The 243,793-nt window shown below is 45.5% G+C and overlaps 5 protein-coding genes, 1 long non-coding RNA gene and 2 other non-coding genes across 12 annotated transcripts; 4 read left to right on the top strand and 4 right to left on the bottom strand.

Moving 5' to 3' along the window:
* The first annotated feature begins 317 nt into the window (after nucleotides 1-317).
* Nucleotides 318-18,203, top strand: LOC125366237 (GRB2 related adaptor protein). Its single transcript, XM_048366806.1, has 5 exons — nucleotides 318-476; nucleotides 4,437-4,534; nucleotides 6,841-6,963; nucleotides 15,305-15,473; nucleotides 17,054-18,203. The coding sequence occupies exons 1-5, from the start codon at nucleotides 399-401 to the stop codon at nucleotides 17,237-17,239; spliced, it is 654 nt and encodes a 217-aa protein (XP_048222763.1). The 5' UTR covers nucleotides 318-398; the 3' UTR covers nucleotides 17,240-18,203.
* A 245-nt stretch (nucleotides 18,204-18,448) lies between these two features.
* On the bottom strand, nucleotides 18,449-87,508 carry Slc5a10 (solute carrier family 5 member 10). Its single transcript, XM_048366805.1, has 15 exons — nucleotides 87,219-87,508; nucleotides 67,411-67,482; nucleotides 66,922-67,026; nucleotides 66,510-66,569; nucleotides 65,688-65,792; nucleotides 60,553-60,658; nucleotides 60,146-60,226; nucleotides 58,679-58,884; nucleotides 55,368-55,503; nucleotides 24,733-24,840; nucleotides 22,387-22,537; nucleotides 19,486-19,654; nucleotides 19,120-19,335; nucleotides 18,830-18,887; nucleotides 18,449-18,726 (listed from the first exon to the last, which is right to left on the bottom strand). Exons 1-15 carry the CDS (start codon nucleotides 87,330-87,332, stop codon nucleotides 18,620-18,622), a joined length of 1,794 nt encoding a protein of 597 aa, XP_048222762.1. The 5' UTR covers nucleotides 87,333-87,508; the 3' UTR covers nucleotides 18,449-18,619.
* On the bottom strand, nucleotides 28,397-42,994 carry LOC125366238. Its single transcript, XR_007213823.1, has 3 exons — nucleotides 41,376-42,994; nucleotides 40,478-40,482; nucleotides 28,397-29,281 (listed from the first exon to the last, which is right to left on the bottom strand). It is a non-coding gene; the product is annotated as an uncharacterized LOC125366238 (long non-coding RNA).
* Nucleotides 30,318-58,909, top strand: Fam83g (family with sequence similarity 83 member G). The gene is made up of 5 exons (XM_048366804.1): nucleotides 30,318-31,014; nucleotides 45,905-46,072; nucleotides 52,541-52,665; nucleotides 53,579-54,842; nucleotides 58,226-58,909. Exons 1-5 carry the CDS (start codon nucleotides 30,499-30,501, stop codon nucleotides 58,595-58,597), a joined length of 2,445 nt encoding a protein of 814 aa, XP_048222761.1. The 5' UTR covers nucleotides 30,318-30,498; the 3' UTR covers nucleotides 58,598-58,909.
* A 9,271-nt stretch (nucleotides 87,509-96,779) lies between the features above and the next one.
* Nucleotides 96,780-132,381, bottom strand: Prpsap2 (phosphoribosyl pyrophosphate synthetase associated protein 2). 3 transcript variants are annotated; one of them, XM_048365654.1, is made up of 13 exons: nucleotides 132,255-132,381; nucleotides 125,040-125,124; nucleotides 124,633-124,783; nucleotides 123,773-123,825; nucleotides 120,779-120,845; nucleotides 114,722-114,894; nucleotides 113,287-113,402; nucleotides 111,217-111,272; nucleotides 105,784-105,932; nucleotides 102,110-102,180; nucleotides 98,937-99,083; nucleotides 97,375-97,486; nucleotides 96,780-96,917 (listed from the first exon to the last, which is right to left on the bottom strand). In XM_048365654.1, exons 3-13 carry the CDS (start codon nucleotides 124,749-124,751, stop codon nucleotides 96,886-96,888), a joined length of 1,095 nt encoding a protein of 364 aa, XP_048221611.1. In that variant the 5' UTR covers nucleotides 124,752-124,783; nucleotides 125,040-125,124; nucleotides 132,255-132,381; the 3' UTR covers nucleotides 96,780-96,885. The 3 variants fall into 3 exon arrangements, with proteins under 3 accessions (XP_048221611.1, XP_048221610.1, XP_048221612.1); XM_048365653.1 differs by having other exon boundaries at nucleotides 96,780-97,486; XM_048365655.1 differs by lacking the exon at nucleotides 125,040-125,124 and having other exon boundaries at nucleotides 96,780-97,486.
* Nucleotides 132,382-148,190: 15,809 nt separating this feature from the next.
* Ulk2 (unc-51 like autophagy activating kinase 2) lies at nucleotides 148,191-234,395 on the bottom strand. Of its 3 annotated transcripts, XM_048367304.1 has the most exons (27): nucleotides 233,787-234,394; nucleotides 232,586-232,678; nucleotides 230,850-230,891; nucleotides 216,848-216,880; nucleotides 216,520-216,556; nucleotides 211,269-211,442; nucleotides 210,512-210,585; nucleotides 207,328-207,429; nucleotides 205,927-205,985; nucleotides 203,737-203,819; nucleotides 202,562-202,609; nucleotides 200,434-200,522; nucleotides 195,333-195,504; nucleotides 185,608-185,668; nucleotides 175,107-175,244; nucleotides 168,912-169,057; nucleotides 167,081-167,161; nucleotides 163,204-163,490; nucleotides 162,486-162,673; nucleotides 162,064-162,167; nucleotides 160,634-160,783; nucleotides 159,573-159,781; nucleotides 154,660-154,838; nucleotides 153,328-153,446; nucleotides 152,857-153,014; nucleotides 151,655-151,790; nucleotides 148,191-150,400 (listed from the first exon to the last, which is right to left on the bottom strand). In XM_048367304.1, the coding sequence occupies exons 1-27, from the start codon at nucleotides 233,874-233,876 to the stop codon at nucleotides 150,342-150,344; spliced, it is 3,111 nt and encodes a 1,036-aa protein (XP_048223261.1). In that variant the 5' UTR covers nucleotides 233,877-234,394; the 3' UTR covers nucleotides 148,191-150,341. The 3 variants fall into 3 exon arrangements, with proteins under 3 accessions (XP_048223261.1, XP_048223263.1, XP_048223262.1); XM_048367306.1 differs by lacking the exon at nucleotides 207,328-207,429 and having other exon boundaries at nucleotides 233,787-234,395; XM_048367305.1 differs by lacking the exon at nucleotides 167,081-167,161.
* On the top strand, nucleotides 183,614-183,738 carry LOC125366602. The gene has a single exon (XR_007213898.1). It is a non-coding gene; the product is annotated as a small nucleolar RNA SNORA40 (small nucleolar RNA).
* Nucleotides 234,396-241,105: 6,710 nt separating the features above from the next.
* On the top strand, nucleotides 241,106-241,212 carry LOC125366648. Its single transcript, XR_007213935.1, has one exon. It is a non-coding gene; the product is annotated as a U6 spliceosomal RNA (small nuclear RNA).
* The last annotated feature ends 2,581 nt before the right edge of the window (nucleotides 241,213-243,793 follow it).

Below are 243,793 nucleotides of genomic sequence, written 5' to 3'. Positions count from 1 at the left end.
GGGGAGAAGGGATATGGGAAAGCAGGTGTGGTAGGAGCTGGGGAATGGAAACAGGCATTGGGGGTTTGGAAAAATGTAGAGGCCACCAGGTATGATGCCTAAGGGGCTGGCGTTGGCTGTGTCCAGCCTCAGTTTTGCCCTCTGTAGCAAGGGCACAAGGGGAGCCCATTTCCAGGGTTGCAGGGGAAACTCCCCAGGGCTCTACCTGGCTGGCAGGCCCCAGGGGCACATGCACAGCCCGACCGCTGTCGGTGACATGCCTCGACTTCCTGTTTCTCCCCCACCCAGGGCGGTTTCAGGCTCAGCTTCAGAAGAACAAACATACTCAAAACAAAGGAGGAGCCCCCACTGCAGAGGAAACAGGAAGCTGTCCGCAGAGGACAGCCTGGGACGGTGGCATGGAGTCCGTGGCCCTGTACAGCTTCCAAGCCTCGGAGAGCGATGAGCTGGCCTTCAACAAGGGAGACACACTCAAGGTACAGTGCTCTGAGCCAGGCCGAGGGTGCCGGCAGGGACCCAGGGTGGGGTTCAGAACCAGACACCCAGGACGCTGGGGGAACCTGGTCTCTAGAGTGAAGGAACAGCTCCTCCACTTACTGGCTGAGTCCAGACAAGCCACCCTCTGAACCTCAGTTTCCCCAACTTCCTGTGGGGGTCATGAGAATTCAAGATACAAGCACAGTGCCTAGAAGGAGGGAAAAATATTTCAAGAGCAAATTCTTGAGCGGGCAAAGCAGTGTGTGTGTGTGTGTGTGTGTGTGTGTGTGTGTGTGTGTGTGTGTGTGTGTGATAGAGAGAGAGAATGGGAGTGGGGAGAATGAGAGAGCACACCTGCACACAGGAGAAGAAACAAGCATACACAGTAACCTAATGGGGTTAAAACAGGTATGGCTTAAGTACCCAGTATGCTCTTCCTAGAAGTGTGGAGAAAAGGGGAAATATACCACCCACTCACCCACATACACACATGTTCTCTTTGTCTGGTTCTTTTGGATGAGTGTGTGGACAAATGTCCTTGCTTCTAAGTTCATGTATGAGCTCAGAGCCGGAGCAGCTGTGCCATTAACTCACCCTGAACCTGCCACTCCCTTCCTGAGCCCCAGCCTCCCTATGGGAGCAGTAACATCACACCAAGGACCCCATACCTCCACCTTGAGCCCTGGGCACTGTTCTTGGCCCCAAGCTTGAAGCACAGGAAGGGGCAGGAGCCCTGGGGGGATGCCCTGTATTTCTGGGTTCCAAATCCAGGGACATAACTGATGCATGCTTTAACCACTGGGGTGCGGAGGGGCATCTCCGCTTCCAATAACTAGGATGCAAGGTGGTGCATGACTTTCTTGCTGAAGGTCACCTTGGGGCTTGTGCTCCATCCCCTGGAAGCCTGAGTGGGCTGGGCAGCTTGCTGCTGGGGTCGGGAGGAGCCGTGTGCCCTTCCTTGAGGTGCCCTTTCCCATGCTGGATGCTGGACACAGGCACGGGCCCCCCTACACGGCTTGCCGGAGCCCATGTACGTATCTAGGCAGGCTGAGCACCAGGACCAGCAGGTGGGCAGGAGACCCTGGGCTCCCGGCCTGGTTCAGAGCTCAGCCACTCATCAAGGGAGTAAGCAATATGGCGGCTCTCCTCCCTAAGCAACTGCAGGCCATGAGGAGACAGGAGGAATAGGAATGGGGTGGTCAAGGGGCCCCCAACGCAGGCTCAGAGCAACCAGGAAATGGTGGATAGAGTGAGATCAGCAGGGTCCCCCAAGGTAATTGTTGGAAAGTCTGACAGCCCACTCCTCCCAGGCTGCCGGGCCCTGTCCACGCAAGCTTAGTGGGGTCCTCCAACGTTTGATGCCTGGTAGGCTCACATCTAACAAAGGTGCCGGCCAGGCTCATCCTCTCCCTTCACCTACCAGAGGGAGGTCCATGCTGGAGTACCTGGCACACAGTCATCTGCATGTGTGTGTGTCCTGGGCTTGAACTCAGGATCTGGGAGCTGTCTCTGAGCTTCTGTGCTCAAGGCTAGTGTCAATCACTTGAGCCACACTTCCACTTCTGCCTTTTTGTGATTAATTGGAGATAAGAGTCTCACAGACTTTCCTGCCCAGGCTGGCTTTGAACATCAATCCTCAGATCTCAGCCTCCTGAGTAGCAAGGATTGCATGCGTGAGCCACGGGTGTGTGATACATAGTGATTTTTTTCCAGGGAGGTGCAGGGGATACAGAAGGAAAAGGAAGGCAGGTAGGAAAGAAACGAAACTGGGAATAGGCACTAGTATGTGTGTGGAGGAGATGGGTAATGACAGACAGGAAGCAGCTCCCTTCCCACACAGTGACTGAGCTGCCCAGACTTTCTGTGTACCAGGCTTTGTGCTGTGTGCAGAGTCTGTACAGGGAGACAGGAGGGGGAGGCAGGCTGGAGGTGAGAGAAAGAGACTGATATGGGGGGGGGCAGGGCATTAAAAATGTAAATAAATAAAAAGAGCTAGCATCTGCTCTGAAGGCTGGAGGAACAGGAACTGTGGTGCAGAGGGCCTAGGGAAGGGGGCCCCCACTCTGGGGAAAGCGCTGTGGCAAAAGGCCCTAGGTGGGATCCCGTTACAGCGCTGGAAGGGCTGAAAGAGGTCTGTGGCTGGAGAATAAATAGGGGTGGGAGTTAGAGGCTGTCGCAGTGATGGAAAGCAAGCAAGCTTAGATTAAAGGGTGGGGAGACGAAATACGAAATAAGATCTTAATGTCTTCGTAGGTAAAGGGCTAAGTCTACAAGAAAATCACAACTACAGGAGAGAAAAATAGGCAACAGACAGGAGCAGAGCTGCCCCGAAACAAAGAGGAAGTAAGCTGCGCCTTTCCAGCTCCCTGGCCAGGCAGCCACTGGCAAGCTCCAAAATTGTTGAGGGCATGGAAAATATATACTTTTTTTGTACTGGTCCTGGGGTTTGAACTCTGGGCCTGGGCACTGTCCCTGAGTTTTTTGTACTCAAGGCTAGCGTTCTTCCACTCAAACCACAGCTCCACTTAGGGTTTTTTTTTTTTTTTGGTAGATTAGTGACAATAAGAGTCTCACAGATTTTCTTGTCTAGGCTGGCTTAGAGTGACAATCCTCAGATCTCAGCCTTCTGAGTAGCGCCACCGGTGCCTGGCTGAGGTGTACGTGGTCACACGTAGATGAGGGCCAGGAAAAGTGTCAGCATGGCTGTAAGGTTACCCAGACACGTCCCAGCTCTTGGGAGGCTGAGGTGGGAGGATCACTTGAGTCCAGGAGTTCAAGGCCAGCCTGGGCTACCTAGCGAACTTCCAGCTCAAAATAAGTAAATGAAAAACAAAATAAGCTCTGCAGCCTTCTGATTCCTGTAAACTGAGCACAGGAAGGAAGGAAAGCAGCCGGTGCTGCTACTGCTGCTGCTGCTGGACCCAGAGCCCAACTTACATGAAAACCGAATGCTGAGCACCTGGGGCTCACGCCTGTGATCCTAGCTACTCATGAGGCTGAGATCTGAGGATCACAGTTCAAAGCCAGCCCAGACAGGAAAGTCTGTGAGACTCTTTTTTTCCTGTTTTTTTTTTTGCCAGTCCTGGGGCTTGGACTCAGGGCCTGAACACTGACCCTGGCTTCTTTTTTTGCTCAAGGCTAGCACTCTGCCACTTTAGCCACAGTGCCACTTCTGGCTGTTTTCTATATATGTGGTGCTGGGGAATCAAACCCAGGGCTTCATGTATACAATGCAAGCACTCTTGCCACTAGGCCATATTCCCAGCCCCACTGTGAGACTCTTATCTCCAATTAACCACCAAAAAAGCTGGAAGTAGAGTTGTGACTCAAGTGACAGAGTGCAAGCCTTGAGCACAAAAGTGCAGGAACAGTTCCCAGGCCCTGAGTTCAAGTCCCAGAACTAGTGCACTCCTATATTGTATATAATGAGAGTTGAGCTCAGGTAGCCACGAGGACATTTCTGGGTGCCAAATGGAGGGGACAAGGATGAGGATAGCAAGGTTGGATCGACTGGACCTGGGTGATTTCAGCCTGCAAGGCTCCGGCCTGGCCAGTGCAGGCTCTCACCATGCCTGCCTCACAGAGGAGGACACTGAGTCCAGAGCCACAGGCAGAGAGGAGTTCAGGCCTGCTCCTATCCCGGCCCCCAGACCCCAGTGTCTCACCCCAGTGACCCCCAGCCTGGTTCAGGCGATGCATCTCAATTCCTCTATTTCTCTACCTTGCATGGCTTGGCTGGAGGTGGCAGGGGACCCAGCAGGCTGGGGCCACGCTCCCCACCCGAGGCTTGGTGTGGTGGGCAGTTGTAAGACCCCTATACTCTCATTGAGGGGCTCTAGATCTGCTCCCGTAGCCCTCATGGACTGCTGGGTCTGGGACAGGCCCAAGGGGCGAGGGTTTCACTGCAGGGACAGCCGCCCCTCTCCGTGACCGGATGGCTGTGTCTCCCCTCCCCTCAGATCTTAAACATGGAGGATGACCAGAATTGGTACAAGGCTGAGCTCCGAGGGGCTGAGGGCTTCGTTCCCAAGAACTACATCCGTGTCAAGCCCCACCCGTGAGTACCCCCTCAGGCCCTGGAGTGCTACATCCCCTGCTGGCATGGCTCTCCCCTGGGAGCAGAGGCTGGGTTGGGAGAGTGGGGTATCAACCTGGTATCTGGGGACCTGATGGCCCTGGCAGGTCCCAGACCCTGTCCTTAGCAGGTGCCACCCAACACTGCTGGCTGGACAGTGTGGGGTAACTGAGAAAGGACAGATTTCTGGAGGATTTTGTTTTTGTCGGTCATGGGCTTGAACTCAGGCCCTGGGTGCTGTGCCTGAGCTTTTTCAATCAACGCTATGACTCTGCCACTTTGAGCCACAACAGCCTTCCCAGTTTTCTAGGGGTTCATTGGAGATAAGAGTCTCACAGACCTTTCTGCCCAGGCTGGCTTCAAACCATGATCTTCAGATCTCAGCCTTCTGAGTAGCTAGGATGACAGGCATGAGCCACCAGCACCCAGCCAGATAAGTTTTAAATGACAGCCAGACCGCTGTGTGGCTATGGGGGCCCCCAGGTGGGGACGCAGAGAGGCCAGAACAGCGTTGTTCTGTTACAGGACATAACAGAGACACTACATGGAAAGACAACATTGAGGTGACTATCCAAGGCAGGCAAGAGGTGGTAGGAAATGAGGCTTTGAAGGGTGTGTAGGAGTTCACTAGTTAGAACAAGAAAGTAGAAAATGAGCGAGAGTGAATTCACAGCAGGAGTCTTAGACGCCAGGCCGGGGGTGTAGGGAGCCATGGAGGAGCTAGAGAAGAGGACAAGGAGGATGCAGGGAGGTGTGGAGGCAGGTGACAGGGCCAGGCAGTGTGGGGGCAGGGCTGAGGCGGGGTGGGGGGTGGGGGTGGGGTGGGGGTGGGGAGCAGGCCCTGGGTGGGGCCCCAGGAGGGGTATTTCCTCTTTATCTTTCTTTGGGTTGTTTCCAAATCTGCCCCCACCCCCTGCTTCCTGTGCTGAGCGCAGCTGGTCTGGGGCCATGGCCCCTGGCTCACCAGGGGTCCCCAGGCCCTGTCTATGGAGACATTGCTGATACACCCCGAGCCCAGGCCAGGGGCATCCCCCAGGGGATGCTGGCAGTGGGGGCCTCGATGCTGTGGCCACTGGTGTGGGGTGAAGCAGGGTGAGGCGTGGGAGGCGCAGACTGTTAGGGGCCTGGCAGGACTCAGCTTCCAGGAAACTCCAGCTCTGCAACTGACTTGGAGCCGATGATGCAGAGCCAGACCCATCGCCACAGAGCAAGGAGGCCAATGACCTGCTAACTAAGCAGGGAGGGCCTTCTAGAGGAAGGGGCATGGGCCTGGAGGTTAAGGTAGAAGCTTTCTAGGGAGGGGTTGGCGCTGTGGCTCCGGTGGTAGAGCAACAGCCAATGCGTGAAAGTGTCAGATACCGAGTTGGAGTCTAGTCTGGGAGAGGAGTTTTCAGGGAGGACAGGACGAGTTAGAGGCAGATACCAGCAGGCAGCAGCTCAGGTCCTCTCACGGGCCCTTGAGTGGGGCTAGGGCACAGTTTACAGACCGGGAGACAGGCACAGAGACAGGCGGGAGGCTTGGCTGGGAGGGGTGAGGGGAGTCTGGGACAGCCACGGCCCCCGTGCAGAGGGGTCGCCAGCCCTCTCTGGGCTTCAGGTTCCACGCTGGTAAAGAAGAGACATAAAGGGCTGGGAATATGGCCTAGTGGCAAGAATGCTTGCCTCGTATACCTGAAGCCCTGGGTTCGATTCCCCAGCACCACATATATAGAAAATGACCAGAAGTGGCACTGTGGCTCAAGTGGCAGAGAGCTATCCTTGAGCAAGGAGAAGCCAGGGACAGTGCTCAGGCCCTGAGTCCAAGCGCCAGAACTGGCAAAAAAAAATAAAAAAAGAGACATAAAGAAGAAAAGGAGTGCACCTGGCACTGGTATTTGTGGTGCTTTCTTCACCCAGTCTTCCACATTGGGGGGCAGGGTGGGGCCACCTCAGGGCCACAGCCGCCCCCACACTGACGTCTTCCAGTAGTGGGGTTTCTGTGGGTTCTCCGGAGACGCAGGCCCCCTCAGGAAACTCTTGTGCAGGCCCAGCAGTGGGGGCGGTGGGCAGCTCCCCTCCCAGACACCCCAACTGCCACGTGCCTGACTCGGCCCCTGCTGGGGAGGACGCCAGCCCCAGGGCCCACACCCAGGAGTTCAGCAGCCATTGTGGGCAGCCCGCAGTGCCGCTTGGTGCCTCAGTTTCCCCCACCTGTAAAATGGGTGCAGTGGGCCCCCAGGACTGAGGCATGGAAGGCTGGGCGGGGGTCCCCAGAGCCTGGCCCCCAGCACCCATTCCCCTCTCCACAGGTGGTACTCGGGCCGGATCTCTCGGCAGCTGGCTGAAGAGATCCTGATGCAGAGGAAGCAGCTGGGGGCCTTCCTGATCCGAGAGAGCGAGAGCTCCCCTGGCGAGTTCTCCGTGTCTGTGAAGTGAGCCTGAGCCTAGGGGGTGGGGGCGCTCAGGGTGGGAGCTGGGGGCCAGGGTGAGAGCTCCCCAGTCGGAGTTCTCCATGTCCATGAAGTGGTGAAGTGAGCCTGAGTCGGGGGGGGGGGGCAGCCAGGAGCCCGAGGAGGGGGGGGGAGCATCAGGTCGCTGGGGGAGGGGGCCTGAGAGAGAACCAGGGGACAGCCATCCCACGCTAAAGCAATGCTGTGGAGAGGACCCACCCCTGAGGCCAGGAAGCCGGGCTTCTACTTCTGGCTGTGTGGCCTTGGACGAATAGCGTGGTGTCTCTGGGCCCTGTCCTCACCTGTGAAGCGGAAGGAATACATGAATGAATCCACTCAAAGCCGGGGGGTTCGGTGGCTCCGGTGGTTGTGTGGGAAACAGCAGTCTGTGTGTGATCGTGCCTGGAGTTGAGGAAGAATGGTCCTGACGGGGCGGTCTGCTTGAGAGGGGCCAGTCAGAGATGAGCAGGTGCGTGGCAGAGGGCCTGGTAGTGCAGGGTGTGAGGGGATGGATGCTGTGGCTGGGTCTGGGCAACTTGGGGGTGGGGGGGAGTCACTTCCAGCGCCACTGCTGGGAGACAGGAGGAAGGGGAGGGCTGGACACCGCAGTGTGGCTTCCGGGACACCAGGTTTCCCAGGCCGGGCTTGCCACGTGGTGGTGGGGGAGCAGGGCTATGTGATTCTCAAAGAATAAATGGCACCGGCTGGTCACATAGACTGCAGAGGAGCTCTGGGCAGGGGGCCCCAGGGAGGCAGAGAAGGGCCGGGGCAGGGCCTCCTGACCTCAGTGAGGCTGTGCGCCCCCACTCAGCTTCTAGGAGGAGCAGAAACTCATCATTGGCCTCCACAACCTGCCACCTGCCGACAGCCCTTCCCCATGAGTTAGGCCACTCAGGGGCTGGGGGACCACGTGGTGTGTGTGAGAAACCACTGGCCAGCCAGGCCAGTGGCACATGTGACATCACCAGTGCCACAGTGCCCAGCACTCCGGATCACTATCCTCCAGCTATGCAAACAGCCATGAGTCATCGCTTCCCCTTCCTCTGGGGACACTGGTCATCCTGAGGGGCTGGGGACACACACGTGACCTGCTCTGGGCCTTAGTCTCCCTACTCCCCATCTTAAAAATACAGGCACGGCCGGCAAGCATATGTGGGGAGGAAGCCCTGTGAGTTCTTGGCCCCTGACCTGTCCCCAGGATGGCTGGGGGCAGCTGGAGTCACCAGGGTATCACCTGTCCCCCACCATGCAGACCCCAGAGCTGCTTTCCCACCGACAGGAAGTGGTTGTTTTCCAAGTGCTGCTGTCCAGGGCCTGGCTGACTCCTGGGAATGGCGCCCACCAGGCAGGCGGGCTGGAATCAACCCCAAAGCCCAAGGTCACCCACCAAGCAAGGGGAGGGGACCAGCGAGCAGAGAGGAGTTGTTGTGGCTCACCTCCTGCCCGCAACCCCAGCCACAGCCTCTATCCCTGCTGTCCCCTCCTGGCAGTCTCTGTTAGCCCTGCCTGTCCTGTGGCATCACGTGACAGCCCAGAGAGCCTTCCACGGCCAGAGGTGTGAATCGCAGCTCAGGATGGGTCACAGGCCCACTCAAGGACTGGGATAGGAACTGACTCACGGCTGCACACCGGCGGCTCACACCTGTAACCCTAGCTGCTCAGGAGGCTGAGATCTGAGGACTGTGGTTCACAGCTGCCCCAGGCAGACAAATATGATTGATTCTTGTCTCCAATTAACAAGCAAAAAAGCCAGAAGTGGAGGTGTGACTCAAGCAGCAGAGTGCCAGCCTTGAGTGAAAAAGCTCAGGCTTGAGTTCAAGCCTTAGTACTGGCAAAAAAGAAGGAAGGGAGGGAGGGGAAGGGAAGAAAGAAAGACAGAAAGGGAAAAGAAATGGACACAGCTGCATCAATGGCCTCCATGGTGTTCAGATGGATAAAGGAAATTCACAACAGTAGTCACATGGCATAGTGAAGGCACAGGAATCAGGGTAATATGTGGGCTGGGCCCCAAGGCATGAATAGGAGTTTGGTATACTAAGAGAGGGAAGGCTATACCAGGTACAAGGAAAAGCAACTGTTGAGACCAGGGGTTAGACAGCGAGGGCTGTTTGGATAGCAGCAGGCTGACCAAGAGAGGAGATGGGCAGCTAGGAAGTTCTTAAGTAGGGGAGCCAGACTGATGTGTCCTGGGCAGGGATCAGAGAGCAGTGCTCCAAGAAACCCTGGCAGCTGCCCCTGAGCTCCTTCCCGGTGCCTGCCCCATGACGAGGAGGCCAGAGCTTCCAGCTCAGTGGTTGTGGTTTGTGCACTACACCACCAGATGGCACTCTCAACCCTCAGTTTCTCCCAAATGGAGCTGGGAGCAAGGGGGCCTTGGAGGACTACAGAGCAGGGGTAGCAGTGGGCAACTGAGACTCCCTGTGGTTAGGTTCATGTGTGTAGGGGATGTGGGAACTGTGATCAATACCTACTACATAATGCTGAGTTTTTAATTCTCAAGTTATCCCCATCTCTAAGAAGAACATCTATGTTGAGATCAGTTCAGTCCCCCACCCAATGCTCCATCACTGGCTGCTAGAGTTACGCCATGAACCCCCAACGGCCATGGGGTGGGCTGCGAGCCCATCCCCGCCCAAACCCAGGCCTCTCAGACAAGAGACAATGGCCAGGCCCAGGCCCTGGCTCTGCTGTGACCCCAGGCCATCTCTGAAGTCCAGGGATGTGGTGGCCATCAGAGAAAGCTCTGTCTATATGGGTGTGAGCTTCCTGCCCTTGCTGGCTTGGGCCCAGGAACTCTGACCCACCACGCGTGGCATCCCACACACACCCCCGTGCCAAGCCTCGTAAAGCTGTCAAAGGTGGGTTTATGGGCTCGGGCTGCCTTGCAGAGCAGCAGTGGTCACAGCCAGCTGCCCTTTATGAGTTTACAAAGGGCTGTCCCCCCTCCACTCCCAAGGGGCATGTCTGAGCTGGCAGTGAGCAGGACAGGAGCCAGGGCTGCCAAACTCGTGCCCCACACTCCTGCCAGGCCACCAGGGGCTCTCCTGTCATCAGTGGCAGTTTGTCTTCCAGCAAGATGTGTCCCTCCTTCCTAGCCGGTGCAGTCTCTATGTCTATGTATTTGCCCTGTCCGTCTGGCCCCTGGGAGCCTGGAGTGACAGGTGCTTTTGTGTCTGTAATGATCACAGGGACTCTGGGGAAAATGAAGCAGGGCAGGGACAGGTGCCTTCAAGCAGGGCTGTCCATTCAGATAAGAGGGAGAGAACCCATTTTGTAGGTAAGGAGACAGAAGCTCAGAGAGATGCAATAACTTGACCAAGGCCCCACAGCAAGGAACAGTAGGACAGGAGCTACTTCCTGAGCCCCAACTGGCCTGGTCTGCCTTTCCACCCACATTCTCTGAGACCCAAACACCTGTTGGGGTCTGTCTCCCTCCATGACTCCAAGTCAGTTTCATTCTTTTTCCTGGTTGCAGTATAGGTCCCCCGCCTTGGTCCCGTGGCCTCAGAGTGGCTCTGCATGGTGGAGATGGACACTGGGGACACACTCAACAGAAGCCGCCACAAAATATTTCCTAACACAAGCAACGTCATCAATAATCCTTATATACTATATCCAGGGCCCAAGCTGGGGGGGGGCAGGCGAGTCCTCAGACTACTGCCCCCACCCCTTGCCTTGTCCCCCCTCTGGGCTGCCAGTCACCTTTGCTGCTGCTCCTGCTGCTGCCCCCACCCCTGCTACCATTCCAGAAAAACCCGCCAGGCAGGACAGGTGGCTGTGAGTACTTGGTCCTTGGGTTTTCTGTTGTCTGCACACAGTCTGTTCTGGGGTCGAGGTCACACTTTCTGGGTGACAACAGCTGTAGGCCTAGGGCTCCAGCCCTGGGAACCCTGCTGTCCTGCTAGGGGTTTCCAATCCTGATTCCAGGCAGAGCAGAGGGATGGCCATTGTTCATGGTGAGGGGAGGCTCTGGTGCCGAGCCGTCCAGTGTGGACCATTCGCCCACATGGCCGATTGTGCCCACCCAGCCAGCCTTCCCTCAGCGTGCAGCAGGAAGCTGGGGCCAGGCAGGGGTGGGGCAGGGGGACAGGGCCTGCCATGCACCGAGCACGGGCCAGTGCTGGCACACGTCCCAGCTTAGAAAACTGTCCACTTCCCAGGTGGGGAAGTTCTGGAATTCCTGGTTCCCTTCATCCTTGCCCTTGCCACACCCTGGTTCCCCAGATTTTCAAGAATGCTTTGCTTTGGGTGACTCTCAGATGACCCCAAGTCATCAAAGCCTGCCCATGATAGCCTGACTCGTACCCTTCAGTCCCCTGGCACAGGGCAGCAGGGCCTCCTGGCCCCTTGTCCTGCACGGCCTCAGCCTCTTCTCCCAGATGCACAGCTGGGAGGTCCCTGCCTTACATTTCCTGCCCATCCAGCTGTGAATGCCTGCCACCCCTCTGCTTGGAATGACACCCCTCCCTGTCCTCAAAGTTCAGGGGAGTCCTGAGCAAGACATGAGCATCCCCTCAGAGGTTTCCGCAGCTGGCCTCAGCATCCTGGGCACATGGCATACAGGCCACACAGGTTTCCCAGAAAGCAGTGCTCACTGGCAGCACATAAGTGGTTTTGTTCCAGGCGTGGGGAACATGGCTTCTCCTCTGCAGAACCCCCACTGCTGGCTCATTGGCTGCTTCCAGGGGAGCTGAATCTGAGGGTTGGCTCTACTGAGCTCAGGGAAGGCCCGTGATAAGAAGAGTCTGTTCAGAACTTCCCAAAGGGTATTTCTTTAATTTATTGCTTTTTGCTGGTCCTGGGACTTGAACTCGGGGCCTGGGTACTATTGCTGAGTCTCTGTGCTCAAGGTTAGCGCTCTGCCACTTGAGCCACAGTGCCACTTCCAACCCTTTCTGAGTAATTTATTAGAGATGGGAGCCTAACAGACTTTTCTGCTGGAGCTGGCTTTGAACTGAAATCCTTAGATCTCAGACTCCTGAGTAGCTAGGATTAAAGGTGTGAGCCACCAGGCTGGCCCACAGGGCACTTCTAAAAGAGTTCTGATATCAGAATTTGGCTTAGGTTCTGACTGTCCAGATGAGTCCCATATGGCTGGGACCTTCAGAGCGCCCCTTAAATGTCTAGTCTTTGAGTCATTATGAGCAGTGGAAAACAAGAAAACTTTATGGGGCAGAGTGGCCCAAGGAACTCCTGACTCCGATGATGAGGTAGAGGGTGGTTTTAGGAGGAAGTGTCATTTCATTAGAGCCTGGAAGCATGAAAAGAGATCAAGCATTCCTTCCAGCTGGAGGAAACAGCAAAGGCCTGGAAGTGGGAAGGGAGAGGGATGGAGAGAGAATATTGTTCATTGGACATCTTGACTCAGTCAGCCAGGTGTGCAGGGAGGGGGACTACTTGGTTGCAGCCGACTGTTATCTGAAACTTTTATCTTAAGTGTTTAGTGGAGCAGCCCCAGGGCTGACCCGACAAGGTAGGGGTGGGACCGGCTGAGCAGCAGGGCTAGGCAGTGGAGATGAAGATGGACATCGCCCTGTGGTTAAGGGGACATTAGACCAAGGACTTGAGCTGTGGAAGAACCCAGGTTTGTAAACAGTGTCCAGATTGGCCACTGAGACTTTAGAATGTGAGTGTGTGTATGTGTGTGTGTGTGTGTGTGTGTACCGGGGTTTGAACTCAGGGCCCAGGAACCATCATCTAGCTTTTCCAGGCAAAGATGGTGTTCAGCTACTAGAACCACAGCCCTGTTCTGTTGTTGTTTTTTTGTGGTTTTTTTTTGTTGTTGTTGTTGTTATTAAGTGGGAAGAAGAGTCTCAAGAACTTTCCTGCCCATGCTGGCTTCCAACCTCAATTAGATCTCAGCTTCCTGAGTAACTAGGATTACAGGCGTGAGCCACCAGTGCCCAGTGTGGCACTGGTTAATTTTTAGATGGGGGTAAAACAGAGCTCTGCTATGCTGGGACTCCCACATAGTTGGGATAATAGGCCTGTGCCACCTTGTCCAGCTCTTCATTGAGAAGGGGCCTCACAAACGTTTCTCCCCTTATTGGTCTTGAACCTTGATCTTCCAATTCTCAGCTTTCAGAGGGAGTATGTAGGTAGTGTAGAAAGGGCCAGCCTTTGCACTGGCTGGAGGTTGGGTCTCCTTTAGCCCCTAATGTAAACACACAGCTATGGTTTGTGGCTCAGGAGACCAAGGGGTCACCTCCTTCACCATGGACCAGACCCTCAGCTCTCGGCTCCACCAGTCACTTGGGTAGGACTCCATCTACGAGCACCCATCCTTCATTGAGTACTGAGGCTGTTCTGTGTTTTCCTCAGCAAGTCTGGACACCTGCTCAGCCCCAGCCTCCTTTGCCTGGCTTCGAGGAGGGGCAGCCATGCTGTGTCTCCCAGACAGCACACAAGGCCCGAGGAGGGGCTGACTGGGCAGTTGGGAAGGGCGGTTGGGGTGGAGCCAGGCTGGGAGGTCCTGGGAAGAAGGGCGGGCACGCCCCATGGGGGCGCAGCCCAGGAGCAACAGAACCGAGGGATCTGGACGTGGAATGAGATCTGGGGCACAGTTAATATCAGGGGAATAATGACTGCTTCTGTCACACCCTGGTAATCAATTGGGAGCTCGTCATAGCACGTCTGAGCTCCCTGGTGGCCCCCGCCCTCACCTTCCTTGCTGGGGAGTCCTCGCCAGGTTGGCTGCACTCAGGCTGTCCAAAAAGTCTAGCTTACTCCTCCTGGGCTGTGAGGCAGGCCCCCACCTCTGCAGACCAGAAGCAAACTCCCACGCCAGTACTTCCTTCCACCCAGCCCTAGATAGCCAGACCTGCCAGACAAATCAGAAAACCTGGTATTTATCTCATCAGCTGCACGGGGAGGGGCTTAGGACAATCTGGTGATAGTGGGCTGCAGGCTGTGCTAGTGAAGAGAAAGAGGGCTGGGAATATGGCCAAGGCAAGAGTGCTTGCCTCAGATACATGAAGCCCTGGGTTTGATTCCCCAGCACCACATATATAGAAAACGGCCAGAAGTATGCTGTGGCTCAAGTGGCAGAGTGCTAGCCTTGAGCAAAAAGAAGCCAGGGACAGTGCTCAGGCCCTGAGTCCAAGGCCCAGGACTGGTTAAAGAGAGAGAGAGAGAGAGAGAGAGAGAGAGAGAGGAAGAAAAGGGCTCAAGGGCTACATCAGAGAAGATATGAAAGAAAAGAGGCTGGATGTGTCATCAGAGTCAGCTCTTACCTGTAAGACTTCATTATGAGGGCAACGGGGAGCCACAGAAGTTTTTGTTTGTTTGGGTTTCTCTCTCTCTCTCTCTCTCTCTCTCTCTCTCTCTCTCTCTCTTTTTGGTGGGGAAGATATCTGTCATGAGGCTTGAACTCAAAGCCTGAGTACTGTCCCTGAGCTTTTTTTTTTTTTTTGCTCAAGGCTACCACTTGAGTCACTGTTCCACTTCTGGCTTTTTGGTGGTTAATTGGAGATAAAGAGTAGCAGGCTGGGAATATGGCCTGGTGATAGAGTTGCTTGCATCGTATACAAGAAGCCTTGGGTTTGATTCCTCAGCACCACATATATAAAAAAGACCAGAAGTGGTGCTGTGGCTCAAGTGGTAGAGTGCTAACCTTGAGCAAAAGGAAGCCAGGGACAGTGCTCAGGCCCTGAGTCCCAAGCCTCAGCAATGGCAAAAAAAAAAAAAAAAAAGTCTCACAAACTTTCTTGCCAGGCTGGCTTTGCCCCTGGATCCTCAGATCTTAGCCTCCTGTGTAGTTAGGATTACAGTAGCTAGGACTGTGAGCCACTGGTGCCTGGCTTACAGAAGGCTCTTGAGGGCAAAGAAAAGACATGAACTATCCAGAAAGCCTGAGTTACTCTCACGGTACCAGGCTTTGTCCTTGGGATGAGCTGAGGACTCATTTCCCAAGGGATTGTAGGGCCTGGGAAGGGACAGGGGAGAGGGGAGATTGTCCAAGGGGAGGGAGATGTTGACAGAATGTGAAAGAGAAGCACTCAGGAGACATTTCTGGTATCAAGCCATACTGACTTATCCTAAGGGAGGTGTTAGCATTATGAGGAAGCTGAGGTTCAGAGAAGTGAAGTAACTTGCCTAAGGTCACACGGCCAGAAAGTGACTGGCCTGGTCCAGAGCCCACACCTTGAACCCCATATTCCATGTCAGAAGGAGCTCTCAGTTCTTATGTGGAGCCAGGTCAATGGAGTCTCTCTATTAATACCTCCCCCACTCCACACTCCAGATCTCACCAAGATAAAGACCTGGCTGTGGGCAGTGGGTAGGGGAGCCAGGGTCTGAGGCAGCTATGGGTCCTCTCTCCCAGCTATGGGGACCAGGTGCAGCACTTCAAGGTGCTGCGTGAGGCCTCAGGAAAGTACTTCCTGTGGGAAGAGAAGTTCAACTCACTGAATGAGCTGGTCGACTTCTACCGTACCACCACTATCGCCAAGAGACGGCAGATCTTCCTGCGGGACCAGGAGCCCATGCTCAAGGTAGGGCCATCAAGAGATGGGGCTGATGTGAGCTCTGTCTAACTTATCCACAGTTCCAACAATGGTATTCTAGGTAGGTCCTCAGAAACGGTTGAATGAATGAACACCTATGTGGTCTACTGAGTCCTACATGCTGAGCTGCTCTGTGTACTCCAAGAGCCTCCTGACCTTAGGTGGGATGTGGAGCCCTGTGAGCCCTGGGGGAGGTGAGGCCGGCTGGGCACAGGGCGTGGGGGAATCCATCCACCCCCCATCCTCACAATAATAGCAATTTGCCACCAACCAGCCCTTTCATCAAGGCCCCCCCCCGGGGACCAGCTCTCACTCTCATTAAGGTGATGGCAGCAGCCAATGGGGTTATTAGCCCCAACACACTGTTTTCCTTGGAAAGAGGGGTGCTGGCAAAGCCTGGGTCAAGACCTCAGGACGTTTGAACTAGGGCTCTGCAGAGGGAACTGGGAGCCCAGGCCTGAGGAGGAGGCTGCCTTAACTCCACAGTGAAAGTCCACCCTGGCTATGTTCTAGTCTCTCAAGCACCCTGCTGTGTGGCCTGAGGGATAATCCAGCCTTCAACCAGGCCTCAGTTTCCCCTCTGCTCACAGTGAGCCCCAGGGTTTGATTTGCTACGAAAGGCAAACAGTACTTGATGAAACCCTGCTGGGGCACCCTTTGTGGGCCTCCTGTGCCTGACCTAGGGGCCAGGTCAGCTGAGAGCTCCCAGTTTCGGGGAGTCCATTTCACCAGCTGGGTCTTTGTTCTCCCAGAACTACATCCACCCACTCACCCCCTGGGGGCCAGCTCTGCCCTGGGAAAGGGTGCCCGAGCCAGGATGGAACTAAGGAGCCAACTGAGGTTCCCTGTACCCAGCACTAGGCCCTGGGGTCACCCATCCAGTGGGGTGGGTGGCTGCAGCACTCAGTCCTCTGAGACTCACAACACCACCTCCTTCCTGGGCAGAGACCACTAATTACAGAGCCTCTGCTGATCCTATCAGCATCCTGGATGGCATTGTGCAGGCTTAGAGCTGAGATACCCCTTCCCCCCCTTTCACTCCCAGTGGTGGGGCAGGCTGGGCCCTGTGTGGCAGAGAGTTGCTGAGCTGTGTGTGTATGCCAGTGATAGCCAGAAGTAATACCTGAAGCATAGGGAGGCCTAGACCCCAGGCCTGAGAGGAGATACCTGGAAGTACAATGCTCCCCCCAACCCCATCTGAGGAAGGCAATAGCAGCAAACAGTACTGTTTCTAGCAGAATCATTTTGTGGTTTATAGGCCCGTTGCTGTGGTACCATACCTGGAATCAAAGTTACCATGTCTGATCCAGAACCTCATACCCACTAGCCCTATGACTCGGGCTGTGTGGCCGGGCAGGCCGCATTGTTCCACATGGACTCGGCTTCTCCCAGGCACACATGCCATACAGATGCAGTCATGTGGTCAGCCATCACCATTCTGGTGCTGTCCCAAGATGCCCACCCTGCCACCCGCTGCACCCCTCAATCACCCTGTGGGGCTTCTGGGGAACAGCCAGCCGGGGCTTGGGCTTCAAGGGTGCCCACTGACCGCGTCCTCCCCCTCGCAGCCGCCCCGGACCTCCTTCGCCCAGGCCCAGTTCGACTTCTCTGCTCAGGACCCTTCCCAACTCAGCTTCCGCCGCGGCGACATCATCGAGGTTCTGGAGCGGCCGGACCCCCACTGGTGGCGGGGCCGCGCAGGCGGGTGTGAGGGCTTCTTCCCGCGCAGCTACGTGCAGCCCGTGCACCTGTGAGGCCCGCCCCAGGCCACCGGGGTCCCAGCACATCCTCAGACTGAACGGGAGCTCCTGCCTGCCTGGGCTGCTTCCCGCCACAGCCACAGGGCCCAGGGCCCCGCAGCCGCCACTAGGTTCAGCGACCACGTGGCCACGGAGCGCCTAGGGCTTCCTGCCTGGACACTTCCCATTGGACGCTGGCTTGCGACAGATGGGGCGGGTTTTCGGAAGCCCCGCCCCCACCACAGCCAGTGGCTCCATCCACCTAGGTGTGAGGACTCCTAGCTGGCTGGGCCTGAGGGCCCTGGATTTACAGCTTTCTGCATTCCCACGACTTTGGGCTCCACCTGGGTATCTGGCACCCACAACTCCCACAGATGCCTTGGGATGGGGGTCCAGAGGCCCTGAGCCTTAGAAGAAGAGATAAGTGGTGGTCCCTGCTTAGGATATCGGGCTCTGGACCAGCCATGTGGGAGATCAGGCTGCACTCACTTTCTTAGTTGGGGTTCTCTGCTTAGACCAGCCCACAGAGGGCTTTCAAGGAGGAAGACAGTCTGAGGGCCAGATAGGAAATTGGGACTGGGCTGAGTTTTGGAGGCTCACTGGGACCAACGGGACAGGAAGTCTAGGTAGGGGCCCAGCCTGAGCCAAGGCAGGAAATCCAAGGGAACATATAGGCAGCAAGGGATTCCGAGAGACCCAGTCCCTGCCCAGAGCCTGGGCCCCTTTGGAAGCAGGAAAATGGAAGTAGACAAGGGAAAGCCTTGAATACCAGGCTGAAGGTGGACAGATGTGAGCAGGAGGAAGGGAGAGGCAAGATGGAAGGAGGAAAGCCCAGGAGATGGCTGAAATGCCTTGATTATAGAAATGTGCTGTTCGCCCTTGGTCCAGGATGAGGCCCAAGACTCTAATTCCTGAGCCCTAGAAGGTTCCCACTGCTTCTGCCCTTGTATTCAAAATAAAAACTGTGAAACTGCTGGATGCCAGTGGCTCACACCTGTGATCCTAGCTACTCAGGAGGCTGAGATCACACCCTGGTAGTTCAAAGCCAGCCCAGTCAGGAAAGTCTCTGAGACTCTTATCTCCAATAAATGACTCAGATGGAGTCGGAAGTGGTGCTGTGGCTCAAGTGGTAGAGCACTATCCTTGAGCAAAAGAAGCTCAGGGACAGTGCCAGGCCCTGAGTTCAAGCCCTAGAACTGGTAAAAAACAAACTGTGAAACCAGGGTGGGAATATCTGAAATATCTTTTGTACTCCCATTTCCCCCCTAAGTTTTCAGAGTTCCTTCTTTGCTGGCTGGGCCAGTTGCTGGGCACTGGCCTGCTGGGTAGCTGTGGGGTCATCATCAGCCCCTCCCTGAGGACAGAGGGTGCCCACTTTCCTGTCAGGTGGCAGTGTCAGGCGAAGTAGGCATAGAAGAAGATGTTGACACACATGAGGAGGATGGCATTGAAACCACACACGCGAGCCCAGAAAGCATGTTTCTGGGATGTTTGGCTGCCATCTGAAGAGGGTTGAGGAGGGACAAATGGGAGAGGCAAGGTTACCCTTGGCTTCTCAGCCTCCCTCCCAGGCCAGGGGTGGTTGGGAGGGAGAGTGCCACTTGCCTGCTTTGGCTCCCAGGGACAGGTCCCGAGCTAGGGTCCACCAGGTCAGGTTCTCAATCTGTTAGGAAGAATTGGGGATGAGACAATGGTGCACCCAGACAGGGGCAGGAGGCAGTGACAGAAAGAGAGATGTCAATCTCAAAAAAGACTGAGGTCAGAGCTCGACAAAGGTCTAGAAGATTCTGGAGTCAGAGAAGGTCAGAGGTTAGAATGGGACCTGAGTTAGAAATGGTTAGGGTGCAGGGATGACAATGTAAGGGGTCAGGGGCTGGGGGTCGGGGCAAGCTCACCTGAGTGTATTGGGGAGCTGGAGTCAGCAGACTCCCAGCAGCCATGACTGTGCCAGTGAGCAGGAAGAGGGCGATAGCGAAGTGGAGGTAGTGGATGTTTTGGAGGAGGGCTGGCCTCATGTCTGGGTGGCCACAAGGTGGGGCGGGGTGCAGGAATTCCAAGACCAGCCTCAGAGCACCCACCACCAGTCCAGCCATCAGGCCCCAAAAAGCCCCCTGGGGAGGAGGGAGCCAGTGTCAGGGGCTGCGGGAGGAAGGCCAGGCCTGGGCACAGGGGCGGGACTGGAGGGACTGAGGAGCCCTGGCAGGAGGAGGTCAGAAGGCCTTCCGACTGAGCCCCACCCATGTCCTATCCTGTCCATCCACCTGCTCATTGGCACGTGGCCAGAAGATGCCCAGGATGAAGACCGCCGTCACTGGAGGAGCCAGAGAGCTGGTCACAGACTGCATGTAGATGAAGAGCTGCCCACTGTTGGAGCCTTGCAGGATGGGGATCCAGGCCACACTCACACCGATGAGGACCACGATGACCAGCCTGCAGATGGCAGTGGGTGGACAGTCCCAAAGACGCTTCATCAGCCCTTCCCCTTGGTCACCTGTTGTGCCCAGCCACCGCCTACTACACCTGTAACTGGGCTGTGCAGACTCTGGGCCCCTGCACCTTCAGTCTGCACTGCTCCTTCTATTCCTGGCATCCTGCTGAGTCAGCCTTTAAGGACACCTCCCCCCCATACACACACACACACACACACACACACACACACACACACACACACACACAGCCCTTAGGGTCTCCATTTGGCTCACCCAAGCTGGAACTGGAAGCTGAAAGAGGACAAGACAGTGAGAACTGACAACATACACGGGGAGCCTGTGGCACAATAGGAATGTGTCATACAATGGGAGCTGTAGCACACAGTGTAATCTCATGGTACACAATGGGAGCTTGTAACAGTGAGAGCTTGTGACATACAATGGGAGCTCTTGTACACAGTGGGAACTTGTGGCACACAGTAGGAGTTTACTGCACACAATGAGATCTTGTGACACACAGAGGGAACCTATGACACAGTGGGCACACAGTGGGAGCTTGTGGCACATGGGGACTATGTGAATGTGAGTGACTTTCTGTCATATCCTGGCCAGGCATCCCTCTTGTAGGGTCTCTAAGCATAGCATGCTTTCTGACTCTGCCATACTGTAGCAGGAGCTGGTCCTACAGTAGGCACATTTCTTACCACCCATCTACTTCAAGGCAAGCTCTATCCTGAGCCAGGCTTGGGAGCCACACTGTCTAGGCTGGAGTCACTGCCTAGACTCCTCAACTTCAAAGCCTTCACCCTGCCTGGGACCTTCCTGCCCCCCTCTCCCTTCCCCTTGGGACTGCCCCACACCTCCCTTCCCATCTGAGGAATGGCAAAGCACTGGGCATCCTGGCACAGCTGAGCACTGTAGCACCCGCCATCTCTCCATATAGCAAAGTCAACTGATCAACCTATCACCAGTGCAGGTCCAGGCTGAGGAGTGCAGAGGAAGTGCGGATCCAGGAGGACTTCCAGGAGGAGGCTCTTGGGACTTTGAAGGGATGTGGAACCCAGTGTGGTGTCCACAGGAGCTCAACTCCTCCCTGATGGAGCTCCTCACCCGTGTCCTGAGCCACTTGGTACCTCTTACCACTAAAGGAGTGGGTAGGGGTAGCACTGCCCCATAGGGCAGCATGGACGGCAGTCTATGTGCAGGTACCTGCCTCCCTTTCTTCCCTTTCAGGCCAGAGGGAGAGGTCTGAGAAAGGAGGTGCCACCTCGATTAAGGCTAATTAACCCTTAGCCTGGCAGGCGGCGGGTGCTGCCTCTTCAAAGGCCCAGGCAGCCTCCAATAACACGGCCCACCCCGCCCTCCAACACCACAGTCAGCATCTCTGCCAGTGGTGGCTCAGGGCCTCTGTGGCCAAGCTGGCCTGGGCCCTGGCCTTCCTTTCTACTTCCCTGCAGGTTGCCCCTTTGATTCAGTTACCACCCAGATGCAGGGGGATGGGGTGCCCCCAGCCCCAAATGCTGCTCCCTCTGTTGGGACACCCTACCCTACTCCACCTTCTTCCTGGCAAACACCCCCAGTCTTCAAGGAGCCTCCATGGCATGGCTCCCACCTCAGGGCAGGAGGAAGGAGCCCAGGGTAGGGGACTGGAGATCTCTGTATCCTCTAACGGGGCAGAAGGGGGGAAGGCAACAGGGACAGAAGGCAGGACCTTGAGGCTGGTGAAGGTCAGAGCCCAGAGTTGAAGTCATTTAGTGAGACTGACTCAAGCTGCTTGGGCTTCTGGGCTCAATACCAGGCCAGCCTGGGGCAGATAGGGTGAGGAAAGGAAGAAAGGTCAAGGTCAATGGGGGAGATGACTGGAGGACACTTGGTAGGAGCAGGGAAGAGGTCTGCTTCTGGGCAGGCCAGGGAGCCATGGCTGTGGGCAGGCTCTAGGGCCGGAGTGACTGAGCTAGAGGATGGCAGCTCCAGGACCTTGGAGCCTGGGAAGATTTGAGGAGCGCGGTGCCCCCAGGCCACAATGAGGAGAGGCAGGGGCATTGGAGGGCCATGGCACTCTCATACCCAGGGCCATGTAGACACGGAAATGGTCCTGCACTGGGAGTCAGAGGCTCTCTGAATGAGCTCACACTGTCTGCCGTCTGGCATGTCCCAACAAGGCCCTACTATGGTAGCTGCTGTTTTGCATCACTGGGAGACCCCACCCTGAGGACAGTGCAGCCTGGGTTTCTGGGCTCCTGGCTGCAAACTGCAGCTGGTCACCTCAGTCCCAGAAGGGTCTCCCCTCCACCCGTGGGGTGGGGCTGCATGGCTAGGAGGGAGGCAGTGGAAGCAGAGGTGGAGAAGCCTACACAGACACACAAGCATGCTGAGAGACACCAGCCTTCATCACTCATATCCACGGACTTCCGGGCACCCAGCTGGGTATGGAGATGGAGGCATAGGCCCAGCTGCTCGCAGGGAGAAATCATTTTCTTGGTTGGAGGCCAACCAGGAGGCCAGCATGGAAGAGGGGACCCTTGGGTTGAATACAAAGGGGACAACTAGGGCTTGGAGGAATTGGCAGATGCTCAGTGGAAGTAGGGAGTGAAGGCCAGAGGGACTCCTGTGGAAATGTGGGAGGTAGAATGGACAAGATATAATCTCCCTCCCATCCTGGTATTCTCATTGAAGCCTGACAGGGCTTCAATGAGTTGGTGCTATAGCTTGTTCCCTCCCCCCCCACTATACCGGCCCACCAGCAACAGCTCCTGCTCCCCAGCTCGGGGCCGCAGCCGTTTCCAGATGTCCATGGTGAAGAGTGTGCTGCTGCTGTTGAAGATGGAGGTCAGCGATGACATCAGTGCAGCCATCATCACCGCGATCATCAGTCCTCGCAGACCTGCAAGAGTAGGGGGCGGGGGGAGCGGGTGGCAGGGACTCGCTGTGACCTTGGCTCATCCTGGTCTGCTTCCTTGGGAGCCCCTGTCACCTGGGCCCTGCAGCCTGAGGGTCCCCTTTCCCTCTCCCCACTGTGGTCAGTCCTGAGCGGTTCCATGGACCACATACTCGAGGGCAGAGGGCCAGGAGGGAGAAAGGCTGAGGATGTTGGGGGAGGGAGGCAGCCATGAACAAGCAGTAGGGACTTGTGAGTTTTCAGCCCAAGCCCGAGGCTTGCTGGCAGTGCCAGCCCGGCACTGTAATTACGTGTTGTTGGTGTTATTACCAATCCTCTCATTCCGCACAGCCTGGCGCTGACCAAGCACTTCACACCCTTACTTTACCCAAGGAAAGATCCTTAACCCAATGTGACAGCAGCTGCAAGCTCAGAGAGGGCACAGCTTCTGGGGGACTCCCAGCAGCCCAGAGGCATACCTGGGGTGGGGTGGGGTGAGCTGGGTGGGACCGTGGGCTGGGAGGTCACACCTAAGACAGTGGCCCAGACTCTGGAATTTCCCACCACTTCCTGTTGGTGGCAGGCTCCAGCAGGCCAGGTGGATCCCCTCTCTCCTTGGCTCTGTGGAAGAGGTGCAGTGCCCCAGAGCTGGGGAGCTGGGGGTGGGGGGAATCACCCATACTATTGCCTGCAAATGATTGAAGGTTTCCCTGGGGAGTTGAGAGGCTTTCTGGGACTCAGAGTTAGACAGATGCTAACTCACTGCTCTGTGGCTTCAGGCTGGTCACTTTCCTTCTCCAAGTCTGTGTACATTTTTTTTTCTTTTGGTGTGTGTGTGTGTGTGTGTGTGTGTGTGTGTGTGTGTGTGTGTGTGCACGCGCTAGTACCTAGCTTTGAACTCAGGGTTTTGCACCCTCATGGCTTTTTTGTTTGAGGCTAGTGCTCTATCACTCAAGCCACACCTTTACTTCCATTTTTTTGCTGGTTAATTGGAGACAAGTCTTATGGACTTTTCTGCCTGGGCTGGCTTTGAACTAGGATCCTCAGAACTCTGCTTCCTGAGTAGCTAAGATGACAAGCATGAGCCACTGGGCTATGTGTCCAGGTTTGAAGCACCTCCTCCCTGCAGCAGACTCCCTACTGCTCTATGGCCAGCCTCTTGCCCTAAGAAGGCCTGACCTGGATGGGCTCTGGAGGTCTGGGGGCGGGGGCACTCAGTCTTAGAAGTGTCATTTACTTCCTAGCTGGGGGCCTGGCCTCGAAGCCCCATCAAGTCTGACTTGATGTGTGACTCCCGGACCCTGCTGTCTTTGCTTTGCAGGCTGACTGGGAGAGGGCCTGAAGAAAAGTCAGTTGAGTTTGATTCTCCCCAAACATGTCTCCTCATCTTGCTCAGGAGGTTAACTTGGGGCTTACTGCACCCACTTCTCACACAAGGAGCCCAAGGACTAGGCAGGGCAGAGGGTGGGTGTAGGATCCTCTGGGGACAGGAGGCCTAGGAAGGTGGACCGGCATCCGGAGTCATTAGGCTTAATCCAACCACAACTGAGGGGAGGGAGAGTCATTAACTCCAATTTACAAATGAGGACACCCAGGCTCCAAAAGCAGGAAAGTGATATGCCCCAAATATCTTGGCTTGTGTGGCACAGCCAGGCCCGAGGGACTGATGTGGGACACAGGGACCTGACTGAAATTTTTTAGTGTGTAAGTGTCAATCTGGGGGCTTGAACTCAGGACCTAGGCACTGTCCCTTAGCTTTTTTTTTGCTCAAGGCTGGCACATTAGCACTTGAGCCACAGCTCTACTTCCAGCTTTTTTGCTGGTTAATTAGAAATAAGAGACTCACGGACTTTACTGCCCAGGCTGACTTTGAATGGGAATCCTCAGACCACAGACTCTTGAGTAGTAGCTAGGATTACAGGTGCAAACCACCAGTGCCCAGCCTGACTGAAGGTTTGAGAGTGGGAGAGAGATATTACCATGAGTGGGTCTCAGTTTCTCCATGGTTAAGATGGAGGGGTACCAGCAGCGTGGAGGGGTTTTGAGGCCAGGCTGTGGGGAGTGGGGAAGCCCAGGACAGGGCAGTACTCATACCTGGAACTTCTCTCTTCCCAAGTGGAGGTCACAATGTCAGGGTGAATCCAAGGCAGCTCCCAGATTCCCTCCATGCCTCCCCGCCACCCCCACATGCCCAGCCTCACCAATGGGCATCAGCTCCATGACCAGCTTGGGGTAGGCGATGTTAGAGCAGCCGATCTCAGCCCCACAGGCCCTCAAGCACTCGGAGGGCACCACGCAGCCCACGTCATCTGCAAGAGATGGATGCTCACTGCACTCCTCAGCCCACGCCCTCCCCACAAGCATGACTTCTGGGCCTAGCCAGACTACCCACCCAGCCAGCCAGCCTCTACCGCTTGCTACTGCTTATTGATTAGCTCTGGCCTCAGTTTCCCAGTGTGAACTTGAGAGCCCTTGTGCCTCTAGATCCCCTCCTCCCAATGCCATCTTCCACCTTCGGGTGGCACAAACTCCCTGTCTCCAGGCCAAGGATAGCCCACTGTGAGGACTGCCAGCTGGCAGAGCCTAGGCAAGGTACTGGTCTCCTACCCCTTCTCTTGCTCTCAACTGTCCTCCAAGGAGGGGAAATGGAGACAGGAGACAGGAGGAGGTGGTGTGGAGTCACCATGGTGACCATCCCTGTCTGCTGAGGTGCTGGCTTGTGTCCTGTCCCCACTCCAGATCAGGGCGAGATGTGAAACTAGCTATTTGCTGCTGCTGTGCCTCTCCAGCAGGCTCCCCATGCTCTATCCCCTCTGTAGCCTCAAGGGGACTCCCTTCCTCCCCCCACCAGCCCCTCTGTTTTTTCTTCTCCTCCAGGGCTGCCCTGCCCATAGCTCTACTCCAGTTGCAGCTCCAAATCCATCCTCCTCCCTGTGAAGTCACTGCTGTCTTCTGAGGTACACGTCCCCAAGTCCCCAAGACCATCCTTCTGCCTCCACCCCTGGGAGCCCAAGGCACCCTGGGAAAAATTCTGCCCATGGCATTCAAGGCCCTTACTGATTGGCCCTACAGCCTCTGACTAGCACCTACCACCAAATACTGCCAGTGCTTTCTGGTACCTGCCCAGCACTTTTTTGTTGTTGTTTCCTAGGGTTTGAACACAGGGTTTGGGCACTGTTTCTGAGCTTTTTGGATCAAGGCTAGCACTCTATCACTTTGAGCCAAGCACCACCTCCAGTTTTCTGGTGGTTAATTGGACATAAGAATCTCATGGAATTTCCTGCACAGGCTGGCTTCGAACTGTGATCCTCAGATCTCAGCCTCCTAAGTAGGATTACAGGCATGAGCCACCAGCGCCTTGCCTGCCCAGCACTCTTGAATCTCAGTACCTCCTCCCAGTTCAACACCTGTACCACCCTTGTTTATCTCCTTCAGAGGGCTCCTCCTCTGGGTCTCCCCATGGTCCCACCAACCCTCAGGTGGTAAGCAGCTCCCCCCTGAGGGCTCCTAAGACCTAGATTGAGTCACAGTTGTTTGTTTACTTGGCTGTGTTCCCTACTAGGCCTGGAGCTCCCTGAGGGCAGACACTGGGTTTGAATCATCTGAGTTGCAGGTATGGCCCAGCCCAGGGATGGGCTCAGAGGAGACAGTCTGTGAACATTTGCTAAACGAATAGATGAATGTGTAAGTGAATGGTGGGGAGGAAGGAGGAAATGCATGGAAGGAAAGGAAGAAGGGAAAAGAGGATTCAGAAAAAGTCATGAAGGAATCCAGGAACAGCTCGACCTAGTGGTCTTTCTACAAGTCTACCACCTCTACTCCCTCCTACCCATGCACTTGTTTTGTAGGACTGGAAAGGACCTAATTTTGTAGAATAGCCTAGAACTGAGCTTACAGTCCCATGTCAGGTTACTGGGGTGCAAGACTGAGAGGGTAAATATGGGCTCTTCCTGATAGAGAGCCTGGGCCAAGACAGGCTGGTCCTTTGGCACTTGGAGGACCCAGCCCTCCTGGGAGGGGCCTGCTGAAGCATCACAGCCTCATAATGGCTCAGAAAGCCAGAGTCAGGAGATTCCTCTCAAGTTTGTTCAGCTCATTCCAGGCTCCTGGCATGGGCACTGCCCTGGGCACTTTGGGCTGGACTGCATGTTTGTGCTGAGCAGTGAGAAAGAAGAACCCCACATTTATGACAGCAATAACATCAGGTCACCATTCAAACAGTGTCCCGGCTTGCCAACTCCTGGAGCCAGGAAGGGCAGAGAAGGAGTAGGGACCTGGCTTTGCCTGTGCTGCTTGCCTGGGGTGCCTGGGAGGCTCTGATTTGGCTCCATGCTAGGATCTTCACTCTAGCAAGGCCTATTCCAGAGCCCAGGAGCTGCCCTTGCCCAGCCCCCACATCCTCCTGCCAACGCCAAATCCAGCGTGATCGCCCCTTCTAGGCACCCCCCCCCCCAACCCACCCAACTACCCACACCCCTCTGCTCACAGCCTGGATGTGGCTCCCAGTGCTGTACCAGGCCAACCAAGGCCTCACCTTCTTTATCACCCTTACCTGCAAACACGTAACCAGAGTGTGAGCTCTGTCCACACACCTCTAGGCCTCTCTGCTGTTCTCTTTCCTTCAGACACCCTGCCTTTCCACATAAATCCAAGGACTTAGTTGGGTACCAGTGGCTCATGCCTATAATACTAGCTAGCTACTCAGGAGGCTGAGATTTGAGGATCTAAGTTCAAAGCCAGCCCAGGCAGGAAAGTCCGTGAGACTCTTATCTCCAATTAACCAGCAAAAAGCTGGAAGTAGAGCTGTGGCTCACGTGATACGAGTGCCAGCCTTGTACAAAAAAGCTAAAGGATAGCACCCAGGTTTGAGTTCTAGCCCTCGTACTGGCAGAAAAACAAAAAACTCTCAGTAGCCCTGGTAGCTCATGTCCACTGTAATCCTAGCTACTCAAGAGGCTGAGATCTGAGGATTTCATGTATATGAAAAGAGCACTTTACCACTAGGCCATCTTCCCAGCCCCGATCTGAGGATTTCAGTTGAAGCCAGCCAGGACAGATAAATGCTGAGATTCTTATCTCCAACTAACCATCAAAAAGCAGGAAGTGGAGGTGTGACTCAAGTGGCAGAGTGCCAGCCTTGAGTGAAAAAGCTGAGAAGAGTGGGAGGCCCTGAGTTCAAGCCCTGGTACTGGCACCTTGGTGAGGTCTCTGCCCACAGGATCTAGGAATTGCACTTTGGGTGCTTATTCCTAAGAAATGAAGCCTTATGTTCACACACATAACACATTTATATGCATCTATGTAGCTGCATACGAACGTAGATGTATGAATATTCACAATGGCTTTATTTTTCATTTTTGTCAATCCTGCAGCTTGAAATCAGGTCTTGGGCTCTCTGTTTCTGACCGTTTTCACTCAAGGCTAGTGCTCTACAACTTGAGTTATTCCTCCAGTCTCCTTTGCATCACTCCTTTTTCAGATAGTCTTGTGCCTCAGACTTTGATCCTCTTACCTCAGCCTCTTAAGTAGCTGGTAATACAGGTGTGCACCACCAGGCCAGGCCCCTTATGTAGCTCTGTGTGTGTGTGTGTGTGTGTGTGTGTGAGTTGTGGGACTTGAACTTGGGGCCTGGGCACTGTCCCTGAGCTCTTTTTGCTCAAGGCTAGCACTCTACCATACTAGCCATAGTGTCACTTCCAGTTTTTGAGTGGTTCACTGGAGATAGTCTCATGGGGAGATGGGGGGTGGGGAGGGATTTTTCTGCCAGGGCTGGCTTCTAACAGTGATCCTCAGATCTCAGCCTCCTGAGCAGCTAGGATTACAGGCGTGAGCCACTGGTTCCTGGCTGTTGTGCATCTTTTTTAAAAGGGTGGTAGAAGAGTCTTGCTGTTTTAAGCCCAGGCTGGCCTCAAGCTTATGATCCTTTTGTCTTAGCTTCTACAGTGTTAAGATTACATACATGTGCCACTACACCCACCCACCATGTTGGTGGTTATACAAACCAACACGTATGACAAGGCTTATTTGGACACACACAGAGTATATGTGACTAGTGACAGCTGAGTGAACTTCAGATGCAAAGAACTTGCAGCTATGCAAGATATTACTGCTGGAGGGGAATTGGGGAAGGGTTCATGGGACTTTCCTGTTTACTCTTAACTTCCCAGGACTCTATGGGGATGGGCAGCTGGGGTGTGCGTGCCCAACCCTTTCAGCCCTGGCAACCAGAAATAGGCCATTCGCCCTTTGTGAAGGAACCTGGAGGCTCTGTATTGGTAAGAAGGAGAGGAGAGACAGAACCACTGAGGGTCTGGGTGTCAGGAGTTATAAATGGGGAGAGAGGACTCCCAGGTAGGCCTCATGGTGGAGATGCTTGCTCATCTCCGGTCCTGGTGGCTCTGCCTGCCCAGGTTGTGCAGCTGGGGGAGCCAGGGCTCTGAGCAGGAGCTCAACACCCCTGTGCTCTGACCAGAAGAGCCTTGGTGGAATAGAGACTGAAAGGCAGGGGTGCTAGGCCCGTGGGGTCAGTGATGGGACTACAGTGTTGGGGCGGGGAGAAAGTAGTCACTGCTCAGGGCCATGGACTCTGGCAAGCATTGGGACGGGGAGGTCTAGAGGAAGAAGCACAAGCAGGCTGCAGAGAGACACTCCTTAAGGCCCCAAACCAGCTGGGTCCAGCTCCAGCCAGTGGTGGGTCTGGGAGGGCAGTTCTCAGTGCCTGGCACGCCGGCTGCCCAGCTGCTGGCTGGGCTGGGTTTAATGGGCTTTGCGATCCTGCCCTTGACAGCCTGCCTTCAGATGTGGTCCCCACACCCCCATTAACCCAGGCCCAAGCCCCAGGGACGCGGGGCAGAGAGCAGGGCCTGACCCCAGGGTGCGGACACTCCCCACTTCGCCCTGCCCCAAGGCTCAGGCGCTGAGATGCCTGGGGTCCCCCCGCCCCCCGCGCCGTCCCGCGGGCAGCAGGACTCAGATCCGAGGACTGGGCACCGGCTCTGTCCACCTTCCGCCGGCCTTCCTGCCAGACCTGTGAGGCTAAGGTTGGCCCGGGATCGCCCACAGCCCCCGGGGAGCCCGCTGTGCGCTCAGAAGGAGGACACGGTGCCTCTCTGAGCTGCAGAATTCCGGGAGCGCGAGGTCTTGGGGCCAGAACGAGGAGGTGGGGGGGGGGTCTCAAGCGGACGACGGTCCGTCTACCTGGGGGGGTGGGGGGCTGACTCAGCTTCCGGCGCCGCCCCCATGGCCGCACGTGACCACCCGAGGCGGCTCCAGGGTGGGCGGGGCGGCACTTAGTCACCCGCCCGCCCGCGCCCTCCCTTCGGCGGCTGCCGCCAGCGCTCCCCGCTCCGTCTAGTCTCAGGCTTCGCGTTACGTCCGCGCTCGTGGCCAGGTAAGGTAAGCGCGATCCGGCCGCGCCCCGCCAGCTAGCCCTGTTTCCGTGGGGGTCCGCGCCAGCGTGGTTCGGACCTCGGATCCTCCCGGCTCCGGCCTCCTCCTGGGAGGCCTCCGCGATTGCCGGCGCGACCCGGATTCGCCAGACCGTTTCCCTTCCGGGAAGTTCAGGGCTACCGGGCGCTGCTGAGTCCCGCCGGGGGGCACAGTTGTGCAAACTTATGGGAAGTTCTTGCCTATCCTGGCTGCTCTCGGAAGTTGCCCGGGACCTCAGGAAGCGCTGGAATCAGAGAAGTGGGTTCCCACTCCCGTGCTGGGACCGGGTCCAGTCGTTCGCTTGTTGGCTCCGCCCCCGGGACACAGGCCCCGCCCCATACCACGCCCACCTCCCCTCCGGGCTCTGGGCCCCGCCCCGCGCCTGCCCTCTGACCCGCCCCGCGCCGCTCGGCTCTTTCCCCGCAGGTTCCCCAGGCGCCGAGGACCCGAGGCTTCCCGGAGGCCCTAGAGCGCGCGGCGCCCCGCCGGGGCCCGGGTAGGGAGGACTCGATCTCGTGGGGCGCGCAGCCGGGGACGCCATGGCCTTCTCCCAGGTGCAGTGCCTGGACGACAACCATGTGAACTGGCGCTCGAGCGAGGCCAAGCCCGAGTTCTTCTACAGCGAGGAGCAGCGGCTGGCGCTCGAGGCGCTCGTGGCCCGCGGCCGCGACGCCTTCTACCAGGTGCTCAAGCGGGAGAACATCCGCGACTTCCTCTCCGAGCTGGAGCTGCGGCGCATTCTGGAGACCATCGAGGTCTACGACCCCGGCTCTGAGAACCCCCGCGCCGCGGCCCGCCCCCAGGAGCCCCAGGACGACGCGGCGGCGACGAGCGACCACCGGGAGGATGGGGCCGTCCCGGAGCCCGAGCCGCCGCCCTCTCTGGAGTACTGGCCCCAGAGATCGGACCGCTCCATCCCGCAGCTGGACCTGGGCTGGCCGGACACCATCGCCTACCGCGGCGTGACCCGGGCCAGCGTCTACATGCAGCCCCCCATCGACGGGCAGGCCCACATCAAAGAGGTGGTTCGCAAGATGATCAGCCAGGCCCAGAAGGTGAGGGGGAGCGGGGCGCGACCCCTGCGCAGGGGCCCTGGGACGGTGACCCTGTTGGCTGCGCACCACATGGGGTCCCCTGCCTGCATGGGGTTCCCTGTGGAAGGCTATCTGCTGCTTTCCTGGCTGTGAGGAGGAACCTTCACGGGGCTCCTCAGAGCCTGCAGAAGAATGGGGGTGTTCTCCAGCAGATGACAGTGGACGTCCCACATCAAAGAATCTTTATGCATGGGTGAAGGTGTTTCTGGTTGATCCAGAGATGATGCCCCTCAGGGCACAAGGCACGTGGGGAGGGGGGGCAGGGATGACACCATGCTTTTCATTAATCTCCCTTCCCATGGCTCTGATTCCCCATGAGCTTTCTGGTGGACAGATTTTGTTGGAGGCTGAGAAGATAAGTGTGGAGATTGAGAGCATCCTAAGTCCATCTGGGGTTGGCTTGAAGACTAAATTAGACCTTAGGTGCTCAAATCTGCCTGTTTCCTAAGCTATGCTGAGTGATATCACATGAGCTCCTTATCCTCTCTGAACACTTTTGTGAGTCTTGCAGTTTATAGTCCCTGTCCAGGCCAGGATGTCTGGGTGGGATAGTGGGATGGGTGGAGTGCTGTGGTCCTCAGCTGTGGTCCTCCAAGGTCCTTGGGCCTTGTCTGTACCTATCTCTTTCCTGCCTGGTCATGGTGGCTACTGTCTGCTGACCCACTGACACACATTGAGAAGCAGTAGCCATACTAGGCCATCGCTGGGCAGTGTCACTGTGACCAGAAATGGAAATGATTACATGTCCCAATGTACTTGATTAGCCCAGGTTGAGGAAGGATGGTGGCTCCCTAAGTCTGACCACTACTCTATCCTGTTTGAGTAGGGCTGCTAAGGTCAGATAGTGGTTTTAGGGGGCATCCTGGCTGCTGGGGCTTGGGGAACTCTTGCCAAGAGACCAAAAGTGGGTCAGGAGCTGAGGAGTTGGCTTGGCTCAGGTTTCCAGAAAGGTGGTGTCCCTGCCCCTCATGGACGGGCAGCTTCAGGTTTCAGGTCTGTATAATGGGGTGGTGAGAGCTCAGGTATTTCTGGCTAAAGTTGGATATCAGGTGCCTGGGAAAAGTGGGTCAGAAAGAAGGATTTTTATAGTTTTCTGGCTGAATAACTCCACACCTGCTCAGTGTGGGAAGGAACTGACACCAGTGCCTTTTGGGGAGGGCTCTAGCTGGTCACAGAACCCAGTGACCTGAAGATTCTATAACCCAGCTGCTGACCCCATTTTCTTTTTCTTTTTCTTTTTTTGTTTTTGCCAGTCCTGGTGCTTGAACTCAGGGCCTTGGCACTGTCCCAGAGCTTCTTTTGCTTAAGGCTAGCACTCTACCACTTGAGCCACAGCGTCACTTCTGGCTTTTTCTGTTTATGTGGTACTGAGGAATGGAATCCAGGCCTTTATGCATGCTAGGCAAGCACTCTACCACTAAGCCACATTCCCAGCCCTGACCCCATTTTCTTTTCTTTCTTTTTTTGGGAGGGGAGGGGGAGATGTGTCTGTCCTGAGGCTTGAACTCAGGGCCTAGACTCTGTCCCTGAGCTTTTGTGCTCTAAGTGTGGGTTCTATCATTTGAGCCACAGCTCCACTTCTGGCTTTTTGGTGGTTAATTGGAGATAGGAGTCTCACTGACTTTCCTGCATGGGCTGGCTTTGAACTGGGATCCTTAGATCCTTAGTTAGGGTTACAGATGTGAGCCACCTATGCCTGGCTCATCTCCAGTTTTAGAATGGAGAAACAGACCTAGGGTGAGGGCTCCCACCACATGAAGGAGTTAGGTGCCACTTTCCAGCTCTGGGTGGGAACAACCCAGGATCTAATCTCACTCAGACAGGATGACAGATGGCCTAGCCAGTGATGGGGCCAGATAGGGGTGCCTGGGGCCAGGCTGGGACACTCAGAGCCTCACTTCCAGCTGGGACCAGCCACTCCAGGCAGGTGTAGAATGAGCCCTGTACCTTCATTTGCATCCCACGAGAGCCTTGAAAGCTGTTGGTGTCACCTGTGTGAGGTGACAGCCAGGGAGATATTGATCTCAGGTGTGAGATCCTATGATGACTTCCAGCAGCCCCAGCAGGTAGGTATTGATCCCTGCATTGAACTCTGCTCTTGTACCTCCAAGCCTGCCCCCCCCCCCATTCAGACAGCAGGGAGTCCTCTGGGGTCTAAGAAGAGGATCCTGAGGTGATTGAAGCCACACCCTTATCTCAGACAGCAAGGCCTGGTGCGGGGATTTTTTCAGGGGCACAGTGCTATATCTTGCGTCTGTCCTTGTGTGAGTTCCTGCTCATCAGCTTGACTGGTACCCCCCCCCCCCCCCGCCTCCCGGCAGGGGCAGGGTAAGGCAGGAACAGGACAGTAGCAATAATAGCTACTGTGGATAGAGGGCCGGGAGCTTTATAATCTCAGCTAGCGTTATCTGCCTTATTTCTCATGTAGAAACTGAGGCTAGACTGGTTAGTCACTGCCCAAGATTACCTAGCTTGTTCTTGGGTGGTGGGTGGGGACCAGGCCCGAGTCACACTGTGATTCTAGGACCTACCTATTGATCCCCCTCCGGGAGTAGGACAGAGTGGCGGGTCAGAATGGCAGGCAGGGCTTGGGAGAGGCTACCGGTAAGATTCCTTACAATCCTCCATCTCTCCTGCTGGCTGCTTCTCAGACTGGCAAGGGCAGGTCCAGGACGCTGTGGGATGCTGACGCTCCGGGTTGCTGACAGGGCGCTTTGCCCGCCTTCACCTCCTGCCTACCCACCTGCCTGCTGGTAGTTCTTCCTGTCTTTTCTCCCCCCATGAGTCACATCTCTTCTCCTCACTCTGTGTGGATCAGGGAGACCCCAACCCCCTAGGCCTGGAGTTGGGAGTTCACTGTCTGGACCACATAGCTGCACTTTGTCCCCCTTCCCACCTGGAATTTTGGGTTGCAGCTGCTGGAGCTGAGTCAGGATGGCCCAACTTGTGGCTCATCTTCACCCTGTGCTGTCGTCAGCCCAGCTGGCAGACCCCAGGGCAGGGAAGTGACACACTCATCCCACGCCAGCTTGGCCGGCCACTGGGGAGTGGCTGTGTTCCTGGCAGGTCCTCCCACTAGATTCCCCCTTCCTACAGAAACTGAGATGGAACTGGGGGTACAGGACAGTACGGGAGCCAGGAGTACAGGCTCAGCCTCTGTCTGGTTGTGGGTTCCAGACTAACTCTGGCTCCTCCCCAGCTTCACTATCCCCTCTGGAAAATGGGTACAGGTGTCAGAGGCGGTGAGGGGTACATTTGGCCTTGATACCTGCTCTCCTGGGATTCCAGGCTCAGGTAGGCCAAGGGAAATGTGGGTCCTGGCTGTGTGGTCCTGAGCTCACAGTCTGTGCTCTCTGAGCTGGCCTTGGTGACTCCATTTCTAGGTGGGAGACCACTTGTCTGCCCTTGCCCCATCCCCCACCTTCCCAACCCCGGGAGCCAGTGATTTATCTGGGGAAAAACCTGCTGGGGTTCAGCTGCATACCAGAGGCCTGTAGAATCACGCCTAGGAGGGCAGAGCTGTAGCCTCCCATGGGGTGAGGCTGGGCCGGGCTCAGCCGGAGTAAGAATAGGTGGCCTAGCAAGTGTCTTCCAGCATACAAGGGCCCACCCTATGATGTGGGATGGAGCCCCTAGTGGGATACCCAGGGAAGGCCCAGGGGCTGGGATGAACCACATTTTTATCATGGGGCGCACAGGAAGGGCCTGGTACCCAGGTGAGCTCCACTGGAACCCAGATCTCTGGTTCTCTTCTGGGAATGGAGACCCAGTGAAGTTAAGTTTTTCTTTTTCCCAAGACCACAGAGCAGGATGGAAATCGAGCCCAGGTTTCATGGTGCCTGATTGCCCCCACATCCTTTCTGTCATAGCCCTGCCTTCGCCTACTCAAGTCCTGGCCTACAGCTTGGCTCCAAGAGAATAAAAGCAGCTTAATGAGGCATTTATTAAATGCCAACTATATGTCAGGTGCTGAGCCGGCACTTTACATACACTGTGTAATCTTTGCTCTGACTCTATAAAGCAGAGTTACCTTCTTTGTCCCAAAGACAATGAAAGCAACTGAGACTTAGTGGGGCTCAGAGAGGGTGGGTAACTTGCCCAAGGTAACAGAGCCTGGAAGAACTAGAGGAACATGGCCCAGAAGCTGGGGTGAACATCTGGAGCAGCCATACTCAGCTCACAGGCTGTTGTTTCTGAGCCCTGAGCCCTGACAGGTATAAGTAAGCCCCACTCCTGCCCCTCCTGACTCTGGACAGGAGGTGAGTTCAGGGTCCTGGAACCCCAAAGCCAGGACACCTGTTTTGTTTTTGTTTTTTTGTCCAAGAACCCACAGCAGGAAGGAGATGAGACTCTGAACACTGGGCCAGGCAGCACAACCCATGTCCCACACTTACATATGACAGTGGTCCGTAAGGTTGTGTTGCCTAGTGATATCAGGTACTCACGTGCCAGCCTCATGCTGACATCTAACAGTGCATTCCTCCCAATGGATCCCTTCATTAAGCTGCACACGGCTGGACCAGGATAACCCAACACCTCCTGGGGCCCCAGGGTGGAGGTGGCCCCGGCTCCCTTGGCAGTGGGCAGGGGAGTGGCCTCCTGCCTGCCGTGGCAGCTCCCAGCCAGGGCCCTGCCTGCCTGGGTGGGGAAGCATCTGATATCATAATCCCAGGTGTTGGCCCTGTCTCCTCCGGAGCCTCCTTCCCCACGTCTTAATTGAGAGTTACGGAGAGTGAGAGCGGCCCTGCAGGAAGGAGCCCTTCCTTCATGGCTGCCAGTACCGCCCTGCTTGTGTCACGGATGAGGAGGCTGAGGTTCTGAGCGGGCCAGAGCCTGCCAGAGGTCATACAAGGGCCTGTGGTAGGGCCGGGTCGGGACTGGCCTCAAGATGAGGGTCTCTCCTCCCTGCTGCATAGCTCTGGGCTTGGTTCTCCATCTGTAGACTGGTTACTAGTATGGACGAAGCGATAGATTTGAGTCCTGAGGCTCTGAGGGTTTCCCGCAGACCCTGGGCTGGACGAGCTGCTTCATCCTCCTTTCCTGGGGTCTGACAACGGCTGGGCTCAGCCCTGATGACCTTGAATAAGGCATTGCTGGGCCAAACATCCAGGCAGGCTAGGATGCCTGCTGATCTCAGAGTGCAGTTCTAGACCTCACAGAAGCCCTTCAAATCTGTGCTTGTGTGGTTTTACAGTGTGATTCTCGTCGTTTCCCGGGGTGCTCTGGCTGGATCCGCCCCTGCACCCCCTCCCACCCAGCCTGGGACTGAGGCCTCTTGTGGCCACTGGACACAGCTCGGTCCCCATCTCTGCATTCATGAGCCTGGGGAAGAGGCCTGTCTCTGGGATCCGTGGAAGTCTTAAGTCTATGGCAGCACCCCACGCCCTGGGCTTACCTGCCTGCCCAGACTCCAGGTCCCAGGGCTGTGGGTGTGACCAGCTTACTGACTGGGAGCCTGTGTAGCCATTTGGCACTCTGGAGGCCTTAGCTTCCTTTAATTGGCCTTAATGAGGCTTCCTTCCTAATAGGGCAGGGCTGCTGTGAGAAGCTAGCTGTCAGACAGGGAGGGACTCAGAGCCATCCGGTCCACTGTGCACTTTAGCAAGAAGAGAAACTGAGGCTTAAGCAACCTGCTGCATAGGGGTGAGGGTGCCCAGGGCAGGCCTGGAAAGCTGAGGCTGGCAGTTTAAAGGGGAAGGGACTCTGGGGGGGTCAGGGGGTTTGGTCAGAGCTAGACGTGGACATGAAAATTTCCACCTTTCTTGGTCCTCTAAGAAGTCTCTCTCTCTCTCTCTCTCTCTCTCTCTCTCTCTCTCTCTCTCTCACACACACACACACACACACACACACACACGCACACATACATACATACAGTCCGAGCATGGGTTGTCCTTGTCATCCTCCCTTCTTTGCTTAGCCCTCTCTAGACCAGTCCTCTTTGTGACAGCCTGAGGATTGTGTGGGAAACTGGTTTGGACAGTGCCAGGAGCCCGGGGGACCACCACCCAGGGATCATTTCCTAAGTACTCCACTGGCCATAGATCTCTAGGTGGAGGGCCTGTTTGTCTACTCGTCGGTGGCCGTGCTGATTTCAGCGGTCCCCCTGCAAGCATCTCTTGATATGAGCAGTTTGTTTTCCTTCTGGCTACTTGCAAGATTTCCTATTACTGATTCTAAGTGGTTTGATTATGATGCACTGTAATTTAATTTTCTTCCTGTCTCTCCTGCTTGAAAGACATTAAACCTGTGGATTTAGTTTTCATCAAATGTGGAACTGCCTTGGTCATTATTGCTTCAAGAAGATTTTCTGCCTCTTTTCTCCCTCCCAGTTCCTGTAGCCTTTGGATTCCCACTCCATACATGTTAGACCCCAGTGTGCTGATGGCCCAACCATGATTCTTCAGTCTCTTTCTGTGTATCATTGTGGGTATGCTTCCTGTCTATACCTTCACGTTCACTAATCTTTTCTTTTTTTTTTTTTTTTTTTTTTTTTTTTTGCCAGTCCTGGGCCTTGGACTCAGGGCTTGAGCACTGTCCCTGGCTTCTTCCCGCTCAAGGCTAGCACTCTGCCACTTGAGCCACAGCGCCGCTTCTGGCTGTTTTCTGTATATGTGGTGCTGGGGAATCGAACCTAGGGCCTCGTGTATCCGAGGCAGGCACTCTTGCCACTAGGCTATATCCCCAGCCCCCACTAATCTTTTCTTTTCTTTTTTTGCCAGTCCTGGGCCTTGGACTCAGGGCCTGAGCACTGTCCCTGGCTTCTTCCCGCTCAAGGCTGCTAGCACTCTGCCACCTGAGCCACAGCGCCCCTTCTGGCCGTTTTCCATATATGTGGTGCTGGGGAAGCGCTCTTGCCACTAGGCCATATTCCCAGCCCCTCACTAATCTTTTCTTTCATAAGGTTGAAGCTATTATTGGTTCTACCCAGTACATTTTTCATCTCTTGAGGTTCCATTTGTGTGTGTAAAATACTGGAATTTGAAATTTGAACTCAGGGCCTCATGCTTGCCTTGAGGTTCAACTTGTGTGGTGTGTGTGTGTGTGTGTGTGTGTGTGTGTGTGTAAGTAAAGTACTGGGGTTTGAACTCATGGCCTCATGCATGCTAGGCACTCTATCACTTGAGCCATAGATCCAATCTTTTTTGCTTTAGTTATTTGTCCAGCAGAGTTTCGTATTTTTTACTTGGGACAACCTCAGACCATTATCCTTCTATGTAGACTTCCTGCAATAGCTAGTGTTATAGGTGTGTACCATCATGCCTATCTTTCTCTTTGTGTGTGTGTGTGTGTATGTGCGTGTGCACGTGTGTGTGTGTGCCGGGGCAAGTCTTGGGGTTTCAACTCAGGGCATGGGTACTTTCTGAACTCCTTTTGTTCACTCTACCACTTGAGCCACAGCTCCACTTCCAGCTTTTTCTGCTTATGTGGAACTGAGGAATCCAACCCAGGACTTCATGCATTGCAAGGCAAGCACTCTACCACTAAGCCACATTCCCACCCCACCCCCCCAGCTTGCTCTTTGAGATAGGGTCTTGCTAAGTTTTTGCCTGAACTGGCCTCAAACTGTGATCCTTCTATCTACTTAGGTCTCTTGGGTCACTTTGATTTAAAAAAGGATTTTTTTTTTCAGTCCTAGGCCGTGAACTCATAAAAAAGGATTTTTTTCTTCTCAATTCTTTGTATGTCTGGTGATTTTTCGATTGAACAGATTTTAGCTATTATTGGCTACTGGTGTTTGTTTATTCCTTTAACTTTTTTTCTTTTTCTGTTTGTTTTGTGCTGATATTAGGGTTGAACTCAGAGCCTGGGTGCTGTCCTTTAGCTTCCCCCCAAACCCCCCCCTCCCCAAAGCTAGTGCTCTACTACTTGAGTCATAGTTCCACTTTGGCTTTTTAAAGATTAGTTGGAGATAACAGTCTTATGGACTTCCCTGCCCAGGTTGGTTTCAAACTGCAGTCCTCAGACCTCAGCCTCTCAAGTAGCTAGATTCTAGGTGTGAGCTTCCTTGAACTCTTTTAGAGCCTTGTTCTGGCATGCAGTCTTGGAAGCAAGTTACCCCACTTTGATGCTTGATCCCAGGAAGGACCTCATGCATGCCAGACTCTACCACTGGCTTAGACCTTCAGCCCCATTCTAACACTTTTTTTTTTTTTTTGGCCAGTCCTGGGCCTTGGACTCAGGGCCTAAGCACTGTCCCTGTCCCTGGCTTCTTCCCGCTCAAGGCTAGCACTCTGCCACTTGAGCCACAGCGCCGCTTCTGGCCGTTTTCTGTATATGTGGTGCTGGGGAATCGAACCTAGGGCCTCGTGTATCCGAGGCAGGCACTTTTGCCACTAGGCTGTATCCCCAGCCCCCCATTCTAACACTTTTGACTCTTTCTCTTCAGCCTTATTAGGGAGGACCAGAGCAGACTAGGGTCAGAATAGGAACATTGTGGACCACAGGCCAAATCGAACCTGCCACCAGCTTTATAAATAATGGCAAAACACATGTACATACTGTCTGTGGCTACTTGCATGTTAGAATGGCGGATATGAATAGTTGTGACAATTATATGACTTAGAAAAGCCAGCTATTTACTTTCCAGTCCTCTGTAGAGGTTTTCCTGAGCCTGGCCTAGGGTGCATTGCCTACTGCTTAGGCATACTCTCTGAGGACTGCCCCCAGGCACTGTGTGTGAGGAGGGCGCTCCACCCCCCCCCCCCCCCCCACCGCCCCGGCTGGGGCAACATGAAGTGTTGCTGGTTCTGTGCATCTGCCGGCAGTTGCTCCAGCTTCTCTTCTCTGGTGGTTCTCTACCAGCCTCCATTGTTTCCTTTCTTGTATGTGCTGTTTAGTCATCAGCTGGGGACACAGGTCTCAGGAGTGTGCCCTGTATATCTCTGCCCCATCATTACCCTGTCCTACAAATCCCACCTGCCACTGAATGAACCTGGTCTCTTCTTTTGGGACCATGCTACAGCCTGGAGGCAGCTGGTGCTTCTGCTCTGTGCTGCACCACCTTTTGCCCTTGGGGTGTGTGTGTGATAGAGTGTGAACACGGGACCTGGACACTATCCCTGAGCTTGGTGTGTGTATATGAGTGAGATAGAATGTGAATGCAGGGCCTGGACACTATCTCTGAGCTTTTCTGTTCAAGGCTAGTGCTCTACTACTTTAAGCCACAGCTCTACTTTTAGTTTTCTGTGGTTAATTGGAGATAAGCGTCTCATGGACTTCCCTGCCCCGGCTGGCTTCAAACCAAAATCCTCAGATCTCAGCCTCCAGAGTAGCTAGGATTATAGGTGTGAGCCACCAGCTCCTGGCTTGCCTTTGACTTTGTAGTGCCCAGGGGAATATTTTATGATACATTTATTTATTTATTTATTTATTTATTTTTAATTTTTTTTGCCAATCCTGGGCCTTGGACTCAGGGCCTGAGCACTGTCCCTGGCTTCTTTTTGCTCAAGGCTAGCACTCTGCCACTTGAGCCACAACGCCACTTCTGGCCGTTTTCTGTATATGTGGTGCTGGGGAATTGAACCCAGGGCTTCATGTATATGAGGCAGTTTTTTTTTTTTAACTTTTTTCCTTAAGTTTGATGCTATACCACTTGAGCCATACCTCAACTTCCAGCCTTTTTTTGTGCCAGTACTGGGGCTTGAACTCAGGACTGAGGCACTGTCTTTTAGCTTGTTTTGCTTAACACCGGTGCTCTACCACATGAGCCACAGTTCCACTTTTTGCTTTTTAGGTGGTTAATTGGAAGTAAGAAATTCACAGACTTTTCTGCTTGAGCTGGCTCTGGCTTCCAACCATGATCCTCAGATCTCAGCCTTCTGAGTCATTAAGATTACAGCTGTGCGCCATCAGCATCTGGCTAACTTCTGGCTTCTTGATGTTTGTCTGATTTTGAACAATGATCCTGAGCTCTCAGCTTCTGGAGTAGCTAGGTTTATGAGTGTGAGCCACCAGGCCTGCCTCTGTGGTGCCAACCTTCCTTGTAAGTGAATCTACAACACTCCCTGGTTCCTCTAAGCAGCCCTGGATGGCCAGAGGAAAGCAGCGGCAGGCGTGATCACCCCTGGCCTGTTCACACACAAGGCAGTGGGAGCCCAGTGCAGCAGGACTCTGTTAGTGGGGTGAGGAGTGGGGTGACTGCAGCTGCCCTTGGCTGGTCCCATGCCAGCTCCCCTGTGTTCATGCACTTCCTCCTCCAACAGCCTTGGGTGTGGAGATTGTCACATTGTCATTATCCCCCAAAGGAAGGTGAGGTACTTGCCTGACGTCACTGTGCTGCCTAGGAGCAGGTGTGATGGGAACCAGATGGGTCCAGAACCCACACCGTCCCAGCAAAGGACAGACCCAGATTTGCAGCTTCTGTCCCCATCCCACCTCCCCTATGGAGAAGATTACTTGTTCCCAGTGTGTACTCTGTGGAGGCCACTTGGGGACTCCAGGGAGTCTGGGGTGTGTCTCTCCACTGCTGGCTCCCTGAGCACCTGCAGGGGGCTCCACAGTCTGTCACTGGAAACCCTTCCCTAGTCCCATCTCAGGGTCCAGGCCTGGAGGGACTTGCTGCTTTGGCATCACCAGAAATGCACAAGTGATAGATAACATGCTTAATTCAGCCAGATGGGCCAGAGCAATGAGCTATGGGCAGTACTCAAGTTGGGTTTCAAAGGATGGATGGATAGAAGTTGTCTAGAAAGAGGCAGAATTAGTAAGCACCTGCCAGGAAGCAGCTTGTATAGAGAACTGGTGGTCTGAGGCAGGGTGTTTTAGAAAGAGGATCTTGGGATCCCAAGAGAGGCTGCCGCAGAAGCTGGGCTGTGCATAGCGCTTTCTTAGCTGTGTTTACACCGGCTGCCTGTCTTATAGGCCTCCTCCTCCTCAGCACTTCCTGGAAGGCCTGTCTACCCACTGTGTCTGAGGGTGTTTTTGCTCCACTGAGTGGAGTCTAGGGCACAGGCAGTCTAGAAACTGTTGTGGGTGCTGGGAGCAGCAGGCTCATGTCCACACTTGGCCGGCAGGAGTCTGTGGGATGCTAGAGGATGTGGTGAGCTGCTCTGGCTGGCCCAGACGGGCCCTGCTAGGCCCCGGAGGCAGAGCACAGCCAGGACAGGCCTTAGACAATCTTGTCCAGCACCCCACTTCACAGATGTAGAAACTGAGACCCAGAGAGGGGATACAGCTCACTCCCAGGCCTGACTTGAGCCCAGAGCACCAGTGCTGGGCCTTGCTGGGGGTCTTAGGCTGGGGCATGGGAGGGTCCTGGTGTTGTCCTCTGTGGGTGATGGAGCTAGGAGAACATAGGGAATCTGGGCCCATAGCCCCATTTGGCAGATGAGGAAACTGAGGGCCCAGGAGGGCTTGGCTTTGCCGGGCCTTGTTGCTGCAGTCCCTTCTGGGCCAAGCTGCTTTAGTCTTGCCTTTACTTGATGGAAACTTCCAGAGCCCCACCCCCAGGCTAGGCTTTGTGCTGGGCTCTGCCCCTTGATGAGCTCATTGTCACCTATGAGCTGGGTTGTCCAGGCAGGTGAGGAGGCCAGGGTGTGAAGCCACCTGTCAGTTTCCTCATCTGGAAAGTGGGAGGGGGAACTACTGCTGGCAGGCTGTGGGAACATCACACAAGGTGACCTCCGCTGAGAACACAGTTGAGCAGCACAAAGCCAGGACTGGCTCCGTCTTGCAAGCATCTGGTATGGCTGATGGGGTACAGCGTCTGGGTTCCAGTCCCACAAACAGATTCGACTCCCTGCTTTCCATCTACAAAGCTGCCAGGGCATGACAGGCCTCAAGGACCTCTAAGGAACCTTTGTGATCTAAATGTGGACAGACCAGGCTGTGGTGGCTGCTGAGGGGTGCCCAGTTGCTCCTCCTCCCCACTGAGTGTCATCTCCAAGTGGAGGAGCACCAGCCAGCCCCTCCCACCTCAACATCATCTCAGAGTCGAGAGCTCCCAGCAGCTCCTCCCACCCCAGCATAATTTCAGAATCAGAGAGCACCCACTTCTCAGTCCTAGGGCACCAGGAAGCCTCCCGTTCCAGCATTATTTCGGAGTTGGGGAGTACCAGGCAGCGCCCTCATATCATCTCAGAATTGGAGAGCCAGGTAGCCTCTCCCACTCCAGCATCATCTCAAGAGTCAGGGAACACCAGGCACCCCCTACATCATCTCAAAGTCCTAGAACACCATACAGCCTCTCCTACCCTAACATTATTTCAGAGTCGGGGAGCACCAGACAGTACCCCCATGTTATCTCAGAGTCAGGAGCACTAGGAAGCTCCCCACATCAGTATGATCTCAGAGTTGGGGAGCCAACACTCAGTCATAGTACCTCTCTAGGACCCCCCTTGGGGAGCAGGCTCAGTGGATCCAGCTTTGCATCAGCCAGGTCCTGGATCAGATCCCCTGCCTGGCTGAGGACAACACCCCTCCAGGGGCAGGTGTATATGGGGCTGGTCCTGCTGGTGCAGGTCCTCAGTCCAAGCCCAGGGCAGAGGCCTGGTAGCAGCCATGACGGATTTGGGGTTGGGGAGGAGCTGGGGTGCAAGCCTTAGGGCAGAAGGGTGTTGTTGGCTGCGCCCCATTTGGCTCCTTTGCAAGGCGACACGTGAAGCTGTTTGTCTGCCTGGGAGTGGCTTCTCTGAGGGACTGTGGAGCTGGAGAGGCTGGGGCGCTCTGGGATTCCAGGCCAGAGGTCCTTGCTGCCACCATAGCCATCCATCCCACTCAGCTGGTATGGGGTCCAAGGTTACTGGGAGCCCCCAACAGCTGGCCCGTGTCTCTTTGTCCTGCTTTCTACCTTGTCGTGCAGTCTCTGGCCTTGGTTTAAACACCTCCTGGGTTGAGGTGCTCACTCTCTTGAGAGCTGTCTAGCTTCAGGATACTTGGAGATTGGGGGGAAGAATACTCCCTTACCCCATACCATCTTCCCTTTGACTTGCCCTGCCAACCCAGCCTCACATCCACTCTGTACCCCTTGCCCCCACACAGCCCCTAAGAGGCTCAAAGACAGTGAATGACCATCCCCTCAGAGGACACAAAGTCCAGTTGTGCCCTACACCTTCACTCAGGGCAGACCAACACCTGCCAGACCCCAAAGACTCATCCAAAACACAGGGCTGGAGAGCAGCTCTAGCCAAAAACTCATCCAAAACACAGGGCTGGAGAGCAGCTCTAGCCAAAAACTCATCCAAAACACAGGGCTGGAAAGCAGCTCTAGCCAAAAACTCATCCAAAACACAGGGCTGGAAAGCAGCTCTAGCCAAAAACTCATCCAAAACACAGGGCTGGAAAGCAGCTCTAGCTGGCCAGGCCTTGCCCCTGCTTGCCACAGGACCTCCAGCAAGCCCCAGGATCTCACCAAGCCTGCTTGCCCAGGTGTGTGCTGGGATCTCACCACCATGGTGCTTGCAAGAGGATGGGGTAGGGGCTGAGAGGACTTAGCGCAAACAGTTGTGTGCCAGGTACGTGATGGGAAAAGGCAGCACACGAGCATCCCCTCTTCAAAACCCTCCTTCAGCTCGGAGTCTTTCAACAAGCATTGCTGTACCTGAGTGCACCCGCTGAGAGTAGTAGTAGCCTGTAGTAGTGATGAGAAGATGGCCCAGAGAGGTTAAGGGTTTTGCTCAGGACTATGTTACACAGCAAGTCCATGGCAGGGCAAGCCTCATGCTTTTCTGTGCAGGAGTTTGGGTCTTGATGCCAGATGAGCAGCAGGCATCAGCAGGAGCCTAAGGCTTGGGAGGAGCCCAGATGGGCCTGCAGGGGCCAGCCTGGTGAGCGTACTGTGGGTGTGCAGGCACATCCCCAGTAGGCTCCAGGTAGCCCTTGTCACCTCATAAGCACAGATCCCAGAGGAGGGCACTTCCAGGCATCATAGCAGGGTGTGGCAGTGAGCTCTGCTCTCTGGCCTGGGTAGGTTCCAGCCTGGCTGTCGTTAGCTCTCTATGTGGCCTGGGGCTGGTCTCTGTCAGGTTTCTATTTTCAGTCTCAGGGGCACTGGGACCAGCTGTGAAGGGCAGGGGTGGCAGCTTGGAGTGCTGGGGTTGGTTCAGCAGTGCCAGGTCGCTGTGATGGGCACCAGCCTGTGCTTCCTGGAGCCGGGCCTTACCTGGTGCTGGTCCATACTTATTCTGCCCTGGGCCTTTACTCCTCAACCCTCTGCCAAGCTAGGGAAGTTGGGGCTAGTGATGGGCTGGGATAGAGTAGGGTCAGTGATTGCACTTAGACCTCCAGGGCTTCACTCAGATCCAGGTCCTGGTGAGGGGGGGGGGGTCACCTGTGTGGTAGGGACAGGTGATGTCAGCACACACATGCTGGAATAGGCTCTATCCAGACCAGACAGAAGCAGTAGCTACAAAGGAGGCCTGCCCAAGTGCACTGCAGCCCAGGGACCCAGGAGGCCCTGGTGAATGGCCATGCCAGCCCTTACCCTTCTTGATGCTGAGACAAACGAGATCTGTCTCAGCATTGCTAAGTACTTAGACATTGCAGTGCATAGCCAGACCTGGCTGAGGAAGGTGACCCAAGAGTGGGGCAGCAGGATGCCTGGGCCGAGTCCTGGGTGAACCCTCCTGTGTCACAGCACAGGCAAGGAAGGAAGAGCTGGTGGCAGGCTAAGCCACTGTAGGGTCAGCAACAGACCTTGGAGGACAGTCTTCCCAGGCTGCCTGGAGGACCTTCGCTCCCCCTTGTACATGCCTTTTGTCCAGTGCTGGCCCTAGAACAGCAGGCCCAGAGAGACCCCAGTCCTGAGGTGCTGAGGGCCAGGTAGTGTACTGGGACTCCTTGACAGAGGTGACTGGGAGGGCTTCTGTCCCCCTCTGCTGCTCTGGCTGATAGCCTGGTTGCTCTCTGCTCTTAGGTGATAGCTGTGGTCATGGACATGTTCACCGACGTGGACATCTTCAAGGACCTGCTTGATGCCGGCTTCAAGAGAAAAGTGGCTGTGTACATCATCGTGGACGAGAGCAACGTCAAGTACTTCCTACATATGTGTGAGCGGGCTTGCATGCACCTTGGACACCTCAAGGTGAGCCGGCTCCCTGCCTAACCGGGTGGCCAGAGGGCAAGGATCATATAGTCCATCAACAAATATTCTTGAGTACTTGCCTGTTGTGCACAGATCCCTGTACTGGGTACACAAGAGTTCAGGGATCCTGGAGCATCTTGCCAAGTGGTCTCATAGCTTGAATGCCCTGAGGGACAGGACACTCACCACCTCATAGGCAGATAAGATAAATGCTGATTAACTGCCTTCTGACCAGGTGCGGGAGCTCGAGCCAGGTACATGTTGTTTCAAAGCACCCGTGCCACACAGGTAACCTGGTTGCGTGCATACCTCTGGTGGCAGGTGCATGCTTGCTGCTCTTTGGCAGCTCATGCTCATCAGGAAGTCTTTCTTGGGTTAGACTCACATATCTCCTTATGATGTCCACCTGCTGGGTCAAGGATCAGGCTCAGGCCAAGGTCAGAGTTGAAGCGGCCTTGAAATCCAGTAGGACAGAGGATAGGGAAGGCAGCGTATGGGACTCGGGGTGGCCTGGGTTCTCAGCACTGCTTTGCTGTGCGTCTTTCAGCTTGTCACCTCCCCACTCTGGGCTCTAGGGTCTCATTGGTTTCCAGGAGAGCAGATGAGTTGGTGCAGCCGGGTTCTTCCACTCGGACACACTGGCCCTTGCCGCTGCCTTGCTTGGGGTAGAGGAGACCCCTCTCCTACCCAGCCCTTGCTTGGCACCTGTTGTATGCAGAACTTGCCTGAAAACAGAGCCATATGGCTAATGCTTCAGTAGAGTGGGCCATGACTTGGCTTATTTAGTCCTCCTCACAACCCAAGTGGTATGGGGGTTGTATCACTACCTGTAAGTTAGAGACGAGGGAGTGGCAGGGCCAACCCCAGGCTCCTCAGGCTCAGCAAGAGCCTTTGTCAAGTCTTAAGTTCCCAGGCCTGCAGGTCCTAGAAGGGGGGGCAATGGACAGATGCTGGGCTCGTTAATGAGGCCTGGGCTCCATGCCTGTAATTTGTTAACACCTCCCCCAGCCAACTCCTTTCAAGTGGGTATAAGTTCTCTGCTGAGCGCTCTCATTTCCGAGACATTTATTTTCATGTGGTCTCCCTGGGGAGTTGACTCTATGCCTCCCTGCCACCAGGTAATTAGCACCTGGAATTGGCTCTGGTGGCAGAAAGCTCATGCTGGGTAGACACAGCATAGAAAAAGTGACTTTTGGAATGTGACTGTTCTGCAGGCAGCTGCAGGCCTTGTGTACTTACTTGCTGTATGCCCAGTGGGTGCTTTATGTGTGTTATGTCTCAGCACACTTGTCCCCCAGTGTGAGATGCAGACAAAGGGCTTAAGCCTGTGGGGTTAGGGGTGTCCTAACCTAGGGGTTCCACAAGAGGCCACAGTCCCCACTAGGTGCCCACTGCTCCTTCTCAGCAGAGCAGCCCCCCACCCCCTGCCTGGGTTTTTTGAATCTCAGGGAAGTTGGAGGTGTGTGGGGTACAATTAGGTCCATATCAGGCTCCCTGCCCATGGCTTCAGAGGAGCCCCCAAGCCAGAGGATGGGTTCCCATAAGACACATGAGGCAACTGAGGGAGGTCATGAAATATGGTGCTACGTTGAGGGGTAAACCTAACAGCCAACAGGGAGAAGTGGGCTCCAGTGGGGACAGCAGAGATCCCGGGTCTGCACAATATCCGGATACTGTCCCTCTGGGCTCTGTGACTTTCTGTGGGATTGGGCACGTGGGTGCCCCTCTCTGGGCCTCCAGGGCCTCATGGCAAGAACCCTGGCTCCTAGGGCTGCTTGGGGATGAAATGAAAGAACAGTGGTTGATAGGGCTGTCTATGTGCCTAGCACAGTTCTGCTGCTACTAACAATCTGTTCTTAACCCCAGGCTTGGGGCAAGGGCAGGGCAGGGGCCTGGGTGTGAGGCCTGCTCCGACCCCCAGCCCTTCAGCTGACCCATGACCATCAAGGTAGAGAGGATGCAGCCTGCCCTATGGACCATGTCCCAGCCTGCCCCACTTGGCTGCCTCCCTCTCTGGGAAGTTGATGTGCCCAGGAACCACACAGCTGCCTGGGAAAGTGTAACACAGGCTTCTTCATTCTCACCTCTGTGCTAGCCCCCTCCATGGCCCTGGGAAAGTGGCCAGAGGCATAGCCTGGCAGGTGTCACTCCATGGAAGGCCTGCCTGCTTGCCTACCTGGCTAACCTCCCTTCCCGCCGGCTGGCTGGGCCTGGGCCTGTCTGGGGAGTACTTCCTATGCAGTAATCCGAACCTGCCCTCCACCCAGCCCTGCAGTGACCTGCCCCCTGAAAACCTGGGCCCAGGGTACAGCCTGTACCTGGTGGGATCATGTTTGTGACTGCAGGGATGTCAGGTGACAGTCTGAGGAGACACTAAGAGCCAGGACTGAGCCCTGACTGCCAGTGCTTGGTCACCTTGGGTAGTCATCTTTCTGAGCCTCTCTCCATTGCCTGTCTGAAAACATGCCCACCATCATCTATGCATCAGTGCTATGATGCAGAGCAAAGGAGGCATGAGGGGGGCACTTAGGACTGAGCTCCTGTCCTGTGTGGTCCGGGCCCCTCTGGACAGGCCCTGGGTCTGGTCTACCAAAGGGCTTTGTTTGCCTCTGAGCTTGGGACCACCTTTGTTTCTCCCCTCTTCCCTAGCTCTGGTACTGCCAGCCTCTCTGCCCCATTATGGGCTCTCAGCTGTCCTGGCCTGCTCTCTCAGGTGCCCTGATACTGCAGGCAGGAGTAAAGGGCGAACCCTGTATTACAAATGCGGAACTGTCCTTGGAAAGAACTCCCAGATCTTTTGCCTCATTGTCTACAAGGATCACAGGACTAGGCCAATGACTAGGACACATTTGGCACTTATCCTGGTGCTAAGGGATACCCCAGACCAGTGGGAGCTAGGCCAGGGGCTAAAACTCATGGTTCCCCCAAAACAGGAACTGTGGGAAATGAACCTGTGCAGCCATTCTGAGCCTGTGCAGCCCAACTGGAAAAACCAGCAGCCACCTGGGCCTGTTGATCCCATTTCTAATGAACAAAGAAAAGCAACTGGCCTCCTTGGGGAAGTCTCGGATGAGGATGTGTTGCTTAGCTGCTGCCCAAGCCCTGGTTCTCCTGGGCCGTGGGAGAGATGGCGAGGCCCAGAGCTGCATCTGATGAGGCCCTGGCTGGGGACACAGGATAGTGTGGGAGGGGGGCTGGGCCTCAACTCCCTCTCCTCCCCAGATAGGTGTGGCCTGCTTTCTCTGAGAGAAGCTGGGTCTCTGATGGACCCAGGGTATGGGATGGGCACTTTAACGCTGGGTGAGGGAGGCTCACCCTACTGAGGGTGATGTCCAGAAATGTGTGTATGTGAGGGTGGGGAGATACTAAGGTTTGAACTTGAGGCCTTGCACTTGCTAGGCAGATGTCCTACTGCTTTTGCTTTAGTTATTTTTTCAGATAGAGTCTCATGCTTTTGCATGGTGTGGCCCGAGACTGAAATCCTCCTACATTCACCTCCCAACTAGTTGGTCACCACGCCCCACCCAAGAAATATTTAATTGTCACGAATCAGAGCTCGAGTGTTATCTGGTGAGTAGAGGCCACAGCGTCAGTGTTGTGCAGCCTGGCTCCCAGGAAGAGCCAGGCGAGAGCGCACTGTCTAGGGCCTAGAGCTGGGCTGGGTCAGCCTGGCCCCACCCCCACCCAGTCACATGAAGGTGGCTTACAAAGGACTTTCTGCCCTAGTATGACAACTGGAGGAATGTTGACAATACACACATACTTTATAAAGAGAGGAACAGGTCCTCAGAACAGAGCCCAGGCCAACCAGAGGCCAGCAGCACATGAACACAGGCTCCCTCTCACACCAGGCTCCATTCCCTGTCTCACCATTCCCAGCTCAGGCCTGGTTGGGCTGCATCTTTGGGCCTCCTACTGGTCCCTGGCTCAGGAGAGGCCAGCTAGTGAACACCATTCACTATCCCTGAGTCTGGGCTGCTCCTGGCCCATTGAAAAGCCACAGGCAAATAATTGCTGTCCCCAAGCCCACCTAGTCCTCCACCACATATGGCTGAGAGTTCTGGCTTCCCTTAGAGGTCCATCCCATCCCAGGTATATTTTATTGTTGTTTTGAAGGTATTGGGGTTTTGAACTCAGAGCCCCATGCTTGCTAGTCAGGTGCTATACTGCTAAGCCATGTCTCCAGCCCTTTTTTGCACTGGTTAATTTTGAGATTGGGCTTGCTTCCTTCCAGGCTGTGCCTAAGCTGTGACCCATCTATTTTAGGCTTCCCATCATATTACATCCCCATTTCCATGAGATCTCTTAGCTGGCCTTGAACTATAGATCCTCAAGCCACCTGCAAAGCAGCTAGGATTACAGATGTGAGCCACCACACCTGGCTCACTCATTTCTGGTGTTTCTGAGTCCTCAATGTCAGTCCCTGCCATACTATGCCGTCACGATCCTATATGCCACCTACAGTTCATAGGTCCCCACTGAGATCACTCCTGTACCAAACTAGGCAGCCTGTAGTCCAGGTGAGTGGACTTGTTTGACGGGTGTGAAACTGAGGCACGGAGAAGCCTGGATGGTGTCCCTTGGCCTCAGTGGCATCACAGAGTCTTAGGAGCATCAATGGCTCTGAGGCCTAAGGGTGCTGCAGCTCACCCCAGCCCTGGTGCCCCCTCATCCTGCTCTGGCTTACCCTTGCCCTTTGGAGGCTGAAGAGGGTCCAGGGGCTTTCCCAGTGTACCCACTTGGGCCAGCCCAGTGTCCCTCCACCCTTCTGCTCATCCCCTGCTGGGGATGTCCTCAGGTCCTTAGACAATGCAGCTTTGTAGGATTCTCTACCTTGTCTCACATGAGCCTAGACACCTGAGACATTACCTCATCCCAGCCAGGCCTGTGGGGCAGGGCCACACAGGGACAGGCCAGGGACAGCCCAGGAGGCAGAGGGTGGGGGCTGGGTGCAAGCTCCCACCTGCTGCTGAGCCCCGGTGTTAGATGAGCCTTCAGATTCAGGGCCAAGCCCCAGAGTACAGACAGGAAAACGTAAGCCCAGAGTGCTCAGGGGCTTGCTTAGCGTTCCACAGCAGGTCAGTAGCAGCCAAGGCTTGCCTCACATGCTGAGATGTAAGTGGTCATATTCTGAGCACTTTGTCAGAACAAGGTTTGGGGTGGACAGGAGGCAGTGTAGATGACCCCACCACATAGGCATGCACCAGGAGACCACAGGAAACTGCTGAAGAGCTGGGCTGTGGTTGGGCACATGCAACAAGATCTTTTTTGTGACCTCTGGTCCCCAGCAAGCATGCTCCATGCTAGGTACAAAGTTACAAGTGTTAATTGTCCTGGGCCAGGGCCAGCTTCCTGCTGAGTTGGCTGTGTGCAGACTGGAGTCTTCCGGGCGGGCCAGAGAGCTAGCCCTGGGAACAAGGCTTATCTGCCTTCTGGGCTGGGCCTAACAACAAGGCGATTGTTTACTCCACACTTGGGTGGGTGGCTGGGTGGGCATCTCTTGGTTACCCACCCTGAGGCTACCCTCTGCAGCCTTTTGTCGATACTGCCCTGGGTCTGCCCCAGCTAGAGGGGCAGAGGGGCAGGCAGATGGCCCACCGTTCTTCACCTCCAGGTTCCTCAGGCATTTTATGAATCCTCCCCATGGGCCCCCATGTCAGAGGTGGTCCAGCTGTGCAGATCCACCCTGCACTCTGCCCTGGATGTCGCAATCTCCTGCTGCCCTGGGTTCGCCTTGGCCCTAAGCAGGTGCAGGGTCTTTCATCAGCTTCAGGCCCAGCCCGCTGGGCTGGTTCCCTCACCCGCTGCTCCTCAGGATGTCCTGTCTTCAACTCCTGCTCTTCCTGACAGGCTTTTGTAGCCCTCCTCCCACCCTCACTAGTGTCATCTGTCCTTTCCTGAGAGCCTCCTGGGTTCCTCCTTCGTGGTCCTGGGTATTTCCTGATGGTGTTTATACATCTGCCTCCTCTCTGGCCTCCACCCTAAGGATCCTGGGCACTGTCATTTCTGTGTCTGCCACTGGGGGCCTCAGTGGGGGGTCAGTAAGCAAGTGAACACGTGGGAGTTAATGAGCTGGAGTTAGATGGGTTAAGTCACTGTACTGTACATCACAGCTAGGTCCAACAAAGAACATGCCGCTGTTGAGGCCTGAGCTGAGCTGCTGTCACAGAGCTGTCACGCTGACTGCTCAGGATGCTCTTTGAGGGACTTTCTGTCCCGGGCAGGCATGAGTCCCTAGGGCTATGTTCACACTGAAACTCCTGACCAATCGCAGGCCAAAAGAATCAGAGGCCTGCTCATCATGAAGGCCTCACCCAAACCCCAGATACTCAGCCCCTTTCTCCAGGCCTCTGAAGCCCCTTCCTTGTCCCTATTCCTCCAAGTTTTCCCTAGGTCCCAGAAAGCTGCTCCAACCCCATGCATTCAATTGCTGTGGAGTCTAATCCTGCCTCCCCATTCCCAACACAGAATCTCAGAGTACGCAGCAGTGGGGGAACTGAATTCTTCACGAGGTCGGCCACCAAGTTCAAGGGCGCCCTGGCCCAAAAGTTCATGTTCGTGGATGGAGACCGGGCAGTGTGTGGCTCCTACAGGTGATTCTCCTGGGGCTTGGGGAAGAGGTGCCTCTCTCTGTCTCCCAGCTGCTTCCTGCCCTTTATCTGATGGGTGATTATATGGTTATTCCAGGTTCTTGGTCCCCACACTGCTGGGGGGAGGGGAAGCTGGGTCTGTCTCTAGAAGTAGGCGGGGGTGGGGGGGAAATTTTTGTTTTTTTTTTTGGCCAGTCCTGGGCCTTGGACTCAGGGCCTGAGCACCTTCCCTAGCTTCTTCCCGCTCAAGGCTAGCACTCTGCCACCTGAGCCATAGCGCCCCTTCTGGCCGTTTTCCATATATGTGGTGCTGGGGAATCGAACCGAGAGGTTCATGTGTAGGAGGCAAGCACTCTTGCCACTAGGCCATATTCCCAGCCCCAGGGGGAGGTTTTTATCTTAGCAGACTCATTCTCAGCCCTCCATGACACTGGCTGAAGTGGAGTGGGCCAGGTCAGCTGTGCCCCCCCTCAAGCCCACAGGGAAGTCACCCTGACCACAACCGTCAAGGATAGCTCCAGCTCTGCAGGTCCCATCACCCAAGGCCCCTCAGGAGAGGGCTAAGACTGCTGTGATGGCACTTTATGCCGGGCAATGCCCGGTGCCCAAGGCTGCTGTCACAGAGGGATGTTACTGGGCTTCTTGAAGCCGGAACAGCCTGAGGGAGTATAGTATTCTGGAGGGTTTGGACTCTCAGACTCTGGTCTTACTGAATCCCTCTGCCCATCAGCCTGCTACATCTCAATCTTAGGGCTCTGTAGGTATAGTGTGATGGAACACCGCCAGGGTACGTGGTGGGCTCTGTGGGCTTCTGCAGCAGGGACTGGGAGGACTCACTAGAGCAGGGGACTTAGGCCCAAGGGAGGTAGTAGATGCTGTGCACCTGACTCACACTGCCCCTGTCTCTGTGTTACAGCTTCACATGGTCGGCTGCGAGGACAGACAGGAATGTAATCTCCGTGCTGTCTGGTCAGGTGGTGGAGATGTTTGACCGGCAGTTCCAGGAGCTGTACCTCATGTCACAGGGCGTCAGCCTCAAGGATATCCCCATGGAGAAAGAACCAGAGCCAGAGCCCATTGTGCTACCCTCTGTGGTCCCCCTGGCACCCACCGTCACTGTGGCCAAGAAGCTTGTCAACCCAAAGTACGCACTGGTCAAGGCCAAGAGTGTTGACGAGATTGCTAAGACTTCCTCTGAGGATCAGGATACCAAGAAACCCCCTGGGCTGCGGGGCCCCGTGCTGGCTGAGCGGCCAGGGGACCTTCCTGAGCTGCTACCACCTATCCACCCAGGACTGCTCAACCTGGAAAGGGCAAACATGTTTGAGTACCTGCCCACATGGGTGGAGCCAGACCCAGAGCCTGGCAGTGACATCTTAGGCTACATCAACATCATTGACCCCAACATCTGGAACCCCCAGCCCAATCAGATGAACCGCATCAAGATCCGGGACACATCCCATGCCAGTACCCAGCACCAGCTGTGGAAGCAGAGCCAGGAGAGCCGCCTGCCCCCAGAGCCCCGCCCTGCCCCTGAACCCAGGGACACCCAGGATGGGATCCCAGCTGAGAATGGCCTCTCCCATGGGGACCCTGAGCCTCAAACCCCTGTACCTAAGCCCCGGACAGTCCCTGTGGCAGACGTACTTGCCCAGGATGACACTGGTGTTGGCTGGACCCCAGAAACCCCAGGAGAGGAGATGCCCCCAAATGGGACAGACATGCTGCCCAGGACAGTGGGCCCAGGCCACATACCACTTGAGCAGCAGCTGTCTATGACCCAAGATGGCACTGACAGCCTGGAGACAAGACTCCCCAATGGGTTAGATGAGGAAGAAGAGGAAGATGATGATGATTATGTGACCCTCAGTGACCAGGACAGCCTCTCAGGCAGTTCTGGCCAAGGCCCTGGTCCCCGGCGGCCTTCCATTGCCTCTTCCATGTCAGATGAGTACTTCGAGGTGAGAGAGAGGACCACCCCTCTCCGGAGGCGCCACTCAGAGCAGATGGCCAATGGGCCAGGCCAGCCACCCCGCCGACAGCTGAGTGCCCCCCACATAACACGAGGAACCTTCAGTGGCCCTCTGAGTGGCTCCCTGTGGGCCCAGGGCCAGGAGAGAGAAGAGATGGCTGCACCAAGAAGGACGCAGGCCCATCGTGCCGTGCACCGTGAGGCTCAGGTGGGTCACAGGAGCCCTGCCCCCACTCACAGCTATAGAGCCCAGAGTTGACATCTGTGGACCATTGTGTCCCCAGCTTGATGACTCCTTTTGTTACAGATGGACTGGCTGATGTACAGTAGGGAGAGATGACCTCGAGCCATGTGCCTGGCCAGCCATTCCCTTCTTGAGGACTTCTGGTCCCAGAGTCCTGACAAAGCAACCAGAAGAAGTAGGAATTCCACTTCCATAGGCCTCAAATGCCCAATACAGGACCTTGAAACTTACTGGGGTGGCACAGACTCTTGTTTGCAAACAAGAGAACATTGGAGGCACTGAGGTGTTCCTCTGCACCTTTGCGGTCACACAGCCAAAAGAAGTCCTTATTTAGAACTTATACCAAGCCACTTTTGTGTCCATCCCTCTATGGCCATAGTGACAGCTTTCTCTCCCCTTATATGCCACAAACAGTTCCCAGCTCCTGAGGACGAAGCCTCAGAAGCCTAGGTGCCTTGCAGCCTGCCTCAGCTGCAAAGCCTGTCCTACCTGGGAAGAGCGCACGGCTGATCATGCCAGGCATAATCATCAGGCCCATGGGTAGCATCTTGAGGTAGCTGGCAAGGATGGAGCCTGCCTTGGCGTGGTTCAGGTTCCGGGCAGACAGTGACCGCTGCACGATGACCTGCAGGCCAGGTGAGAGAGGGAGTGAGTCCCAGGCCTGGGGGTCGCCTGTATCCAGGTTGCTCCTGATAGGCCTGAGGGAGTGGCATAATGTGGTCCCATTGGCCCCAGGCTGCCCCAGATGAGCAATCACAGTCCCAGCATCTGACAGCATCCCACCAGGAGAGCTCTGTCAAAGTTTATTTGTTCCCCATCTCATTATCTCCATCCATAACACAGAAGATGTGGGTCTCCTGACATCTGCCCCAGCTCCAAGGTATCAGGGACATTCCTGTCCTGGCCCCTCGCTAGAGTGATAGTGAATTTCGTTCTGTACTGGGAGCAGAAGTTGGTGCTGTGTTTCATAGGGAGAGGCTGGGAGCTTTAAGGAAATCCTAATAGCCTCAGTTTCCAGGTCTGCAGGGTAGGGGGTGGAGGGAGCCACAGTTTGGACTGATGATATCCACAATGTCTCCCCTTCTCATGTTTTGAATTTTCTTTTTTTTTGTAATTTATTTATTAATTAAAGAAAAGTTTTTTTTGACAAGGTGTTATGCAAAAAGGGTACAGTTACATAGTAGGGCAGTGTGTACATGTAATATCTTACATCCTGTTTTTCTTTCCCTTCCCTAGGTCGGTAGACATATATACAATATACAGTGTACCAAGAACCCATACAATAGCCACGTGGCCTACACCAAAGAAAATTCGCCTAGGCTCATGTTTTGAATTTTCTTATAAATAAAAAATCAAAAGCAGAGGTCCAGGGTATAATCCAGTGGTGAACTATTGCCTAGCACGTACAAGGCCCTGGGCTTTTCACTCCCACTGTGTTGTATCCTCAATACCACAGGAAGAAACAAAGCCCTGGGGCCTCAGGTGTCGTGGGAGAGAAATGTCCCTTAAACCCTGAATGTCTCTCTTCTTCCATGGATGGACATTTGTCTCTGTTACTTCATCCCGTGCTCATGCAGCTGGTGCTGGGACATAAGTCACCCTAGGCAAAGAGGCTGATGCTCAGAGGATCTCTGAGGCACGAGGCCCACCATCTTCCTCCCCTTGGTGCCAGAAAACTATTTCCCCATGGTCCTCTTGCCAGAACAGCAACTTGTTCTCCCTGCCAAGCCCAGTGCTTTACCTCCCTAAACCACTGCCTCCCCATCTGTAAATAGGTTATTGCCCAAGGAGTCAGTGAGGCCGCTGGGGCTGGTGGCCAGCTCTGCCTGGCTCCCCCAGCCGTTACTAGATGTCAGCTTCCTTTCTCAATGGATCTGAGGCTTCCCTTAGAGTGGGGCCACAGCCAGGCATGGCTGATCATGAAAGATGGTCACGGCTGTGGCTAAGGCCCCTGCTGATGGACAGAGGAAGCTATGCAGCCTCACACTGCCCATCCATGGGGGGACAGAAGGCTCCAAGCTGTCCCCGCTGGCAGGGCCCCAGGAGACATTCCAGTCTGTGCTCACTCTTACTCCCAGACAGGATGCTGAGGCCTGGGCTCTGCCCCCTGGATACTGCTTCATTTCACATTACAAAGTTGTCACCTGCTCATGTGGATGAGCCCACAGAGTAAAAATCATAAGACAAAAAGCCCTTGTCATACCAGCACACAGAAATGGAGCGCCAGGGTGTCCTGAAAGCGCCCAGGGAAGCTTGAGCAGGACCAGGTTAAGGTTGCTGGGGAGGAGGCTTGGGAGGCTGGGCTGAGACCTGTTATGAACATAGCTGGTATCTGATGACCCTGTCTCCCTAGGTGACCTCTCTGGGCCCCTCTCCTTATCTGTGCAGCAAGGCCAGTGCAGCCCTACCCCAGAGGCCAGCATGCGGGCTCGCTCACATGGCCTTCATGAGACTTGCTTTACCCAGAGGCATCTGACTAGGTCATGCCATGTGATAGGAAACAAGAATTGGCTGGGGTGCAAGGGTCAGCCCTGCAGGAATGTCCATACCCCCTGGGAGTCTCAGGGGTCTGGGATCACAGAGGTGGGAGGGGCCCTGCTTGAGAGCAATACAAAACAGATGGGGAGACTGAGGCCTGGTCCCCCAGGACCTCCAATACCAGCCTAGGTCACTTCCTGCTGTTAGAACCAGGAAGGGTTCTAACCCCAGTGAGGTAGACACTAATGGAGCCCCTGCTGTTTGGGAAACCCGGAACTGTCACACTTGCTTGTGGGTGCATTGAGTCTGTCTCAGCCGTGGAATTTGTCTGTGAACCTAGCTAGCCCTGCCTGCCTCACCAGGAGGTGTGTGCACAAGGTCATATTTGTTTTCCAGTGGCAGCTGTGGCCTACTTGACCCTCTACCCAGTGGGCTGGAGCTGGGGGAACAGATGCTCATTGGACCTGCCTCACACAGCCTTCTAGGCACGGGAGGCTCCCTAGGACACTACAGCAATGCAGAGGGAGAGCAGCTTGTCTGAGATCATATCCCTGACTCAGGATGGAGAGGAGACACCTTACCAGTCACCCCATCACCAGACACTCGAGACATGGCTCCAGTACCCCTTTCAGGCCTTTCCCCAACTACACCCACCCTCTTTATGGAATTAGGGAGTCGGGGCCTGCCAGCAAAGAAGGGAGGCAGGAACTTTCCTTACAACCCCAAATGGGAGAATGGACCCCAAACAGGAGGAAATGGAAGCACAATGTGGTTAAGCCCCCTGGTGAGTGGCAGCACCAGGAGTCAGACCTGGAGCTGTCTGGCTGTGTGGCCCCAGGGAAATTCTCACTCTGCCTTTTCTCTCCCAGGACCAACAGTTCCATCGTCACGGGGGCCCTCATTTGAGGACCCCAGGGGCCCACCAGTACCACCCTGCTGCCGATGGCACCCACACCTCTCCCAGGAAAGCAAGCCCGACCACAGCAGGCCCTCATCACTGGCAGACCAAGGGTAGCTCCACACCCCGCGTGTTACCAGATCTTGGGAGCCCAAGGCCAGCCCGAAACACCCGCATCCTGGCTGACGGCAGGGCCCCCGAGGAGCATCGGAGTCCCTTCGGAATCCCGTACTCCAAACTGTCTCAATCAAAGCATCTGAAGGCCAGGACGGGCAGCAGCCAGTGGGTCCCACCTGATTCTAAGCGGAGGTCCCAGGTCCCTCGGGACCACAAGGACCCCTAGCAGCTGGGCCTGAGCCAGACCCACCAAGCCCCCATCCTGGAGGGCAGAGTGGTAGGGTGGGCAGGAGACACTGGCACTTACCTGGTCCGTGCACCAGTACCAGGTGGCCATGATGGTCAGGCCAAAGGTCATCCCGGTCCACGGGAGGTCCCCTGTGTAGGGGTCCCGGAACATGTGCATGGCATCTGCACGGGGCAGGTGGCAGGTGGTGTTGGCGATGATTCTGGAGGGGATGGCCCGGGCGTATGCTGCCTCCAGCTGCCCATAACCTCCAATCTGGTTGAAAGCTGGATAGGATAGGGACGCGTTGGTGGTTGGGTGGCCCTGACTTCCTGGCTTCTACTGCCTCATCTCCCAGATAGCCTGTTGATGCATCCAACTAGAGACTGATCCTACTCGCCTTCCCTGGCATTTGGGAAAGTGAGGTGGGATAGAGGTTTTGAAAAAAAGATGAATTTGAATAATTATTTTATTGTATTTAAAATAAGACTATTAAATGAGCATTTTGCACATGGGCTTGGCAAGGGGTCCTGTCCCTCCAAGGTAGTGAAAGTATTTTTCTTGGCATTCTAGGACTTGGGCTCCAAAGATGTGATTTTACTAGAGCCGAGAGTGGCTGGCAGTGCTGTTAACCCCCTCCCCCACCAGTGTAGGCACAGGGAGGCTGAGATCCAGAGAGGGCAGGGGCACCTGCACATCCTTACAGCCCTCTGGGCAGGTGGGGCTCCAGAGCCCAGCTGTTCCCAGACTGTTGCTGTCTACCTCAAGGTCAGGGCTGTGCATGGCCACGCCCTGGCCTGACTGTGCCTCTGTGAAGCCTAGGGTCACTCCCTCCCCACCCAGACTTGGCCTGCTGTGGGTCCCACATCTGTAGTACATCCTGGGAAATGACCCCGGTGTGTGAGGAGTGAGCACACCTAGGGAAGCTCCTGTCTCCTACCCAGCAGGACCTGGAAGAGGGAGCCCCTGCTCCTGCACTGTGGGCCCAAGGCAGCCCTGGGCTCAGAGTGAACAAACAAATGCTGCATAAGGATTAGAGATTGCCTCAGACCCTGAGTCTAGGCAGGTTGTCTAGTGGCTTCATCTCCAAGGGGTCGGTTGTGGTGTGCTTGTGTACTTGCAGGGGGAGGAAGCTCCCTTTCAGGGCAGCCCAGTAGCTTCCTGGTCTGCTGCCACACTGGTGTGGCCAGTCTCCTAACTCCCTCTCCTCCCAGGCCTTTGTCTGGCAGAGGCAGCATCACCTCTTGGGAGTTTGTACATGATTTCCAACAATTTGAGATGACGCCTGGGTGGTTCTGTGGTCTCCTAATTGTGTGTCTCCACACCCGCCACCAGCCACACCTCATCCAGCCCTGAGCCAGGGCGCAGGGCCACCCCCATGTTCCTGAGTCAGCTTCCACCAGGCTGTGGTGACACCAGAACAGCGTGGGCCGGAGGGAGACAGCATCCATCAGCCAAGGAAGCCAGTCTATTGGCTTTGCCTCAGGAGCCCTGTAGGGGACAGGGACAGCTCCACCCCCACCATGGGCCACAGTCCCCAGCCCTCACCTTTGATCGCCAGGATGACTGCGCCCACCACCATGATGACTGTCTGCAGAGCATCTGTGTAGATCACAGTGGCCAGGCCTCCTGTGGGGAGCAAGGTTGCTGGAAAGAGTGCTCAGTTTCACAGGAGAGGAGAGAGAGAAATGGACAACCTCCAGAGTTCCTGGCTGGCCCACTGTCGCCTGGTTGTGTGCCCCCTGCCCTTTCATAGCTGAGCAAGCTGTGAGCTGTAGAGTCCAGGCATACAGAGCCAGGCACCAAATCTCTATCATTCTTGCTCACAGCTGGCTGTTCTTCAGGGGGTCCCCAATTTCCTACAAGGAGGTGGCCCCCCTACCTCATGCACTCGCCCCCCCCCCCGCCCACGGGTCAGCCCTGGGGCAGGGTAAGGCCACAGGTGGGTTCCGCACCTGCAATGGTGTACAGAGCCGTGATGACGAGCGTGAGGATGGTGGAGAGGTAGAAGTTCCAGCCCAGGCAGATGTGCACGAAGAGCGCGCCTGCATACAGGTCGATCTAGGGATAGTAGAGAGGGGCTGAAATTGGAGGATATCATGACACATGACACCTGGACCCAGGGCTCAAGAGTCTGGACACTGCCACAGACTGTGTGGCTTCAGAGCCTGTGGATGAGGCAGGGAGACCCTCCCACTCACCCCACTATTGTGAGTGGGAGGAAGATTGGCATGGACAGCTAAGTGCTGTGTTCAGATGTACAGGGGGTGTTTCTGTCTGTTAATAAAGTTCTAAAGTGGTCAGTGCCAAGACAGCAGTGTGGTTATTGCGTTTGTGGTTATCTGGTGTGACTATTTGGTTTTGGCTAGGGATGCAAAAGACAGAACCCTGACCCCTCAGTTCCTAGGGAATTCTAGATGAGGCAGAGTCCACGAAGAATCTGTAGGAAGACCTAAAAGGACTCTTGGGTGCTGCTGGGTCTTGCTCATTGTCCCTGGGGGGTTGGACCTAAAGACAGGATGCTCAGGGGTGGCCGTCACCAGCTGAGGCTGTAGAGGACTGTTGCTAAACCTTGACCTCTCCTGGGGCTGCTGAGTCCTCTTTCCCTCCTTCCGCAGGCACAGGCAGGGTGTTGGGGGGGGTGGGTGGTGGTGAGGCCTTGACTGTCTTCTCTGTAGGACCCTGCGTGGCATCCAGTTTCCCTGCAGGGACCCCAGGAGAGTCCTGGTGAAGAGCTGCAGACATCACTGTTCTGCCCCACCCCCCACAGGTGAAGCTTTCCCAAGGCCCAGGCAGGCTTTGGTCTGGTAAAAGCTAAGAGCTTGCAGGGTCCTGGGTCTGGACCCCTGGTCTGTATGCCTCAGCCATATGGCCTTGAGCAGGTTACTTCACTTCCTGGGCCCTTATCTATAAAATGAGGGTGCCGATGTGAAACAGAGAAACAGGTGTAGTAGCCCCTGGCCCTCTGTCTTGCAGCTCTCATCTGCCACCTGTTGGCATGGCAGCGGAGGCCCAGGAAGTCTTCTGAAGGGGATTCCTCTCCTCTATGCTTTCCTTTCATGGCCCAAGGGTACCTGCAGTGCCTAACTCAAAGACACAGGTGGACAGCAGCTTAGAGAGTGGAGGAACTTGCTTACTGTGGTGAAACCTGGGATACAGTCAAAAGAACAGAAGCAGGCACCTATAGCCCAGGTAGAGGACAGTGAGGCAAGCGGGGGCCTCATTCTCCACCGCTGCCCAGTGAGGAGCTGCTGACCACCCCGTGCTCAGAAGCCAGCAGGAGCTTCTGCTGCTGCATCCCATTGGCTGCCCTGCTCCAGAGGTTGGCCACGCCCCTCCTCTGCAACGGTCCCCACCCCTGCTCCTCCACAGCAGGACTCCAGCACTGTGCCACCTAATACGGGCCAAGACCCCCTTGAGCCTGCTGAATGACTGGGCCAGTGAGCTCCTGGGGAAGAAACCTTGTGGCTGCGCCCCCCCCCCCCGAAGGGCCCAGCATTCAGAGCAGGCAGCCCCACTCCTGGCACCATGGAGCTGCCATGGGGGAAAGTGCACTTGGACAGGCCAGGCCAGCAGAGGCTGAACTGTGGGGCTCCTACAGCTTGAAACCCCAACACACCAACACACATTGAAGGAGCCATGTTCCAAACCCCAATTTGGAGCTGCCCTGGTGCTCCTGCCCTCTCATCAGCGTCCTCTCCTGACCCTACCTGGCCACCTTCCTTCATGGAGCCCTTCTCTTCCTTCCATGGAGTAGCAGAGAAGCTAGGAGAGCCCTTTGCTAGTGAGTACAAGTCTCCATGTCATCCTCTGTCCCCTGCCCTGGATCCTGCCCGTTTCTGGTCAGGCTCTCACTACCCCTTGGGAATTCAGAACAGAAACCTTTTGCTTTTGCCACACCCTCTGTCTCTACCCCACCCCATTCCTGTGAGAGTCCTCTCCAAACACTCATGGCCACCTCTGCTTCTGCCTAGTGCAGGCTCTGCCCATGCATTTGTGCTGAGGATAGACTAGGATTCAATTTGCACAGATGGAGAGAGAATGTACACTTGCTCATGCACCCCCAGGCACCAGTTAACTGACTTTTCCCTTCCCAGGCCCCAGCGCCTGGGACTTGCCCATCACTTGCTCTGGAAGCTGAAGCCAGGCTGGCACAGCTACTCTAGACCATGTTCTTCCTCCTGTCAGCTTCCACCTGGCCTCCTTCTATGTCCCCCTATCCCTTCCCTGCCCCTTCTCCACCGCAGCCCTCACTAGGATTGTGTTGTCCCACCTACTTACAAAGCCTTCCTGAGTTTGGGCTGCTCACCCAGAGCCAGGCACACAGTAGGTGCACAGTAAACTGTAGACATGTTTTCCTAGGACAGAAAGCCTGCAGGCTTCAAATTCAATCCTTGTCCATGGCTTGCAGAGATCCCCAAAGCTGAAAATGTTTACTACCTGGTTCTTTATAGAAAAACAAAAACCCAGCCATCTGGTATGAATAATCTCACTGAGTCACCTGAGGGGTGCTAGGCACACAATAGCGCATCAGTGAGCAAAGAGAAAATGGGGAGCCAGGTGCTGGTAGCTTGCACCTACTCAGGAGATTGAGATCTGAGGACTGTAGTTTGAAGCAGCCCAGCCTGGCAAGTGTTTGAGACTCTCATCTCCAGTAAACCAGCAAAAAGCTGTAAGTAGAGCTGTAGCTCAAGTGGTAGAGCTTCAGCCTTGAGAAACAAACAAAACCCCTAAGGACAGTGCCCAGACCCTGAATTCAAGTCCCAATACTAGCACACCCCCAAAAATGTGAGGGAAACAGACAATAGATGATCTAAGTCAATTATGGAAGATGCTGAGGGTTTGAAAAAGAGGGAGTGAAGGGTGATGTGGCTGGCCTTGCTGGAGCAGGGGTGAGGGAGGGGAGATTTGAAAGACTAAAGTGGGGAGAGGTGAGGCAACCATGGACACGAGGTGGAAGAAGGCTCCAGGGTTTCTGGAGTGTTCTTGGTAATACAAGCAGGCCAGTATGGCTGGAGCGATGTGTGTAATGGGGCAAGGAAGAGGAGCTATCAGTGAGGCAGCAGAGGGTCAGTGATGGACAACCTATAGGCCAAACCATCCTGTACTTTAAGGGACCTGGGGTGTCATGTCTGGCTTCCCTATTTCCCAAAGGTTAAATGACTGGCCCAGAGCCTCATGGTGGTGGAGCTGCACCCAGTCTCCCTGTGGGCTCAGTGGTGAGCCTCTGTCCACTACCACCAGGTCAGTACCCTGCCTGAGGAATTCGAGCAGGCCGGCCGTGTGATCCCTGCCTCAGGGCTGGGCTCTGGCTGGGCCATCCTGTGGGGGCATTCCTGGGGTGTGGCTGCTGAGGTCAGGGTCTCAGGCTGGCAGGCATCGTGCACTTCAAACAGCTCCACTCCAAAGCGAGAGCCAGGGCGGCTCCAGGAGCCTCCCAGACCAAGCCTGGCAATGAGTGTTCCCGGCTTCCCCTCCGCTTCCCCAGGTACTCCCCATTTTACAGTGGGGAGCCCCTGAGTCACCTCATCCCGAGGTGGAGTCAGAAGCCCTCATCCTGGCTGTTGTGGTTTGATGGGGCAGTGGTCAGGCCTGCAGGCAGAGTCTTGGGCTCTGAGTGGTCTTTCTACCTTGGAACCTTGTCCTGGGGAGGACCAGCAGGGATCCAGGGCTCAGGGCTCTCATCTATAACTCTGAGAAGTTGGGGGTACGGGGCAAGACAATCCTGTCCCTGAGGACTCTCTCACTCAACCAAATTCTTCTGTCATCCTGGAAGTTAGTTCTACTGTGTGGAGACCAACTGGGGTCTAGCTGACTGGAACGGGGGTTCAGCCTCTCTCCTTCCCCCCTCCTCTAGACTGGCTACTAGGGTTCGAAAGAGCAGTAAGATGCAAAACTGGTCCTATCACTGTCCTGCTTAATGTCCCCATGCCTTGGGCTCTTCACCCTCTTACAGCCCATCCCTGGCTCAGCTCTCAGCCCTCAGCCGGCTAGCACAAATTGGCGCTTTCCAAACAGCCAAATGTAGCATCTAGCCTTGAGTCTGTGAGTGTAGAAGCCTGATGGCTGATTTGCCGCAGTCCTCACCCCTCCCTCTCAGCTTCGTGCCTCACACCCTTCCCCACTTGATCCCCAGAAGCGCCCAGCCTAGTAACCACCAGTCTATGTCTCCTGACATCCCACAGGGCCCCAGGTCACTCCTTTTGGGCACTTGCTCCCCTTCCCCACTCCCAACTCTTTCTTCATTGAAGCCAATTCCAAGCCCCCCTCCCCCCATCATTTCTCCTGTTATGCGTTGGCCTCCCACTGCAGTGTGGGCCCCAGGCAGTTCCAGGGCTTATTTATTTCTGTAGCTCAGCTTCAGGGGTAGCCTAGGGCCGGGCCCCTCCAGACTAGAGAGGAAGCAAATCTCTTGATTCTACACAGACAAGTGAGGCCATCAGAAGACAGGCCTGAGGGGTGTGTGTGTGTGTGTGTGTGTGTGTGTGTGTGTGTGTGTGTGTGTGCTATCCTTTAGCATTTTTGCTCAAGGTTAATGCTCTACCACTTGAGCAGTATCTTCACTTCTGGCTTTTTGGAGATTAGAGTCTCACGTACTTTCCTGACTAGGTTGGCTTCAAACTATGATTCTCAGCCTCCTGAGTAGCTAGGATTATAGATGTGAGGCACCAGAGGCACCTGTCCCTTATGAGCTCCTTATGATTCTTTCTAGGTGGGTGCTGCTTTTGACATTCCCAGAGCCAGGCCTCCACCTTAACCCTCAGGAATCACTGGAGCCTCCCTCCAGCCCCAGTTAGGATGGGAGGCCAAGGTGGCTTCTGGCAGATACCACATGGGCTTTGGCGCCCTCTGGTGGCAGATTCTGGCTCAGTGCAATGGACCTGAGTCTGAGCCTGTACCTCTGGGGTCCTGCACCATTTGTCGTAGGCTTGCTGTGTGAACCTGGCTAAGTCATTGTCCTTCTCAGGGCCTCAGTTTCCTCAGCTACACAAAAGGCAGAGATAGATGAGAAGATTCCAGGCAAGTCCTTTTGGGAGGTCTCAGATCTGGGATGTTTTCAGGCCATGCTGACAGAAGGTGGGCAGCTCACCGATATCTTGGTGAAGACTGACAGCAGCAGGGACAGGACAGACAGGTACATGCGTATGCGCTGGCCTCCGAAGCGCTTCTGGATGTATTCAGGCAGGGTGACGATCTGCAGGCACACAGAAGATGGCTAGGCCTGTGCCCATCGCTGCCTCTCCTGGCATGGAGTCTCTTGAGGACAAAGCCAGGGCCACAGACCCACTATAGCCCTGACCCAGGCCTGAACTCCAGGCTGACTTCTAACTGCTAAGAGCTTGGGGCAGAGGAGACTGGCTCCTCAGGGCTGAGAGGAAGGATGGATTGAAGGAGATACCACTGGAAACAGAGGGACAAGTTGGGAGGCTGGTGTGACTAATCCAGACCAGCCATGATGAGGCTGACAGGGAGATGGCTGCAAGGGGTGTCATAGGGGAGGCTGAGAGACTGGGGAGAGAAATCCACTGGATTTAGTGACTGCAGACAGGGATAGGGATGAAGGAATGGGCAGTCAAAGACAATGCACGCAGACATGTCATCAAGTATGCTGCCCAGGTGTGCAGCCTGGAGATGTTACCCAGGTGTGCAATATGTGTGCTGAGTGGAAGGAGCATAATTGTCGAGTGGCAGCATGCTGGGCAGTGGGAGGAGCCAGCTACACATGCAGGTTGAGATCTGAGGAGACCTGCATTAATGGGCTGATAGGTATGTTAGTTACACCAATAATAAACCTTGCCCTTGTGGTGCAGCAACTCGTGACATGAGGCTTCAAGGGTCCTGCTCACTGGCATCAACTTGGCCCAAGGGGGGGGCACTCCCACCCCCAGCTGCGTTCCCAACTCAGGCTCACCTTGGAGGAGATGTAGATGGGTACAAACACCCATGCCAGCGCCAGCAGCACATACGTGGCCTGTAGGGACAGAGGCAAGTGAGGACCACAGGTGCGGCTCCCCAGTCCTGCCTCTAGACACAGTTAGACATGGCTGTGACTAGCAGTCTGGGGGCCTGGCTGCCCCAGGCCCACCTGACTTGTGAGAACCTGGGGAGCCTTCCCCCCCACCCCCAGACAGATGCACTGAGCCAAGGACAGCAGCCCCCTTTCAGCTGCACTGATGGGAGTGGTGTCATCTGAAGGTCATCCTGCCAAGAGTCTTCCAGGACATCATTTGACATGAATTTCCAGGAACTGCCCTCCCACCCCGTCATCCTAGGTGGCTGTAGTCTGTGCCTCCTATGGGCTGTGTCCATCCCCTAGGACTCACATTCCATTCAAAGCCTGCCACAGCCAGGCCACCAGCAGCTCCCGAGCCCGCAAGTCCCACGAACAGTCCAGAGCCCTCGCTGCTGGCAAAGAGGGAGGCTCCGATCTGGAGAGAGGAAAATCAGTGAAGGGCAGGCCCACCACCCCAATCCCAGCATGGACCCAACAGCTTCTCCCTCAGCCTCACAGGCCTCCTTCACAGACAAGGAGACCAGGCACCGGGAGGGGCTTGATGGATCCATGGCCATCTGCACAGCCGAGGAGCAAAGTTTCAGACACATAATCACAGAAGTTTATGCAACTTCCGGCAGCCTCTTCCTTTGTCCCCAGCTTGTCATTGTCAGACCTGTCCCACTGAACTTGCCCTAGACAGCGACCTTAGGGGAGGATGACCCATGAAGTGACCTCAGGGATGCAGCTGCTAGCTGACCTAGAGGTTAGTTGAAGTGCTGTGAACAAGAGAACTCCTGAGAGGTTAGGGTACACTCACCGGCCACCATGTCATGTCCCGGCCTGCCAGGAAGTAGCCACTCACTGTGTTCTTGCTGGCTCGACAAGAAGACTTGTAAGAGCAGAAAAGGAGAGGCACAGATTAGAACTTTGTGCATTGCTGATGGGACTATACAATGCTACTGTTGTGGGAGATAGTGTGGTGGCATCTTAAAAAAAGAAACAACAACAAAAAACAAAACTAGTGGTGGCTCAGCTTATAATCCTAACTACTCAGGAGGCTGAGATCTGAGGATTGAGGTTAGAAGCCAGCATAGGAAGGAAACTAAGACTCTTCTCTCCAATTAACCACAAAAAAGCCAGAAGTGGAGCTGTAGAGCAGTAGTCTTTAGTGCAAAAGTTCAGGGACAGGCCTTGGGTTCAAGCCTGGACTGACAAAAAAAAAGCAAAAAAAAAGCACAGAATTACCATGTATCCCAGCTGGGTAGTGCTGGCTCACGCCTGTAATGCTAGCTGCTCAGGAAGCTGAGCATCTCTGTGTGAAGCCAGCTCAGATGGGAAAGTCCATGAGACTCTCACCTCCAATTAAAAGCACCAAAAAGCCAGAAGTGGAGCAGTGGCTCAAGTGGCTCAAGGACAATGTCTAGGACCTGAGTTCAAGCCTCGGGACCAGGACCAGCATACACACACACACACACACACACACACACACACACACACACACACACACACACTACCATATAATCCATAATTCTACTCTGAGCTATATGCCCAACAGAACTGAGAACATAAGTCCACACAGAGACTTGCACAGGAATGTTCACAGCCACATTGTAGTGGATGAAAATGGAAACAGTCTAAATGTCCCCAGCTGATAAATGTTGGGGACAACTGTGTCTTTAAGAGGCCACAGCTGGCTTTAGCTTGTCCCCTCCCCTTCCACCTTTAACAGGAAGAGAAGCTCCCAGCCCCTGGGGCGAACACTAGCATGCCATCATGGCAGGGACTTCTACAGAGACCCAGCTCTTGGGGGGCTGTAGTCCCTGCCCACAGAGGAAGTTTCATGACTTCACCTGATGGGCAGCCCAGCTCAGCTAATCAGTTAGTCACCCCAAGTCCCTCCCCTTCCGCCTTTGTCACCGTAATAAATTCTTCTGCCCGCTCTCTGGGAGGGTGAGACTCATGGACCATCGAGCTGTCTCTCCGACGTCTCTCTCGCCGCCGCTCCTGACATGTGAGGGGACCGGCGGGGGGGGGGGGAGGGGAGGCTTCGGCAACCTTTCCTCAACTTAGCGTAATCCATGAGAGCACGTTTTGCCTTCTGCAGGCGGGGGACAAAGCTGAGTGCTCTTTCATAGTTAGAATTCAGGTATCTCCCCTGGAGAAGTGGGGAGAGGTGTCCCAAGAGATCCCGACATCTGGTACCCTGTTGGGGTCCAGCCTTTGGACTTGACGGGGGATGGGCATTGGGAGCGCGCCCGAGACGCTGCCCTTCCCCCACGCCTGGGGAATGCGGAAGCAGGCCACAATTCTCTGGGTCCGGAACCAGAAGAACCGGCTTTGCGAACAGCCCCCAAACTTTCTCGCCAGCCCATGCGCCCCCAGTCTCCCCCTGGCCTGGCGCTTTCCGAGAGATGTTAGCTCATGAGGGGGTCATATGGCAAGCTCGTAGCCTATCATCAGCGTCCTGACCGATCACCTTCTCTCGTCCCCTCCTACCATATTAATCCTTGCCCCCGCCTTAATAAATCAGATTGCTCCCGAAGTGTCTCCGAGGTCCCCGTACGCCTGGCTTTCTTTACGGGTAAGGAGGTGGGCAAGGTGATCTCGTTCGGCCATGCGCACTTGAGGTCTATGCTGAGCCCCCCACTCCACCCTGGCTTTACCTGCGGGTCGGGTGACCAGGGGAGAGGGTGAGAAAGGGAGCTGTGAGAAGCGTAGCAGAGCCTTGATCCCCGCGCCAGGGGAGGCGACCCGAGCCCGGCAGCGCCCGAATGCGAGGCACAGGCAGGAACGCACGGCCGGGAATTTTGGGGTCCAGTAACCCCACAGATTGTGCTAAGTGGGTTTTCGGAAGGTCGTGCCCATCCAGATGGGGCAGAAGCATAGAGAGAGAAGCGGATTTTCTGCCACCCTCAGGGGAGTGGGGCGCGCATCACGCAAAGGCACGGCAGGGGAGTGCTGGGGATGGCGGCGGGAACCCTTGCGCACCTGGCGTTTCCAGGACCCGATCTGCAAATGGGTCGCGAGAAGGGTGCGGAGGACGATCTGGGGTCCTCGTGGCCTCAGGCGGTGGCAGCGCTCCAGGCGCTTGTGGTCACCTGAGCCGGCGCCCCCGTTGGGGTTCACAAGCGGCAGCGGCTACATGCTTGGGGCCCCGGGGCAGACGACTCGGGTTCCACAGCGGTGCTTGAGAAATGGCGGGCGGTCGTCGGGGGAGGTGGGCACAGGCGGCAGCCGCGGCTTTTGGACGAAAACTGCTTTTGGGCAGAGCTGCCGGTCTTGCCACAGCTGGGTGGGGACTCAGACTAACAGAACTCCCTCCAGCGATTGCGCGGCAGCTGGGCGTGGCTAGCACCCCGCTGTGCTTGCCTGCACACTTTCTCTCTGTGTCAGACTTACAGCTGCAGGCGGGGTTGGAACCAGGAAAGTCTCAAATTATAAACTAAAACAGAATATTAAAAAGGGAAACGAAGAGTTTTGATACAGCAATAAGTAATTTGGTTGGATATCCTATAATTGCCAGTTCAATGATACCAAAATTGGAGGAGTTTTTCTGGATGGATGGAAGTTTGCTTATCTGGTGTGATTTGAAAAATTGTCATGTTGGGAGTCACAGATTTGTCTTGGGATTGGGTGACGAGGAGAGGTTTCCTTTTTTTTTTTTTTTTTAATTTAATTTATTTATTAATTGAACACAATTTTTTTTGGACAGGGTGTTGTGCAAAAAGGGTACAGTTACATAGTAGGGGAGTGTGTACATTTCTTGTGATATCTTACGCCCTGTTTTTCTTTCCCTTCCCTAGGTCAGGTAGACATATATACAATATACAATGTATCAAGAACATATACAGTAGCCACGTGGCCGTGCCCAAGAAAATTCGCCTAGGGCTTTAAATGCAATGTTGATATTAGACAATATGTCGACAGTAGTCTTATATGAACGTACATACATAGATTTTGAGAGGTCTATTTTTGACCTTTATGTGTTGAGTAATTGTTTGGTTTTAGTTACATACTGTTGGGTCGCTGCCCGAATCCTGTGGGGAATAGTATTTGACAAGCAGTTTTTGGTTTCACAGACTTGGTCTCTACTGTCTCTCCGTCTCCCTTTCTTAACAGTCATATATCAGGGAGATCATGCCCCTTTGTTTTCTGTGTTCTAGGCTTGTCTCGCTCAACATTATTTGTTCGAGTTCTGACCATTTCCCTGCGAATAACAATATTTCACCATTCCTAATCGCTCTGTAGTATTCCATTGTGTATAGGTACCATATTTTTTGGATCCATTTGTCTGTGGAGGGGCATCTGGGTTGTTTCCATATTTTGGCTATAGTGACTTATGCCGTGATAAACATGGAAGTACAAATGTCTTTTTGCTATCTTGGGGTTTGCTGTTTAGGATAGATGCCTAGGAGTGGTATGGCTGGGTCATAGGGTAGGTCTATATTGAGCTTTTTTTTTTTTTTTTTTTTTTTGGCCAGTCCTGGGCCTTGGACTCAGGGCTTGAGCACTGTCCCTGGCTTCTTCCCGCTCAAGGCTAGCACTCTGCCACTTGAGCCACAGCGCCGCTTCTGGCAGTTTTCTGTATATGTGGTGCTGGAGAATCGAACCTAGGGCCTCGTGTATCCGAGGCAGGCACTCTTGCCACTAGGCTATATCCCCAGCCCTATATTGAGCTTTTTGAGAAACCTCCATACTGTTCTCCAAAGTGTTTGTACTAATTTGCACTCCCACCAACAATGGAGAAGGGTTCCTCTTTCCCCGCACCCCCTCCAGCATTTGTTGTTGCCTGAGTTCAGAGTATAGGCCATTCTAATGGGTGAGGTGGTTCTCAGGGTTGTTTTTATTTGCATTTCGTTTACTACCAGGAATGTTGAACATTTCCTCATATGTTTCTTTGCCATTTTTATTTCTTCTCTTGTGAAGTCTCTCTTTAGCTCCTTTGGCCATTTCCTAATTGGTTTATTGGGCTTGGAGGGGCTTAGTTTTTTGAGTTCTCTGTAGATGACAGATATCAGGCCTTTGTCTGTTGCTGTGCTGGTAAATATCCTTTCCCATATCGTTGGCTGTCTTTCTATTTTGGTGGCTATGTCCTTGCTGTGCAGAAACTTTTTAATTTGTAGTAGTACCATTTGTCAAGTCTTTCCCCTATTTGTTGTGCCCTGGGACTCTATTCAGGAAGTTCCTTCCTGTGCCTATAAGTTCTAGCATCTTTCCTACTCTGTCCTTCAGTAGTTTCAGGGTTTCAGGTCTGATAATGAGGTCCTTGATCCATTTTGAGTTGATCTTGGTGCATGGTGATAGGCTTGGGTCTACTTTGAGTTTTCTGCATATGGCTGCCCAGTTCTCTCAGCATCAGTAGTTGAAGAGGCTATGTTTATTCCATTGTATGTCTTTAGCTCCTTTGTCGAATATCAGCTGACTGTAAGAGTGCGGTTTTATTTCTGGATCTTGAATTCTAATCCATTGGTCTTCCGATCTGTTTTTATACCAATACCAGGCTGTTTTTGTTATGATGGCCCTGTAGTAGAGCTTGAAGTCTGCTATTGTGATACATACTGCACTGCTTTTTTTGCCTAGAATTGCTTTGGCTATTCTAGGTTTTTTGCTGTTCCATATGAATTTATGGATTGGTTTCTCTATTTCAGTGGAGAATGTGGCTGGGATTTTGATAGGTATTGCATTGAATTTGTATAACAATTTGGGCAATATGGCCATTTTCACTATATTGGTTCTGCCTACCCATGAGCATGGGAGGTCTTTCCATCTCCTTGTGTCTTCTTTGATTTCCCTTATTAGATTTTTATAGTTTTCATTGAATAGGTCCGTCACGTCCTTGGTTAAGTTGATCCCTAGGTACTTTATTCTTTTTTTGGCTACTGTAAATGGAATTGTTTCCATAATTTCCTTTTCTGTTTGTATATTTCTGGTGTACAGAAAAGCTGCTGACTTTTGTGGATTGATTTTTTATCCTGCCACTTTGCCAAAATGGTTTATTAGGTGTAGGAATTTGGGGACTGAGTTTTTTGGGTCCTTCAGATATAAGATCATGTTGTCTGCAAATAGGGATAACTTGATTTTTTCCTTGCCTATGTGGATCCCTTTGATGTCCTCCTCTTGACTTATTGCTATGGCTAGGGATTCCAGCACTATGTTGAAAAGAAGTGGGGAGATTGGGCATCCTTGTCTTGTTCCTGAATTTAGGGGGAATGATTTAAGTTTCTCTCCATTTAATATGATATTAGCAGTTGGTCTGTTGTATATGGCTTTTATTGTTTTGAGGAATGTTCCATCTATTCCTATTTTCTCCAAAGCTTTTAATAAGTATGGATGTTGTATTTTGTCAAAGGCTTTTTGGGCATCGACTGAGATAACAATGTAATTCTTGATTTTAGATCTGTTTATGTGGTGAATTACGTTGATTGATTTACGGATGTTGAACTATCCTTGTGACTGTGGGATGAAGCCTACTTGGTCATGATGGATAGTTTTCTTGATCAGTTTCTGGATCCTGTTAGCTAATATTTTATTGAGGAGCTTTGCGTCTGTGTTCATTAGTGATTAGTTCATTAGTTCATTGGTCTGTAGTTCTCTATTTTTGTTGGGTCTTTGCCTGGTTTGGGAATGAGTATGATATTAGCTTCATAGAATGAGTTTGGGATTTCTCCCTCTGTTTCTATTTCGCGGAAGAGTTTGAGAAGTGTTGGTATTAGCTCCTCACTAAAGGTTTTGTAGAATTCGTTGGTGATTCCATCTGGGCCTGGGCTTTTCTTTGTTGGGAGGTTCTTGATTACCTCCTGTATCTGGCTGTAAGTTATTTGTTTGTTTAGTTGATTTATTTCTTCTTGGTTCAGTTTGGGCAGTTTGTACTTCTCTAAGAATTGATCCATTTCTGTAAAATTATTATTTTTTTTACTGAGTAGAGGTTCTGGAAATAGCTCCTTATGATTGTTTGAATATCGTGTGTACTTGTTGTAATTTGTCCGGTGGAGTCCCTGATTTTACGTATATAAGTCTCTTCTCTTCTTTTTTTTTGTAAATCTTGCGAGGGGTCTGTCAATTTTATTTATTTTCTCAAAGAACCAGCTTTTAGTCTTATTTATTTGTTGAATGGTATTTCTATTTTCAATCAGATTTATCTCTTCTTTAATCGTTGTGATCTCTCTCCTCCTATTCGATTTAGATTCAGTCATTTCTTATTTCTCCAGTTGTTTTAGTTTCATCGTAAGGTTATTCACCTGCTCTGCTTCCATTCTTTTAATGTGAGTGCTGAGGGCAATGATCTTGCCCCTCAGTACTGCCTTAGCTATGTACCATAGGTTTCTTTGTGATGTATTTTCATTGTCATTGTGGCTTATGAATTCGTTGATTTCATCTTTAATTTGGTCTGTGGCCCAAGTGTTGGATAACAGTGTGGGGTTTAGCCTCCAAGAGTGTGTATAGCTTCTGTGGTAACCATTGTTATTGAGGGTTACCTTTAATGCACTGTGATCAGATATAATACATGGAATGACGTCAATACTTTTGTATTTGCTGAGGTTCTGTGTGTGGGCTATGAATGGTCTATTTTGGAATATGATCCATGGGCTGCTGGGAAGAGGTGTATTGGGTCTCTGTAAGGTGGAAGATTCTGTATAGAGCTGTCAGATCCATTTGGGATATGGTGTTACTTAGGTCCTCAGCTCCCTTGCTGATCCTCTGGGTGTTGGATCTGTTTCTTGGAGAGAGTGGGGTATTAAAGTCACCCACTATGATTGTGTTTGCGTCTATCTTGTTCTGTAATTCTGTGAGAATTTGCTTGACATATGTAGGGCCTCTTTTGTTCGGTGAGTATACATTTATCACCGTGATGTCTTGATTCTGGATTTTTCCTTGTATTAAAATGTAGTGTCCTTCTTTGTCTTTTTGAGTTGATTTTAATGAAAAGTCCAGCTTGTCTGAGATCAGGATGGCTACACCTGCCGTTTTGGTAGGTGCGTTTGCTTGGAAGATCTTGCTCCATCCTTTCATTCAGAGCCTGTTTTTGTCCCTTGCTGTAAGGTGTGTCTCTTGTAGACAACAGATGTCAACTTTTTGTTTGCGGATCCATTCTGCCTGTCTGCTCCTCTTTATCGGAGAGTTTAAACCACTTATATTCAAAGAGATCAAGGATAAGAGTGGTTTTTCTCCTTCCATTTTCTTGTTGGGCTGTTTTTTCCTCTTTTTTATTTTCCTTGTCTTTAGTGAGTTGTTCTTTCTGTTGGGCTTTGGCTATTGTGGTTTCTTTCTATTTCTGTCTGTGTCTCTTGTACGAACTCTGTAAGGTGTGTTTCCTCTCTTAGAATTCGCTGTAGGGCTGATTTTTTTATTCACATACTCCTTTAGATCCTCTTTGGTATGGAAAGATCTGGTTTTCCCTTCGAATGTGAACTCCAATTTCGCTGGATATTTGATCCGAGGTTGCATATTGTTAGCCTGTAGTACTTGGGTGGTGTTCTTCCACTCACTTCGTGCTTGGTAGGTTTGTGTGGAGAGGTCTGCTGTTATTTGAATCCTCTTCCCATTGTAGAAAATTTCTTTCTTCGCTTTGGCTGAATTCCGAATTTGCTCTTTAATCTTGAGATCTGAAGTCTTGAATATTATGTGCCTTGGGGTGGCTTTTCTGGGGTCTGGCCTGCCAGGTGTCCTATAGGCTTCGGTTACCTGGATGGGGTTCCTTGTGAGATTGGGGAAGTTTTCTGCCATAACTTTATTGAAAATATGATGAAACCCTCTGCTCTGGTATTTGGCTCCTTCTTCTATTCCAATTATGCGCAGATTATATCTCTTGTCTTTGTCCATTAGTTTCTGGATTAGTCTTCCCTGAAGCTTCACCATTTCTTGGAGTTTGGTAATTTTCTGGTTGTTGTCAGCTGCTTCATCGTCCAAGTGAGAGATTCTGGATTCCATATGGTCGATTCTTTGTGCTGTGGATTCAATTGCGGAGTTTATGGATGTCAGAGAGCTATTTATGGTTGTCAGATCAGCTCTGATCATGGAAATTTCTTCCTTTAAAGAGTTGTATTTTAGGGCTGGGGATATGGCCTAATGTCAAGAGTGCTTGCCTTGTATACATGAGGCCCTGGGTTCGATTCCCCAGCCCCACCTATACAGAAAATGGCCAGAAGTGGCGCTGTGGCTCAAGTGGCAGAGTGCTGGCCTTGAGAAAAAAGAAGCCAGGGACAGTGCTCAGGCCTGAGTCCAACCCCATGACTGGCAAAAAAAAAAAAAAAAAAATTGTATTTTAAATCTATTTTTTCATGCATTTCACTTCACAGGATGTTAAGGTCTTCTTTAAAGTAGGCTTGCATTGTATCCATTTTTGCTTCCATTTCTTTCTTGGCTTCCTGGATGTCCTTCAAGACTTCCCTTCTAAACTCCTGGAATTGTTTTCTGATTTCGATTCTGACGATTTCCCTTATTTTTGTTAACATGGCCTCCTTTGCTTTTTTATTCTCCATCTCCTCTTCAGTCATGCTGCTTTTTGGAGCTGGAGAGTTGGCTTGCTCTTTGATGGACTGTGTTATATTTCTTTGTGATTTGAGCATCTGGGGATCTGTCCGTGGCTTTTCTGGTTTGGTTTTGTGTTGTTTCCCGCTGGTCCGCCGGTGGGAGCCTTGTGTCCTGGTGTCCTGGCTCTGGGTTTGGGTTTGGCTTTGAACCTTGCTTCCCAATGGGTGAGCGTGACCTTCTCGGTTTTTGCTGAGATGGTCACTCTTCCTGCTCTTGGGGGCCGGTAGGTTCTGTGTCTTTCTCTGTGGGACAGTGTCCTGGCGCTGTGCTGTGCTGACCCTAGCATGCCCTTGTTGGGGGTTTGCTGGTCGCTGATTCAGCGTTGCGTGGAGGCTTATCTCTTCTTTGGTTCTTTTTTCCACTCTGTATCTTGGTCAGAGGAGTTCACCTCTCAGGCAGTTTGCCTTCCTGTGTGGACTGTTCCAGGGCGGGTGTTGTTGAGGGGAGGCTCACCCACTTGTGCGGAATACGCCAAACTGAGTGGGCATGGGCCGGTGGACAGCTCTGCCCTCCTGTGTAGGCACACCTACCAGAGCGGGCGCTGTCGCCGGGAGCCCCGCCCACCTGTGCACTGCCCCTGCGGCCCCGTCCACCTGAGTGGGGTACGCCTACCAGAGTGAGCCACGGGTTGTTGGGTTGTGCTTGCGCCCTCCTGCGAGTCCGCTGTGGGGGGCGGTATGTGTGAGGCCCAGTGGGATCAACTGTCTGTGCGCGGGTTAGCACCCTCAGACTGTGCCTCCGCTGCGAGCGGTGCACGTGATCAGGTCCAGGTGTCCCTGCTGTGCTGGTATTGCCCACCAGCGCCTGTGATTTTAGTTGTAAAAGTCCGCGAGGTCCAGGAGCCTCGGGTGGGGCTTGCACTGCCGGCCGTCCCCCGGGCCCTGTTGGGAAGGGGGCAGGGCCGATTCGGCCAGTTCAGGATTTTGGGCGGCCTTAGTGCTGCTCTGCCCTTCCCCTGCTAAACTCCTGTGACTTCCCAGCGCCTGATGGGAGCTTCCCGCCTGATTTGGGGGTTCTTTGTTCCCTCGGGGTGGGGAGGGGGAGGGAAGGAGATCTAGCTTCTTTGTAGGGTTTGGGTCTCTGATAGCTGATCTCCTGTTGGGGGAGGGAGTAATGGGGGACTCACTGGTCCTGGATTGTGTGTGTGTCCCGCACCGCCGTTGGTCCTTTGGGTGTGGCGAAAGGTCGTGGTGGCGTTCCCGGCTCTCTCCTTCTGCACCGCTGGGTTCCCCAGCCAATTATATCCGTCCATTCCTGGTGTGGGCCAGAACTTCCCGTTGCCGCCGTGGCCGTATGTCTTAGTCCGCACTCTCCCTAGTGTCCGTGGAGTCCCGCTGTCTGGACTCTGCGCTCCCGGCAGTCAGTCTGCCAATCGCAGGGTCCCATTTCCCAGCCTGGCCCTGTTCAGGCCAGGGTCGGCTGGTGGGGGGAGGGTGCCCCATAGATTCTCCGGCTCCATGTAGGTTTTCGGCTCTTCTTTTTTACTCCTTTTTTGTTTTCCTGCATTTCTCCACTGCTTCTGGATGCTGGTTTTGCTGGATTCTTGATGGGGTGTTGGGTGCTGGAGTTCCCAGCTTGCTATTCAGTTGGAGCAAGTTGGGGTACCTCCCTACTGTGGTGGTGCCATCTTCCTCTACGTCCTTTTTGTTTTTTATTCAACCACGTGGTTCTATTATGGGCAAATTAATACCATTTGCCACTGGAATTCCAGAAAACTTATATGGCCAATCAAAAAAGCAATTTTAAGAGCTCTCAGGGTTCATATATGTGTCTGTGTGTCCGTATGTCTGTCTGTTGGTAAGATTTAAAAACAAAACAAAATAGCTTTTCAACCCAATGTTCGGATGCAGGCAAATGTGTCTAAGAGAAACTCCATAATAGAGAAACTCAAATATGCAGCATGTGGTCTAAGTACAGTGATGTAAAACCAGTGTGTTATTCTTTATATTCAGTGTGTTAAAAGTCAAGTGTACATCTAGTCCTGACAAATCCTTGGTATAAATTAAGATTTTACCTTCCCACTTTTCTCTCCTGTGTTCTCATAAACTCTCAAGATCAAGAAATTGGAATCATTTCATACAAATGTGACTATTAACCTAAATTTTTCTGACCCAAAATTAAACATTTTGCTTCCTAGGATGCAGGTCCAACGCATGTGCTAGCTGTCTGTTCCCAAGCTGCCTGATTTCACTACTAATTATCTCTTGGTCTCTCTCTCCCTCTCTCTCTCTCTCTCTCTCTCTCTCTCTCTCTCTTTCTCTCTCTCTCTCTCTCTCTTTCTCTCTCTCTCTCTCTCCCTTGCATTGGAAGCTGCTCAAATGATTTATGAGCCTTGTAAGGATGTGAATAGTCCTATCCTAACAGTTACTCCAGGTTAAATCACCATAGTTATGTTGGTGGCCACAGAGATAACCATGTGGGGCTGGGGATATAGCCTAGTGGCAAGAGTGCCTGCCTCGGATACACGAGGCCCTAGGTTCGATTCCCCAGCACCACATATACAGAAAACTGCCAGAAGCGGCGCTGTGGCTCAAGTGGCAGAGTGCTAGCCTTGAGCGGGAAGAAGCCAGGGACAGTGCTCAGGCCCTGAGTCCAAGGCTCAGGACTGGCCAAAAAAAAAAAAAGAAAAGAAAATCCGTTTACCCTGCTTAAACCAGAAGGGCATCAATCCACAAAAGCCAAAAATGCTGGGGAAGTTTCAAATATCAACAAGTCTGTATAGAAATTTTGCAGGCAACCCAGCAGGAGGTGTGACAATCTATCCAGATTCTGAGAGATGCCACTGCAGCCTGCCCAGATCCAACCCATCTCTCCTGCCTGCCTCCATCATATATGTCTAACAAAGCCTGCTGATTTGGGATGGAAGACACGGCCACTTCAGATCCACGGAAGCTGAGACTTTTACATTGTCCTGACCCTTTGCCCTCTTAATTGTTATTCATTTATGTTGGGATCCATCTTCCCCCTTGATGGAAGAGGCTTGATGCACCTCCCCCAGCCCTGGGGAATGCGGCCCTTCTACCCCCTCTGGATTGGAATCCAGAGGAACCGGTTGGGAAAACAGCCCCCCAACCTCCTAGCCAGCCTGGCGCCTACCAACCCCGCCCTGGTTCAGCGCGCTCGAGTGACATTAGCCCTTGGGGGTCAGGTGATACCTTTCAGCCTATCGACATCCTGGCCAAACCCCTCCCTCGGAATCATCTCCCCTTGTCCTTATCTCAATAAAGTCAGTTCGCTCTAAGAAGCCGGCCCTGTTGCATATGTTCGCCAGACTTCTAGCGTAAGGAGGCGATCACATATCTGCGGCAGATCCCGTGCACGTCAGGTCGGAGCTGACCCCCCGTTCCACTCTAACTTACCTGCAGGTCGGGTGATTAGGGGAGAGGGCGAGAAAGGAGGGTGGAAAGAAAGAAGGAAGAGTGGGGAGTCTTACCCGTCCTGAGCTAACGCCCTAGCCATTTATGCTCTCTTCCACCTGCCAGTAAGGTTAAAATGATATGATTTGATTTGATGGCACATAGATAAATCTCATGTTCTCTAAGTGTTACAGCAAAACTTTAACAAGCAGTTCTTGGTCAGCTCTCAACAAGTTACAAATGTATTATCTCTGTTGTTTTCCTTGTTGCTCAATTGGAAATAAAAAGGACTTTTATGTCTAAAACTCCCTGGATGAGGTTCAAAGCCAGCCCGGGCAAAAAGAAAAATCTCTCTAAAACTCCACCTCCCAGTTAACCAGCAAAGAGCCAGATTGAGAGCTTGGCTCAAGAGGACCAGCAAAATGCTGAAAGCGGCACCGTGGCTCAAGTGGTAGAGCACTAGCCTCAAACAGAAGTGCTCAGGGACAGTGCTCAGGCCCTGAGTTCAGAACCTGTAGATGCGGATGGGAGCATGCCATCCCAGCAACTAGCTGGAAGTCCTGGGACTTAGCCAGTCCAGGAGATAGGAATGTGGAATGGAGTGAGAGGAGAATGTGTCATATCCTAAACAGAGCTGCCTTGTCTCGCCCTCTCAAAATGGATCAGAGCCAGGAAATCGATAGAGGTAATACCTGTCCATTTTCCTTTTTCTGACAATTGTATATATGTACATATTTTGCCTCTGACTGGCTACGCCAAATCGGTTTTCTATCACTAAACACTTCTTTCAGTCATTCCTCCTTACCTGTTCACTTTACAATTGGGTTTATGCTCCAAATGGAACTTTTCTGGCTTATGCCCAGGATATTTTATGTCATACATGCCAACCAGCTCTGATAACTTGTCAATACTTTGCCTGACCTTTTCAAAAGCTTCTTTTAACAGAATAAAATCTCTTGCTGAGATTACCACCTGGGAATTTGCCATTCGTAGCCGTCACCCTTACACAGACCTGAACTCTGGAGGCCCCAGTCCTGGAAACTTCTGGGTATGCCCAAGATGCAGGAGTTGGCCAGAGGAGACCATAGCACTCTCTGGCCTTAGTAACCATTCTCGTAGTAATAATGGGAACTTTTGCCAGCCACACTGGATGGTGCCAGGCTGATCAGGGGCTCTTGATTACATTGCCCCCTTTCAGCAGGAAGTAGCTACAGAAGAAGAGACCTCCACCCATACTCTTTGCCTGGTGCCTGCCAGTGTCATAATTTTAAATAACAAAAGGGGGGGGTAGCCCCCAGGATTAATTAAAAATAGTTATGCTTATAGGTAGCCCCCAGGATTAATTAAGGATAGTTATGCTTATATTAAATATCAAAAAATTTTAAATCATCCCCAAATCAGTGTGGGATGGAGCCTTGCACATGCTTGTCCAGATTGAAAAATTAAACCCAGAGCACCCACTCTGGAGAAATGTTTTCTTCTTGTTCTCTCCAGAAAAATGAGGACCATGTTGGACTTCTGCTCTTTTATGGGAATATGGAAAGCCTGACTGCATACAGCAGGAGGCCGGTAGGAGGCAACCAAGCTTCCTTTCTTTGTTTGCTTTCTAGATTCTTTCTTGAGTGTCTCATGGCGCAATGTTTTGCCGTGGCGATACTGCCCACAGCGTCACACAAAAACTAAAGAAATTTTGCACCGTGTTTCTTCCTTTCCTCTCCCCCTGCTGCTAGACTTGGGGAGTCCCATTGGAAAGAAAATAGGAGCTGAGGGTTTTGACTATCAACCCCAATATTTTATGATAGAAATGTTTTGAAAAAAGTAAGCACAAAGGTTTAGCACCTTCGCTTCAATGTTTATAAAGAAAAAGAAATGTTTTACTAATCACTTATGTTTAAGTTATCAGCTACTGTGAACTACCAGAGATGCCAGAACCTAAGCCTGCCTCTACCTCACCGCCAAAGGAGGAATGTCTGCCCTTTTCCTGCACTTGGCGCGAGACCAGCTAAGGACTCCAGCTTCTCTGGACAAAGCCAGACAATGGCCACTTTACCTATCCCTTATATATCTTATGTCAGCATTTGCCTTATGCCTACATATACCATATGTTTACAACATCCCCTGCTAATTTAAACAAACAAAAAAAAAGGAGCAGATGTTGGGGACAGCTGTGACTTTAAGAGGCCACAGCTGGCTTTAGCTTGTCCCCTCCCCTTCCACCTTTAACAGGAAGAGAATCCCCCAGCCCCTGGGGTGAACATGTGCATGCCATCATGGTGGGGACTTCTACAGAGACCCAGCTCTTGGGGGGCTGTAGCCCCCGCCCACAGAGGAAGTTTCATGACATAACCTGATGGGCAGCCCAGCTCAGCTAATCAGTCACCCCAAGTCCCTCCCCTTCCACCTTTGTCACCATAATAAATTCTTCTGCCCGCCCTCTGAGAGGGTGAGACTCATGGACCATCGAGCTGTCTCCCCGATGTCTCTCTCTCCGCCACCGCTCCTGACACGTGAGGGGATGGGGGGAGGGGAGGCTTCGGCAACCTTTCCTCAACTTAGCATAATCCATGAGAGCACGTTTTGCCTTCTGCAGGCGGGGGACAAAGCCGAGTGCTCTTTCATAGTTAGAATTCAGGCATCTCCCCTGGAGAAGTGGGGAGAGGGGTCCCAAGAGATCCCAACAGATAAATGCATCTGTAAACCATGGTATAACCACACAGTGAATATTACACAGCTAGCAGAAAGATTAAATTTATCCCACTCCTGATGCCCCCCCCCCCCAAAAAAAGAAGGAATGACATTCTGACACATGCTACAACTTAGATGTACCTTGAAAACATGATGCTAAGGGAAAGAAAACAGACATAAATGGCCATTAAGTGTCTGATTCCATTTTATAAGGTATATTCATGACAGGTAAGTCTCAGAGGCAGGAAGCAGATTCATAGTTTCCAGGGCCAGGAGAGGAGGGAAGAATGAGGAGTGGCAGCAAATAAGCACAGGATTTCCTTCTGGAGTGATGGGAATGAAGTAACAAGGGAGCCAGATAAAAGCAATGGCCGCACAGGAATTTACCAGCCCTAAATACATAAATTGTACACAGTCACAGCAAGGCAGACACGTCACGGTGAAATCTTGTACAATTAATATATACCAGTGAAAAAGAAAAAAAAACAGGTAAGATAGTAAATTCTACGATGTGAATTTTGCCTCATTACAACAATTTAGTTTGGTGCTCTTAATTGGAATAGCTATTAATGGAACAGAACAGGTTTGTTTTCTAGACAGGAAACCACCCACAAAGCAGGCTAATGATTTCAAAGTTGTTTTCCTTGTGTCACAGGGACAGGGAAAACAGCTGTGTGTCAGCAAGTGACTTCGGTCCCCTTTCATGAGGAAGGATTCTTGTGTTAACTGAAGCTAGCTGGCTGGCTGGGAAATCAGGAATCATTCTTAGAAGGTTTCAAACATGTGGCACTTTAGGGTGAGTGGCTGTTTGGATTTTCAGCCTGGTGTGTTAGGTGATTAGCAATCCCTGTTTCAGGCAGTGGAGCAGAAGGAAGGGCATCAGAGCTCAGTTTTCATCATCATGGGCTCTGGTCTCATCACTCAGACAGTTACAGAGACTCCATCACCTTGTGTTTCTTTGCACTCTCATGGTTTTAGCTTAACATCAATCCATGGCTGCATGCACACACTTCAAGTTTGTCCATAAGACCATTCCTGACTATTCGGACAAAGCAGGTCAGGCTGTGCTCTTAGCCAGGGCTGGTCCTGTCCTGTGACCCAAAGCAATGAAAATAAAGACTGAAGAGGCTGGGAAGGAGTACACCCAGTGCCCAGCAGCCCCCAGCACTCTCTTCGAGGTCTGTGATCTGTGCCGGCTCCTCTCTGCTGAGACAGTAACACGTTCTCAGGCCAGCATCCCAAGAACAGGTCCATTTAAAGCCAAGGGCACTAATGCTACAGGAAGACCCTCTGACACTGAACAAACTATTGTGTTAGGATGTTGTTCAAATTACCCCACCAGGGGGACTGAAAGGGTCTAGGAAGATCTGGATTGGGTGTGACATGCAACACTCAGCCAGATTGACTACAGAAACTACAGAAAGTAGAAACTACAATGTTGTCTTGTCATGTGGACCTTGGGGGTCAAATCTGGATTTTTATCTCTTAGGGAATATTCCACAGTGAGCAGAAATTAAAGATCACTTTCTCTTTTTTGCCATTTTTATAAAATTAAAAAACTAATTAGCATTAAAATTATTAGTTGTACAATGGGGAGTTCACTGTGACATTTCCATCCATTCATAAATGTACCCAATCAGATTCACCCCCTCCAATTATCTCCTAGGTCTCCCCACTTTGATTCTTTTTCATATAAGTTTAATTTATTTTTAAATTATTATTATTTTTTTGCCAGTCCTGGGACTTGAACTCTGGGCCTGGGCACTTTCCCTGAGCTTCTTTTTTTCTCAAGGCTAGCACTCTATCACTTGAGCCACAGTACCACTTCCTGCTTTTTCTGTTTATGTGGTGCTGATTGTGCATGCTAGGCAAGCACTCTACCACTGAGCTACATTCTCAGCACTAATTTTACTTTTTGTGTGTTTTGGGTTTTTTTTGCCAGTACTGGGGCTTGAACTCTGGGCCTGGGCACTGTCCTTGAGCTTCTTTTTTGCTAAGGGCTAAGCACTCTACCATTTGAGCCATAGCATCATTTCTTTTTTTTTTTTTCCCGAAATGCAAAAGCAAGGCAAGGCTTTATTTAAGTGAGCTACAACTCGGGCCTCGTCCTACCCACCTACACAGCGGAGGTTAGGAAGGAGCCCCGAGCTGTGATTACACAGGGCTTATAAAGGCAAAGAACAAAGTTACAACAATAAGGTGTTCAAACAAGCAAGATTAGGACACAGGTACAAATCTGATTGGCTCAGGGTTTGAGGCATTCTAGGGGTGGTCAGAGTTAAGCATTCCCAGCGGTTAGAGTTCTAGACCTACTGAGCCCTAATGGGCTTGTCCTGGGTCCATAGCATCATTTCTGACTTTTTTTGTTTGTGTGGTACTGAGGAATTGAACCCAGGGCTTCATGAATGCTAGACAAGCACTCTACCATTGAGCCACATCCCAGCCCTAATTTTTATTAGTGTAAATTACCACTTGCTCCTTAAAATAATTTCAACAGGTTTCATTTAAACAATGTTCATATATTCAGATAAAATCTTCCTATCATGTTTGCCCTCATTCACCTGCTCCATTGGCACTCCTCCTCCTGTTGTACTCCCCCACCCCCACTACAGAGCCTATTTACTTTCCTGTAATTCTTTCTTTTCCCTTTTTATAAAAGGAATATTAATTGCACAAAGGGGTTTTCACCATTGTAATTCACATGTACATGTATTTAGTCAGATTAATTTCATCCAAAGCGCTCTCCCTTTTGTTGTTGTTGGTGGTGGTACTGGGGCTTGAACTCAGGATCTGGGCACTGTCTTTTAGATTTTTTGCACACGGCTAGTGCTATATCACTTGAGTCACATTTCATTTCTGACTTTTTGGCAGCTAATTGGAGATAAGAATCTCAAAGACTTTCCTGCCCAGGCTGATTTCAAACTGTGATCCTCAGGTTTAGTTTACTAAGTAACTAGGGTTACAGGCGTGAACTATGTGAACCTCCCTGGGAGTATAGTTCTTAAGGCCCAGCTTTGTCACATGGCTGTGAACTGGGCCTTCAGCTCAGACCACCACTGCCTCTGCCCTAACAAGGGAAGCCCCATGCTGTGCAGCTGTGCAAGCCAGGCATTGACTTCACGCTGGCTGTGCTGGGTCTACTTCAATGCAAGGCTGCTTCAGCTGCTATCACCTGTGCTGCAGGCCATGGGGCGTGTTTCCTTACACCCCAGGAAGACCTCTGCCAGCTCGCACCTTTCTTAGACCCTTTCTTATTTTCATGGACTTCATAAAGCCAGAGAGCATTAGGACCTGGCTCTGGACTTCAGGAAGCTGCTGTACATAGACACTAGAACCTTCTCCACAGTGGCAGTTGCTGTTTCCCTTTCTCATCATTATGAGTTGGCTGCTGAGCAGCTCGGTTTCCTTCGCAAACCTTCCCTTGGCAGTGACAACTTTCCTGACTGCTTAGTGCGAGCGGCTTGGCTTCCAGCCGCTGGACTCCCTCAGCCTTCCCCACTCGGCTTAATCATTTCCAGCTTTTGATTTAAAGTGACAGCTATGCCACTCTTCCTTCCACTTGAATACTTAGAGGCTACTGCAGGTTATTAATGAGCTCCATTTCAGTATCATGTCTCGGGAAATGTGGGGGGGAGTAGGCCTGTGGAGCAGTCAGCACACACTGTCCAGATGCACCAAGTTGACCTGTGCACACGCCACAGCTCCAGTCACCCCTCCAAAATACTTAGAATACGAACATCCAAGGCCACTAGTCACGATTGCCACAAAAACGGTCATAAAAAAGATTCTGATGCTGCAAGAAGTGCCAAAACGTGACACGGAGAGAGACAAAGCGAAAATATGCTGCTGGAAAAATGTCACCAAAAGCCTTTCTCATGACCAGATCACTATATCCATCAGTTTGCAAATATAAACAGCCCCCAACACCTCAGTATGGCTACACAGAGCAGAGCAGGACTAGAAGCCAGCTTTGCTGAAGGTCAGAATGGGGCCACTGGTGATTTAGATTGAATCATATCATCATTTAGTCAATTATTGCTTCTATTACCAAAGTGCTCATCATCACCTCCACCATCACCACCTCCCTACTTCCCCCAGAGCCTCAGTTAAATCCACATCTTCTCAACCCCAATACTTCCCACACCATCTCCACCATCTCCGTCACCACCACCACTCCACAGCCTCCCCTCCTCCCCAACCCCCCACCATCTCCACCATCTGCGCCATGTCCACACAGTCTGCTGTGACCACCATAGCAATCACAGCTCCCTTACCACTTTAGATCCTGTCCCAGGGAGCCCCTTCTCGTGGGGACCTCCCACCATGTGGCAGGAGATGTCCCTATCTTACAGCTTGAGATGCTGAGGCTCAGAAAGCTGAGGGGACATGAGCAATCTCTAACCTGCCCCCCCAGCTCTTGCTGACAGGCTGGGTGTTACAGGAGGTAGGATGTAGTCTCACACCCCTCATGAGAAAATGTCGTGTTCAGGACACGGCCTGGGGACTTCCAGGGCCCAGGAGGAGGACCTGGCTGCTCCTTCCCAGCTAGACATAGCACTGGTGAGGTGAAGCATTGGCGGGCACTCGGCAGCACCTTAAAGTCCAGCATGGGAACACACAGACAGGTGCCTCCTCCTTGTGTAGGTTCTGCTCCCCTCCCCTCCACTCCTCTCCCCTACTGCTTCTTCCCCTGCACCCTTGCCCTTCCCTGGAGGGCTGTGGGGGACCAGGATCCAGGGACAGGCTTGGCATGGCGCCTGCATAGAGCAACGGCAGCCATTGGAATCTTCTGGCTGGGTCAAATCGCCTGTCTCTTCCCAAAGGGGAGAGAGCAGGCTCGTGAACTAGGGCTAGGACCTAGGTCCTGCATGGCCCTCCCCACCGGGATTCTGACCTAGACCTCTGGGTGCAGCTGGAATCCCTGGGATCATAATTATTTGTAGGCAGCAGGCCACCAGATACCACCAATGCGCATACTCCAGGGACATGCAGGCCTGGTTCTCCTTGCCCCCTAAGCCAGGCTGGCTGCCACCACAGGTTCTCGTTCTCTCACCCATATGCCCACGGCCACGTTCAGGGCAAAATACACAGCGATGACCACGATGTCAGTCACACTCAGCTGCGGCCCGGGAACATGGAGGCTGTCGGTGGAGTTGTTGGCAGGCATCCTGCAGTGGGCACCAGTGCCGATCCAGGTGACTGAGGACAGCTAGGTCAGGAAGGGTTTTTTGAGCGGGAACTAATTGATCATTAAACCAGCAGAGATGGCACCTCCAGCCCACGATGTGGTCGCATGCAGAGCAGTTGCTTCAGAGGGCAGTTTTGTCTCTTTTGCTGCCCTCACAGTGGGCAAATCCCAGAGCCGGAGCTGGGTGAGCTGGAGCAGGAGGCTGGGCAGGAGGAGGAGGTTGCTCCCAAACTCAGAGGGGATGGAGGGAGAGAGAGAAAGGGAGTTCAATGAGTTTGAAGGAAATGTGAAAAGTCCCAGAAAGAGAAGGCCCAGTTGCCTATTAGCTGGATTGTTCTATACTTAATTTATATAAGAACCATAGGGGTATTTGCTGGCAAATCACATGCACAGTAGCTTATGTCTATAACCCTAACTACTCAGGAGGTTGAGATCTGAGGATTGCTGTTCAAAGCCAGCCCAGGCAGAAAAATCGGTGAGACTCTTGTCCCTAATTAACCACCAAAAGAAGACAGAAGTAGAGCTATGGTTCAAGTGCTAGCCTAGAGTACAAAAACTCAAGGACACTGCCCAGGTCCTGAGTTCAAGCCCCAGGACTGCTACAAGAAAAAAGAAGGAGGAGGAGGAAAAGGAGGAAGAGGAAGAAAAGGAGGAGGAGGAGGGGGGAGGAGGAGGAGGAGGAGGAGGAAAAGGAGGACGAGGAAGAAGAAGAAGAGGGGGGAGGTGGAGGGGGAGGAGGAGGAGGAGGAGGAGGAGGAGGAGGAGGAGGAGGAGGGGAAGTAACAGCAGCATGGGGCATTGGGACAGATGCCTCCACTCTGGAGACATTCGCCATGATAGGAAGCTGTCATCTGTAGCCCTTAGACTGTGAATAGACTGAGAAGGACTCAGAATAGTAGCTCCGGACAATACCAGTCTCAGCAATGTCCCTGTGTCATGCAATTTAAGTCCAGCTATGAAGATTTGGGCTCTTTTTATAGCTCGGTAAGATGTGCCAAGCCCCTCCACATGAGCATCTGCTCAGATTTTTGTCTGCCTGGAGCAACAAGGTGAGGGGTTCCAATACCAATCACACCATGGACCATGCTTCCTGATCCTACACATGCTCCCATTTCATGCTCGGAGCCACCCTGCAGCATGGGTGACATCACCCAGGCTGGGTCCTGGAAGCTGTGTGAGGGGTGGATCGAGCCGGATTCCCCTGCAGATCTTGACCCATCTTCCCTGTGGCCAGAGTGACAGCTCTGGTTCCATTTGTATGAGTGAAGTTGGGGTGCACAGTGGAGTAGCCTCTGGCATTTCTGCGTAGCGACATGGCTCATGGCTCTGCAGGAGTTTAACCTATGCGCAGCCCTTCCAGAAGTATTAATGAGTGAGTGGCTGCTGGGAACATGTTGCCCTACAAATCCACCTTGCTTGTTACTGGGGAATGCGGAGTTGGGGTAAAGATTAATTTCTCCATGAGATCTGACTGAGGAGGGAAAATTGAATCATTACTGATAGAAAATCTGTCCCTCCCCCCAACTTGCCTTCATCCAGTTTGGCACCGAGTGAACCACAAAAAGTCACTGTAGGGCTGGGAATGTGGCTTAGTGGTAGAGTGCTTGCCTACCATGCCTGAAGCCCTGAGTTCAATTTTACAGCTCCACATAAACAGAAAACGCCAGAAGTGGCACTGTGCCTCAAAAGGTAGAGTGAACAAAAGGAAGCTCAGGGACAGTGCCCAGGCCCTGATTTCAAGCTCCAGGACTGGCAAAAAAAAAGGTCATGCCATGGAAAACTATGTCCATGAAAAGCGAGGGGCTTTGGGTAATAAAATGGATGATAAACCTTAAAAAACAATTTTTTTTGCAGGTCCTGGGGCTTGAACACAAGGCCTGGGCACTGTCCCTGAGCACTTTTGCTCAAGGCTAGCTGTCTACCACTTTGAGCCACACTGCCACTTCTGGTGTTTTTGGTGGTTAATTGGAACTAAGAATCTCACAGACTTTCCTGCCTAGACCAGTCTTGAACCACGATCCTCAGATCTCAGCCTCCTGAGGAGCTAGGATTACTGATGTGAGCCACCAATGCCTGGCAATGATGTTACTTTTTAAAATACAGCACATTGCAGATAGGCAGACAGACACTAAGTATAGAATGAGAGGCAGTGGAGAGAAACTGCTTTCCAGCCACGCAGGCAATCCTAGATGATGAACACTTCCTGGATGCCTTCCTGTGCCCAGCACTTGCTTCATGGGTTCCACACCTCATCCCTCCTTCCCAGTCAGCTCCCGTCAGGCCCCAGCGGCTGGGCTCCTGGATGCTTCTATCTAGGCGCCCACTCAACAGCTTCCCTCAAGCACTCAGGCTCAGCAACCCAGTGTTCACATCCTCCTAACCCAGACCTCTCCTTCTCCAAAACAGGGAAAGTACTGAAGTAAAAAGCAGCCCCCCAGGCTGGGAATATGGCCTAGTGGTAGAGTGCTTGCCTCATATACATGAAGCCCCGGGTTCGATTCCTCAGCACCACATATATAGAAAAAGCCAGAAGTGGAGTTGTGGCTCAAATGGTAGAGTGCTAGCCTTGAGCAAAAAGAAGCAAGGGACAGTGTTCAGGCCCTGAGTTCAAGCCCCAGGACTGGCATAAAACAGAACAAGCAAAAAAAAAAAAAGCAGCCACCAAGTCCTCTTGATGAAAATATGATGTACACCTCCAAGCAACACAATGAGCTCCAAGCTGGATAAACTCAAGAACCCACAGAAAATGCAGGGTGCAGTTGCTCATACCTATAATCCCAGAGACTGAGGAGGCTGAGATCTGAGGATTAAAGTTCAAAGCCAGCATAGGCAGAAAACCCACAATACTCTTATCTTCAGTTAAGCACCAAAAAGCTGGAAGTGGAACTGTGGCTCAAGTAGTAAAGTGCTAGCCTTGAGCAGAAAAGCTCAGGGATAGCACCCAGGCCTTACCTATCTATCTGTCTATCTATCTATCTATCTATCTATCTATCTATCTATCTATCTATCTATCTATCTATCTACACACACACACACACACACACACACACACACACACACACACACATTAAAAAAGGCAGAGAGAATCCTGAAAACAATGACACTTGTTTACAAGGAGTCCACAGGGGGCTGGGAATATGGCTTAGTGGCAGAATGCTTGCCTAGTATGCATGAAACCCTGGGTTCTATTCCTCAGTACCACATAAACAGAAAAAGATGGAAGTGGTGCTGTGGCTCAAGTGGTAGAGAGCTAGCCTTGAGCAAAAGCAGCTCAGGGACAGTGCCTAGGCACTGAGTTCAAGTCCTAGGACTGGCAAACAACAACAAACAAAAAACTCCACACAAATAAAATAAAACAAGGAGTCCTCAGTAAAATTAGCACAAATCTCTTCAGCTACAAGAAGGCATTGGGATAACTTAAACTCTGAAAGCAATAAAAATTATGTGGGATGTGTGTGTGTGTGTGTGTGTGTGTGTGTGTGTGTGCACGTGTGCACTTATAATGTATATATAAATATATATATTTTTTTGTTTGTTTGTTTGTTTTTGGCCAGTCCTGGGCCTTGAACTCAGGGCTTGAGCACTGTCCCTGGCTTCTTTTTGCTCAAGGCTAGCACTCTGCCACTTGAGCCACAGCGCCACTTCTGGCCATTTTCTGTATATGTGGTGCTGGGGAATCGAACCCAGGGCCTCATGTATACGAGGCAAGCACTCTTGCCACTAGGCCATATCCCCAGCCCTACAGATATATTTTTTCTATCCCTGGCTATCCATGTACTTTAAGATTGAAGGAGAAATTGACATTCCAGATTTAAAAAATAATACAGGTGGGAGCTATAATTCTAGCTACTCAAGAGGCTGAGATCTGAGGATCAAGGTTTGAAGCTAGCCAGGGCAGTAAATCCCATGAGATGCCAGCAAAAACCAGAAATGAAGTGTGGCTCAAGTGGCTGAGTGTCAGCCATGAGTGAAATTGCTAAGCAGCAGCATTAGGTCTTGAGTTTAAGCTCCAATCCCAGCGCGTGCGCGTGTGCACACACGCACAACTAAGTTTATTACAATTAGACCCAAACTACAAGAAGCAAACACTAAATGAAACCCAAGGCTAAGCTAGAAAGCAGTGGCAAAACAAAGTGAAAATAAAATCTAGTATTGTAATTTGGTTTGTAATTTTGTTCTTTCAAGGTCACAGGAAACATTCTCCAGGAAAGACAATGTACATGTTAGGCCACAAAACAAATCATAATAAATTTTAAAAGACTGATGTCACACAAAGTATCTTTTCAGATTACACTGAAGAAAATAGGATAAAGAAAGAAAACTGGGGAGGGGGTCATAAATATATGGAAATTAAATGTCACACTCTTAATCAAAAGGCAACTTAAGAGACTGTCTGGAGATGAATGAAAAGCAAACACCACATCCACAACTTCTGGGGAATAGAGAAACAGCATGCAGAAGAAAAATTTAAAGTTATAGAAACATCTATGTGAGTCATCTGTTCATTACTATAACAAAACACCTGAGATACTAAACTTAAAGGAAGGTTTATTTGGGCTTGGGTTTCCTGGTGGTAGGCTCACTTCATGGTAGCTGGGAATTAACTAAGAAGAGGAAGAAACTGGAAACCAAAACCGTGACTAAAACCCGGTGGCTCGGTCCCTACCTCTCCAATGCTTCCACCATCTTCTAATAAATAATGCTAAGTGGAAGACTAGGTTCTTTACACATGTGCCTTTGGGGGCTGTTTTATATTTGAACTGTAGTAGTCTGGCAGTGGCCCGGGAAGGCTCACAGTGCAGGGACGCTCAGTCCATCTTCAAGTTTCCAGAGTCTTGACGTCAGCACTGTTCAAGGCCAAGTCCAAAGTCTCTTCTGAGACTCAAGGAAAATTCTGAATTGTGCGCTCTGTAAAAATAAACAAAGTTTCACAATTCTAAGACACGGTTTGCACAAGGTAAGCAAAATCTAATTTTATGTATTTATTTATTTATTGCCAGTCCTGGGCCTTGGACCCAGGGCCTGAGCACTGTCCCTGGCTTCTTTTTGCTCAAGGCTAGCACTCTGCCACTTGAGCCACAGCACCACTTCTGGCCTTTTCTATATATGTGGTGCTGGGGAATCGAACCCAGGGCTTCATGTATACGAGGTGAGCACTTTTACCATTAGGCCATATTCCCAGCCCCTTATTTTATTTTTTTGAGCAGAGGGAATTTGATTTTGATTTGATTGCTGGCATAAAGGAGAGGGCACAGAATTTAGCCTGAAACCTGAAGCCTGGGAGAGTTTTAAGATCTGGAGTATGGCTTTATTTCCAATTGGACTTACCAAAAGGCGATCTAACCTTGCATTTATCTTCACCTTAGGGCAATATCTAATTTTAAAAGAAGATATTATATTGCTAGTGTACAGGAGTGCAACTGTTTTTTGTTGATCATGTATCCTGATCACTCAGTAGTTTTGTGTGTGGATCTGCTGGGATTTCCTATACAGATCATTTGAAAATTTAGTTTTATTTCTATCCAATTGGCACAAACTGTTATTTCTATTATTCTTTTTTGTAGTACTGTTATTGTTGGGTGAATTGTCTAACATATGTCCATTAGGCTTAATTGGTTTACCATGTTGTTCACATCCTTTATTTCCTTATTGGTCTTTTGTCTAGTTGTTCTGTTAAGAGTAGGTGTTAAAAAAAAAAGTGGGTGTGGCTGGGAATGTGGCTTAGTGGAAGAGTGCTTACCTAGCATGCATGAGGCCCTGGGTTTGATTTCTCAGTACCATATAGACAAACAAAAAAAGTGGGTGTTAAATTCTCCAACTATTAGTGTTGAACTATGGATTCTTTCAATTGTTTTCTCATTATTATTGGCTTTTTTTGATACATTATTGTAGCTTCTTGACATTAATATCTCAGCTTATTTTGTCTGATAGTTGTATGGCCAATTTTGACATATTTTTAGCTACTTTTTCTGTCTGTTCACTTTCTGTGCCTCTGGAGCTAATGCAAATCCCTGGCGGATAACATACAATTGGATTGCCTTAAAAATATTTTGAGCAGGGTGTCCATGGCTCACACCTGATCCTAGCTACTCAGGAGACTGAGATCTGAAGATTGTGGTTTGAAGACAGCCCAGGAACAAAAGTCTGTAAAACTTTTATCTCCAATTAACCACTAGAAAACCAGAAGTGGTGTTGTGGCTCAAAGCGGTAAAGCACTAGACTTGAGCAAAAAAGAGCTCAGAGACAGCACCCAGGCTGTGGGTCTTGAACTTTGGGGTCTGGGTGCTCTTAGCTTAGTTCACTGAAGTTTGGTGCTCTTCCATTTAAGCCATAGCTCCACTTCCAGATTTTTGGTGGTTAATTGGATCTCATTAACTTTCCTGCCCCAAATGGCTTCAAAACTGGTTCCTCAGATCTCAGCCTCCTGAGTCACTGGAGCCCGACTGAAGGTGCTGTATTGTGTCTCATTACTTCATGTGTTTAACATAATGCATAGGGCACAGCCATCAAGGTGGCTTTGGTTGAAATCTGGTGTTAAAGAAAAACCTTGCCTCAGGGAACTGGATCAGTTTCCTTATACATCAGAGAGGGATGCTGTCACAACCAGGGACAGTTAGCACAATGGGACAATGCTTTGCTATTTAATAAATGGTAATAAATGCATTATTAGTCATGGCAGCCAACTTGAAAGCTTTAGGCACAAATACAACAATACAAAGACTAGGTGAGAAGGTTGGCCTTCTGATCAAGGTAAACGAGCTAGGCCAAGGTCAACAGGACTGCCTGGGCACTCTCAGGTTTTGTCACTGAAAGGGGCTTTTAGTTGTGCTGTGCCCTGATGACTGGAAGAAGCACTGGCCTGGACAAGAGGAATTCATTCTGAATCCTACCCCCATCACCAGTGGGTCATGATGATGAGACCCAGAAGGTTACAAAGAAATTGTGAGAGCCAATACTCTTACAATCACTCATAGTAATGGCTGAATGAGAGTCCATCCATCCATCCATCCACCCATCCACTCAGCCTCTTGGTGATAGCCCAAGAACATTGATGTCAAATGATGACATAACAATCCAATTTAGAAACTTCCGTATGGAGTTTCAGGGTTCAGCTGCTCATTGTCTCTGGCCACTAAGTAGAGATAGCAGTCTGGAGGTCAAGCAGGGTTTCTATGGATGAGAAAGTGGCTATTGTGGTTCCTTTGGGAGGTGAAATGCAGTGGAATGGGAGCTATGGTAGAAGGAGACTTCCTTGATGGTACTTCTGTGGCTCAGTCCCACATGCTCCCCAGCACACTGCAGGTCCCCTCAAGGACCTCCAAGTGTCCCAGGCCCAGCAGACTAGGACGTGGTTTTGCACAACTCATGTGCTACTGGCCTCTGAGCCTCGGTGCCTGTGACTTCTTTTACCTGAATCTTCAGAGGCGACTCTTCCACGGCCTGCACTCTTTGCTAAGTTTTGTGCCAGTTGGTGCCATGACTGTACCCACACCAGGTATGGGCTACTTCCAAAACTATCATCATCCTCTTCCAGGGCTAGTAGATATTATCTTCAAGTCTCTGACTTGGATCTCAGATTCACCATGCGTTCATTAACCAAAGACAGAAGCTTCCATTGTCTTTCATAACTTTCTTTTTTGTGCTGGTCCTTGGCTTGAACACAGGGTCTGGGTCCTGTCCTTTTGCTTTTTCACTCAAGGTTGGCGCTACCACTTGAGCCACAGCTCCACAGTCTCACAAGCTTCCTTGTTAGGGCTGGCTTCAAACATTTTTTCTCAGACTTCAGCCTCCTGATTAGCTAGGATTATAGATGTAAGCCACTGGCACCTGGCTACTTTATTTTTATGGTGGTCCTGGGGTTTGAACTGAAGGCCTTGTGCTTGCTAAGTTGTTGCTCTAGCATGGGAGCAACTCTGCCAGGCCAATTTTTCTTTATTAGAGACACCAGAGGTTGCAACCACCCAACGAAAACTTGCAGAAGAGCTCCAAAGTGCATCTCTTCTCAGCCATGTAGAGCATCAGCATCCTCTGCTTACAGGCAAGGGCAGAGGGTTGCGATGACAACATGCAGCACCGAACAGAAGTGCCCAGGCCTTGGTTCCAGAGTGAGACTGCAAGAAGACCTACTCCACTGTCATGTAAACAGAAGACAGTGAGATGGGACCAGGCAGTCTGTGGAGAGGACACTCATTTGTTGAAGCTTCTTTGGTTCAATGCAGAGCTAACTGGAGCTCCTGACACAGGCTAGCTTCTCATATGACAGTGACACCTTAGTCCCCAAGCTCTTCTTCCAGTCTGGCCGTGCAGCCTTCTCTCAGCCTATTCTGTCATGAAGACTGGAAGCTCCCCTCCTAGGGACAGGCTCATCCAGGCAAGAGCATTTTCCTATTTATTTATTTATTTTTGGCCAGTCCTGGGCCTTGGACTCAGGGCCTGAGCACCGCCCCTGGCTTCTTCCCGCTCAAGGCTAGCACTCTGCCACCTGAGCCACAGCGCCCCTTCTGGCTGTTTTCCATATATGTGGTGCTGGGGAATCGAACCGAGAGCTTCATGTGTAGGAGGCAAGCACTCTTGCCACTAGGCCATATTCCCAGTCCCCAGCATTTTCCAATTTAATGGCTCCATCATTACTGAGGTTTGAAGACAGGGGGTGGGGTTACCTCCAGTTGTTTTCCCATGAGTAAAATGGGGTGGGTAGGCACTGCTGGGTGGGTGAGTGCAGAGCAGTATGCAACTACCAGGCTTGGCAGCTTCCAGAAGCACAGAGGACCCCATTCCTGCTGCTGACCAGATTGTGAACAGGCCGAAAGTAAAGGTTTAAGGGTTGGTTTGTGGGAGGAAAAAGTCATCGTTGTGAGAAACCCTACTGTCATCTATGAGCTCAGAGGGATTCACTGGCCCACCACTGGGGCCCAGGGCTCTCTGTTTAATAATAAACTCTAAGGTGTGGTTTCAAGTGGTAGAGCATTTGCCTAGCAAGTGAGAGGCAAATCACAGTGCTGATATTAAAAGGAAAAAAGGACAGAGTGCTAGATTCCAAATTTTAATTCAGGCTTTCTTTGGAACTGACAAAGTTCACTCTGTACATCACACCCAGTGTGTGGGGCAGCATACACTGAGTTCTAGCAAAGGAGCAAAGCCATACCCAGCTACAGAGGTTACTTCCATCCCTGGTGAGCTGTGGCCTGCACTTTCTCTCCTGTCCTGAGCTCCACAGCCTCATCTGCCTCAGCCAAGAACTCCATCATGAACTTTCAAAGGGCTCTGCCCCGTTGTCAGAGCAGGGATTTCACACCTAAGCGATACTGCTAAGGACTGCAGAAAGGAAGACATCCATGAGCTGGCAAACACAACCACATCCACCACACACCAATCCAACTTCCACTATTTTTATTTTAGTTATAAAACAATTGCCAAAACACAAAGTTAAAAAACAAACACATATTTTTATTCCTTCTTTTGTTGCAGAAAATAAATATGACCACATACTTCATACACTATAAAAGCAAGTAAAAAAACACCACTCACTCAATCAAATTGTATTATCCTTTTGGCTTTTCTCACCTGTAGGAATGAAACAGTAGATCATTTTATAACTAATTTGAATTCCTGGCTCAAGCAACTCTGGAAAAAAGTGAAGATCTTAAAAAAAATCTTATTCCAAATGTAGTTTTTAAAATAGTTACACTAAAAACCAATAGTTACACCATAACTAGGTCTTTGCTTACTTTATTTAAGAGGAGAATATTTTCTTTTATAAAAATTGCTCCCTAAACTCACAGGTACCCAAACCAATGTAAAAAGTTGGTTTACATTCCTAGGAATCATTGAGAAGAGAGGGTGTGGGGAGAGGGAAGGATGAGACACATGGGCTCCAGTCAAGTTTATCCAGTCATTCTTGGGCAGGTGACCCCTCCCAGTACCCATACCCAGCTTCCAGTTTGGCCCTTGGCAGTTTACAAAAGGAAAGCTGCTCAGTCATCTAAGCCTATGTTTCTGAAAAGGTAGGACATGGACTCCCCATTGTGAATGCGGCGAATGGCTTCTGAAAGGATCATGCTGATGTCCACGGTTTTGATCTTGGGGCACTGGAGCTTCTGGATTTCATGTGGGATTGTATTGGTAACCACCACCTGTGAATCATAAGAAACCACCGAGAGCATCAGACACCAAGTGGCTTCAGACCTGAGGGTGTGGCTTATGGCAGAGCACTTGCCTAGCAAGTATGAGGCCCTGAGTTCATCCTCAGAAGAAAAGGAAAATCGGCTTGTTCTGCAGTTCTGCCTGGCAGGAGGATGTAAGTCCATCTCACCTTGAACAAGACTCTCATCAAAGAGAAACTCTGTGTTTCTTAGAAGAAAAGCAGATAGCCAGTGCTGGGGAATTTGGGTGAGAAACCCGCCCCATGCCCACTGGTAGGCCCATGAAATAGGGCAGTGCACCAGAAGCTGCCTGATGGTTCCTCAGAAGTCTGCATGGTTACAGCATAAGCCAGCAGCCTCACTCCTGGCAATGTACACCCCAAGCACTGAAAACACTCTTGAAGAGGCAAAACTCCTATGTACTGTTCCTATCAGTCACCAATCGGAGACAAGTCAACCTTCCCACCACTCTGAAGAGAGGCAAAATGCTGCCCATCCACATGACAGAATGCTATTCAGTCATAAACAAAGTATGGGTCCATACTAAATGTGAACGGACCTTGACAATATGCTCCTTTATGTGAGCTGTGCAGGTGGGAGACATCCAGAGATGGAAAGGAGAGCAGTGGTTCCCGGAGGAAGGGGACTGAGGAAATGGGAGGTAGCTGCTAACTGGTATAGGACGTCTTTTAGGGGAGATGAAAATGTTGTTTATTCAGCTGTGATCATCACACAACTTTGAACATTCTAAAAACAATGAATTATGTGAGTGAGTTATATGGTATGTGAATTTTATCTCAATAGTTACTTTTAAAATATTTTTAGTTTTTGGTGGTACTGGGGATTGAACTCAGGGCCTCATACTTGATAGGTAGGCACTCTACCACTTAAGCCATATCTCTATCCCCTTTTTCCATCAGTTATTTCCAGGGAAGGGCTCTCCTTATATGCCTGGTGGCTAGGGCTATGGGTCACTGAGTCATGGAGCTTCCTCAACTGTTTAAGCTCAGTCTAGTCTCAAATGGACCCTTGATCTTTGTTTCCCCAGTAACTAAGATTACAGGCTTGAGCCACTGTACACACAAAGCTGCTATCTTTAAAAGGTAGCAGAGCTAGGAGCTCATATTTAATGAAATACAAATATAACCTATGTTTTGAATATTCTTTTTTTTTTAATAAGTGAGGTCCATTGTGAAGCTTCAGCATATGTAAACAATGTATCCCGATCAACCTGTGCCCTGCTACTCTCCTCCATCCCACTCCCCCTTCTTAAAACACTCAACATACTTTATGACTTTGTTTTCATATATGCAAATAAATGCTATGTATCATACTGAATCCATTCTAAATAAAAAACCAGCTCAATCCTGTACTGAATGCCCTTTACTCAGGACTCAGAGTGCCCTGGGAACCCTGCCCACACACCTCCAGGTCCCACTACCTCGTCAATGGCAGACTCTTCAATCAGCCGGGGGGCATCAGAAGAAAGTAAGCCATGGGTTGCCATCACAAAGATCTTATATGCGCCCCTCTCCTTCAGGGTCTCTGCTGCAGCAAGAAAGCTGTCCACGTCATCAATGATGTCATCCTGTCAAGTCAAAGGTAGAGTGGAAGGCAAATGAAGGCCAACCAAGCAGGCAGGACAACCAGGACAAAAAGGATCTACGTGTGCTGCAACAAATCTGCTATTCAATCTTGACATGCTGGTGTCAAGGTATCACGATCCATTACCATGCTCCATAGTGCTGTCCGTACCTTTCCCACAAGTCACTCATAGGCTCCCTGGGAAAGCGCTGTTTCCATCCCTGCACCTAGTAGTGGAGGCCTAAACTGTGGCCTCAAGATGCAGATGTGTCAGGAACATCTGTGGGGGAACTCTGAAATGTGTGACAAAGGCCCTAGATATTTCCACTCAATATAATGGAACTATAAACTGTGGCTTTCCCAAACTTTTTCCTCCTACTGTTCCTTATTTCTATATCCTCTACTGAATGCTCAGAAAATAGCCTTTTAAAATTTTTCCTTGTGCCAGTACTGGAACTTGAATGCAGCCTGGGTGCTACCCCTCAGCTTTTTATTTTTATTTTTATTTTTTTGTCGGTTGTGGGGCTTCAACTCTACCTCTTGAGCCACAGCGCCACTTCTGGCTTTTTCTGTTCATGTGTTATGAGGAATTGAACCCAGGGCTTCATGCACCTAAGGCAAGCACTCTACCACTAAGCCACATTCCCAGCCCACCCTTTTGGTTTTTGAGATAAGGTCTTGCTTACTTTTCAAAGCAAAGTTTTAGGCAGGCCCTGTCTTTCTTCCCCAAAAGCTGGGATTACAGGTGTGTGCCACCACATCTGGGGCTAGCAGTTGCTTGTACACTTTCTTGAGCTTCCCTCATGTAAACCAACAACTGTCCTTGAGGACATAAAAACCCTTGTGAGTTAATAATCCAGTGTACTCTGCTCACACAAAAATGCATAAGAACATGCATGGAAGTTTTATTTATAAAACTGGAAACAACAGAAATGTCCCTCAACCAACAGTTGAGTGGGGGCATCTATGAACACAGAATATTACTGCATTTTAAATAAAAATAAACTATCAATATGTAAAACAACCTAGAATGACCCCAAGTAAATCATGCTAAATGAAAGAAAGTTAATCTAAGCTGGGTGCTGGTGGTTCATATCTATAATCCTAGCTACTCTGAGATCTGAAGATTGAGGTTCAAAACCAGTCTGGGCAGGAAAGTTGTGAAGACTCTCCACTCCAATTAACCACCTGGAAGTGGAGCTGTGGCTCAAAGTGGTAGAACGCTAGCCTTGAGGAAAAGAGCTTAGGGACAGAGCCCAGGCCCTGAGTCCAAGCCCTACAACTGACCAAAAAAAAGTTAATTTCAAAAGTCAAAAACACTATATAAGGCCAGGAGTTTGGCCTAGTGGTAGAGTGCTTGCCTAGCACGCATGAAGCCCTAGGTTCAAATCCTCAGTACCACACACACAGAAAAAGTCAGAAGTGGCGTTGTGGCTCAAGGGGGAGAGTGCTAGCCTTGAGCAAAAAGAGCTCAAGGACAGTGCCCAGGCCCTGAGTTCAAGCCCCAGGACTGGAAAAAAAAAAAAAACCCAAACCAAGAATATGGCCTAGTGGTAGGGTGCTTGCCTTGTATGCATGAAGCCCTGGGTTCGATTCCTCAGCACCGCATATATAGAAAAAGCTGGAAGTGGCTCTGTGGCTCAAGTGGTAGAGTGCTAGCCTTGAGCAAAAAGAAGCCAAGGACAGTGCTTAGGCCCTGAGTTCAAACCCCAGGACTGGCAAAAAACAAACAAAAAACCACTATATATTTCCAGTATATGACAGTGTTATTCCCCTCCACCCTTTTCTGCTTATGGATCTGGGTACTGAACCTAGGACACTCATACATTCCAGGCCTGTGCTCTACTAGTTGACCTACACTTCCAGCCTTGTGATATGCCTGAAACAAAGAGTTCCAGAGACAGAGGATAGAATAGTAGCTACCACTGTCACACAGGTAATTCTCCATGGTAATGTTTAAAAACGAAATCATGAAATACACAGCTACAACACTTACATAAATACCGAATCACAGTATTTAAGAACACATGCACTCAAGTTGACTGCAAGGGTTGTGTGGATACCTCTCAGACTAGTGACAACCTCTGGAAAAAGGAGCCGAGATCAGGGAAAGCTCAGGAGGGCCTCCCAGCTGTTAACTTTATTCTTTCAACTGCATAGACAGTGTGTACTTTGTGTTCGCTGCTTTTCTGGCATGTAAAAATGTGGTTCTTGTTTTGTTTTGGGGTGGTGAGGATCATGTCTAGGCCTTCACTAAACTCCTAATATGTATTTAAAAAGGTATAATTAACTTTGTACCCTACCTTTATCACAAAACAATTTTCCAGAATATGACTGATAATAAGAGCTGTACAATAACCAAGTAGTTACTCATTTTAAATAAACCAACAATCTTGTTCTGTTGGGGGCTGAAGCAAACATTTAGCAAAAGACCCCAGCTTACGTGAGACTTACCTGGTCAAGGCACTATCCTCAGGTGTTTTGTGTTTTTTTGGTCAATTATGGAGCCTGAACTCTGGGCTCAGGCTCTGTCCCTGAGCTTTTCGGCTCAAGTGCTCTACCACTTGAAGCCACAGTGCCACTTCTGGTTTTCTGGTGGTTAATTGGAGATAAAAGTCTTATGGACATTCTTGGCCAGGCTGGCTTTGAACTGTGATCCTCAGATCTCAGCCTTCTGAGTAGCTAGGATTATAGGCATAAGTCACAGGCATCTGGCCCTCAGGTGTTTTTTTTTGTTGTTTGTTTTTTGGCAGTCCTGGGGCTTGAACTCAGGGCCTGAGAGCTGTCCCTGGCTTCTTTTTGCTCAAGGATAGCACACTATTACTTGAGCCACAGTGCCACTTCTGGTTTTTACTATATATGTGGTGTTGAAGAATCAAACCCAGGGCTTCATGTATATGAGGCAAGCACTCTACCACTAGGCCATATTCCCAGCCCCCTTCAGGTGTTTGTATGAAGACAATTTACAAATAAGTTAACAGAAAAGCAATGGCAAACATTGATGTAGAGAAAATCAGGAGGCCTACATACCACAATGATGGCGATCCTTCCTCCAACATCACCGACTACCGTGATGGGGGGCTTCTCTTTAGGAATCAGCACTGGTCAGAATAAAATACACACACATCTAAGTGTCCATGCTAAAAAGTAAAAACAAAGACTTCAAGAAGTTAATGCCTCATGATTAAAACCTAATAACAAGGAAGGACAACTATGGAAATCCACCATGTGACCCACAGTGGTGAGATGGGAAGCAGAATGGAGACAAGGATGCCTGCTGGCACCCTGCCTTTCAAAACTCTGCTAGATGTGCCAGCAAGAGACATGAGGAAAGAACCAAAGAATAAAAGGCATCCTGATAAGCAAAGAAGAAGTCATACTTTATTAGCAGACACCATGAAACCCCAGACAAACTCCTAAGGTGAACACAAGAATGAACACACAAAATCAGCTGTTTCCTTTGTACTGGCAATGAGCAGTCTGAATGCAAATTAAGAAGCAGCTTCATTCACATAAGCATCTAGGAGTAAACTTAACCAAGGAGGTAAAACTCTTCTGAAAACTACAAACCACATAGGAAAAAAAGTTTTTCAGCTTCACACTAAAAGAAAAGCTACAAATAAAAAAATAAGTTGGATCTTATCAACATTAAACTCATGCACCAAGGACTCTATCTGCAAAGTGTTGGGTGCTGGTGGCTTATGACTATAATTACTCAGGAAACAGATTTGAGGATCACAGATCAAAGACAACCTGGACAAGAATGTCTGTGAGACTCATCTCCAATTAACCAGCAAAATGCCAGAAGTAGAGGTGTGGCTCAAGTGGTAGAGAAAAAGTAGAACAGAAAAAGCCAAGCATGAGTGTGAGGCTCCTGAATTCAAGCCTCAGTACTGGCCCCAAAAATAAAGTGAAGGGGCTGGGAATATGGCCTAGTGATAGCGTGCTTGTCTTGTGTAGATGAAGCCCTGGGTTTGATTCCTCAGCACCATATATATAGAAAAAGCTAGAAATGGGCTGGGAATGTGGCTTAGTGGTAGAGTACTTGCCTAGCATGCATGAAGCCCTGGGTTTGATTCCTCAGTACCACATACACAGAAAAAGCCAGAAGTAGCACTGTGGCTCAAGTGGTAGAGCGCTAGCCTTGAGCAAAAAGAAGCCAGGGACAGTGCTCAGGCCCTGAGTTCAAGCCCCAGGACTGGCAAGAAAGAAAGAAAGGATGGAAGGAAGGAAAGAAGGAAGGAAGGACGAACGAATGAACCAGAAGTGGGCTGGGAATATGGCCTAGTGGTAAAGTGCTTGCCTTGTATACATGAAGCCCTAGGTTCGAATCCTCAGAACCACATATATAGAAAAATCCAGAAGTGGCACTGTGGCTCAAGTGGTAGAGCACTAGCCTTGAGCAAAAAGAAACCAGGGACAGTGCTCAGGCCCTGAGTTCAAGCCCCAGGACTGGCAAAAACCCCACCCAAAACCCCCAAAACCAAAACCAAAAAAAATCAAACAAAATGAAAAAGCCAGAAGTGGCACTGTGACTCAAGTGGTAGAATGCTAACCTTGAGCAAAAAGAAACCAGGGACAGAGCTCAGGTCCTGAGTTCAACCCTGAGGACTGGCTGAAAAAAAGACAACCCAGAGAATGGAAGAAAATGTGTAAAATAAAAGACCTGTGTGGTAGGAGTCCAGAACCAAATTTTATACACACATGTATTGTGTATGTGTATATGTATGTATGTATGTTCTTACAAGTTAACAATGAAAAGAACCCAATTCAAAATGGGTAAAGGCTCTGAATAGACACTTCTCCAAAGAAGTATATAAAAACAGCCAACAAACATAAAAAGATGCTTGGCATCATTAGTTATTTGGGAAATACAAACCAAAACCACAGCGAGATGCCACTGCATACCCACAAGACTGTTAGAATGAAAAAAGTCAGAAGTAAGCAGTAGAGAAACTGGACTTCCGTGTATCCCTGTAAAATGACATACCTGCTGTGGGAAACACGATCACAGTTAATCAAAAGGTTAGATCAGGCAAGTCTACTTCTAGATACATAACCACAACAACAAAAATACAGAGGCTGTCCACACAGAAACTTAAACAGGAATGCACACAGCAACATTATATCCAAAAGGTATCTGTCTGCCAACTGATGGCCCAAGGTGTGACATACTCTTACAGTGGGGCTCTAGGACTTGGGGGCAGAACTGCTTCATGGCTCTGCTCCTTGGCTGCCCACCCAAGGGTCAGGCTGTCTCTGGAAGGCCCAGGCAGTAAGCCCCACAGTGGTAGCACCAATGCAGTGCATTAAACAAATGGACTGTGGGCAGGGCCACCTCCTCCTAGAGCTCATGGGCTATTCCCAGGAGCCTTGTGGCTCCAGGAAAGAACAGCCACAGGGGTGAAGGTGCCACACTGAGAGTCTACTAGGCAATGTCTAGTGGAGTCATGTAGATAGCCACCTGAAGGGGCCACCAGCATGCAACTCAGCCTGGGAGAGGCAGGCCTGTGACCAGTGTGCTCGTACCGCCCCACGGCTGCATGAAGAGCTAGGGGAGCAGGCTACCATGGGACATGTAGGCCTAGCCCTGCTCCCACAGTATCTGGAAGGTGTGACTTGAAGATTTAACACAGTTTAGATTTAATGCACAGTTTAGATTTGTCCTGTTGGGTTTTGACTAAGTTAGGACCTGTAGCTCCTCTGGCCTGTTAAGTGCCCCCTCCCCACCCCCCCCTTCTTTGGGACAGGAAAGTCTAGCGGGACCTGTTTCCCCCTTGTTCACTTTCACAGGGTTGGAGGTAGATTTGCTTTGAAATGACTCTGAGAGGCCACCATGTCTGACTGGCTGGTGCTTCAATACGACTGTGGACTTCTGGACTGACCCTGGATCTAAGTTAAGGCATAACTGCAAGGAGACTGTGGCTCTGGGAGGGAAGGAGCACAGACAGGGGTTTGGGGGCCAAGAGTGAAATTATGTAGTCTGAATGCTTGTATCCCTCCTGTTTCATGCTGAAACCCACTGAGGTGGTATTAAGAGAGGGGGCCTGTGGCAGGTGTCTGTGCTATGGGCTGTCCTTGTTTGGGGATTAGTACTCTGATAGAAGACTTGAGCCTTCCACTCTCTTCTACCACCTGCTGATGGATCTGAGAGGAACAGGCCCTCACCAGATGCCACAGTTGCTGGCCCAGTGCCCTGGGACTTCCCAGTTTCCAGAACCATGAGCATTAAATCCCTGTCACTAATAAATTACTCATTGAAAGGTATTTGTCAAGGCAGCCTGAGCTATTATGCTATGTTACTGATGTGCAGATTTTCTCCAGTTTCTAGGTTGTCCTGATCATTTTCCAGGCTGCAGAATTATTGGTATCAACACCATAGTTAACTAGCCCTACCCTCTGCTAAACTAACCCAAACCGCCCAATGTTGTGCATTATCTGTAACATAATGGTGATCATCTGCTTATGTATACTCAAGGATATACTGCTAATCAAGTGAACAGACTCCCTGAGAGCTCTACCACCTGAGGCCAGAACCAGTATAGTCTTTAGAATCCAAGCCGGGGAAGAGTTCAGCAGCTTTTGCAAACTCAAACAAAAAGGGAGTTTACATAAATAATAATTAAAAACAAACAAACAAACAAACAGTAAGTCAGCCTTATAATCAGAGGACAGTGGCAAAGAGGTTCCCTTAGCACACTTACTGGGGATCTCCAGGCTGGGGTGGATGGCAGCCACACTCCTGACCATGGGTGGGGAATGTCGACCATCCACCAAGTCAGATTCTGCATCCTGAGCTTCTCCGTGAATCACTGCGATGCCCAGGCGTAGGCGCTCTGCGAAAGATTGTGCCCTAAGGGGAAGCATTAGACACCAATCAAGAATCCTGCAGCAACTGTGGTCTGCAAAGGTTTAGGGAGAGAACATGAAGATGAGAAAGTAAAATGTAGCTTTTGAAGGAACAATGAACAAAGAGAATAAAATAAGCTTAGACTCTTAGAAGCCAGGGCTCAGTGCGGAGAGTCCATGGGACAATGCATCCCCTCTGGACACTGGCCCCGGTGACAGAGCCTGGCCTGGTCTGCAGTCAGCCAGCTGAGATGCTGACATCTCAGCCTGCTTCCTGTCACCCATGGGGCGAACCAACCATATAACACAAAGTACATCAAGAATTACACATAAATTGTTAATAGTTTTATGAGTGCATAATGGAAATACAAGACAATGAATAGCTAAGGTGAGCAATTTTATGTGTTAAATTCTGATGCTCATGTAAGCATCAAAACAGTGAAGATCATAATAAACCTCCAAATCTACTCTTGTGTCCTTTAGAATTTCTGCTTCCAGCCAGGCAACCAATGATTTGCTTAGTTTAAGGTTAAACCATAGTTTAACCTTTTCTGGAATTTATAGTATGAATTCTTTTTTTTTTTTGGCCAGTCCTGGGCCTTGGACTCAGGGCCTGAGCACCTTCCCTGGCTTCTTCCCGCTCAAGGCTAGCACTCTGCCACCTGAGCCACAGCGCCCCTTCTGGCCATTTTCCATATATGTGGTGCTGGGGAATCGAACTGAGAGCTTCATGTGTAGGAGGCAAGCACTCTTGCCACTAGGCCATATTCCCAGCCCGTATGAATTCTTTTTAAAATTTCTTTTAAGTCAGCAACTTTTTCTTTAAGGGATTTCCCAAGAGGTTTCACCACAGCTTCTCTAAAGCTGAAATTCAAATTTTCTCTTTAAGACAGTCCTAATCCAACTGTATCAGCCCAGAATTATTCTTATTTGGGGAGGTTTTAAATTTTATTTCTTTCAAGGTCTAAAGCTACTTGGGTTACCTAGTTCTTAAAGAGGCGTTGGTGGTTTGTGTCTTTCAAGGAATTTATTTTATCTACTCTGCAGAATCTACAGGCCTAGGTTATTTGAATACTACCTGACTACTCTTTTAATATGTGCAGGATATGTAGTGCTCTTGTGTCTCTCATGTTGATAACTTGTGCCTTTTTTTCTGACCAGTTTAGACAAAGGCTTATCAATTTTACTGATTTTTCTCAAAGAACCAGTTTTCACTACTTTTCCATTTGTTTCACAGATTTATGCTTTTTTTTTTTTTTTTTTGCCAGTCCTGGGGCTTGGACTCAGGGCCTGAGCACTGTCTAGCACTCTGCCACTTGAGCCACAGTGCCACTTCTGGCTTTTTGTTTATGTGGTGCTGAGGAATTGAACCCAGGGCTTCATGCATGCTAGGCAAGCACGCTACCACTAAGCCACATTCCCAGCCCTATCTGCTTTCTTTTTTACTTTGGCTTAATTTCCTTTTCATTTTCTAGTGTTATAACAATGAAAGCTGATACTGACTTATGATCTTCTTTTCTAATAAATGTGTTATCACTAGGAATAATGTGTCAGTGGGATAGTGCAAAATTTCATGTATTCTGTTTCCATTGTCTTTCTGTCTAAATGCTTTCTAACTTCCCTTCTGATTTCTTCTTTGCCCATGGTTTATCCACCAATGTACTTAGTTACTTCATAGTCAGGACTTATACAGAAAGGATATTTGTATGACATAAGTAAAAAAAGTGAAATCAAGATTTGTTTTATGGTCTTAGTAAATGGATGTGTGTCTTTGGGCAGATCAGCTTCCGCCGTCCACTCACTCTTATATGACTGACACAGGAGAGACTAAGTCATTGACTATCACTATCCTTGAGGCTTTGCTTCATACATTATGAAACACCATTTTTCAATTCATAATATCTAAGATTATTGTGTTCTCTTGAAGAATTGACCTTTTCTTTACCCCTGGCAGCATCCTTGTTCTGGCATATTAACATAGCCACTTCAGCTTCCCTTTAAAGCATTCATTTTACTGTGGCTTATCACTTACCTATCTCTTATAACAGACCCATCCCCTCCTTCTCACTGCTCTTCACTTTGCTTCATTAGGTCCTGGCCACACAGTGTGACCATCTCTCCCACTGGGCCAGATTCTGAGCGCGACATGGGTCTCATCCTGCCTTCCATTATCAGTACCAAATGCACAGCAAATGTTCAAGTGCTTAAAGGACCCAGCAACTTCTTCCAGTCTTGGTTTTCTTTTTCTTTCTTTTTGGCGCCAGTCCCGGGGCCTGAACTCAGGGCCTGGGTGCTATCCATGAGATTCTTTCTTTTCCAAGGCTAGCACTCTACCACTTGAGCCATTGTGCTACTTCCAGCAAACTTTTAGTAGTTTATTGGAAGTAAGAGTCTCACGGACTTTCCTGCCTGGACTGGTTCTGAACCATGATCTTCAGATCACAACTTCCTCAAGAGCTAGGATTACAGGAGTGAGCCGCCAGCACTTGGCCCAGTCTTGGTTTTCTAGTAACTAAAATCAAAACAAGTTCTTACCTAACACTCAACAGTAGAACATTTGCTTAGCAAGTAGAAGGTCCTGAGTTCAAACCCCAGTACCACATATGAAGAACACAAAGTGAGCCAAAAATGGGGTGGGAGGTTTAAGTAAGATCTATTTTTTTTTTTTTTTTTTTTTTTGCCAGTCCTGGGCCTTGGACTCAGGGCCTGAGCACTGTCCCTGGCTTCTTTTTGCTCAAGGCTAGCACTCTGCCACTTGAGTCACAGCGCCACTTCTGGCCATTTTCTGTATATGTGGTGCTGGGGAATCGAACCCAGGGCTTCAAGTATACGAGGCAAGTGCTCTTGCCACTAGGCCATATCCCCAGCCCTTTAAGTAAGATCTAATGCTCAATATCCAAATGTCCAGACTACAATTAAAAGTCACTAAGCACCAGGTTCTGGTGGCTCATGCTTTTAATCTTAGCTACAAGAGGGCTGAGACCCAAGGATTGCAGTTCAACACCAGCTCGGGCAAAAGACTCATGAGACTCTTGTCTCCAATTAACCACCAAAAAGCAGGAGGTGGAACTGTGGCTCAAGTGGTATCGTGCTAGCCTTTAGCAAAAAATTTTGCTCAGGGACACTGCCAAGGCCCTGAGTTTAAGCCCGAGGACTAGCACAAAAAAAAAAAAAAAAAAAAAGAAAAATTATATGACAGATCTCAGAGCAGCCAATGGAAAATGTTCCAAGAAGCATAAATATGCTTAAAGAAATCAAGAAATAGAATAGGAAGAGTGTATGTGGGGAGTCTTAGCAAAGAAACAACAAAAGAACCAAATAGTAATTATAAAACTTAGATACAGAGGTAGAGGAGGATCATGGTTAGAGGTTTAGGAAAAAGCATAAGATCCTATCTGGCAAAAGAAAACTCCTAAAAGGCAAAGGTCTGAAATGACTGATCAAGTTGAAGTGGTAGAGCATTTCCTGGCAAGCTTGAGGCCCTGAGTTCAACTGCCAATAGTGCAAATTAAAAAACAAACAAAAAAACAACCCCTTGGGGCTTGGCTTGTAGCTCAGTGACAGAATATGTGCTTGGCATGTTAGAAGCCCTGGGTCAATCATGAACACAACCCAAAAGGAAACTAAAAAGAGAAATAAAATAGTAACTAAATCACAAAGCTGTTTTAATATAACTTAGCACACAGCTTCATTCCAGGAGCCAGCAGAGGCCAGCCAGGAGAGAGCGGCAGTGATCTTCCTGCAGAAGCCACAGGGCTTCATGACTGTCATGTGTGAAGTGAGGAGCAGGGCACTGACACATACTTCAGTGGAGATGAGCCTTGAGGACATGCTGTGTGAAAATAAGGGACATCATGTCTGGAAAGTCCAGGCAGGTGACAAATGCACAACAGCACTGTGACTGCATTAGATGCTAGTGCATCATAAACTTGAAAATGGTCACAGTCAGCCTCCATCTCCGCAGTTTCTATATTGGTGTGTTCAATTTACCATGATAGAAAAACTGAGGGAAAATACTAGCATCTGTCCTGAGAATCGATAGGCTTTACTTCTTGTAGATTGTTTTAATAAAGTGACTATTGACAGAGCATTATATTACCATAGGAATTGTAATAACTATAAGGATCTAGAGATAATGTAGGAAAACAGAAGGATGTGCATAGGTTATATGAAAACACCAGGCCCTATTATGTAAAGAATTTGAGCATCTGGGGGGGGGGGGGGTCCTGGAACTAATATTCTGTGGTCACTAAATAATAATTGTGTGTCATATATCTTCACATGTAAAGCAGAGAATTACTAGTCAAATTTAATTCAGCCTGTGAACATTTTTTAAAAGCTGCTTGAAATGTTCATATTCCAAAATGAGCCAAGGGTTCCTGTAAGTCAGTCAAGTGGACAAGAGGGGACTCAGGACAGGACACAGTTTCCTAAAGGTACAAGGAAAGCAGACATGAGAACACAGGGCAGTGTTGCCCCAAATACTAACTCATTTTAACTGCACTACTATACCAAGTGCATTCAGTAAGCATCATGCTCAGTTTATGATATCAAACAGCTTGTCAAGACTGCTACATGGTGACTCATTCTGGGCCAGCTCTCCCTCATCCTTTCACACCCAGGGACTGAACAGTGAGCCAGTAAACCAAAGCAGTCAACTAGAAAACAATCAGTCCTAAAAGGGCTTTTTAAGAAAAAAAGGCTTTTCTTACATGTGACTTTGTTCTTTTCTTCTCCAGTGTGTGGCTTCTCCTGAAAAGATTGCTATGTAACATCCAGGGACAATCTAATCTCAAGTAGAAGATCAAGTCCTCAATTAGTCCAAACTAAACCTAACTGGCTGTATAGACTCACAGGGCTGCTGGTTGGTACAGCATGGGTGCGGTGCTTTGGTTTGAATAAATGTTATCTGTGAACACATATAAATAAGTGGCCTGGATACCACTCTATCAATCACTGACTTCTCCAAATAAGAGGCAGTAAGCAACTATAGACTATCTTCCTCAGTATTTCAGTGGTGGCTGCCCCCCTGGAAGTGAGGGGCATACTGGATAGGATCCCCACAGCTGTTTGGCTCTGGCCAAGAAACAAGACTAAACAGACTGGGGCTGAGAAGGAGGAAACAAAAATGCTGACTTAATAAGTGGAGTTGGCAAAGCAATCTCAAAAATCAGTCCATGGAAGACAATAAGGGCCCAGGGACCACTGGAGCTGAGGTGGAATGCCTAGGACCCAATGGAGATCTCATTTTAGAGGCAGACCTATGGAGACCAAGAGTTTGCACCTACCTTTTGGCTGAGGCTGGAGACTTGGCCACAATGACGGCATTCCTGTAATCTGGGATCTGTGACACACAATGGGCTGGGGATTACAACCATATCTCTAATGATTAAAAAGGAACATTCCAAAAGACTCAAAACCATCATCTGGTTTACTTGGAAATTTGGCACCCAAAAGAAGAGAGAGAAAAAAGACAAAAATGTTCCTGAAATGAAAAGTATTGCCTACTTAGAAAAATTTATGTGAAACATACAGATTTTTTTTTTTTTAAAGTAAGGTCAGTCAGTGATTAGCTCTCATCTCTGTGGCAGCAAATACTGAATATGTCAGTATGCTTTGAAGAAGTCAACAGAAGCTGGGGGTGGTGGCCTCAGCTTGTGATCCCAGCTACTCAGGAGGCTGAGAGGCAGGAGGACCAAAAGTCTGAGGCCAGCCTAAGCTATACAGTGAGATCCTATCTCAATCAATCAATCAATCAGTAATTTTATAAATTAAATAAAAGTCAATGATCTTCCCCTGAATCTTAACTACACACAATTTCACAGTAGAAGGACCATATTTATCAATTCTAAATCTAAGTTAATTGTCAAATTCCAAACTACTGTGGCACAAACAAGTGAGAACTGTGGGGAAACCAATTGAGAAAGGACAATCAATCCAGTGTTATTTTTTTTTTGGCCAGTCCTGGGCTTAGACTCAGGGCCTGAGCACTGTCCCTGGCTTCTTTTTGCTCAAGGCTAGCACTCTGCCACTTAAGCCACAGTGCCACTTCTGGCCGTTTTCTATATATGTGGTGCTGGGGAATCGAACCCAGGGCTTCAGGTATACGAGGCAAGCACTGTTGCCACTAGGCCATATTCACAGCCCCCCCGGTGTTATTTTATTATATTATTATTATTATTTTTTTTTTTTTTTGCCAGTCCTGGGCCTTGGACTCAGGGCCTGAGCACTGTCCTGGCTTCTTTTTGCTCAAGGCTAGCACTCTGCCACTTGCGCCACAGCGCCACTTCTGGCCATTTTCTATTTATGTGGTGCTGGAGAATTGAACCCAGGGCTTCATGTATGGGAGGCAAGCACTCTTGCCACTAGGCCATATTCCCAGCCCCTCCAGTGTTATTTTAAAAAAGATGTATATATGTCCTTAAACAAACAAACAAGGACTAGGGGCATGGCTTAAGTGGTAGAATGCCTGCTTTACAAGACCAGCCCTTAGTTCAATCTCCAGTACTACCAAAACAACAAAAAATACGTATACATACATACATACATACATACTGCATGTGATCCTCAAGAGTTGGCTGCCTGAATAGCAGAAATGACAATTTAAGAACAAATATGGACTGAGTGCTGGTGGCTCTCACCTGTAATCCTAGCTACTCAGGAGGCTGAGATCTGAGGATCACAGCTTGAAGCCAGCCCAGGAAGACAAGTCCTCATGAGACTTTTATTTCCAATTAACCACTCAAAAACTGGAAGCGGAGGTGTGGCTCATGTGGTAGAACACTAGCCTTGAGCAAAAAGATCTGAGAGACAGCACCCAGGCTCTGAGTTCAAGTCCCCTGGCTGACAAAAAGGCAAATATTGTTTAAAGAAAAAAAAAAAAAAGAGCCAGGAACAGTGCATATGCCTGTAATTGCAGTATAAGAGGTTAAGGTAGAAGGATCTCAGTTCAAGGCCAGTCTGGGCTACAGATTGAGGCCCTGCCTCAAAACACTGAGGAAAAAGCTGATTATCAGTACCTTACACCTACAATTATAGCTACTTGGGAAGCTGAGATTAGGAGACTCAAAGTTCAGGCCAGCATAGGCAAAAAAGTTTGTGAGACTCCCCACCCCCCCCTCCCGCCCCATATCTCAACATAAAAAGCTGGATGTGGTGAGATGTACCTGTAATCTCAGTGACAGTAGGAAGTGTAAATAGGAGCATTGTGGCCCAGGCAAAAATCAAGACCATATTTAAAAAATAACCAGAGCACAAAGGGATAGAGGCATGGTTCCAACAGTAGAGTGCCTACCTCGCAAGCATGTAAGCCCTTACTAATACAGCCAAAAAAGAAAAAAAAGTTTGAGCTAGCTTACCTCTTCTTGAATATACTGTAATAGGAAGGGAGAAGCTCTTAAATTATCAACAGGAATATTGAAGAAGCCTTGAATTTCTTTCTGGTGTAAATCCATAGTAATAAGATGAGTTAGACCTTCAAAAATAAAACGAATACAAAGCTTACCAACAAGTTGTACTATAGGAAATACTGTATAAAGTAATACACTATATTTAATAAATTACTATGAAAAATTACTCTCCTACCACAAAACCTAGCACTTCCATTGCTTAGCTTGTTTAGTACTATGATACACAATTTTCATAATAATTGAAAGCACTGAAGTATCAGTGATGATAGCAATATAGAAATGACTTTAAAAATTCAGAGCAAGTTCCATTTCCTGGAAACTTACTTAGTAAGTACAGCAAAGCTGATCTGAGAATACCTAGACAAGCTTATTATCAGCCTGGAAACTAGAGAAAATGGAAAACCTTTGCCCCCACTGTACCGCTAAGGAGTATCTGAAATCAACACCAAGTGCCCCTAAGGAGTATCTGAAATTATCACCAAGCACCCCTAAGGAGTATCTGAAATCATCACCAAGAAAGTACATGGAAACATTTAAGCAGCAACACATGCCTCCAAAGCAAGGAAAGGGGCCTGCTGGCCCAGCCAGTAGCAGCATGAGAAACGAAGAGGAAAGGCTTCCAGAAAACTCAGTGAGCGTATCTGCTCACTTTACCAGTACCTGGCATAGTGTTCCCGTGGGGCGTGGGGTTGAGGCACTGGGGATGGGGTTTTTAAACAGCTGTCTTTTTTTGCCTTCCTTGCACTGTGCTTCACTGCTGCAGAAGGACTTAGAATGACTGCTCTGCTTTCAAAACAACATTCATGATTGTAAACAGTCATTTTAATATAACTTTTAACAATGAATTTAGGAAAAAATCATTCTCCTTATGTTTGTGTTTTAGACTTGGAAGCAATTTGCTGCAGTTTTTTTTTTTTTTCAGTCTGTTTACCTGTGGTTTTGCTTTTCCCAGTTGGTTACCTATGCTCCAAAATATTAAATACAAAATTCCAGAAATAAATAATTCCTAACTTAAAATAGTGTCTCTCTGGAGTATCATGATCAAGTCTCATTCATGATGTTATTCTACTTCCTACTCAGGCCAGTGGGACCATGCTATATATGCTACCCACATATTAGTCACTTAGTATCCACCTTGTTGCAGATGCACCATCTCAGTATTGTAGTAAAACTGCCTGTGGCTTCAGGCATCCACTGGAGTCTTGGCACATATGCCTTACAGGAAAAGACGAACTACTGTATAAACTCACTGTCTATAAATGCTGGGTTGCTGTTTTTACTGTTCAGCATTCTAATTTAGTTAAGACAATGCTTTGAAATGTCTAAGGAAAATAAAACTTCATGACCTGTAATTAACTGTGAAAGGCCTGCCATTCTTACTTACCGGCTTTGCACATCATAGAGGCCAGCAATTTAGAGACTATGGACCCTCTCTTCCTCATCTTGCACTGCTTGCTGTAGGGAAAGTAGGGGATCACGCCAATGATGCTCTTGGCACAAGAGGTCTTACATGCATACACCATAATGAGGAGCTCCATGATGGTGGTGTTCACATCCCTGAAACCCAGACAGAAATCCCATGGAGAGGTGTTAAAATCCTCCTTCAGCTGGGGCTGGAGCTCTGTGCTATGCTATGTGCTTAGCATGTTCAAGACTCTGGGTCAGTCTTTGGCACCAAAACACCAACAGAGCTAATAGTAACAGTTTCCTGCTCCAACCAGGTGTCAGCAGTGTGCTCCTCATGCCTCTCAGACCCCTATTAGATCCCCCTTAGATGAACCTACCTTTCTTTTCTGTGAAAAACACTGCCAGAAGAGTGCTTCTGCTGGGCACCAGTGGCTCACACCTGTAATCCTAGCCACTCATGAGGCTGAGAGCTGAGAATCCCAGTTCAAAGCCAGCAGGAAAGTTCACGAGACTCTTTCGCCAATTAACCAACAAAAAGCCAGACATGAAGTTGTGGCAGAGCACCAGTCTTGAGTGAAAAAGCTAAGGGGCAGTGCCTAGGCCCTGAGTTCAAGCCTCAACACTGGTACAAACAATAACAAAAACCAACAAGAGAGCTTCTATAGGTTCTTACTGTCAGGTACATCTGTACCCTGCAAGTTGGTCTGTCTTCAACTGTTATCAGAGAGGAACTTCCTATGCCATGGTACCCTGAAATTGCATACTAATCCCCATCTGTTCTCACTTAGAAGAGGTTGCTCGGCAACACTCCCTCTTCTGCCTCCATGTGTTACCCTCCCCAGTTCATCCCCACCAATCTATGCACATTCTTCCCTTCTTCCACTAAAAACAATTCTCACAGCCCCATTTCCTTGCTCCTTTCTGTAGCATATCTCAACAGGGCAGTCCCACTTAATATCTCCAATTCATCTTCTTTCAGTCTCTCCCAAACATATCCCAAAGAAGTCCTACTCCCTGAAGAACCCCCAGATGATACTCATCAATGTCATCATGTGGCTAAGGCCTCCAGTCTCGTAGTCCTTCTCTTCCTCAATAACTCTACATATCAGATACGGCTGCTCAGCCTGTTCCTATGCAGCCTTTTGCACATGGCTTCTAGGATGTCCCTGTGGTCATCTTCTGCCACCTCAGATTCCTTTGCTGGTCCAACCACCCATCTAAAACACATTCATTCAGCTTCTCGTCACCCTCATCCCTTGGATTTTTCATTCACTTGTGAGGCTCTACAAATGCTAGCTGACTCTCATAGTCCACTCTCCAGCCAATGCTTCCCCTGTGAACTCTGTCAGACCAATCCTAACACTTCTACATGGTTCCACCTGAACATCCTGAAGACAACTCAAGACTTAACTATTCCCAAACAGAATGGCTTTGCCTGAAAATGTCTGAGTCACCAGATCAGTGGTTTAGCTGCTGTTCACACTGTTCTTCCTGGTCACTCAGGACAAAAACTGGGTGTTGATGACTCATGTCTGAAATCCTAGCTACTCAGGAGGCTGAGATCTGAGGATAGCAGTTCGAAGCCAACTCAGGCAGGAAGGTTCATGAGATTCTTTTTTTTTTTTTTTGCAAGTCCTGGGCTTCGGACCCAGGGCCTGAGCACTGTCCCTGGCTTCTTCTTGCTCAAGGCTAGCATTCTTGCCACTTCTTGCCGTTTTCTATATATGTGGTGCTGGGGAATCAAACCCAGAGTTTCATGTATACAAGGCAAGCACTCTTGCCACTAGGCCATATTCCCAGCCCCCATGAGATTCTTATCTCCAATTAATAGCTGAAAAGCTGGAAGTGGACCTGTGGCTCAACTGGTAAAGTGCCAGCATCGAGCAGAAAAAGCTAATGGACAGTGTCCAGGCCCTGAGTTCAAGCCTCAGTACTGGCACAAAAACAAAACAAAAGAAAACATCTCTAATCTCATGGGCCCACCCTCCTTCCCACTATCCTACTGGCCTCGACTCTTCCTGGAGCTCCTCAGTCAATATTCCTTTGCTCTTAGAGTGAAAGAGTGGCTTCCATTCTGTTTGTCTGGAACCCAAGGTCTTTTCACCTTCTGGCACCATCCGTCTTCACTTTCTACCTCCTCAGTCCACTACCTGCTCAGTCCTCCTGGGCCACTCACTGCCCTAGAAGGCCTAGCTCCCTCCCTGCCCTTCCATGGATTTTGTTCCAATATCTCTTTAGTGACAGGCATGCTGGCCCCTCTATCTGCTTATCACCATCAATGCCTTCTCCTTGCCATTCTATTTTTTTAATGCCTTTAACATGCTGAATATTCTTTGGTTTTCTCTGAAAGTCTTCCTCCACTAGGACACAAGCACCATAGGACTAACTTGTGTCAAGCACAAAGACGTCTTACAACTATAGCATTAAACTCAATACTGCAGACATGCAATGCTACTCACTCCCGAATGGATGGGAGGCACCCACACTTTCAGAGAGCATTCAGTGCAGAAGGATAAACAGAGGAAATGATCTCCAGTAGTCACTCTGAGGCTCTCAAACAGACACACCAGAGAATAAGGCCTACTACTATACAAGTGATGAAAGCCTTCCTTGTATGAACTACAGGACATAATTTTTTCTTTGCTTTTTTTTCCCTTTCATCTCTGGAGTCTGAACTCAGTGCCTATACTTGCTAAATGGACCAAATGTTCTTCATTGAAAATCTGCCTTCTACTTTCAGTAGCTACAAACAACCTGTACAAAAATGAAGTAATAGGTTGGCATATAGCTTAGGAGTAGAGTGCTTGCCTAGTAAGCGAGACTCTAGTCTGATGCCCAGTGTTGCAATGCATATGTAAATAAATATTAAACCCCAAATGACACCCCCAAATATCCAGGTTAATTCATGGTATTTCAGGAAGGAGACCCAGACACTTGAGTTCCAACAACCTGGACAACACCGAGAACCTAAGTGCACGACTATGGCACACATGGGACATGGAATGACACAAAAGGAAATACAGGGAGAAAATTAAGGCAACCTGGGTGTTTGTCACTAGAGAAACAGGAACTGACAAAAGGCAGGATAGATAACAACAATGTTGAACCAATCAATTAAAGGGGAAAGAGGTGGAAGGACTTGAAAAGACTTAGTAGAGTCACCCTCCTGAAGGCCTGAATTCCGTTTCAACTGGACCATTAACCTACTTCTTCCTACCTACTCCTCCAGGCCAATCCACACAATCTGTGCATTTACCCAATGGAATCCCAATGCACCTGTGATGGATAGAGTACTACAGATGCCCAAAAGCAGTGTAAAGAAACCCAGTGCTTGTATATCTCCTCCAATGTGGGAGGTAGAGAGAGATGTCGGCACAGGAACGCACTCAGCTGGAAGAAAAGGCAGCAACAGCACCACAGAAAGGCCAGCCCTGCCCTTCCTCCCTTGTCTCATGTAAGCTTTCCAAGGGATGGGAAGCAGTGACAGGTCCCTGACACTGCTCTTCCAACAGCTGGGGCTGTATGACTCTATGCTGAGCAAGCAAAGCACAAGGTAGATGTGTGCCAAGTTTGATGAAAACAGTCTCAAGAGTAAATTCCCCTGAAATTGAGCTTTTCTTCCCTTATTTTGGTGCTTAATTCTATAGAAGTGTATGTGCATGTGTACACCTAAACTCATTCAGACTTTCTAAGCTAAAATATGATGCATTATCCAAACTGTTCTTGCATTTGCAAAAGCAAGAGTTCAAAGAAAAGGAGGTATAAAAGTGGTCAGAACATAGGCCTTTGTTATATACCACCTATCAGAGGAAGGGAAGAGAAAGGGCACTTAAGGAAGTGACTTCAGTGAAAAGATAACCCGGGAAAACTAGTTGGGAAGTAGGACATGGTTTTATGAGTTCTTATCTTGGACAGATTCTTCTCCTAGGCTTCAAACACTCAAACTCCAGGGAGATCTACCACACCTGAATTCTTCTGGGACATCTGTGAGACTTGAATTCTTTCACTTTTGGACAGATAAGGGAAGTTCAGAAAACCTTCCTCCCTCTACTAATTCTCAAATGTCTTTGGCATTTGAAATATAATATTATTTGAAAATAATACTCCTGCTACAGTGTTATATTTTGTACCTCTTCTTTTTGGTTAATTATTTTTTGTGTGTGTGCCAGTATTAGGGCTTGAATTTAGGACCTTGAGCTTGACCTTAGCTTTATTTACTCAAGGCAAATAAAGTGGTAAAGTCGGAGCTACATCTCCACTTCCGTCTGTGCATCTACTTAATCCATGGCAGTGCAGGCAGGGCAAAGAAGGCATAGTAGTTGGAGGTCATATGGCCATTTCCAGTCACTGAACTGCCCTCTGTTAGCCAAGGCTGGGGTTTTTGAGGCCCATCCCATTCTATTCCCACCCTCACTCAGAGTAATGAGGTCACTGTAGAATATTGGGGATGGGGGAGAGACATAGAAATTACTGCTGAGCTGGGAAACCTAGAATTGGAGGTTTAGCCAGGCTACCAAAAGAAAGAAAAACAATCATCTTGAGTTAAGAACTGTCATCAGAAAGATCTGGGGACAATGTACAGTGGACAACAAAGTTTCACATGATCACCCTCTCTGCTGGAGTGGCACCTGAAGGGAAGTGGCACAGAGAAACTCACAGTTCTTCATCTCCACAAGTTTATGCACTTGCCACTTCCAAGAATTCTACAACAGGTATTCCAATGTCACACTAGACATGTACACATTCCTTCACTCCACACTTTTATCTTCTTAGCTTATTTAATTAAAAGTAAAAGCCTCTATTTCCATTTAAACTCACACCTCTAATCCTAGCTACTCAGGAGACTGATCTGAGGACTGTGGTTCAAAGCCAGCCTGGGCAGGAAAGTCCATGAGACTATTATCTCCACTTAACCACAAAAAAGACAGAAAACGGGCTGGGGATATAGCTTAGTGGCAAGAGTGCCTGCCTTGGATACACGAGGCCCTAGGTTCGATTCCCCAGCACCACATATACAGAAAACGGCCAGAAGCGGTGCTGTGGCTCAAGTGGCAGAGTGCTAGCCTTGAGCGGGAAGAAGCCAGGGACAGTGCTCAGGCCCTGAGTCCAAGGCCCAGGACTGGCCAAAAAAAAAAAAAAAGACAGAAAACAAACAGCTCAGGGACAGGGCCCAGGACTGGGGAGAAAAAAAAGAAAAAAGAATACAGGAAAGGTTTCAAGTGCTGGTGGCCCACATCTGGAATTCTAGCTACTCAGGAGGCTAAAATCCAGAGTATCAATATTCAAAGCCTGTTTGGAAAAAAAAAGCTCCAAATTAACCAGAAAAAATGCTGGTCTGGAGGAACAGCCCAAGTAGTAGAGCAGTGAACAAGCAAGTCATGTAAGGGGTAAAAAGGCCACAAGTTCAAACCCTAGTATCACACACACACACACACACACACACACACACACACACACACACACAAAAGTAGACAAGGGGAGAGGGGAACATTGATTGTAACATATGTTTGTAAGCAGGTGGAGACAGGAGGACTATAAATTTAAGACCGATCCCTGCCAATTGCAGGGTCTCAAACCAAAATGGAAAAGAAAAAGACTGGGGGTATAGTTCAATGGCTAAGCACTTGGCAAGCAAGTATGAAGCTCTACATTCAAATCCCCAGAACTGCATCATCACCACCACCATCATCACCATCATTATCATCATCATCATCATCGTGATCACCACCATCACCATTCACCATCACCATCATCCAGAAAAAGACAAGCCTGGTGGCACATGTCTGTTAGTCCTAGCTACTCAGGAGGCTGAGGCAGGAGAATCACTTGAACTCAATCAAGAATTTGGGAACAGCCTGAGGAATGTATTAGGAGTATCTCTTAAAATAAGAAACAAACACAGAAAGAACACATAAAAGCCAGCCAGTTCCATTTTAAGACTTAATTCTTCCTGTATGGCCAACTGTTAGCATTGTAGACACTTGCACCAGAACAGCGACTTGAAAGGTCATGTCTCTGCTCAGCAATCACTCACTTTGAGATGGTCTGGATGATGAAGACATCTTTTCCCCTCACAGACTCTTGAATCTGAACTCTTGTTTCTAGCAGGAAAAGGAAAAAGGAGGAGGAAGGTATATCAGTTCAATGTTTAAAATTTTAATATTAGTCAGGTAATGGATACCTTTCTTTTTTGGACAGGTCACCCTTTCCCTTGTAGTTCAATTTTTTTAATGTACAAAAAAATTCTGCATCAATCTCTAATGCTATGAAATACAGAAATGGGAACCATTTCAAACCTCACTGGCTTTAGTTTCAGTAACAATAACCTATAATACAACAAATCACACTTTTACACAGGCTTAGTTAGTTACAGGATGGCCTTCAGTAAGAATCACCTTTCTGACTCTGGGCTTCTCAGCCTTTACATGTAAGCACAGCACCCATTAGGGAGCTATGTGGTCATTCACTCAACCAACATCATCAAAGAACACAGGAATGCAGTGCTATATGTGGTGGAAGCAGAGTGTAAGATTCAATATACTTCCTCTCAGACATCCTGACCAGCTACAAGGAAAGACCTGCACAAATCCAGAATGGCACATTCTATAAAACTATGCAACGGTTAGGGTCACAGGAAGAAGGAAGAACAGGTGAAGGAATGTTCTAGAGTAGAAGATACTAAAAGAATATGAAAAACATATCACTCAGCTGGGTGCTAGAAGCTGATACCTATAATGTGAGCTAATCTGAGATGAAGATTAGAAAGAATGCAGTTCAAGGCCAGCCTGAGCAGAAGGAGGAGGAGGAGGAGGAGGAAGAGAGGAGAAAGAAGGGAGGGAGGGAGGGAAGTAAGGGAGGGAGGAAGATGACCAAGAAGCCAAGTTGTTTGCAAGATCTCATCTCAACCAGTAACAGCTAGGTGTGGTGGGGGCACACCTGTCAGCTCAGCCGTAAAAGACTAAAATTAGGAAGATCACAGTTCCAGGGCAGTCCCTAGGTATGCTGGCACATGTCTCTCATCCCAGATAAGAAGCATAAATAAGAAGAACAAGCCCAGTGTCAGGGCCTTTGCCGATAATCTAAACTACTTTGGAGGCTGAGATCAGGATCATGGCTCTAGGTCAGCTCAGGAAAAAACAAGAGACTTCTATAACCACTGTCATGTACACACTATTATCCCAGCTGTGTGGAGAGGCTGAGATCAAGAGAACTGTGGTTCTAGGCCAGCATGAGCAGAAAATTCAGAAGACTGCATTTCAATAGAGGAAGCTGGGCATGGGGCACACACCGTCATCCCAATTACAACAGTAAGGGGCTGGGGATATAGCCTAGTGGCAAGAGTGCCTGCCTCGGATACAGAAGGCCCTAGGTTCGATTCCCCAGCACCACATATACAGAAAACGGCCAGAAGTGGCGCTGTGGCTCAAGTGGCAGAGTGCTAGCCTTGAGCGGGAAGAAGCCAGGGACAGTGCTCAGGCCCTGAGTCCAAGGCCCAGGACTGGCCAAAAAAACAAAACAAAAAACAAACAACAGTAAAATAGGTGGATGGCAGTATAGGCACACACCCAGGTAGAAGGTGAAACCCTATCTCTATCTCAACAAATAACCAGGACAAAAGAGGGCTGGAGTGGCTCAGTGGTAAAGAATCTGCCTAGCAAGTATAGGGCTCTAAGTTCAAATCTTGTTATCTTGAAAAAAAAAAAAAGAAAAAGAAGAAAAGGGAGGATCATGATCCAGGCTAGCCTAGGTATACAGTAAGATCCTATCCCAAAAATAACCAGAATTGGGCTGGGAATGTGGCCTAGTGGTAATGCTTGCAAAAACAAACAAACAAACAAAAAATAGTTGCCTAGCAACCGCAAAACTCTGAGTTCAAATTCCAGCATAGGAAAAAAAAAATAAAAAGGAGGCAGGCAGACTGGCTGACCCACAAAAGAGCATACTTTGAGTTAAAAAGCAAACAAATCATAGGACAATGGAGAAATCTAAACATAAACCAACAATTAAATATTATTAACTTCTTTAAATGTAACAATAGTATTCTATTTATGCTTATTCTTAAAACAGGCACTGATAGCTCACACTTGTAATCTTAACTATTCAGAAGGCTTTGCTAAGGACTAACGTTAAAAGCTAACTTGTGCAGAAAAGTTCTTGAGACTCCAAAATAGCCAGCAAAAAGCCAGGATGGAGGCATAGTTCCAGCATCAGAGTACCAGCCAAGCAAGCAATGGTAGAGGGCCATGCAATGATCTATAGCACTGAGGAAAAAGAAGTTAGAAAAATATAGAATGCATGCCTACAAAAAGAATGAAGTAGCCAGGTGCAGGTGGACCACGCCTATACTCCTAGCTACACAGGAGGCTAAGGTCTAGATCTTGGTTCAAAGGTAGCCAGGAAAAACCCAAGAGACTCTTATCTCCAGTTAACCAGAAAAAAACTAGACGTGGAGGTGTAGCTTATTGGTAAAGCTCCAGTCTTGAGGGACAAAAAGACAAGTAGAGTGTGGAAACAGAGTTCAAGCCCCAGTACATATACATTCTCTCTCACACTCACACGTGCACACACACACACACATCCCTACCACGTTTAGTATGCCTGACACTCTGGGTTCACTAACAGCACCACAAGTGTACATTCATACATACATATGCATTCACAACAAATACTCACAGATAACCAACTGATACTGCAAACACACAGGATTACTCTGCTGACTAAGGTAACATAAATTTAACCAAAGCTGAGCTCATGTTTTCATTCAGTTGACCAGATGGGTCATGAATTCATGCGGGATCTATTGAATAAGGCCTTGGAACTAGCATTTCAACTCAGATGGGACTTGTACCTGGGCTTTATGTTTTAGTTGGTATTTTTGGTAAAAGGTAAAAAACACCCCTGCCTCTGCTTCGTTTGCTAACAGCACTAACTGGACAAATGAATCAAACTGTTTCACAGTGGAGATGAAGCCCTGAGCATACATCACATACCACAGAAAGATTAAGAGACACATGCCAAGATAGCTCACCTCTGTTAGGTTCCTGGTAAACCTGCACTTTGCCCATCTCCACCCCCAGTCGCCTAGAGAAGAAAAAGATGGGTAAAGTTTAGAAAGTAATAGAACAGACCCAACACCTTCACTGTTTAAGAAGACATATAAATAGGGAAAAGAAAACTAAAGCTGTTCTTATTACAAAATTCAAAGTCAGTATTCAGTTGTCCTCTCTGTTCATTGCCTACATGCCATTTTCATTTGACGTCTATCCAAGGCCTATGTAGTTGAGCTCTGCCTGCTTCACCACTGTCCTGGTACTCTGTCTACCAGCCTAAATTCCCAATAAACACTAACGCCTGCCTTTCACATCCTTTGCAACCTGGGGCTCCCTCTGCCCACAGGGCTCTGCTCAAACTTGTTGTTAGCTCATTCAGGTCATATAACATGACCCATCAGTTTATATGGTAACTTAGTGCCCAAGCTAAGGCATTAAGCCTTGCCCCATCCTGACTTTCCCACTGTCTTCTTCCTGGTACTTGCCACTCTGCCTGAAAGAGTCTTGTTGGCTGAGTTGCTTCTTGTCTGGTTCTCACAGTGAAATGAAAATTTTATGAGAAGAAAAACTGAATGGCTGGTTTACTGTTAACCCCATGTAGATAGAGGTCTCTGACACAGCAGCGGCTCAGTGTTCATTTACTAAATATCTACATAAGCTTTAAGTTATTCCTATAGCATCCACTTCTCTGTTGCCTATATGGCTCCACAAGGAGCACCCATAACAATCTACGAGGTACTCTTAGTGTTTGCTGCTTCAATATGCAGGGAACAGTCATGAAGATCAGCCAAGTCATTTCATACCAAACACAGATGTGGACAGCAAAATTAGAACTCACTCAGCAATTTTCTTTGAAAGCTCCATACACGATGAGTTGGAATTTGCTGAAAACAACACCAGACCTCCTTTGGGTACATTCATCTTGGCTTCTAATTCAGGTGGCGCCACACAAAACATCAAAACCTTCTTGGTTTTCCAATTCTCAGAGCCTGGAAGGATGTGACATGTATTAAGAACTCTCATCTGTTATGAAATCCACCTGTATGGATTTTTAATAGCAAATGACTTCAGCTGAAGGAGAAGCGCGTTCCAGCATAGTGTTTTATTAGAAGGACACACATACACACATAAATACATACACACAGGGACAAACAGAGCTCACTTGATTTTAGGATTGCAAACTGATGGAGATGTAGCATCATGACTTAAGTTTTTATAACCACTGGGAATAAATGATAAACTTACAAGAAAGGCGGAGCTGAAGAGCTCAGAGTTTTTACTGTGTCAATTATGGACAACCTCCTGTTATTCTCTGACAACAAAATTCCTCCTGCATTAACACATAGAAAAATGGCAGAGCCATTAGCAAGGACATGGACTGGCTGATCCTTAAAGGACAAACCCATCTATCCCCAGCTTTTCTACAACAGCTATTTCCCATTATTCCCCTACCCCTACCCCCGACCTTTCAGCTGCCCCCATAGCAGGTCTAAAACTGACCTTTGTCATGCTTTCCTCCACAGATAATACCTTGAAGGAAAGTTAAGAAACTACCCCCGTGGCAGGCTACTACCCATAGTTTGCCCACTCAACAGGACCTGGCTCAGGCTGGGCTGAATGGAAAAGCAATAACCCCAGAGACTGCAGAGTTCCTAGCAAGCCCACAGCATTTCTTTGCTTGTGTGTTTACTTGGGATAGCTCTGGGGAGCTGGGGAGGCTAGTGGAGACAAGGCTGAAAGACTATTTTGCCATTCTTTAATTTTAATTACCCAAGGAATATACAAACACATCCTCCTAGAAAAATATATCAACACAACCTCTTAGGAAAAAATCTGCTGGTTGGGGCTGGGGATATGGCCTAGTGGCAAGAGTGCTTGCCTCGTATACATGAGGCCCTGGGTTCGATTCCCCAGCACCACATATACAGAAAATGGCCAGAAGTGGCGCTGTGGCTCAAGTGGCAGAGTGCTAGCCTTGAGCAAGAAGAAGCCAGGGACAGTGCTCAGGCCCTGAGTCCAAGCCCCAGGACTGGCCAAAAAATAAATAAATAAATAAAATAAAAAATCTGCTGGTTAAGGCTGAAGTGAGTAGCCCAAACCCCAGGCTCTTCCCCAACAATGGTGCTATCAGTTTCATATGGGCACCTAGGCCTTCTCTACTTAATCTGCACATTCACACATATGACCTCCATAAAAATTACGGGTGAACAATGTTTCTAGTACAAGGTACAAATCTATCTGCAATAGCTTCCTCACCAAACAACCTGGGTTAGAGGACACATTTTATGGTAGCCCCAAAGGGGCTGTTTTTCAGTCACATAAATGGGTGGCCTGGCTCTTCCTAACTGCTGCCTGGTCTTGAATGGGGTGGACATGCTTTTGGCCAGCTCCCTGTCCTCAACTGGTCTCCCACACTCATGCCTGAGGGACCAGTGGTTCACATGATGGCTGGCTCAGGGCACAGCTAGCTAGGAGAGTGCAGTTCTAGAAGAGCAACCCTGAAGGGTCATTCTCAGTAAGAGCCCAGCACTCCCAAATGGAGAAGCAATGGGGTACTGTGCAGCTTAAGATGACCTAATTCACTTTAATCCTTTGAGTTGCAAGCTCAACTGTATGTACACTAATCAAAGTGCTACAGAGTCCAGGGAGGACCACTGGCATCTGCCATCAAAAGTGGCTAAGAGAAGGAATTAGGGGCTGGGGATATAGCCTAGTGGCAAGAGTGCCTGCCTTGGATACACGAGGCCCTAGGTTCGATTCCTCAGCACCACATATACAGAAAAACGGCCAGAAGCAGCGCTGTGGCTCAAGTGGCAGAGTGCTAGCCTTGAGCGGGAAGAAGCCAGGGACAGTGCTCAGGCCCTGAGTCCAAGGCCCAGGACTGGCCAAAAAAAAAAAAAAAAAAAGAAGGAATTAGCCTGCAAGCCAAATCAGATCCCTCCAAAGCCTGTTTTTGTTAACTGCACCTAGCTCATTTTCCCTTTACAGAAAAAAATGTTGCCAATCCCTGCTTTAAAGAAAAAGCAGGGATTAAAAAGATTTAAAAGAAAAATGTGGCTCAGTGGTAGAGTGCTTGCCCAACATGCATGAAGCCCTGGGTTCAATTCCTCAGTACCATATAAACAGAAAAAGCCAGAAGTGGCACTGTAGTGGCAGAGTGCTAGCTATAAGCAAAAGCAGCTCAGGGACAGTGCCCAGGCCCTGAGTTCAAGCCCTGGGACTGGTAAAAGGAAAAAGAAAGAAAAAGAAAAAGGAAAAGTAGCTCTGCACAGGACAAAGAGAGTGGGGCAAAATGCACAGTGCAAGTGAAAAGACATCTACCGAACACCAACACAAGTTGGGAGGGATCTTAGATGAGCTCCAACACCATCTCTTGACCTCTGTGTTTAGAAACAGATGGCACAGGACCAAGAGGGGACACAGAAACCAAACCAATTGCCCTTTAGTTAGATAGGTTTTGGAGTCAAACTCAAGTGTGCATCTGGGATCCTATTCCAAGAGGATGGCAAGACTTAAGCTACTTAAAATCTGTAACATTTTCTAAGGTCCCTCATCCACGCAACTGTGAAAAGCAGGCCCCCTGTTGTAAAATGTCTGCCAAGCATCTGACACCATTCCCTGTATAGAGGACATGCTATGTAACACACACATCAACTTCTAACCCATTCATTAGCTACCAAATACCACAATGTGCACGTGTGTGGTGGCCATCTTTACACCCTTCCTTTTACTTTCAACTATGAAGCTCCTAAAAGAAAGGACAAGTATTCTTAAGATGAACTTGGATGAGGATGAAATAATTTAGGGCTAGAAGATCCTGGAGGTAATGTGGCTTTTCCTAATCTGTTAGAAGCCTGTTTGCAGGATTTGCAGGAATGACTACACACACGTTTGAAGCCCAGGGCCTGAGCACCTGACACTCCAAATTCTTCCTTAGAACTCTGAGACTTCTCTCTCCCTGAACCCTCTCTCCAATGGTTCTTGTCCATCCTTTGAAGATTTATAGAAAACAGATTCCTTTTTCAACTGGAGGTGTGGCTCAAGTGGCAAAACACTAGCCATGAGCAAGAAAGCCAAGTGAAAGCCCGAGGCCTTGGGTTCAAACCTCAATAACAGCACATACATTTATTTATTTAAGATTCCCTTTTCAAAGGAATTTGTCTCAAGACAGCTCTCTTGCCCCCTATATACCCTACTCCAGGACATTTCCTGAAGCCTCTCTTCCTTGTACATGGCTCAAATGGACTGTATTAGCCTGACTTGCGATCTTGAGTTCCAGCCTCCAGAGAATAATCTTCTAGAATCAAATCTTGATGTAAAGGCTGGGGCTGGGGCTCAGCAATACATGCTGCATGCATGAAGCCACAGGTTATAGGACTAGAACCCCAAAAGGTCTTTTTTTTCTCTCTCTCTCTCTCCAGTCCTGTGGCTTGAACTAAGGGCCTGGGCACTGTCCCTAAGCTTCTCTTGCTCAAAACTATCACTCTACCACTTGAGCCACAGTGCCACTTGTGGCTTTTTCTGAGTAGTTTACTGGAGATAAGAGACTCATGGAGATTTTTCTGCCTGGGCTGGCTTCAAAGTGCAATCCTCAGATCTCAACCTCCCAAGTAGCTAGGATTATAGGCATAAGCCACCAGTACCCAGCTTACAGTCTTCTTGTAAATCGATCCTCAACAACAGGGAGAACATCGGTCAGAAACACCTGTACTCATGTTCTGTCTTCATTCACAGGCCCTTCAAACACCAAGGCTATTTCCAGTTTCAGTTCTTTCTCTTGCTACAAACTTACACTGTGCTTTTACCAAACTACCAAATAGGCCGCCCTTAGGAACATGACATGCAGGGCTGGCAGGCATCTCATTAGTTCCAGGTTTAATGTGAAATGGAAGAGTAAAGAGATCGTTTCTACTGTTCTTATGAACTACAGCTGCTTTCATGGTTAACCTAATTTCATTCTGGAATGTGTGAAGTTTATAGCATGTAAGAAAACACAGCCTTCCTGAGAACCTCAGCATATCACTCCGTTGCTTCTCTTTTAATGAAATTTAAGAACCTGCTAAGTCGAATGAATGAAACCACACTGAAGATCACTTGATTTGGATGTACTAGCATTCATTTCAAAACTACCCATATATACTTCTTTTTTCTATATGGTCATCTTTTTTTTGTTGTGCCGTTACCAGGGCTTGAACTAAAGGCTTAGCTTTGAACTTAACTAAGCTTAACTTGAACTTGTCCCTTGGCTTTTTTGCTCAAGGCTGGCAATCTACCGATTGAGCCACAACTCTACTTCTGGCTTTTTGGTGGTTAACTGGAGGTAAGCGCTTTATACTCCTGGCCAGGATGACTTCAAATTATGATCCTCAGATCTCAGTGTCCTGGGTAGCTAGGATTAGAGGCTTGAGCCAGGAGCACCTAGTTTTCTAACGCTTTCTAAAAACTGACAGAGGAGTATGAAGTCACGGGTGACTCTCTACCATTATAGCCACCAGGCCTGAAGTATAGCTATTAGCCTCCCTGGGTCTGTCTTTACCTTTCAGGTGGCAGAGATAAGTACCTAGCATATAATATTCAGCAAATGTATGCTGAACAAAGCCTCTATCTTGCAGAGTTGGAGTGATCAACAAAAGGAATCGAAAGCCATATGACAACAAAAAATGCACCAAAGAGGATTAGTGATGCAGCTCACTCTAAGAAAATTTATTTGTTTTAAAATCAAGGACTGGCTGGGCACTATTGGCTCATTCCTATAATCCTAGCTACTCAGGAGGCTAAGATCTGAGGATCATGGTTCAAAAGCCAGCCCAGGCAGGGAAGTCTGTGAAACTCTTTCCTCCAATTAATAACAGAAGCTGAAAGTGGTGATTCAAGTAGTAGGATGCTAGCCTTTAGCAAAAGGAGCTCAGGGACAGTGCTTAGGCCCAGACATTAAGTCCCAGGACTGACAATAAATAAATAGATAAATAAAATCAAGGACTGGAGGTGTAGTTCAGTGGCAAAGCACTTGCTTAGCATGTATGAGACGAGATCCTGGTTCCATCTCCAATAATATGCACAAAAAAAAAGAAGATATAATAGGAGTTAAAACATTTTACTTTTCCACTTTTTTTTTTCCTTTTGGTATTAGGGCTTGAACTCAAGGACTCATGCTTTCTTTTTTTCACTTTTTCATTCAAGGCTGGTACTCTGCCACTTAAGCCATAACTCCACTTCCTCTTCCACTCTTTTCTTTTCTTTTTTCTTTCTTTTTTTTTTTTTTTTTGCCAGTCCTGGGGCTTGAACTCAGGGCCTGAGCACTGTCCCTGGCTTCTTTTTGCTCAAGGCTAGCACTCTGCCACTTGAGCCATAGCACCACTTCAGGCTTTTTCAATGTATGTGGTGCTGAGGAATCGAACCCAGGGCTTCATGTATACGGGATGAGCACTTTACCACTAGGCCATATTCCCAGCCCTGTTCTCTTCCACTCTTTTGCAACCTTAGGCATATTGCTTCTTTGTCATTAAAATGTTTTCTTATAGCTAATGCTTGACATTTTCATAGCACTCTGAATTTATATCACAACCCGATGAAGTAGGTACTATAGTCAAATCCATTGTTGACAAGGAAGATGAGAGTTAGAGATAAGACACCTACTCAGGTCTGCACAGAAGCTAAGCAGCAGACAGCTCAGTCACAGTTTGACTTGTAGTACATACAACCAATTGTATATAACAGCAGGCTGTAGTCTCCCAACCGACATGACTGCACAACCTGCAGAATTCTGCATACAGGGAGTGGAATAGCACTAATTCCAAAGCAGACTTGAAAAAATATCTATTGTAAACATGCCTTGTTTACAAAATTGTTTGTATCAAGAACCAAAAAAGAGGGCTGGGGATATGGCCTAGTGGCAAGAGTGCCTGCCTCATATACATGAGGCCCTGGGTTCGATTCCCCAGCACCACATATACAGAAAATGGCCAGAAGTGGCGCTGTGGCTCAAGTGGCAGAGTGCTAGCCTTGAGCAAAAAAGAAGCCAGGGACAGTGCTGAGGCCCTGAGTCCAAGCCCCAGGACTGGCAAAAAAAAAAAAAGAACCAAAAAAGAATCTAGGTGAATTTCCTGTGGTGTACCCTATGTAGTTACTGTATATGATTTTGGTACACTGGATATTGTATATATGCCTACCTGATCTAGGGAAGGGAAAGAAAAATGAGGGTGTAAGATATCACAAGAAATGTATTCACTGCCTAGTTATGTAACTGCTTTGCACAACACCTTGTCAATAAAATTTAATTAAAAAAAAAAAAGAACCAAAAAAAGGGCTGGGAATATGGCTTGGTAGTAGAGTACTTGCCTAGCATGGATGAAGCCCTGGGTTCAACTCCTCAGCACCACATACACAGAAAAAGCCAGAAGTGGTGCTGTGGCTCAAGGGGTAGAGTGCTAGCCTTGAGCAAAAAGAAGCCAGGGACAGTGCTCAGGCCCCCAAGTCCAAGCTCCAGGACTGGCAAAAAAAAAAAAAAAAGAGAGAGAGAGAGAGAGAACTCATGGCTTTAATTCAGCATTCCACTCTTCATATCCCAAGTAAGGAGGAGAAAGCTAAGTGCTCAGTGATGGCCCAAGTGTAAACATTCCACAATGGGGAAATTAAGTAAAACCTCAGGCTATACATTCAATAAAGCATTCAACACAATGTAAAGGTGCTTATGATCAATGCATTATTATGAGTAATAACGGTACAACCCGAAGCAATAAAGAATACAGACAAGAAAGATAGTCTTTAGTAGGGCTCAATAATGTGGGAGAATTATTTTTGTGTATTTTTTTAAAAGTTTAAACACTCGGGGCTGGGAATGGGGTCGGCTCAGTTGTAGACAGTTGGCCTAGCATGAGCAAAGTGTTAGGTTCTATCCCCAGCAGGCAAAAAAAAAAAAAAAAAGACAAAAACTTAAAGCCGTAGAGATCAGACCTCAGGTCCCCAAAACCCATTCCGCATTTTCATTATTCTTTATGAACGCTAAACAGCCAAACTGCACTGATATTAAAATAAAGCATCCATGTAACGGATGGGATGAAACATTTTCAAGCAGAATAAAATTCCTTGTCGGTCCTCCCTAAACCAGGCAGGAATGAGCTGAGTAAAGCCATCCTTTTGTGGGTCAATGTTCGCGACAAGCACGGCAAATGGCAATTCGGGGCCCCTTGTGGATGAGGGGCTGGGAGCTCAGATGCTGGGTTTGGGGTGGTTCGCCGCTGGTCCGTCGTTAGGGCTTGCTTCCTTCCCCAGCGGCGCCTGGGGGGAGTGGGGGGCCCTCGGGGTCACCGGACGCGGGAGGACGACAGGAGGGATGGAGAGGACCGGCTAGAACCCGCCAGCCGCTGCCCAGGGACCACGGCCTGATCGTCGGCCGACGCTGCAGTGATCCCCGCCCGGTGCACCTGCCCCGCGTCGGGCCTGCCAGTCCGCACCGCCTACCTGGTCCCGACTGCAGCCCCGGCCCTGCCGCAGCCTCCGCTGCCGAAGGAAGAAAGCGCAGGTCTCCAGGCAGCGTAGCTGCTAAGAGCAAAATGGCGACTCCATGCGCGAGAACGCTTCTGCGAGGTCGAGGGGGCGGGGCTGGGGGGGCGGGGCCAGAGCTGCAGGCAGGAATCACCTGCTCGGGGCCAAGGGGCGTCTCCCGCCCGAGGGGCCGAGCCTTCTGGTCAGGCCACTGGGGTAGGGGCCAGGCAGCAGGAAGGGCGGGCCAAGAAGAAGGGGCGTGTCCAGGTGGGCGTGTCGGGGGGCGGGGCTATGTCTGTTTTGTGGCCCTGGAAGACAAATCCCAGGCAGGTTGGGAGGATTTTGAGCATAGACTGAGGTATCAGGGTTGGAATTTAACTCCATGAACCAGTCATACCACTCTTGGGCATTTATCCAAAAAATTTTAAATCAGGATACAGTAAAAAACACACAGTCAGGTTCATGGGGCACTACTCACCATAGCTAAGTTACAGAAACAGCCCAAATGTCCTACAGTGAATGAGATCCAGAAAATGTGGTATGTCAAGAGCAAGTGGTTTATGCCTGTAATCCTAAACTACTCAGGAGGCCAAGATATGAGGATTGAGGTTCAAAGGCATCCAGGACTGATAAATGTGTGACGCTTTCATTGCCAATTAACCATCAAAAAAGCCTGAAGTGGAGGTGTGGTTCAAGTGGAGGAGGGTGCATATGATAACAAGTGCATTGAATACTTTAACATCATGGTTATTTGACTCAAATTCACTTGAGAAGAAACAGTATCTTTAATAATTCTTGCTGTTACTATCAGTTGGGCCCAGAGATGTCGAGGTTGGTCGGTCCACTAATTAAATTTTGGACATAAATAATTGTGCTGTCGGTTGTGGGGTTTGAATCCTGGGCCTGGGTACAGTCCCTGAGCTTTTGTGCTCAAGGCTAGGGATCTACCACTTTGAGTCACAGCGCTACTTCCAGTTTTTCTGGTAATTAACTGGAGATAAGAGTAGCACCGACTTTCCTGTTTGGATGGGCTTCCAAACAGGATCCTCAGATCTCATTTTCCTGAATACCTAGGATTACAGGCACCCACTTGAGCATCCCTTTAAGCAAAGAAAAGGTCCTGCTAGATGCTCATGCTCTTTGGTATTGGTCCTTGAGATAAGCGTTTTTCTTTGCAAACACATTTTGTACCCAGAGGAGTCATTCCTCAAGCACTTATTTCTGGGATAAGTGTCTTTCTTTAAGATCATCTTGCTCAGTTTCTGGTCACTATTTGGGCTCTTTAAGATAATCTTGCTCAGTTTCTGGAATCACTATTTGGGCAAATGGAAAGAACTGGAGGGAAAGGACTACTTCTTTTCCTCCTTTAATTTTTTTATGAAACATTGCAGTTTGAATTATATAAAGCTTAAGAAAATAGTCCCTGTGTGTTTTTAACCAAGTTACTGATTAGAACACTTTACCTTAGTCCTGTTCCCTTGGCTGCCAGATCTAACTTGCCTCATTCTAGTTACAAGAATGACCTTGGGCAATAACCATTACTTCCTTGAGCTTTTGTTTCCTCACCTGACAAATGATTCCTACTGAAGTTTGAGGCTGCAAGAGGTGGTGATGGAAGTGACGTTCCTGTGGAGGTCATGAGGAAGATGGCACAGGAGAAGAAGCAGTTTTTCAGGCTCTTGGCCCTTGCGTCTTTGCCTGTAAGGGAGGAAAAGCAGGGCTTTTTCCTTAAGTGAAGGAGCAGCACAAGGAGGACAAGGAAAAGGTCAGAATCAGATCAACAGCCAAGGACGTCTGAAAAAATGTCAATAGTTAAAAGTCCTTCTTCCTGTCTTCCAGCTTTTTTCTATTTTCCTCATATATGAAAAAAAAAAAGAGAAAAACAGAATCAAAACCCCTTCATTTTAATTATATTATTTACATATAGTAAAAAATTAGACAGGGAGAAAGAATTAACATGTTTGCCTCTCTCCCACATACGTGAACAAGGAACCACCCTTGATACTTTTTAAGCCTGCCTTTTCCACCTCATTTAAAGCAGACAGGATTCCAATGTGAGGAAGTTAATGTTTATACCACCTGTGGTGAACCATGGATGAAAATGTGCACAGACTTTCAAACCAGCAGCCAGACTTTCCAATGGCCCTCTCTACTCCCCTGCTGTGTGACCTCAAACAAGTTTCTTAACTTCTCTTCCAGTTTCCTTATCTATAAAATGGGAATGCTGGTAGCTGCCAACACATAGGGATGTCATGACAATCAACCACAGGGTTTGACAACCACTTTCTTTCTTTTCTTTTCTTTTTTTTTTTTTTTGCCAGTCCTGGTGCTTGAACTCAGGGCCTGGGCACAGTCCCTGGCTTCTTTTTGCTCAAGGCTAGCACTCTGCCACTTGAGCCACAGCACCACTTCTGGCCTTTTCTGTATATATGATGCTGAGGAATCAACCCAGGCTTCATGCATATAAGGCAAGCACTCTTGTCACTAGGCCATCTTCCCAGCCCAACCACTTTCTTTTGACCACACAAATTGTGGTATAAATGGATTAGGATTGTTTTCTAAAAACCAATCCTGCTTCTGGGCTCACTTTACAATTATGTACAGTGTATCTTTTTACTCTCCCCTAGTTTTTTTCCCTCATGTTAAATTTCTAAAAGTTAAGCCTGTTTTGCCAGAGGGTAGCTTCTTTTAAAATTCTGTCTCCCCGACACTTTGTACCAACTGATATTCTTTCTAGAGAGGTAGATTTTGACGGTACTGCGGTACTGGGGATTGGACTCAGGGTTTCCAGCTTGCTAAGCTATGTCTCTATCCCTTCCTTGTGTTAGTTATATTCAAGGGAGGGTCCAGTTTTATACCCAAGGCCAGCCCAGGCTTCCATTCTCCTACTTGTGCCTCCCTGTGACACTGTAGCCATCAGGCATGCACCACTGTGTCCATATAAAGCCAGCAGGGATTTAAAATGGTGCAACATTTTGAAAAGTAGTATGGTGGTCTCCTCTAAAATTAGACACTTGCCATAAGATTCAGGTACTTATCCAAGAGAAATGAAAACAAAGGTCCACTGAAAAGCTTTGTAGTCAGGCACCAGTGGCTCACATCTGTAATCCTAGTTACTCAGGAGGCTGAGATCTGAGGATCACAATTCAAAGCCAGCCTGGGCAGGAAAGTCTGTGAGACTCTTATCTCTAATAAATTACCAAAAAAGTGGAAGTGGAGCTGTGGCTCAAGTGGTAGGGCATTAGCATTGATCGAAAGGAGCTCAGAAACAGTGCCCAGGACTAGCAAAAAAATAAAAATAAAAGAAGAAAAAGAAAGCTTTGTACATGAATATTCATAGTGGCTGGGAGTATATGTGATAAAGTCATATAAAATGAGTTTTATATCACACAAATTCAAGTTTTGATACAATCACAAAATGAAATCCTATTTATGGATACCACTCAAAAACTCTGAATGAAGGTAATAATAAGATTATATGCTGTGTATGAAGTTCCATAAAAGGTGAAGTTAATACACAGTGACAGAAAGCAGACCAGTGTTTCTCTAGGGCCTGCAAAGTCATGAGGGAAAAAAATTTCTCTATAGAAAAGTTCTCTAGGCTCATCTATCATGACAGTGGCCCATTTATAATATATAACTCATATTTCTACAAGTTTAAAGAACCTGTTTGACCTGAGCAACAGATACTATTCCCTGCAAAGTCCCTGTGGACCCTTCCTCAACTGAGAGGTGAGAGATCTGTCCTCTCGCCTTCTGTCTGTCTTGCATAACTATAGCAAAATGCTTGAAGCTTAGTATTTTTGAAAAAGGTTTGGCTGGCATGATGCTGCCATTGGCTCAGCTTTGGCGAGGGTAGTCTCACAATGGCTGAAGCACGTGTGATGATCAAACAGGAATCCATAGTCTAGGGAGGATCCAGGCTTGTTCTTTTTATAACAACTCTCTTATGAGACTAAAGAACTCAGTTAACAACGTAGCACTTAAGTCTTGGGTCTGAGAGTTGTTTGTATTGGAGAAGAAAAACCTCAAAGGGATTTTTTTTTCTCTCCTAAACTGAAGCATCTTGTTTAGTTGGCTGTATTTTTCTTCTGCTGAAACCAGAATTACCACATCCCTTACTTTGAGCCCAGTCCTGTCTCGGTCTGCACTAGTTGAGCACTGTAGTTCATAGAGTGTCCAGAAGGTGGAGGTAGAGAAGCCGCCTCCATCCTTTCTACTTTAAATTGTTTTTTCTGAACTCTCTTGTTGCAGGGATGGGCATAATGCAAGGCAGGAGGATGGGCTAAGTCTGGTAACAGATAAACCAGTGCCCAGTTTCCTTGAAAGGAGTCCATTTCCCACACTCCTTTCCTCTTGGATTTTAGGGTAGGATAGAACTTGTAGATGTGCAGGGTTTTTTTGTTTTTGTTTTTGTTTTTCTTGAGTGGGGACTGGTCGGTTGGCTGTGGGGTTTAAACTCAGGGCCTGGGCGCTGTTCCTGAGCTTTTTCACTCAAGTCTAGCACCCTACTACTTTGAGCCACATCACCATTTGGTTCATTGGAGATAGAGTCTCATGGACTTTCCTGCCTGGGCTGGCTTTGAACCTTGATCCTCAGATCTCAGCCTTCTGAGTAGTTAGGATTATAGGTGTCAGCCACCAATGCCTGGCTGTATGTGGTTTTTGTCTTTTTTCTACGGAATGCCATTTCCGATTTAATAAGGAAGCAACTCACCAAACTACAAGGTTGTTTTCTACTCCTGTGGAGCCAAGGGTGCCCAAAGTTCAAGCTGGTTAGCTGTGAGTGGGCAGGGGGTGGGGGGGTATGGAGCCCAAGGGAGCTTAGATGCAGCCAACAGAGTTAGGTAGCCCCCTCTCCAATTTGTCCTCCTTGAAGTTGGTAGAAAGCAGCACTGGGGGCTAGGACAGTCTCAAGGATGGAAAAACAGCTCCAGAAGGGCTGGGACAGAAAGACAGGGTGGGGGGGTCTCATGAGGAGGAGATGTTACCAACTCCATGGAGTTTTGTGCTGTCTACCTGAAGGGTGTGACACAGGAACAAGTCATCTTGGCATAGGAATGAGTTCCATCATTCTATTTGCAAGAGCTAGAAAGTGGGGAGAGAAATCTCAAGCTGACTCTTTTAAAGCATAAGGCAGAGGAGTATAGCTTTTGTATGGCTTCTACATAGTTGGTGGGACCCAACTCTTGATCTTTGTATCATGACATGTGTGGATGGAGATTTTTTTTCTGTGCTAGTACTGGGGCTTGAACTAAGGGCCTTGTGCTCTTATTTGGCTTTCACTCAAGGCTGGTGCTCTACCATTTGAGCCATACTTCCACTTATGGCTTTTTGCTTGTTAACTGGGGATAAGACTCTCATAGATTCTCCTGCTCAGGCTGGCTTCAGAAGGTGATTCTCAGATCTCAACCTCTTAAGTATCTAGGATTACAGTTATGAGTCATTGGTACCTGACTGTACTGCTTCTCCTCATGCCTCTTCATGGTGGACTTACTACTATCTTAAATTTCATCCGAGCATTCTGTGAATTTCCTGCAGATGTTAAAAAATAAAATAAAGACTGCCTCCAAACTGAGAAAGGGCCAAAGGTCAAAGAACAGACAAGAACAAGTCCAATTTTATGAGTAAATGGGTTTCTTGGAGAGTACTGGACAGACAATTTATACGCTATCTCATCTACCAAGCACCTATGTTACAGCAGTCCAAGCTGACATGGCAGCGAACCTAGAGAGGAATTCTGTATTTGAGTGCATTCCATCTTTGTTCTTATTGACATTTCAAAGGCCTCAACAAACACTGTCAGACCATGGGAAAGATGGCTTTGTTTTGCTCTAGTTTAGCACACAGCCTTGGTTGTGTTGGTGTATAGAACAGCTAAACGGCCTGCTGCAAAATGGGATTCATGTGGCTAGGAGTCAGAGGACTATTTTTCCTATGTCCCACCTCTTTTTCTGGCTCTTACATTTTTTCTGCCCCCTCTTCTATGATATTCCCAACACTTGGTCCGGGTGTTATATAATTAACTCCTTTTTCCAAGAGTTGGACACTAGACTGTTAAACCACAGCATCAGAACAGACCACTCTGGAATGCAAATACCAGATACGGTACAAGACACCAGCTAGGAATATAGGCCTAAGAGATCAACATTACATAATTAAAGAATCATTATTAGGGGCTGGGGATATGGCCTAGTGGCAAGAGTGCCTGCCTCATATACATGAGGCCCTGGGTTCGATTCCTCAGCACCACATATACAGAAAATGGCCAGAAGTGGTGCTGTGGCTCAAGTGCCAGAGTGTTAGCCTTGAGCAAAAAGAAGCCAGGGACAGTGCTCAGGCCCTGAGTCCAAGCCCCAGGACTGGCCGGAGGAAAAAAAAAAGAATCATTATTAATTTCTTTAGTAACAACAGTATTCTATATGCAAAAGTGGCTTATTCTTAGGCAGTTGCCTAATGCCTATAATCCTAGCTACTCAGGAGGTTGAGATCTGGGGGAATCACTTTTCAAAGCCAGCCTAGACAGAAAAATCCTCAAGACTCCATCTTCAATTAATAATTCATTAATAAATAAGTGTGGCTTAAGTGGTAGCATACTAGCTGAGTGAACAGCTAAACAAGTACAGGGCCTTGAGTTCAAATCCCGATACCAGAATAAATAAAAGGAGTATAAGACTCCAATTACTAGGGACAGGAGCCAGCCAACGGGCACAAGCATCAGACATCTTAATGATCTATATCATCCATACCTCATAAGCTGTTTAAAACATCTATTGAAAAGTGAGGGTAGTAGTATATACCTGTAATTCAGAGGCTGAAGCAGGAAGACTGTGAGTTTGAGGTCAGTTTGAGCTATATAGCAAGATCCTATCTCAAAAGCAAAAACAAACAAGAAAATACATGTGTTGTAGTAGCTGATTTTCTGGAACCACACAATATGTGGTGGCCAGTGAGGGTACAGGTACCTCCAGGGGCAGCAGAAGCTCATCAAGGGCCATTCTGCTTTGCAATTCTCTCTTCCTCCTCTGTGTTATATCCTAATTTAACAAGACTTAGTTCTCAGGTGTGATTTCATGCTTTGGTGGCAATGCAGCTGAGGCTGTATCTAAATGAACACACCCATCAGCTGCCTGGTGTGCAAGCAGACAGGTGAGGGGTTGAGGGGCTCCTCCTACCAAGCTAGACCAAGAGAAAATGATCCTCAGTGTTGGGTAGACATGGGGTCACAGACAGATCCAGGCAAGGAAGACCACCTGAAGGCCTGCTGGTCCAGTTGTAAGGTAAGTGCAGCTACAATGATTTCTATACAACCACTGTACTGCTGGAGGGGAGCATGCACTGATTCTGGAGGGGGCATTTTGTCTCTTGTCCCCTTCTGCACCCTGGGCCTGTATGGCATTCACCCAGCTCTCTGTGGTAAACCATGCCATATGTTGATGAAGAGAGTAGTCGTTATTTTGTCTCTCAAGATGTAGATGTCAGTATACACATGTCCAAGCTCAGCCACCATGCAGGATATTCCATCTTATACTGCAGTGTGTATGAGTTGGGACTCACCCTGGTGTGTATTCTCTCACTGCTGCCAAGGTCTCATCCTGGTACTGGCATCCCCTGGAGTCCATCTCAACTCACTTCAATTCTTAAAAGAAGGACCTCTTGGTGCCAGGGTCTGAGACAGTTGCTCTAAACTTTGGGTGTGGGTGGAGGAAAGGAAGCACATTCCAGGACATGCCTCTCTGACTAGATGGGGGAAGTTCAAACACTCAGCAGTCAGGTTTACTGTGCTTGGACCCAGTGCAAGAAGAGGGTCTCTTTTACTATCACTGGCACAACCAGGAAGCTATGGGTGCAGAACCAGGTGAGTATTCAGACCTATTTAAGGAAACAATGCTAGTGGTGTCCCTGAGGGGGTCTATGACTTTACAAACCACAGATTTCCATCCTGGTTTAGTGCCGAATATGGGCACCTCTTAGGTCAGATCCAGTTAGAAAGTAATGAGTTGTATCCATACTAATCACAGCACTATGGCACCTATAGGCACATTGTGTTACTATGTTACACAGTCTGTAAGAGCAGAAACACTATTTTGGCTTAGGTAAAGGGAGGCCAAGTAGCCCAATACCAGTGCCTCATGCCTGTAATCCTAGTGATTCAGGAGGCTGAGACCTAGAGAATCTTATTTTGAAGTCATTCTGGGCAGGGAAGTCAAAGTGACTCCATTTCCAACTGACCAACACAAATCTAGACTAAAGATGTGGCTCATGAGGCAGAGGTCCTCAATTCAAATCCCAGTAGTGACAAAAAAAAGTGTAAAATCCAATTACTTTTCCTATTCAGTTCTATCTTATTCAGGTCCACATAAACCAGCAAGCCCTTGAGAATTTTCAAAGATACATTCAAAGGCCTGAGTGAAGTAAACACAAAGTCCTGACACTTGTACCTGTTTCCCTAAGTACTCTATGTATCTTGCTTTGGCTGGGCTTCCACTTCTGCAAGGCTCAACCCTCTTTTTCTTTCTTTTTTTGCCTGTCCTGGGGCTTGGACTCAGGGCCTGAGCACTGCTGTCTCTGGCTTCTTTATGCTCAAGGCTAGCGCACTACCTCTTGAGCCACAGTGCCACTTCTGCCTTTTCTGTTTATGTGGTGCTAAGGAATCAAACCCAGAGCTTTGTGCATGCTAGGCAAGCACTCTATCACTAAGCCACATTCCCAGCCCTGGCTCAACCCTCTTCTGCCATCTCCAATGCTTATAGTTTCAGCCTAGGCAAGTATAGGTTCCTGAAAAAAGGGTGAGCTCAAAGGGCCAAAACTTGTTTTCCATGCTCCTGGAAAACAAGCTAGGTGGAGGATCAAAGCTGTCCTTACTCCCACCACAGGCCTGTTACCAACTACCCGCCTGAAGCTCTGACTGCTGTGCCAGGCAATCCTAGTTCTTCCCTAACAGTGTATAATATAGAACGGATCTCAGTGAGTTAGAAAAGAGGTAGTGGTGAAAGGGAGGAATCCTGCTCTGGGCCACTGATACATGTCATTCAACAACTTCTAGCCCCTGGTACCCAAAACTTCTAAGTCGTTCTCTGTAAATTGAGGTAAATAGAGTACTGCATTTCTGTGTGCTATAGTGACCCTGGTGGTTCCAATTATTTTAGTATCTTTCAATAAAAAGTGAAGGTGGCACTTCTCCCAGATCTTCCCTCAGCAAGTCTGCTGAGGGGAGTAAGTCCCCACTCACCCATTAGAAGGCCTGTTACCTGTTCATCCTGTCTATGTCTTGCATGACAACCTTTTCATGTCTGCACTTTGGCTACATGTCATATTCGCCCAACACAGATCACTAATTTCTTATCTTTTCAGAGGGTCTTTGTTGAGGTGCAGGACCTCTGGCATGTGCACTGCTACAGCTGGATCTCTCAGAACTCCTGTCTTCTCACAAGTTTCACATTGTACCTGCACTTGAACTTGGCTTGTTCATGAGGCTGAATCCAATTTCTCCTCTGAATACTTTTTTTTTTTTTTTGCCAGTCCTGAGGCTTGAACTCAAGGCCTGAGCACTGTCCCTGGCTTCTTTTGGCCCAAGGCTAGCACTCTACCACTTGAGCCACAGTGCCACTCTGGCTTTTTTTCTATATATGTGGTGCTAAGGAATCGAACCCAGGGCTTCATGTATACGAGGTGAGCACTTTACCACTAGGCCATATTCCCAGCTAAAATTTTTTTTAGTATTGATTCATTAATTGATTGTGGCACTGAGGTTTGAACCCAGGGCATTGAGCACACTAGACAAGCACTCCACCTTGAGCTGCAAGTAGATGGATGAGGAAGAATTGGGGCAGGAAGTGAGAGGTAGTAATAAAGTCTTGAGTAAAATGTGGTCTAGTTGCTCATTAGCCCAGTTCTGGTTCTGTAAGTAGTTCTGGAGAAGTTAATATCACTGTCATTACTTGAAGGGAACAATCTGTTTTTTTGTGAGATTACTCCTCCTGCTCCAGGTTGCCACCCACTAGGTAACACTGTATTCTGCTTTTACAGCCCCACAACCCAGTCTCTCCCCCACCCCCAAGCTTTTCCAGCTTTATATTCTCCAATCCTCTTATTTGTGGTCCATGTGAAAAACCTAACTTTTCCTTCCCCCTACTGTTAATGTATCTTTGTGCTAGCTTCCGGTGGCATCTTCCTGGAAGATCAGTGTGCCAGGCAGAGGGTCACTTTATGTCTCCACAAATGACTTGGAAAAGGCCTCTGGAGACACAGGCCACTACGTTTTTACTTAGCCTCTTGTAGTTACACACTATAGGCACATAAATTTTCCCAGCTGAGTGGGCTCAAACCACAACAAGAAGACAAGAGGCAGGATGTGGTGGCAACAGGGCTTGAGATGGCACCTTATACTACATGAGCTGTGTGGGGAAGAAACCAAACACTATGCTAGTCAGGTTCAAGTTGAGAGCAGACAGGTATGCAGCCAAGGTGGGGGAGTCCACAGGGTGTTCTTGGAAGAGGGGAATCTGGGTGAAGGAATTATCCCAGGATGTGGCAGGTCCTGTGGAGATACCTCCCCTTTCCCCTTGACAGTTTCCTGCCACTCCACCCCAATGCCCTATGTAAACACAGGCAAGCAAGTAGCAGGAAAACCTCAAAGTTGTCAGCCCAATGTTTAGAGGTTATGATATCCAGAGTCTCTTGCACCTGGAGGGTCAGGGTAGAATCTAGAATCCCAGTGGTGTAGAGTAGCTACACTTATCTCTCTCCATTTAGCTGCCTTTGCTCTTCCTTCCCCAATTCTTGTCATTATCAGAAAGCATACTTGGCTCTCTTGGGGTGCTTGGTCCAAACTGGCTCCTCCTACCACTGTCTACCTGAGTGGCAGGTTGGCCTTTTCATCTGTAAAATGAGTAGGTGAGGACTGGTGTGAGGATCAAATGAAGAAATACATTACTTGACTGATACAAACATTTCACTATAAGGGGAATGGACTCATAGGGCAACTCAAAGAACTAGTGAGGAAGCTGTGTAAAGGCAACTTTTCTGTAAGAACCTGATCCTTTCAGCAGCTTCCAGCCAGTTTGCACTTGGCCTTGGGGTCTTAAGTTTAGGCCATACACCATACAAATGCAAAACAACTTAATCTTCACCTGAAACAAAACAAGAACATAAGTAACTGCAGTGATGCAGTGATAACCACCAGCACAGTAGGCTCACTGAGCTCTCCCCTCAGTCAGGTGCTGCTCAAATGACTTCATTACTTCTTCAGTTCTCCCCCAACTCTGTGAGATCTGAACATTTTCCTATTTGATAGATACGATTTAGAAACTTGGACAACAGTATCCCATAGCTGACTGTGCCTGGGCCAGAAGGCCCAGGCTCCTTTGCAAGCACTTCTCTAAATGCTGCAGGTCTTAAACAAGGCCTCAAAACAAGAAGATTGTTCTAAAAGGAAAGCCAAGCTAAAAGTAGCTGGGAATATCAGACTGAAATCGAGAGAAAAATTATATATATTGATGAACAGCTTTTGGAAGAGGTTATAGAAGAATTCCCAAGAACTGTGTAATTTTTGAAATCTTTGTCCTCTGTCATTAGAAGTCAAGTTATATGCTACATAAATTGTACATTTAAATATAGCTATTGTGACTGGGTGCTGGTAGATCACACAATCCTAGTTACTCAGGAGGCTGAGATCTGAGGATTGCAGTTTGAAGCCAGGCTAGGCAAGAAAGTCTATGAGATTCTTATCTCCAGTTTACCACCAAGTTGGAGTGGAGGGGCTGGGAATGTGGCTTAGCGGTAGTGTTTGTCTAGCATGCATAAAGCCCTGGGTCCAATTTATCAGTACCACATAGACAGAAAAGGCTGGAAATGGTGTTGTGGTTCAAGTGGTAGAACTTTTACCTTGAGTACAGAGAGGCTAAGGGATAGAGCCCAGGCCCTGAGTTCAAGCCCCAGGACCAGCCAAAAAAAAAGTTGGAAGTGGAGCTGGGACTCAAGTGGCAGAGCACTTTGATGAAAAAAGCTCAGAAACAGTGCCCTAGTAGAGTTCAAGCCCTAGTAATGGCACAATTTTTTTCTTTTGCCAGTCCTGGGCCTTGTACTCAGGGTCTGCCCACTGTCCCTAGCTTCTTTTTGCTCACGGCTAACACTCTGCCACTTGAGCCACAGCGCCACTTCTGGCCATTTTCTGTATATGTGGTGCTAAGTAATTGAACCCAGGGCTTCATGTATGAGGCAAGCACTCTTGCCACTAGGCCATATCCCCAGCCCTCTGGCCATTTGCTTTTTTTCTTTTTAAAGATTTAATATTTTATTTATTTATTTATTTCTTATTTATTGTCAAAGTGATGTACACAGAGGTTACAGTTTCATGTTAGGCCTTGGGTACATTCCTTGTACTGTTACCTCCTCCCTCATTCCCCCCTCTCCCCACCTCTGGCCGTTTTCTATATGTGTGGTGCTGGGGAGTCGAACCCAGAGCTCCATGTATATGAGGCAAACACTCTTGCTACTAGACCATATTCCCAGCCCTGGCACAATTTTTTTAAAAAGAAACTATCATAATATTCTTTAGTCTATAATGCCTTGACTTAATGAAAAATACCAAATACACATCAGGATAACTACCGTTAGAATTAATGTATTATGTATATTTAAATTACTAAAATAATGAATTTTAGATGTTCTCACCATTAAGCAATGTTATGTGCTGGGTGCTGGTGGCTCAGGTAACTAAGATTACATGGTGGCTCTTGTAATCCTAGCTACTTAGGAGACTGACATTTGAAGATTGAGGGTCAAAGCTAGCTTTGACAGATAAATCTGTGACACCAGTAAAAAGCTGGAAGTGGAGGTGTGGCTCAGGTGGTAGAGCCAGTCTTAGGTTAAAAAAACCAGCACAAGCACAGGGCTAAATGTACAAGCCTCAGTACTGGTACTATAGGAAAGAGAGAGAGAAGGTGGGGGTAGAAGGAAGGACAGGAAGGAGGGGAGAGAAAGGAAGAAAGACCTTAACTTTGCTAGGCAGGTGCTCTACTGCTGAGTAACATCTCTAGCCCTTTTGTTATTTTTGAGAGAGGCCTTCTTGCTTCCCATAAAGCTAGATGACAAAAACTTACCACACACCCAGAAAAGATCTCAAAAACTTTTCTTGCCTGGGATGGCCTCAAATCACAATCCTGGATGATGCTGAGCTATGAAAGAGGACACATAGCAACGAAGCTCTTCATGGCACATTAAAACTGGGCTAACAGAGCATTCATGAATAGGAAAAAACCTCCAGATCATTTCACTTACCCATCATTATCAGATAATCTCATTCAGGACTAGGGTGTGTGTGTGTGTGTGTGGTGTGTGTGTGTGTGTGTGTGTGTCTGTGTGTGTCTGTGTGTGTCTGTGTGTGTGTGTGTGTGTGTGTGTGTGTGTGTGTGGCAATGCATCCTTAATACCATGGCTCTATCTCTGTGCAGTCTTTGCTGGGTCTTACAGGGCCCCTGTTGGTTTTCCTGCCAAAGTATGATTGCTGAGTCCACATTGATCCTTTACTAGAGAGGCTTTGCCTCTCATGAAAATGCTAAGATTTTTGTCTGGGTTGTCAGTTTTCTTATATGCAATACTTTCCTAAGGGTGTTGTTTCTAATATGGTTTCCTGGGTCAGGTGAGGAAAAAGCTGTTTTGATTATCCTCTCAAAGAATATTTTCACAAGGAGGGGCTCATTTTCCTCTGTACCCAGAAGTAAATGATCAAAGGCCACAATGAGGTGGGTACAGATATTTCTACGATGTCCCTAACAACTGTGATAAGACAAGTTCTTTGAGCAGTAGCTGCTCCCTGCCAAGTAATTCTTCTACATTGATTATCTTTTTTTTTTTTAATACCAAAACAAATTCAAGGCTGTGTACAGAAATGAAGAGGAAGCAAAATGGGCATGGGTGGCTCATACCTATATCCTAGCTATTCAGAAGGCTGAACTTTGGAAAATTGTGGTTCAAAACCTGGCCGAGGGGCTGGGAATACGACCTAGTGGTAAAGTGCTCACCTCGTATACATGAAGCCCTGGGTTCAATTCCCCAGCACCGCATATATAGAAAAAAGCTGGAAGTGGCGCTGTGGCTCAAGATGTAGAGTGCTAGCCTTGAGCAAAAAGAAGCCAGGGACAGTGCTCAGGCCCTGAGTCCAAGCCCCAGGACTGGCAACAAAAGCAAAACAAATAAACAAAGAAAACCTGGCCAGACAGAAAAGTCCTCAAGACTCTATCTCCAATTTATCTAGGAAACAAAACAAAACACCCCTCCACCAAAACAACAATAAAACCAACCTAAACAAAACCCCCCAGACTGGACTGGAGGTGTAGTTCACGTGGAAGAGTGCCAGCTGCATTAGAGCTAGCAGCCCTGGGTTCATGCCCCAGTACCAGTACAAACAAGCAAACAGTGAAGCTACCCATCAAAATGTATATTGGGGGCTGGGAATATGGCCTACTGGTAGAGTGCTTGCTTCGTATACATGAAGCCTTGGGTTTTATTCCTCAGCACCACAAATAGAGAAAAAGCTAGAAGTGGTGCTGTGGCTCAAGTGGTAGAGTGCTAGCCTTGAGCAAAAAGAAGCAAGGGACAGTGCTCAGGCCCTAAGTTCAAGCCCCAGGACTGGCAAAAACCAAAAACAAACAAAAAACTATACTCATTTGCTATCACCTCAAGTTTTCAGCATCTTCAGTATTCATAATTACTTTGTTCAACTCAACTTTCACATTATCTTTGGAGATGGAAGCAGCAGGGCTCTAATAATGGCTCTCACAAGCTCCTCTGCCTGACTCTAAGAAAGGCAGAACAGTTCCTTTGTGTAAGCTAGGGAATGTGGGACCATAGGAAATAAGTCATTTATCAGTCTTCATTGAAAGCTCTCTCAAATAAAATGATGAAATAGGTGTCAGCCTTTTTAAACACAACATTCCCAGATCAAGAGAGAAGCTGCTGCACATGGATAATTGAGAGGAAGAGGAAGCTTTTACTCAACAAAGGGTGAGCTAGAGTAAGGGATGTCAGCACCCTACCTTCATGCAGATGGAGGTGTGAGGATTCATGTGTCAGATGCACCAATCTGGGGAGCTCATTCCATGCCCTCATCTCTACTGAATCTAAGTATACTACCTAATTACTACTCAGGCACCCCAAGCCTAACGATAGCCTCTCCCCAACCCCCAAACTCCTGCATCTGATTCTTGTTGGTTTGATTTTTCCTCTCAGTAGAGCTATGGGAAGTAGAGTTTATACCCTGGAGTGCAGTGCAGGAGACAGTTAAAGCATGTCTTTACAGCAATAAGAGCCAACTAGCAAATTCACTGATGATCATTCCTTGTATTTACATTTGTATGGTCAAAAAAATCCAGGTTCAGGCTGGGCACCAGTGGCTCATGCCTGTAATCCTAGCTACTCAGGAGGCTGAGATCTGAGGACTGTGGTTTCAAACCAGCCTGGGCAGAAAAGTCTGTGAGACTCTTATCTCCAATTAACCAATAAGTGGCACTGTGGCTCAAAGTGGTAGAGCGCTGGCCTTGAGCAAAAAGAGCTCAGGGAGGGGCTAGGAACGTGGCCTAGTGGTAGAGTGCTTGCCTAGCATGCATGAAACCCTGGGCTTGATTCCTCAGCACTACATATACAAAAAAAGCCTGAAGTGGTGCTGTGGCTCAAGTGACAGAGTGCTAGCCTTGAGCAAAAAGAAGCCAGGGACAGTGCCCTGAGTTCAAGCTCCCAGGACTGGCAAAAAAAAAAAAAAAAAAAAAAAAAAAGAACTGAGGGACAGTGCATAGGCCCTGAATTCAAGGCCCAGGACTGACAAAAAAAAAAAAAAATTCCAGGTTATGACTTAATATAAGTGTTGACTCATGATATGAAATACATGACATGAAATAAAGAAATACTCACAGAAACATAAAGCACTTGTTTATTATTGCTATAATCAAGGCAAAAATCTTTTAAAACCATTAGCCTTGATATGGAAGTATAACCAGAACCCATGAATTTACAGTTTGTTCTCTGCTGCTGAGACTTCATTGTTGCACACACACCACCTACCACAACACCTTTGTTACACAAGAGGAAGAAGAATGAATCTGGGATTACAAAAGTGGCTTTACCACTTGCCTAGTTTCTGACTTCAGATCAATCATACTCTCTTTGAACCTGTCTCACTTAAAGAAAAACAAAAGTGGGAGAGGAGAGGGCAGAATAAACCCACCTGCTTGGAGGAACAACTAAGATAACAAGAATGAAAACACACTGTAAACTCTAAAATATTACACGAAATACAATATTGTTAATGCAAGGGGGGGAGAAATCATTACTGAACAGTCTAAGTTTGTGAGAGCCTGTTTGACAGTCACTGAGAGCTTTAAATCCTGGGTCAGGGCATAAAGATATTAATGACCAAGTCTTCAGTCTCACTAAGGAAGTATCTGGCATGACAAGCCACTCAATATGGACCCAACTGTAACCTAGAAACACTGTCAGTTTTATTTTACCTTAATATACATTTATACAGGCAATAATAAAAAGGCTATTATACAACGATTCAGTGAGTTTTACCTAGTTTCAAGAATAATGCATGCAGTTACAAATGAGAGGTAGAAACACTGTATTAAAGACCTAAAAATACAAACATCATATAAATAAATGTTCAAATTAACTGCTGAAATTTCATACAGATAAATAAGGTAAAAATTACATTACTTTGTCCAAGTAAAGAAAATCATGTTGTTTGTCAGATTTTATCAGCACACTAAAATCAGAGTGATGCTGAAGAGCTCTGTGCCACTGTCAAGAATGTAGATTATTATATCTGAAAGGATTAAAATAAGATTAAAACTGGTGAATGGTTTATTCAAGTATTCAAGCAGGGAAGTAAAAGAAATCAAACAATATACAAGTAGGAACCATTCCTGGAAGGATGTTAACTGCTTGCATTCTCCATGACTAGCTATTTGGTGAACTGTCAGGATTAACATTAAAAATACATATTAGACTGGAAAGAGCTGCCCATTTTCCTAAGAGGAAACAAACCTCATTTCTCACTAACTTCATGTAGAAGCTTCACATCACTAGTGATCTTTTTATCACCATTTTGTTTTGGCCCTATTAAAATTCTCACGATTATCTCTTGATTCATGATAGTTTTTCTAATACTGCCCAAATAAATCTAGCCTTTAATAAACCTAAGGTCACAGGCATCAATGCACATTCTGCATGCACAACAAAAAATGCAAACAGAAAGCAACTCAAACATTACTGAGGAGATCTATAAGTATAGATAAACAGGTTAAAAAAACACAAAGGTTCACATGAACACAAGTCATGACCATTTAAAAGTTCAATAGAGATTTATATGTGAATTCTGGAAAAAAGGTTTATGTATATAATCAAGTAAAATATTTTAAACAAGTCCATTGTGCCTCTGTTAGTTTTAAGTTGCAAAATCCAATACACGGTTGTTTTAATAAATTAGTGCAATATGAAAGATTCTGTAAGATTAATATGTCCATATTAGATTAAATTGAAGATTTCAAAATTTCTTCCAAGAACCACCTTTTGCTGCTTCTTAAACTATTTCTTCTCGAGCTTTTTAAGATGCATACTCAAATTCAGACAAATTTACTCTAAATATCAAATTGCCTGAATGAGGTATTGACTCTAGCTTGTGTACACCTCAGCAAACACAAAGAATTTCATACATTGCTCCGTGAACTGAGTGAAGTGCCATTTAATCTGTTTTATGTTTAATTATCCATAAGAATAACTGTACTGATGATTCTAGTTCTAAGGTATATTTATTTACCAATTTCAACTGGGAGCCAAGTGGAATATTCTTGCTTCTGCTTCTATAAAGGAAAAAGGGAAAGGGGAGTGACTTTTCTGATAAGGCAGATTTTTCTACGAACATGTAGTATTTGGATTGTTTTTTCTTTCTAAATCACTGCTTGTTCTTTGGTAGTCACCAGTTGGAAACTACAGTTTCCTTGGGATGGGAAGCTGTAATTCCAGTCACCTCATACTCCCATAGCGGTCTATAAACAAGCTGGCTGCTCACACAGTTGCAGTGCTACAGCACAGTGCCGACAGTCTTCTTTCAATACTAGATTTATCTAGAAAAAAATTAAAAATTAAATTCATAAGCAAAACCAAGCCATTTCTACTTCCTGTTATTTATTCTTTTTATTTTTTTTGAAATACTAACAGTTGAACTCTGGACTTCTTCGCTCACTGAGGAGGCATTCTCTTATTCAAGTCACCCTTCTAGCCCCAAAAGCTATTTGTATTTTCAAAACCAAGGACAGAAGAACTAACGGGAAAAACATCTTAACTATCATCATCATTTCTATCTTTCCCCCACAGTTAACAGAAATGAATATATTTTCTTCTATATAGCGATAGTTTGGAAACAATTTCTCGTTGTGTTGCAAAATGCTGCAGTTCAGATAAACGCATTACATAGAGAACATTTAGATTTTAACAACTAGTTTGCTCCTAAGTACAAATAAATTTAGGACTGTCATCCCTTTGTCACTATTCAAAGTGTGGTATGAACATATGCACTCCAAGGTGTCTACCACACCACCTAAAACACTCAGATTAGTGGGTTTATAATGGTAAGTAGCAGTATCATCCTGGTATCTACTACTTTGATACCTTCTACCAAATCTAAAGAAAATAGGATCATTATAGGATTCTTCAGTCACTTAAAACAGTTGAATTTAGTAGCAAAACTGTCTTCCTACGTATTTAGCTAACCAAGTAATGTACTTTATAAATTTAAAGACTATAACAAAAGTCATCTGTGCTTTTACATGCATTATCTCTAACCCTCAGAATTCCGTGAAGTGGGCATTATTATTTCCATCTTATGGGAAAAGGTACTGAGTTAGGTGATATACATGCTCAAGTTTAGAAAGCCAACACTCAACTCATGCAGTATCATTCTAAACTCTCAGGTCTTTCCACTATACATCTACAGAGGAAAATTAATCAGTAACACATTGGTCCTTCCTTATCCTCAAAGGATATGTCCCAATACTCCTAGTTGAAGCCACAGATATTACCAAAATCTACCAAACACTGAAATATAAGATTAGTAGATCAGATAACTGAGACTGATATTAAATAACGTATGGATGGTTAATATATACAGCATGAATATGTTGGACAAATGGATGAGTCATGACAGGTGGCATTGAAAACACCACTCAAGATTCCATCATGCTACTCAGAAAAGGCAAAATTTAAAACTATGGGTTGTTTATTTCTGTAGTTTTCCACTTAACATTTTGACCTTGTTTGACCTTGAATAACTAAAACTATGGAAAGTGTAACTGTGTAGATTATTGTGTAAATCAGCTTACATTTATGTACATTTTCAATATCTGCAGGGTCCTGTAGAATCTTAGTTAGGCCTTCCAAAAGAAGGGCTGCTTTATGATAGCGATAAACAATATCTTCAGTCTGCTGAAACATTTCATCCAGGGCTGCAGACTGAACCTGGAACCAGTCAACAAGAACAAGAAGATTCTTAAGCTCTCCAAGAAAATGTGAATGTATTTTGGCAAAGCAACTTTAAATAGTGGCTACCTAAAGTGAACACATTTGAATGAATTAATACTCTAGTAAACTAAACACCAAGGAAGAATCTACTAAAGGGGCTATTACTACAAAAAAGGCAAGAGTCATATTGTTATATGATTCCTTATTAAAGGACACTTTTCCTGGCACAAAATTCTTCTGATCCTTTAATCAGTATAGAGTAATACATTCTATATTATTCCTACGAATAGTTTGTAGCAACATAATCTATATTATTCAGTTTATATTCCAAAGTTATTTTTATATGACTATTGACTATTTTAATGGCTTTCAAAATAATGCCAACAGTGTAAGAACAGTACAAGTAGACAAATAGGAGAGATCTATTATGTTAATATGGTCAAAAAAGATTAGTCAATACATTTCCCCACTTAGTCACTTCATTAGTAGTTTCTATATCTGTATATATTTCATAAAATTTCCTACTGCAATTTTTTTGCAGTAGGAAAAAAACCCAAATAATTTTTATATTAAAGCAAAAAATTGGATGAGTAGTTTTCATTTGGTGCCTAAACTTCAATAAAGGTAACAAATAGAACCTGAGCACATAACTATTGTGGATTGGCTAACAATATATTTTCTAACAGTTTTATCAAGTTAAAATTTTTTTCAATAGCAGAAACTGTGGAAATAGATCCAGCTACAACTTTTAGAAACAGTCTATAAAAAATGAGATTATGTCTAATGCTAGTACACTTTAACAGGAGTGATATAATAGTATTTTTTCAATAGATTTATAAATTCCAATAAGTTCATTAAATAAATTATATTACATTAAGTACCACTTAAATAATGGTTAAGCTGAATTATCTCTTTAGTGGGAGGTAACCATGATACTTAAGGCTTGAGTTTAGGACATAAGTCTCTTTTTTCCAAGGACGATAATGTTAAGTAGGCGTTCAGTTCCAAAGACATTCTTATCAGTAATGTAGTACTAATCAATACTGAACCATAAAAAGGTTACCATTTCCACAGCACAATTATAGATGAGTTTCTCTGCAGTTACACTGTTGATTTCATCAATAAATCTCTGTTTATCAGAGAAGAAGCGATTTAGCTTTTCTGTAAGTTTCTTGCACATGGTGATGCAGAATTTGTATCGCTCATTCAGATTTTTGACAACTGAAAAAGAATGGAGATGGAAATTAGTTTTAATTTCCCTCCAGAAATAACAAGAATATATACACATTTCCTCCTGAAAGAAGAGGAATGATATTTCATGATCACTTCAGGGAAGGACATGAATTGGGGTTCGAGGATTTTTCAGTATGAAAACAGAATAAAGTACTTCTGACTTCTCTTTAAGTGGTGGTGAAACCCCAAGCCCTAGCACCTTTTATTTTTTCTTGTTAAGCATACTGGGTATTTCTTTTGGTGAGATGGGAAGGGACACCTCCAGGCACCCTGGAGCTACATACTGCCATCTGCTCTGTACCTTGTTTTACAGCTGTGGATGGGCTCAGTTTCCCCGACTTGATCTGGGCTTTGGCAAGATGCAGGGAAGCTGCAAGCAGCTGTGCTGCTTTCATGTATAACACCAGCTGCTCTACTCGCCTGCATGGGAAGACAGGAGGAGAACATTATTTGTTAGCCAACCACTGGAATATCTTTTCTAAAAGGATAGCTTCCTTATTCATTTTGTTATTTTTCAGATAGCTTTTGCATTTCTTTTCCATCCAAGACCCAGCGGTACTGGGGCTTGAAATCAGGGTTCTGGGTGTTGTCCTTTAGCTTAAAGCTATCACTTGAGCCATGGTTCTACTTCCAGGTTTTTCCTGGTTAACTGAAGATGAGTGTCATGGGCTTTCCCACCCAAGTTATCTTTGAACTGGAATCCTCAGATCTCTGCCTCCTCGGTCGCTAGAATTACATTTGTGAGCCACTAGTATTTTGCTATGTGTGTATTTTTGTTTTGCACAATTTAGTATTTAATGACAGTTTGGTCTGAGGTCAGCTTCAATTCACTATCTACCTACTTGTTTCCCATACAGCTTGGATTGGAGTATAGTTGAGATGGGGGTCTCGTTAATATTTTGCAAGATACAGGTTAGCCCTGTATCTTGTTTCTCTTGATTTCCTCCCAAATAGCTTGTTTTACAGGAAAATGTATCACCATGTTCAATCTCTTGATTCTTTTTTTTTTTTCTGTGCCATTCCTGGGGCTTGAACTCAGGGATTGGGCACTGTCCCTGAGATTTTTTTTCTCAAGGCTAGTACTCTACCACTTGAGCCATAGTGCCACTTCGGGCTTTTTCTGAGTAGTTTATTGGAGATAAAGAGTGTCTTGACCAAGCTGGCTTTGAACCATGATCCTCTCAGCTTTCACTCTCCTGAGTAGTTAGGATTCCAAGAGTGGCCCACCAGCCCCAGGCTCCTTGATTCTTTTTCTCTTCTTTTATGGAGACAATGTTTCACTATGAAGTCTAGGTTGAACTTAAACTTAGTTCCTCCTTAATTTCTTTATTGCAAAACTAACTCCTGAAGGAAGAAGGCTTGGTATGGAGAAACTGAAATATGAATAAAAAATAAACATTCATTTCCATTCCACTTCCTTATCATAAAGTATCTTCAATGTTATAAATCACAAGAAAAAGGTAATGCTAAGGTTATATAACTCTTGGCTCACACAGCAACCTTATACAGTGAAATACAGATTCCCTTGCAGATTTTACTAATGAGATACAATTTACAGATGAGATTATGTCTTAGACATAGATTACAGGAAGCATAAAGAAATCTGGAAATATGTGGCAGGAGAAGTACCTACCCCCAGTCTTTGCTTAGCTGGCTGATCTGGTCTACGACCACACTTTCCTGAATCTGGTATAAGGACACAGCAGATGTGCATAACTCAGGGTTCCCTCCCCGCACAGCTGTCAGGTCTAGCACACACTCGGTGAACATCAGCATCACATTCAGATGGCGTAAGGTGTCTGTGTGTTCTCGCTGCAGAAAAAATAATCTATCTTAGAACACTTCAGATCTAGAATTTCTGTGTATATTTTCTATATAGTGTTTTCCCACACTTATGAATGACAGAATGATCAGAGGAGATTCACTTTAAATTTAAGAGAGCTGTTTACAAAAACATAAGTGAAATAAAACAGGAGTGTGCTTCTGTGTATGTATGAGTACCTACACAAGTAACTCCAAAGAAAGAAGTTCTGTGCTTTTACCAGAAAAAAAACCAAAACAAAAACCAATATGGAAAGATTATATCAATATACCTGAGACAAAAACATGACAAACAGACATGGAGACCACAAGGACATTCTTTACAATAAGACATACATTTTTCTCTTTTGAGATGGAGGGTCTCATAATGGAGTCATCAATGGCCTCAAACCTGTGATCCTCCAGCTATTGCCTCCCCAAGTAATTGAGATTGCAGGTGTGTGCTACCACTTCTGAATCTTAAATCACACTTAATAGTTCAACTAATTCTACAAACTTATCATTTCAAATTTTTTTTAGTTTTTGATGGCTTCTAGTTAACAGTAATTCCTAATAACAAAATTTCATTTCTTGTTGTTCGTTTTGTTGTTGTTGTTTTGTTTTGTTTTTATGCCAGTCCTGGGGCTTGAACTCAGGGCCTGAGCACTGTCCTGGCTTCTTTTTGCTCAAGGCTAGCGCTCTGACACTTGAGCCACAGCACCACTTCTGGCTGTTTTCTATATATGTGGTGCTGAGGAATCGAACCCAGGGCTTCATGCATGCGAGGCGAGCACTCTACCACTAGGCCACATTCCCAGCCCCAAAGTTCTCATTTCTTGTAATTCAGTGACTTACTAAGTTAAGCATAGGAATCAAAACATCATTTTAAAATGTATATTCTAAAATTAATTCTCTTTTGAGATTTGTCTTTCATTATAAGGGATTTTGAAATCCAAACTAGGGCAAAAGGAGTTCTTTTCTTTAATGGTTAGAAAAGGAAAACCAGCTGGGTGCTGGTGGCTCATGCCTGTTGTCCTAGCTACTCAGGAGGCTGAAATCTGAGGATCACAGTTTGAAGCCAGCTCGGGCAGGAAAGTCTTTGACACTTATCTTCAATTCACCACCAGAAAAATGGAAATGGAGCTGTGGCTCAAAGCTGTAAAGCAAAAAGGTCCTGAGCAAAAAAGGTCAGTAATGCCTAGGCCCTGACAAAAACAGAGTAGAATCATTTTTCTAGAGATGGAACACATGCCTGAACATAATTTGTCTCATTTGATAGGGACTAAAGAACAGGATTACTGTTCAAATTTTATATTGGATTAGATATATTAGAAAAATTACTGACATTTATGCAGAATCACATCTAAAAATTAACATGTAATATTTTATAACTATGTAAAATATTAATTTTTATTTCTACAAAATCGAGTTTGTTCTTCATCTGGCCTAGAAAATTATCATTTTAACTTAAACCTCAGGCTTTTAGGGGACTAAATATTTTGTACTGAGTGTTTTGAGTTAGGAGTGAGAACTGAGTGGCCTCAGCTCTGTGATCCTAAAATGAACTCCTCTGCTTCTGGACTGAGCAAACTTCAGACTATATGCTTCTGTATCCTATAGAATTGGATCCAGTCTGCTTACAGCTGTATTTATGTATCAATGACTAATCTGGCTTGATCTATTACTAGTTTTTTTGAGACAAGGTCTTAGAGCATTGTATTTTAAACTTAGGTTTAAAATTACAGCACTGTTTCTTAAACCTAGTGCATTCTTTTACCTTGTGGAAAAAACTTCAAGGTAAAAACTTATTTTATTTTATTTTGTATTTTTGCCAGTCCTGGGGCTTGAACTCAGGGCCTGGGCACTGTCCCTGAGCTTCTTTTGCTCAAGGCTAGCATTCTACCACTTGAACCACAGAGCCACTTTAGGCATTTTCTGCTTATGTGGTACTGAAGACTCGAACCCAGGGCTTCATGCATGCAGGGCAAGCACTCTATCACTAAGCCATATCCCCAGAAAAAATTAATTTTTTAAAAAGCAAAATCATGATTTAAAAATCCCACAGATAAGATAGGTGTGGTGGCTTATGTTGGTAATCCCAACTATTCAGAGAAAGAGACCTGGAAGATCATAGTTCATGGGAGTCTAAACAAAATGTTAGCCAGATCTCATCTCAAAAACAAAATGAGGGCTGGGATGTAGCTCAGTGGCAAAGCACTTGCGTAGCAAGTGCAATGTCCTGAGTTCGATCACCAGTACCAAAAAAGAAAAAAAAATGAGAATGGTGATTCATTCTTATAATCAGCCACTCAGAAGGCAAAAGGAGGAGTATCACAGTCCAACTTGTGCAAAAATTTACCAAGATTCTATCTGAAAAACAAAATAAAGGCAAAGGGTGGGGATGTGACAAGTGGTAGAGAGTTTGCTGAGCAAATGTGAGGGCTATGTCAAATCCTAAGAAAAAAAACCTACAATTAGCTGGGTTGTGGTAACATACATCTGTAATTCTAGTATTTGGAAAGTGGAGATAGAAGGATCAAGAATTTGAGTCCAGCCAGAGTTACAGAGTGAGAACTTATTTAAAAACAACAATAGTGGGGCTGGGAATATGGCCTAGTGGCAAGAGTGCTTGCCTTGTATACATGAAGCCCTAGGTTCAATTCCTCAGCACCACATATATAGAAAAGCCAGAAGTGGCACTATGGCTCAAGTGGCAGAGTGCTAGCCCTGAGCAAAAAGAAGCCAGGGACAGTGCTCGGGCTGAGTCCAAGGCCCAGGACTGGCCAAAAACAACAACAACAGCAACAGAGTCCAGGCAAAAGGGCTGTGCTTGTCATTCCAGCTAATGGGAGACAGAAACAGAAGGGTTGTGATTCAGGGCCAGCCTGGGGAAAAATGTTAATGAAACCCAAACTCAAACAATAAGCTAAGTATGGTAGCTCACAACTATAATTCCAGCTACAAGAGAGGCACAGCGGGCTGGGGATATGGCCTAGTGGCAAGAGTGCCTGCCTCATATACATGAGGCCCTGGGTTCGATTCCCCAGTACCACATATACAGAAAATGGCCAGAAGTGGCACTGTGGCTCAAGTGGCAGAGTGCTAGCCTTGAGCAAAAAGAAGCCAGGGACAGTGCACAGGCCCAGAGTCCAAGCCCCAGGACTGGCCAAAAAAAAAAGAGAGAGAGGCACAGGCAGGGCCAAGGCTGGTTCAAGAAAACCCAGGAGATCATATCTGAAATATAACTAAACTAAAAGATCTGGAAGGTCTAGGCATGGTGGTTCACATCTGTCATTCTAGCTACTTGGGAGGTAGAGACTGGGAGAATCATGGTTTGAGGTCAGCCTGGGCAAAGTTAGCAAGATCCCATTTCAACCAATAAGCTGAATGTGGTGGTGTGTACTTTTCATTCCAGCTATGCAAGAGGTATAAATAGTAAGTTCATAGTCTAGCGTAGCACAGGCAAAAACATAAAGACCTTATCTGAAAAGTAATTTCTAAAATAAAAAGGGCTACAGGTATGGTTCAAGTGGTAGACTACCTGACTAGCAACACAAGATTCTGAGAAAAAAACCCAGAACTGCACGTATAACCTCCCTTTCCAAACTCTACACAGCAGGGTTTGAGTGATGCACATCTGTTGTCCTAATATTGGGAAGCTAAGACAAGAGGATCAGGAGTTTGAGACAAGACTGGGACATATATTCTCTAAAACAACGAAATTAGACTACAAATAGTAAATAAACTTTAAATAAAAAATTAAGAACACATAACCTATATGTGTCATTTCTTTTTTTTTTGTTTGTTTTTGTTTTTGTTGCCAGTCCTGAGGCATGGACTCAGGGCCTGAGCACTGTCCCTGGCTTCTTTTTGCTCAAGGCTAGCACTCTACCTCTTGAGCCACAGCGCCACTTCCGGCTTTTTTCTATATATGTGGTGCTGAGGAATCGAACCCAGGGCTTCATGTATAGGAGGCGAGCACTTTTTTTTACCACAAGGCCATATTCCCAGCCATGTCATTTCTTTTTTTTTTGTAATTTATTTATTAATTAAAGAAAAAAATTTTTTGACATGGTATTGTGCAAAAAGGGTACAGTTACATAGTAGGGCGTGTGTACATTACTTGTGATATCTTACATCCTGATATGTCATTTCTTTTGAGACAAGGATTTCTATGGACAGAATGTCATAGTCAACATTAGTGTGCAAATATGCCAGCAATGTTTTGTCTTAAAATTTTATTTGGTAGTACTGGGGACTGAATGCCAATCCTTTTACTTGCCAGGCAGGCATTCTCCACTTGAGCCATACTTCCATCCCCTTTTTGCCTTGGTTATTTTCAAGGCCGAAATCTTGCTTTCTGCTGGGGCACCATGGCTTAGGTTGCGGTCCTCCTACTTGTGCTTCGCAATGTCACTGAGGATACACACCACTTGTGCCCAGCCACTGTGCTTCATTGTAGCTGGGGTAACAGGAACATGCTACTGTGTCCAGCAACTGGTTGAGATGAAGTCTTGCAAACTTGTATGCCCAAGCTGGCCTCAAACTATAATCCACAGTCTCTACCTCCCCAACTAGCTAAGATTTACAGGTGTGAGTGACTACACCTAGGTTCCAGCAATGCTTTTCAAACAGAAAAGAGAAGAACATAACCTCAGAATTATTTGATGTATTTTGCTCTTTGTCATTGCTAAAACATTCCCATCATATCATTACATTAACATTCCACTGTAGTTTCTTTGCTACCTCCATCAATGTCTCCTCTGGTAGTTCAGGAGCTTCAAAGGTGATGAGCCCCTCCAGGCTGGGGGGTGAAGCACCATAAGGCACATATCTCAGGCTGGGAGCAGCCTCTGCTCCTGGTGGAGAAGAGCCCAAGCCTGGCCCAGGTGGGGAACCCATACACACTCGGCCACTCGCAGAGCACAGGGAGCCTCCTGAGCTGCTGGATCCAACTACAAGGAACACAGGACACACGGCACAATGTCCAGAGTTAGGTCAGAAGGGCATTCACACCCACTCTTTGTATTTATTGAATAAACCTCCTGAACTAATAAAAGTTCAAAGAAAAATCCTCAAGCCTTTAACCTATTTGAACATATGAACATAGGGACCCGAGAAAAAATAGCTTAGGGACAGCTCAGGCCCTGAGTTCAAGCCTTAGCACCAGCGCCAAAAGAAAAAACAGATTTTTTTTTGGTGGGTTGTAGGGCTTGAACTCTGGGCCTAGGTGCTGTCCCTAAGTGTTTCGGCTCAAGGCTAGTGTTCTACCACTTTGAGTCATAGCACCACTTCCAGTTTTCTGGTGGTTAATTGGAGGTAAGAGCCTCATGGACTTTCCTGACTGGGCTGGCTTTCAAACGTTCCTCAGATCTCAGCGTCCTGAGTAGCTAGGATTACAGGAGTGAGCCACTGGTACCCAGCAAAAACAGATTAAAATTTTTTAAAAATAAGGCTTTAGATGTACTTCCTATTATCTATTTCTATACTTTGCTTATTAATTTACTAATATCTTGATTGGTATTATTTAGAATAAAAGGATTAAAGGACACAAGAAATAATACATATGGTGATGACATCTACTGATTTCAAGTTCAGTTTGAACACTTCCTTTATTTTTGAGAAAAAATCTATTAGTCTGATTAACCAAGCATAAACATAAAATAAAACTTGTTTCTAAAAAGCAAAACAAAAAGAACATCTCATTTTCAAAAAAAATTTACTGGATATACTAAAATAAACCTTCAACATTTAACTGAGATGTTTAATAGTACCATGAGTGTCAGAACTTAACAATCGTTCCTCACCTGAGGTGGTTCTTGCTCGCAGGACCATATGGGTACAGGTTGGGGCTGTGGCACTGTGTGGAGGAGAACCCACAGTGAAGAGGACAGCCCTGGAACTTGCTGCTGTTCCTGCTGGCAGTGTCAGCACAACACCACAGGATCCTGCAGGAGCTACAAGAAAGAGTTTGCCAAATGTTGTATTATTGTACAATGTTATTATTTGTGAGATTACAGGGACATTTTGACTTCCATATTAGTTTTTAATCAGAAAATTCAATATAATGTTAAAGTATTTCAGAGCTGGATTGGCAATTAACACCTGAAATACACTTAAAATTTTATCTAACTAACAAGGAAGCTGATATTTGAGAATTTTGATTCCAAACCAACCCAGGCAGAGAAATACAAAGTACTCTTATCTCCAACTAATCAGCAAAAACCTGGAAGTAGGGCTGGGGGTATAGCCTAGTGGCAAGAGTGCCTGCCTCGGATACCCGAGGCCCTAGGTTCGATTCCCCAGCACCACATATTCAGAAAACGGCCAGAAGCGGCGCTATGGCTCAAGTGGCAGAGTGCTAGCCTTGAGCGGGAAGAAGCCAGGGACAGTGCTTAGGCCCTGAGTCCAAGGCCCAGGACTGGCCAAAAAAAAAAAAAAAAAAAAAAAAAAAAAACCTGGAAGTAGAGATGTGGCTCAAGTGGTGGAGCACCAGCTATAAAAGCTAAGTACAAAAGGCTCTGACTTCAAGTCCCAGTACCAAAAAAAGAATTACACTGAACTTCTCCTTAGAAACTATGCAGCAAGCCAACAATACAGTGAACTATTAACTACTACAGCATTTTATTTAGATTAGAAACCATTTCAATCAGATATTTTGTTGTCCCAGATATTTTCTCCCCTGGGTGTTCAGGAGAGTCAATTACAAAATGACAGTGAAAGCAAGAATAAGAACAAAGAGATAACACCAAAATTTGAGTGTATATAATAATCACCGGGCGTTTCTGACAATCTAGCCTCTGAAAATGTGATTAAACAAGCCCAAGTTAGGGTCTAAGCTTCCACTCTGTTTAAAAACAGAGTTAAACTAATCTGGATACAAGTGGTCTATAAATGTAACAATTCCTGGAACAACTAAAAAAGGTTCAGGTTGCTATTTTTAAAATGCTGTAGAGTACATGTGTGTTTAGGCTAAGATTGGGCAGTGTGATTCTACTGATAAACAATTTTGGTTGGAAAATTCTTCCAACTCATACATAGGCTTCTGATCTTCAAGATCCTAAGCAAGCCTCTGATTTAACAAGTACTGAGAAGATGAGACAACAGAGATAACCTCCAGAACTGTTAAGAAAATACACTTGTATTGTTTTGGCCATTAAGCTTTATTAAAATGTGGTAAGAAACTATACATATGCTAACAAATTACCTGTTCCCAAAGAAACTATACTTTTCTTACCTATATCCATTGGTCGTTCTGTGTTTAAACTATCTGTGTTGCCCAGGTGTCCACCTAAAGGTGCTTTCACTTGCTGATCCGATAACTTTCCAGTACTAACAGACCTAAAAAGAGCAGTGATGTTAATAATGGCAAAGCAGAGACAGGTTAATGAGAAGTCAAAGAGCTAACAAACAGATGGTAACAATCCTATAACCCAAATAAAAGACAGAAATAGAATAGCCAAGAAGTTAGGAAGAACTCTGTATCTACACAATTTTAGGAAGCATCTGGGGTTTTTAGACAGTCTAAATGAACAGTGCATATTGTTAGTCTTACGGCATAAACTAGCAACTTATATAGTCTGGTAGCTTTTATAACAGAAATTTTTAATTTGCTGTTATAGTTTCCATTTTAAGGTTAGGGAGCAATCAGTCTTTTACCTGCCAAACATTGCCTTGCTCTGCTGCTCAGATCGATGCCTCTCACTTCCTTGTACCAACAGGCAATGGGAACATTCACGTGGGTCATTCCCATCTTTAGACTGCCCTTCAACAGGCCCATGACGAGTAACCAAGGCTAATAGGTTGGAAGATGCTTGCGTTTTAGGGATTTTGAAAGGAGCTGTGGTCTAAAGAAATATAAGCTAGTTAATATGATGCAAGAAGGTTCAGAATTGTCAAGATTTATAGTTCACTGATTAACGAGTATACATTTTAGAATTAGAAGTGGCTTTAAATACTGGCTCTTCTATTGACAGCTTTTTTGATATTGGGCAGTTCATTTATACTTTCTAAGCCTCAGTAAGCTTTTCTTGGAGATTACGATCATTGAAATAAAACATTCAACAAAATAAAGTATTGACATGGTATAAGGCATACAGTAAGTGCTCTTTAAAATAACTTCCTTCTTTCATAAGTGATGGAGGTCTTGTACATTTGAAAAAAATTATGGCTATTTGCTTATCATGAATCCTTTCCCAAACCCATCCAAGTTTTTAAAATATTCCTTTAGAAAAGGAGAAAAAGGGAAAATGAGATGTAGGGAGTGAGTCTACTTAAGGTATATTGCATGCATATGTGGACATGTCAGAATGTAACTCCCTTGTACAGCCACCTGATGCCAATAAAAATATAAAAAGGAAAAGAAAAAGAAGCACACCTTAGTAGGAGAGCCAATAATTGTTGGTAAAGGAGTTTTAAAGAACCAATCAGAACTCCGTGGAGAGGATCCCATGTGCTTGGTGGGAGAGGTTCCAAGGCTGCCTGGCCGACTGGGTTGAGGTGAGTAGCTGTACCCAGCCCCAGCATGGGATGGGCACACAGGGTCAGAATGCTGCTTTCTGAGCTTCTGCTTGTTCTGATAGATATCAGTGAGGGTAGGGGCGCTTTGCAGTCTAGCACCCAATAAGAGAGACTGTGGTGACTGAGTCTGTGGCACTGGAGAACCTGGAGAAAATGAATGCAGTACAAACCCACAGTGAAGAAGTGCAGGGTAAAAACAGAAAACAAGGCAATATTTATTTTATATTTTAATTTATTGTTTTGCCAGTCCTGGGGCTTGGACTCAGAGCCTGGGCACTGTCCCCGAGTTTCTTTTGCTCAGGCTAGTACTCTACCACTTGACCTACAGCACTATTTCTGGCTTTTTCTGTTTATATGGTGCTGAGGAATCGAACCTAGGGCTTCATGCATACTAGGCAAGCACTCTACCACTAAGCCATATTCCCAGACCAAGGCAATTTTTAAAACACAGGAATTCTAACAAATATCTTATTTTATTTATTTATTCATTTATTTAGTCAGTCAGTCAGTGAGTTATGGGGCTTAAACTCAAGGCTAGTGCTCTATCACTCTGAGCCACAGCTCCACTTCTGGTTTTCTGGTGGTTAATTGGAGCTAAGAGTCTCATGGACTTTCCTGCCTGGGCTGGCTTCAAACTGTGATCCTCAGGTCTCAGTCTCCTGTGCTGCTATGATTACAGGCAGGAGCCACAAGTGCTCAGTGGAATATCTTATTTTTCATGAGATATTCTAACAGTTGTTATCTTGGCAAGAGATAATTTTCTGGCATCCTTAAAAACAATAAGTACACTGTTATTCTCAGGAAATAAAATGTAATGATGATAGATACATTAGCTGGTTTTATCAACAGCTAATAAGTCAGATTAATTCAAGGCCTAAGAAATCTATATAAATAATAGTTAAAGTTAATGAAGGTAACAATGTACTATACTAAATAGGATGATTTCTATTCTTTATAGGAATATATACTTGAGTATATGACTATAATTGTTCTCCTCTATATAATGCTTCAAATTATCCTACTTAAACTTGTTGGAAACAAAACCCAAACTATAAAACTGTAGGAAAAAAGATCATAAAGATCATAGATCTTTCCTAGGTTTCAGTTTTGTCTAAAAAATAAAAGGTATAAGGAGAATTTATGGGCTTAGGGTATGGCTTGAGTGGTGTAGTGCATTTGCATAGTATGTGCATGGCCCTAGGTTCAATCTCTAATATCACAAAAGATACAGAAGATCACAAAAGATCTTTTTTTTGTATTCTGTCAGTTTCACTGATGACATATTTAAAACCTCAAGTATTTTTACACTCTACAAGAACACACAGGTCTATGGATTTTCTTGACTTTAAAGAGATACCACATCAAGACCCTCAAATGTTGGATATCCCTTTCTTCACATGAACCAAGTTGTTACCCAATGAAAGTCCACTGTCATTGAGCTCTAATAACATACTCTGAAGTTTCTTGTAAGCTAAACTATTACCAATAATAGTAAGGTTATACAATTATTTGTAGTGACCTAACCGCTGTCTTTCTAAAACTCTGAAGCTTGGAATGTTGGAATATGCTAATAATCAAGAGAGCTCAGGAGGCTGAGGAAGGAAGATTCTAAGTTCTACTCCAGAAACAAATAAATCACAAGGTTTAGAAGATTGGCTCAAATGGTAGAACATTTGCCTAGTAAGTGCAATATCTTGTGTTCAAACCCCAGAGCCACTAAAAATTCAGATAGATAAAGTAAAATTAGTGGCAAATGGTATAATCAAAGAAGTTATTTAAGCTTCAATTTTTTTTCCTCTGGTCCTAGGGCTTGAACTTAGAGCCTGCTCTCTGTCCCTTAGCCTCTCTGTGCTCAAGGCTAGTGCTCTACCATTTGAGCCATAGCACCACTTCCCACTTTTTCTGAGTAGTTTATTGGAGATTAGTCTCACAGCCTTTCTGCCAGGCTGGCTTTGAATTGTCATCATCAGATCTTGGCCTCCTGAGTTGCTTGGTTACTGTACATGCGTGAGCCACCACCAGTACCTGGCTTAAGCTTCACTTTTAAGAAAACACAAAACAGAAAAAACCTAATTTAGAAATTTGCAATTTTCAAAGTAACATGAAATTCCTTAAACCAGCTCCTCACATGCCCATGCAATGAAATTTGAAATAGTGTAATTTACAACTGGGTACTGATGATTCATGTCTGTAATCTTAGCTACTCAGGAGGCTGAGAGCTGAGCATCGTGGTTCAAAACCAACTTGGACAGTAAAGTGTCTGAGACTCTAATCTCCAATAAACTATCAAAAAATTCCCAAGTGGCTGGGCACCAGTGGCTTATGCCTGTAAATTCTGGCTACGCTGGAGGCTGAGATATGAGGATCGCAGTTCCAAGTAAGCCTGGGCAAGAAAGTCCTGAGACTCTTATCTCCATTAAACTACTCAGAAAAGGTTGGAAGTGGTGCTGGGCTCAAGTGGTAGAGTGCTAGCCTTGAGCAAAGAGGCTATGGGGCAGCGCCCCGGCCCTGAGTTCAAGCCCTTAGGACCACCACCACCAACAAAAAAGTGTAATTTACATGTATTTTTTCAGGCATACATTATTATATAATGAGGCAATAAATTTATCCTTTATTGTAAATTACAATAAAATCTATTTCTTTTTCTTTCTTGTTGTGCTGGTCCTGGGGCTTGAATTCAGGGTCTGGGCCTTATCCCTGAGCTTTTTTGCTCAAGGCTAGCACTCTACCACTTGAGCCACAGCTCTACTTCTGGTTCTTTGCTGGCTAACTGAAAATAAGAGTCTCAAGGAATTTCGTGCTTGGGCTGGCTTTGATTTGAAATTCTCAGATCTCAGCCTCCTGAGTAGCTAGGATTACAGAGGTGAGCCATCAGTGCTCAACACAGCAATTCCTTCCTTCCTTTTTCTTCTCTCTTCTCTCTCTCTCTCCCTTCTTCCTCCCCCTCCCCTTTCTGTCAGTCCTGGGGATTGAATTCAGAGCCCTGGGCACTGTCCCTGAGCTGCTTTTGCACAAGGTTAGCACGCTACCACTTTAGCCACAGTGCTACTTCCAGCTTTTCTCTGTGTATGTGGTACTGAGGAATCGAACCCAGGGCTTCATGCATGATAGACAAGCATTCTATGGCTAAGCCACCTTCCCAACCCTAGCAATTTCTTTTTTGTCTAGTGCTGACCAGTGGCTCTTGCCAACAGATATGTTAATCGAAGTAATTAATTTCATTCTCTAAATTAATTTTCTTAATTAATTCTCTATGGCAATGACTAAAGCTTATCTAAATTATTTAACTCCTAAGACCAGCTCATGGAAGTCTTATTAAAAGGATACTAGCTAACTGATATGATAAAACATATTAGGAGCTAGGTATTGGTGGTTCATACCTATAATCCTAGCTACTCAAGAGGCTGAGAGTTGAGGATAATGGTTCAAAGCCAGACTGGACAGGAAAAGTCAATGGGACTCATATCTCCCAATTAATCATCAAAAAGCTAGAAGTAGAGGTATGGCTCAAGTGGTAGAGTACTAGCCTTGAGGGAAAATGCTAAGGGACAAGGTTCAGGTCCTTGTACTAGAATAAACAAACAAACAAATAAAATTAAACACATTAGATCAAAATACTCTAAAGCAGGAGAGGAAATATTTTACATTAATTCTGTTATTTTGATATGACTGGAAAAACATAAATCAATTTTAACAAAATTCAAATGATTAATATAGCAATTGAGTTTTCCTACCTGAGGAGTTTCTACTCCTAGATTCATGGCCCTGAGGATGCCCACAGCAACATTGACTATACTGTTCTGGAATGGTACCAACTATGAAGTGAGGTTGTAGAAAAATAAGAAATTACTACAAATCAAGTATGAAAACAAGCAATACATGCACAAATTGCTGACTGTATAATAAATAGTTTACAAAATTTTAATTGGTAAAGGTTTAGATTAACTAATATTTATTGAGAAACCAATGTGTTAGACCCAGGGCACAATGAAATTAAACAATGCTACATAATCAGATTTAAAATAACATTAGGGAAGAAGGCCATGTAAACAAATAAATGCAAATAATAAGTATGCATATAAGATTGAAGAAATTAAAAGTAACTTACTGGCTGGGCACCTATGATTCACATTTGTAATCCTAGCTATTCAGAAGGCTGAGTTCTGAAGATTGAGGTTTGAAGCCAGGCTGAGCAAGAAAGTCCTTGAAACTCTATCTCCTATTACCCACAAAAAAGCCAGAACTGGTGCTGTGGCTCAAGTGTTATAGTACTAGCCTTGAGCAAAAAAGCTTAGGGACAGTACCCAAGCCCTGAATTCAAGCCTCAGTATAGGCACACACACACACACACACACACACACACACACACACACACACGCACGTGCGCGCACACACACACACACAAGCTTAAGTACAAGAATTTGTACAAAGTGCTTGGGGCTGTGAAGCTACAGGGCACAGCTGAATGACAGCTAAGTTGTGTTGTCTGTGTATTCAATTGCTCTCAGGGTCACTCCAAGACAATGACTAATTCAGCCATGTTGAAGTTAAGTACAAGAATTCCTTTGACAAGCTAGTACTTGGATAGTCTGGATAAAACTTTCTGAAAACTACTACAGTCTGAGACTATTCTTACACAAATTCTTCTCTTTATGCATCTCTTTCCCAGGTGTCAGACCTGTACCTTGGTCTGTGAGCCCTTCTCTTAACATTCTCCATTCCCCTTTTGTTTTTACAAATACTTTCTCAAATCAGTCTCTTGCATGATAATAAAGTCTTCACAACCATCTCCTTGAGAAATCAAACGGACACAAGGAGAAGATTTCAAAGAATTTACATAGACAAGAGACAAGTCTACAACAAGAAGGGGCATTGTCAAAGTGGCAAAGTAGCAATCTTTTCCTTAACTGCAAGGTTTGGATCTTTCCTTTAGAGTAAGGAAAGGGTAATATTTTGTTTGACAATTTCTCAGCTGAAAACAGCTGAGACCATTTCAACAGGTAATGAGGAAATATCAATTTCGTAAATATATTATCACATCCTGTGATACCACTTCAGTGCCATTTTTCATAGATGTGGCTTTAGCTTCCTTCATATGTACTCTGAGTTTCAGCATTTTGTTTCTTTTGTTTTAAGTTCTCCTTGTTACCATAAAATACTTTGTAGGTGAAGTGGGAAGATGTGTAACAAAGCTATTGCTGTATTTCCATAGGAAGGCTTCAAGTAGATGGGACTCAACAGTTACTATATTTTAATCCTTATACACACAAGTGATAGTAGAGTTTAGGCACTTTAGCCTAATACTTCTGACTTATGTTTAGAACCCAGACTTAGAGAAGACACTTTTGACACATATGATCTATTTACACTATTATATTCCCAAGTTTATATGGAGATTTTCAAGGGGGATTTGGGAGTGAAACAAGAGTCGGTGGGATAGGACATAGCCTACAATGGGTTCACATGATTGCCATCATAAACCAATCTTTCTATACAGAGTGTGTCATGTCAAATTGGTTGCAGTGAAAAAAAAGGTTGTAAGTAACTGCTTTAAACTCTCCTTACCCAAAGGGGAAGGTGAATAAGGTCTAGAAGACCCAATAGAGAGTCTTCGCCCAACTGTCTGTACTGTGTCTGCAGGTGCTGGGGAGCAGGACCCCAGGCGGAGGAAACCCATGGGGCTGGTGTTAGACCTTCGTACCACTGCAGATCTGAAAAGAAAAAGAAAATTAACTATCTTTCTAATAGGATCTAGATCTATCATGTCTGTCTTATTTATTTTCCTGAAACTTCTTATGCCATTAAAAGGTTTTTTGGTTTTTTTTTTAATGTAACACCAGCAGGGTGCTGCTGACTTGAGCCTGTAATCCTACCTACTCAGGAGCCTGAGATTTGAGGAAATGTCTGTGAAACTCTTACCTCTATTTAACCACCAAGAAGCTGGAAATGGAGCTGTGACTCAATTGTTAGAATACTATCCTTGAACAACAACAAAAAAAAGCCCAGAGATAGCACCTAGGTCCTGAGTTCAAGCCCCAGGTTTAGAACAAAATAAAAACTTTAAAATGGTAGTGATATGTTTGTCTCTTCTATCTACCTACTATTTAACATTTCCTTAATCCTGCTTAAAAAGGTTACCACTAGGTTTACTTTCTACTGTATCCTTCCAGAGTCCTGTAACGCATATATGAACAATCTGAATACATATTATTTTCACTATCTTTTAATATGAAAAGTGATATATGCCAGTTATTTTCAATCTTTTATGTCTTATATCTCCTTTCTTCTCTTAAAAATTACTCAAGAGCTGGATGCCAGTGGCTCATTCATACCCATACTCCCAGCTACTCAGGAGGCTGTGATCTGAGGATCAAAGTTGAAAGCCAGAGGGCAGAATAGTCCTTAAGACTCTTCAATGATGACCAAAAAGTCAGAAGTAGAGGTGTGGCTCAAGTGGTAGAGCCCTAGCCTTGAACAAAAGAGATCAGGGACAGTGTCTAGGTCCTGAGTTCAAGGCCAAGAGCAGCACACACACACACACACACACACACATACAAAAATTACTGAAGAAAAATCACAGAAGGAAAAATAGTCTTATGCTGTCTCATATGTGGAATCTAAACCTAAAAGATACACATATATACACACATCTATATACACATACATGCATATATATGAAAATATACGCATATATGTAAACAAATATGTACACATAGAAAGGAAACATACTGTAATTGTGGGGCTGTTTTAGGAGGAGAAGAACAAGGAAAGACTAATGAAGGATGGAAAATACTGAAGTACATTACACTTACGTATTAACAGGTCATAAGGAAACTTACTAAAACAATTGAATAAAAATAAAATTATTTTACGTGTAAAACTGTAACCCCTCTGTACATCACTTTGACAATAAATCAATTTAAAAAAACAACAAAAAATAAAATTACTGGGGCTGGGAAGGTGGTAGAGTGCTTGCCTAGCATGCACGAAGCCCTGGGTTCAATTCCTCAGTACCATATAAGCAGAAAATGCTGGAAGTGGTGCTGTGGTTCGAGTGGTAGAGTGCTAGCCTTGAGAAAAGAAGCTCAGGGACAGTGCCCAGGCACTGAGTTCAAGCCCCAGGACTAGAAAAAAAATATATGTATACACATACATACTGAAGCTGGTTGCCAGTGGCTCATACCTGTAACCCTAGCTACTCAGGGGGTTGAGATCTGAGGATTGTGATTCAAAGCCAGCCTAGGCAGCAAAGTCTGTAAGTCTCTGATCTCCAAGTAAATGCCAAAAAAAAAAAAAAAAAAAGGAAAAAAAGAAAAAAGATGACTGAAGTGGAGCTGAGGCTCAAGTGTACAACACTAGCATTAAGCAAAAAAGTTCAAGGACAGTGCCAAGAGTGAGTTTAAGCCCAGGACTAGCACACACAAAAAATTACTTAAGACCTTAGAGTTCTTGTTTATAAGCCTCACATTTATTGGTGTTTACTATATCTGAAGTTAAACAGAAATTTAAAAAATGTTAATTCATTAAAAATACATTACATTTAACATAAAATTATGAAATACATATATATTTATAAAACAAAATAATCGAGGTTATAGGTAGTTGGGAGGCTGAGATCAGGAGGATCACATTTCAAGGCCAGCTTGGGTACACGTTTGAGAATCTTTAACCAATAGCCTGGCACCATGGGATATGACTGTCATTTATCTGAGTTATATTTTAGATCTAGTTTCTACATATGAGAGAACACAGGTACCATTTTGTTGGGGATTCACACTGCCCTTCCCCCAGCCCTGGAGCAGTGTGGGAGGGAACCCCTCCCACCTTCCGGCCTCAACTGGAAGAGAAGCAAGCGGTCCCCGCTGGTTCGGCCACGTGTCTAATGGCAGAGGCCTGGCCCTTGGGGGATTGTGGTCCCCGCCCACAGAGGAAGTTTCATGACATCACCTGATGGGCAGCCCAGTTCAGCCAACTGGCTAGTCACCGCAAGTCCCTCCCCTTCTACCTTTGTCACTGTAATAAATTCTTCTGCCTGCCCCCTGGGCCGGCAAGACCAGTTCAAACCCCTCAGACTGTCTCCCTGGAGCCTTCCTTTCTGTGCCCACCTCTGACACGTGAGAGGGGACGGTGGGGGGGAGGTTTTCGGCAACTCTCTTCTCGGCTAAACACGATCCACAAGAGCACGCTTTGCCTTCTGCGGGAGGAAGACAAAGCCGAGTGCTCTTTCATAGTTTGGGATTCAGGCATTTCCCCCCCGGGAGATAAGCGGAAAAGGGGTCCCAGAGACCCCAACACCATTTGTCACTCCAACCTTGGATTATCTCACTTAGCAACATTTGTTCTAGGTCCATCTATTTCCCTGCAAGTGACATAATCTTATTCATTCTAATAGATGAATAAAATCCCACTGCTTTATTACACATTTTATTAATCCACTCCTATGTTGTAGGGCATCTGGGCTGTTTCTATAACTTGGCTATTATGAAGAGTACAGCAGTGAACATGGATGTTCAAGTGTCTTTACTACATCCTTACTTGTAATGATACGGTTGGGTCATAAGTTTAGTTTTATGTTTAGTTTTTTGAAGAACCTCCAAACCTCCTTCCAGAGTGGTTGTACTAGTTTACATTTCTACCAATAGAGCAATAGGGTTTTTTCCCCACATTCCCGCCAGCATTTGTGGTTGTTTGAATTCTTGATGGTGGCCCGTCTTAACTGGGGCAAAATGAAACCTCAAAATTGTTTTGATTGGCATTTCCTTTATGGCCAGAGATGTGTCTATTTACCATTCTTGTTTCTTCTGAGAAGTCTCTTTTAAGTTCCTTTGCCCATGTATTGATTGGTTTATTAGACGGGGTGGTGGCCGTGTTAGTTTTTAGAGCTCCTTTTACATTTTGGATATATTGCTGGTGAAAGTTTTCTTCTTGTCTGTCGGTAGTCTTTCTAGTTTAGTAACTATAACCTTTGTTGTGCAGGAACTTTTTATTTTGAAGTAATTCCATTTGTCAAGTCTCTCTTCTATTTGGGTGCCCCTGGTACTCTTAAAATTTTCCTACCTATGGGTTGTGAATATGGCTTAATGGTAGAGTGCTTGCCTAGCATGCATGAAGCCCTGGGTCCAATTCCTCAGTACCACATAAGCAGAAAAAGCTGGAGTGGTGCTGTGCCTCAAGTGGCAGAGTGTGATCCCTGAACAAAAGAAGTTCAGAGATAGTGCTCAGGTCCTGAGTTCAAGCCCCAGGACTGGCAAAAAAGAATGGTTGCTAGACAATCATATTGTAATTTGTCCATCATTCTTTTTTTTTTTGGCAAGTCCTGGGACTTGGACTCAGGGCCTGAGCACTGTCCCTGGCTTCTTTTTGCTCAAGGCTAGCACTCTGCCACTTGAGCCACAGCACCACTTCTGGCCATTTTCTGTATACATGGTGCTGGGGAATTGAACCCAGGGCCTCATGTATAGGAGGCAAGCACTCTTGCCACTAGGCCATATCCCCAGCCCTTGTCCATCATTCTTTACAATAAGAAAGGTACACATGGGCTGGGAATATGGCCTAGTGGCAAGAGTGCTTGCCTCATATACATGAAGCCCTGGGACAGTGCTCAGGCCCTGAGTCCAAGGCCCAGGACTGGCAAAACAAAACAAAACAAAAAGGTACACATACATATATACAGACCAGACAGACATACATACATATAAAGGCTAGTTAAGCTTTCAACTTAAACAATTCTACAATGCTTTTCCCAAGACGACTGCTCTATGATGCAACAAAACTGTGTCATGAGTTCATTCTATTCAAGGGTATGTTTTTCAACAAGAAATATTTGATACCTTGTTAAGGACATTGCTTGTACTGAAAAAAACATTGGTGAAGAACACAGACTAACTGTTCAGTTGGTGCCACCACTTTGATTCATGCCAAAGTACCAGCTATTTTATTCATCTCCACTTTTTGCATCATCATATATTAATGCAGTACAGAGAGTAAACAACATCATAGGTAATTATGAAAAGAGAATGACCTCACAGGCCCTAGGTAGAAATTCACTTTTGAGAACCACTGCTGGATATAACCATTAATCATTCCACTTTTTACATTTCATACTATACCTAGAAACTTAACTGACCCTGTATGTAAGAGAGCTTCTTCACTCTTTTGGAGTAAAAGATGGATTACATTAGTCCCTTACTGGTGGGCATTTTGATTTATCTCATTCTTTACACTTAAAAAAATTGCTATTAGAAAGGTACTGTACACAGATATAGTTACTTAAGTCAGGTAAAGAGTACATTTCTTTTTGGACAATGTCACCCCCCTTCCCTTTCTCATTCTTTTTTTTTTTTTTTACAGCTAATAACTTTGTGTACATTCGATCTCCTATGCAAAGACTATATAAAGAATATGAATATAGTATACATGTAGAACATGTAACCAGATATTAAAGTGCTATTTTCTCCCTTCACTTTTCTTGGGTTCTCTTGAGACTTATGTCTCTTTGGAGTTGCTGTGAAGAATAATTAGTTCTCATTTTGCCATAATCCCTGATCACACACATACATTTAACATTTGCCATGCGAAACCAAGAATCCTTCCTCCACCCTCTTTGTTTTCCAGAAATGAAATGAAATCTGTCACCAGTGAATATATATTTTTATTTTACCTGTGTTTAGTGTTTACTTGTGTTTTAGTGTTTACTTAGGAACTGGAGCCTAAACTTAGGGCCCTAAGCTCTTGCTTGGCTTTTTCCACTAAAAGCTGGTGCTTTATCATTGGAACCTCACCTCTAGTCCAATATTTTGTTGGCTAACTGACAAACTTTTCTCTCTAGGGTGGCTTCAAACCATGAACTTTAGTTCTCAGCTTCCTGAGTATCTAGAACACAGATGGAAACATCAGAAACCAGCTTTCTTTTTTGATTGGAAGTTTTAGTGTTTAAACTAAAGGTCTGATGCTTTCTTTTTTTTATCTGTTTATTAATTGAGCACAAATTTTTTGACAAAGTGTTGTGCAAAAAGGGTACAGTTACATAGTAGGGCAGTGTGTACTTTCTAAGAAGTAATCTACAATGTAAGCTACCACTACTTATTCTAGCCCTCTTTTGTATATCACCCTTTTATTTTTTGCCAGTCCTGGGGCTTGAACTCAGGGCCTGTGTGCTGTCCTTGAGCTTTATTTTTATTTTTGTTCAAAGCTAGTGCTTTACCATTTGAGCCACAGCTACATTTCTGGCTTTTTTCTGATAGTTAATTGGAGATGAAAATCTCACAGACTTTCCCGCACAGGTTGACTTCAAATTGAAATTCTCAGATCTCAAACTCCTGTGTAGCTAGGATTATAGTCATGAGCCATCAGCTCTCAGTTTATTAATTCTTTATAGCCAGGTGCTGGTGGTTCACATCTGTAATCCTAGCTACTCAGGAGGCTGAGATCTAAGGAACATGGTTCAAAGTCAGCCCAGACAGGAAAGTGAGCAAGACGCTTATCTCCAATTAACCACCAGAAAATCAGAAGTGGTGCTGTGACTCAAAGTGGTAGAGTGCTGGCCTTGAGCAAAAGAGCTCAGGGACAGCACCCAGACCCCAAGTTTAAGCCCCATGACTGACCAAAAAAACAACAAAAAAAGTAATTATGCTTTATATATAATAATTACCTGTAATATATTATTGTTTATATTATATGATAATTATACATATGTGTATATTTTAAGTAACATCATTAATAATAAAAAATATTAAGAAAAAAATGAAGACATTAACTTACCTTGGAGAACCATGTGGATTTGTGCCAGAGCTGGAAGTAGATGTGAGATTCTGCTCGATGCGCTGGTAATTCCTTATTTGAGTAGGAACTGGAATTGGGGCTGTTTCACTGTGAGATGACACAGTAGGCTGACACTGCCTGTCATCATTTATTGAAAAAGGAAAGAAATATGTGTAAGACATGAGGAAATGTTCAACATTCCTGGCCATAAAGGAAATACAAATAAAACAACTTTGAGATTCCATTTTACCCCAGTAAGATTGACCAGCATTGACAATTTGAATAGCAACAAATGCTGGCAGGGATGTGGGGGGAAAAAAGAACCCTATTACACTGTTAATGGGAATGTAATCTAGTACTACTACTTTGGATGGTGGTTTGGAGATTCCTTAAAAAATTAACAAAGAACTACTCTATGACCCAGCAATCCCACTCTTGGGCATCTACCCAGAGCATTACAAATCAGGATACGGTAAAGATACTTGTACCTCTTATTTATTGTTGTACTATTTACAATGGCCAAGTTATGGAAACAGCCCAAATGCCCTACAACAGATGAGTGGATCAAGAAATATGGTTAACACCATGCCTAGCTAGTTTGGTGTTTTAATCATTACCTGCCATGCTACAAACACTGCTTCAGCTGTAAAGCTTAGTGCTAGAGTAGCAACAAGAGCATATTTGGAGTAAGAGGTATACAAATAGGAGTTATTTGTTGTGTGCATAAATTGGGGGAAATTAAATGAATGTAAACAATACAACTAACCATAAGACTGCAGTTTTAACCTCTCAGAGTTGCTCACTAGCCTAGAATGTCATCAAGTTGAGAATATTTGTCCCAAATTCAGCTTTCCCCAAAGTTCTTGTGCAGTTTTTGTTGTTATTAGGAAAGACCAAACAAAATAAAACTATATTCTGTAAAAAAGAAAGAAAAAAGAAAGTGTGGTACATATATACAATGGAATTTTACTCTCTTCTATTAGAATAATATGTCATTTGCAGGGAAGTGGATGGGCCTAGAACCAATCAGGTTAAGTGAAGTAAGCCAGGCTCAGAGAGACAAATGGCACGTTTTGTTCTCATTTGTGGAAGCTAGATCTAAACTACAACTAGGTACATGACATATACAGGGCTCAATGTATTTACATACACCGAAACTGATTAAAGGATGACACACTTAGGGGAAGAATCCAAAGGTTAACTCCTCTGAACAACTAAAGTACTATTTATCAAAACAAATACCATGAAATGGAAACATGGACTGTTTTGAGGGCGGTCAAAGAGGGGCACAGGAATGGAGGAAGGATAGCAAATGTAGTCATTGTATTTAATGTACATTATGTAAAAATGAACTATGTAACTTGTGGGTAGAGGTGAGAGGGAGAAAATGGGGGAGAACAAAGGAAGGGGTGACACTGTCCAGTAAGTATTGTACTCATAACCTGACTTATGAAATTATAAGCCTTTTATAACTACTTAATAATAACAATAAAAATATCAATGACCGTTTTTCTTTCATCTGAACTGTTAGTGATAAATTCTAAGAGCCAAATGACTGGTTCTAGATACAAGCAAGAAATAATCCTGCTGAAATATGTATAAAACAACAATAACAAAAAAATCACACCTGTATTTAAGGAATTCCCCTGCATTCCTATGTACATTCAAGATTAAAAACTGTATCAATAACCCTCCCCCCAACAGTCCCACTACAACAACAGGAAAAATCTATAGGCTAGCATAACTGTTTTATCCCCATATTCTGTTACTCATTACTATATGACAGAAAAAATATTTCTAGAAAAATATGCTGGGTAAAAGAACAAGAAGTTCAAGAGCAAAGATGAGTGGAATGTTTACAAAAGTCATGAATGCATCCAGAATTTCCAAGGAACTTTTCCTACAGGAAGACTGAAAACACATTGTGCAATTCTCAAAGCATATAACTGATAAGATGCTCACATTCAAGTGTATTTGTTTTTCTTAATTTATCACTTTTTTTCCTTGCTTCTCATAAATTCAGAAGTGGTATGTATGTTGTCCCTAGGTGACTTCCAGTTCACTTTACAACATATTCTAAAACATAATATTATTGAGGATCATATTGTACCTTAAGAAAGGTGACTTAATTCATTGTTGTATAGTTCTAATAATTCCACATTTTTCCTGGTTATAAAGACAAAAAGAGACCACATATTTACTCATTCAAAAAATAACAGAAGCTAGTCCAAGTAGACAAGTCTGTAAGTTTCTATTTCCATTACTAGCAAAATGCCTGGCTGGAAGTGCAGCTCAAGTGGTAGAGTGCCGGCCAAGTAAACAAATAGGTAAAGAAAGCTTGAGGCCCTGAGTTCAAACTCCTATACTGCCAAAAAGAAAAAAAAAAGAAAAAAGAAAGGAAAAAAGTCCCATGTGTAGAAGAGATGTTGTTTTTCAGTATTTGTCCATCCAACAGAATTCAAAATTTATTGATGGTAGTGATGTGATCAGTTAAATTACAACATATTCCAGACTCCCTTGTAATGGGTAGCCATATGTCTCTTTTAGCCAATGAGAATGGAAGTCTTCCATTCATTTTCCTTCTTCTTGCCCAGAATATGATTATACTTGCAGGAGCTTTAGCAGCTACCTTGCAATCATGAAGAAAAGACCAAGAGAACTGGAGATACTTAACTTCCTTGAGCTGTAGAAACAAAGGCAACAAGTGTTTATTATCTTGGCTTCTCTCCTGAGATAGGAAATCTTTTAGTGTTTAATGACACTACTATCAGGACCCAGTTGTTTACAGCAAGGTAGAATCCTTAACTAATGTGCTTCTATATACTTTCTAGTTTTCATTTAATTCAATCAAGTTTGATTCAGGGCTGGTGGCGTGTAGCTCAAGTGGTATAGAGTGCTTGCCTACTTCTCTAGGTACTAGACTTTTTTTTTTTTTTTTTTTTTGCCAGTCCTGGGCCTTGGACTCAGGGCCTGAGCACTGTCCCTGGCTTCTTTTTGCTCAAGGCTAACACTCTGCCACTTGAGTCACAGCACCACTTCTGGCCATTTTCTGTATATGTGGTGCTAGGGAATCGAACCCAGGGCTTCAAGTATACGAGGCAAGCGCTCTTGCCACTAGGCCATATCCCCAGCCCTAGGTACTAGACTTTTAACTCAAGTAAGTAAGTAAAGTTGATCTCAAAGAAGTACACAATAGAATATTGGGGCTTGGAGATGTGGCTCAGGTTAGAGAGTGCCCACTGATGCAATCACAAGGTCCATATAAATAAATAAGTACATGTATATGTAAATATACATCTTTACATAGAACAGTGGTTACCATAGGCTGTGAAGAGTATGGGGAGGATGATTAATGAGCACAGGGGACAGTAGGATGAGAAGGACATTGTAGAACAATTATGGTTGACAACAATTGAGTAGTTTTAAATCCCTAATTGTTTTTGTTGTTGTTATTGTTGCTGTTGATTGTGGGCCTGAGCACTGTCCCAGAGATTTCTTCACTCAAGGTCACTTCCAGTTTTCAGGTGGTTAATTGGAGAGAAGAGTCTCGAGACTTTCCTGCCCAGGATTGGCTTTAAACCATGATCTTCAGATCTCAGCCTCCTGAGTAGCTAGGATTACAGGTGTGAGCCACCAGTGCCTGGCTCCTAATTCAATTTTTAAAGATCTTATTATGAAGAAATAACATAGCTCTGAGGTGGCAGATATGTCAAATGCCCTATCTGATCATTATACATTTTCTGAAATGCCATACTGGACCTTGCAAATGTAAAAAATTACTATTTGTCAGTTTAAAAAACTATATTTTAAAAAAGAAAAGAAAATCTTTCCTAGATCTCCAGCTAGCTAAGACAATTGCTGCCATTTTTTCTAGCTTTATATGAAGACCATTCTTAAAAGTTTTATTTTTCAACTGTTATTATAAAGGTGATCTATAGGGGAGCTACAGTTACATACATCAAGTAATGAGTACATTTCTTTTGGGCCAATGTCACCCTTTCCTTTGCTCGCTGTTAATTTAACACTCCTTTTATATTTGTTTCTATTTGCATTTAATAAATTGTAGTAGAATGTATTATTAATTTTTACAGTAGGAGATCCTCAGTAGCCTAGGTTTTAGGAAGGTTCCAAGAGTAAATCCTCAGAGGTTAACAAATGGTCAGGACAGTGGCCATTTAATTGGAATGAATGTAATGCCCACAGAAAGGACAGAAGAGGGTAGGATCTAGTCTCACAAGAGTTCCAGTGAAGCCTAATCCTCTGTGAGCTTAGTTTTACAGAGCTGTGATAGAGAGTCAGCTGCAGATAAACTGCTTATTCCCTAGAGATCAAAGCAACAATATAGAAGGACATAAGTGATGTGTCCATCCACACTTGCGGATTGACATGGAATAAAGGTGGAAGATCCAGCAAGAAAAAAGTTGGTATCTCTGGAAGGAGGCAATCAAAACACAAAACGATATAACCTAATTTATCAAGACCTGCTTCACAGTTGGCCCTCATCAACAGTGGGCCACAGTCTTGGAATTCTAATATACTAACTCTATGGTTGTGCTCACTTGTTGCCTGGCTGCACAAAGAACACACACACACACACACACACACACACACACACGTACATTTCTTACCTGATCTGAATATTACATAGACAGTGAAAGAATATTACTAAGAAACATTTCTTGGTTTTTGCCAGTCCTGGGGCTTGAACTCAGGGCCTGAGCACTGTCCCTGGCTTCTTTTTTTTTTTTTTTTCTCAAGGCTAGCACTCTACCACTTGAGCCACAGTACCACTTCTGGCTTTTTCTATATATGTGGTGCTGAGGAATCAAACCTAGGGCTTCATGTATGAAGTGAGCACTTTACCCCTAGGCCATATTCCCAGCCCCTAAGAAACATTTCTTTTTTTTTTTTTTTTTTTTTTGGCCAGTCCTGGGCCTTGGACTCAGGGCCTGAGCACCATCCCTGGCTTCTTCCTGCTCAAGGCTAGCACTCTGCCACCTGAGCCACAGCGCCCCTTCTGGCCGTTTTCCATATATGTGGTGCTGGGGAATCAAACCGAGAGCTTCATGTGTAGGAGGCAAGCACTCTTGCCACTAGGCCATATTCCCAGCCCCAAGAAACATTTCTTTAAGTGAAAATACTCTCACTAGTGAAGGAAAAAAGTTTAAAGTATACAGTGGGAAAAGAAGGTAAACAGGAGTCAAAGATAATGCAAACAAAAAGGGATTGCAAATAAAAAGTGAAAACTGTAACTATATAAGCCTCATACTTGAATTTCCATATCCTCAAAGAAAGACAGGCAGCAAACAAGTTTAAATTAGATTTGCTTACCTTCATGGCTCCCAAATTGTGTACCAAGAGACCTCGAGGTGCCATTGCTACTCATACGAGGGATACCCTGGAATATCTCACTTTTAATTTTTTTTTTTTTTTTTTTTAGCCAGTCCTGGGCCTTGGACTCAGGGCCTGAGCACTGTCTCTGGCTTCTTCCCGCTCAAGGCTAGCACTCTGCCACTTGAGCCATAGCGCTGCTTCTGGCCGTTTTTTTTTTCTGTATATGTGGTGCTGGGGAATCGAACCTAGGGCCTCGTGTATCCGAGGCAGGCACTCTTGCCACTAGGCTATATCCCCAGCCCCTCACTTTTAATTTTTTTAAAGAAGACACACAGATACCTTAAAAAGTATTGTTTGGACAGGATTACTTGACAAATGGAACTTTTAGGTACTCAGCCTAGAGACATCACTAAAAAATTACTAAGACACTAGGGATAAGGAAATATCTAGCTTAACTAATTTTACCATAAACAAAAACCCATAGTTCTAGAATTCTTAGGTCCAATTTGGAGTTTTTTCATAATATTTTCTTGTATTTTTCCTGTACAAATATTTTGTCACAGTGCTAAGATGCATCAGTACTATTTAGAAGCAGTTTAGCAAGATTTAATAACTACTTGTCAGTATTCATGAGCAACCTCAAAGGTCATGAATTATCTAGCTGGCATTCAATGAGAAGATGAGTAAGCTACTCAACAATGCCAAAAAAAAGTACATGTTCCTACACACATTTGAAATGAAGACCTCAAGACAGAAGAAGGTACTAAATCAGGACATTTTACTACCAATATAGAGAAATAATGGAAATGAGGTACACAAGAGTGGATAATTACCCTTCATATTAATAAATACTTTCTTGAAATGGTAGAAAAATTTTGTGCCTAGTAACACTAGAGCCTGTAGGTCAAAATATTTAGATATTAATACTCTCTTTAGGTTTTAAAAGTTTCATTAGATTTTACAACACATATGTATGGTTCCCTTAATATATTTTCCCTAAATGATGCTAGGAAGCAAAATTCTGTATCCTCAATCACATTTTGCTAAAATACTATTATAACACTGGGAATAGTTTTTTTTTTCCAGGAAAATTTTTGACTCCTAGACAAAAGTCATTCATTTTAACTGATCAAAATATTTCAAAGTATTATTATTATTATTTTTTTTTTGGCCAGTCTTGGGGCTTGGACTCAGGGCCTGAGCACTGTCCCTGGCTTCTTTTTTGCTCAAGACTAGCACTCTGCCACTTGAGCAACAGCACCACTTCTGGCCATTTTCTGTATATGTGGTGCTGGGGAATTGAACCCAGGGCCTCATGTATATGAGGCAAGCACTCTTGCTACTAGGCCATATCCCCAGCCCTCAAAGTAATTTCAATGAAAGTGAAATTCTAGGGAAAGAATTAAACCCATTGTTACTAAAATTTCAGGGGCTGTCATGGAGATGATAGATATTGGGATGCAGAAATACAAAAATCTTAATAGCTTCATGAGAAAGTAGTATATCACCCAAGTTGATCATCTTATTCTCCCATACAGCATAACTTTTAACATTCCTGTTGTATTTCTGTTTTCATCTGTACTTATTATGTTGTTGTAGACTGTATTAATCTTTTTTTTTTTATTCCAGTCCTGGGAACTCAGGACTGGGTGCTGTCCCTGGGCTTCTTTGGTTCAAGGCTATCCCTCTACCATATGAGCCACAGTGCTACTTCCAGCCTTTCCTGAGTAATTTATTGGAGATAAGGAGAGTCTAACAGAATTTCCTGCCCGGTTCACTTTGAACTGTGATCCTCAGACCTCAGCCTCATCCTTGAGTAGCTAGGATTAGAGACATGAGCCACCAGTGCCCAGCTTAATCCTTTTTTAAAAAATTGATAAATAACTTTATTTTTTACATAATCTTTTTATAATACAATTTTTAAAGTACTCATGACCTCTCTTGAAACTCATTTCTACACTCTATAGGACATTCACTCCCTGCAAGTCCTGGGAAGTAGGTTGAAGGAGAAGCTTTCAGGGTCATTATGGAGGCTCTTTCACTCTTATTCTCCTTTCTGTGAGAACCATATGCCCCAAATATAAACTGTTCTTCTATCCTGGAAGCCAGAAAGAAGATAGATGAAGAATAGCTACAGCTGATCTGCAGCCAATAGTATTAACAGTAAACTAAGTGCTTGTTATAAGTGTTGTAAATTTTGGGGTTATCTGTTATTGCAGCTGACTCAGGCAACAGCTGAATAAAACCAGGTGTGGTGCACTTATTATTATTTTTTTGCCAGTCCTGGGCCTTGAACTCAGGGCCTGAGCACTGTTCCTGAGCTTCTTTTCTTTTTGCTCAAGGCTAGTGCTTTACCACTTGAGCCACAGCGCCACTTCTGGCCATTTTCTATATATGTGGTGCTGAGCATATACAGAAAACAGCCAGAAGTGGCGCTGTGGCTGAAGTCGCCAAGTGCTAGCCTTGAGCAAAAAGAAGCCAGGGACAGTGCTCAGGCCCTGAGTTCAAGCCCCAGGACTGGCAACAAAAACAAAACAAAACAAAAAAACAAACAACAACAAAAAAGAATGTATGTGGTGCTGAGGAATCAAACCCAGGGCTTCATGTATAGGAGGGCAAGCACTCTTGCCACTAGGCCATATTCCCAGGCCCTGTGGTACACTTATTAAAAGACAACTACTGGCTGGGAATGTGGCCTAGTGGTAGAATGCTTGCCTAGCATGCATGAAGCCCTGGGTTTGATTCCTCAGTACCACATACACAGAAAAAGCCAGCGCTGTGGCTCAAGCGGCAGAGTGCTAGTCGAGCAAAAAGAAGCCAGGGACAGTGCTCAGGCCCTGAGTTCAAGCCCTAGGACTGGCAAAACAAACAAACAACAAAAGAATAAAAGACAACTATTCCTGGGAAGTGGAGGCAGTTAGTGAGACCCTATCTCAAAAACAAAACAAATTGGGCACAGTGTCTCAAGCCTGTATTTCTAACTACTTGGGAGGGAGAGACTGGGAAGTTGTAGTTTAAGGACAGTCTGGTAAGATTCCATCTCAACCAATGGCTGGGTGTAGTGGTACTTGACTGTCAACCCCAGTGATACCAGGAAGCACACATAAGAAGGATCACAGCCTAGGCTGACCTAGGCATAAAAAAAGAGCCTACCTTAAAAATAACCAATACAGAGCAATTGCATGCTTCTTTGTTTAATTTGTAACAAAGCCTTACAGACAGGTGCAAATAGTAAATCTTCTTTTGCAACTCAGAACTTATTGAATATGAGATTTTGGTACATGTAAGAAGAAATATGATTAAAAAAATAAGCAATGCAGCAGGGTGCTGGTGACTCATGCCTATAATCATAGCTACTCAGGAGGCTGAGATCTAAGGATAGTTTGAAGCCATCTCAAGCAGGAAAATCCATGAGACTCAATCTCCAATTAACTACCAAAAGAGCTGGAAGTGAAGCTGTGGTTCAAGTGGTAGAGCATCAGCACCATATATATAGAAAAAGCCAGAAATGGTGCTGTGGATCAAGTGGTAGAGTGCTAGCTAGCCTTGAGCAAATCGAAGCCAGGGACAGTGCTCAGGCCCTGAGTTCGAGCCCCAGGACTGGAAAAAAAACAAAAACACCACCAACCAAGAACTAAAGGAGAACACAGACAGACAACTAGTAAAATCAGGAAAATGCTGCATGAAACAAAATGAGAAAATCAACAAAGAGTCAGAAACCATGAAAAAGGACCAAATTGAAATGTTGACAGATATAGTGATATGAAAAAATGACTAGAAATATTCAACAACAGATTTGATCAAGCAGAAAAATTACAGCAAACTTCAAGCTAGATCATTTGAAATCATGTCTAGGACAGCAAAAATAAAGAATGAGGAATGAGAGTGCAAGAGATAGATTGATACCCACTTTGATCCTCAGCATGACCTCCAAAAACAGAATGAAAAAAATAAAGAAAGCAGAAGTGATGTATGGCAACAACCAAACTAATTAATGTATTACAAGGGAATCAGAAGGAGAAGAAAAGAGGCAGAATGTGCATTTGAGGAAATAATAGAAAACTCTAAACCTGGGAAAGAAATTGACATACTACCTGAAACTTCAAGCACATCTTTATTTTTAATCACAAACATTAATTACTACAGGTCTAATTATCCCCTTCTCACTTTATTATGCCACAAACTGCATCTTTATATATATTACATATTCATTAACATTATATAAATGTTTTTGTGTGCTTTCATCTTATAGATGTTGCATAAAAAATAAGGTTGGATTTATGCCTCCAAATTGCAGTAATACAGAATTGTCTTTTTGTTCACATATTTACCTATAATAGACACAGTTTCCTTTGTGGGATCGGGAGCTTGAACTAAGGGTCTTGCTCTTGATAGGCAGGTGTTTAATGACCTGAGTTATGTTTTAGATTGAATCAGACCATGATTCTCCTACCTGTGCTCCCCACCTAGGTGGATTACAGGTGTCTCTCATCATACCTAGTTTATTTGTTGAGATGGAGTCTTGCTAATTTTTTGCCTGGACTGACCTTAAACCTTGATCATCCTGATTAACTGAGATTACAGATGTAAGCCACTGTGTCCAATTCTAAAAATAGGATCTTGAATAGGTATTTGTACATTCATGCTTACAGTATTATTTACAATAGCCAAGAGGTAGAACTAATCTAAATGGATAAACAAAATGTAGCTCAATGAAATATTATTAAGCCTTAAAAAGGAAAAAAAGTCTGCCACATACCACAACATGAGTAAACCTTAAGGAAACACACAAGGATGCAAACCAGATACACACATACACATAATGCTGCATGATTTCATTATATGAGGTTTCTAAAGTACTCAAACTCACAAAAGCAGAAAGTACAGTGGTGGTTAACAGGGCACTGGGGGATAAATAGGGAGATGTTATTACAAGTAGGGAATTTTGGTTTTGTAAGCTAATGTTCTGGAGATGGATTGCAAAACAATGTGAACATACTTGACACTACTCAACTATACATTTGAAATCTGTTAGGAAGGTAAACTTTACTTGCTTGTTACACAGTTTTTTCTTTTAAAAACAGAATTTAAAAACAATATATCAAAAGTTCTATACTCTCAAAAATAAGAAAATATTAGGTTTTTAGTAAAATGTACATAAACATACCCTCCACACACCAAGAACTCATTTGAAGCACGTCTGCCAGCAGTTCCCATTGGCATATCATCTAAGGAGAAAGAGAAAAATGCAATCTGTTCTGTTAACCACATGCTTTTGTCCCAGCATGATAGGAAACAATGAGTACAATATGAGATTACCATGTACTGATGTTTTAATTTTAGCCACTAGAAATAGGGGAACACAGAAAATCATACCCAGTGGAGACTCCCATTGCCCACCCTAAGCAAACCTGGGGTTCTTATTGAGGTAAAGTGCTACATTCGCTTCCATGTTCCCCACTTAGCATGAGCAAATACTACACTGTTATTTTTATCAAGTTCCTTTTCACAGGATACTGACATTTTTTTTCAGTGTTACATCCCTAACACCACTTTGTTCAGGTGCTCTGTGATTTTCTTCCTTTATTAGATTTATAGGATTTTTTGTATATATGATGCTTGTTTTTTTGTTGTCGAGACAGGGTCTAGCTATGTTGTCTACACAGATCTCAAACTCAAGCAATTCTCATGCCTCAGGCTCCCCTTCCCTCAAGTAGCTAGGACCATCATACCAGGGCTGCTTTGTGATTTTTATCACAGTTTTGCATAGAACAGATATATTATATAACAGTACTGATCATAAAGAAAGTCTAATGTACAAGTACCCCATTCTCCTGCATAACACTCAAATTTTATACAGGTCGATGACACAGAACATGCCACAGACCATCTTTGTCTATCTCTGCATTTTGTACATGAGTATAGCACAGCTCAGAACTCAAGGGTCCCTCATTCTGTCATTGTTACACACAATATACCACATTGCTCTATGTCATTTATTTGATGTGAAACAGCAATGTTGGCCAAATAATATTTAAAAATAAAGTATGTTGTTCATCTATACTAAAAGGGGATGGGAAGCCACAATTCCTCTGACAGATTTTAAATGGGATGTTTATTTAGCTCATCTCAGATTCCTGTTCACATAAAGCTGAAGTTCTAAGAGTAAAAGAAACTAATAATGTCAGGTAATGATAAGAAGTAAGAGAAAAATAAACTAAGGTAAGGGAACAAGGGGCTCCCTTAAAATAGTCAAAAAGCTATTCTGAAAACATGAAATATTTCCTGTAGCAGAATGGAAGAAATGGAAGAGGAGGCAAGCAGAGAAACTAGGTTTCATTAAGTGAACTTTGGTTTTTAGCTTTGAATTTGGAACCATATATAATTATGTAAGACAAAAGCAAAGTAAGCCAGGTGCTGGTGGCTCACATCCATAATCCTAGCTACTCAGGAGGCTGAAAACTGAGGATTGCAGTTCGAAGTCAGTCTGGGCAGGAAAGTCCATGGACTTTTATCTTCAATTAACCACCAAAAAGCCAGAAGTGTAACTGCAGTTCAAGTGGTTGAGCTCTGGCCTTGAGCTAAAAATAAAAACCTCAGGAACTGCATCTAAGCCCTAGGACCAGTACAAACAAAAAAAAAAAAAGAAAAAGAAAAAAATCCCTAGAAATAAAAACAAATAGAAACAAAAGAACCTAATATCATTTGTCAATTTGGTAGGTTAATTGCCAGAGAAAAATTACTTGAAGAGACTTTAAAACTCAATAATTTGCATTTCTGTAACTGATTATCCTAAAGACACAAAAATTCACAAAAAGATTTTAAGTAGCTTTTAGTATTTTAAGTAATATTCATATTATTATTTTAATATCATAGTTATTTTGAACAGCTAAATTGTTCAGAAAGCAAAAGGAAAGAAGAGAGCTTAAACTCAGACCAAAAGAATATAAGGGCTGGAAATGTGGCCTAATGGTAGAGTGCTTGCCTCATATACATGAAAAGCCCTAAGGTTCAATTCCTCAGCACCACATATATAGAAAAAGCCAGAAGTGGTGCTGTGGTAGAGTGCTAGCTTTGAGCAAAAAGAAGCCAGGGACAGTGCTCAGACCCTGAGTTCAAGCTCCAGGACAAGGGAAAAAAAGAATATAAAAAGAAAGATAGCAGGTGAGTAATTTTGTAATACATTGCAAATATGAAAACAGCAAAAAGAACTTTAATGAAAACAGTTGATCAATATGGGGACGAGGATTAGGGAAAGAGAAACAGGGAGAAATAGGTTCTAGCAGGACTAACATGGAGGATGAAGGAGATTGAATGTGGTCAAAATAGATTATTTGTAACTATGAAAATAGAACAAAGAAAAGTTGATATTGTTTTGGGAAGTGAAAAGGGGGAAGTGTGATAAGAGTGAGATGGATTGGAATATTTTGCAAGTGTGTGGAAATATAACAATAAAAATCCCTCCTCCTCCCATATATCTAATGTAAGCTAATTAAAAAAAAAAACACCAGAAAAACTCATTGCCCCAAAAATCTGAAAGCCAGGACTGGTAATACATCTGTAATCCTAGCACTCAGAAGGCTGAGGCAGGATACTGATATTGAATTCCAGGCCAGCCTACAGTGAGATCCTTCCTCAAAAAAGATTAGGTTCTTTCACAAAAAATATATTCAACCCAAAAAGAGAAATTTTAACCCAGGAGTAAACTAATTTTATGTCAGAACTCCAAAATGTTTTAAACAATTAGCAGTACTAGGTACCTTTCAAAGTAATCTTGAAAAGTAGGACTACTAGAAAGTCTATTCTGAAGAAGTTGTAATACAGTAAACAACAGTGTATTGTTTTCAGAATTTTTGCTAAATGAGATGATAGCTGCTCATATCACAGGGAATAGCACAATGAGAGGGTAGAAATTTAAGTCTGTCCGATGAAGAGAAGGGGAGAGAATACAGTCAAGAATTCACACACAGCTCCTTTGTACAACTGCTTAAAGATAACAATAAACTTTTTAAAAAGAAATGACAGTTTCATTATAGTAACCATTTTACTAAGTAGGCCTCATATAACATGTTGTATGTCTTAAGTATTCACAATCAATATATTTTAAAAGTATAATAGCTCAGCAATCAGAAGGTGGAGACAGAAGGATCATGAGCCAGCCTGGGCTATAAAATGAGTTCACGGACAGCTTGGGCTATACAGTAGGATTTTGCCTTAAAAAAAACAAAACAAAACAAAATTTCATATTCTTTTTTCTAACTCCATGCAGATAGACCATGCCCATCTCCTATAGCCAAACACTGGATGTTTATACTTGACAATTGATTTCTGGATTCTGGAATACATAAAGAAATAAAGGCAAGGGAACTATAGCTCAAAAAGATTGACCAGAAAAAACTGTTTTCACATTGACTATTGAGGCTGCCAAAATACATTAGCATATTTTATATCTCCAAGTAGTATAACATTTATACTCCTTAGGTAGAAGACTGGATAATCTTTGAGATATATAGATAGCCCTCCAGAGAAGAAATGGTCCGAGGAAATGTCCCTGTCATATCACATCATATAGATGCTTACTATCAATATTACCTATTTACAGACATTTTAAACACTTTTTAAAGTGTGTGTACTGGTGCTGGAGTTTGAACTCAGGGCTAGGGTACTCTCCTTGAATTTTTATGTTCACAGCTGGCGCTAGTCCACTTGATAAGTCACATCTTCACTTCTGACTTTTTTCATAGACTTTTCTGCCTGGGCTTAAGACAGGGATCATAGTATCTCAGCCTCCAGAGTAGGTTGTGCGCGCGCGTGTGTGTTTGCTGGTCCTAGGGCTTGAATTCTGGGTCCGGGTACTATCTCTGAGCTTTTTTTTTTTTTTTTTGCCAGTCCTGGGCCTTGGACTCAGGGCCTGAGCACTGTCCCTGGCTTCTTTTTGCTCAAGGCTAGCACTCTGCCACTTGAGCCACAGCGCCCCTTCTGGCCGTTTTCTGTATACGTGGTGCTGTGGAATCGAACCTAAGGCTTCATGTATTGGAGGCAAGCTCTCTTGCCACTAGGCCATATCCCCAGCCTTTTCTGAGCTTTTTTTGCTCCAGGTGAGCACTCTACCACTTGAGGCACAGCACCACTTCTGACTTTTTTTTTTTTTTTTTTTTTTTTTGTCAGTCCTGGGCCTTGGACTCAGGGCCTGAGCACTGTCCCTGGCTTCTTTTTGCTCAAAGCTAGCACTCTGCCACTTGAGCCACAGCGCCACTTCTGGCCATTTTCTATATATGTGGTGCTGGGGAATTGAACCCAGGGCTTCATGTATATGAGGCAAGCACTCTTGCCACTAGGCCATATTCCCAGCCCCCACTTCTGACTTTTTTGAGTAGTTTATAGGAGATAAGAGTCTTCACAGACTTTCCTGCCAGGGTTGGCTTTCAACTGCAATCCTCAGACTTCAGGTACCTATCTCAGGACCTGAGATAGCACCACAGTAGCTAGGATTACAGGTTTAGAACCACCAGTGTCCAGCTGTGTTTTTGTTTGTTTGTTTTTGGCCAATCCTGGGGTTTGAACTCAGGGCCTAAGCACTGTCTCTAAGCTTCTTTTTGCTCAAGGCTAGCGTTCTACCACTTGAGCCACAGCTCCAATTTCAGCTTTTTTCTTTCTTTCTTTTTTTGGCAGTTAACTAGAGATAAAAGTCTCACAGACTTTCCTGCCTGGGTTGGCTTCGAATCCCAATCTTCAGATCTTAACCTCTAGTGTAGTTAGGATTATGGGTGTGAGCCATCGATACCCAGTCAGTTTAGATTTTTTAAACATCATATGCACATATTTCACAATAACAAATTTCTAATAACTGGAAAAGGATGATAGGAAGGTGTGGTTTAACAGTAGAGCACTTGCTTAGCAAACATGAGGCCATGGGAGAAAAGAAAGGAAAAAAAGGAAAGAAAACATATAGCCAGGCTATGCAGGAGGTGTTAAATATTCATTTGGAAACTACCACTTGACAAAAGGGGAAAAACAAAACCCCACAGTACTATCAGAAACACCCCCAAACTAAAAATCTAAAAGGAAGAGGGTGAGTGTATGGTTTAAATGGTAAAGTACCTGCCTAGCAGTTGCCAAGGACCTGAGTTTTTAAAAGTCCAGCAGTGCTAAAGTAAAATCAAACAAGAAAACAAACAAAAGACGTAGAGGCATAGTTCAAGTGGCAGAGTGCTTGCCTAGCATGAACAAAGTCAAGGTCCTTGGTTCAATCCCAAAAGCAGGAAAAAAAAAAAACCCTTCCAAGGAAAGTTAAATATGAAAAAGAATCTTAGGAAGGAAATACAATGCCACTATATTACGGGGGGAACAACATGACAAAGACTACTGGTACAACTCTGTGGGACAGTGCTGGGGGGTGGTAAAACTCTAGGGTTTATAGGCGTATACCACTTCAGCTATACTCCTAGCCCTTTTTGCAGTTTATCTCTTATCCTTTCTTTTCTTTCCTCTCTTCTCCTTTCCTTTTCATTCTTTTCTTTTTTGGTGTCAGTACTAGGGCTTGAATTCAGGGCCTTCCCCTCTCACTCTGTTTTTTGTACATAGCTGGTGTTTTATCATTTGAATCACTGCTCCTGTTCAGCTTTTTTTTTTTTTTTTCTGATTAACTGGAGATAGAGTCTCAAGGACTTTTTGCCCAGGCTGGCTTAAAACTAGAATCCTCCAAGTCTCAGCCTCATGGTAGCTAGGATTATAGACATGTGCTACCATTGCCCATCTCCTTTTTGCATTAGTTTCAAACAGGGTCTTGCAGATGTGCCTTGGCTAGTATAAACCATGATACTCCCATTTATGCTTCCCATGTAGCTGGGATGAAAGATGTACTACACCTGTCTGCCCAGCTTCTTTTTTAATTTGTTGAGGTGCGATCTGCTAAGCTTTTGGCTGGGACTGGCCTCAAACTTGAACCTCCACATCTCTGCCTCCTAAATACCCAGGATTACAGATGAGAGCCACTTACCTATAAAGGTGAAGCCATACCTCTCTAAGGTATTCATTTAGAAGAGATTCTAATATATGTATACAAGGATGCCTATTACATTTTAACTTTGTTTAAAAGGCAGAACTAGTTGGGTGCTGGTAGCTTATGCCTGTAATCCTAGCTTAGATCTGAGGATTATGGTCTGAAGCCAGTCTGGGGAAGAAACCTGTGAGATTCCTAACTCTAATTAAGTACCCAAAAAGCCAGAAGTAGAGTTGTGGCACAAGTTCAAGCACCAGGACTGATGTGTACATGCATGTACAGTTGCATCCATACCCAAATCCATACCTAACACACCAGGGAAAAAAAGGCAGAAATAATCCAGTATAAATCAGTAAGAAGTGACTCAAATGGTATAGTGCCTAAACCCCTGCCTGGGAAGCATAAGGTCCCAAGTTCAAATACCAGTACCACCAAAACAAAGAGACAAACAAACCTTTAAATTAGTAGGCAAATGGGAAAACTGAGCTTAACTTTTCATTACAAAATTGAAATGTTAAAATGAATTAGTCATGTTAATTAGATATACATCTAGTTAACATAACAAATAAAAAGGTAATAAAAAGCAAAGATCAATCTACAGAAGTAAACATTCTATATTATCACTTACTTAAAACTGTGAAAAGATAAAAATATTATGTTATATATGGATATAGGTACATGTTGAATGGATAAAAATATCTACAGCAAAAATATATGTCCAAAAGAGGTAAGAAACCTCAGGTATTTTTATGTCTTTAAAAATGCTATTTAAAAGGGCTAGGAATATGGCCTAGTGATGGAGTGCTTGCCTCATATACATGAAGCTCTGGGTTCAATTCCTCAGCACCACATATACAGAAAAAGTCAGAAGTGACTCTGTGGCTAAAGTGGTAGAGTGCTAGCCTTGAGAAAAAAGAAGCCAGGCACAGTGCTCAGGTCCTGAGTTCAAGCCCCAGGACTGGCAAAAAAAAAAGTTCTATTTAAAACAAATATGGCTAAATGTTATCATGTATAAAAGCAACATAACAAGGTGGCTACTCTTACCGTGCTGTATTGTTGTTGTTTTTAACTATTTCATACTTTTTTTTGGATCAATCATGGGGCTTGAACTCTGGTCCTGGGTGCTGTCCCTGAGCTCTTCATCTCATGGCTAGCACTCTACCACTTGAGCCATAGTGTCACTTTTGGTTTTTTGGTGGTTAATTGGAGATAAGAGTCTCACAGACTTTCCTGCCTGGGCTGGCTTTTAACTGTGATCCTCAGATCTCAACCTCCTGAGTATGTAGGATTACATGAGTCCCTGGCACCTGAATAAATTAACTTTCATTAAGAAAGAAAACCACTGTAGTGGATGATTTTTAAAGGCAACTCCTGGTTTTTATGGCACTGGTATTAAGTTGTGCACACACTTGTTGTGGTCAATGTTTTCACTTTCCTGACAATAAAACCTGAAGTTGTTCTGTCTGTGGATTCTGGCCCTAATAAGGGTAAGCACAGCACCTGGCAGAAGCCCTGAAGTATTTGGCAAACTATAGTCATGCAGTCGATTTTTGATAGTACTCAATTACTAAAGTGACCAACTATCCAGCTTCTCTGATCCCAATTCTGTTTTGTTTCTTCTCTGTTTTGGGGGTTTGTTTTTGGTGCCAGTACTGGGGCTTAAACTCAGCAAGCTTTATAATCTTTCTTAACTTTTTTGGCACTCTACAATTGAAGCTGTACCTCTACTTTTAGCTCTTTGCTGGTTAACTGGAGATGAGTCTTTGCTTGGGCTGGCTTTCATCTGTGATCCTCAGATCTCAGCATGAGCCATAGTGCCCAGCTAACAGTTTTGTATCTCTTCTATAGGTTTTCTGTTACCCCGTACAATTTCAAATAAACAATTTAATTAACCTGGATTCTAATTCCTTTATAAAAATCCAGTTTTGGATTTGATACTAATTGAGTTTACACTCAAGAGTCCTAAGCTTGCTAGACAACTGCTCCACCACTTAAGCCATGTCTGAAGCCATTTTTACATTTACTACTTATCTGGGTCTTTTATTTTTGCCCATAATCAGACCTGCAATTCTTCTTCTTTTTTTTTTTTTTTTTGTTCAGTCCTGGGCCTTGGACTTAGGGCCTGAGCACTGTCCCTGGCTTCTTTTTGCTCAAAGCTAGCCACTCTGCCACTTGAGCCATAGCGCCAACTTCTGGCCATTTTCTATATATGTGGTGCTGGGGAATCGAACCCAGGGCTTCCTGTATCCGAGGCAAGCACTCTTGCCACTAGGCCATATTCCTAGCCCTTGCAATCCTTTTATGTATGTCTCCTATGTGGTTGGGACCACAGGTTCTGCTTATCATGTCTGGCTGTTTGATTGAGATGAGGGAGGTCTCACTAACTTTTTGCCTAGGCTGGCCTTCAATCAATCTTCCCAAACTCCAGCTCCCAAATAGCTAAGATAACAATCATGAACCGCCCACCTAATCTACAAAAATTCTTTCTATATATTTATAGAGCTCATTCCTGAATTTGTTCCTGAACATATTTCTTAAATGAGACCCATATTGTTTATAAGATTCCTCTGATAATGAGTATGGTAGACCATATCTGTAATTTCAGCACTAGAGAGGTAGAGGCAAGAAAATCATGGGTTTGAGGCCAGACCCAGACTGGGAGATGTGTGTGTGTGTGTGTGTGTGTGTGTATACATATATATACATATATACACATAATATATATATACAATATATATATACTATATATGTACAATATATTATACAAATATATATACAACATATACACTATATATGTACAATATATTATACAAATATATATAGTACATATATATACTATATATATATTTACACATACATATACACATATGTATAGTGTGTCTGGCCTGGGCACTGTCCCTACGCTTTTGTGCTCAAGGCTAGTAGAACTCTACCACATGAGCCATAGCTCCATTTCTGGCTTTTTTGGTAGTTAATTGGAGATAAGATTCTCACAAATTTTCCTACACAGGCTGGCTTTGAACTGTGATTCTAAGATCTCAGCCTCCTGAGTAGCTAGGAGTATAGGCATGGGCCACTGATGCCCAGAAACTCCTAGGTTTTTGTTTGTTTCTTTTTTTTTTTTTTCTGGTCCTGGAACTTGAGCTCAGGGCCTGGGCACTGTCCCTAGCCTCTTTATATTCAGGCTAGCTCTCTATCACTTGAGCCACAGCGTTACTTCTGGCTTTTTCTAAGTAGTTTATTGGCGGTAAGAGTCTCATGAACTTTCCTGTCTGGGCTGTCTTTGAACCACAAGCCTCAGATCTTAGCCTCTCGAGTAGTTAGGATTACAGGCATGAGTCACTGGCACTCAACTCCTCTTAGGTTTTTCAATACCAGTTCTTTACTGTGTTTCCTTAATTTTATTCAGTCTGCTTGCTTTTCTTTTTCTTTTTTTTTTTTTGGCAAGTCCTGGGCCTTGGACTCAGGGCCTGAGCACTGTCCCTGGCTTCTTTTTGCTCAAGGCTAGCACTCTGCCACTTGAGCCACAGTGCCACTTCTGGCCATTTTCTACATATGTGGTGCTGGGGAATCGAACCTAGGGCTTCATGTATAGGAGGCAAGCACTCTTGCCACTAGGCCATATTCCCAGCCCCAACTTTTCTATATCTTCTGTTCAAATGTAAACATAATTTGTGATAATTTCTTATACAGTTTTTATGCACCTTCAGAATACAAAATTATTGTCTTACAGAAGATGACTAAGTAGAAAAAAGGCAATTCTGAGAATTCGAACCATTAAAAAATACTCATTTGAAAAGGTGCTCTATACAAGTGTGATATAAAGGTCTTTAAAATGCTAATTTGGTAAATTATGAAATATAATGTGTACAAGTAGAAAAGATTCTCACATGAGTGGTCTGAAGAGATGTTGTGTGGAACCAAAACAAAGTCATCCGTGTCACAAGAAGAGTTCTTGCTACTAGTACTGGCAGAATCTTTGGATACTTGTAGATAGTTGGGAGGACCCAATGGTGGGGAGGATAAATTTTCTTCCTGAATATGCTGCATATCTGGAAGGGACTAAAATTGACAACAAAAAATTAAAATGTACCTCATAATCAAATGCTAGTCAGAACAGCCAAAGACAAAGGAATCTTTTTTCCCCATGAAAGTGGGCATAAAGTTCAATCTACAATTTCAAAAAGAAATGTTTGGAAATTTTTTCTTTTAGGAAAACACAGTTTAAAAATGTTTGCATAAATGCTTCTATATCATACCATTTATCACATCTATATGTCTACCTCTCCTAAAGCTTTTGAGAAAGTGAGTTCGTATAATATCTTTTGTGGGTACCTTTTTCTCTTCTCATCTGCCTTTTTTGTTTGTTTGAACTTAGGGCTTTGTGTTTCCTAAGCAGGCACTCCCCCACTTAAGCTACATGATCTCATTTGCCTCTTAAAAAATGTAAAAGGAGCTGGGTACCTGGGCTTCATGTGTGTAATCTCAGCCAAATCTGAGACTTTTATCTCCAATTAACCAGCAAAAAGCCAGAAGTGGAGCTGTGGCTCAAGTGGTAGAACACCAGCCTTCAGTAAAAGAGGTAAGGAAGAACATCAGGCTCGGAGTTCAAGCCCCAGCACTGGAACAAAAATGGAGCTATCCTGAGCCCTCTACTTCTCTCTTTGTATATTTATTCTAGTGACTGCTTTCCACTCTACCTTCAACTATTCATTTATAGGAAGAAATTATTCTCTCCTGCATAGGTTCTCTCTGATGAGTTTTTTTTTTTTTTTTTTTTTTTGGCCAGTCCTGGGGCTTAGACTCAGGGCCTGAGCACTGTCCCTGGCTTCTTCTTGCTCAAGGCTAGCACTCTGCCACTTGAGCCACAGCGCCACTTCTGGCCATTTTCTATATATGTGGTGCTGGGGAATTGAACCTAGGGCCTCATGTATACGAGGCAAGCACTCTTGCCACTAGGCCATATCCCCAGCCCTCTGGTGAGTTTTAGACACCAGTGTTCACTGACCTAGACAATACCTCTATACCTATACACAATATCTCTTCATCTGAATACTCCAAAGCATTGCTCCCATGTTCCTGCATGAGAAACTTTATCAGTTACCAGCTAGGCTCCTTTCTCCAGGTTCCTTTCTCCTTAAGTCCCAAGTTAAAAAATCTCTAGGATCTCCAAACTCTTTACTCTGCTGGCTATCCCCCTTCTCATATCCTTTTCTACTTGGTCTCAAATTCAGGCCCTCATTCTCAAAATTATAATGATGATAATAATTATCATAGCCTTCACAGTTTCAGGGGTAGAAGAAAGAATTTCTCAAGTAGAGACCTCTCACCCTGTGTAGCTACTCCTATATCCTGTTTTGGAAAATTCTAGCTAAACTTCTCTATTTAAAAATTATTCAATGAGGGGCTGGGGATATAGCCTAGTGGCAAGAGTGCCTGCCTCGGATACACGAGGCCCTAGGTTCGATTCCCCAGCACCACATATACAGAAAACGGCCAGAAGCGGTGCTGTGGCTCAAGTGGCAGAGTGCTAGCCTTGAGCGGGAAGAAGCCAGGGGCAGTGCTCAGGCCCTGAGTCCAAGGCCCACGACTGGCCAAAAAAAAAAAAAAATTATTCAATGGGGCTGGGAATATGGCCTAGTGGCAAGAATGCTTGCCTTGTATACATGAAGCCCTAGGTTCGATTCCTCAACACCACATATATAGAAAAAGCCAGAAGTAGCGCTGTGGCTCAAATGGTAGAGTGCTAGCCTTAAGCAAAAAGCAGCCATGGACAGTGCTCAGACCCTGATTTCAAGCCCCAGGACTGGCAAAAAAAAAATCAAATAATAAGTATACAGTTTAAATTCCTTTGCTCAGTAACTCCTGGCAAGTTGCAGCTGCTGCCTATCTCTCTGCCTTATTTTCTTCTCACCACATTACCAATATACCTACATCTACAGACTGAATTTCTTGAAGTGTTCTTGTGCCTCCTGCAATGATAGACAAGCTATTTAAGATGGAAGCCACTATTTATGGCTACTGATTACTTGATATGTGGCTGGTATGTGATGAAGGTTTCACAATGTTACCCAGACTATTCTTGAACACCTGGAGGTAGACAGATAATCCTCCAGCCTCAGCCTGCTTAGTGCTAGGATTACAGTCACATCTACTTCAGACTTCATTTTTCAGACAAACTTAAATGTAAATGGGCCACAAGGACCTAGAGAGTTCCTTCAGTGAGTCATACTTCTATAACTTCATGTGTGGAGATTCCCCTTCTTGCAATACCTGTTTTTGGTCATTCATTTTGCTATTTTTTTCAAAACTTGGATCAATTTCTTCTGAATAGTCTTTTAAGTATTTGGTGTAATTTTGATGCTCCTTGTCCATGTTCCCATAGGCAATAAAGACTAACACAAAGACACACACATAAACAAACACACACATTGTAATGGTGATTGACTTACCTACCTATTGCCCACACAACTAAAAGCCCCTTAACATCAGAGATCTGTTCATCTGGTAAACTACAACTTCATACAAATAGACATTCAATAAATGTTATGAAATCAACATGCAGATAATCAAGAATTATCATTTAAATAGCACTTAATCTTCAGTCAGTATTACATCTAAAAGAGCAATTTGAATTTTTGTTTTAACTGTCTTTTCCCTCTTTCAAAGATTTTCCTAAAATTAAGAAACAGCTGGATATTTTCATGAGAACATAAACTCAAGCATGCTATGTTACAGGTTTATTTATTTATTTATTTTTCAAATTTTTATTATCAAACTGATGTACAGAGAGGTTACAGTTTCATACATTAGGCATTGTATGTTACAGGTTTATGTCTAGTTCCTGTTTTGTTCTAATCTTTCAATATTCTCTCTGTTCAAAAAACTCCAACAGACTCTCACAGTGAAAGTCAATTCTCCTTGTTGTTTTTTTTTGCCAGGCTTGGACTCAGGGCCTGGGCACTGACTGTCCCTGGCTTCTCTTTTTGCTCAAGGCTAGCACTCTGCCACTTGAGCCACAGCGCCACTTCTGGCCATTTTCTATATATGTAGTGCTGGGGAATAGAACCCAAGGCTTCATGTATACAAGGCAAGCACTCTTGCCACTAGGCCATATACCCAGCCCCTCCTTTTTTCTTTTTCTTTTTTTTGTGACAGTTGTGGGACTTGAACTCTGGGCCTGGGTGATGTGCGTGAGCTCTTCAGCTCAAGGCTAGCACTCCACCACTTGAGCCACAGGGTCACTTCCGTTTTTCTGGTGGTTCATTGGAGATAAGAGTCTCAAGTTTCCTGCCTGAGCTGGCTTTGAACCACGATCCTCAGATCTCATCCTCCTGAGTAGCTAGGATTACATGTGCGAGCTACTAGTACTCAGCTCAATTCTCCATTTAATGTTACTTTTATAGTTTGTCTTTTACTCATCCTCTGTTACTCTATCACTTCACAGACTCTTCTAATCTTGCTGTCCCACAATTAAGATTCTCCAAGTTGTTCTTTTCTCTACTATAAAGCCTTGCTTTTTAGATCATGTACCACATTCATGTCACAAGTCACTGATCATTTTACTATGACTAGACCCTCTCCTACACATTCCTGAAAGCAAAGGTTACCAGATCCTTTTCCAGATGAGGACACTCTGGTTAATGGACCCACCCCCAGTTACCAGAAAGCAAGTCACAGAGCCAATCTTCTGGTTCCAGATAAAGTCTATATAGCTTTTATATGTCAATCCATATCCTCTACATTTCTCCTCAATGAGCCCAAATCCAGTATGGCTGATTTTTTTCTTAAATATTTGAGATTGACACAGGAAATATACAGTTTTCAATTTTTCAGATTCAGAAATAAAATCCAAGTATCTGCATTGCTTTTCTCTATTTGGTTTAGGTTTTCAGAGTAGTACAATAATTTCTTCTGTTTTTGCCAGTTTTAAGATTCAGCTATTAGCTGAATATGCTGCTTTGGCTATGGCCTATTAGGTTTCCTAGGAAAATAATACTAATAGTAGTTGCCACTGTTGAGTAATATATTGTCTCAGATACAGTAATTAGGGCTTAGGCTCACTTATCCTTAAAGAGCTCTACAAAGGAGAGGTAAGTTATAGTCGATAGTCATTTCATATATATGAGGGGAAAAAGCTGGGAGAGATGAAGGTATTCATCCCTGTTAATGTGGCAAGGAAGGGAGGTAAGTACTGCTAAGCCCCATGTTCTTAAGCCTTGAAATTGCTTCAACTGGAGAATCACACATTGTCTCTTTTTATGGCGCTCTCTTGTCTTTTTGTCAGCAGAATCCAAGAATTCACATCTTCTGGGATAATATGAAACATACTCACACAAGTCCTTTTATCTTCAGCTATAAAAAAAGCCTCAAGGTCACAGGCTGCAATAATAATTTGGGGGAGGGGTAAGCCTAATAAAGCACAGGAGAGTGCTAGGTAAAACTCTGGTCAAAAAAAGTGATCAGAGTAATCAAAAGTCCTCAGAGCTGGACTAGAAACATTGCTCAAATGGTAGAATACTAAAGCACAAAGTCTTGAGTTAGTTAACAAAACAAAATAATAAAATAAAACAAAAAAGTCCTTAGGAGGAAAAAAGTACTTAGGAAATACAGCTGTGAAAGAAATGGCTTGGGAACTTCAGAAGAAGTTTGAGTGGAAACGAATCTAAGTTGGTAAAATCTGGCTCCTCCACTACTAAAAATCCTACCTAATCATGACACTCAGAGGATCCAGGTAAAATAATTACTCATTGTGTATCCACCTGTAATAGGAGTAGAGAAGTGCTGAAGTTACAAAGTGAAGAAGTACAAAAAGGTCCAAAGACAAGTCCAATTTGACCCAACTCTTAATACTCTTTTCTCCTAAACCTCAGCTGCATTAGTAAATACTATATATAAGAAAGAACACTCACAGCATCTTTTCAAGCTTCATTTGTTTACTAGTGTAATAGCACTAACTCTGAAATTATTTTTAATAAAGCCAGAACTTACTGGTGGAGAGGCAAAGCGACAAGATGGAGAGCTGCCACAGGAGCTTCCAGGGACAGGGCCAGAATACATGGGCACTGGTACTGGACAGGCTGGGAAAGAAAAACAGTCAAAGAGCTATATCATACTGTAGTATACTATAAGACCTGTCAAAACTACTATATCTTTGTGTTTACCAAAAATCTGGACAGGCAGCAGTTGCCAGGAGCTGGTGGCTCACACCTATAATTTTAGCTACTCAGGAGGCTGAGATCTGAGAATCATAGTTCACAGCCAGCCCATGCAGACAAATCTCTAAGATTCTCTATTTCCAATTAGCCAACTAAAAGGCATAACTGAAAGCTCACATAGTAGAGTACTAGCCATGAAGGAAAAGCCAACTGAGTTCAAGCACCAGTACTGGAATCAAACAAACAAAAAAAGCAGTTTTTTTTTTTCAACATGGGTATGGAAGAAAAAGAACAGAACTGCTAGGCAGGCATGATTGTATGCACCTATAATCTCAGCTACTGGGCCAGCCTAGGCAAAATTAGTGAGATTCAATTAAAAAAAATCAAAATATAGGGGCTGGGAATGTGGCTTAGTGGTAGAATGCTTGCTTAGCATGCATGAAGCCCTGGGTTCAATTCCTCAGCACCACATAAGCAGAAAAAACCAGAAGTGGCGCAGTAGTTCAAGTGGTAGACCACTGGCCTTGAGCAAAAGGAAACAAGGGACAGTGTTCAAGCCCTGAGTTCAAGCCCCAGGACTGGCAAAAAAACAAAAAACAAAACACAAGCAAAACAAAAAGAATGGGAGTGGGGAGTGTGTGGCTCAAGTCTCAAGTGGTAGAACACTTGCCTAGCATGTACAAGGTCCTGAGTTCAATTCTCATGGTCCGGGAAAGCAGGACTGTTATTAAATAAACACAATTATACGTATCTATAGAAAGTTCAAGGCTATCTTGAGAAACACAGCATGCTAGTTTTGCATTTAGCTTGCATTCATTAAAGTAAAAAAAGATTATATAAGATGATAGCGAAATGAACTACAAGGTATGGAAACAAGTGGTTTTTCATTGTTGTTATTTTTAATGTACTATGTGAAATTATTTCTTTTTCCTTATGCTTTTTTTTTCTTTATTGTCAAAGTGAAGTACAGAGAGGTTACAATTTCCTATGTAAGGCAGTGAGTACATTTCTTTTTCGATGTGTTACCTCCTCCCTTGTTTTCCCTTGCCTCCCCTCTCCCCTTTCCCTCTCCCTCTATGAGTTGTACAGTTGGTTTACACCAAATGGTTTTGTAAGTATTGCTTTTGGAATCGTTTGTCTTTTTATCCTTTGTCCCTTGATTTTGATATTCCCTTTCCCTTCCCTAGTTCTAGTACACATGTATACAGTATCTAGGGTACTCAGATGAGATACAGTGATAGCGGGGGTACAACCACAGGAAGGGGATACAAGAGAAACAAACAAAAAGGTACAGTTTCACTTGGCATGTTGAAAATAATTACAACAATGATGTAACACTTGCTTCCATAACATGGAGTTCATTTCACTTAGCATCATCCTTATATTTTTATTCCCTATGGTTTAGCCCCTGTTGTCACTGTATTTGATTTTGGTACCCTGGGTACTGTATATATGTTTATTTGAATTAGAAAAGGGACCGGGAACATTAAAATGGTGGGACAAAGGATAAAAGGTGAACCGATAAAACAGCAATACTTGTAAGGCAATATGTTAGAAATTAACTGTACGGGGGCTAGGAATATGACCTATTGGTAGAGTACTTGCCTCATATACAGGAAGCCCTGGGTTCGATTCCTCAGCACCACATTTATAGAAAAGGCCAGGAGTGGTGCTGTGGCTCAAGTAGTATAGTGCTAGCCTTGAAAGCCAGGGATAGTGCTCAGGCCCTGAGTTCGAGCCCCAGGACTGGCAAAAAAAAAAAGGGAAGAAATTAACTGTACAACTGAGGGGGGGAGGGAATTGGGGAGGAGGGAAGGTGGGAGAAAAATGAAGGAGGAGATAACAAGTTTGACAAGAAATGTACTCACTACCTTACGTATGTAACTAACCCCTCTGTATGTCACCTTGACAATAAAATAAACTTAAAAAACAACAAGTAAGAAATGAAAAAAGTTACTCACATTTTTTAACTGGAACTTGCTCAAGGAAAGGATGGTTAAAAAATGTTTCTGTAATGAAAACAAAAATGCAATCTTTAAATAGTCATTGACCAGTACCTACATTAATCAATGAAACCATAAAGGAGGAAGGAGGAAATGGAATTATATAGGAGCAAGCTCCTCAAATCTTGGAATAGTAATTTGAAAAAAATGAAGAGCATCAAAATGGTAAACATATAGATTAACATACAACTCTATAAAGACATTTTTCATTTTCCCCTTAACTTCTTAAAAGACATACTTATATAAAGCAATGGTTTAACATAAATCTAATGTATGTGACAAATGCAACACATATATCACAGAGGGCTATATCAGAAAACATAGTTTTTATATGATGTAGTAATCAACTAGTATTTACATAAAATATATTATGGTAAGATTCACATTGGAGTCATTGAAGGAACCATTAGAAAATAATTTAAAAAATCAATAAAGGAGTTTGAATGGTGTACCAGGACATAATCTGTTTAATAAATATCATGCACTGTTTATATCTCCCAAATTTATGCACAGTCTAAACCTCATCTCTGAAATTCAAATGTTTTTGACATCTGTCTGTAATTAGATATCTAGTGGTTACCTTAAATGCAACATGTTCAATTGAAATTCTTCTTCTGGCTCCTACAGTGTAATCTAGCTACAGTCTTTCCTATGTCTCTAATTGATAACTCCACCCTTTCAGATACTCAGGCCAAAAAAACCTTGAGTCATCCTTAAATCTTTGCCTTGTTTCACATATCACTGACAATTCATTAGTAAATGCTGCTGCCTTTAGCTCCAGAAAGATTGAGCACCTGACAACTTATTACAACCTCCGTTGCTATTACCCCCAATCTAGGCTACATTCTTCTCTTAAGTGAACAATAGGCTCTTAATTGTCTCTCAACTTCTGACTTTTCCCTCTCACAACAGTCTATTCTTTAAAAGCAATCACATCAATCCTTCTTAAAACATGAATCAGATCTGTTTTCCTCTGTTCAAAATGTTCTAATGGCTCCTAGTACATTCTGAGTGAAAAGCGCTGTGGCTCAAATGGTAGAGTGCTAGCCTTGAGCAAAAAGAAGCCAGGGACAGTGCTCAGGCCCTGACCTGAGTTCAAGCCCCTGTACTGGCAAAAAAAAAAAAAACCTTACCAAAATCCATTCTATCTTTTTGGTTTCTCTGAAGCAAACCCAAAAGGAGACTAGCCAAATAAGGTGATGTTTCTCTGGGTATACTAGAAGAAAGGAAAAAGAAAAAAAAACAATTAAGTGGTAAGTTTATACACATTAACTACATTACTTTTGCCTTCATTATGGTAAATACAATGTACATGTATTTTCAGAAACATTATGTTCATAACAGGAAGACTACGATAAATACTCCTACCTTCAAGTGAGAGAGAAAAAGCATTACAAAAACCTTTGATAAGGGGGCTGGGGATATAGCCTAGTGGCAAGAGTGCCTGCCTCGGATACACAAGGCCCTAGGTTCGATTCCCCAGCACCACATATACAGAAAACGGCCAGACGCGGCGCTGTGGCTCAAGTGGCAGAGTGCTAGCCTTGAGCGGGAAGAAGCCAGGGACAGTGCTCAGGCCCTGAGTCCAAGGCCCAGGACTGGCCAAAAAAACCCAAAAACCTTTGATAAGAACAAAGGCATGATAAAAAACCCTTTTGATAAATATCACCAACTTGAGATTACTGCATTATTAGTGTTATTTGTTGTAAGTATCTACAAAAAATAAGGCGCTTTGCATATACATCTTAACTTTTGACTTTTTTTTTTTTTTTGGCCAGTCCTGGGCCTTGGACTCAGGGACTGAGCACTGTCCCTGGCTTTCTTTTTGCTCAAGGCTAGCACTCTGCCGCTTGAGCCACAGCGCCCCTTCTGGCCGTTTTCTGTATATGTGGTGCTGGGGAATCGAACCCAAGGCTTCATGTATGGGAGGCAAGCTCTCTTGCCACTAGGCCATAACCCCAGCCCAATTTTTGACTTTTTGACATCCTGACATCTTGACTTTTAACACAACTTGTACTAATATAAAGTTCTATTTTTTAAGAAAGCCATCTCTATTGGGTGCTAATGGCTTTTGCCTGTATTCCTGGCTACTCAAGAGGCTGAGATTTGAGGATCACAGTTTGAAACCAGCCCAGGCAAGGAAGTCTGTGAGACTCCAATCTCCAATTAACCAAAAAACCAAAAATGGAGCTGTGGCACAAGTGGTACAATGCTAGGTTTGAGTAAACAAGTGCAGGCACAGTGTCCCAGCCCTGAGTTCAAGCCCTAGGACTGGTACATGTGTCCACGCACATCCGAACACACACACACACACACACACACACACACACACACACACACACACACGCCATCTCCAATTTTGTCTAGAAAGGGCAAAGCTTAAACTAGAAATAATGTAATCTTAAATTTAACATGAAAATGACAAAGCAAGTGAAAAATAAAAAACAGGAATATGAAAGTTATGGAATAAAAACGATTACAGAATATTATGGCAAATAAAAATGGCATACTTCACTAACAAAAATAGTGCAAATTAAATTAATAGCTAATTGGCCCTTTTCCATTTATGAGAAATCAAATCTGATAAACAGAACACTTTGCATTGGTAAAAATGTGAGGAAAGCAGCATTCTTGTGCACTACTCTATTAACTGGCATACTTTTAATATGGCATTTTCTTTTCTAGGCATCTACTCCAAAGAAATGCATAAATGCATATTTATTCTCCTGCTCCTCCTTTCCAATAAAGCCTATTTATAGTAACCAAAATATGAAAACAGGGATCTGAATAAATAAAAGATGGTGCATCTAGGTACTAGACTCTATGTAGCCACTAAAAAGAATGAAGTAGTTCTTTATATACCACTGCTGAATATCTAATATATATGCAGAGTAAAAAATAAACATAAGCCAGGAATAATGGTACATGTCTGTAATCCCGGCACTGGATAGGCTGAGACAAAATGTTCCCAAGATCAAAGCCAATGTGGGATACCCAGTGATACTGTCTCAAAAAAAAAAAGCAAAACATGCGAGGTGCTGATGGTTCATACTTACAATCTTAGCTGCTCAGGAGGCTGGGATCTGAGGACTGCAATTCAATATCAGCCCAGGCAGTACAGTTCATTAGATAGACTGCTGTATCCAATTAACTAGCAAAAGCCCAAGTGGCTCAAATGGTAGGGCACTAGCCTTGAGCAAAAAGAAACTCAGAGACAGCACCTAGGTCCTGACCTGAATTCAAGCCCCAGGACTGGCACAAAAAAGAAAAGTATATATATATATATAAAAAAGGGGAAAACCCAATGAAATCTAAACACATACCTAGGCATCAAACTCCTGTTTTTTTCATAAAACATCCTTAGGTCTTGAGGACTATTGGCCTGTTTAAAAAAAAAAAAAAGTTAAGGTTTAGTATCTGAAGCAAAGGGGAACAAACTTCCAAATCGTGATTGCTACTTTCAAAGTTAGGGATTGCTGAAGGAGTAGTAACTAAGCATTAGGAATTATAAACCTTTGACATAACATACAAATTCTGCACATCTGAGTACAATGTACCATTTCTGAAGTCAGATTTTCAAAGGAGCTTGAAGCAGAACCACTATTATAGAGGTTACATAGCCTACCCAATAGGCTCTTTATTATTGTGTAAAACCCAGTGCATTTTACTTTAAGGTCTTCAAGGGACTCAAGGAAAATGACTAAGTAGGTTTAAAGTTATGGCTCAAATGTGAGAGTCTGACTAGCAATTTTGAGGCCCTGAGTTCAGACTCCATTACTATGAAAAGAAAAAAGAACTAAGCACACTGTAAAGGCCTAGTTTCTCCACAGCAACAATAGTACTCTTGTAATGGATTAGTGAAACCACATACTGCCTATTTTGGGAAATTAGAAGTAATTAACAGTCCAGACGCTGGTGGCTCATGCCTATAATCCTAGCTACTCAGCAGGCTGAGAACTGAGGATTGCAGTTTGGAGCCAGCCCAGGCAGGAAAGTCCATGAAATTCTTATCTTCAATTAATCACCAAAAAGCTGGAAGTGGAGCTGTGGTTTGAGTGGTAGAGAAAAAATAAAAGCTTTGGGACAGCACCTAGGCCCTGAGTGCAAGTCTCAGAACCATTATAACATCTTGGGCAAATAACGTCAGTTTGCTTCAATTCTCAGATTAAAGAAATCTGAAATTAAGAAATTGTAACATGACAACATGAACTCAAAAGAAGCAGCCATATTATCCTCTGAAGGGCCACCTCTTGATAGGATGCTGGGGGACAGTAGAGAAAGATCCAAAGTAATATCCATAAAGCCTCAATATTTACCTTTCTCTCATCCAGCAGTGTCAGGAATAGAGAGCTGTTGGGACAGCTTCCAATGAGCTCCAAGACGAGCCCCAAACTAGGATTCCAGGATCCCTAAACTAACCTACACAGAAAGAGCTCTGTCATCACACCTGCTCCTACCAGTTGCTAGCCCTGTTCCTGGATAGTTTTCCCTAACTTGAAAAATATTCACCGGCCTTCATACCCAGTCCAACTACAATGGGTAGACAGATTAAAGGGGAAAAACAAACAATATTCTGGCTCAACATGGCAGATTTTGCCTGTACCAAAATTAAAGCTATAAGGGAAGCAAAAACTACTTTCAACGGATTCCTCGTTTTATGAATCAAAGGAAACTGCACAATGAGAATTTCCCAAAACTAAGGGCACAAGAAAAAGTCAACCTACCTGAAAAGGTGGTTTTCCAACTAGACATTGATATATCACTGTTCCTATACTCCACAAATCTGCCTTTGCATCATAATGTTGAGACATAATAACCTCTGGAGCCTGAGTATTAAAAAATTCAAGAGATATGTATTATGTTAGTTACAGAATTAATGTACATCCATCTATCTACCTACTTACCTACCTACCTACCTATGTGGTAATAGGCATATTCCTACCTACAAAAACAACTTAACATATTGCAATATTTCTCTAATCAAATAATATTACAATGAATTTAGAACTACATTATATTGAAACTTACTAGTAAGCTTAAAAATGAATAAAAACAAGAAACAAATGTTTCCAAATACTACAATAGATTCAAAATACAGTAAGAATATTGAAATAAATAATAGTAAGGAAAAACACCAATTATAGGATAGAGATTACCTTAGGCGAAGAGTGGGTAATAGGATCAGGGGAAGGTATCAAAGGAACTTGATGCTGGTACTGACTGGGGCTTGAAGTCATGGTCTGGGTGCTATCCCTGAGCATTTTTGCTCAAGGCTAGTCCCCTACCATTTTGAGACACAGTTCCACTTTCCTTAGTGGCTAATTGGGGATAGTCTCATGGACTTTCCTGCCCAGCTGGCTTTAAATCGCAATCCTCAGATCTCACCCTCCTAAGTAGGTAGGGTTACAGATATGAACCAGCAACATTTATTTTTTTCTTAAAATAAAAATAAAGGAGGTTTGGAATATGTCCTAGTGGCAAGAATGCTTGGCTCGTATACAGGAAGACCTGGGTTTGAGTTCTCAGCACCACGTAGACAGAAAATGTCAAGAAGTGGAGCTGTGGCTCAAGTGGCAGAGTGCTATCCTTGAGCAAAAAGAAGCCAGGGACAGTGCTCAGGCACTGAGTTCAAAGCCCAGGACAGGCAAATAAATAAATAAATAAATAAATAAATAAATAAATAAATAAATAAAGGCAAGCTGTGTCTGTGGCTCATGTCTGTAATTGTAGCTTCTTATGAGGCTGAGATTGTTATGATCAAAATTTGAGGCCAGCCTGAGCAGAAAAAGAAAGATCCCTTTTCAATGAATAACTGGTCTTAGTGCTACACACCTGTTATCTTCACTACTCTAATAATATAGGTGAAGCACACCCCTGTAGAGTGCCCAGGTAGGAATTAAAATCCTAATTTTTTTTCTAGTCCTAGGGCTTGAACTCAGGGCCTGAGCACTGTCCCTGAGCTTCTTTTGCTCAAGGCTAGCACTGTACCACTTGAGACACAGCGCCACTTTCGGCCTTTTGTTTATGTGGTACTGACGAACTGAACCCAGGGCTTCATGCATGCTAGGCAAGCACTCTACCACCAAGCCACATTCCCAGCCCTAAAATCCTATCTTAAAAATCAATAAATTCAAGCCTGGAAGCATGGCTGAGTAGTAAACTTAAGAAACACCAGGTTTCCTAAAAAGAATAAAAATCAAAGCAAACATGGCAACTTTGTTTTGTTTTGTTTTTTTGTCAGTCCTGGGGCTTGAACTCAGGGCCTGAGCACTGCCCCTGGCTTTTTGCTCAAGGCTAGCACTCTACCACTTGAGCCACAGCACCACTTCTGGCTTTTTTCTATCTATGTGATGCTGAGGAATCGAACCCAGGGCTTCATGTATAAGAGGCCAGCACTTTACCACTAGGCCACATTTCCAGCCCTAACATGGCAACTTTGTTAAATATGGATGGTAGGTTCACATCTACAATGTGCAAACATTACCATACATATTTTTCTGTAACTTGAAAACTTGTATAATAGAAAAACTAAGATGAGAGAAAACTTTCTGTAAATCCATGCTCCTTATGTTAAAAAAAAAAGGGGGGGGGCCTGGTGCCAGTGGCTCATATCTTGTAACCCTAGCTACTCAGGAGGCTGCAATCTGAGGATTGCTTTTTGAAGCCAGCTTGGTCAGGACTTTTGTGATTTTTTTTCTACCTCTGCTTCCCAAGTGCTGAGACAGTCTTATACCAAAATATTTCGAAGTGTTTTTACATTAAGCCACTTTTACCTTTTCATAATCTCAGTCCAATTAGAGAGATTTCTAATAGGCTATAACCCACCTTAAACTTAGAATTGGAATACGTACATTTACTTCATATATTTCTGATGCTCCAGAATTAAGTTATTTCTAGGCTTACTACTCTGTGTTAGTTCAGAAGTTTTACAGCCTACCCTTAACAGTCATGATAAAATCTGTATGAAAGGACGAAGAGGAAATATAAGATTCTTTTCAGCCTTCAGTATAATACTAAAAGGAAACCAAAACCTCTACAATACTGGAATCTCATCAAGACAGACAATATGCAAAATATGAGAATATCTGATAGCAGAAGATATGTCCCAAAACATATCTTTAAGTATTCCTAAGTATTACACTTTGCGCTTTTTATTTTCAATCAAATAGAGAATTTTGTCATAGTTGGTAATTACCTTAAAGATAAAGATAAAAAAAGATAACGAGGAAAATGACTTTTATATAGTTCATTAGGCTAAAGCAAAAAGTATCAAGGGCTGGGAATGTGGCCTAGTGGTAGAGTGCTGCCTAGGATGCATGAAGCCCTGTGTTCCACTCCTCAGTACCACATAAACAGAAAAAGCTGGAAGTGGAGCTGTGGCTCACGTGGCAGAGTGCTAGCCTTGAGCAAAAGCAGCTCAGGGACAGTGCCCAGGCCCTAAGTTCAAGCCCAGGACTGGCAAAAACAAAAAAAAAGAAATTAAAAAAAAAGTATGCTGGATACTGGTGGCTCATACCTGTAATCCTAGCTACTCAGGAAGGCTGAGATCTGAGGATCACAGTTTGAAACCAGCCTGGGCAGAAAAGTCTCCATGAGACTCTTATCTCTAATAAACCACTCAAAAACTGGAAGTGGCACTGTGGCTTAGGTGGTAGAGTGCTAGTTTTGAGTACAAAGAGGCTCAGGGATAGTGCCCAGGCCCGGAATTCAAGCCCCACAACCACCACCAACAAAAAAAAAAGTATCTATTACACCATTATTGGTAAAAATAATTAACATCAGTAATATAAATAACAATTCAAACCATACATAAAAAGCACATCTTATTTGCAAAATAAGCATTATACTTAAATACTAGTGTTTACTGTGTCGTGTTTCAAATCCACAAGGATTAAAAGTCTCACTCACCATGTACATTGGGGATCCACACAATGTTGCAGCCATCATGTTACTATGCAAGTAACGGGCAAAACCAAAATCCGCTATTTCACAAAATAAAAAGTAGAAAAGTACATGATACCTTTGCTCATACTTTATATCATATAAGTCTTCAAGACCCAAAAGAATTGTGAAAAACAGAAGGCTAACTGAATAGGTCTACCTGCCAAAGTAAAAAAAGCGGCTATCTCAGTTTCAATAGCAAAAAATAAAAAACAGTAGTGATAATTAACATTTAAGTCACTTCTTATTTTGTTAATTAAGAAATATCAATCTCCGCAAGTGAAAATGTTCTCCTTAAATATCAATTACAGATATAGAATTTAAACTGTCCTTACTAACAGCTTCTAATAAGTTTACATATAAAGCACTAAAGACTGCTAAAGGCCAAACTAGATGATCTTTTGGATTTCTATGTTAAGATCTCATGAGCTAAAGAATCAGAGTTACTAATTTTCTGCCAGTACCCAAACTATATCATCTTTCTCTTCTAGAAAAAAAGACTTTGTTACTGAGATCCATATTTAGAGTTTGGCCCTTGTAAGATTCAGTGTTAACTACCAGTAAGAAAAAGGATTCACATATTCACACATCTAAACAGACCTGAATTCCATAAAAGTTTTATTATATGAATAAAATTCATTATTGAAATAAAGCTGAGTGAAAATAATCTGCAAGTACTGAGTCTCAACTCCTCTTTACTATGAAACAAGACTTGGCTATTTACCTATTTTGATGCGAATACCACTGACACTCGACTTCCTGCGATTGGCATAAGACAACAAAATGTTCTGTGGCTTGAGATCCCTGTGGATTATTCCTTTGCTATGTAGGATTCGCATAGCAGCTGCAATCTGATGAAGAAACACTCTGATAGTATCTTCGCTGAGAGTTCCTTTAGCTGGAAGTAGTCATATGAATATTTAAGTACACAACAAATACCATCTGTATATTCCATCAAGAGAAGTGAGTTGTGAGACAGGGCATGTATGGATTAAGAATTTATATTCACCTCTATTCCTTTTTAACTTCAATAATTGAAGCCTATGAAAAAGTATTAAATGTCTCAAAATCTGCTATAAACAATTGATTTGCATTTTTGTTTTCACTAGGGTTGTTTTTTTTCTTTTCCTTTTCCATCTTTACTGCTCAAGGTACCAACGTGGCTCTGAACACAGAGGTGCTCAGTGAATGTGAATCTCCTTTACAAGCCAGAAAATAAATTCCCCTTCATGTTAGTTGAATAGTTAATCATTTTATAAGCACAAATTTAAGGTTTTTTCTTTTTTTTTTGGCCAGTCCTGGGGCTTGAACTCAGGGCCTGAGCACTGTCCCTGGCTTCTTTTTGCTCAAGGCTAGCACTCTACCACTTGAGCCACAGCACTACTTCTGGCCATTTTCTATATATGTGGTGCTGGGGAATCGAACCCAGGGCTTCATGTATATGAGGCAAGCACTCTTGCCACTAGGCCATATTCCCAGCCCCTAAACGCAAATTTAAAACAGGATAAATTCTTTTTTTTTTCTCAAATTTTTATTTTCAAACTGATGTACAGAGAGATTACAGTTTCATATGTTAGGCATTGGATACATTTCTTGTACTGTTACCTTGTCCCTCATACCCACCTCTCCTCCCACTTTCCCTTTCCCCCCCGAGGTGTTCAGTTCATTTTTCACCGAATAGTTTTGCAAGTATTGCTTTTATAGTTGTCTTTTTTTAGCCTGTGTCTCTCAATTTTGGAATTCCCTTTCAATTTCCTACTTCTAATACCAGTATACACGGCTTCCAATATACTCAGATAAGATTACAGAGATAGTGTAGGTACAACCACTGGAAGGTGATACAAGAACCTCATCAATAATAGAAGCTACAGATACAGATGGGACATTGAAAGTAGTTACAACTGTGATATAACAATCGTTTCCATAACATGGAGTTCATTTCACTTAGCATCATCTTATGTGTTCATAAGGGTATAGCTACTGGGCTCTTGTGATGCTCTGCTATGACTTGCCTAAACCTGTACTAATTATTCCCAATAAGGGAGACCACAGAGTCCATGTTTCTTTGGGTCTGGCTTACTTCGCTTAGTATAATTTTTTCCAAGTCCTTCCATTTCCTAACAAATGGGGCAATGTCATTCTTTCTGATAGAGGCATAACATTCCATTGTGTATATGTACCACGTTTTCCTGATCCATTCGTCTACTGAGGGGCATCTGGGTTGGTTCCAGATTCTAGCTATGACAAATTGTGCTGTGATGAACATTGTTGTGCTGGTGGCATTACTGTGATTTTGTTTGTGGTCTTTTGGATAGATACCCAAAAGTGGGGTTGCTGGGTCATAGGGGAGTTCTATATTTAGCCTTCTGAGGAATCTCCATACTGCTTGCCAGAGTGGCTGAACCAGTTTACATTCCCACCAACAATGAAGTAGGGTTCCCTTTTGGCCACATCCCCTCCAACGATTGTTATTGTTGGTTTTCTTGATATATGACATTTTTACTGTGGTGAGATGGAATCTCAATGTTGTTTTGATTTGCATTTATTTTATGGCCAGTGATGTAGAGCACTTTTTCATATGTCTCTTGGCCATTCTCATTTCCTCATCAGAGAAGTCTCTTGCTAATGGTTCTTTGCAGTTTTGTTTTGGAAGAAGGTAATTTTTTTAGTTCTGCATATATTTTAGAGATGAGGCCTTTGTTAAAATAGGATAAATTCTTATGTGAAAGTCATGGATCCAAGCCAGCCTGGACAAAGTCTGTAAGATTCTACCTCCAGTTAACTAGCAAAAAGCTGGACTGGAGGTGTGGATCAAGTAGCAGTACTAGCAGTGAGCAAGCAGGTAGATCTCTATAAATACATTTCTGACTTTACAATTTCCAAAATAAGTTCTATATAATCTTTTCATGTGCAATTTTTATTAAAAAGTGAAAATAACATTAACACCTGGAAGAAGTCAATTAGTTTTAAAAATCACTTAAATTATATGCCTAATGACACTTCATGATTTTTAAAAATCATTTTATGGGCAGTGGTGTTGTGGTTCAAAGTTGTAGAGTGCTAGCCTGAAGTAAAAGAGAGGAGAGACAGTGCCTAAGCCCTGAGATCAAGCTCCACTACTGATAAAAAAAAAAAGTCATTTTACAGACATGCTGACATTTATGTTATCTTCAAATTTAGAACTCTCAGAACACAGGGCAGTAAAATATTAGGGATAAAACCAAGGTGGACTGTCTGTCTAGAGGCCTTCCTTACTTGGCTTCCTGTCAGCAGCACACTCTTCTGCGGAAGTAAATTTTGCCTAGCCCCCCCCCCCAAAAAAAAAATCCATAGTTTGAAAATACCAAATAATTGTCCTGTCAGTGTTATTACTATTCTATACTCCCCTTTTTTATTCTTTGGGGTTATTTTCCTGATGCTCACTGTAAAGGAGAAAAAAAATCAAAATACACTAAAACATACACAGTAAACTCTTCTCTACTATCCTGGAAGACTAACATTTAAAAATTGGGAGTACAGTCTTCCAGATCTACTTTCTTTTTTTTTTTTTTTTCCAGTCCTGGGCTTGGACTCAGGGCTTGAGCACTGTCCCTGGCTTCTTTTTGCTCAAGGCTAGCACTCTGCCACTTGAGCCACAGCGCCGCTTCTGGCCGTTTTCCATATATGTGGTGCTGGGGAATTGAACCCAGGGCCTCATGTATACAAGGCAAGCACTCTTGCCACTAGGCCATATCCCCAGCCCCCAGATCTACTTTCTTATACATACCAACATGTACATGAGTGGGGGAGTAACCAATGCCTAGAACTTTATATTGTAATATTTATTTAAAGAGATATTGTAGCCAGGCACTCATGCCTGTAATCCCAGCTATGCAGGAGGCTGAGATCTGTGGATGGGGGTTCAAAACCAGCTGGGGCAGGTAAGTCTGTTGATACTCTTATCTCCAATTAACCACCAGAAAACCAGAAGTGGCCCTGTGGTTCAAAGTGGTAAAGTAGTCGCTTTGAGCAAGAGTTCAAGAACAGCACTCAGGCCCTTGAGGTCAAGCCCCATGACCAACAAAAAAATAGAAATAAAAACTGACATTGTAAAAACGAATATCTTTTCCATTTCATTCAGTGTTATATTTTCATGCTGTCACGCTGGTAATCTTAGCTACTAAGGAGGCTGAGATCTGAGAATTTCGCCTGGGCAGAAAGGTTTGTAAGATTCCTATCTCCACTCGATCACCAAAAGAAAACCTGGAAGTAGAGCTGTAGCACAAGTGGCAGAGCCCTAACCTTGAGAAAAACTTAGGGGAAAAGTCTAGGCCCTGAGTTCAAGTCCCAGGACACACACACACACACACACACACACACACACACACACACACACACACACACAGAGACAGAGGGAGAAAGAGAGAGACTATACTTCGGAGGAATACAATTTGAAATGAATGCTTCAAATTCTATATGTATGCATTTTGAATATAGATTTTTTTTGGCTGGTCCTGGGGTTCTATATCTACTTCCTGGAAACCATATGGTGCCATATAATTATTTTGTGATACAAAATAATTTAGCTGATCACCAGTGGCTCATGCCTGTAATCCTACTTAATCAGGAGGCTGAGATGTGATGATTATGGTTTGATGTCAAGCCAGGCAGGGAAATCCATGAGACTCTTTCTTTGTGTGTGTGTGTGTGTGTGCCAGTCCTGTGGCTTAAACTCAGGGCCTAAGCACTGTCCCTGGCCTCCATTTGCTCAAGGCTAGCACTCTACCAGTTAAGCCACAGTGCTACTTCTGGCCTTTTCTGATTATGTGGTGCTGAGGAATTGAATACAGGGTGTCATGCATGCTAGGTAAGTACTCTACAGCTAAGCTACATTCCCAGGTCTATGAGACTCTTATCTACAATTAACCAGTCAAAATCCAGAAGTGGAGCTGTGGCCCAAGTGGGAGAGTTCTAGCTTTGAGCATAGAAGCTCAGGGACAGTGGACAGGTCCTGAGTTCAAGCCCCAGGAAACTCACAAAAAATTGATTTCAATGTTACATTTAATTCCTTACAGTATTATTGGGCCTGAAAATTTGTAATTATATTATTGTTAACAAAAATAGATTCTTGAATATATTCTTCCACTATGAGTTTATTTTGAAAGAAGTCTTTTTTTTTCTTTCTTCAGTACTAATGTTTGAATTCGGGGCTTCTTAGTTGCTAGCTAGGTACTCTACCACTGAGACACATCCCAGCCCTTTTATGCACTATTTAGAGATAGGCTCTTGCCCAGACTAGCATAGCATGAGATTCTCCCAATCTCAGCCTCCCATGTAACTTGGATGACAAGCATATGCCACAGCATCTAGCAACTGGCTGAGAAGGAGTCTCAAATATGCCCAGTCTGGCCTCAAATAAAGATTCTCTGATCTCAGTCTCCTGATGAGCTAGCTACAAGGTACTAGTGCCTGATCAGCCAACCTTTTTTTTTTTTTTTTTTAATTTTTTGCTTGGTTTGTTTTTGCCAGTCCTGGGGCTTGAACTCAGGTCCTGAGCACTGCCCCTAGCTTCTCTTTGCTCAAGGCTAGCACTCTACGACTTGAGCCACAGTACCACTTCCAGCTTTTTCTATATATGTGGTACTGAGAAATCGAAACCAGGGCTTCATATATATGAGGCGAGCAGTTTACCACCAGGCCATATTCCCAGCCCCTCAGCCAACCTTTAAAGATCAGAAATTCTATTTGGTTTCTTTCCTCCCAGGGAGAAGGACCCCCAACACCCATCTCAATGTCAGAAAAACATGAAAAAAATAAGTACTTAACAAAAATAGTTGGTCAGCAAGGTGACTACAAGTTAAACAAATAGGAAAATATTTAGCGAGTATTCCTACACAACTACAGGAAACAGAAGCGTTTTTCAGAAACATTTCTCAAGATTAAACAGACTGCAGTACTATCTTTACTGAACATTTGACACATAGAAACAAACTTACCTTGCAAATAATCTGCCAGGTCTCCACCATTGCAATACTGATACATAAAAGAAACAGTAATTAAAATAAGGGCAATGATTTAAGATTAATTCAATCTATTCTCAGCAAATTTGAATTTCAAAAACTCACATGTACACAATATAAATCTAATCTAAAAATATAACTATATAATCCAAATGCTTGAATTTTGTATTTCTTATAAAGTAGAATTTAAATCATTAAAATGACTTTATTAATCCAAAATTTAATAATCTATTGTTAATTTTAAAGCACATATAAATCAAAAGGGATTTGAAATGAATTAAACAGAAGCCAGTATAATACCTACCTCCATAACCAGAAAGACAGAGTTGGGTAATTCCTGCAAAGTAAGCACACAGACAGCACTTAAAGAAGAAAAAACTAAGCTTAAAAATAATAACGTATCTCCTCTATAAAGCAAATCAAGTTTTCTTTTCTTTTTGATGGTTTATTTTGATAGTAATAAGGTTTGAACTCAGGGCCTCATGCTTGGTAGGCAGATGCTCTATCACTTGAGTCATACTTCCAGCACTCAAATCAAGTGGATTGTGTATGGTTGTTTGATGTGTGTGTACCTGCCTGTATTGAGGCTTGAACTCAGGGCCTGAACATTGTTCCTGCGCTTTTTCACTCAAGGCTGGTGTTCTACCACTTGGGCCACAGCTCTACTTCTGACTTTCTGATGGTTAATAGGAGATAAGAGTCTCAGACTTGGGGCTGGGAATATGGCCTAGTGGTAGAGTACTTGCCTCACATATATGATGCACTGGGTTCAATTCCTCCGCACCACATATATAGAAAAAGCCAGAAGTGGCACTGTGGCTCAAGTGATAGAGTGCTATCCTTGAGCAAAAATAAGCCAGGGACAGTGCTCAGGCCCTGAGTTCAAGGCTCAGGAAAAAAAAAAAAAGAGACTCAGACTTTGGTAAGTAAGATTATAGGTATGAGCCACTAGTGTCTGGCTTCAAATCAAGTGTTGGTGACACTAAATAATAGTGACTAAGAAGCTCAATTCTGTTTAAGGGAAGAATTAAATAATAATTCATCTTCTGATTATGACTGGCCAAAAACAATATTTAAGAAAAAGCATGGCAGAAAGATGGTGCTGTTACAGTAGGGAGGCACCCCGACTCTCTCCAACTGAATAGCGAGCTGGGAACTCCAGCACCCAACACCCCATCAAGAACCCAGCAAAACCAGCAGCCAGAAGCAGTGGAGATACACAGGAAAACACAAAGGAGTAAAAAAGAAGAGCCGAAAACCTACACGGAGCCGGAGAATCTCCGGGGCACCCTCCCCCCACCAGCCGACCCTGGCCCGAACAGGGCCAGGCTGGGAAAGGGGAACCTGGCAATCGGCAGACAGGCTGCCGGGAGCACAGAATCCAGACAGTGGGACCCCACGGGCACTGGGGAGGGTGCAGACCAAGACATACGACGGCGGCAACGAGAAGTTCGGATCCACACCAGGATCGGATGGACAGCGGCTGGGGAACCCAGCGCGCCAGAAGGGGGTAGCCGGGGACACGACCACGACACTTCGCCACCCCCTGAAGGACCAACAGCTGCGCGGGACACACACACAATCCAGGATCAGGGCCAGGGGGATGGCCGGCAGTGCAAGCCCCACCTGAGGCGCCTGGACCTCGTGGACTCTTACAACTAAAATCACAGGCGCTGGTGGGCAATACCAGCACAGCAGGGACACCTGGGCCTGATCATGCCCCCCCCTCGCAGCGGAGGCGAGGTCTGAGGGCGCCAATCCGCACCCAGACAGTTGATCCCACTTGGCCCCACACATACTGCCCCCCACAACGGACTCGCGGGAGGGCGCAAACACAACCCAACAACCGGGGCTTGCTCTGGGAGGCGTACCCCGCTAAAGTGGACGGGGCCACAGCGCCAGCGCCTGTTGTAGCGGGCGCACAGCCCACAGGTGGGCGGGGCCCCCGGCGACAGTGCCTGCTCTGCTAGGCATACCCCGCACAGGTGGGTGGGGCCACAGTGGCAGCACCTGCTCTGGTAGACGCGCCTACACAGGAGGGAGGGCAGAGCTATAAACCAAACCTGAGAAGCTATCCACAGATCTCCAGATGTGCAAATCACAAAGAAACATAACACAGTTCATCAAAGGGCAAGCCAACTCGCCAGCTCCAAAAAGCAGCACGACTGAAGAGGAGATGGAGAATAAAAAAGCAAATGAGGCCATGTAAACAGGAATGATGGAAAGCATTAGGAATGAAATCAGAAAACAATTCCAGGAGTTTAAAGCGGAAATCTTGAAGGACACCCAGGAAGCCAAGAAAGAAATGGAAGCAAAAATGGATACAATGCAAGCCTCCTTTAAAGAAAACCTTAACATACTGAGACTTGAAATGCATGAAAAAATAGATTTAAAATACAACTGTTTAAAGGAAGAAATTTCCACGATCAGAGCTGATATGACAACAATAAATAGCTCTCTGACATCCATAAACTCCGCAATTGAATCCACAACACAAAGAGTTGACCATATGGAATCCAGAATCTCTCGCCTGGACGATGAAGCAGCCAACAACAACCAGAAAATAACCACACTCCAAGAAACGGTGAAGCTTCAGGGAAGACTAATCCAGGAACTAATGGACAAAGACAAGAGATATAATCAGCACATAATTGGAATAGAAGAAGGAGCCGAATACCAGAGCAGAGGGCTTAAACATGTTCTCAATAAAGTTATTGCAAAAAACTTCCCCAATCTCACAAGGGACCCCATCCAGGTAACCCAAGCCTATAGGACACCTGGCAGGCCAGACCCCAGAAAAGCCACCCCAAGGCACATAATATTCAAGACTTCAGATCTCAAGAATAAAGAGCAAATTCTGAATTCAGCCAAAGCGAAGAAAGAAATTTTCTACAATGGGAAGAGGATTCGAGTAACTGCAGACCTATCCACACCTATCCAGCAAGAAGTGAGTGGAAGAACACCATCCAAGTACATGAGGCTAACAATATGCAACCTCAGATCAAATATCCAGCGAAATTGGAGTTCACATTTGAAGGGAAAACCAGATCTTTCCACACCAAAGAGGAGCTAAAGGAGTATGTGAATAAAAAACCAACCTTACAGCGAATTCTAAGAGCGGAGCCCCACCCAACAGAGATCATACAACACACACACAGACAGAAACAGAAAGAAACTACAATACCCAAAGCCCAACATAAAGAACAGCTCACTAGAGACAAGAAAAAAAAGAGGAAAAAACAGTCCAACAAGAAAATGGAAGGAGAAAAAAAAAACACCCTTATCCTTGATCTCTTTAAATATAAATGGTTTAAACTCTCCAATAAAGAGTAGCAGACTGGCAGGATGGGTCCGCAAACAAAAAGTTGACATCTGCAGCCTACAAGAGACAAAAACAGGCTCCTAATGAAAGGATGGAGCAAGATCTTCCAAGCAAACGCACCTTCCAAAACGGCAGGTGTACCTATCCTGATCTCAGACAAGCTGGACTTTTCATTAAAAACAACTCAAAAAGACAAAGAAGGACACTACATATTAATACAAGGAAAAATCCAGAATCAAGACATCACGGTGATAAATGTATACTCACCGAACAAAAGAGGCCCTACATATGTCAAGCAAATTCTCACAGAATTACAGAACAAGATAGACGCAAATACAATCATAGTGGGTGACCTTAATACCCCACTCTCTCCAAGAGACAGACCCAACACCCAGAGGATCAACAAGGGAGCTGAGGACCTAAGTAACACCACATCCCAAATGGATCTGACAGCTCTATACAGAATCTTCCACCCTACAGAGACCCAATACACCTTCTTCTCAGCGGCCCATGGATCATATTCCAAAATAGACCACGTCATAACCCACACAAAGAACCTCAGCAAATACAAAAGTATTGACGTCATCCCATGTATTATATCTGATCACAGTGCATTAAAGATAACCCTCAATAACAAAGGATACCACAGAGGCTATACACACTCTTGGAGGCTAAACCCCACACTGCTATCCAACACTTGGGCCACAGATCAAATTAAAGATGAAATCAACGAATTCATAAGCCACAATAACAATGAAAATACATCACAAAGAAACCTCTGGGACACAGCTAAGGCAGTACTGAGGGGCAAGATCATTGCCCTCAGCACTCACATTAAAAGAATGGAAGCAGAGTAGGTGAATAACCTCACGATGAAACTAAAACAACTGGAGAAACAAGAAATGACAGAATCTAAAACGACTAGGAGGAGAGAGATCACAACGATTAAAGAAGAGATAAATCTGATTGAAAATAGAAAGACCATTCAACAAATAAATAAGACTAAAAGCTGGTTCTTTGAGAAAATAAATAAAATTGATAGACCCCTTGCAAGACTTACAAAAAAAAGAAGAGAAGAGACTCATATACATAAAATCAAGGACTCCACCGGAAAAATTACAACAAGTACACACGATATTCAAACAATCATAAGGAGCTATTTCCAAAACCTCTACTCTGCAAAAAACAATAATTTTACAGAAATGGATCAATTCTTAGAGAAGTACAAACTGCCCAAATGGAACCAAGAAGAAATAAATCAACTAAACAAATAACTTACAATGAGATACAGGAAGTAATCAAGAACCTCCCAACAAAGAAAAGCCCAGGCCCAGATGGATTCACCAACGAATTCTACAAAACCTTTAATGATGAGCTAATACCAATACTCCTTAAACTCTTCCGCAAAATAGAAACACAGGGAGAAATCCCAAACTCATTCTATGAAGCTAATATCATACTCATTCCCAATCCAGCCAAAGACCCAACAAAAAAAGAGAACTACAGACCAATATCACTAATGAACACAGACGCAAAGCTCCTTAATAAAATATTAGCTAACAGGATCCAGAAACTGATCCAGAAAATCATACATCATGACCAAGTAGGCTTCATTCCACAGTCACAAGGATGGTTCAACATCCGTAAATCAACCAACGTAATTCACCACATAAACAGATCTAAAATTAAGAATTACATTGTTATCTCCGTTGATGCCGAAAAAGCCTTTGACAAAATACAACATCCATACCTATTAAAAGCTTTGGAGAGAACAGAAATAGATGGAACATTCCTCAAAACAATAAAAGCCATATACAACAGACCAACTGCTAATATCATATTTTTTTAAAAAAATTTTTTTAAATTTTATTTATTTATTTATTTATTGCCAGTCCTGGGTCTTGGACTCAGGACCTGAGCACTGTCCCTGGCTTCTTTTTTTTTGCTCAAGGCTAGCACTCTGCCACTTGAGCCACAGCGCCACTTCTGGCCATTTTCTATATATGTGGTGCTGGGGAATCGAACCCAGGACTTCATGTATACTAACCAAGCACTTTTGCCACTAGGCCATATTCCCAGCCCCTGCTAATATCATATTAAATGGAGAGAAACTTAAATCATTCCCCCTAAACTCAGGAACAAGACAAGGATACCCACTCTCCCCACTTCTTTTCAACATAGTGCTGGAATCCCTAGCCATAGCAATAAGGCAAGAGGAGGACATCAAAGAGATCCACATTGGCAAGGAAGAAATCAAGTTATCCCTATTCGCAGACGACATGATCTTATATCTGAAGGACCCAAAAAACTCAGTCCCCAAACTCCTACACCTAATAAACCAATTTGGCAAAGTGGCAGGATACAAAATCAGTCCACAAAAGTCAGCAGCTTTTCTGTACACCAGCAATAGACATACAGAAAAGGAAATTATGGAAACAATTCCATTTACAGTAGCCAAAAAAAGAATCAAGTACCTCGGGATCAACTTAACCAAGGATGTGACAGACCTATTTAATGAAAACTATAAAAATCTAATAAGGGAAATCAAAGAAGACACAAGGAGATTGAAAGACCTCCCATGCTCATGGGTAGGCAGAATCAATATAGTGAAAATGGCCATATTGCCCAAATTGTTATACAAATTCAATGCAATACCTATCAAAATCCCAGCCACTTTCTTCACTGAAATAGAGAAACCAATCCATAAATTCATATGGAACAGCAAAAAACCTAGAATAGCCAAAGCAATTCTAGGCAAAAAAAGCAGTGCAGGAGGTATCACAATACCAGACTTCAAGCTCTATTACAGGGCCATCATAACAAAAACAGCCTGGTATTGGTATAAAAACAGACCGGAAGACCAATGGATTAGAATTGAAGATCCAGAAATAAAACCGCACTCTTACAGCCAGCTGATATTCGACAAAGGAGCTAAAGACATACAATGAAATAAACAGAGCCTCTTCAACTACTGGTGCTGGGAGAACTGGGCAGCCATACGCAGAAAACTCAAAGTAGACCCAAGCCTATCACCATGCACCAAGATCAACTCAAAATGGATCAAGGACCTCAATATCAGACCTGAATCCTTGAAACTACTGAAGGACAGAGTAGGAAAGACGCTAGAACTTATAGGCACAGGAAGGAGCTTCCTGAATATAGTCCCTGGGGCACAACAAATAGGGAAAGACTCAACAAATGGGACTACTACAAATTAAAAAGTTTCTTCACAGCTAAGGACATAGCCACCAAAATAGAAAGACAGCCAAACATATGGGAAAGGATATTTACCAGCACAGCAACAGACAAAGGCCTGATATCTGTCATCTACAGAGAACTCAAAAAACTAAGCCCCTCCAAGACCAATAAACCTATTAGCAAATGGGCAAATGAGCTAAAGAGAGACTTTACAAGAGAAGATATAAAAATGGCAAAGAAACACATGAGGAAATGCTCAACATCCCTGCTAGTAAAGGAAATGCAAATAAAAACAACCCTGAGATACCACCTCACCCCAGTTAGAATGGCCTATACTCTGAACTCAGGCAACAACAAATGCTAGAGGGGCTGTGGGGAAAGAGGAACCCTTCTCCATTGTTGGTGGGAGTGCAAATTAGTACAACCACTTTGAGGAACAGTATGGAGGTTTCTCAAAAAGCTCAATATAGACCTACCCTATGACCCAGCCATACCACTCCTAGGCATCTATCCTAAACAGCAAACCCCAAGATATCAAAAAGACATTTGTACTTCCATGTTTATCGCGGCACAATTCACAATAGCCGAAATATGGAAACAACCCAGATGCCCCTCCACAGACAAATGGATCCAAAAAATATGGTACTTATACACAATGGAATACTACGTAGCGATTAGGAATGGTGAAATATTGTTATTCGCAGGGAAATGGTCAGAACTCAAACAAATAATGTTGAGCGAGACAAGCCTAGAACACAGAAAACAAAGGGGCATGATCTCCCTGATATATGACTGTTAAGAAAGGGAGACGGAGAGACAGTAGAGACCAAGTCTGTGAAACCAAAAACTGCTTGTCAAATAGTATTCCCCACAGGATTGGGGCAGCGACCCAATAGTATGTAACTAAAACCAAACAATTACTCAATATATAAAGGTCAATAATTGACCTCTCAGGGGAATACAATAGCTCAAAAGCTAGGTATGTACGTTCATATAAGACTACTGTCGACATATTGTCTAATATCGACATTACATTTAAAGCCCTAGACGAACTTTCTTGGGCGTGGCCACGTGGCTACTGTATATGTTCTTGATACATTGTATATTGTATATATGTCTACCTGACCTAGAGAAGGGATAGAAAAACAGGGCGTAAGATATCACAAGAAATGTACACATGGGCTGGGGATATGGCCTAGTGGCAAGAGTGCCTGCCTCAGATACATGAGGCCCTGGGTTCAATTCCCCAGCACCACATATACAGAAAACGGCCAGAAGCGGTGCTGTGGCTCAAGTGGCAGATTGCTAGCCTTGAGCAAAGAGAAGCCAGGGACAGTGCTCAGGCCCTGAGTCCAAGGCCCAGGACTGGCCAAAAAAAAAAAAAAAAAGAAATGTACACACTGCCCTACTATGTAACTGTACCTTTTTTGCAAAACACCTTGTCAAAAAATTTGTGTTCAATTAATAAATTAAATTAAAAAAAGAAAAAGCATGATAAATATACTATTTTTTTTAAAAAAAGGATTCCTTAGTCTTTCAAGGAAGCATTTCCACTTTGAAAAGTTTACAGATGGTTAGCAAAATTACCTGCAGTACTAAATGTACAATGTAACTTCAGAACACATTACATAGGATGAGTCATTTTTTGCTTTTCTGGTTTTATTATTTAATTGAGGTAATTACATCAGGAAATTTTTGGCAAAGGGAAAATGTTTTATCATGTTATACAAAGATATGTTTCGAGACTTTTAGGAACTTATTGGAGTAATTCTACAGTCTTTCAAATCTATACAGCTTGGATAAGTAACTCAAAGACTGATTATCTGGCTGGGCAATGACTACTTGTATAATATTAGCTAAGATCTAAATTAGGGTTCCGTACATCTTAACTTAAGCCAATGCTTAAATGTGATTCAAAAACAGTGTTTCCAAATAGTACTGCGCTTCAACTCTGATTCCAATGGGATTCTGATTTGTATGGGAAAACAAGAGGGTTAGGACAAAAGGGAACAATTTAGAGCAGTTCTAGTCAGAGTCAGTTCAACTTCAAGAATCAATGCTAGTCAAGGAGGAGGTTTTCCACAGGTCCACAATAAAATACACACAAACATTAACAGTAAAAATTTGAGAAGATTTAAAGCAATAACAACTTCGGGCTGTGAGTATGGCTCTCCAGGTAGAGCACTTGTCTTGCAAGCATGAAACCTTAGGTTCTAACCCCTTCCCTGGTACCATAAAAACAAAACAAGACCAAAAATAACCTACAAACCCTGTATATTTGTCAGATCTTTTTTATTTCATTTTGACATAAATCCAGTTTTTACTGGATTTTTCACAAAAGTATCCATTTGATCCAATCAGAAATAAAAACTGTCCTTCAGGATAGTAAGTCTAGTGTAGTGAGGAACACAGGGACTGCCATGGCCTGGGTGCAGCAGTTCAACACCTAAGGGTAAAATTTTATTTGCAAAAAACTGAGGGACTAAGGATGATCAGTTTAACCTATTTCTCAAGAGGACTAAGTGAAAAATGTGAACATATAATACCCAATTCTTTAATCCTAGGATTATATGAAAGTTCCCATATAAAAAGGTGCTACACCTTGGAAGTGGCACCATAGTACAGGTGGTAGAGCACAAAAGGCTCAGGACCCAGGCCCTGAGTTCAAGCCCTAAAACTGGCCAAAAAAAAAAAAAAAAGATGTAAAAAGGTGCTACCTTTTACTTGTTGAAAAGGAAGACAAGCTAGCTCCTGCCATGGCAGGATCCCAATCAACACAGAGATGCTAAAACAGATGCCTGGCTTCACTAACAGCAGAGCTTCCCTGACAAATAAGGAAGCAGGTGGAGAACAGCTAGCACTCAGCAGGCTAGAAGACTGATTCTGTAAGAAAAAAAAAAAAAAAACTCCCTTACTGGGAACAGTGGTATAGCATGGAATCCCAGCAATTAGGAGGGTAAGGTAGCAGGGTTGTGATTTCTAGGCCAATATGGGCTACATAGGAAGACCCTATATCAAAGAAGAAAGGAAAGGAAAAGGAATAAAAAGAAAGGGAAGGAGGAAGGGAAGGGGGAAGGAGTTAGGCAGGCTGGTTGGCTTGCTCAGGCAGGCTAGCTTGCTTTCTCTTATCAGAAATAAAACTAAAGAAAACAAATATATAGTGTATGTGGGTGTGTGCACGTGCATATGGGGAGGGGGTAGAGAGAGTAAAACTAGCTCTATTGTGAACCACATAGTTTTTACCACAAAAACCGGCTCAAATCCAGACTAAAACATCCTATCCCTAAAATAACAAGACTCAATAAATCTCAATCTAGAGTAAGTTTTTTTTCCAAGTAAATCAGTATTGTTCAATCATATAACATCACCATATTTTAACTTCTGTGTTTGGTAGTACTGGGGTTTAAACTGACCTTATACTTGCCAAGCAGGCACTCTACCAAGCCTCCAGCTTTTTTTTTTTTTTGCATTGTTTTTCAAATTGGTTCTCTCTTTATGACCTAAGCCAGCTTGGACTGTGTTCATTCTATTTACATTTCCCACATAGCTAGGAGAGAGATCTTGCCATTGCATTCAGCTATTGGTTGTGATAGGGGTCTCAAGAACTTTTTGTCCAGGCTAGCCTGGAGCTGTCAGATTCTTGCAATCTCAGCCTCCTGAGTAGTTAGGATTAGAGGGGTAAGCCACTGTGTCCAGCTTTTCTTTTTTACTTTTATACTGCCAGACCATTTGAATTATTATTTCTTTTTGCCAGTTGTGGGATTTGAACTCTAGGCCTGGGTGCTATCCCTAAGCTCTTCAGCTCAAGGCTAACACTCTACCACTACAGCCACAGTGCCACTTCAAGTTTTCTGGTGGTTAATTGGCAATAAAAGTCTCACAGATTTTCTTGCCTGGGCTGGCTTTGACCCAAGATCCTCAGATCTCAGCCTCCTGAGCAGCTAGAATTACAGGTGTGAACCACTGGCGTCCAGCGACATCTAAATTATTATTATTATTTTTTTTTGGCCAGTCCTGGGGCTTGAACTCAGGGCCTGAGCACTGTCCCTGGCTTCTTTTTTGCTCAAGGCTAGCACTCTGCCACTTGAGCCACAGCGCCACTTCTGGCCATTTTCTGTATACGTGGTGCTGGGGAATCGAACCCAGGGCCTCATGTATATGAGGCAGGCACTCTTGCCACTAGGCCATATCCCCAGCCCACTGAATTATTTTTAACACTAAGGTCCTAGTACTTCTCTAATTTGAAAAAACAATAAAAAAATTTTAATTTGATAGCATTAGCAGCTGATTTTCAGAGCACAATTCAGGTAATTCGAAGTAAAAGTGGAGAAAACAACAGTTTGATACAAAAGAAAAACATTAAGTACTAAAAAGAAAAAATGCCTAAAACCCAAATCCTATTTCTCTGCTACTTGCCCCTCTTTGGTACTAGGCTTTGAATTCGGTACCTTACAGTTGTTAGGCGGGTATGCCTCCAAACCCCTGCTCTTTTTTGAGCTGGTATTGGGGATTGAACTTTGGGGCTGGGGGCTGTCCCTGGGGGCTTTTCTGCTCAAGGCTAATGCTCTACCACTTGAACCCCAGCTCCACTCCTGGCTTTTTGGAGATAACAGTCTTCCCAGGCTGGCTTCAAACTGCAATCCTTAGTAGCTAAGATTGCCAAGCTAAGAATAACCCACTGGCACCAGGCTCTCCAGCCTTTATATTCTGGGTTTTTGTTTTTGGATTTGTTTTTGTGCTGATACTATGGCTTGAATTCATTCTCACTCAGCTTTTTTGCTCATGGCTGGTGCTCTACCACTTGAACTACACTTTCAGTCCAATATTTTTGCTGATTTAACTGTAAACAGCCTGGGCTGGCCTCAAACTGCAATCCTCAGACCACAGCCTTCTAAGTAGCTAGGATTACAGACATGAATCATTGATGCCTAGCTTTTTCTTTTTTGAGACAGAGTCTTGCTTTTTGCCTGGGCTGGCCTGACTCTAATAATCTTAGTTAAGCTTCCTGTTCACAGCTGGGATGTCAGACATTCACTACCATATCCAATTACCACATCCAGTTTTTTTCTGCTGCGACTGGATCTCATTTTTCTGCCTAAGCTGGTATCAAAGGTTGTCTCAATCTCCTAAGTAGTTAATATGATAGTCATGAACCACCAGCTCTGCTACATTTCTTTATTCTCTAACTATTCTATACTCACAGGAAAAAAGATTCCTATAAACCTTAGAATTATTTCCCTTACAGTACTGCATAGCTTTGGATGACAGAGGTGAACCACTGCACCCAGGCAGTGGTTGAAACAGAATGTCATGAACTTTTACACCCAGGCTGGATTTGAACTGTAATTCCCCAAACTATGCTTCCCAAGTAGCCACTGTACCCAGCCTAGAATGCTCAGGATTTATGTTTGAAAAACACACATAACTGCATTCTCCTGCTTTTGCACTATCTAAGAATATCCTTTTGCACTTATCCTTATATTTGGATCCTGTTAACTTCTCCAACATCATTCTCTTCCTGTACCCTGGTCACACAGGCCTTCTCTCAGATCTTCAAACTTAGTGATCTTTAATGTCTATGGTCTTTACTGAAGGCTTTGATTCCTAGAGAAACTGACTTGATCTTTTGCTTCCATCCCCTACTCTAGCCTTCTCCACATATCAAATCCATATAAACATCATTTCTTCACTGAACCTCCTTAGACTCAATGTAAGAGTAAATATTTAACAATTTTTGTACCTGGTTGTACCACCTGGTGCCATCTCTAGAGACTAAAACAAACTACACAAATACCTCTGAGAACATTATTTCAACCTGAGATGAGTTTACTTTTGACTTTAAGGTATTTTTTAATGTTGCTTTGAAATTTTCAAATGAAGGGATGTATTTAAACAAGTAATAAAATAACAACCACAGCATTCACATTTTCTGTGTAATGCGAAATGTCAAAATTTTTGTAGAGCAGTCACAGTATAATCAAAACCCCAAAACCACGTATACTATTTGACCCTGTAATTCCAAATCTAAAAACCAAGAGTATATGAAAAAGGTATACATTACTGTTATAGTGTTTTTCTGTAAGGAGAAAAACTTAAAACTATCTTATAACGTGGATATAAATATTTTGTGGAATACAGTCACATGAAATGTGAATACATAAAGAAGTGTATTTAGGGGAAAAGGCAAAAAATGTATTTAGAACAGTCTATGTTGTTTCAGCCCACTAAAACTAAGCATACCGAGGGAAAGGACTTTTGTTTTATTCATTGCTTTGTTTCTAGCAATCAATGCCTGGCATATGATAGACAAAACTGGAAATGAATGGAGCTAAATAAAGCAAATGAACACATAAAATACTTTAGCTAGAAATATAACAGAATCATATAACATGTCCATTTACTTTATTGGAATTCAATTGCCCAGACTAGACAAAATAAAAGAAAAAAATGTAAATTGTGCATACTAGACTACCATGGAGAGTGGCAAGAAAACCTGAATCTTTTATTCCCTCCCTAGGTTCTGTTTCCATGGCTCTCATTAGTCAAATATAAGTCTAGTATACAAAAGAAGATTTTTAAAAACATGATCTGGTTCCTAAAAATAGGCCGACTACTTCATCTGCTACTCTATCCAAACAACAGTAGTTTTCTCCAAAATTAGTCTATTAAAAAGATAAAGAAGCAGGGTGCCAGTGGCTCACTCCTACTATCCTAGCTACTCTGGAAAGCGGTATCTGAGAATCACAGTTCAAAGCCAGCCTGGGCAGAACACTCTGTGAGGCTCATTTCCAATTAACCACCAAAAAGTCAGAAGTGGAACTGTGGTTCAAGTGGTAGAGGTGTAGCTTTGAGCCAAAATAAATGCCCCAGGGCCCTGAGGTCAAACCCCAGATTGGCACACACAAAAAAAATGCTTTTTTTTTTTTTTATCAGTTCATGGCATAGAATAGCTTTGTGTGAATTTTCTCCTCCAGTCTAATGTCCTAACAAGCTCTTTCACAATAATCTCTCATCTTTGCACATTGGCTTTCCATATCTTTTCTCCAAAGTCTCAACTTGAAAGACTTGCACAGTAATGTAATGATTAAGTGCCAGCCTTGAGCAAAAAAAGCCCACGGAAACATACAGACCCTGAGTTCAAGTCCCAATACTAACACTAAATAAACAAATATAAAAATAAATAAAAGGATAAAGAGTAATTCTAACTACAGAAAATTTTACCCTTGAAGATGACTTTAAAACTCAGTTTTCCCATCTCCAAGTGAAATGCAACTCTATTGAATGCCCTGTTGATAAATATCTATCTATCTATATATATCTGGGTGATAAATACACACCACATTCTTGCTTATATTCATTTAATTTTCCTCTTTCTATTTCTTACAAATAATAATATAATAAATAGTAATGTATAAATAATATTATTTACAAATAAAAATGTTTTCTAGGAAGAAAAATCTCCATTCTATTTAATTTTTAAATAGCCTACAATAGTCTTCTCTACATTTATCACAGAAATGCTGGATTTGGTGCCAGTATTCTTTTACATAATCTAAAAATACAACCACCACAATATACCATCAATTGTCAATAAATTTACTCTCATGCAGTACATTAATTTGATTTAGCATACTGCTCTATGCCAGTTTAAACAATTTCTTAATTTAACTCCAATTGTCTTTTCAACAAGAACTGGCAATTTGTTTCTATTAAAACATTAATTTGCATTAAATATAAATTTTTACAATTATTTTGAGGTTCTGTTCAAAAATCCAAAATAAGGTACCTGAACATCATAGAGTGCTACAATATTTTCATGCTGAAGTTCCTGGTAAAGTGAAAAGCAAAAATATCAATATTTATTTTAGTAATTAAAATATTTTTCAGTATGCAAATAAAAATTAAGTATACACAAATACAAATATATTGTATCTAGCATATTATACCTTTATTAGTAGCCTAATCTATGAAAGAACGAAAAGAAATGTGCTTGATAAAATTTTACTTGAGCATTTGTAGAAGTTACATTTAAATTACAAACATCTATGAAATCATAAACAGGGTCATATGTGTATACACACACACACACACACACACACACACACACACCTGACTAGAGTATGGTATACACCAGAGAGGATTCTAATGCTTTAACTTCTTCAAACAATTAATTTACAGTTTAACAAAATGAATACCAGGAAACTGAAACATGTTTTGTCAGGGGTGGAGCTCAAGAGGAAGGAGGCAGACAAATGGAGAGAGGAAGGGTGTGCAATTGCAGTCATAATATTCAATGTACATATGTGAAAACTAAACCAGGTAACCTGAGGGGAGGGTTGGGAGAGTTTGGGGAGGATAGAAGGAGTGATACCGATCGTGATGTAATGGCACACATAGACTGGCATGTTGAATTGGAATTCCTTTGTATAAAGATAATGGTAAAATTTTCATAAACAAAAACGAAAAAAACTTTACTTGGGCCAGGCACTGGTGGTTCATGTCTGTAATCCTAGCTACTCAGGAGGCTGAGATCTTAGGACTATGGTTTGAAACCAGTCCAGGCAAAAATCCAGAAGTAGAACTGTGGCACAGTGGAAGAGTATCAGCCCTAAGCAAAAAAGCTAAGGGACAGTACCCAGGCCTTGATCAAGTCCCAGGACTGGTACAAAAACAAAAACACAGTAACTTGAATTGGGGCCTACTTTTTTCCTCCACCACATTTTTTAGTCTTGTAACAAAATAAATGGTATGGGCAGTATGACTACAGACTTCGTAGTTTTCAAAAATCAATATAAATTTCTGATGGCAATAGAGACATATAACATCCCCCAAGTCCTTTAAAAAATATAATCTGCCTGGAAGAAGATGAATGCATAATTTGTAGCTCTCTAATTCTTACCAAAGCACTTTTCCACAGGACAGTTCTGAGGGAAGCTGGTGAGTGTTGGCTGGGGGTTCCATCTAGTCTGGGAAACACTGGGGGTCAGTACACTGAATTTTTCACTCTCTTTAGTGAGCCAAGTGTTTTGTGACTGTCCAAGTATTCTGTAAACAGGACTTTTCAAATTTATTTGATCATGGAACTTTTTTCCTCAAGGCTTTTGTGAGTGTTCTATAAAGACCATCTCCAAGAAAAAAAATAACTTTCAATTTTTAAGAAAAAAATTACAAGTACCCCTACCCCCAAAACTTAATAACAACATAAAAGGGAGGCAACATAATAAACAAGGTATCAGATGCACCTGCCTGTTCTTCTCAAACAATAACATAGTAACTATGAGACAAGAGAATTATGAAAAACTAAAACCAGTTTTCATCGATTTCTCCTATGGCCAAGAGTCATAAATGTCTATTCTTAAAAACAGCTTCAAAGTATTCAATGTTTCAAAAATCTGAGCATGCAAAAATGAATTTGGGCCTATCTACCAAAATTACAAAGGATGCACATACCCATTTAATTAAGAATAAGTTTTATTTTAAAACGTGTTAACTTTCTATGCAATACTACACAATGTAACATACCTTCAAGATTTTAATTTCCTTTCCAAGCAGTATTTGTGATTTTGACAAGTTCTTTTTATTAATACTTTTAATTGCTACCTCCCAATCAGTTTTCTGAAAAGGAAAAAATATTGTTACTCTGGAAATTGTTAAACAGAAACAACTCAACAGGAAAAGAAAATGGTTTAGGAACAAAGATGACCTAGCAAATAAAAACGAACATCCACCTCCTTCAAAAGGAAAATGATTTCATAAATGACAGTGTAACAAGCCAATGTCCTTCAACACAGCCCTAAAAGCAAGGTAACTATGAAGACTCACATTCATGAAAAAGATAGTTTACAACAACACAAGAGTTACAGAGGGCCATAGGGTTAACTTAGCTGGATTATACCGGATATTCACTTTTTCTGAAGTTTTAAATTACTGTCAAAATAACTGAAAGATAAATAACAAAGCCCACTTTTAACATGCCCCTTGTCGACAAAGCTCTTAGGATTATTTCCACTGCCTGTTCAAATTCAGATTCTAACACCTCCAATAACCCTAATCGTGAAATACGAGGGGTTTTGAATTTTCTGTGTTGTTGTTGGATTGTTTGTTTGTTTTTGGATTAGCGTGTGAGCTGGACTAAGCCGAGGATAAAATGGTCCGGGGCTCATCCAGGTGTCAGGGAATCAACGCTGGGGAAATGATACCTCCCACTATGAGAAAGGCTACAGCTAACGGGAAACCCGCCCATTTTCCGCTGGGGTTGCAATTATCAACCTCAAAGGTGACAAACCTCCTCAACCTAGGTGGGGGTGGGGAGACGACCCAAAGGTGCGTCTAGTGCTGGAGCCACAAAAGGTGCTAGGAATCGTGCAGACTTTGGGGGTACTGGGGCTGCCTTGGGTAGAGCGCGATGGTTACCAAGCACACTGACAAGTAGGGGACATCAGTGGCCTGACGCCCGTCGGTAGGTGGAGCGCTGCCTTAGAGGCTCTGGCCTCAAAACAATCCTCGAACGACCAAAACAAACCCCGCGACACTGACAGCGCGCACAATGGGAGGCCCGGGGCTAGCAAACCAACTTAGTGGCAAGCGTCGGCTTCCGAAACCCAGCTAAGTTTGAAGACCCCCAAACCCCACCCTACCTCACCCTGAGTCGGGCAGCGACCCAGAGGGTCCCCGGCCTCGCCCTGGCTGGCTGAGCACGGAGGTTGGGGGGGTGGGCGCTCACCTGGCGGTGCCGCCCCCGGAAGACCACGGCGAAGGCCCCGTGTCCCACGAGGTCCCTCTTGCTGTATTCGAAGTCGCCCACCACCTCCATGGCCGCGCCCCCGGGGCATACAGCGGGCAGGCTGGCAGTGCGGCACGGTGAACCGGGATCAGCACCTCGGGCCAGAGGGGGCCGAGCACGCCCGCGGGCGGCGGGACTGGGGCAGCCGCGGCCCCGGGCCTGGGTGGACGCTCATGCCGAGAGGCCGGAGCAGAAGTGGAGAGGAGGCCGCCGCGCGAAGCCGGGGTCAGCGAGGCCTGGCCCGGTCCCGGCCGCTCCTCATGGCCCGGTTCGCCGCGGGCTCTCCGGCGAAGCGGGCCAGGGGCGCGGCCACTGTCACTGTGCGCCCAAGGAGCAGTACGTGCTCCTCAGAGAGATGAGGGGCCCAGTCCTCCCCATCCCCTGCTCCTTAGGCCGCCTCGGCCCTCTCCACCCAGGGCGCTACTGCTGTGGCGGCCGCCGCCCTAAAGACCGCACAGCCGCTCTCTCCCGAGCGCCCGCCCGCCGGTCTCGCGACGGAACCCAACGCACGGGCGCGCGCCGGCCGCTCCCGTGCCGACTGTCGGCCCTCCGCGACGTCAGCACGTCTTGTAGGACGCAGCGCGCAGTGAGGCCCGCTCCCTCCACCGAGAAAAGGAGTGCGCTTCCCGGAGCACGGTGCCCGCTGCCAAAGCGAGTCCAAAAGCGTTCGAGGAGGGGCGGGCTCGAACCCGTTCATTGACAGCTAGTTCCCGCCCCCCCCCCCCCCCCCCGGCAGGCACCGTACTGCCTTTGGGAGCAGATTCCAGCCGGCCACGCCCGCTCTTGAACCTCAGCTGCAGGTGCGACGGGGTTTTTCTTGAGCAGAGAGGAGCTCTCAGAGCCTGGCATTTTTCTCATGTCTGCTAACTTTCTTTGATCCTTCTCGGGACCTGACTATTCAGGGCCTCTAAAAGAGACAATAGGGTAATATCTGGCAGTGATTTTACACCTTTAGGAGGTTCCCTTGACCTCTGTGAGAACCCCTTTTTAAGAAATGCTTATACATACGGACTCAATGTTGCATGCCTTTCCAAGGGCTGTCCTTGGCCACCCCAGGCTTGCTGCCAGTTTGACTTATTTTCTGATTAAGATTGTTCAAGTGAGAGGGAACTTTTTTTGTGTGAATACTCCCAAGGAAGTGTCATATGAAACCATTTTATAAACAATAAGCTTGAAAATGTCCTAGAAAACTCAGGCCACATACTTCACTTGCATACTTTTCTAGAGTTTTTGCCTTCAGATTAGTATACATTGCTTATCCCTGCAAACGTTATTTTTTATTTTGCCAGTCCTGGGGCTTGAACTCAGGGCCAGGGCACTGTCCTCGAGCTTCTTTTTTGCTCAAGGGTAGCACTCTCCCACTAGAGCCGCAGTACCACTTCTTTTCTGTGTACGTGGTACTGAGGAACTGAACACAGGGCTCCATGCATGCTAGGAAAGCACTCTACCACATTCCCAGCCCTCCCCACTTTTCTTTTCTTTTGCCAGTCCTGGGGCCTGAACTCAGGGCCTGACCACTGTGCCTGGTTTCTTTTTGCTTCCAGCTCTGTTTATGTGGTGCTGAAGAATGGAGCCCAGGGCTTTATGCATGCTAGGCAAGTACACGATCCTAAGCCATATTCCCAGCCTCCCTCCCCACTTCTTTATGTTTGCACTATTTCTACACCACACTGAGAACCAAGCTTTCCAGTATATAAACCCCTTGGTGGACATACTCAAATTCTATCCAAACTATAGCGGTAAATTATAAAAGGTTTATTTTGGATATTTTTTGGTCAATGGCTGAGGGAATACAACTGTGGTCATTGTCTTGTTGGCAGTCCTCAGGAAGCACATGGCATCATAAAATGAGAAACAATGTGGGAGAGAACTAAAAAAGACTATACTAGCCTTTTTCTTTAACCAATGCTGGAGAGCATACCTAGGCTCTTACACTTGCTAAGCAGGTGCTCTACCACCGAATTACACCACCAATCCCAAGCTTTTATACCAGACCCACTCTCGAGAGCTCATTAGTATATTCATATCATGAATGAATCATAAATCATAAGTATCAGATAAGACAAATCATATTTACATCATAGCACCTGCCCTACTCCTACCCCCAAAATATAAGCCTTTGAGTTTCTGCTGCCATTATGTAAGCCCTTACATAATTCTATCCTTACTTCAAAATCCTGTCCAGGTTGTTGTATTAGAAAACCATGGAAATCTGACCAAAAGTTGAGAGTAAGTTAAGCATCTTTCACATACATACAAAGATTGATTTAGTGAGAATTTCTCATCTCATCAAAAGAGCCTCTGCAGTTTATCTTTAAGTTCATTTAAGACTACAGGCTGGGCTCTGGTGGCTCACACCTGTAATCCTAGCTACTCAGGAGGTTGATATCTGAGGATGATGGTTCAAAACCAGCCTGGGCAGAAAAGTCTGAGATACTCTTATCTCCAATTAACCACCAGAACACAGGAAGTGGTGCTAGAGCTCAAAGTGTTAGAGTGCTAGCCTTGAGTGCAAAAGCTCAGGAACAGCATCTAAGCCTGGAGTTCAAGCCCCATGGCCACCAAAACAAAACAAAAAAAGCCCCAAATACTTCATATGCCCAAATTCACTAAATAGCTCTTTAAGAATATGTATCTTAGATAGTATAGTATAGTATAGTATAGATAGATAGAATAAGTTACTTCTGTTTCAGTTTTCTCATCTGTAAACTGATGCTAAAAACAGTCCCTACCTCACTGGGTTGTTAAGAGAATTTAAATGAACTCTAAATAAATTACTAGGAAGACTTCCTGGAATGAACAAAGCATGTACTATTTAAGCCTTGGTTAAAAGTAGGTAGAGTGATAGCAAATCTATTTTGATTAGGCAGCACTTCCCCAAATGGAGTACAGTGCCTTCAGAATTAACCTCCCTCCCTCCTCTGTACATTTTAAGGTGAATAGAGACCATCCCCAGCCTTCTATAGCTATACCTGCCATGGGTGGTTTATTTAACAGATATCTTGAAGCTTTCACTGCTTCTAAACTTTTTGTGTAGAATTAGTGAGTATACAATTTGTGGAGAGTAGGGAATCAGTAGGGGAGGGAGACAACACAGCTGGAGTAGAGCTAGCTGCAGATCCCACAGTGCTGCTGGCAGCAGCCAGCATCACAGGGATCCCATGAAGCTGCTGGCTTCAGAATCTGTTTGCTAAGGTACTCATTCCCATGGATATTGGTGCACTCACAAACACCAAGCCTTACTGCTGATCATCTTGCCCTCCAGATGAGGCTAAGTGTAACTTTTGTTGACTGAGCTAACACCCATTGTGCATACATCTGTGTCTCCATGTTTTTGTCATGAGATACAATCCATAACCCCTCCAAATCCTACTGAAGATGTCAAAACTCCTTATTAGTGAGCCTGTCATTGCTGTGACAAAATACCTGTGATGAACAACTTAAAGGAGAAAAATTTAGTTTTGATTATGGATTCAGAGGTTCTGGTCAGCTGGCTCCATTGTTTCTCATGGTAAGGGAATCAAGGAAACCAAGCTGCTCACCTTGTGGTAGTCAGGAAATGGAGAACACATTGGAAAGGGACCAGGAACAAGATTATCCTTCACAGGCACTCCTTCTTCCTCCAACCAGATTCCACCCATTTCCACCTCCAAATGGAGCCATAAAAATTTGAATCCATCAGTGGATTCCTTTGTTGATTAGGTCAGATTCCTCATAATTGAATCACCTCTGTCATTAGATCTATCAGTTGGAGACCAAGCTTTCCACACTGAAATGCTGAGGTACAGTATTGATAATTAATGTCACTAAGGATCAGGAAAAATGGCTCAGGCCTGTAATTCCAGTTCCTCCAGAAGTGAAGATTGAGAGGATCATGGGAAGAAGCCAGCCTGAGGATTCTAATAAGCTAGGCCTGGTAGTATATGCCTATGCTTCCAACTATATGGCAGGATGAAGGGAGAAGGATCACAGTCTAGGCCCACCCCAGGCAAAAACATCAGATCCTACCTAAAAAAAATAATCTAAGAAAGGGATGGGAATGTGGGTTAGTGGTAGAGTGCTTGCCTAGCATGCATGGAGCTCTGGGTTCAATTCCTTCATACCACATAAACAAAAAAAGTCAGAAGTGGTGCTGTGGCTCAAGTGGTAGAGTGCTAGCCTTGAGCAAAAAAGTTCAGGGACAGTACTCAGGCCTTGAGTTCAGGCCCCAGGACTGGAGGGAAAAATTAAGCAAAAAGGGTGGGGGAGGAGTGGCTCAAGTGGCTGAGTACGTGCCTAGAAAGCATGAGGTCCTGAGTTCAAATCTCAGTACTACTTATTTAGATATAAATACCACTAAAATTAGATTCCTGACTAGAATGTTAGAAACGTGCTAAATAGCCACTCTGGGCCCTTGGTATGGATATACATCAAGCCTTATGCCTTGTATCCACAGGCCATGCACCTGCAGCTTGCACATATAAGGATTTTTGACCTTGAAGCTTGTTTTGTAAAAGTAATGGTGGGGATAGGAGAAGTATTGCTAAGGGAATGTTTAGTTAGGACTATGTGCATAGCAAACGACATCAAACATGGTTAATTAAAAAGTAAATAAAGGAGATAAGGTATAGGTGTGCTTCTGAGTTTCCAGTAAGGTTTCCAAAGAAAACTACCAATAGAACCAAGATCCAAAGAGGATCGCTTCCCATGCATGTCTGCCTCATTCCAATTCTCTTGCCATTATTTCCTTTGGGGCTGAAAAATAAGCACTGAAAACCAATATTCTCAAAACTAAAATCTTAAGGGATTCTGATCAGCTCAACCCTGATAAGGTATTGGGAATAAATACTCATTTAAGGGGCTGGGAACGTGGCTTAGTTGGTAGAGTGCTTGCCTTGCATCCATGAAGCCCTGGGTTTGATTCCTCAGCAACACACGTATAGAAAAAGCTGGAAGTGGCACTGTGTCTCAAGTGGCAGAGTGCTAGTCTTGTGCAAAACTAAGCTTGGAATGGTGCTCAGGCCCTGAGTTCAAGCCCCAGGACTGGTAAATATCTAAAATTATATTAAAAATACTCATTTAAACTTGAGAAAGGTTCAAGACGGAGGAGGCAATTTCTAGAAAGGGGGACTGAATAGACTGTAGAAAATGCTTGACATTTGGTCCCTATTCTGGAATAAAGGCAAAGGAGGGTATCTAGTCTGCCTCTGATAGTCAACTAGATTCATTTTCATTGTCCTTAGATTGTTAACTATATGTGTATGTGTTTATATATACATAAATAGGATAAACTATTGAAATGTTTCAGTACCTGTTAGAAAACAGCCAACTGGTAACTGTAATGTGAGGTAAAATTAATGACTAATAGAGATTCTAATGTAAACTCATGTGTTGCTGAGCCTGATGTGGTAGATGTTCTGATGGTGAAGGGCCTCTTGTGAAGTCAGTGTGAGAAATGTTCTGCTTGGCAGGGAAGTATTCAGAGATTTAGGAGAAATGTCAGCTTATTATTATCTTCAAATCACACCACTGCTATTGCTATTTTGGTCCTATTGTTTCTACTCTGTCACATTGCTGATGCTTTGAAATTCTTGTGATCAATTAGGACACAGCATTTTGATACTTATTCATTCAAAAATTGCAACAAAATATGAAAAATATTCATATAAAGGTAAGGGATAACAAAGTTTAGATGTTTCTTAAAATGTTTAAGAAATAGAAAACCCTTGTGCATCACAAAAATAAATCTGAAAAAATAACACATTTCAGCCAAGCATCTTCTGATACAATGCAAAAATGGGAACAGCAAGGGGCAGCTTTAATATTGTGCAAAAATAAGTCTAAAATTTGCATCTTATAAAATGTACAAGAGTTGGGGGTATAACTAGTGTGTGTGCTTAGCACATGCAGGGCCTAGGGATCAATGCTCAGCATGAACAACCAAACTAAAACGAACAAAAATTTGGTAATTCCACCCCCAAACATGACTTATATTTCCTATTGCCATAATTATTAGGTCAGGCTGGGAATATGGCCTAGTGGTAAAGTGCTCGTCTCCTATACATGAAGCCCTGGGTTCGGTTCCTCAGCACCCCGCATATAGAAAAAAAGCCGGAAGTGGCGCTGTGGCTCAAGTGGCAGAGTGCTAGCTAGCCTTGAGCAAAACAAAGCCAGGGACAGTGATCAGGCCCTGAGTTCAAGCCCCAGAACTGGCAAAAAAAAAAAAAAAAACCCAACCAACCAAACAAACATAATTATTAGGTCAAACAGTACATATCACTCTGGGTGTTTTGTGACTCATGTCTGCAATCCTAGCTATTCAGGAGGCTGAGATCTGAGGATCATGGTTTGAAGCCCAGCAGGGGCAGAATAGTCAGTCAGACTCTTATCTCTAATTAACCACCTAAAAACCAGAAGTGGAGTTGTGGCTCAAAGTGGCAGAGCACTAGCCTTGAGCAAAAAAGTTTAACACCCAAGCCCTGTGTTCAAGGACCCCACAACTGACAAAAAATTTTTAAAATGTATTTCCTAATAGTGGTAATAATGGTCTAACGTGTGTATTGTTGAAATATAGAATAACTACAACCAGGTGCTGATGGCTCATCTGTACCCCTGGCTACTCAGGAGGCTGAGACCTGAGGATCATGGTTCAAAGCCAGCCTGAGCAGTAAAGTCTGTGAGACTCTTATCTCCAATTAACCAATATAAAACCCGAAGTGGAACTGTGGCTCAAAATGGTAGCCTTGATGGGGCTGGGGATATGGCCTAGTGGCAAGAGAGCTTGCCTCGTATACATGAGGCCCTGGGTTCGATTCCCCAGCACCACATATACAGAAAACGGCCAGAAGTGGCGCTGTGGCTCAAGTGGCAGAGTGCTAGCCTTGAGCAAAAGGAAGCCAGGGACAGTGCTCAGGCCCTGAGTCCAAGGCCCAAGAGTGGCCAAAAAAATAAATAAATAAACAAAAAATGGTAGCCTTGAGCAAAAAATCTCAGGAACAATGCTTAGGCCTTGAGTTCAAGCCCTATACCAACAAAATAAATAAAATTTAAAATAACTGTTAATATCACTGGGATGTGTCTCAAAAAATGTTTCCCAGATAAAACATCTGAAATACTAAATTTTACAACCAAAATATTTTATTGGTAAGATAATAAAAAAAATTTTTAATGTTCAAAAATTTAAAGAGAAATCTACTGCATGGTTTTTTAATAGAATACAACATATTTGTCCATGACTGTATCTGAACTTCAAAAAACGTATCATCAAAATCTAGGGATCTGTGCTCACTTCGGCAGCACATATACTAAAATTGGAACGATACAGAGAAGATTAGCATGGCCCCTACACAAGGATGACACACAAATTCATGAAGCATTCCATATTTAAAAAGAAAATCTAGGGATCTCATAAAGATCTATTGAAACAGCCAAACAATTCTCAAGGCTTAATTATTTGGAAACAGAAAATTACCTGGATTGGGTGATTATTAGGAATTAACAGTAGTGAAAGGAAGAAGATGGATGAAGGATTGGATAGATAGAAGATTGTACTATAATGATACAAGACCTGATATAGTGACCAAAAGCCTAAGTCTCCATGGCTGAAAGTTCTAGAGTAAAATATCAGTTAACCAGCATTGAGCCCATATGCCTTACCTCAGTCCATCTTCTGCCAGGCATGTGAGGCTGCTCTCTACTGTTGAGGTGCTGACGGAGCTGCCAGCTTCCTCAACTGGGTAGCACCTACCTGCTTACCTGCTTCCTTCAAGGGAGTCCAGGCAGCATACTATACATCACTTGGAAAACCTGTAAGTCAGGCTGTAATTTTCCATTATTACCAATGCCTTGGTTATTATTTTACACACACTTTTAATACCATACTTAAATGCAAATGTTAGGACTGAAGACTGTTTAGTAAATCTTGTGAATTATGTGGAACTAATAAGGACACTTGGGAGTATATATTAAAGTCAATTGTCATTGCTCAAGAAAAATGGGTTCACTGAGAAACTTGCAGGTAAAAAGTGCATTGGGAGCTAGGAACACAGCTCAGTGGTAGAACATGTACAAGGTCTTGGGTTTGATCCCAGTGCTGGAAGAGTAGATTTGTACAGGTGCTAGTATAATGCTAGGGAAAAAGCCAAACATTTCAAACATTTTGAGTATTTCTGGATGGTTTAATTTGGCATTTAGTTACTATATTCAACTACCATTGTATGAAGTAACCAAGGTGTAAATCAAGTAAATGATTTAAAATCTTCCCTTGACAGATTTTTAGTACAACTCTGTAGTAAATACCCGTAATCCCAGCTTCTTGGGAGGCCAATGCCAGCCTAAGATACATAACAAGATCCTGTCTCAACAAAAAAACAAGAAAAGCAAAAAAGAGAAAAAGGTAACATTGTTTTATAGGTAACTACCTAAGCTCTTCCCAGACTGTGGTGAACAGCTACTGCTCAGCCTTGAAAATGTGGAGCATTATCTTGTATTTGTGCCATTCATCAAGTATAGGTTCATTTAAATGAGATAATTAATAGATTTTCTCTTCCAGTGATTTGGGTAGGAAGAGATCCTGTTATTTCATGTGAAGGGTCAATTGAAAAATTATTTGCATTATGTTGAGGAAAAATCATTTGCATTATGTTTAGTATAAACTGTTTTAAGATTTCCAAGAGAAAGAAAATTGAATTAAACTAATAAAAATAAATGCAACACTAAAAAAAAGACTCATCCTTGATAAACTTTGTACTTACTGATACATATCAGATAAACTGAAGGGAAAATTAAATATTTGAGAGCTGGGATTGAAACAAAGACAGTTGGATGGAAACTTAGACCTTGAGAGGCAGTCTGTGGTCCTGGTTTAACAAACCAATTAAAAATACTATCCTGGGCTTTCTCCTCCTCTTTTCTTCCTTCTCTTCCTTTACCTTCCTCTTTCTCTTCTCTCTACTCCTTCTCCTCTACTTCTCCTTTCTTTTTCATCTTCTACCGCATCTAGACAAATGTTTGTTGGCTGTGTGTGGTAGCTGGGTTATTTCTGATTAAAATCCTGGCCACATTCTTTCATGCATACAACAGTAATCACAGAGGACTTGTTAGAGCTGTGCAGTGCTGGATCTGACCTGTGGATTCAACTCCTTGTTTACAGGGTCACTGGACAAGTTATCTCTCTGTGCCTCAGTCTCATCATCTACAAAGTGGGAACAATTTTTTCTTTTAATTTATGGCAAGCTAGTGAAAATGAAAAGAAAAAAGAAACAGGTCCAGCTCCTCTCAGCACAGGGCTGGCCTACTGGTGGCATATGACAAATGCCAGCTGCAGTTGTCATCATATCGACATCATCATCACCACCACCATCATCATGATGTGTCACAGCTATGTTATTACATCCTAATAGTGTATATTTATAATAATTACTCTTATGATTCTTTTAAAAATATTATCTTGGTAAATAAGAACCTGGTGACACTGAAGACTTTTTGTTTGTTCGCTTGTTATTATAAAGACAGGTGAATAATCTTAATTCCAAGACTTCTTTCCTAGTGCAGATCCAGTGGCTTTTGGTATATTACTAGAGAAATCTGTAATCGTGTGGCTTTATTCACAGTTGTGCAACTGCCAACACAGAGAAAGATATTTTCCCCTACCTACTGTAGTTAAGAAATGCTGATCTTTTATCTTCACCCACCTCAAGAGGAAGTGAATACTGTCTCTTGACCACAGGGCCTTCGGCCATCTCCCAAGCCTGTAGGGGGATCTGGCCTGGATCCCTACCTGACGTCAGCCACATAATGCACAACTAATATGATGTTCCTCTCAGGGAGGAAGCTTGTGGTGTTGGAGGGACTTCCTCAAAATGAAGACGCAAAAGCCACTGTCAACAAGTCTGAAAGTCATGTGTGAGGTCTCTGTAGAAACAAGTAGAGAAGATCATTCAGTGAGAGAACATATGCTTCGTTTGCAT

The sequence above is a fragment of the Perognathus longimembris genome, chromosome 17 (assembly GCF_023159225.1).
Source record: "Perognathus longimembris pacificus isolate PPM17 chromosome 17, ASM2315922v1, whole genome shotgun sequence".
In the NCBI taxonomy this organism is placed as follows: Eukaryota; Metazoa; Chordata; class Mammalia; order Rodentia; family Heteromyidae; genus Perognathus; species Perognathus longimembris.
Note: the sequence above shows the minus strand (reverse complement) of the source record. Positions and strands in the feature narration are given on the sequence as shown.

What these genes read in the sequence shown, in the direction of transcription:
- LOC125366237 (XM_048366806.1), top strand. Translation starts at nt 399, where the DNA reads ATGGAGTCCGTGGCCCTGTACAGCTTCCAAGCCTCGGAGAGCGATGAG. An exon ending in ACAAGGGAGACACACTCAAG is followed by an intron (nt 477 to 4,436) that starts GTACAGTGCTCT and finishes CCCTCCCCTCAG; the next exon opens with ATCTTAAACATGGAGGATGA. An exon ending in GAGTTCTCCGTGTCTGTGAA is followed by an intron (nt 6,964 to 15,304) that starts GTGAGCCTGAGC and finishes CCTCTCTCCCAG; the next exon opens with CTATGGGGACCAGGTGCAGC.
- Fam83g (XM_048366804.1), top strand. Translation starts at nt 30,499, where the DNA reads ATGGCCTTCTCCCAGGTGCAGTGCCTGGACGACAACCATGTGAACTGG. An exon ending in TGATCAGCCAGGCCCAGAAG is followed by an intron (nt 31,015 to 45,904) that starts GTGAGGGGGAGC and finishes CTCTGCTCTTAG; the next exon opens with GTGATAGCTGTGGTCATGGA. An exon ending in CCGTGCACCGTGAGGCTCAG is followed by an intron (nt 54,843 to 58,225) that starts GTGGGTCACAGG and finishes TTTCTCTCCCAG; the next exon opens with GACCAACAGTTCCATCGTCA.
- Slc5a10 (XM_048366805.1), bottom strand. Translation starts at nt 87,332, where the DNA reads ATGCCTGCCAACAACTCCACCGACAGCCTCCATGTTCCCGGGCCGCAG. An exon ending in CATGGAGCTGATGCCCATTG is followed by an intron (nt 22,538 to 24,732) that starts GTGAGGCTGGGC and finishes CTACTCTTGCAG; the next exon opens with GTCTGCGAGGACTGATGATC. An exon ending in GTCCCTGGGAGCCAAAGCAG is followed by an intron (nt 18,727 to 18,829) that starts GCAAGTGGCACT and finishes AACCCTCTTCAG; the next exon opens with ATGGCAGCCAAACATCCCAG.
- Prpsap2 (XM_048365653.1), bottom strand. Translation starts at nt 124,751, where the DNA reads ATGTTTTGTGTGGCGCCACCTGAATTAGAAGCCAAGATGAATGTACCC. An exon ending in CTTTCAAAGAAAATTGCTGA is followed by an intron (nt 123,826 to 124,632) that starts GTGAGTTCTAAT and finishes TTTCTTCTCTAG; the next exon opens with GCGACTGGGGGTGGAGATGG. An exon ending in TACAGTATATTCAAGAAGAG is followed by an intron (nt 111,273 to 113,286) that starts GTAAGCTAGCTC and finishes TGTGTGTCACAG; the next exon opens with ATCCCAGATTACAGGAATGC.
- Ulk2 (XM_048367304.1), bottom strand. Translation starts at nt 233,876, where the DNA reads ATGGAGGTGGTGGGCGACTTCGAATACAGCAAGAGGGACCTCGTGGGA. An exon ending in AACAGGAGTTTGATGCCTAG is followed by an intron (nt 203,820 to 205,926) that starts GTATGTGTTTAG and finishes CCTTTCTTCTAG; the next exon opens with TATACCCAGAGAAACATCAC. An exon ending in CAGAGGAGACATTGATGGAG is followed by an intron (nt 154,839 to 159,572) that starts GTAGCAAAGAAA and finishes TTTTTTCTGCAG; the next exon opens with CGAGAACACACAGACACCTT.